Here is a 288358-nt window from a genome sequence, read left to right on the forward strand (position 1 = left end):
AATGAAAGCATTATGCATCTACTAGCCCTCTTAATACATTTACCCTAGAACAGTAGCATTGATACTTTTTCAGGGCTGCCTCAGCATAAGGTGGCATCTCATGAAGCCAGCTGAGTAGACCAAAAGAAAAAATGGCTAGGCTCAATAAGAGGATTCTCAGAGAGAGAGAAAGAGAAAAGTAGCAGTTGAAATGAGAGAACCTCTTTGGTTGAGCAAAGCCCACTGTACCCAGGACTTTCCTATCTATATGTTGTCCAGAAGAGTTGCTGTCAGCTTCTACTATCTGGTGATAGGGCAAAAAGCAACTCTTCACATCAGTTTGGGCTGGGACAGCATCTGACCTCATTTTTGTTCTTGGCAATCATCATGCAGAATTCACCCATTAAAAAATAAGATGAATTGTCTTATATATTTCAAGAGTAACTTTCAACTGAAGAGTTCAAAGCACCAGCCAAATTCTTACATCTTTCTTTAGAAAGCCATTGCATACAAAGTTCTTTTTAACCTATGATTTATTTTAATGATTGTGGACCAGTGGAAAATAGTTTGTGGGATGGATCATCCTTGGAAAGTACCCACTGAAAAAGACAAGGTTCACAGAGACTTCCCATGGGGGACTTAGCCATCAGTGAAGCAGAACGTCATGACTGATCATACACTGTGGCCAAAGATGGAATAAATGTTGAGGAAACTAAAAGAAAAAAGAACCCATCTCTGCCTCAAAGAACACAGTATAGAGGAAAGAGAAAACACGGGGTGCCTGTGTGCCTTGGTTGATTGAGCATCTGACTCTTGATTTCAGCTCAGGTCTTGATTTCACTGTTGTGAGTTGGAGCCCCTGTTGGGCTCCATACTAGGCATGGAGCTTACCTAAAAAAAAAAAAAAAAACCATATATATATATATATATATATATATATATATATATATAGAAGAAAGATAAAGCACACAGCTTTTGAGTTGGGGAGATCTACATTTGTTTACCACCTCTATTACTTTCTGTGTGTTCTTGGGAAAATGTTTTAACCTCTCTAGGCTTAGTGTCCTCATTTGTAAAAGTAAGCGTGATACATTATCTCACAGAGTATTTGTAACAAATGTGCCTGATACATTGTGGGTGCCACATGATGCTTCCATCTAAATTTTGATTTCCCACCTCACACTGGGCAGAAAGCAATTTAGTAGAGGCTGCTTGATATAATGGATAAAGCAGGAAGGAGTCAGAGGATTTGGCTCCTAGATATAACTTTGCCACTACAAGAATAATAACTATTTCTGTACTAATTTTTAGTTTATAAACATGTTAACATATATTCCCAGTTATCTAGCGTCAGTAAAATCATGTCACTGAATTTCAGTTGCATCCTCTGAAAAATGAATGGAGCTGGTCAGATATACTCTCTAAGAGTTCCTCCACCACTCCAATTCTAATTACTAAGCTGCATAAGGTAATTAATAATTGAAAAAGGAGTACAATGAACACAGGAAGATCCTGGTCAATTTGGGAACCTCAAAAAGTTTCATAGACCATCAGACCCTGCAACATCTCCTGAATCATGGGTAGGATGCATATAGATGAAGGAATGATGGCAGAATGTCTCTAAGTGATGGTGAAATTCTGGGTAAAGGCAGGGAGTCAGAATTAAGGAAGATGTACAAGGTCAAGGGAGGAGAATAACCTGAATGAAGCAAATAAATGTGTTGGAATATAATATGAAGAAAGGCCAGGGAGGAGACAGCCAGCATTTCGATACATTGCAAAGCCAAACAAAAATGAGATTAGCTATGGCAGGAAACAGGTAACTATTGAAGTTTTTGTGTGATTTAGCCTCTCTCCTGTTATAATATGGGTTACCCACGATAGGGCGCCTGGGTGGCTCAGATGGTTAAGCGTCTGCCTTCGGCTCAGGTCATGATCCCAGGGTCCTGGTATCGAGTCCCGCATCGGGCTCCCTGCTCCTTGGGAGCCTGCTTCTCCCTCTGCCTCTCTCTCTCTCTCTCTCTTTCTCTCTCGCTCTGTCTCTCATGAATAAATAAATAAAATCTTAAAAAAAAATAATAATATGGGTTACCCACGATAGTAAACAACCAACATAGCAAACAACTAACATCTCTATAAAATTTCCTATCTTTTATCTTCCCAAGTAGATTCCTCCAGGGCTCAAACCACAACTTATACTTGTCTTGTAGAGGGCAGAGAATAGACACCCAAACCTTATAGTATAGTGCTTATAATGTTGTGATTCACATGGTGTGATACCAAAATGGGATTGTAGTCAAAGAACATGGACCATGCAACCAAAATAATATAAAAATAATTCAGCTCCAATCCTTGTTTTTTCCCTAACACTTAACACCATGAAAATAACTTGAGTGAACGTCAATACTTCTCAAAATTTCTATCCTTCTTCAGAGCGTGAATTGCATACACTGTACCTGCTCTCAAATCTCTTCTCAAAACCACCTGAAGGTACCCTTCAAAACCTAATTATCACCCTCTGTTCCTCCTCACTCCACTCTCCCCTTCGTGTATCCCCTAAATCTTAGAATAAATCCAGGGAGGAAACAGAGATACTGAATAAACTTAACTAGAATTTTTTTTTTTTTCTTAAGATCTGTTTGTTTATTTTAGAGAGTGAGAGAGTGTGAAGAGCAGGGGCAGAGGGAGAGAGAATCTCAAGCAGATTCCCCACTGAGCACAGAGCCAGGCGCGGGGCTCGATCTCATGACCTGAGCCGAAATCAAGAGTCAGATGCCTAACCAACTCAGCCACCCAGGCGCCCCTAAACCTTAACTAGAATTCATGATAGTCAGCAGGAGGAGGAGATTTGGTAGCTATTTACATATTCCTCATTTTCACATACATTTCCATCATCTACTCTATGATGTACCAGACGTGATCGAGTGTTTTCAATATGGCGTGTCTCACCTAGATTATACCAGAGATGGGTTTCAAGGAGCCTAAATGTACAGACAATGAGAGAGGAGAGGCGGCAACCGCATTTTGTTCAGTGGTACATCTCCTGGGTTGGCAGGGTCAGCACACTCACTGCATCTAGACTGGCCCTGAGGAGCACTTGGGTGGCTCAGTCAGTTAAAGCATCTGACTCTTCAGCCCAGGTCTTGATCTCAAGGTTATGAGTTCAAGCCCCCTATTGGGCTCCATGCTGGGCATGGAACCTACTAAAAAACATTAGATACTAGAATGGCCCTGAGCCAGGAAAAAAAAACGGCCAAGAGTGAGATTTGAGTCAAAAGGAACAGAATAAAGGCATTTGGACAGCCTCGATATCAATATAAACCGCAAACCCCAAAGTTTCTCTTTGAAATTTTAAGTTTCTGGTTTGGCCTATCTCAAGGGAACTAGTCTTCATTGAACTCATAAAGTTAACTTTCCCCACTTCCTAACGGCTGCTCCTGAAATCCCTTTATCAAGGGTCAAAATACCACTTCCCTCTTTTGTTCCTGCTGAAAATGAGAGTAACTATAAATCCCAAGGAACTAAAGGAGCCTACCTGTGGTGTCTTAGGGCAAAATTCCTGCAACTCTTGAATAGCCCCTGGGGAAACAAAGAACAAAGCTTATCTCTCCAGGGTATGCAAGTATATTCGCTCTAGTATCCCTTTCTCCCCACTCGGCTCACAGGTCCCCTCCTATTAATTGAGGGCAGGCTGAACCCAATTTCCATATCCCCACATTAACAAATCCCTATCTAGTTTTTATGAGGAGCCTATGCCCACCTACAAACATCTTCTGAAGTATATGATGAAAAATCTACTTGGGAGCTATGTTTCTGCAAGTCAGAAAGATGCCCTACATACTTTTTTAACTGATGAGTCTAAAAACAGCCTCAGCCAATTTAAACCACTTTTTATAAAACGGGATTTGCATCAGGTTTGACAGCCTGTCTGCCATTTTTCCACCCCATTATGATATAAAACAGCTGAGCTACCAACTCTGGGGAAAACGAACTTTCTGCATGAAAGGACAACTAGATGGTGGTGGTCACAGGCCTAGAAGCCAGCCTTAGCCCATGTTATAGAGCTCAGCCTGGGAAATTTAGGAGAAATTAAATCAAGCTGAAAAGGGCAAAGAAAGAACTAATTTTCCTGTGTTACGCGAGTGGGGAAAGAGATGCTGTGTCTCTGTGGTCTGTGGGGCCTTAGGTAATTGCACCAACGTTCCTTAGCACCTTGTTATGGGCTCTACGGGGGGACCTTCACCAAGGACCACTACAGCCAGTGGCCCAACAAGTGACTGACCTGTGTAATGAGCTCCCCAGTCCTGGGAAGCAGGGACTGCTAGAAAACACAGTTTAAAAGTTCCCCGTAATTAAAGAATTGCCTGCCTAGGTCTATGCTTTGCTCTGCTTTGCTTTGCTCAGCTATACGAAACCGCACATCCCAACTCTGAAAGTCACAGTGGTCTGTCTACAATTTAGACAACTACACCAAAGCACATGAAATATACTCTCTATCACTCCCCCAAATGAGTTTATAAAACGCTTCTGTTCAAAAACTGGAACTCAAATTTGGGGACAGAAACCCACAATCCTAATTGTTCTGGGATTAAGGGTGTCATGTACTTGGACATGTCCCTGTCTCGCAGGAACAAGTGGACTTTATTTACATTCAGGCAATGAGCTCGTCTTGCTACCAGTCAGTGAGCTGACTTATTCAGAGGAACTAAGACCTTGGTAAGGAGCAGTCCTAGCTAAACGCTTTGAGAGCTGCTCCAGACACTCCTCATTCACCTCAAGTTCTGCACTTTAGCTGCTCTTCCTCTCCTGGGTGCTTTTAACCTGGTTCTCCCAGGATATCTCCCTCCCCCTCTCCCTCTTCTCTTGAAAACCCTCTGTTGCTCTGACCTCGGTCTCCCCCCATGATCCCTACCAAACAGGCTGGGATTCAGATTCTTCTCCCACATCCTAACCACTACTTGGGGGTTTATAATCTCTTCTCACTACTGTCAGCACATTCCAACTCTGCCTCACTTCATGATCTCTATGGAAAACAGCATTCATTCATTCATTCATTCATTCATTCATTCAACAATGCTTATTGAGCACTCTCTGTGCTAAGCACTGTTCTAGAGCTTGGAATATAGCCCTGAACAAAACAAACAAAACCCTCTCCCTTCTTGATGTTCCAATAAGCAGGAATTAGACACTGATTTAGAACCTTTTAAAAATGCCACTTAAAATATTCTCCTTCATCTCCTGTGCTAGCCAGAAACCATCCCTACTCTCTATTATTTCTGTTCCCCCATACATAAAAAGAAAATTTGTATTTTACACAAGAATGGTACTCCATACTTTTTAAAGGTATTTTCAAATAGTACTGTAGGAGTTCTTTAAACAACTTTGGGGTACAGCTTTTAATTTTTTTATTTTGACATAATTATATATTTACAGAAAAGTTGCAAAAATAGTTCAGAGAATTCATATAGATCCTTTACCCCACTCCTTCCAATGTTACCATGTTACCAAGGTACATTTGTCAAAACTAAGAAATTAATTTTTGTGCAATAGTCTCAACTATAAACTCTATTCAGATTTCACAGAACTTTCCACTAATATGTATTAATACTTTTTTGTTGTTGTTGTTCCAGTATCCAACCCAAGATCCTCCAAGCATTTACTCTCCTTAAACTTTTCCAATCTGTGGTAGTTTCTCGGTTTCTCTTTATTCTTCATGACTGTGACACATTTGAAGAATACTGGCCAGTATTTACAGAACACCCCCTTCCCCCGCAGCTGGGTTTGTCTATTTTCTCATGCTTGGACTGGGGTTATGGGTTTGGGAGAAAAAGTACCACAGAAGCAAGGTACCCTTTTCATTGTATCATATGAGGTAAATGATATTAGTATAACTTGTTACTGGTGGTTTTAACCTTGATCAGGGGGTTAAGGTGGGATCTTCCAGGTTTCTCCAATGCAGACTGGTATTTTTCCCTTTCCATATGCTTTGGTAGAAGTGAGTCGGAGTCCAGCCAACATTCAAGCAGAGGGGAGTTACCCCACCTCCTGGAAGGAGGAATAGCAAATAATATGTAGCTGTGTTAGAACCAGCCCAACATTTAATATATATTTGGGGGAGATACTTTGAGGCTATGCAAATATTCTGTTTCTCCTTCAAGGTTTGCCCACTGGTTTTAGCATTCACCTGTGGATCTTAACTGCAGCAATCACCTAATGGTGATTTTATTTCCCTAATTCCTCCTACATGTATTTTCAGAATTGTTCTGTTTGCTCCTTTTTCCTGATTTACTTACCTGATCTTTTATTTATATAATGATGGACTTGTGGATATTTATTTCATTTATGTTCCTGGATCATCTGGTAATCCCCATTTTACAAATACAGAAATTGAAATGTAGAACATTTTCATGACTCGCCAAAGATCATAGTCACTCAGTGCAAACCATTTTCTACAATTCAAGTTTACTCACTCTCAACTCTACCCTGCCTCTGATTTCACCTGGTATGCAGTATGAATGAATGAAAGAAATTGTAAACTTACAAATTCACCTGATGATTTTAGGTGACTGTCACTAATCTCATTCTAAGAGCACAGAGAGGCAAAGGGATGTATTGCCAGGAGATGGGAATACCAACCCCTACAGAGGAATTTTACTCAACAGTAAAAAGGTTTCATCCTATTCACCAGGTGATTTTGCAGCTTTGGCACTTGCCCAAATGTTCAGAATATATCATGGTTTCCTCTGGCCTGATTTGATTTCAGAAAAGAATGAAAATATAATCCCTGTAAAGGGAACCCCAACAGCTGGTTTTCCTGATAATCCACCATGATCCCACTGTGTTGACTTAACAATGCTGCCAGGAATCTATGAACTGTTCAAAGGCAGAAGTCATGTCAAATTTGCATGGTGCACACTCAGTTAATGTTGATGAATGTGTATCTTGCTTTTTGCACTTCCTCTTAGGGGAAAAATCACATGACAAAAACTCCATTGAGGAGCTGCCATAGGTTTAGGTTCTGAGTTACGGTTTTATTTTTTTTCTGAGTCATGTTTTTAAATGACAACTTTTTTAAAAAGATTTTTATTTATTTGACAGAGAGAGAGCGAGCACACAAGCAGGGGGAGCAGCAGGGAGAGGGAGAAGGAGGCTCCCCGCTGAGCAAGGAGCCTGATGTGGGGCTCCATCCCAGGACCCTGGGATCATGACCTGGGCCAAAGGCGGACACTTAGCGACTGAACCACTCAGGCGCCCAAATGACAACTTTAATAAATAAAGTGCATTTTAAGCAAATCATGTCCTATCAACAGTAGGGTCAGTAGAAACGTCTGGTACCTTGACCAATTTCTGGCATTCAGTAAGTGCTAAATAAATATTTGCAGAATTAATACCTGAAGAAATGAATCAGTGGGCTAGAACAGTTGGGAAAGACTTTGGGCAGGAGGTGGGGCTTGAAGAGGACCAAGAAGTATTCTGATGGCAAGTAGCAAGGCTTACTGGAACATAATGAACACTGTTCCTTGAACAGTTTCGGTCACATCAGCTGGTAATAAGACTTTTCACTTTATGAGAACCCCTTAATAACTATAAGAGTAAGCCAATACTAGTATCCTAGTGTTGGGGCGTGGGGATATCCTAGTAACCCCATATTTGTCTTCCAAGTCCTTAAAGGCCCTGTCCTGGTATGTACAATTGGTCTATGACCCGAAGAGATGGCAGGAGATCATTTAACTGTCTGCTGTGAGATTACGTAGCAGTAATTCCAGTTTCCCAGCCCACATAATAGGCATCTTATAAACATACTCTCCCTGAAATCAACCAGTTCAGAAATCTGGGGCCAGACATTTGTAATGCTTCCCCTCTAATGACCAAGCTCTGTTTTTTCCAGGAATCTGTACATACATAACAGAAACTGAACGCAGTTAACTTAAGAAGGAGAGCTTACCACCCCATTTAACTGAATGGGCGCACAGAAACAAGAGTACCACTAAAGGAGTAAGAGCAGCTCGGGACCATGGAGAACTAAGACAAAGCCTTAACTGGCATGATCCTTTCCACGTACGTCAACCTCTGAGTTCATTCTCCTCTGCTATAGACAACGGCTGCCCCTAAGGTGGGAGAGTCGGGCCTCAATTCACAGTTTTTCTAGTCCAGGAACATAGAGGCAGGGTTCCACTTTCTCCAGTTCAACCAGGCACTATGGACACTACAAGGAAAGATATTGCTATTCTTGGTCACATGGCCATCCTGATTGTCAGTAAGCCTAGGTGCTATGACGGGAAGTTCTACCGGGTTCACAGACTATGGTGACAGGGACAGTTTCCTCAGAAAAGAAAGCATCAGTACAGTGCAACCCCCACCAAAGACCCGCAGGTCTATGCTGAGCTGGACAGAGCAGCCATGGGCGGACTTATATAGCTCATGTCCACAACCTTACCACCTGACGTGTTTAGCTTTATGGAACTCCCAGGGTCCTCCCTATGTGACCCTGCAGCTGTCACCCCAAATTCCTTACTGATGAGATAGAGAAGAAAGAGTAATGAAACTGCACTTTAAAATTACCATTTAGTGGTAAGCAAATAAAGAAAACAAGCAGTGAGGAATAATGGTCTTTTCTTACTAAGACCAACTTCCTGCCCATACTCTACTTGGATGAACAAAATAGGAGCAAACTAAAGGCAGGTATATAATCTGTGTCTTTGAAATGGAAGATAAGAACTAGAGACTGGCACTTCTGGATAATCTTCCTGGATGACATGACCCCCACCAGGTGTAAGGCAAGCGGTAGAGTTAACCCTAGTTAAAAAGTGGCCATGATATATATAATGAAATATTACTCAGCCATCAGAAAGGATGAATACCCAACTTTTGCATCAACATGAACGGGACTGGAGGAGATTATGCTAAGTGAAATAAGTCAAGCAGAGAAAGTCAATTATCATATGGTTTCACTTATTTGTGGAATGGAAGGAATAGCTTGGAGGACATTAGGAGAAGGAAGGGAAAAATGAAGGCGGAGGGGAATCGGAGGGGGAGATGAACCATGAGAGACTATGGACTTCAAGAAACAAACTGAGGGTTAAGCATTCAAATAAAGAAGTTTAAAATAGAAAAAGTAATAAATAAAAAGTAGAAGGAAGTAAATAATAAAGATAAGAGAAGGTATTAATAAAATATAAAAATAAAACCATAAATTTTTCCCTGGTAAAAGAAAAAAAAAAAAAAGAAACAAACAAACTGAAGGTTCCAGAGGGGCGGGGGTGGGGGGATGGGTTAGCCTGGTGATGGGTATTAAAGAGGGCACGTACTGAATGGAGCACTGGATGTTATACGCAAACAATGAATCATGGAACACTACATCAAAAACTAATGATGTAATGTATGGTGATTAACATAACACAATAAAATAAAATTTAAACAAAACTAATGATGTACTGCTGTATGGTGACTAACATAACAATAAAAAACAAATTTAAAAATTTAAAAAAAAAGCAGCCATGACCCACTTCTCTAACCTCTGAGGCAGTATTTCAGAAAGTCAGCTGGAGGCTGTGTTGGGCTTAATATGTGGTAGATGTGTTTGGTTAGGTCTACAGGGGAACTGGAAAAATAAGACTTCACAGCTTTAAAAGCCTCTGAACACATGTGGTGTTCATTCCCCCTGCACATGGGGAATTAGGAAGCAGGGGCAAATGAGGTACAAGAGTGAGGCGACCACTGTGGTGACTGTGCCAAGTTTATCTTGAAAGAAAAACAGAAGAACTATAAAAGAAATAGGTTCTCTGTGTGTACACAGTGAGATACATTAGAGAAGTCTTTTGAAGGCGAAGTGTCAAAATTGGGGAGGAAGGCAGGGACTATGCTGGAGATGCAGGAGCTGATCTGGTACAGAGGCAGCCCAGCCAGCAGGGTGGCTCCTTTCAGTGAATAATGTCAAAGGTCATGCTGCCCACAGGGCTTAACACAGGGCCAGGAGCGGCAGGCAAAACTCCAAGTCAGATAGTTACAAATCATCAGTCTATCACTATCGGATCTTCGCTGGAAAAAAAAAAAATTTTTTTTTCAAGGAGAACTGTAAGCTCCCTTGCAGAGTCCAGAGTAAACAGCATGATGTTGAGACAAAGGCTCAATATCCAGCAACGAAGTAGAACCAGAAGCTGGGAAACTAAGGCAGAAGCTCAGTCATTCACAATGAGCCGACATGTCGGGCATTTGGGGATCCACAGGAGATACTGACAGCACCTCATTACATTAAGTCTTCCTAAACCCTGCAAAGCAGGTTTGGAAGTCGCAAAGTCCAGGCCCCTTTTCTAGTACTCTTAGAGTTTATGCACTCACTTGTTCACCTACCTCCTCAGGTGAAAGTCTCTGAAGATAGGGAATCTGTCTCAGTCATCTCACGTCTGGCATCGGCAAGTGGCCTAGGGATAGAAGGCGGTGAGTGGGCAGGCAGGCGATGTGTGAGTGTGGGGGCAAGATGATGGGTGGGGCTCATTGGCTCCTGCAGCATCCTGACACTGGAGGCAGAAGGCGTCACTGCCGCCAGCTAAGAGGGCGTGGAGAAGTGTGGACGCATAGAACAATCAAGGCTGGGGCGATCTGGGGGTAGAGTGCCTTTCTTTCTCCCTAAATCCCCCTGTGCTTTTCCACATGCACTGAAGGGAGAGTTCCCCACTGGAGAGAGTCTCTCCATTCCATTCCTCTGTGGTGCTCAGAGGAAATGGGATTTCTTCTCCTGATCTGTTCTGCAGGCTCCTTCCTGGTGGCACTTGCCTTGCAGGCAGAGTGGCTGACACCCATGTCTTTCATCGGCCCTGTGCTCAGCCGGAGTGTGTCCTCGGGGCCCAGCCCATGCTTGTGCTCAGAGACTGCTCACACTAGCTCAGCTTAAAGGGAAACTTAAACAACTGCATTTTCTAAATGGCTTAAAGGGAAACTTAAACAACTGCATTTTCTTTCAGCGATAACTCAAAGTCAGGGCATGTGTCCAAAGATCTTGGGAAGGAGAGAACTCACGTAAAGAGATACGAAGTCATTTGTGTTCATTCTGTCAGTCTCCCAAGCAATTACTGAGTCTCTGAGAGGCCACGGCACCTCCCCTGGCCTCTCTGGGCCTGAGATTTTATATGTTAAGTGAAAACATTGGCTTTAGTAGCTTCTGATTCAGTATCCTCCAAGTACATTCCAGAAAACATAGAACATAAAGATTCACAGACCAAACTGAATCATATAGTGAGAAACAATGAGAAAGAGATGCAAGGAATTTAACACACCCGGGACAGGGTACAAACGGGTGGCAGCAACATGCTGCCTCAATCCTGGGCTACACAATGATACAATGCCCTGTCTTTCCCACTCTTCCTTTTCCCTCCCCCTTTCCCTTCTCCCCTTCCCACCCCTCCCCCCCCCATTTCTGGTCAACACTAATTTTATGAGGACTAGACTGGAGGGTGAACAAGGAAGATCTGCCGACAGAAGATGTCTGGAGCTGCTTCTATCACAGAGACCCAGGGGCAACTACTCATGACTGTAACAGTAAACGGCCAATAACATTCTAAGCAGGAAAACTGCATGCCTTGGGAGAAGGACACATAAGCCAGCACAGATGTATAGAACCAGTTCAGATATGACATAGCTGTCAATTCAGGGGTGATATGATCTGTGCCTTGGGGTATTTAACATTTACCTGGCCTTCCATTATCTTCTATCAATAAATCACACTCTTGTTTGTTCCATCCTTTTGACCTATGTTTAACACATAAATGTTGCATTTATTCTAGCTAGGTCTACTGTGCCTCACAGGTTACTGACAAATAATCCATGAGTTTCCTCTATGACTCACAAGCTACTTGCTTACTTACTATCTATAACTAACTAGTCTTGCTTCTGTCTTATGTATTTTTCCATGTAACAGAATTAAATTTTCTTATATAAAACATAAAAATCAAACACATGATAGCCTTTGAGATCTCTTCCAGCACTGTGGCACTGGATGATTGAGGAAGGAGCACACATGAAAGCAAGGCACGGAAGCCAGCGAAAAGAGAATGCCCTTTCTTCTGTTCTCCTATCCCCACATGCCAGGATATCCACTGCCAAAATACTGTTCTGAATGTTGAGCTATTTTTGTGACTCAGTGAACATCTGACGATTAACACCTAGATATTATGAATGTTTTCCTTCCTTGAGTTCAAAAGCAGCTCTGCAGGTAGACAGAATCCCCCAGTTAGAAAGCTGTCTGGTGACTGCCTACACGACCTCAGCTCCTTCCTTGTCCCTCACCACCTCTGGGAAATAATTCTTGTATGAGTTCAACTGTCAGCGGGGATTGGGCTGCAGCTATAACCTCTGAGAAAGCAACATCCATGGTCTGCAGCCATTTCTGCAAGAGGGCGTGACCGTGCATCTTGTTCACCACACATCTTCATCTCTCTGCCTCAGACAACTCAAGCCTGACCACCGCAACTATAACCCACTAAGACATATCTGGGAGTCAGGCTGACAAGCAGAGAGTGGAAGAGTTAAAAAAAAAAAAAAAAAAAAAAAAAAGATATGTCCCAAAAATCTAACCGTGCATGAACTATGCAAGTATTTTTAGCCCCCAGACCTGCCCTTTGAGGATGGGCTACTGGAAAAAGCAAACCCACCCCTCCATTTAACTTTCAGGAACGAGTAAGTGGACACACGGAGATAAGCAGGGGAATGGAAGACAGGGAGAGGTTTTTACTTTGTAATTTGAATATGCCAGGATTTCTTGCCAGAGCCAACTGATGGGGCCTGACTGGCTGTGTGACAGCTGGGTCAAACTGAGGCTTCGTGAACAATGCCTAGGATCCGTGGGGCCAGAAATCCCGTCAGCCCTGCAGCTATAGCAGGTGTTTCTGGTGGGCACCTCCTGCGGGCAGTGTCGAAGCGTCGGCCCATCATCAGAGAAATGTTTGTCTCCTGCTGGCTTCCCATTTTGTTTGTGACTCCCACAGCACCCTGTCCAGCTTCTCTGCTCTCCTCGCACAAGGACAAATTCCTGCCTCACTCCAGCAGGGGCATCCCAGAGAACTCAGCAGGGAAGGCCAAGGAATTAGCATAAAATTTGTCTTAGACCAATAACGCTTCTCAAGTGACAGACACAAACAAATTAAAAACTGCCCCATAGGGATACATCCTCAATTCAAGTCACACAGGATTTCTACAGATAAACACCCTCCAAAATGAGCTCAAATCCCAATTACAGAATAAATGAGTTGAGAGTCTATCATAAATGAGTCAGTGAAAACAGCAAAATCGGATCCTCCTTCAAACAAAACTTCAAACAATTGGAATATCAAATATATACCCCAAAATGAGTATTTTCAAGTAATTAGAGAAATAAAAAGATTCAAAAACATATGAAAAGAATAATACAGATTTGAAATAATCAAATAAAATGTAAAATACAGTGAGATAAATTGAAATTGCCCAAGCAAAAGAATTATTACAGTTTTTCTGTGTTTTCCTGAGTTCAATGTCTCATTAGATGATTATCTGCTTAAGTGTTATAACTCTCTTATCTTCCACTATGATCTTCACAGTTGCAACTTTTTTTGCTACCCTTGATCAGGAAAACTGGAACTGATCTTTTGAGGAGCTCAGTAAACAAAGCACAGTTGATCTTTCCAATACAGAGCTAACAGTGGGACTGAGCTAACCGTTCTGAGTTTGCTTTACTTTACATGTGTTTTCTAAAGATTTTGGCTTTATCTTAAATATGTGCTCTTAAACACAAAGTCTCAGACATCACAGGTAATGGAGGGTGGCTTCTCTGGTCACTTCTCCTAGTCTACTGGCCACTTCCTTGTGGTGAATGGTCAGCTCAACCGCCATGGCCTTCTGGTCAGTTTGGCCTCATTCTAACACCTCACCAAGCTGGACCCTAGAGAGAAATCATGTGATGGCCACCGGTGGATGTGCTTACCCACAACTTTGCTAAAATCCCACATCTACATGAAGATTTTTCCAATGTTAAGATAGAGGTAGAAGACGAGAAAGATAAACTTTAGGATAGCCTTTGTGGAGCAATAAAATATGAATTTCTTGACACTGTTTTGATGCTCATGGTATACTCTCTGCTGGGCTATATATACTCTGTTCAGATGAATGAAGTAGGGATTCAGCCACACACAACTGAGTCCAACAAAAAAACCCACAGCTCCTGAACTGGAGAGAGGAAACAACCACCTCCTTTGGCCTCCCACAGTACTGCTTTAATATTAAAAATGCAGTAAGCCTTTTTTTTAAGATTTTATTTATTTATTTGAGAGAGAGAGAGAGAATGGGAGGAAGAGCAGAGGGAGAGGGATAAGCAGACTCTGTGCTGAGTGTGGAGCCCAATGAGGGGCTAGATTCCCAGGACCGTGAGATCATGACCTGAGCAAAAATCAAAAATTGGTTACTTAACCGAGTCACCCAGGCACCCCAAGTAATAAGCTTTTTAATCAACAAGAATTATAAAGATCACTGCTTAACTCCAGATTCTACATCATGCCTCATGTGGAGCCACAGAGGGGTGCATTACATAGAAGAGTGATTGAAGGTACAGAAGATTCCAAATCAGAGGACTGAGGGAAGACACCAGACAATCTAGTAAACTGAACAGAATGACACAGAGATAGAAAATAGAAAAGAGAGGTTAAGAACATGCACCATAGACGAACACTTACCTAAGTGCTGTAGCAGAAGGAAATAGGAAAGAAAATGAAGAATGGATAATATTCAAAGAGATAATACCTGAGTCTCCCAGAATCTACGATAGACTGAAGTCATTAAACCCCAAGGAGAGTAAACATTAAAAAATCCATTTTTAGGTACAGTGCAATCAAATTACAGCAAAGATAAAGAGAGGGTCCTAAATGCAACCACAGAGAAAAGTTAGACTAGGTACAAGGAACAACATTTCGATTGACATCTAACATTTTGATGGGAACAAAAACAGCCAGAAAGTTGAGGAAGAGTAACTTCAAATACTTTCAAACTGTGAGAGAACTGTCAATCTACATTTGTATGCCATTAAAAAAGTATCTTTTAAGACAAGAATAAAATAAAAATATATTCACATAAAACAAACAAGAAAAAAGAAATGAGTCTGCCACCTACAGACCTGCACTAACACTTACAAAGGATGCTATTCAAGACAAAAGAGAAATTACCCTAAGGATGAACAGTGGTTAAAATCAAATATTAAACGTGTAGATTAAACTAAACAATTACTGCACAAAATAAGAAAAATAATAAGCATTATTTTTAAAATAGTAGTAAAATAATTAGTGAGGTTAAAAACAAGAGCTTTAAAAAGCTAAGCAACAATGTCAAGGAAGTTTGAAATGTTTGTTTGCCATTCAAGCGTTCATCCATTTAACAATATTTGGTGAGCACTTTCTGAAGCAGGAGCTATGTGATCCAGGGTACACAAAAGAGTCAAAAACGCTTATCCCTGTGAAATTTGCATGTTAGTATAGAAAAAGCAGGCAATAAACAAATAAAGTCAGATGATTATAAATTCTATGGGGAAAAATACAGGAGAGAGTGAGTGAGTACACAAGCCGAGGATCCTTCTTATCCCTTCGTATCTATTATACAGTCCACGCATTATTTCCATAAATTTATCTTACGATGAATAGAAAATTATTCTAGGGCTTTTATATTTTTGAAGGAGAGCAAAGCTCAATTACATTTAGGTTTAAGTGTATGAAATATGGGTTTCAAAGAGGTAACATTCTTTGAAATGTTAAAGTTTCAAAAATGAAAAATAGAGGTAGACCAAATAAGTATGATGAGGGGTGGATAATGGAATGAGGTTGGGGTGGGGGAGAGTGGGGAACTCAAGCAATTCAAAAGGAACCAAGAGAAGAGGAAAATCTGAGCAAAGAAAGGGTGCAACAAATAGAAAGCTTGAAAATGAGATGGTAAAAATAAATCAAAATAATTTCAGATATTAGAGTAAATGAGAATGGACTAAGCTCCGTGGGTAAATGGCATGAACTGTCAGACTTGATTACAAAAAAATCAAGCAATATATGCCCTTGAGATGAAACAAGCCTCACACATAAAGACAGAGAAATACTGAGGATAAAAAGAAGAAATAAATATACTAGGCAAATATGAGCCAAAGATATCTGGTAGACCTATATCACACCAGTCAAAATAGGCCTTACCACAAATATATATATCTGAAACCGGAATTAATGAAGATCACACCATAATGGATAAAAAAGTTTACATTTCCTGGGAAATGTAATAATTCTAAATTTTTATTGCTCTAAGATAACCCAAAACATGTTAAAAACTAAAACTGAAAGGACTGTGAGGAAAAACTGACAAATCTATCAATCTGTGTCATGTATTAAATCGTCTGAGTGATTTACAGATCAAGCAGGCCAAAAATCAGTACTCATAAAGATTTAAATACTACTATTAACAAGCTTCAATAATAAATAATATGAAAAATGTTGCACTAACACTCTATTTTCAAGGTTCCATGGAATATTTATAAATGTTAAGAGATGTTATGGAGCTTATATTCTCCTGGAAGACAGACATTACCTGAGTAAATAAAGTCAATAGTATCTTAGGTAATGATAAATAATAAGGAGGAAAACAATAAAACTGGAAATAAGGCAAGAAATTAGAGGAGACAGAGTATCAGTTTCAGATAGGTAGGTCAGGGCAAACCTCCCTGAGAAAGAACATTTGAGTGAAGACCAGAAAGATGTGATGGAGGGAGCAATATGGTATCTGGAGGGAAAGCATTCTAGGCAGATGGAACAGAAAATGAAGAAAGTCTGAGGCCAACTTATGCCTATACTGTTCCAGCAAGGTGGGCCCTCTGCCTGGAGTCCCAGCAGGATACACCCGAGGGAGAGGGGTAGGAGTAGTAGGACATGAAGTCAGAGAGGGATGCCAAACTAGGCAGGGCTCCACAGCCACTGTGAGAAATGTTGCCCTTTACTATGAATGAGAAAGGGTAATACTGGAAGAGGATTTGGTTTGTATTTTAATAAGATCACTCTATCATGTTGTGAATAGATGAAAGAGGCAAAGCAGATACAAGGAGACAAGTCAGGAGGCCAGTGCAATAACTGAGAAATCACAGTGGCTTGGAACTCAGTGGTAGTAGGCAAAGTGAGAAGAAATGGCCAGATTCTGGATTTATTTTGAGGGAGAACCTAGGACATGTGTGACAGGTTGGATGCAGGGTATTACAGTCAAGCAAGACTTCAAAATTTTTCAGTCTGAACAACGAAGACGATGAAATCTAAAAGGGGAGATCTGTGGGAGGCACCGAAGCTCAGTTTTAGATGTATCAACCTTTGGACGCCAGTTAGACATCTAGGAAAGAGATCATATAAGTAGCTGGGTGTATGACTCTGCAGTTCAGAGGAGTGGTAAGGGGAAAGGTATACATTTCACGGTCATCAGGATATGGATGGTTTTTTTAAACTGTGAGACTAGATGAGATTACCAAGGGAGTGAGTGTAGATAGCAAAGGGAAGATTCCAAGGACTGAGTTTGGGAGTCAACCCACATGGAGAGTCAGAAAGCTAAAGAGGAACCCACAGCGCTGACAAAAGAGTGATCACACAGTCTGAAGAAAACCAGAGTGGCCAAATGCATCAAATGCACTTCACAGGTTAGGTAGGATAAGGACTGGAGACAGATGCAAACATCTAAAACAAAGTAATAGCAAATGGTATTCAACAGTGTTTGAAAATGAAATTTTGTAATGATCAAATTGCATTTAACACAGGGATGCAAAACTAACATAGCTTCAACAAGAGAAAAAGCTTCTGCACAGCAAAGGAAACAGTCAACAAAACTAAGAGGCAGCCCACGGAATGGGAGAAGATATTTGCAAATGACATTACAGATAAAGGGCTGATTCCAAGTTCTATAAAGAACTTCTCAAACTCAACACTCCAAAAACAAATAACCCAGTCAAGAAATGGGCAGAAGATATGCACAGACACTTCTCCACAGAAGACTTACAAATGGCTAACAGACACATAAAAAAAAAAAAAAAAAAAAAAATGTTCAACATCACTAGTCATCAGGGAAATAGAAATCAAAACCACGATGACAAAGACCCATCAATATGCTGTCTGCAAGAGACTCATTTTAGACCCAAAGACACCCCCACATTGAATGTGAAGGGGTGGAAAACCATTCACCATGCTAATGGACACGGAAAGAAAGCTGGGGTGGCAATCCTTATAACAGACAAATTAGATTTTAAACCAAATACTGTAATAAGAGATGAGGAAGGACACTATATCCTACTTAAAGGGTCTATCCAACAAGAAGATCTAACAATTGTAAATAATCTATGCCCCTAACATGGGAGCAGCCAATTATATAAGGCAATTAATAACCAAAGCAAAGAAATACAGTGACAACAATACAATAATACTGGGGGACTTTAACACCCCCCTGACTGAAATGGACAGACCATCTAAGCAAAAAATCAACAAGGAAATAAAGACTTTAAACGACACACTGGACCAAATGGACTTCACAGACATATTCAGAACATTCCATCCCAAAGCAACGGAATACACATTCTTCTCTAGTGCCCATGGAACATTCTCCAGAACAGATGACATCCTACGTCACAAATCAGGTCTCAACCGGTACCAAAAGACTGGGATTATTCCCTGCATATTTTCAGACCTTTGAAAACTTGCATTTAGGCAGATGGAACAGAAAATGAAGAAAGTCTGAGGCCAACTTATGCCTATACTGTTCCAGCAAGGTGGGCCCTCTGCCTGGAGTCCCAGCAGGATACACCTGAGGGAGGTGAATCCTGCTTTGAAACTAGAACTCAATCACAAGAGGAAAGTCAGAAAGAACTCAAATACATGGAGGCTAAAGAGCATCCTACTAAAGAATGAATGGGTCAACCAGGAAATTAAAGAATTAAAAAAATTCATGGAAACCAATGAAAATGAAAACACAACTGTTCAAAATCTTTGGGACGCAGCAAAGGCAGTCCTGAGAGGAAAGTATATAGCAACACAAGCCTTTCTCAAGAAACAAGAAAGGTCTCAAATACACAACCTAACCCTACACCTAAAGGAGCTAGAGAAAAAACAGCAAATAAAGCCTAAACCCAGCAGGAGAAGAGAAATAATAAAGATCAGAGCAGAAATCAATGAAAGAGAAACCAGAAGAACAGTAGAACAGATCAACGAAACTAGGAGATGGTTCTTTGAAAGAATTAACAAGATTGATAAACCCCTGGCCAGACTTATCAAAAAGAAAAATGACCCAAATCAACAAAATCATGAATGAAAGAGGAGAGATCACAACCAACACCAAAGAAATACAAACAATTATAAGAACATATTATGAGCAACTCTATGCCAGCAAAATAGATAACCTAGAAGAAATGGATGCATTCCTAGAGATGTATCAACTACCAAAATTGAACAAGGAAGAAACAGAAACCCTGAACAGACCTATAACCGCTAAGGAAATTGAAGCAGTCATCAAAAATCTCCCAACAAACAAAAGCCCAGGGCCAGATGGCTTCCCAGGGGAATTCTACCAAACATTTCAAGAAGACTTAATACCTATTCTGCTGAAACTGTTCCAAAAAATAGAAATGGAAGGAAAACATCCAAACTCGTTTTATGAGGCCACCATTACCTTGATCCCCCAACCAGACAAAGACCCCATCAAAAAGGAGAATTACAGACCAATATCCTTGATGAACACGGATGCAAAACTTCTCACCAAAATACTAGCCAATAGGATCCAACAGTACATGAAAAGGATTATTCACCATGACCAAGTGGGATTTATCCCTGGGCTGCAAGGTTGGTTCAACATCCACAAATCAATCAACGTGATACAATATATTAACAAAAGAAAGAACAAGAATCATATGATCTTCTCAACAGATGCAGAGAAAGCATTTGACAAAGTACAGCATCCTTTCTTGATCAAAACTCTTCAGAGTATAGGGATAGAGGGTACATACCTCAATATCATAAAAGCCATCTATGAAAAACCTACAGCGAATATCATTCTCAATGGGGAAAAGCTGAGAGCTCTCCCCCTGAGGTCAGCAACGCAGCAGGGACATCCACTATCACCACTGCTGTTCAACATAGTATTAGAAGTCCTAGCCACAGCAATCAGACGACAAAAAGAAATCAAAGGCATCCAAATCGGCAAGGAGAAAGTCAAATTCTCACTCTTTGCAGACGAGATGATACTGTATGTGGAAACCCCAAAAGACTCCACCCCAAAACTGCTAGAACTCATACAGGAATTCAGTAAAGTGGCAGGATATAAAATCAATGCACAGAAATCAGTGGCATTCCTAGACACCAACAACAAGACAGAAGAGAGAGAAATTAAGGAGTTGATCCCATTTACAATGGCACCCAAAACCATAAGATACCTAGGAATAAATCTAACCAAAGAGGCAAAGGATCTGTACTCAGAAAACTATAAAATACTCATGAAAGAAATGGAGGAAGACACAAAGAAATGGAAAAACGTTCCATGCTCATGGATTGGAAGAACAAACATTGTGAGGATGTCAATGCTACCTAAAGCAATCTACACATTCGATGCAATCCCCATCAAAATACCATCCACCTTTTTTCAAAGAAATGGAACAAATCATCCTAAAATTTATATGGAACCAGAAAAGACCCCAAATAGCCAGAGGAATGTTGAAAAAGAAAAGCAAAGCTGGCGGCACCACAATTCCGGACTTCCAGCTCTATTACAAAGCTGTCATCATCAAGACAGTATGGTACTGGCACAAAAACAGACACATAGATCAATGGAACAGAATCGAGAGCCCAGAAATGGACCCTCAACTCTATGGTCAACTCATCTTTGACAAAGCAGGAAAGAATGTCCAATGGAAAAAAGACAGTCTCTTCAACAAAATGGTGTTGGGAAAATTGGACAGCCACATGCAGAAGAATGAAACTGGACCATTTCCTTACACCACACACAAAAATAGACTCCAAATGGTTGAAAGACCTAGACGTGAGACAGGAGTCCATCAACATCTTAAAGGAGAACACAGGTAGCAACCTCTTCGACCTCAGCCGCAGCAACTTCTCCCTAGAAACATCACCAAAGGCAAGGGAAGCAAGGGCAAAAATGAACTATTGGGATTTCATCAAGATACAGAGCTTTTGCACAGCCAAAGAAACAGTCCACAAAACCAAAAGACAACCGACAGAATGGGAGAAAATATTTGCAAATGACATATCAGATAAAGGGCTAGTATCCAAAATCTATAAAGAACTTATCAAACTCAACACCCAAAGAACAAAGAATCCAATCAAGAAATGGGCAGAAGACATGAACAGACATTTTTCCAAAGAAGACATCCAAATGGCCAACAGACTCATGAAAAAGTGCTCCACATCGCTCGGCATCAGGGAAATCCAAATCAAACCTCAATGAGATACCACCTCACACCAGTCAGAATGGCTAAAATTAACAAGTCAGGAAATGACAGATGTTGGCGGGGAGGCGGAGAAAGGGGAACCCTCCCACTGTTGTGGGGAATGCAAGCTGGTGCAACCACTCTGGAAAACACTATGGAGATTCCTCAAAAAGTTGAAAATAGAGTACCATACGATCCAGCAATTGCACTATTGGGTATTTACCCAAAAGATACAAATGTAGGGATCCAAAGGGGTATGTGCACCCCAATGTTTATAGCAGCAATGTCCACAATAGCCAAACTGTGGAAAGAGCCAAGATGTCCATCGACAGATGAATGGCTAAAGAAGAGGTGGTATATATACACAATGGAATATTATGCAGCCATCAAAAGGAATGAGATCTTGCCATTTGCAATGACGTGGATGGAACTGGAGGGTGTTATGCTGAGTGAAATAAGTCAATCAGAGAAAGACATGTATCATATGACCTCACTGATATGAGGAATTCTTAATCTCAGGAAACAAACTGAGGGTTGCTGGAGTGGTGGGGGGTGGGAGGGATTGGGTGGCTGGGTGATAGACGTGGGGGAGGGTATGTGCTATGGTGAGCGCTGTGAATTGGGCAATACTGTTGAATCACAGATCTGTACCTCTGAAACAAATAATGCAATATATGTTAAGAAAAAGAAAAAAGAAGAAGATAGCAGGAGGGGAAGAATGAAGGGGGGGAAATTGGAGGGGGAGATGAACCATGAGAGACGATGGACTCTGAAAAACAAACTGAGGGTTCTAGAGGGGATGGGGGTGGGGGGATGGGTTAGCCTGGTGATGGGTATTAAAGAGGGCACGTTCTGCGTGGAGCACTGGGTGTTAGGCACAAACAATGAATCATGGAACACTACATCAAAAACTAATGATGTAATGTATGGTGATTAACATAACAATAAAAAATTTAAAGAGGAAAAAAACCACAATGAGATACCACCTTACACCAATTAGAATGGCAAAAATTAACAAAACAGGAAACAACAAGTGTTGGCGAGGATGTGGACAAAGGGGAACCCTCCTACACTGTTGGTGGGAATGCAAGCTGGTACAGCCACTCTGGAAAACAGTATGGAGGTTCCTCAAAAAGTTGAAAATAGAGCTTCCCTACAACCCAGCAATTGCACTACTAGGTATTTACCCCAAAGATAGTGAAAAGAAGGGACACAGGCACCCCAATGTTCAGAGCAGCAATGTCCACAGTAATCAAACCGTGGAAGGAGCCGAGATGCCGTTCAACAGATGAATGAATAAAGAAGATGTGGTCCATATATACAATGGAATATTACTCAGCCATCAGAAAGGATGAATACCCACCATTTGCATCAACATGGATGGAACTGTAGGGGATTATGCTAAGTGAAGCAAGTCAAGCAGAAAAAGACAATTATCACATGGTTTCACTCATATGTGGAACATAAGCAATAGCACAGAGGACCATAGGGGAAGGGAGGGAAATCTGAAGGGAAAGAAATCAGAGAGGGAGACGAACCACGAGAGACTGTGGACCCTGGGAAACAAACTGAGGGTTTCAGAGGGGAGGGGGCTGGGGGATAGGGTAACTGGGTGATGGGTATTGAGGAAGGCATGTGTTGTAAGGAGCACTGGGTGTTACATGTAACTAATGAGTCATTGAACACTACATCAAAAAACCAATGATGTACTATACAGTGGCTAACTGAACATAATAAAAAAAAGAACAAGAATATCTATTAAAGTATTTACTATATTAACATTAAAAGAGGAAAATCAAATGATCATATTAAAAATGAAGAAAAGCATTTAATAAAATTCAACATTCATTTCTAATAAAAGTTTCCAGGAAACTGGCAAAAAACTGAGTATCTTTTAGCCTTATTAAGGGTGTCCACCAAAAAGCCTACAAAATATCCACTGGATATACCAATAGTTGAACTACATTATAAAAATCAAAAAGAAGGCAAGGATGCTCACTGTTTAACATATTCTATTAAGCATTTTATTGAAGGTCTTAATGATCTTAGTAAGTAAAAATGAAAAGTAAGATGGGAAGGACTGGCTGGAAGACACAGAATCTCTCAAGAATTATATAATTACCTACAGTGAAAACCAAAAAAGAGCGTACAAAATGTTAACATTTATAAGAGATTTGAAATATAATTAAAGAGTGATATAAAATTAACTGGATTTTTCTATACCAAAAACAGTTGAAAATGTAATTTCTAAAAGATACTCTGTATATTAACAGTAATGTAAACAACATGTGTTTTACCAAAAATACAATTAATAAATGCTTTGAGTAATTAAATAAATTATCTCTGAGGTCAGTGATACACAATGATCTTGGATTGGAACACTAAATATCATGAACACATCAACATTATACCTGAAGTGACCTATGGTTTGAATGCAGTCTCATCAAAATCCCAAGAAATTTTTTAAAGAAATTCAACAAGCTAATTCTAAAATGTCTATGTTAAACCAAAGGCCAAGAAGAGCCAATACTCAAGGAAGGGAGATCCTGCTCTATCAGAGAAAAAGATTTATCATAAAGCTCTAATAAATGAAACAATGAGAATTATCAACGATAGGCAAATACAATAGAACAGAAAAGAGAACCCAGAAACAGTCTTACATAGATGTAATTTGCCATATTGATGGATGCAGCATTACAGGTAGGGAAATGAGGAACTGTTTAATAAATGATGCTAGAAAAAAATGGTCAGCCATACAGAAAAATTGAAATTCTCTCTCTAAGGTCACAACACACACAAATCAATTCCTAATGGATTGAAGACTTATACATAAGAGGGAAAACATCGAAATTTATTTCTAGGACTTCAAGGTAGTGAAGCAAGGGCTGACCATAAAAAGAAAATATTTTACTAGATCTAAATAACTTTAATGACTACACTAAGAACTTTTATGCATCAAAAGATTCCAGGAAGAAAATGAAAATAGAAGCCATAACCTGTGAAAAATATCAGAACAAAAGTTATTTTTTAAAATAGCTTAAAAAAATCAATAAGGAAAAGGCATACAACCACAAATAAAAAATCTTCACAAGATATTAACAAGCATTTCTCAGAAGAAAAACAAATGACTGATAAATAGGTCAGAAAAGATTCATCCTAAATAGTAATCAGAGAATTGCAAAGTAAAGAAATGTGATTAACAATCACTAATATGACAAAAGTTCAAAAATCTGACCATACCAGTTATGACAAAAATGTGGAGCAATGAAGATTATACACCAACGATGGAAATTCAGATTTTTTTCCACACTTCTCTTGCCTCTTTCCAGGTTCTACTATGAATGGGTAACCAGCTGTTACCAATTAAAACGAGCTATCAATCTAGTTGTTTAATAACAGCACACTGACTTAAGTACAACCAATTCAAAATACAAGTGACATCTTGTAAAGCTGATGAATGTAACCCTATGACTCAGGATTCCGCTTCTGAGAATACCCTAATTTTACCCTAAAGCAACACTGTCCAATAAAAATTAAATGCAAGCTATATATGTAAATTTTTCCAGTAGCCACATTATAGTTTTTAAACAAGGTGAACTTATTCTTAATAAGATATTTAATACATTTTATTTAAAACGATATATCTCAAATATCAGTTCAAACTGAAATCAAAATAAAAAAATGTTAACTTGTTAATTTTACATTATTTTTATTAAATCTTTAAAATCTGGTGTATATTGTATATTTTGTACTTTGATTTTTTTTATACTTATACTTTTATTACTTGTACTTTATACTTACACATTTATCAATTCAGACGGGCCACATTTCAAGTTCTCAGTAGCCAGAAATGGCTAGTGACTTCCATACTAGACAGTATAATTTAGGGAATCACAGCAAACATTTATGTCAATGTTTACTTTCACAGCAGCTCTGTTCCTAAGAGAAAAACTCTGGAAACAATTCAAATATCCACTGACAAGTGAAGGACTAATTTAATGGCAGACAGCTCTGCATTTAAATTTAGTGGAAAACTATGCAGCAATAAAAATGAAAGAATAGCAGCCCCACACATCAAGAATGTATCTTAGAAACAAATGCTAAATGAAGGGCACCTGGGTGGCTTCACTCAGTTAAGCTCCCACTGTTGATTTCGGTTTAGGTCATGATCTCGATTCAGGTCATGATCTCAGGGTCGTGTGATCAGCCCTGCCTCAGGCTCTGTTCTCAGTAGGGAATCTGCTTGAGATTCTCTCTCTCCCTCTGCCCCCCCCCTTTCTAAAATAAATGAATAAATCTTTTTTAAAAAATGCTGAATGAGGAGGTGCCTGGGTGGCTCAGTCGGTTAAGCGTCTGCCTTCGGTTCAGGTTATGATCCTGGAGTCCTGGGATGGAGCCCTGCATGGGGCTCCCTGCTCAGCAGGGAACCTGCTTCTCCCTCTCCCTCTCCCCCCCCTCCCCCCCCCCCCCGCTGCTTCCCCTGCCTGTGCTTGTGCACATGCTCTCTGTCAAATAAATAAATAAAATCTTTTTTTAAAAATGCTGAATGAGAAAAGCAAGTTTGATAGTAATACAGATAGTATATTATCATTTTCATAAAGCCCAAAAGGAAGCAAAACTAAACAATACATAAAGAATACATACATATGTGGGCACCTGGGTGTTAAGCATCTGCCTTGAGCTCAGGTCATGATTCCAGAGTCCCAGGATGGAGCCCCATGTCGGGCTCCCTGTTCAGCAAGGAGTCTGCTTCTCCCTCTGCCCCTCACCCCGCTCATGCTCTCTCTCTCTCAAATACATAAATAAAATCTTTAAAAAAAATAAAGACAAATACTTTACAAAATAAACATACATATGTGGTAACATTATGAAGAAAGGACAGAATAAAAACCAAGACAGAGATTACCTCTGAGGGAAGGCAGGAAAATAGAATCAGGAAGATTCATAGAAGTTTCAAGGGTTTAGGTAACTTTTTATTCTTCATGGTATTTTCTTTGCTGATTTTTTTTAGTATTCTGAGTCATACCTCATATGTGTTCTATTTTTATCTTGTAATTATTAACCTCTTCGTAATAAAATGAGAAAAAAAATAAAGAGGTTGTTCTGGAAAAGACCAGATCACTTTGCCTAAGGGCATTTCCTTCTTCCCTCAACATTTTTTTCAACCTTTTTACTAAGCAGTGGAAAAAGAATGGCCAGACTTAGTGCATGTGAGTTGCAATTTAAAAACAAATATTTATTAAGTGTCAAGCCCTGGGCTAAATACTTTACAGCCAATATCTTATTTAATCATCCCCCCAAAAAACTGGGTTGGCACTTCTATGGTCTCCATTTCACATATAAAGAAATAAGCTTAGGGAGATGAAATGATTCACAGATGAAATAAATTGCCCAAAGTCACAGAGTCAAGTGGCCAAGATAGAAGCTGAACTCAAATCTGATAAATATCAGAGCCTAAGCTCCTAACACCTGATGAGTGGCAGGGCTGCAACTGCTAGAACAGGGGCTAAAAGATCATTTACCTAGACCATAGATCATAAGTACACACTGCCACTGATTAAATAAATTATTTACACCATTAATTAAGTACTTTCTCTATGCTAAGTGCTGGGTATGCATTAAGTATCTAACTTTCACCATGCTGCTAGATAGGCAGCCTCTGTTTCAGATGAGGAACCTGAGGCTTAGAAACATTGCTGGTGGAAAATCATTCATTTAGTTGAGGGCAGTGCTGGAATGCAAACCTGAGCTGTGGGTGCTTCCTAAATCTTCATAAATGCTAAAGGCATGAGGGTTGGTGGTTAATATCTCTGTCAGTTGAATTTGCAGCTGGGTGGACACTGTGTGAGAGAGATAAGACATCTTTCCAGTTGTGATCATGAAAGCCTTTAAAATGTAAAGGATGACATTTACATGGAACATGACTATATGTGTGAACCACAGCCTTGGGCAGGACATGCCTGAGACAGGAAAGAATGAGGTCTTGTTACCTTATTGAGGTGGGGTGAGTTGGGAAGAGAAGCTGCATCAGCAGCAAGCTAGCCAGGAAGGAAGGTCAGTAATGTTTCTAAAGATGCTGTCCAGTTAATGAACATAAAAGTAGAGGCAAAGCATTGGGTGGTTTAGGCAGTTTTATTTTTTAAAAAGTACACTTTGAAGCCTGATGCTATATATAGTGAATAATTCATGCTCTCTGGGATCACAGAACGGCTTTGAGATGCTCTAGGAAAAAAGAAGTGGGGAAAGCTGTCCAGAGGGGTTTGAAGGTTTGGGAAGAGAGGAATATGTATACTCCATACTAATGCAACTCGAACCAGGTGTCCAGATCAGCAAAGCTTGCTGCAGATCATGTGATAAGGAATCAGATTGGCTGGCTTTCTGTGGAAGCTCACCCAGCTTTGCAAATGGTTTTTAAAAAAAAACACCATACAGTGAACATTCTCTGAGGTCTCAGAGCTGAAACAGCCTTTTTTCTTCTCTTCCATTATCCTTACAGGCTTCTGCCTCCTTTCTCTCTAGGTCAGCTTTACCCACTGCTGCCCACCACCCATCCCTGAATTGCCAGTCAGTAGCTCTCAGATGTCTGGACCAAATTGGAAAACCTTGTGATCCAACAATTGCAGGGGGAACCTAAAGTTGAGGGAACCCCACTGGAGGACCAATCAGGACTTCTGTTAGTTCTTTCACTCAGATATATTTCCACAAATCCCCAAGCACTAAAGAAGGAGAACAAGGGTAGACCATAACTTATACTATGAAATGCTCCCACTAGCCATCCCATTCCCACAAGAAATCTCTGGTTTCCCTTATTTGGATTTGGGGCAACCCTACAAGGAAGGACAACCAAAGGAGTCCCAGACAACATAATACAGGAGGCTGGATGTCCCCTGAATGGCCACAACAGACATAATCTGAGCAAAATCAGAAAACCCAGACCAGCAAAACCATACGAAGGGTCAGATGCGAGGGGGAACTATGAGAGCACAGGGCAGGCAGCCATGCTGAGCATGCCAAGAAAGTTCTGTAAGCAACAAAGAGACAATAGAACCTGAACCATGGCCTTCTTCTTCATGCTCTAGGGTTGTTAGAGAGGGGTTGAGACCTTCAGGTAATGAACTCTTACCAGACTGACAACTTCACCTACCTTCACCAGGCCTCTGGAGACCTGGCTGCTACTTTGGTGAAAGCTACTCCCTAGGAAAGCTACTGAGACTACTCCAGGTCCGCAATCCTTAAGAGACGTCATTAGCCTTAACAGTAATGGCTCTTAGCAGCTGTTCCTACACAACTCTTGTCTCCTTGACTGGTTCAGCCATCTCTTGGGTCCCGTAAAGTCTAAAAACCGATCATTTTGATGATCATGATAATGATGATCATAATGGTGATGATGGCTAACATACTGTGTCCCAGAGATCATGTATTGAGAAGCCATTGTTTTATTTATTCCTCACACTAACCCCATGATGAAGGTATTATTATTATTATACCCCTTTTAACAAGTCAGGAAAATGAAGCACAATTCAGTTAAATAACACACTTATGTTTACAGTTTAAAGTGCCAAATCTCATATTTGAACCCAGGTCTCTCTGATTTCAAACCCTATGCACTTAGCCCCTATAACAATGTCTCTCATATTTGAATGATGCACAGACCCCTTTAAGACAAAAAAAATCCTGTGCACCTCCAGTACTGACCTGTTCACTTTTATTACAATTTTATTAAAATGTGAACCAAATAAAACTAGCTATAAACCCTTTTAAAATCATGAAACCAAAACCAAACTTATATATTAAAAACATTTAATAACTAAATTTTAAGACCAGTAAAATTCAAATTAAAAACATTAATTCAATGTGATGAAGGATGTTGTTCTACTGAAACTAGACCATCAATATGGGTTTTAATCAGAGAAAGATGAGCCTCAGGTCAGGTTTTGCATTTAATAATTTTTTTGCGTGTATTTTGGCTTCAGTAATTCAGATAATGCCTGTTAGCGTAAGTACACTATTAATTATTTCAAGGCCTTGCTTGCTGGTTCACAATAAGTAGACTTTGCATGTTTCCAAAACACAGCCAACAAACAATCTTCAAGTGTCAATTTTAATTAAGTGTCATTTGATAACTCTGTAATGCTGTCCTGTTTGAAAAGAAGGTTATTATTGCAACATTACTGAAATTTTCATTAAATAAACCCTGATCGCCAGAAGCAGGTCTCATTTCATGTGTCTGGCCATGCTCTCAGTGAATGAGCGGTGACAGTTTGGCCTATTCAAAGATGGGCTCTGCAGTGGGTGTCTGTGCAATTTGGGATTGCCTGCCCAGGAGCATAGGGCTGTGAGTGTGATATGTCTATAGCGCTTGGGCCCTCTGATGGCTCAGTTCTCCCATCACATTTCTTCCTGTGAAATTCTTATTAGTGCATCACTCCCTGAGGTCATTCGACCTTTCTCTAGTAAAAATAAAATTTGTAAAAACAAATGTGAAAGTCCACATAGAAATTGTATGGCAGTTCCTGGAATGTATAATCTTAAAATGATTCAGAATGTATCAGTTAATTTATCAGAATATCAATGAGATGCAACACAAACTTTACAAAATTATTTTATGGGACATTTGTCCATGGGTTCTAGCTTGAAAAACATGGATGATGGCTCCTGATTTCGAGGCATCCAGTGTGTAGAGAGTGGTCCAGCCCCTTGAAGGATTCTCCACTATTAAAAAACCTTGGTCTTAAAATCATCTCTCAAATATACCCAGAAGCTCCATCCTCAGCGCCTTTCTCTAGACGCTCAGCACATCCTTACCTTTCTGTTTCCTTAAGTCCCATCAACATTCACAGACACTCTTATTTCCCAGCACCTAGGTATCCCATGAAATTGAGGAAAGCAATGGACCTGAGCCCTGCATTAGCTTGTCATGTCTGATCACCCTCTTTGGAATAGATGAAGAAATTGTAGCATAAAGAATTGACCTGCCAGACCTCACTAAAAGAAGTTACAGATCCAGAATGTGAACCCATGATTCCTGGGCTCCCACTTCATGCTATTCTCATTAAAACATGCTGCCTCGGGCGCCTGGGTGGCTCAGTTGGTTAAGCGACTGCCTTCGGCTCAGGTCATGATCCTGGAGTCCCGGGATCGAGTCCCGCATCGGGGTTCCTGCTCAGCAGGGAGTCTGCTTCTCCCTCTGACCCTCTTCCCTCTAGTGCTTTCTATCTCTCATTCTCTCTCTCTCTCTCTCAAATAAATAAATAAAATCTTTAAAAAAAAAAAAAAACATGCTGCCTCATCCAAGTAACACACCTACTCACTTTGTAGCAGCAGGAGATTCCGGCATTACTGTCACTATAGAGGAAAGAGGGTGCACAGGAACAAAGGAAAAATCAAGAGCCACTTTGCATTTCTTTTAAAATATAATACTGGCACCTCTTATTTTACAAATAGCAAGAACAACGTTACAGCTGATGATGCAGAATTTTAGATTAACTTCTCTACTGTCATTTGCTTTATTTGCCATTGGTTTAAAATGCAATTATTAAAGGTATTTTTTCAATCACGGGACCCTAAAATCCATTTACTAATTCAACAGTACTTATATAATTTGGTACCAATAAACACAAACTTGAAATGTTTTCATTTTATTTTAATGGGAAAACTTTTGTTTAGAAATTGTTAGAATCTTTTGAAGCCAACTTCCTTGGTTTATGAGAAACCAAGAGGGTGGGCCTTTCCATTCCGCAAAGAAAATGTAAATGCCAAGGCCAGTAATTGTTCTCAGAGAAAACTGATATCCCCACAAATGTGAAGGTAGATTGTGTAAGCCCAAATTTGCATACTTTTAGTCGGGTAAATTGGGTAAACTGGGTGCATGCATCATAAGCCAGACTGGGACCTGAAGGATTCAGACAATTGTTCTAAAATATGATTAATAATTAATGCTCCTTAAATGGCATGATTTAAATTAGACCATCTCAGACTTAGAGAAATATATTGCTGACTATTTCAACTGCCTTTCGTAAAGTTCCCCTGAAACAAATGTGTATTTGTATTACAAAGGGAAATAAAATCCTCCACAGGCTCAGGGATGTGTGCTAAGGGTCCCAGGAGTAGCCAATGCTTGTGACAGTGCATATTAAACTTGGAGCTGCCCTTCCACTATTATACCAGCCATCTGTAAATGAGCCTGGTCTTAGCTGTGTTTTTGAAGACCTAATGGAAGAGACAGTGCCCTTCCTTAGTGCAGAGATCCAGCAGTCTGCAGAAGTGAATTATAAGGTAACGTAATGTGGCATTTGGAAGCAGCAATGGTTTGGAGCTGAGGTTGTGAACAAAGTAACAAGTAACTACCAAGCTGAGTTTGCAAAACATGTAAGCATTCACTGGGGTCCCACTTGGTAGAGAAACTTAGGAGAAAGATTGACTCCTAAAATCTGGATCAAGAAACATTACTATTTGGAGCCCATTTCAGGAGCAAAATAAATGGGACCGTCCAGTTACATTTATTATTTATATATGCCAGACACAATGCCTAGAATTGGAGATCCAGGTAAACAAAGCATAGCCTCTGCCTTCAAAGCTCCTAAAATCTAATGGGTGGTCATTGTATGTATATGTAGGGAGGGTGAAGGGGTGGTCGGCCGATTAAGAGAGTTGCCTTTCACCAGTAGGAGGTCAAAGTAGAAAGAGTCATTTCCAGGTTTGTGATCTACATGTGGAAGAGGAAAGGATTTGGCGCCTCCTGCATTACCCCTGTGTAACAAGCCACTGGCTAACCTAGAGCAATGGGCAATGACGCGGCAGAAGCCACGCCTCAGGCACAGCCCTACAGGCAGGGGTTGCTTCATGCCAACTGTGGTTTATCCCACTCTTTCTCAAGTAAATGAAGAGATTCAACAAAAGAAAACACGTTAACATTTGTTAAGACATCAGGAGAATACAAATGGAAGTAAAAATCTCTGTGAACTGAATGCCAAAAAGGAAAGAAGACAGGATCCTATAATAATTTCATCTACTAATAAGGAAGAGGATGATCACATTCTGGGTTTCAGCCTCTGTGACCTTTCCCATCAACACGGCAAACTGGCTGCAGCTTCCTCCTCACTGGCAACAGCCAGAGCTCCTAGAGCAGACATTGATGGAGAATCATCCCATGCCTCATGTCTCATGAAGAAAGATGACAGTGCTCTCAGAGAAATTGGAAAACATGATTTTTGATTGAAGAGGCAAAAATAAAGCAAGCATCAGATTTAGGAAAAGCCATCTCTCTTCCCACCTCTCTCTCATCATTATTCAAGTTATTGACAAGTTATTGAGAGGTTTTAAATGGCCTACCGCTTCCAACAGTCAGAACTGACTTCTCCTGAGGGGAAGTAGGGGCGGTGGGGCCTGAGACCTTGATCAGTGCATTTTCTCTTATGTGTGGATGAAGTAGACTCTGTGCATGAGGGAAACTAGCCGATCACTGGGGCTAAGGATGCTTTGTCTCCTTAACTGCAGAAGTTGACTACACGTACAATAGGATTTTCTCAGGAGTTTGTGTCCATAAGGCTAACAATAAAACAAACATAACTGGAATGACTTCACCTATGGTTACCAACGATATCTACACGGTTAAAAAAAAAATGGGTAATTTTCTGTCCTTCAGATTCCATTACACTCTTGACTGCTTCACTCTCTTCATGTTCTCCCCTCCCCTTTCCACCCATTCTCTTCTGATTTCCCCCTCAACTTTTCTGACTCCCCCTTCTCAGCTTTTCACAAATCTCTTCCTTCAGCCTGTTATGGAGTGATTCTCCCTCTTTCTCTCAGATTGCTCTTCCCCTGCACTAATGAGCCCACACAGTTTCATTTACATTTTAACTTGGACTGATGCAACAGCCTCCTTCTGGGTTCTCTCACCTTTAGTCTTGATTCTTTCCAATTCAGCTTCTACATAACGGCCAGAGAATTTTTACAAAAGAAATCTCATCAATCTTCTCCTTGCTTAAAAGTACTCCAGGGTTCCCCATTATCCATAAAACAGACGCCTTGGCCAGGCCTAAAAGGATTTCATGATCTGGCTCCTGTCTCCTTTCTCCAAACTTCCCTCCCACTACACCTTTCAACGCGTAACTTATGATCTGATCATAGAGAATTATTTGCGGCTCCAAAATGTGTGCCATCTCTAAGGAATGCCTTACCCTGCTTTGCCAAGCCAGCCCACTCAGGTAACCTTCTTGACCATGCCTGTGGCACCCCCCAATCTCAGTGAGACACCATTCCTTTCTCATCTTTCTTTGTGTCCACTACTTGCCTTCATTATCACATCCTCTTGAACAGGATTCACACAGGGAAGCAGATCAACTCTAAGTACCATGGGAAGAAGGGTTTATTATATGAATTAGACCATACAAATATGCAGGGAGCTGGGAAAGAGATGATCTGGAAGGGGAACCTGGAGGGTTAGAACAACAGTCACTAGCCAAAGTACGAGTAGACCAATGGGAGCTTAAAGAGAAATCCAACAAGTCACCAAAGTCAGACAACAAAGGGAGAACTCATGGAGAAGTCTCTGGAAACTGTCCCCCTCTGAGGAAGAAGTTGCCTCTGCATAGCTGCAGGGCTGATGTGTCCCCAGCCAAGTACCTGGTGGTGGGCCTATAGCCAGCCACTGGTGAAGACAAGGTGGATGAGGAGGGAAGGGGAAAACTGTCCCCCCATCCCCCTGTAGCCCACCATGTACCTCTCTATCTGTCCATCACCACAGTTGACAACAAAGTCCTTCTGAGAACCAAAGAGTCTGCTGCATTTCTGTCAGCCAAATTGCATGCTAGATTTTGTTTTGTTTTGTTTTGTTTTTTGTTTTGAAAGAGCAGCCAGGCAAAGTTATCTGGGAAAATAAGATTTGGCCAAGTTGGCCTAACACAGTCCAGCACAACTTAGCTGTCTTTTTCTACTCCAGACTGGGGTATCAGAAGACAAGGAGTGTATCTCATTCATTTTTAACTATTAAGCAGCAAGTACAGGGTCTAAAACCTAGGAGAGACTCAGGACAGTGGGCAGTGAATAAAGGGCATTCGTATAGCTGATATGGCATTTGAGTTTTCAGTCATCCTCAGACTAGATGGTGGGAATAGTACAATGCATTCTTGGGATCAAAATCTCTCATCTGACAAGACTGAATTCCAATGACTAAATAAATGTAGAAGGATTCCACTGTGAAACTGAATTTGATTATCTACATCAACACATTTACTTAAAATTTAAAAGAAATGGAAAAATGTTTTCTAAAATCAGTTTTTTTTTTTTCCCTTAAATGTGATCAACATTTTCAGCTTTACTGTTTTATTTTGGTTTCGGGGATGTCATTCATTTTTTCTGTTTTGTTTGTTGTTATTGTTTTTAGGATGCTGACAGTAATGTATAGGAAAGGCCTATATTGTGTCTATTATGAGGTTAACTGTGGTTAACTGTGTTCTTATCATAAAGTCAAAACTGTTTGAAAGTGCATTGGTTTTTTTAAGTCTGCTTCAAGCATACCAAAATTCATTGCCATCTCTCTTTACCTCAAAGAAGGAAAAACACATCTCCAACAAGAAGAGAAAGGCAAATTCCAAGTTACATCAAATATCATACCTTTATTTTAATCCTACTGTATCCTGAAATCCCAAATTTTAAGCCACCCTTCTGAAAAAAGCCAAAGAGTAAGTAGGGGTAAAGGAGCATGTGGAAGGAAAGAGCTACTGTGGTTTGTACTGGGTCAGTATCACTGCAGCAGATTTCTCTCCTTGTTTCCTCTCCCCAACTCTTTGTGCCTCCATACTGTGTACAACAACATCATCAGAGCAACTTCCTTATCTCATACTCTTAACTCTGGTCTTCTGAAGTGTTTGAAGGGGAAAAAAAAAAAAAAAGGTTGAAATAAAGTCCAGGTTTTTATTTGACTTTTACAATCAAAATTCTAGACGTAGGACTCCAAAAATAATGAATTCCTCCCTGCTGTCAGCTGCTGTGGGGTGGTTTTCTCTTCCCTCGTTCCCAAAATGGAGGATGTGGTGTGATGCCAGAGGTAATGCAATAGTACTGAATAAAAATGGCGTGTCTTCTTTGCCTGTAACTCTTATTAAAGATATGTTGAAAAATGTGATAGTAAAGGCAGGTAAACATGGATATTGTAAAACAGAATCTAAAATTTACATGGATTTAAAATATTTTATAAAATAAGAGGCCCCAAAGATTTGTTGACTCTATTGGGGATCTCCTTAGAAAACTCACCCCTCCTCCCCCGATTAAGGGTCGCTAGATGGACATTGCTGAGGAGCCTGGTCTCAGATTAAGCATTATTTTTGGCATTAGTAATCAAAAACACTCAGGTTTTAGACAAGGGAAATTTTCTGTCAATCCCAGAAAGATTTAGGATGGGAAGCTACTTTCTAAATTGATACTGTCAAGTTAACCCAAGAAACATTTTTATGTTTCTTTATTACCAGACATAACACAAGAGCAACATGTCATTTGATCAATGATGCTTTCACGAATGAACACTCATTTGTCAGCCCAAAGAGAACAAATGACAAGAAGGTCAGGGATTGAAAGGAGGAGGGGTCTGGGTTACAAATCCATCATCACAGGGGCAGGTATTCCTGGATTTTGTTGGCTTAACACCACCTAGGCTGTCCTCCCTCCCTCCCTTCCTCCCTTCTTGACTCCCTTTCTGCCTCCCCATTCCTCAGCCCCCTTCCTTAGAGCCCCAGACGAGCAATATGTGTTATTTTCCAGATTTACATAATGTTTTTGGTGAAGTTACCTGTTAAGAGTAATTTCATCATCTCTGGTTACAGTCCAGTTTACAAATTTTAAGCAAAAATATTCAAAGGCCTTCAAGAGTAAATTCCCTAATTGCTGTAAGTTAGAGGAGCCCAAATTCACTAACTTTGGTAATAAGCAAGAGGTTTCCATATAATAATGTCACTCTGACACAGTAAATCAGAGCTGCAGTGGCTTAGTAGAGGGTTAAGTGAAGGTTGATGGACAAAGTTCACATTCAGACAGGAGATAACCATTGCTGTGGTAGAGGAAATTCACTTCTGTGTGGCTGTTCCCTGTTCTGAAGATGTTCTCATCTGAGTAATGCTGATCTTATTCCCTTGTTAACTATACACCTCAATCCCATATTGGTAGAGTGATCATAAGCCCTGGGTGCCCAGGATAGTCCCGACATAATCACCAAGAGAGTCCCCTTTTACTCTCACATTTGTTCTGGTTTACATGATGAATTAAATGTTTAAAAAAAAAAAAAAAAACCCTCTGCAAAAACTGGCATTAAAACTGAGCTATTTCTAGCTAAATCAGAGCCACAGAAAGGAAAATGTCACATGAATGCTGGTAATTTGGCCACAAGGGAGTTGGGATGATTAAGCAAAACCATGTGGCAGAAACTAGAGCGGGACCATGGCATTCCAGGGTCACCGAGGCAACAGAAGGATGAGCTCCTCTCCCCTGGAAGGGCAGCTGAGCACAGTCCAGCAGAAGTCACACCGGCCAGTCAACCAGCCTCAGCCTGCTGCTTCCGGTCCCATTCTGGACTTCCTGCCCCCTTTCCAGAGCAAGGCTGCACCTGAGCAGAGGGGCACTGGCTTTAGAGCTGCTGCACTAGCCTTTCAGTTCTGGACTAATCACTTATCAGCTGTGTGGCCTCAGGCAGATTCACTTAACTTCTCTAAGCCTCAGTTTTTCCATCTACAAAATAAGAATCATCAGAGCTGCCTTACGGGGTTGGTACAAGGATCAGAGATTATATAACTATTTAGCCTGGGGTCTAGCGCAAAGCTAGCACAAAATACATAGAAACTGTTCTCATAGCCTATAACCGAATTCTGAACAATTTAGTAGATGACTCTCCACATCTTATAAATGGGTCCCTATTTTTATATGCCTCACTCTCATCAATCCTATGAGTCAGCAAATCCCTTAAGGGTAGTCTCCATTTTGTACCTCAGTTTTCCCCACAGCACCCAGCATTCCATTGTGAAAGGCACAAAGCAGGCTCTCAAGACATTCCTGATCAATGACTCAGTTGCCTCCAGAGCCCAGTGAACACTGATGGCCAGGGCCTGCCTGCTGGCCCTTTCCCTTGCCCTAGAAAGCATCAAAGTATCACAGCACCAGGGTCACCCAAGGTATCTGCAGGGAAGGGGACATCACTCTGAGGCAAACACACAAGGCCCTATGTGGAGTCCAAATAAATAATTCTTTGAAGGCAGTGAATTTTCACTGCTTCTCTTTTCTTTAACCATGCTCATAAATAATGGAATGTCAGTATTATTTTTCTTCATTCCAAAGAATGAAAAGAGAAAAATAGGCCTTGGGTTTCTAGCTTGGAGTGCTGTGATGCTGGCAATTGGCACTCATGCTTTCCTAAACAAGAGCGCTACCCCGAGATGCTGTTAGATTTCGAGTGTGTGAATAAACTGCACGTACGTAAACACAGATATGTAAAATATTTGTTTAATTAGGGTTTGACTGAGATGTGTAAGTGGGTGCAGGAAAACAGGTAAGTCAGAAAATTGTCTGATTTGCTGCTGTGGAGACTCAGCTTAAAATCAGTGTTTCCTCAAGCACTACAACATACATAATTTGAAATTTAGTACTGATGCTCTCCTTTAATTCTTGATTACGTTCCTGTGAAGTAAAGAACAATTAATATTGCTAAAACGTCCATACTGCCCAAAGCAATCCATGGATTCAATGTAATCCCTATCAAATTATCAGTAGCACTTTTCACAAAACTAGAATAAATAATCTAAAATTTATTTTAGATAAACAAAAGAACCTGAAGAGCCAAAGCGATCCTGAGAAAGAAAAAGAAAGCTGAAGGTATCACAATTCCAGATTTTAAGACATACTACAAAGCTGTAGTAATCAAAACGGTATGGTACTGGCACACAACAGACACACAGAACAATAGAACAGAGATCTGTTCTATTGTTTGGATTTGCTGACTCATAGGATTGATGAGAGTGAGGCATATAAAGATAGGAACCCATTTATCAGATGTGGAGAGTCATCTACTAAATTGTTCAGAATTCGGATATAGGCTACGAGAACAGTTTCTATGTATTTTGCGCTAGAAATTGGTCCAGTTTCATTCTTTTACCTGTATCTATCCAGTTTTTCCAGCACCATTTATCAGGAGTATAACATTACATATAAATTTGTCAAATCACTATGTTACACACATAAACCTATTTACAAGAGCCAAGTTGTGTAAGCAACCTAAGTGTCCACTAAAAGACAAATGGATAAGGAAGATGTGGTGTATACACACAATGGATTATTATGTAGCCTTTAAAATGGATTAGAGACCTAAATGTGAACCCTGAAGCTATAAAATCCTAGAAGATAGCCCAGGCAGCAACTTGTCTGACATGAGCCATAAGCACATTTTCTAGATATGTCTCCTCAGGCAAGGGAAACAAAAGCAAAAATAAACCACTGGGTCCGCATCAAAATAAAAAGCTTTTGCAACAGCAAAGGAAACTATCAACAAAACAAAAATGCAACCTATTGAATGTGAGAAGATATTTGCACATGATATGTCCACTAAGGGGTTAATAACCAAAAAAAAAGTATACAGTTCAACACCAAAGAAACAAGTCATCTATTTTAAAAATGGGCAGAGGATTTGAATAGACATTTTTCCCAAGACATGCAGTTGGCCAACAAGTGAAAAGATGCTCACCATCACTAATCAGCAGGGAAACACAAATCAAAACCACAATGGATATCACCTTACACCTATCAGAATGGCTAAAATCAACAAGAGAAGAAACAATAAGTGTTGATGAGGTTGTGGAGAAAAAGGAAACCTCATAAACTGTCAGTGGAAATGTAAACTGATGCAACCAATGTGGAAAAATACTGAGGAAAAATGTTCCTCAAAAGTTTTTAAAGAGAATTACCATATGATTTAATAATTCTACTATTAGGTATTTACCCAAAGAAAATGAAAGCACTAATTCAAAAATATAATATGTATGCCTATGTTTATTTTAGCATTATTTACAAGAGCCAAGTTTTGTAAGCAACCTAAGTGTCCACTAAAAGACAAATGGATAAGGAAGATGTGGTATATATACACAATGGATTATTATGTAGCCTTTAAAGAGGAGGAGATTGGGGCCCCTGGGTGGCTCAGTCATTAAGCGTCTGCCTTCAGCTCAGGTCATGGTCCCAGGGTCCTGGGATGAAGCCCCACGTCGGGCTCCCTTCCCGGTGGGAAGCCTGCTTCTCCCTCTCCCACTCCCCCTGCTTGTGTTCCCTCTCTCTCTGTCAAATAAATAAATAAAATCTTTAAAAATAAATAAATAATTAATAAATAAAAAGGAGGAGATTGTGCAATCTGCAGCAATGTGGATGGGCCTAGAAGGTATGGTGTTAAGTAAGTCAGACTGGTAAAGGCAAATACCATATAATTTCACTTACATGTAGAATCTAAGAAAAAACAAATTAATTAAAAAAAAAAGCAGAATTCAAACTACAAACGCAGAGAACAAACTGGTGGTTTCCAGAGGGAGGGGGGTAGGGGAATGGGGAAAATGGATAAAACAGAGTAGGAGATCTAGGCTTCCAATTAGGGAATGAATAAATCATGAGAAAGAAAGGTACAACCTAGGGAATATAGTCGGTGGTACTGTAATAACATTGTGTGGGGGCAGATGGTAGCTATGCTTGTGGTGAGTATAACATTACATATAAATTTGTCAAATCACTATGTTACACACATAAACCTAATGTAATGTTGTGTGTCAAGTATACTCAAATTTTAGCCATGTTATCATAACCAAATGTTTCACCTCCTAAAGTGAAGGGGCAGTATATTAGCCTAGTATACACCAACTCCTAGGGCTTAACTTTGGTAGATAGCAGGTGTATATTTCTATTCACACTGGCTTTACTACCAGCATTCCTGAGAACATTCATTTACCTTAACTTTCTCACAGAACTTCCCAAGATCAAACCAGTCTAGACACAGCCACCACCACCCCTTCTCCCGGGCCTCTGTCTGGTATCTGAACACATGAAGCATCTGGGTTCCATATTCACATGCCCCATTTCCCAAGCGTGCTCCCTTTCAGTGTCTGCCTTCCTGTAAAACCTAGAAATGTTCAAGGTCAAAACACTGACACAAAGATCATTTGCAATAACTAAAATGTGATTTGCATTTTCTCCATTTTGTTTGTAAAAGAGATGAAGGCTTTCTTTTTTTCTCTATGAGAAATTAAACTAATGCAAGGATTTTAAAATCCACTTTGTTCACTCAAAAGTAGCACCAACTTACCCATCAAGTTACAAAAAATGCCTCCCCTTGACCTATCATAGTAACATTTTTGTTGATATAAACTTGACCGTACACTACATTTGTTATCCAAAGCAGTCAAGGACAAGTCAGGGAGAGTACGTCATCTCTCTGCCCACACTGTCAGCCTGAACTCCCCAAGTCCTGACTGTAAGAAAGGGTCCAAAAGGGGAGATGGGGGTCAGTGAAGCCCCAGGTTGCCAATGGCATTATTGTGGCAACTGGCTCAGGCAGGGTTTAAAGAAGAGGCATGCAGGTGTAAACAACAGTGTGACCAAAGTTGTCCACACGCCACTTCACCACATAAACAAACTGGAAAATTGTCATTAAAAAGGTTAGCTCTTCCAGGGATGAGCAGTTTACTTTTCTCCCCTTTCACCACAATAGTATGAAGAGAGCATCACACATTCCCACCAGCCTCACTCCCGGTGCTCGCACATGCGTATCTCATTCGGTCCTCACAAGAGCCGCATAAGTTACATGTTCATGTCACATTTTAGAGAAGAAACTGACTTCCAAGTGATTGAAAATCTCCCGAGATCCCACGTAGTGACAAAGCTATGACCAGAGCCCAAGCCTCCCCACTGTAGTGTACTGCTCCTTTCTTTGCCGGCCTTAGTTATAGGTAATACAATCAGCTGCATGGAATCCTAAAGGATGCTCCTCTGCACCACCTCCCCTGACTCTGAATCCTCTGTTAAGTGTCTCTTCTCAGCCTCCACTGCCAGTGTCCAATATGCTTATCCTCACTAGGTCAAGCACTCATCACTGTCACCCACCCAGAGTCCCCAGGGCAGGGCTACCAAGGGCAGTTGTGCAAGTTGTGCACTGTTCAACCGAAGAGTCTTCGTTAGCACTGTGGCCTAAATGTCCTGTCTCAATAAGCAAAATGTGTGCCATGACCCATCAGGTCATGTATGACTGGTTGCAGAGCTGGTGTCCTAGGCCCATAGGTAATGCTGTACTTCGTTTACATAATCTCACGTAATTCTCACTGCAAACTGTTATTACAGAACAGCAAAATATTAATAAATAAAGCCTAATGTGTAAAAAATAAGTCTAAGAGAAACCACAATTAATATTATAATATTGACAAAGTAGATTCAAGAATGTTGCTAGCAAGATTTAGTGTTCCAAGATTACCATGTTTTAGTGAAAATTCACAAGCTATATATTTATGCTCTTTTCGTATCACGAAGAATTTTTATTCCTGCCATGAGTCTCATAGCATACTTCAGTAAGGCCTATAATATCATAAAAAGCCTACATTAAAGTCACATCAACAACTGAAATCACAGCACAATAATGTGTAAAAAGAGAAAAGGAATTTGTTTTTTAAAAAACAAACAACTACCAAGTATGATTTCTGAAGAGGGAACAAATACCTTTGTTGTTTTATAACATCACAGTTTTAAAAAGACCAGCCAACATTACTTTCCCTCTTGGGGTAACAACATGCTTAAAAATTGAACAAACTACTAAAAGCTGAAAATGAATCTGCAATATTATCATTGCCAGTATCCCTATTAGTTGACCTAATTTGTACTTTGGAAAACAATAAGGAAAAAAATTACCTAGCATAGACAATAATATCCTCTCTAAATGTTTAGGCGCCTGTGGTAAATGTTGGCAAAAGTGGCTGCAATGATTTCCACCACTTTGTGTGCTGTCATTAAGAGGTGAAGTCTGGGGCGCCTGGGTGGCTCAGTTGGTTAAGCGACTGCCTTCGGCTCAGGTCATGATCCTGGAGTCCCGGGATCGAGTCCCACATCGGGCTTCCTGCTCAGCAGGGAGTCTGCTTCTCCCTCTGACCCTCTTCCCTCTTGTGCTTTCTATCTCTCATTCTCTCTCTCTCTCTCAAATAAATAAATAAAATCTTTAAAAAAAAAAAAAAAAAAAAAAGAGGTGAAGTCTGTTTCCCCAGCCCTTGAATCTGATCTGGCCTTGTGAGTTGGCATGACCAAGAGACTGCAATAGAAGTTATGGTGTGCCGGTTCTGAGATTCTTGGAATGTCACCATGTGAATACCAGCAAGCTGTCCTCCTGGGGAATGAGTGAATATGTGGACCAGAGCTAAGAGATCCCAGCTGAAGCCATCTTGGACCATCGCGGCCCCACTTGACCCTATAGCTGACTACAGACATATGAATGAACTGGGCCAAACCCAGAACTACCCAACTCAACCCAGACCAAAGGGCTAACTTCCAGAATCATGAATAAAGCAAATGGTTGCTTTAAGACATGATGATTTGTGGTTTGTAGTTAAGCATCAAAATCTAACTGCATACATAAAAGAGGAAAAAATATCATCTTATATATCTAGTTTCCTTTTACCAGAAGAGTCTCTAGCACAAATATTTCTACCTCACCTCATTTTAGTGTCTTGCTTGTAGGACTTCATTCTTTCTGTGGCTACTGTCTCCATCATCAGGACATCTTTCTGCCCAGCCAGCAGACAGACACACAGGTATTCTCCCACTGACCCCAGACACCCTATCTTCATATGACTGCTCTGAAAAGAAAATTGGCTTGGCAATTCGTTTTTCCAATTTATTTGTCAGCCATTTCAAATTTCTAACCTGTGACAAACCTTCCTTGGTAAAGAATTGTACACAGTTGTGTGAGAACATCAATGTCCATAGTGTAAATCTGCTTGAAGAAACTGCCCTTAGTCCTCCAGTCTAATGGTGCAAAGACATGCTACTAACTCATCTTTGAGATTTGAGGTCTGTGAGATTTGAGAAACTTTAACTTATTAAATCAGGAAGCTAAAAGGGACCTTGAGTTCCTAAGAGATTCCCAAGAGAATTCCTGAGTCCATCCCGGAGACACGTTATAATCATAGTTATCATCACCTGATGTTTACTTAATTCTTAATCTCTAGGAAATCTCCAGGGAAATCTGAGCAACCTGAAGGCAGTGTCAAATACAAGGTATATCCTCTGATAAAAGGAAGAATAGGCAAATGACCTCAAAAGAAAGCCTTTCATGAAATAGAATACATGAAAGAAAAAAATGGGAGAAGCTAGTGACAGGATTAAAAGGATGACAAAGGTCAAGTGGGAGATTTACTGTGGTAGAAAAAGATTTGTATTCCATAGCATTTTTCAGGGCTGAACACTCAGTAATAAGTCATTTAATTCAGGTTTATCACCACTGATCTCCTGGTAAGCTGTTAAAGTCTCATTTTCCATATCTGACTCCATTTGGTATTAGAGAAGGACTTTTCCCTTCTGTCTCCAATACCACTGCCAAACATTGCTGCCAAAACTGCTATGCCCAATTTTCTAATTAAGGTGTAAGTAGCCATTTCTTTTCACTTTAGGAGAAGAGTGCAAACCAGACAGCTGCTTCTGAGAGCATGCCATATATATTCACACCCGAAAATACTTCCTTTCTGCCCAGATTCTCATAGAGCCCAAAGAACTCATGATGGTTCTAACGAAACAACCCAGAAGAGCACTTCAGGCTTTAGCCACTGAGGTAAAGCAGCCGATGCTGAAGATTATTCTAAAGTGCAGATCTGGATAAACGGCAGCATATGCAAAACTATGTCAGATAACGAACAGCTGTAGAAACTGGGGAATACCCTGACAAGAAGATGACTCAAGAGGTACAAAATAGCCAGCAATGTGTTAGGACCAGCCCTTACCAGCTCATAAGAGCAGATGGATAAATGTTCAGGTATTTTACAAACTGGCTGATATCACACTGGTAGCTTGATATAATCTGTAGTGGGAGAATTTATACCATGTATAAATGTATAACAAATACAACAAATAAGGACTTTTTTTCTGGAAAGCTGATTGTTACATGTTTGCCAGTTTATCACTGAAAATAGCTGTCTTCAACTATTTTAAGGCTTATCTTTCCAAAGAGATTATATTTGGTCATAAGCCATGCTTCTGAAAGCTTTCTAACACAGTATCCATAAAGGCAAGTAAAAATAAAACAGACTCCTTGGAGCTCCAGTGACATGGTCCAAAGTGGCAGAGAATCCAAGCAAGTATTAAATGCATAAGATAATGATATATAATAATGATAGAACTAAAATACTGGGCAACAATAAATGTATTTTATCTAGCCTGTGAGTAGGCTTAAACATTTAAAGTCCACGCATATTTCAGAAGGGCACTAGGAATATTGATAAAATTCAATTTTTAAGTAAAACTATAGGCATAAGGTAAAAGTATAAGGTAAAAATTTGAGAGTAGCTATTAAAATTTGTAAGGAGAATATGTAATGTCCAAAACTGTATATGGCACAGAATAAGACAATGAAATAAAACAATAAAGAAAGCAAACACACAAAAATTCAACATAAAAGACAAAAGAAAAAATGGAAGATGTAAAATTAGAACAAAATAGAAAGTTACATGGTAGAAAAAAATCCACATATGCTGATCATTAGAATAAATATTAAATTATTAAGATCATCTGTTAAAAGGGATTTTAAAAATGGATTAAAACAAAATCCAGTTGATAAGTGGTTATAACAGATATGCCTAAATGACATAAAGGCTGAAAGCACAAAGGTAGAAAAAATATACTAGAAAAATATTTGTCAAATGAAAAGCTAGCATATCTATACTAATTTCAGATAAAACTGGCTTTAACATAAAATATTATAAATATAGTAAGATGCTATAAAGTGATAGAAGTTTCAACTCACCATGTATACCACTCTAAACTGATAACCCCCAAATAGGATTTGAATACATAAAGAAAAACTGACAGGATACAGGAGCAAGTTTTGCCATCCTAGGAAATATCAACAGAAATCCATCCCTCAACTAGATAAACTAAAACTTAAAATGTTAGTAAATACATGGAAGATTTTATAAAATAGTAATATGCTGGATTTATGGGACAAATATAGAACCTGTCAACAAGTAAATAGAGAATATTGATTCTTCTCAACCTCACAGTGAATATTTACAAAAATCAACTATACTAAGCCATAAAACAAGTATCAACATGTTTCAGGAGAAAAAAAATCAATACAGACCACATTCTCTGTTATGCAATTAAATTAGAGGACAACAACAAAGAGATAAAATTAAATATTTCTGGTAGTTCATAAATTTCAAAAGAGTATGTCTCATTTATTTATGTGCCAAAGAAGAAATCAAATCAAAAACTGAAAATATTTAGAAGTAAGCTATCATGAAAAACTTACCTATAAATATTTGTGAAATAGAGCCAAGGCAAATATTATAGGAAAATTTATAGCCCAAGTGTTTATATTAGAAAGAAGAAAGACTGGAAAACTACTGAACTGGCATCAAATAAGAGGTTAAAAAAGAAACAGAGCAAACAAAAAATAGAGGAAAATACGAGCAAAAATTGTGAAAAGAGAAAATAAGGGCAAAAGCAAAAGTAAGTCTTTTTGAAAGAATAAAATAGAGAAAATTTTGGCTATGTGTGTCAATATAAAGAAAATGGACAGAAATAAGCAGTATAAGAAATTGTTTTAAAAGGATTTTAAAGAGAATACTAATATTGATAACAGTGTTAATACCAAAATCAGACACCACCAAGAAAGAAAACTACTGTCCAATATGCATGATGAACACAGATATAAAAATCCTCAACAAAATATTAGCAAACATCATTCAACAATACATTAAAAGGATCATTCACCATGATCAAATGGGATTTATTACAGGGATTCAAGGATGGTTCAACAGTCACACATCAATGTGAGACACTGATAAACCACATTAACAAAATGAAGGATAAAATCATGTGATCATCTTAATAGATGCAGAGAAAGTATCTGACAAAATTTAACACCCATTCATGATAAAAACTCTCAATAAAGTGGGCTTAGAGGGAACGTAACTCCGCATGATAAAAGCCACATATGAAAAACCCACACTTACCATCATTCTCAATGGTGAAAAGCTGAGAGCTTTTCTTCCAAGATCAGGAAAGAGGCACGGATGTCCATTCTCACTGCTTTAATTCAAGATAGCACTGGAAGTCCTAGCTGCAGCAATCAGATCAAAAATAAAAGAAGAAAAAATAAAGGACATCCAAATTGGTAAGGAAGAAGTAAAACTGTCACTATCTGAAGATGACATTATAATATATACAGAAAACCCTAAAAACTCCACAAAAACTATTTTAACTAATAAATGAATTCAGTAAATTTGGAGGACACAAAATACATAGAAATCTGCTGTTTCTATACACTACTAATGAAGTAGCAGAAAAAGAAGAAAACAATTCCATTCATGGTTGCACCAAAAAGAATAAAGAAGTGAAAGACCTGTACAATGAAAAGTAAAACACTAATGAAAGAAACTGAAGATGGCACAAATGAAATGACATACCATTTTCATGAATTAGAAAAATTAATGTTGTTAAAATGTCCACACTACCCAAAGCAATCTATGGATTCAGTGCAGTCCCTATCAAAATACCAATAGTATTTTTCACAAAACTAGAATAAATAATCTTAAAATTTGTATGGAACCCCACAAAAGACTCCAAATAGCCAAAACAATCTTGAGAAAGAACAAACCTGGAGGTACCACAATTCCAGGTTTCAAGATATACTACAAAGCTATAATAATCAAAACAGTATGATCCTGGCACACAATAGACACATAAAACAATGGAACAGAATAGCGAGCCCAGAAATAAACTCACACTTACATGGTTAATTAATCTATGATAAAGGAGGAAAAATATATAATGGGGGAAAAGACAGTCTCTTCAATAAGTGGTGTTGGGAAAACTGGACACCTACATGCAAAAGAATGAAGCTGGACTACTTTCTAAAATGATTCACAAAAATAAACTCAAAACATATTAAAAACCCAAGTATGAGACCTGAAATCATAAAACTCCTAGATGAAAACATAGGCAGTAATGTGTTTGACACTAGCCTTAGCAACATTTTTCTAGTTAAGTCCACTCAGACAAGGGAAACAAAGGCAAAAATAAAATATTGGGACTATGTCAAAATAAAAAGCTTTTGTGCAGCAAAGAAAGCCATTAAAAGATGAAATGGCATTGTACTGAATGGGAGAATATAGTTGTAAGTGATATATTCAATAAGAGAATAATATCCAAAATATATTTTAAAAAACATAAAACTCAACACCAAAGAAACAATCCAATTGCAAAATGGGCCAGGAACCGAATACACCTTTTTCCAAAGAAGACATACAACAAATACATGAAAAGATGTTCAGCATCACTAATAATTATGCAAATCAAAACCACCAAGAGATATCACCTTATACCTGTCAGAATGGCTAGTATCAAAAGACAAGAGCTAACAAATGTTGGCAAAGATGTGGACAGAAAGGAACCCTCTTGCACTGTTGGTAGGAATGTAAATTGGTTCAATCACTGTGGGAAACAGTATGGAGATTCCTCAAAAAATTAAAATAGAAATAATATACCATCCTATATTTCTATTACCAGGCATTTTTCCAAAGAAATCAAAAGCACTAATTAAAAAAAGATAGGGGTGCCTGGGTGGCACAGATGGTCAAGAGTCTGCCTTCAGCTCAGATCATGATCCCAGGGTCCTGGGATCGAGCCCCACATGGGGCTCCCTGCTCAGCGGGGAGCCTGCTTCTCCCTCTCCCTCTACTGTTCCCCCTGCTTGTGTGCTTTCTCTCTCTCTCTGTCAAATAAATAAATAAAATCTTTAAAAAAAGATAGATGTACCCTGTCTATTTTAGCACTATTTACAATAGCTAATATATGGAAGCCATCCAAATGTCCATCAATAGACGTTAAAGAAAGAAATGTGGTATATATGTGTAATGGAGATTAATCAGCCATAAAAAAGAATGAGATCCTGCCATTTGTGACAACATGGATGGATCTAGAGGGTATTATACTTAGTGAAATAAGTCAGAGAAAGACAAATATCCTATGATTTCACTCATGTGTGGAATCTAAAAAACAAACAAACAAAAAATGTTAACAGACCCACAAATAAAGAGAACAAGCTGATGGCTAGCAGAGGGGAGTGGGTGGGAGAAAGGCAAAAATGGGTGAAGGTAAGTGGGAGGTACAGGCTGCTAGTTATAGAATGTATAATTATGAAGGATGAAAGGTACAAAAAAGGGAATATAGTCAATGGTATTATAATAGCATTGTATCGTAAAAGATGGTAGCTACAGCAGTGGTGAACGTAGAATAACAGTTGTTGAATCACGTTGTACACCTGAAACCAATGTAACATTATGTGTCAATTGTACTTCAATAAAAATAAATGGACAGAAATAAAATTGTTTTAAGAATATTTCTGAGAAAATCCTAAAAATCTTTATGACAATAAATTTTAAAACAAATTAAATAGCAAATTTCTAAAAAAAAATTATAACAAAAAGTTTAAGAAAAAATAGGAAGCCCAAATAGTCCAATAACAATTTTTAAAAATTGAATTCATATCTTTAATACACACATACACACACAATATAAAACCAGGCTTAGACGGTCTTACAGACAAGTAAAGCTATACTTTGAAGGAATAGATTATTCCAATCTGTAACAGTTTTTTCCTAAGAACAAAATAACAGATCATTTTGCAACTCAGTCTATGAGACAAATACATCCTTGATAGCAAACCACATAGGGACAACATACGTTAGAAATGACATTTCTCACTAAAAATTACTCATTACTATAGATTACTTATAAGCATAGATGCCAAAATCCTAAATGAAACATTGGGTAATCAAATCAGTGTATAAAATGACAATTACTCATAACCAAGTTTGTTATTCCTAAGAATATGAGTAGTTTAATTATAAAATTATCATAACTCAACAAATTAATATGTTGGGAGGGGAAACAAATGGAGAGAAAGGCATTCAACAATATTGATCTCCATCAATACTAAGAAAGAAACTCTTAGAAAACTTTTCTAAGATCTTTAACCTGCTATCTATCCTGGTTTGCACCAAAAGTCTATAACAAAAATTATCTGAGTAGTGAAAATAAGAAAATATTTTCTTTAAAAGCAGGAACATGACAAGAATGCTCACCATAAACTTCTAATCATCATTGCCCTCGGTAATCCTAACCGGAGAAGAAAAAGAAGGAAAGGAAAAAAAGAGAGATGGAGAGGAAAAGGAACAGAGAAGGAAGGAGGGAGAAGAAAGGGGAGGGAAGGAGAGAGAGAGAAAGAAAAACAGGGAGGAAGGAAGGACTTAAGAAGAAACAAGACTCATAGGTACATATTACATACATAATATACATATTACATATATGTGATTGTTTAGATGTGAATGATATTCTATATAGAAATGTAGTAAGGCAATTATGTATAAGATAAATTTTATAAGGTAAATATTCTAAAATCAACTGCATTTTTACCATGTGACAACCAACAGAAAGTGTTATTTTAAATATTGATATTATTTACAATAGCAAAAAAATGTAAATGTTATCTAGAAATAAATTTAAGATATTAAGACCTTTATAGAGAAAGTATCAAACTTTATTGAGAGACATTAATGAAGGCCCTAGAAAGATGGTGATATACCACAATTAGGAATAGGAAGACTTAGTATCTTCAAGGTGACATTTTTTTTTTCTCAAAATTAATCTCTACAATCAGTGTAATTCCAAACAAAACTCTATCAAAGTTTTTTCAAGAAGTTTAAAAGCTGATTCTAAAATTCATATGGAATAACCAAGGTCCAAAATAGGCAAGATACTACCATAAGAAATAAGAGAAAGGTATTTTCTTACAATATATCATATATCAAGACTTATCAAGACTTAAGTTTCAAGTAATTAAGTATAGCCCTGGTGGCAGATAAAAAGAGGAAGGCAATGGATGATAAAAGAACTTAAACAAAAACCCACGCAAAATAGTTACTAAGAGAAAAATATTTTTGCAGATGAGGGGGAAAGGGTCTATTCAATAAATGGTTCTGAGACAATTGTTCACTCATGTGGATAAAAATCCTAAGCCACTGGATAACAATGAAATTGAGTTCCTGATTCACGCTACATATGATTACCACTCTCAAACAGATTAAAGGCTTAAATGTGCAGGGCAAAACTATAAAATTTTTAGGAAAAAAAAAAACAATATTTTCCTGACCTCGGGATAAAGATAGATCCCATGAGAATAGGGACATAAGTTATAGCATATTTATACAATGGAATATTATATAGTAATGAAAATTAACTACAGCTACCTATAACATAATAAATGGGTGGTTCTTAAAAATGTCAAGTTAGAACAAAACAGAGGATCATAGGGAAGAGAGAGGAAAGTGAAACAAGACAAAATCAGAGGAGACAAACTGTAAGAGATTCTTAATCATAGGAAACAAACGAGGGTTGCCAGAGGAGAAGCGGGTAGGGGAGGGATGGGGTAACTGGTGATGGACATTAAGGAGGGCACGTGATGTAACAGCACTGGGTATGAGACTGATGAATCGCTGAACTCTACCTCTGAAACTAATACACTATATGTTAATTAACTGAGTTTAAATTTAAAAAAATAAATAAAGGAAAATAAAAAAATACCAAGTTAGTGTAAAATAGCAAGTAACAAGAGACTACTTAAAGACTGATAAGTTTTGTATAAAATCAGAAAACAAGCAAAATCATGCAATATATTGTCTGGAGATGCACAGTTCAGTGATAAAATTTTTAAAAATTTTAAAACACAAAAATCACATTAGTGGTCACTTCTAGGCATAGGAACATCAGAGGAAATTGGAAGGAGCAACTAAGTAGATGCAGTGGCTTTGATTATGTCCCATTTCTTCAGGCCACAACTATTTATTTTGCTTAATAAGTTACATTTATTTTATTTATGTGCTGTAAGTTGTGAATATGATGTTTTAAAATCAAAATCTCAATTTTTAAAAGATTTGTGCTCATTATAGAAGGTCTAATTTAATTACAACTGGAGTTCTACAACTCTAAGTGGGGATTTGTGGGCAGGGGTATAGGTGGGAGTTTCAACTGGTAATGAGTTTCGGGTTTGTTTGTTTGTTTGTTTTTAATCACTGGAGTTAGTCAAGCATAGGTAGGTAAAACCCTTTAAATTATTATGAATATTTTAGAATCAACTTGCAAGCATTATTTGGCTGATTTCATTAAATCCCTTCCATATCTGAACGACTAGTATTCTGTGGATCAACTGTTGAGTGAAATAACTTAACTATTCAAGTTAGCCAAAACTGGAACCATAGAGAGTCCATATAAATACTGCCCTGATCTTCTAGTACTAGAATTAGAATGAATCAGTTGCTCCCAGAGAAAGCTAGGGAATAGTTTCACCCTAAGAGTCACCTGCTTCTGTTTTCCCCTTAAAGATAATTTAATCCTTTCATTGTAAGTCTTTATTTCTTGGTGAGGTAGGGGTAAGGAGGGAGGAGAGGGAAAAATATACACGTTTAGTATTTTCACCTAACTCAATTTTATGCAACCAATTATTTAAATATAGTGTTGAAACTAATTTTAGCAAGTAATAAATTGGAGGCAGTATCTTAGGAAAATATTCTGCCTTTTAATCTTCATAGATTCTGGAGTTGGAAATAAAAGGCCACTTTCTTTAAAGTGTTACCAAATGTTTCCAGATCCCGCACCATCAAGACTGAGAATGCCAAATCAAACTGCCAGGACAGTCACCTAGAGGGGCCATTTAAAATTAACTTAAAAGCATAGACTGAATAAATTCATTCGTGCCAGTGTCCCAAAGGCAAATGCAATCTTCTGAGACTGAAAATGATAGAAGCCAGAAAGGATCCACAACAGAGGGTAGAGTGTCCACTAAATCCACAGTGAAAACACAACCCATGCCTCAAGTCACTCAGATAAGTCAATTATCTCTGTGGATACCCTCTCAGAGGTGCCTTCTCCCTAGGGAATATCTGCCCAGACCTCACTAGCCCACCCATCTGTCTTCTAAGCAACATCATTTTTGGTTATTAATTACAGCAAGAAAGAGGACTCATGACTACAATCCAGCAAGTTCCAGTTTTATACCAAGTGGGCTGGAGGAAGATGTTGATGCCAAGACTGCAAACAAGTCTCCACCCCTCACCGAGTGACACTCTTATTGATGCTTCACATTGTAGGTCATGTCCTTTTGGAGGAAGTCAATCGTATCATTTTCTTGAAGAGAGAAGTGATCAGCAGGGACACTTCTATGGTATAATTAATGTAAACTATTCCAGACATGCATCAAGGTTCTATTTCCTGTCTTCCTTGGGTCAGGGTGGAAGAAATCCAATAGAGAAGGATAAGGGAGTAGCTTATCTTGCCCCGGAAATCACTACTGACACGCAGGAATTTTGCTATTTGTCTGGAAGTGACCCCCCCCAAAAAAAAAAAAAATCCCCTGCTGGGTCACGTGACCCTGGCAGATCTCTTCTCATAAGGGCGCTGTGTGGAGCTTCTGAAATCTGTGGAGATTCTTCTCTGCAGATGCAGGAAGAAAGCAGGTGGATGGATGAATAAGTATGGCCTTGCTCCTGGTCACCTTGCTGGCATTCCTGAGCTTAGGCTCAGGATGTCATCATCGGATCTGTCACTGCTCTCACAGGGTTTTCCTCTGCCAAGAGAGCAAGGTGACAGAGATTCCCTCCGACCTCCCCAGGAATGCCGTTGAACTGTGAGTATCAGAGGCAGCGGGAACAACGGTGGCACTGGATTTGTGTGTTGCATGCTATTACTATTTTCACATTAGGCTGATAACTGTCGGGCTGAACTATTTCTGCCCTGACCAAAGGCTTGAGTAAAACAGACTCCCCCAGTCTAACATCCCCGCTTGCAGCTCTCCCAGGATCTTAGAGTTTGTCTCAGCAGCTGCCAGAAAAGGGCAATGTGGAAAGCTCAATGCAAAGGCAAAAAGAAGATGTTTGAGTCTTTTCAACACATTTGCTCTTGGGTTCCATACTGTCTTTGGTGGAATTGGAAAAGTAAAACTAAGAAAAACTAGAAACTTTTTTTTAAAGATTTTTTTTATTTTTTATTAGAGAGAGAGAGAGAGTACAAGCAGGGGGAGCAACAGATAGAGGGAGAGGGAGAAGCAGGCTCCCTGCTCAGCAGGGAGCCCGACGTGGGGCTCAATCCCAGGACCCTGGAATCACGACCTGGGCCGAAGGCAGCCACTTAACCAACTGAGCCACCCAGGTGCCCTGAAAAACTAGAAACTTTAAAGACCTGGAATTGGAGGCAGAGAGACAGTCGTGATTTAAGTGGCATGTACAATGTGTCTCCTAAAGACGCTGAATTTCAAAAAGGCACGAGTCACTGTCATTTTGGAGGCACCAGCAAATAATTCCTGAACTGAGTGCTGCTTCCTGGGGAAACAGGGAGTTGGAGGAGAGGGGAAGGGGTGTGAAGAATGGGAGAAAGAAAAGGGGAGGCAGAGTGAGCAGGAAAAATATAGCATCATCTTTCCTACAGCTGGGAAAATGTGAGTCACAACTTCAGAATTTCACTGAACTATTTTAATAAGAAGTCGATGGACTCTGAGAGTTGGACAAGATCTTAGACATCATTTCACTGTATCTCTTCATTTTACAAATGAGCAATCTGGGGTCCAGAGACTCAAGAGATTTGTCTGATCTCTTACGAGTCAAGGCACAGCCAAAACGAGAAATCAGGTCTTTTGACTCATAGTCTACTGTTCTTTCCCCCAAACCCTATTCTGACTGTCCAATTTCTACTTCCCCTCAGTACGAGCAAGTGGTTAGGCTCAGAAGTTGTAGATATAGTCTGTGTATTTATTCCAAGGATTTTAAAGAGAAGCCATTATTCTGGAAGCCTGTTTCACTCTTGGTCCCATAAAGCTAAGGATGACTCTTATTTGACTTCAGAGTATGGTCAACTTTTCAGTTCACAATTACCAAAGCTACACTCAAACATGGTGGTGCCTTTCAGATTGTCACTCAGAGACAAATGGTCACACACTTGGTTAGTTACGCTTGCTACTTTTCCCCTGGACATCTCAAGTCCTCAGTTCCTATCCAGAGGCAGCTGCAGTGGCAGAGAAAATAACTAGTCAGCTTTGTGTTTTGGCTACATTGCTTCCAATAACACAACTATTCCTGATTATGGGGAAGAATGTGCCAATGCACAGTCTGGTTTATTAGGTCATCACAAACATAGGAGAAGGTCAATGCACCTGAGCTCCTGTAAGAAGCCACTTGCTCTTAAGCAACTTTGGAATAATTGCTTAACCCCTTCTGAACCTCAGGTTCCTGACTTCTAAAGTGGTTTTAATACAACCAGTTTGGTCGGATTAATTTTTTTTTAAGATTTTATTTATTTATTTGACAGAGAGAGAGATAGCGAGAGCAGGAACACAAGCAGGGGGAGTGGGAGAGGGAGAAGCAGGCTCCCCGCGGAGCAGGGAGCCCGATGCGGGACTCGATCCCAGGACCCTGGGATCATGACCTGGGCTGAAGGCAGACACTTAACGACTGAGCCACCCAGGTGCCCTGGTTGGATTATTTTTAACACTATAAGATACAGCTCCCTCACAAACATAGCCATTTCTACCTCTTTACTTCTTCCAATGTTTCTGGATGAGCCAAGCAGGGCCAACCAACTGCTAGAGCAGACAACCCCTAACAAGGTTTAATTTTAGGGTGATACTCATCCATCCTAAACTCCCTTCTGCACTGGGCCATCGACTTTCTGACATCTCTTTACCAGAAGAGAGATTTTTTTTTTTCGTTCTGCATAAAAAAACATGAAGAAGGAAAGAAAAGAAGGGAAGAAGGGAGGAAAAAAAAAAAAAAGAAAGAAAGAAAATCCATTCCCAAACCTCAAACCTCAGGAAGTATGTGTGCATAGTGTGGGAGGAGCAGGAGTATGATTTTTTAAAAATAATTCATACTAAGATATAAATGACTAAAACATGTCTCTGCCCAAGAGCACTTTGCAACTGAGAAAGACATTGTAGGAGAGCGTGTGTTTGTCACTCTTGACAAAGGCTAGCTCTGGGTGAACCCCTTCCTTAGGTGTATTATACTAGAGGACAAAGTTGCATAAAACTAAGAAGGGGAAAGAAAATATTTCCCTGTTATTGGCATCCCCCCGCACCCCACAAACCACCCAAGAGTGAGTACAGTTGCTTGAGAGTTTATCTAACCTTGAGAAGATTCTTTTCTCTGCACACTCATTCTAGAGTTCAGCTTTGCAATCTTCTGGGCAAGGTATATAGAGGAAATATATAAATGTTGTTTTAGTGGTTAGGTATAAAAAAATTATTTGAGGATATTTTTGAGGTTAGTTTGTTCATCATCGAAGAGCAGATAAAATGCCAAGTGAACTAGAACTCAGATGTTGAGTTAGAATGCAAGAACAATTATTTTTTTTTTTTAAGAACTGGATTGGGTTTATCTAGAACACTGGCAGAGGAAAGATGAAATGGCTTATTCAACTACATATTTCTAATTCACCTTGCAGTCTTCTGCATTTGGGTGTTGACTTTAATGATGATCACATCAGATGGAGGTAGACAGAATAGTCGGGCTTCAGTGAGTGAAACTGCTTAACCCATCAACACATCACAGGTTCATTGTTAGTCAGATTCACCCAGGGGTAAACAACAGCTACATCTTACCATGTACAATTTATCCTATCATTCCATCTACCTCGCAGCACTTTCATTTTATATATATGCCAGCTATCACAAGAGATTTCTAATTCCCAACCATCTGCCCATGTTAATATTAACACCAAAGCAACAGGAAAGCACCACCAACAGACAGGTACATTCCATTTACTGAAGGGCCCATACCATTTGCCTGAAGCTTTACACAAAATACTTTATGAAAATTTCACAACAGAACTGCAAGTTTGGTATTATTGCTCCATTTTTCACATGAGATAAACCAAGGAGCCCAAAAGTTCAATAGCTTGGATGTTGTCAGCCCTGTGGCTCCTAGATGGCACACCTGGAATCCAAACTTGAGCCTGGGTTCCTACCTCTTCTCTGTGCTGTGTTTAATGAAAGCCTCTGACTCCTTTCATTTGTTCCTCTTCAAACAAACAAAGATGTCCCTTAGAATTTGCCCAGAGGTCAGCAGTTTTTCAGTTAAGAGCCGGTAATAAATACTTTAGGCTTTATGGGCCATAAGTCTCTACTGCAAGTACTCAACTGTCACAGTTGTACGAAATCTGCCATGGACAAAACGGAAATGAATAAGCATGGCTGTGTTCCAACAAAAACTTATTTTCGCCTCTAAAATTTGAATTTTATATCATGGTCGCGTGTCACAAAATATTTTTTTTTTATCATGTAAAAGGTGAAAAATAGTCTTAGCTCATGAGCCACAGAAAAACAGAAGATAGGCCCACTTTGACCCACAGGCTATCTCTTAAGCCACTTCTGATCTAGACTATAGGTAAAAGCGGCTAAATCTTACTGGTCTAAGTGGGGTTGAGGCAGCCTGAAACAACATGGCACCATGGAGAAAGTACTGAACTAGGTGAGCTGGGGCAGGAATGGAGGGAAACCTAAGGCAATATTCATAGGCGGGCTTTTACTGTTTTTGACACGTCAGAGATGGTATAGTATAGTCTTTAGAATCCAAGAGACTCAAGTCCGAACGCAGGCTATGACTGCTCTACCACATGGGCTCTTGGCTGTATAATGGAAACTGTAATGTTAGCCTTTCTCAAAGAGTTTCTGTAAGGACTATATGGGACAATGATAATTTAACCCCTAGGGCAATGCCTCTCAGGTGGTGGTGGTAATGCTTGTCGTTGCTGTGGTCATCTGTCAAACACTAGGAAAAAAACACCACAGAGGGCATTCATGAGGACCAAATGGATCAAGAGGTATGAGAATGCTTTCAACAATTGATATAGAGATCTTTGTAACTCTGAGATAGTTTATAATCTCCTGCTTACTTAAGAATAATCTCCTCCTCCCCCCGTGGCTGGAGCACTTACTCTCTGTGCACTTACTTTCTGAGTAAGAAAATGTGTTCTTTTAGGCTTTCAATATTTGCCAAGAACTCAGGGAAGTTTCATTCTGACCACAGTCAGAGGAGTTTTGATTTGACTTATCCTAGAAACTCAGTTTCAACTGGAGACAGTCAGTGAATCTAGAAAGGACACTTGGATCTTGTTTTATTCTTCCTGGAGTTACAATTTCTAAGGAGAACGTGAAACACCCATTCAAAATCGGAAATTTTAGCTCTAAGTGACCGCACAGATACAGCTATCTTTTTCTTCAGCAGGGTCAGATGACCACAATACTAAGGGGAGAAAAGGGTCCACTGCTGGTCCCTGTTGACTCAGGGAGGTCTGCATTGAGATCTTACTATAGGCATGTGTTGACCCCTCTGTTCATATCAACTTCCTGTATCTCACTGCAATCTCAAATGACCCGCCCTTACTTTTAATTATCTAATTACATATTTTTTTTGTTTTAACTTCTCCCTTTCCCTTTTATTCCTTGTTTTGCTGCTTTGGTTTAGATCACTCTCCTTATTCCAGAATCACAGATTATTGTTTAGCTAGGAGCTACTTTAGTCTTTCCTTAGTTCTGAGGGATGTATCAGCACTGTGGGTCAAAAGGGAAGACTTTTACTGTGCCAATTAAGTTCTGTGATCTTCAAAAGGGAAATGGAGCTTTAGATGTTTGTAAACAAGTTTAATTGTGCATTTTTCTTCCTCTGAAAGCATATTCTGGGATTAACATTCTGCAGAACACACTCTAAGAAAGGCTACTCCAAAGGTTGGTCTATCCAACACCAGCCACCAGAATGAATCCCTTGTCAAGTCTGAACTGCAACCTGGACCTCCTGACTCCCAATTCAGTGCTCAGTATCAGCTGCAGGCAAATCTTGGGCTGGGTTTTCAGGGCTTTATGCCTAAGAAGCTGCTGTTTAAGAATGTAGTGTTTCTCATAAAGAAGATGGTTACGAAGACTATAGCCACGTGGAAACTGGTGTTACTTAGACTGAGGGGATGAAAGGAAAGATTAAAACAATGGATTACAAGACTAGTAAAAACCACTCCTGACTTCTGGATTTGTTGAGTATCGATGGCTCACTTTCTTGATTGCCCATATCCAATCAGTTTTATATACTCCCTTCATATTGCTACTACCAGTAATTCTTTTTTTAAAAGATTCATTTTATTTATTTGAGAAAGAGAGAGAGCGTGCACATGCGAGTGGGGGAAGGGGCAGAGGGAGAGGGAGGGAGAGAATCTCAAACAGACTCCCCGCTGAGTGTGGGGCCCAACAGGGGGCTTGATCTCACAACCCTGAGATCATGACCTGAGCAGAAATCAAGAGTCAGAAGCTCAAACGACTGAGCCACCGAGGTACCCCATCAGTAATTCTTTCTTTATTGCTGTCATCAGTTTGGGTCCTGAATATCTAAAGCCAGGATTGTATAATTATGTCCTACTTTATCTCCTTTTATCTCCAGTTGACTCCTCAGTCAATTGATCTCTCTCTTCTCCAAACCAGCCTGCACACCGTCATTGAATTTTTCTCCATAAAATACCATTGCCACGAAGTTATGATTCCCCCATTCAAAAATCACTCAATGGCTCATTTTTCTGACTGCCTCTCACTGCCCTCCAACAGGAGCCGTCCACTCTGCAAGGCTGAGGAAGACTCGCTCTTAAGCTCAGTTTGTACATTTCTGCCTCCCTGTGTCTTCATGTTCCGCCTCCTGTTTATACTAGCCTCAGTTTCTTCTTTCTTGCCTCTTGAAATCCTACCTACTTATCATCATCTTGCTCCAAGGCTGCCTCCTTAATGAAGTCTTCCCTAACCACTTCATCTTTATTTAATCTGAATGCTAGTACAGTTCATTTCACACTTACTTTCTTAATTTGTCCTTATTTTTTCATTTGTGAAAATTTCTTTTGTATTCTTTATTGTGACGGGTTCAATGCAATGTATGTTCTGTGCCCTCAATTACATGTAGAACAAATGATACAATAAATCAGGGGGAATTACATCTGTGTATTTGCTCCATTCCTCAGTACTAAGGAAAAGATTCTTATAAAAGATGATCATTGCCCTCCCTGCGGTGAACTACTATAGGATTTGATAGTTTTCTTATTTTCCTTGCCTTTTTTATGTGTTTGTTTTAAGAAAATGCCTGTATATCATTCTAGAATCAATTAATCTATTCAGAAAAATACAAAGATCAGAAACAAATCTCCTAAGTTAAAAAGTTGAACATTCTGTATTCTAAGCACGTCACTCAATTCTCCTGACATAAGTAATAGTACTTGCCTCTCTATACCTAACAAGAATATTGAAAAGATAAATGACATTGCCTAAACAAAATCACTTTAAGCCAGGCAGAAATGTTCAAAGAAGTATAATTTTTGCCAATTAAGGTCAGATTCCAAACCCTGAATGTGAGGTTTCCTGTGCTCCCCAGATGTGCTTTGATTACTGTAGTTCTATCTGGATATCAAACCAAACGTCCCACTGTGAAGCTTACCCCTGGTGCCCATATCCACACACTCCTACTGTCTTGTTTAGATATTTCTTTGAAAGAAACAAACAGCACAGTTTTCATGCTAATGAATACACAATCCTTTCTCTCAAAACAAAATCTTGCACCTACTTTAGTGAGAAACGGTATATGTATGTCCAACATTTGGAATTTAATTGGGCTGGGGGTAAGGGAGGTTTATATTCCCTGTGGAGGAATTGGAAAAATGACTAAAGGGAGAGCTCTATAATGCAGTACCTTGAAAGGGAAAAAGTCGAAATTATATTGCAGGGAAAGAATCCTTTAAAATACAAGATGAACTCTACCCTGAGAATTGGCTGAGAGCTATAATTTAGAGTCATTATCAGCAATTGAAGAGTAGGGGTTTGAGACAGCAAAATTCCACTAGCTTGGTGATGATAAAATCCCTTGTTTACCCTAAAGGTGAGAGCTGTCCTTCCTCACCCAAGTCCTCTACCAAAGAAGCCTAAGCTTCAGAAGCAAGACATGTTGGCAATAAATGGGAAATTCATTTAACTTTTGATTATCCCTCCCCACAGCCATTAATTGGGTTATCTAGTCACTATGGTTGATTGGACTATACTTTTTTTAAAGCTGTTAGATTTAGACTCTCCAATTTAGCTTTATTTTGACTAGACTCTAGCTTATATATCCCACAGGGTCAGCTAGGAAAGAGAGTAATTATTTTTAATTGCTTAGGATCTGATTATAATGAGATCTGAATGTTTGTTCTTAATCTGACTTCCCCCTGAAATATCTCAGAGCATGTTTTGTGTCTTTGACCTGAACATGTCATTAACTTGTTCTTTCCTATGGGATATGCCAACTGATCTAAAATCTTCAAGTGATGTGCAAAAAAATAAAAATAAAATAAAGTAACCAAACCCTGGCCAAAGCCTTGAACTCAATGATATTTTTAGCCTTAGGAGTAGCTTGAGTCCACTCTTTTCATCACTTCTCCCAGACCTTTTCGGCAAGAGCTTACACTGAGCTTTTACAGAATGCTATGTTAGAAATAGTGGAAAATAGTATGAGCCAATTTCTGTATCCCCCTAATGCCAAGCTTGATGAAAACCTCTATAAAATAGTAACGCAAAAAGCTCAGCTTAGTTTAAGCGAACTAAGTTAAGAGAGATTAATAGAGGGCAGCAGAAAGAAAATTCATCAGTACATTGGTAGAAACTTGAAGTAAAATAATGCCAAAGTTTCATTCAATTCTAAAATGCTTCGATGTGACAAACATCTTCAGGCACCAATCTTCCCAAAGCCAATAAGCTTCTTCTAGGTCTCAGAGTCCAGCAGGTATGTAATTCCTCAACTCCTGTGATTTCAGTTGTGGGATTTTGGGGGGTAGGGGTGGGAGTAGGCTCAGTAGACAGTTTTGTTTTGAAATACAGCATGGGAAACCTCACACAGATACCCCTCTCTCTTGTTATTTTCAATTTGCAAAGGGGTTTTAAACAAAGATTTGTGGGAGATCCCATCATCAGATGAGGGCTGATGGGAGGCCACGGAACATTTCATCCACAGTCCTCCCAGAAGAAGAAGGGCATGAAAAAGAAAAGCCCCTCATAAGAAAGGGCCACAGCCTGGAACATTAGATTTTTCAGGAGTGGCTCCAGTTTAAAATATTCTGTCCCTTCTGAGAAAGTTTCCTAAATTTTGGTTCAGGTGACAGATCACATCCCTGGAAGACAGGCTTGCCTCTACTTGTGTGTTCCTTACTCTCACAGTAACAGTTTCTAAACGGTTTCTGTGCCTTCCATCATCTGCCCTCCCAGCTCCTGGCTCTGAGCTCTTGCTCTCATTGAATTCCCCTGTGGGCTCTAATATCCAGAGTCAGGACAAAAGTCCCAAGTCCTAAGTTGGACATTAAGGTCTCCTATGTTTTGGCCTCAGATTAGCTCTCCTGTCCTGTCTCTCATCTTCCATGCCCTTAATTCTTTCCCTCATACACTATTTTCTATTCCCAGATAGGTCTTCTATTCTCCTACCCAATACTATTATCTTCTCCAACCTCAAGTATGTTACTTCAGTATTACTCAGTTTTTGAGACCAAAGTAAAGATGCTCATTTTTCATGGTTTTCTTTCAACAGCAAATATTTGATTATATTTGTACAAGGCACTGTATTAGGCTCTCAGGGAAAAAAGGAATCAACAGGGGAGCTGGCAAAGAGAAGAACACCAAAGAAATAATGACAATACTGTTTATCCTCACTTTTACCCACAAAAATCAAAATCCCTGCTGGGAACCCAGAGTAGTCATTGTCCAACTCGGTCATTTGACAATTACTTGCAAGTTGCCATCTGAAATCACAGGTTGTGTGAACTGGAAGAAACGGATGCCCAGTCAAATCTAGTGAGAAGATGCTTGCGTGCTTCGTGCCAGAGACAAGTGGGTGAGAAGCTGGGCATCTGCCTGTCCCATCTAGATTTGCCCTTCTGACCACCTAGGGTTGATTTCAGGAGTTAGGCAGGGCCACTTCCACAGCAGTCTAATCTTTAAAAGGTCAGAAAATCGTAGCTTTATTTTTCAAGGAGAACGCGGACCTCAAATAAAAGAGAATGGCAAATGAACACCAGCAAATGTATGGTAAGGTGTAATTGACTGATGTCCAAATATTTAAATGTGACTAGAAGTTTTCAAATTGTGAAAATGCAAGGGACCGGGTCCTGTGAATTGAGATAGAAGAGAATAATACAGAAGGTGGAAAATGGCACCAAAAGGGAAAACTTAGTCTGCACTGTTTTCTTTGCCAACTTTATAATTTTCCCCAAAGCGGCTGTGTTCACGAATGCTATTATGTGGATACCAGGAGAGAGTAGGTTGAAGGAGTATATAAATCAACAGACTGTGTATGCCAGCTTCCCCCGGAGAAGCTGAGTGTCGTCTCTGAAATCTGGTAATCATATAGACTTAGTCTCGACAAAGCCCCGATGTCTCTTCTGAAAATGACACAACTTAAAAATTTCAACTTTGGCAAAAGGGGGACGCTAAGAAGGAATTCTTCAGTGTTCCTGAACTTGTAAGCAATTTTCTTTTTGTGTGAATTTCAAGCTGTTTTGCATGCCTATGTTAGCTTTAGAACTGAAAAACAAAGTGAATGAAAAAGAATGATCACGCCATCCTCAGGTAACTCCTGAGCAAGTATCAAGAGTCAGTCCAAACCCTTGCCACTGCCATACACCCACCAAAGGTAATCTCTGGTCAAGGCCAAGAACAAAAGAAACCTTCATTTAATTGGTGTTTGTTTTGTGAGCAAGCTGTGTAGAATTTCTCTAAGCAAATATATGGGAGGTGGGGGAGAGACTGGAAAATGCAACAAGAAATACATTTTTAATTTCAAAAACAAACTGAAAAGGCAATGAAAGCAAATATGACAAAATGGTGAACAGCAAAGGGGTCATGTGAGATTCCACATACAGTAGCAAAATTGCTTATCAGGACCCTGAATGTGAAAATCTGTTGAGCTCCTTCAGTAAGAACATACAGTCTTGGAATGGCATCCGATTCCTCCAAACATATACTAGAGACAAGAGGAAAAAGAACAAACAGTTATGATAGCCAGATAGGAAATTTACAAAGTAGCTCTGGAAGCAGAGCTCTCCAGTAAGATTCCAGGGGAAGAGCAAAAGCATAAAAGGAAGCAAGGAAGGACAGAAGAAAGGAGGGAAGGAGTAGGAAAGAGGGAGGGAGGGAAGGAGGGAGGAAGCAAGGGAAAGACACAAACAACTGGCTGTTATTAAGATAGGAAATCGCTGAGTCAGTATCTAAATCTTGACTCTTGGGTTGGTCAAATTCCCTGGATAAGATTTTCCCAAGCTTCTACCCGAAGGGTGAAGCCCTATGCCAGCATTCTGGTAGCTAAGGAAAAGGGCTAGGGCCTCAGCCGCCATCAGTATTCTCGGGGGTCCTCCAGTCCAGAAACTATCTATTCTACTCTCTGTTAAGAATAAACCTTTGCTGTTTTGCTCTGGGGGACAGAAGCACTTGCCTGACTGCTCCCAGTGGGAAGTATGGCTGCCTCTTCATCTTTCGACCAATCCTCTTTAGTTAGCCACCTGACCCTGTTTCCTCCCCACTCCCACTTCCAGGGACACCAATGCCTCCAATTCCTGAGTGTTTTAGGGACCGTGCGGTGTGAATCACATCGGTTTAGGATTCCATTTTCTAGAGTCTGCCAAGTCAGTACTTCTCCAACTTTAATGTGTAAGCAAATCAGAAGAATATATTGGGAAAATTCAGATTCTGGTTCAGTAAGGCTGCGGTGGGGCCTGAAAGTCTACATTTCTCACCAGCTCCCAGGAGGCTTTGTGGGTTTATAAAAAGCCTTTAAAAAAACGGCTTACTGTCTTCTCAGTGGGATTTCAAGAGGAAACGGACTGTTATTTAGTTATTTGTTTACTATGCCATCTCTTCTCAGGAATCTCCACTCATTATTCAACCCACTCAATCTGGCTCTCTTCCCAAAGGAACCACTGAAAATTTTCTTGTCCTAGGTACCAATAAACTTCTCTTTATTTTCTGTATGTTTTATACTGTGGTTATATCATTTTTCAAATAAAAAATAAAAATTTGAATATAAGAGGAATGCCACACAATTGAGGTGCCAGACGTAATCAATGGCCACTCCCCTATCCACATGTTACATGCCTCTCAGGAATACTCCACACAGTTGACCATCCTCTTGCTTGAAAGTTTTCTCTTTGAACTTCCAGGTTCTGTGACACCACACTAGCCTTCCCCCTACATCTCATGCCAGACCTGGATCTGTGCTGAGTTCTTTACTGCTGCCCCATCTTTAAATGTTGGAGGTCCCCAGACCTCATCTGGACACTCTTCTCTCATGCATCTGTATACTCTCTGCAAGGATATCATCCAGTCCGTGGCTTTAAATACCACTTCACCTACAATTAAAACCTCTTCATTAAGCACCAGGCAAGTGATATCCAGCTGAAACCTTGACATCCCCACTTAGATCCCTTACTGGCATCTCTAAACCAAACAAGTAGAAAATAGTACAATTAATCACTTTCCCTAAACCTCTCAGAATCTCCTCTCGCAAGCTTCATCGTCTATAGAAATGCATCTATCTCCAGTCCCCACACACACCCAAATCTAATCTAACACCAAGTGCTAGAGATCTGGCCCCTAAAATATAGCACAAATGTCTCCATTTCTTCTCTTCCCTACTACCAGTCCAGCTCAAACCACCATCGTCCCTCACCTGGACTACTGCAGAAGTCCCTACCTCTTCTATCCCCTGGTTCCACTCAAAGCTACAATCCAGCCTTCACACAGCAGCTAAAGTTTTAAAGAACATGACATATAATTACTTAGAATTGCACTTGTAATAAAATTTTTTCAACCCATGTTTCATGTTACTTCCTATGGGAGGGACTGTTCTAGGTGCAAGAGATCCAGTATTGAGTAAAACAAACAAAATCCCTTCCTTGCTGGAGCTTCTATGCTTTGCCACAGCTACAAGGCACTCCATGACGATCTGACCTCTGCCTGTCTTTCCACAGGCATAGTGCATATCATGTACCACTTGCCCATCATTACTAATGTTAGCTACCTCGGGCTTCTTTCTGCTTTTCCAATACACCAAGCTCTTTCCCAACTTAAGTCTTTTTTTCACTTGCATTTCGTTGTCTATAATGTCTTCCCCCCCCCGCCCGCCCCGCCATTGTCTTTCATCTTTCCAGTGTCTACCAAAATGCTACCTCCTTAGAGAGGTCTTCCTTGACCACTCTGCTATAGCAGCAAACCCCTAGCCTAGTACCCTTTTCTTTCATAAGGTTACGGCAATTTGAGTGTTTTTAGTTACATATTTATTTTCACCCACTAGAAAGTAGAAGTAAAGTTTCACGATGGCAAGGATTCCAGCATGTAGAATAGTTCCTGGTACAGAGTAGATACTTAATACATACATGAATGAATCGAGGCACCTGGGTGGCTCAGTCGGTTAAGCGACTGACTCTTGATTTTGGCTCAGGTCATGATCTCAAGGTCCTGGGATGGAGCCCCATGTCTGGCTCCACGCTCAGCAGGGATTCTGCTTAAGATTCTCTCTCTCCCTCTCCCTCTGCCTCTGCCCCTCCCTGCTCAAGTTTGCACTCTCTCTCTCTCTCTCTCTCTCAAATAAATAAATCCTAAAACAAACAAATACATGAAGTAATAAATGACAGTCCCTTCAAGCAAGTAAAAACTAGAAGGAAACACCAAATTTAACAAACATCTAGGAAGTCCTACTATATCACCATGCTGTTTATTTCTCATACTATCTCACCAAACAGTCTTGTACTATAGCTATTACTGTTCCCATTTTGGAAATAAATGTAATTGAAGAACTAACCCAAAGTTATTTAGCTTCTCAGTGTCAGAAATGAAATTAATATTCCTGATAAACCTAATTTAAAGATGCCCAGTCTTTGTACTAAACATGAAAAAAAGACAAAGAGGCCCCCCTGTGCTCAGAACTTCTAAAGCAAAACAATCTAAACTCTTCATCTAAGCTTATACAGGTACAATTCTGGAGTTATCCATAATGTAAAACTTACATATTATCTTTTCTCTCAAATACAGTCAGCTCTCTGAGGGCCAGCATTCCATCCCTCTCCTGCAGCCATCCAGGGGTGGGTACTCAGTAACTACTCAATAGAAAGGACACACACAGACAGAAGATGAATGAGCAAGGTCATGAATAAATAGGAGGACTGAAAAGTAAATGTCAATGGCCATTTCCAGCGATAAATTGCAAAATAACCAGAAGTTGTCTAATAATGTTCAAGAGCCATTTAAGCAATTTGTGTATGCCTGTGAGAGAGATGATTAGTGGGGCTAACTCCCACTCTCTGTTGCCCTTTACACATTTTCTATGAAGACAGTCCCTCAGAAATAATTAACTGTCAGCAGGTTGAGTAGGTCATCTCCTGTAGGTATAAAGGCTTAACAAAAGTGAATGCTATGTGAAAATGGAGTGCTTGATGAAGGATTGGAGAGCTCTGTAGATACTCTCTAAACTGTCTTCATGCAATGAGAATGAACCTTGCCGATGTTACGAAATCTCCACAGAGTTTAAAAAAAAAAAAATTCTTAGTTATCTTATATGACCTCACGGCCTCTTCTCTAAAATTTCTTCTAGATTTGAGGAACTGTACTTCTGTTGTCTCATCCTGGATGTGGTTTGAATTCTGGGCCGACCTGCTCTAACTAGTCCACATCTTATGTAATATGATTTGGAAAGCACCAAGCCAGCTCAGTTCACCCACAGTATCTCCCCTGATACTTGTTGCAATGCCACCAGTAATAAAGTAATTCTGGGAGCCTTCAATATTTCCTTAACTTCTAAGACTCTGCAGTTGAAATATAAAATCCTCTTGGAAGAGAAATATCTTGGCTTTTGAAGGCTAGCCCTTTGCTCTAGCATTTTTCAAAATATATTCCTTTAGAAAATACATACTTTAGGAAACTCTGATTTAGTGAGATGTAGCTAACCAAGATTATGCTTTGGCAAATGGGCCTCCATACATACCCAGAGGAGCTGGAGAGTTGAGAAAGGTAATATATACAACTCAATGTATGTGGTAGACACCAAAAACTATTTCCCCTCTTTTTAAAATTCTGTCAAGTCTTCATCTGTGCAAATCTGCTTTGCTCTTCAAATCAGAGAATTTTTATGCTAAATGAACTTTGGAGACCGTACACTTCCTCTCTCCCCTTGTTTTAGGAATGAAAAATGAGGCAGAGCAAGATGAAAGTACTTGCCTAAGGTCATGTCGGTAATTAAAGGTATTGTCTAGCCTCTATTTCCAAAGCCAAAAACCCTAAACCCACAATTTACAAGTTTCTATGTCTGGCTTCCTGATAAAACATACCTCTCTACTCCCACAAAGAACAGACAATCCTCCACCACCCCCTCTGCCTCTCCTCAAGCCCAAGGGAACACCTTCCAGATATTATGAGCATTAGAATTCTACTGCTATTTTCCTTTTACCTTTGCCTGCTTTTGAAAAACACCATTATTAAGATAGAACACAAGCACACAAGTCATTCAAAGTATAAATTCCAGTGGTCTTTAGTATATTCACAGATATGTACAACCATCACCAGAGTCAATTTCAAAACATTTTTATTACCTCAAAGAAAATCCTTTATCCTTCAGCTATCACTCTCCTCCCTACCCTCTTCCACCCAGACTTGAACAACCACTAATCTACTTTCTGTCTCTAAATTTCTCTATTATGGACTTTTATATGGATGGAATTATATGAGGTCTTTGTGACCAGCTTCTTTCACTTAATATTTTCATGATTCAGTCAAGTTATAATAGGTATTAAAATTCCATTCTTGTTATGGCTGAAAAATATTCCTTTGTATAGATATATCACATTTTGTTTGACCATTTGTCTGTTGATGGACATTTGGATTATTCACCTTATGGCTATTATAAAAAATTCTACTTTAAACATTTGTGTATAAGTTTTTGTGTGGACATGCATTTTCATTTTTCTTGGTATATACCTAGAATTGGAATAGTTGAGTCATATGGTAACTTGATGTTTAATACATTGGGGAACCACCAAACTGTTTTCCAAGGTGGCTGAGCCATTTTACATTCCCATGTGTGAGATGCCTATTTCTCCACATTCTCGTCAATCCTTGCTGTTACCTGACATTTTTTATTCTAGCCATCCTAGTGAGTAGGAAGTGATATCTCATTGTGGTTTTGATTTGTATTTCTCTTATGAGCCGTGATGTTGCACATATTTTTATATGCTTACTGGCCATTTGTATCTCTTCTTTATTGAATATCTATTCAGATTCTTTGCCCATTTTTTAATTGGGCTGTCTTTTTATTATTGAGTTGTGAGAGTTCCTTGTACATTCCAGAAACAAGTCCCTAATCAGATGTGTAATTTGCATATTCGGCCCAATCAGTGAATTGTCATTTTACTTTCTTGATAGTATCCTTCGAAGTACAAAGGTTTTAATTTTTATAAAATCCAATATATATTTTTAAACCTTTGTTATCTGTGTTTTGGTATCATATCCATATCCAAAAATCCCTTGCCAAATTCAGGGTCATAAAGATTTACTCCTATACTTTCTTCTGAGAGTTTTAGAGTATTAGCTCTTACATGCAGACCTTTGACCCATTTGGAATTAATTTTTGTATATGGTATTAGGTAATTGTCCAACTTCGTTCTTTTGCACGTAGATAACCAGTTGCCCCAGCACCATTTGTTGAAAAGACTACTCTTTCCTTATTGAATGGTCTTGGCACCTTTGTTGAAAATTAGCTGACCATAGAGGCATAGATTTCTTTCCAGGCTCTCAGTTCTGTTCCATTGATCTGTATGTTTATCCTTGCGTAAGTACCACACTGTCTTTCTCAGTATTGCTTTCTTGTAAGTTTTGATATCAGGAAGTACGAGTCCTTTAATTTTGTTCTTTTGCCGGATTGTTTGGTTTGTATTTCCTTATGAATTTTAGAATCAACATGTCAATTTCTACAAAGCAATGAGCTGATTCTGATAAGAGATTGTACTGAATCTATAACTCAGTTTGAGGATTATTGCCATCTTAATGATGTGAAGTCTGATTCATAAACATGATGATTTTCCATTTATTTTGATCTTCTATAATTTCTTTCAGTGATGTTTTATAGTTTTCCAAGCTACACATTTTTACTTTTTATTAAATTTACTGTTTTTTATTCTTTTTGATACTTCAATGAATGAAATTGTTTTAATGTTATTTTCAGTTTGTTCATTACGAGTATATAAAAATACAACTGAATTTTATGTATTGATCTTGTAACCTGTAACCTTACTTGAACTCATTTGTTAGTTCTAACAGGTTTTTAGTTGATTCTATAGGATTTTTCTATAGACAATAACATGTCATCTGTGAATGGAAATATTTTTCACTTCTTCCTTTCTACTCTGCATGTCTCTATTACTTTTTATTGCCTACTTACCCCACCTAGAATCTTCAATACAATTTAAAGTAGAGGTAGCAAGAGTACACATCCTTGTCTTGCTCCTGATCTTGGGGAAAAGCATCTAGTTTTTTTACCATTAAGTATGATGTTAGCTATAGATTTTTCATAGATGCACTCTATTGTGTTGAGGAGGTTCCCTTCTATTCCTAGTTTGTTGAATATTTTTTTATCAAAAAAGGATGTTGGATTTTATCAAAACCTTTTTATGTATCAGTTGAAATATATAGTTTTTCTTATCCTTTTGCTATTATGTATGACATTATAACATTGGGATGTTAAACCAACTGTGCATCCTTGAGATAAACCCTACTTAATCACCATGTATAATTCTTTTTACATGGATTTGGTTTGCTAGTATGTTCTTAAAGGATTTTTACATCCATACTCCTTTGAGAAATTGGTCTGTAGTTCTCTTTTCTTGTGATGTCTGTCTGGTGTTGATATGAAGGTAAGACCTCACTCATAGAATGAGTTGGGAAATGTTCTCTTCAAATTTTTTAGTAGATTTCGTGAATAATTGGTATTAATCCTTCCTTAAGTATTTGATAGAACTCAGTAATGAAGCCATCTGGGTATGGAATACTCTTTGGGTTTTGTTGTTGTTGTTTTTTTTTTTTTTTTTCTAACTACTAACTCAATCTCTTTACTTCATATAGATCTGTTTGGATTTTCTATTTCCTATTGAGTCAGTTTCAGGACTTACACCTTTCTAACAAATTTCTCAATTATTCTAAGTCATCTAATTTGTTGATGTACACTTATTCATAGCATTCCTTACTATGACCATAAAGTCAATGGTAATGTCCCTTCCTTCATTTCTGATTGTAGTAATTTGGTGTCCTCTCTTTATTTCTCGGTCATTCTCACTGAAGTTTGCCCATTTTTTGAAATCTTTTCAAAGAATCGGCTTTAGTTTTCATTTTTTTCTATTCTCGCCTTCATTAATTTCTGCTGTACTCTTTATTATTTTCTTGCTTCTCACTTTAGGTTTACGTTGCTCTTCTTTTTCCATTGTCTTGAGGTGGAAGTTTACTTATTTAACGTCTTTTTTTAATATAGACATTTACAGCTATAAATTTCCCTAGAAGAATTGTCTTAGCTATATCTCACAAGTATTACTATCCTATGTCTTGATTTTCATTCACCTCAAAGTATTTTGTTTCTCTTTTTACTTATGATACATTGGCTATTTAGTAATACATTCTTCAATTTTGGCATATTTTTGAGTTCCCGGTTTTTTTCCTGTTATTGATTTCATATTTCATTCCACTGTGGTTGGACAACATACTTTATTTCTAACTTATCAAATTTATTGAGGATGTTCTTTATGGCCTAGCATATGATCTACCCTGAAGAATGTTCTATATGCACTGAAGAAGAATCTGTACCTGTTGTTGTTGAGTGTTCTGTACATGTCTGTTAGATCTAATTTTTAATAGTGCTGTTCGAGTGTCCTATACAGTTGTTGACCTGTCTAGCTGTTCTATCCATTATTGAGAGTAGGGTTTTGAAGTCTTCAACTATTATTATTCAATCTTCTATTTCTCCCTTAATTCCTGTCAGTTTTCATTTCATGTATTTTGGTGCCGTGTTATTCAGTGCATATATGTTTATAATTGTTATATCTTCCTGATAATTGAAACTGTTATCCTCATAAGATATCCCTCTTTATGTCTTACTAACATTTTTTGTTTTCAAGTCTCTTACCTGATATAAGGATAGCCACTCCAGCTTTCCTGTGGCTGCTCTTTAAAAGACATATCTTTTCCAGTATTTTTACTGTCGATCTATTTTTGTCCTTGAATGTAATCTGTTTTCTTTAGAATATATAGTTAGGTCGTGTTTTTTATATCCAATTTGACAATCTCTGTCTTGTAATTAGGTTGTTTAATTCATTGACATTTAATATTATTGACATAGTTGGATTTATATCTGTCATTTGACTTTTTGTTTTCTATATGTCTTTTTTGTTCCTCTATTCATCCTTCACAACTGTCTTTCATATTAAGTGGATCTTTTCTAAAGAGCCTATTAATTTCTTTAATGATCTCTTTCACTATGTTTTTGAGATTTTTTTAAAAGCAGTTGCTCTAAAGTTTACCATATATCCCTTATCAGAATCAGCTTTGAGTTTATGTTAGATTAATTCCAGAGTAAGAGGAAGAATGAGAGAGAGAATGTTACACCTATAAAGCTCTATTCCTATCAGTTACAAGAAAAAAAGAAAAAATATATGCATTTGTGGAATCTTTTATAATTACATAATTACCTTTATTAGTGCTTTGCTTGTGTGGATTTGATTTACCATCTAGGGCCACTTGCTTCAGCCTGGATCAATTCCTTTAGTTTTTCTTGTAAGGCAGGTCTGCTACCAACAAATTCTCTCAGTTTTTACTTATCTTGGAAAATATTTTGCCTTCATTTTTGCAAGATAGCTTTTCTAGATATAGTACTCTTGGTTGACAGGTTTTCTTCCTCTGAGCACTATAAATGTGTTATCCCACAATCCCAGGCCTCCATGAGGAGTGAGCTGCTAGTTTTATTGAGGTTCTGTTGCAAGTAATGTCACTTTTTCTTTTGTTTTCAAGGTTTTTCTCATTTTCTTTGACTTTAAGCATTTTTACTGTAATGTATCTGTTTATGGGTCTCTGTGCATATATCCTACTGGAGTTTATGGAGCTTACTAACTGTATAGGATATTGTTTTTCAAAATATTTGGGAAGTTCTTGCCCATTATTTCTTTAAATATTTTTTCTTCTTCTTTTTCTCTCTCATCTTCTGTACTCTCATTACACACATATTGGTGTCCCTTCTTTGGGCTCATATTTCTCTAAGGCTCTTTTCATTTTTCTTCATTCTTTTTCCTCTCTGTTCTTTGGTTTGAATAATCTCTATTGATCTATTTTTTCTAATTCTTCTGCAGATTTAAATCTACTGTGGAGACGCTCAAATTTTTAAAAAACATTCATTCACCGGTACTGTTGAACTCTAAAATGCATATATTTTTAAATAGTTTCTCTTTATTAATATTCTCAATTTGATGCGACATTGTCATTGTACTTTATGGCCTTCATCATGCTTTCTCTTACTTTTTTGAACATATTTATAATAATCATATAAATGACTTTGAAATCTTTTTCTGTTAAATTTGGCATCTTGTCACTCTCGGGGTCAATTTCTATTGCTTGCCTTATTTTCCAGCAAATGGGTCACACTTCCCTGTTTTTTTGTATGCCTCATAATTTGAGGCTGGAAATTTGATACTTTAGAAAAGATACTGTAGCATTCTGGGTACTGATTCTCCCTCCATGGCTTGCTATTTGTTTATTTAGTGACTGCCTGGGTGATTTTAGTCAAAGACTCTAGTGTTCTCAGGGAGGCACAGCTCTGCATATACCCACAGTCACCCTGGGAGGAAAGTGGTAGTGGGAGGGCTCTCTTTCACTTTTCCCTGAACACAACAAGATGTTAACCTGTACGACTTGCAAGCTGACAATGTTATGCTTTTCAGCAATTCCCTGGAGACCTAAGTTTCTTTACAGACTAATCAAACTGTGGCTCCTACAAAGAAATCATTTCTGAGGTCAGTGTTTGATATTTGTTCTGACCCTGAGAGGGCTTCTTCCAGCTGTCTTATTTTCCTAGTTCTTTCTGCAAACTAGCCAGACTACATTAGATACTTATTAGATCCATGAATCTCCCAATTGCCTTTTACCACATCTCTACTGGTTTTGAGAATGCTCTTAGGCTTAAACTGCTCCATGCTCCGTTGCAAATGAAGTCCGTTCCTTTGGGAAGAGAATACCAGATATCTGTTTTGTAGTCTGCTTTCCCCCTACCTCCCTAGACAAAATCTCAGTCAAGGCACTGGAACCAGAAGTGGATTCAATGGCAACTTCTCTCTGAGATCCTCCTTCTAGGAGTTAAGGACTTGGTGAAAGATAGGGTAGCCACCTAAGATCCTCTCAGTTTGATTCTTCTCCCATGGAACCACCACCCCATGTGCACAGGCAAGAGCTATTGGGGACCCAGAATTCTCAGCAGGCTACACCCAAGATGGAGCATCTGACACATAAGTGTGGCTTGACGAGAAGATAAAAGCCCCACTTCCTAACTGCATTTGCCAGGACATAGCCTCAGCAACAGGCACCTGGAGACAGAGTAAGATATGCTGAAGTCCTGCTCCTCTGGGCAAGAGGGTCCTCCAGCTGGAGCTGGAAGGAGAAGGAACCCATGTTCTTGGCTGCAACAATCTGGAGTAGTCTCTACCTTTCTGAGATGGGAGACAAGAGAAGAGGAGAGAAAAGCAATGATTTGGGTTTAAATGCTACAGACTCTTGCCTTTTTCATAGGTTTTCTTAAATACATGTTTCCCTCTTTGCTCTTTGCCCTTAGGAGCATTTCCAAAGGCGCTGAACAGTTTTTGTTGTTGTTTCCTTTGTTTTGATTATTTTCACCAGTTTCACTACAGAGCAGGTCAGCATAGCTCCTCACACTGTCATGCTCAAAGTCTATCTCACCACTATGTTCTTGACCAGGCAAAACAGAGGGGGAGTGGGTTGTTGAAGAAAGCAAGAAAGCAGTCTGGTATACCAGGATTATCATCCCTGAGGTTCTTTGTGTGCCCTTGAACAAAGGGAACAGTTGGACAAGCCAGGAGGAAATAAATGTTATCACAGTGAGGTTTTTCATCCCATTTTTTACTTTAATGTTTTCCATGTGCATTATTAGTTTTAAATAATTCAGTACGCCTGTCCTAAATATTGGTCTGGTGAATGGTAATGGCTCTATCACCTGCAAAGTAAGGCCACTAACAACTGCTTTTCCTGTCAAGCCTAACTGTTTTTTAAAAACTGTGATATGGTGTGCAAAGCAGGTGGAAATACAATTACAACTGAAAGGATGCTTCCCAGGTCTGCTTCAGTTTGTTAGATCACAGGAAAAGAACAGATTTATTTTCTCCTGAGCAGAATAGAGACAAAATGACCTTCTCCCTGTGTATTTACAGTCCTGACCATTTGACTTAAGTAATTTCAGCAACAGAGAGCAAGCAGTGGTACCAGACAGAAAACAAGCCAAGAGATTATCAAAACCTAGAGTTCAGCATCTTCACAGAAAAATCGTTGAGACCCTAAACCAAGCAGTACATCATGCACAACCTGCTACTCCAGCAACACACCTTTATTGAACACTTACTGTGTATACAGCCATTTGCTGGGATAGAAGAGCCAACAATGCAGCCCTGACACATGAACTCTTAACGTAGCTGAAGAGGGTAAACGCACACACATACACATTCACAGAAAAAGAGAAGGCTTTTCATTTTATCATGTGATGACATAAGAATAGAATAAGCAGAACAAAATTGGAGCACAGTTTAAGTTCTTTGAAGGGACGAATCCCTATGCTTGGGATTAAACATAGGGCACTTCCTTGAAAAGCTGACACCTGTGCTAGATATTTTTAAAAGCTTAAAGTATATGGTACACTAAAGGAGAATGCATGGTAAGTGGGAAGAACACCTGGAGAGTGAGGCACAAAGCAGCAAATCAAAGAAAGGGTTTCTTCTCCTGAAGGAAACAGTATTGCTGCTAAATCAATTTCGTTTCTAGAAATGTGCCAAGGATACACTCAGGTGAGGGTGGGAGAAAATTGGAGCATTTCCATTCTAGATCTTCAAATTCAAGAAATATTATCTAATAGGAAGAAAATGAAGTTCTCTCTTAACAATCTGTGGAAGTTTGGGTAAAAAGGACCAAGATGGAAAAAAAAAAAAAAGGACCAAGGTATAGTTCATAGAAACTGTTTGGGTTGCAATAAAAGGCTTCAAAAATCTCCATAACTGAATTTGGAACAGATTAGACCCTGCCTTAGTTTGTAGTTAAGAAATACAAATTACTTAAGTCACTTGAAGTCTTTTCAAACAGAATTAACTTTTTATTCATTTATTTGTTTCAAGTGCCTGGAGTGGGGAAGAGCTGAGATCATATTATGCCCGGAAGATCTTTGGATCTAAAGCCATATGTTTCTAAAATAAATAATTCCTTCAGAGAAACTTATTTAAACATTCAGTTAATTTATTCTTTTACAAAGTAAATAGGCTCCAGTTAGATCTAGGCAACTTTTCCTAGAATTAAGCTGAATTTACCATTTTGTTTGTTGATCCCCAACTTTAAAAAAAAGAGAGATGAAATGAATGAATGATTATAGAAAAATAAATTCAAAGATGTTTCAGACATCCTGCCTCCCCATTTACTGTACTTTTCTAACTCTGCCTTCAAGATAAGCAATCAAAATCGGCTACTGATCTGCAACCCATCTAATTTTGTCTTTGTCTTACTCTAAGTTGTCTCCCTTCCAACAATCATTATGGGAAAATCAATTCCTTCTGACTAAATAGAAAATCCCAGTCTTTGTTTATTTTGTTGTTGTTTGTGCCCTGCAATAGCCACCCTCTTGTTTTCAGCAAAGTTGAATAACTTGTCTGCTACAGCCTCCAGGGAAGATGTGTCAGCCTTTAGGAACCGCCCCCCACCCCTTGAGTAGGAATAATTAGTACCACTTACATATCAGAACTGCATTTCCCAGCAACTGGAATTGGCTAGATGTTGTTTACATCTAGATTGTTTAAAGGAAAAGTCCTTTAAACCCCTAAAGGGATAGCCTTTCTTATTTTCTCTCCACTAAGAAAGATGTGAAGCTACAGAAAGCATTCATATTTGTAAAACCCTTAAAAACAAGGATTCTCATGCCTTGTTTCTGACTTAGGTCTGGCAAGTATTATAGATGACTTAGACCTCAGGAGATATTTTTGAATAAATGAAATGAATGAGTTGCACTAAATTCAATTGACAAGATGAACTGAATTGGATTAGATCGGATTGGAATGAACTGAATTGAGCTTCTCTGGACTGACAGAGTAGCTATCATGAAAGTAGAAGGAAGATCAAGGTGTCCCAAACCCCAGCTAATCAAAACCAGAACTTAGAACGATAAGGAGTCCTCCTAGCTTTTGAGAAGAATGAAGTTAAATGATTTTGCAAAGACAATAGCAAAGTGGGAGTCAGCTGAGACTCCAGACATAATAACAATACACTCAAATAATTGGGCTTACATGTATTGAGTACCTACTATGTGTGCCAAGTGTTTCACTGTATTATCTCATTTATTCCTGAGAGTAACCAGGCAGGCCAGGCCTCATTATTATCCTCACTTGCAGATAAAGCAACCAGGCATAAAGCAATTAAACAACTTGCCCAAGTAGCAGATCCAGGAGTGGACCCCAGAAGCAAGACCGCATGACTCTTGATCATTTCAAGACATCATGCGGGGGGGGGGGGGGCGGGAAAGACATCATGGGGAATGGAGGAAGAGAGTTTGTAATATAGTTGAAATTAAAATTTTAAAAAAGGAAATACCATTTTAAGAAAATGGAGAAAGAGAAGAAAGGACTATTGTTTCTTCTCCTGAGGACTTGAAGTTATAAACCTGTTCCAATCTCCTTTTTTAAAACACTTTTATTTTTTTTTAAAGATTTTATTTATTTATTTGACAGAGAGATAGAGAGCACAAGTAGGCAGAGCGGCAGGCAGAGGGAGAGGGAGAAGCAGACTCCCCGCAGAGCAGGGAGCCCAATGCGGGGCTTGATCCCAGGACCCTGAGATCAATGACCTGAGCCGAAGGCAGACACTTAACCGACTGAGCCACCCAGGCGTCCCTAAAACACTTTTAAAAAGCCAAATTTCACATCTCTTGGGTTACCTGAAGTTAGACCTTGGTAGATATGCCAGATATATTGTACTGAGCCTTATAGGTATGTCAAGGTTCTAATTTCTGGGAATGCCATAAAGTAAAGCCTTCTTAAAAATAGTACATAATTTCATATTTATATTTTTCTATCCTTTACATTCCAAAACAGCCCCATAATGTTGAAAATGTTCAACTAGGGTGCCTGGGTGGCTCAGTCATTTAAGCAACTGCCTTTGGCTCAGGTCAGGATCCCAGAGTCCTGGGACTGAGTCCCACATCGGGCTCGCTGCTCAGCAGGGAGTCTGCTTCTTCCTCTGTTCCTCACCCCACTCTCGTGTTCTCTCTCACTCTCTCTCTCAAGTAAACAAAACCTTAAAAAAAAGGAGAAAGAAAATGTTCGATATCTTAGGACTCAGAGACCCTAGTCAATGCTGGACACCATGCTATGCCCTCACCTCCAGATGGACCAGGAACCCTGACATGGCATTATCTCCCTGCCCTGCATACCAAAGTCCTATTCACCTGTGAATTTTCTGTTACCATTAGTGAAGAGTAACCAAATGCCTCCACTGAGCCTGGCACACAGAGGTATTCTAATCATCCTATTAGAATCAGAACTACCCAAGTGATTCTAATTATTCACTACTTTAGTTCTGACCATCTGAGCTCTTTAGATCCTGAACAAATAGAACTCATTACAGATGGTTTTGTAGGCCACTTAGCAGTCTCTGCTCACTAAGAATCAGATGGGAATCAAGCCATCAGGGATGGCTACAGATGCAGAGAGGCAAATGATGACTCCGAGTCCTCAGATGTGAATGATGGACTTATTTTGAGGTGTGAGGCAGAGGCCAGTCACAGAATAACGCCCAAATCTAGCATTTGCAACCTAGTAGATGGCAGTGTCATTTACTGAGTTATGTGAAGAGCAGACTGGCAGAGGATGGGTAGAGTAACAACAAAAGTAAAGTTTGGGACATGAATTTGACATGAGTTTGAAACACATGAGTGAAGATACGAAGCAAACTGATGAATTTTCTAGAAGATTCAGGTGCTCTAACCACCATGTGGGATGAGAACATGAAATTAGGATTGTCATGTCACGTTCTTAATGAATCCAAGCTATTTTCTAGTAGTTTTTAGTTTTATCTGTTTATTACCAACTATAAATTGCCAACCCTAAAAGAAATTGCTACTGGAATTGATGTTCTCTGGTCTATAGTCTCTTCAATCTGTTTTCCATCTTTCTGAAAAAAATTGATCGTTACTTATTACTCTCCAGTCTTCTGATACCACTCCTGTTCATAATTCTTCAAAGATGAAGCAGTTTCCTCTTCATTTACCCAAGTCTTTCCAGAGCCTTGAGATACTACCCTTCTGTGTAGGGAAGTAGAAACTCAACTGAGGCAGCTCGCTCTTCCCTTTCTCTCCTCTCATATATACTGAACTTCACTTCCAATATGACAAAAGACTATTCAACACTCTCCAGGACTATTCTCCATGATTGAGAAGGTAGAAGTCAAATAGGAATCACTTACTTCTGTGTTCTCTTGTTATCTCCCAGTGTTACAGTAGCAGCGGGATTGATCAGTAATTCCTGTCCTGAATGCAGATGGAAAGTCTTCTTTGTAGGTCTTAACATTTTTTCCAAGCCCCAACTTTCTCTAGGATTTAGGTTCCTGTCATTCTTTCATCTTTACTTGTGATTTTGGGTTCCTTTCTTTTGTATAGTATGACCTTTAACGCAATGTTTTTCAAGATGTTTTCTCAGCCATTTTTCCATCTGTTCATATGTGTGTGAGTTTAATATCCTCTATAAATACTTTTAATTTTATTATTATTACTTAACAAAATGTTTCCATTCATTCATTCAACAAGTATCTTTTGAGCATGCACTGAAGTAGTTACTGTGAAGGACAAAAAGACTAACCAGACAGAGATCTGAGTTTAGGAAGTTAACAAGCCAGCATGGGAGTAAGCCATGTACAAATCACAGGTGCCACAAGAGATAGAAGTCTTGTGGGAATTCAGAGAAGGAATATACTACAGGCAGCATTTGTGGATGACATGGAGGATCAGAGAAGGAATGTTTCATGGCATAGATGGCAGTAGACCTGCACCTTGAATAATTTAGATAAGGGAAGATGAAGCGTGTGGGGGGGGGGGGAGGGGGGTGGCCTTTGTTGAGGGAGAAGCAGGGTATTTCAGAAGTAATAAAGAGAATATTATTGAGAATCAGTCTTTTAATACGGGAAATGTAAATGTATTTCCTTGTTCCATTCCATTTCTTATTCCTTCCTTTCTTTCCCCCTGGTGCACATTTCTTGCAATTTCTTATCTATATTCCTTTACATTGTCAGATATTTCAATTATTTTTGCCACCTTAGGACTCCTTTTCACCCAAGATTATTACTTTCCACCTTTCCCTATCTCTATTTTCTTTGAGTTCACCCAGACCATCCTTGGTTGCTCACCGTTTCCCTGCCAGCTTGACAGAGGTAGACAATCTCTCTCTCTGGTGAATAGAGAAAACAGAGATAAAGGATGGACACCTCCCTGTGGGGCAGGCTTGCAGGCCATTCCTGTAACCCTCAAGTTCCACCTCCTGAGAGGTATATCATAGGACAAGGAAACTAAAAAGTAGTATAATGACCCCAGGGTTTGGAGGGAGGAGGCCTGGGTTCTGGTTCTAGCCCCAAGGGCACTTTGTTATATAATAACCTATGAAAATCATCTAACATTTCTGGGCCTCAGTTTACTCCTCTATAAAGTAACAGAACTAAACCCAGTGATTGCCAAAGTCATGTCCATCTCCACTAAACAGAAAGAAAACTTGAGCCCTGGGAATGAATTGTGACTGAATTCGTTCAACTGTTTAATAATCAAACCAGCTTCGTGTCTGGTTCACTGTCCTCAGACTGCTGCTTCCAGCGAGCCTTTACAGCTTTGCCATTTGGGATTCTAGGAATCTCAAATGTGTTAGTGAAAAATCCTGCTTTTTTTTTTTTTTTTTTTTTTTTGCAAGCCACTTTCTTCTGGCTTGTCATGATTAAGTGGCAGCAGGAATAAGCTAAAGGACCAGGGTCTTTTTATTGTCAATTTGTCCTGTAGACCCTGCCCCAGGAGGAGAGGCAGCAGAGGTTAACAGGCTCACCAGCCATCTGCAGTTTCCTAGTCTTTAGGTCTGTTAGCAGCTGACATTTCGTCCACACCACTATAGCTAGTGGCAAGACTGGGAGTGAGAGCCATTTCAAATGCCCGTGTGTGATTGTTCCTGGCTTTCTTTGTCTAAGTCTAATATTCAATACCAACAGTCCTGCAAATTTGAGGCAGCAGATGACCTTAAATTCCTCAAGTAAGTGAATATCATTTCCTAAAGAAAGAAGGAAGCAAAGCTTGGTGACCACCAGTTCACTCATTCATTCAACAAAACCCACTGATTGCCTACTGTGTGTCAGACAATGCTCTATATGCTAGAGATAGAGCAGATAACAACACAGACTGCAGAAAGAGATAAAAAGCTCCTGTGGAGCTTATATTCTATAGTAGATGACTGAAAATGAACATGAAAAATAAGACGTAAAATATGCTATATAGTGATGTGTGCTAAGAAAAATAAAACAGGAAAGGAAGTAGGAAAGGTCAAAAGTGGAAAATACACTGGCCATAAAGCCCTTCAGAGAAGGAACCAATTGAGTCAAGACCAAGTTCAGTGATGGACTGAACTATATGAACATCTTAGCAAAGAGGATTGCAGGAGAGGAGCCAGCAGGACCAAGGACTCCGAGTCAGGGACACGCCTGCATGTACAAGGGGACAGCAAAAAAGTCAGAGTGACTGGAACAGATGAGTGAAGAAGGCATAGTGTAAGGTAAGGTCAGAGAATCACAGAGAAGTTTGCATGTAGTGAAGGACGTGTAGACCCTTGTAAGGACACTTGCTCTTGCTCACAGTGAGACAGGAAGCCATGGGGGGGGATGGGATCTGATTCAAGTTCTCAGAGCATTACTGTTAAGAAGAGACTGAAGGATGTCAAGAAAGAAGTAGGAAAACCAGTTAGGAGGCTATTACAATAATTCATGTGAGAGGGAATGATAGCTCCTATGAAGGTGGGGACAGTAGAGATAATGAGAAGGGGTCAGATTCTGGGCGTATTTTGAAGGCAAACACAGTAGGATCACTGACAAACTGAACACAGGGTATAAGGGAAAACAGTGTCAAAGATGGCTACAGGGTTATGAACCTGAACAATGAGAAAAATGAAGTTGCTTCCCAGGATGAGGAAGAATGCAGGAGAAACAGGGCTTGTTGAGCTGGGAGGGGTGGGAGGAGAGGTAAACACTATGAGACAGACCTAACCAAAGGAAGATAGATCTTTATCCACTTGAAAATAATTCCATAGTCTAAAGATTTGATTTGGATATTATATTCTTATTTTCTGATGCTGTCCAGGCTAAACTTCTGTCTGTCCCTTGCCCTTAGAAAGTTAACACTAAAATCTTACACTTAAAAAACAAAACAGAACTGAAGAGCTTCTGGATGATTACGTTATACTTCAAGATTAGCTTTTAAAAATGCCTCCAAATAGCTAAGTAAGTTCCCTCCAGCTACCAATGTAAACCATGTCTAGTGATGATGCAGGGAAGACCCTCTATTCCCTGAAGATAACTACTGGATCTGTTCCTTTTATCATCAACACTCTGTACCCTTCCTCTTTGCTTTGTCCTCCCCTTTGCAAAGTCCCAGTGCCTCTACCTCTACAAATCCCCTCTCTCTTTCTCCACCCCCTCCCCTAAAAGAGCAATAGGATTTATGAAACTTGCTTGGAGGGCATGACTTCTTTTACAACAGTTTTATAGACATGATATGGAAGACAGAGTCTCTCTATTACTATATTACTCAAATAAATAAGTCACTGCAATTTGTCGTGTTCTGGTTGTTTTTTTTTTTTAAATCACAAATCAAAATGTGAAAAAAAGGAAGAAGGCAAGGAAGAATTGAGGGAGGGAGGGACTGACAGAAATGAGGAGAGAGAAATACTACAGTCTTAGAGAATAGGATTAAAATGGGCAAGGCAATTTGCAACGACGTGGATGGAACTGGAGAGGGTTATGCTGAGTGAAATAAGTCAATCAGAGAAAGACATGTATCATATGACCTCACTGATATGAGGAATTCTTAATCTCAGGAAACAAACTGAGTGTTGCTGGAGTGGTGGGGGGGTGGGAGGGATGGGGTGGCTGGGTGATAGACATTGGGGAGGGTATGTGCTATGGTGAGCGCTGTGAATTGTGCAAGACTGCTGAATCACAGATCTGTACTTCTGAAACAAATAATGCAACATATGCTAAGAAAAAAGAAAAAGAAGAAGATAGCAAGAGGGGAAGAATGAAGGGGAGTAAGTCAGAGGGGGAGATGAACCATGAGAGACGATGGACTCTGAAAAACAAACTGAGGGTTCTAGAGGGGAGGAGGGTGGGGGGATGGGTTAGCCTGGTGACGGGTATTAAAGAGGGCACGTTCTGCATGGAGCACTGGGTGTTATGCACAAACAATGAATCATGGAACACTACATCAAGAACTAGTGATGTAATGTATGGTGATTAACATAACAATAAAAAATTAAAAATAAAATGGGCTAGGCAGATGGACTCCAGCATATGTACTATATCCTTCACTTTATAAATGTAGAAGTTGAGATCCAGAGAGCTGAGGGGACCTTCCCAAAGACCCAGAACCAGGATTTGGCAAAGGCCAGGAAAGGAACCCAAAATTTTGGACCTTAATCTTTAGCAGAAGTGAGTCCTCCTCACCAGGAGGGACTTAAAAATGAGGCAAAGGACTGTAGATTCAACATGACAGGCAATGGGAAGCCATTGTGGGCCCTAAAGCAGGAACAGGAAGTCATATTTTCAGAGTGTTGGCTTGAAGGTAAGTGTCCAAGACAAGTTAGAAAAGAGACAAACTGGTGAGAAGGAGACAGAGCAGAAGCTATTCAGTCATGAGGTGAAAAAGACTCTTGACCAGAATAAAACTAGAAATGGAGAAGAAAGGGTGAATCCAAGAGAATTTTCCAAGGAAGAAGCCATCAGACTTCTGAGTAATGGGGTTGAAAGCAAGAGACAAGTCAAAGACGACTCCAACTGTCATAACCATGGAGGCTGGCTCACTGTTTCAAAAGCTTATAGTAACCCTGCGGATCTATTCCTAGAGGAAGCCAGGGCCATCCCCTATCCTTGCAGTTGGAGGATGACAGTTCTGTCAGCATAATCAGTAAGGCACCAGCTCATTCCTGTGTAAGCCAAGAACGTGCCCACATGAGTCTGTCAGTCTATTCTCAGCTCTTTCTTTCCATCTTGAAGGTACAAAGAAAAGTGCTCAGAGCATGCTTTAGGCAAAGCATGTTTTATCCCAAAGCTGAGAAAGAAAAAAGTTCACTTTCGTACCAACAATACCAGGATTTTTAAAGCACCAAGAAGTGGATAAAAGAAAATAAGCTACAGCAAGGGCTCTGATTCCTTAGTTAGGAACATGTGCAGTGGCATGAATGTTGCCTGACTAAGCAGGCTTTGGGGAGGAGAAATACAGAAGGAGATTTGATTTAAAAGCTTTGGATGAAAATTTTCTCAAATAAATAAATGAGAAAGAATCATGTTCAAGAGAAAGGGTATTTATTTTTGTCCTGAAGACACAGATCATGAAAGGATGAGGCAGAGAAGAGATGCTACTTTATGGATATTTTTCTTAAGAAAAAAAGATCTTTGTTATTAAAAATGCAAGACTTGAGAATTTTGATGGGTGGTCCTCAGTTTTCCTATGATGAACTTCGATGTTAGAGTTTGGGTTGCTATGCATGTACCTCTGCCCCTGAGCTTCCCTTTTCATATGCACCGAGGCATTCAGAATGACTTAGAGGCAAAGTCAAAGTTACATAGGAGTCTATCACCGATACCCAGAACCTCAGCCAGGTATGCAAAAGCCCTCAAAGAGAATCTGGAATATAGTAGGTATCCAAAAAATAATTTGTCCCCTTCTTGTGCTGCTCTCAGTGATAGCAATGTTCAAGGCTAGGGACTTTTCTGTTCCTGAGAGTTCTACTCCTTCACAATAGCTAACATTTACAGAGCACTTTGACAGGCATTATCTCATCTGCTTCTCACAATATACAAGCGCCTTAGTCCATTTGGGCTGCTAGAACACAATATCAAAACCAGAGACTGGGTGAGTTATTAACAACAGATATTTATCTCTCAGTTCTGAAGGCTGGGAAGTCCACGATCAATGTGCCAGCAGGTTCAGTTTCTGAGGAGAGCCTGCTTTCTGGTCCACAGATAAGATGACAGCACATTCTCACTATAACCTCACATGGTGGAAGTGGCAAAGGAGCCCTCTGAGATCTCTTTTATAAGGGCACTAATCCCATCCATCAGGGCTCCACCCTCCTGATCCAATTGCTTCCCAAAGGTCCCACCTCCAAATATCATCACAATGGGGGTCAGAATTTCAACATGCAAATTTGCAGGGGACACAAACATTCAGACAACAGCAGTAAGGTAGAGGTTATCATTCTGAATTGATGAGAAAAGTGGAGGTCAGAGAGATTAAATGATTTGCTCAAGGGTATGCACTTTATAAATGATGAAAATAGAATCCAAATCCAAAGTTGTTGTTAAGACCAAAGGTAGGTCATGTCAACCACTGAGCACCACGTCTGACATACGGATGCTGCTCTGGAGAGTACCTACACCCCAGCATGCAAGAACGTCACCAAAACAACTTGTCAAATGCTTGAGCAATTCTTCCTTCAAAGGATGACCACGAAAAGTAGAATGATTTGGTTCATTATCACTCACTGTCTCAAAGCCTCACAAGGACTTCTCATTCCTGCTAATTTATTAAGAAGAAAATCCTCAATTCACCAGTGTCTTCCTGGTACATTGCAATGCATTTTGCTTTCTTATTCTAATACCCAATTAATTTATACTGTTATAACATTGGTTTGGAATTTAAAATGTGGAAGCAGAGCAGAAAGAAATCAAGATTTGCCCAGCACCTGCTATAGGTCACAAACCGTCATAAGTCCTTTTAGAACAACTCCAATAAGAGAGCTGGAATTACAGTTTCTTGGTACAGAAGTGAGTAAGGCACAAGAAGCCTGTATGATTTGCCAGTGGCATAACTGGTGTGTTACCCAGCTGGAGTTTGAGTCCAGAAAGTGTGTCTAGCTCCAAGTCCATCCTATTTCAACAAGAGCACAGTACCTCTTGCTTCTACAGATTGCTAGAATGCTATTAAGTGTTACTTAAACCAGCAAATTCTAGCTCTTTTAAGACATACTATTACATCACTGCATCAACATAATTAAAAGTGCTGGATTCTCCCCCTTGAGTTATGTTAAAGAGTCAGTTAACCACAAAAGGCCATTGCGTCCAAGGACAGAAACCAGAATTCATCAGTATTCATCCTCAGGGAGCCACAATACATTGCACCCAAATTGCAATTCATAATAAATTCCACTACCATCCCGACTTAGAAAATGAAATTCTGCACCTAGTGTAAAGAATTATAACCATTTCCTTCTTCTCTGAAGAGCTGCCATTTCTGGGCCTCTCCGTGTGCCGGCCCTGGCAGTGTGCTGTGATCACACTCTCTCATTTAATCCTCATATGATGTAAAGACTATCTCGTTAGTCCCAGTCTGCAGATGGGGAAACTAAGGCTTGGAGTGTTTGGGCAACATGACGGTTCACACAGTACTAAGTATGAAACGAGACACAAACCCTGAGTGTGGGCTCTTTGCTCCATTGTTATATTTTTGTCCACTTGTTTTAGGTTGAAAATCATCTCTTATAAATCCTAACAGCTGCAAAAAGAGTACCTAAGGATAATGTATGTCACCCAAGATCTCAGTGACAATCTTTGATAAATGTTTGTATAATATTCGCACAAGAATCCTGTAAGATAATTCAATGCTAACAGATTTTAAAGATTTATTTATTTATTTGAGAGAGAGAACGAGAGAGAGAGAGCACGAGAGGGGGGAGGATCCGAGGGAGAAGCAGACTCCCTGCTGAGCAGGGAGCCTGATGCGGGACTCGATCCCGCGACTCCAGGATCATGACCTGAGCGGAAGGCAGTCGCTTAACCAACTGAGCCACCCAGGCGCCCAATGCTAACAGATTTTTTTACAAATAAAACAAACCTATAATATTTGCCATTGCAACAGAAAGGGACTAAACTGTGCAGGTGTGCAGTGACTTGAATTGGTGGGTTTGAAAGGGAAAGTAAGGAAATATTTCAGGTTTCCAGCATGGAACTTTCTAGAGAAGAGAAGGTGATTGGGATGACCAAAAAATAAAGACAAAACAAACAATAACAATTTTTTTTTTAAATTTTAAAAGGTTTTGGGGGTTTTTTGTTTGGTTTGGTTTGGTTTGGTCTGGCCAAACTATGTATTATTTGCTTATGGAACATCTTCTAATATATGTAACCTAAATTTCTTCAAACTTCACCAGCATCGTAGAAACAAATCATACTGTGGTAAAAGCAAATTATAAAGTCTCTGACTTCTTGTCCCACTCTCTCACTCCCCAATCACGTCAGCTGGTACTCTGCACACCTGCTCATCAGCTAGACCCCAATACTTCTAAATCTATAAATGTTCAAGTCATCTGGATCCCAACACCCATATGCCACCCTAGTTCCTAGTCCAGGATTCAGTATTTGCTAAGTGCCATTTCACTGTTCCCTAAAATAAAATTCTCTAACTCTCCCTTGCACTGGGTTCTCTACCTCTTTGCTATAATGGGTGAGCATTGCTGTGAGGCAAAATAGAGCCCATGGCAGTGAATAAAAACGTTAAGGTGAGACCAGGTGAAGAGTTGGAATGAAAAAATTTACTTCCAAGAATGGTTAGGCAAAATAAAACAGTGAAGGTAGAGAGAGGGGCACGTGAGAAAGGTGAAACACGGAAAGACAGCTCGGAGTGAAGGGTTTAAAATACTTCTCCTTGGTGCTCTACTCCGTCTAGTTCATTGTAACACATTTATCAGGTTGTTAGTTTCATTGAATCTTTTTTCCAGCTGCACTGGCCAATGCTTCCAATAAGGACAACCCAGTTACATGGAATAAAAACTCCATTCTTTAGAACTCTGATTAGTCTTCAGCAGAGGTAAACAGAAGCAACCACTAATTTCTATGAATCAGATTGAATTCCAGAGAAGGTAAAAGGACTATCCGTGTATTAACTAGTTTTTCTTTGCTTCCACTTTGTCATCAGTGGGGATACTCAGAGCCACAGCAAGTCCTATCAGCTTAAAGGTGTCAGGTGGTATGTCCCATTTAGTAAAGTTCCCACATTGGCATACCAGAAGTGCAAAGGTGTGTGTGTGTTTGTGTGTATGTGTGTGTGTGTGAGAGAGAGAAAGAGAGAGAGAGATGGGGTGTGAGGGACTCGCCTTGATCTGGGAAAATCATCCCAGAAACCTGGAAGGGTGAATATTAAACACAGAAGCTGCATATTCCCATACTTGCACTCAGTGATTTTTTTCATATAAAATTAAAGCCACTTTCTCCTGTGAACCATTTTTCTTGGCCTGATTTTGGGCTGGCAGCCTCCAAATTCTGACCAAGCCAATGACAGCAATCCTAGCTAGCACTGACTGGGTGATCACAAGGTGCCAGGGCCATGCTTTACATGGTGGCAAATCAAGAAGGGAAAGAAGCCTCCCCCCTCCCCAACTCCTTTCTTGTGTGTTTTTCTTCCTTTTAGAGCTAGCTGGACAGAAACGTTTCCACCCTTATGAATCTCAGGCAGAAATAGAACAGGGCAGGGTGACTATTCCCTTGTCTGCTTTTTGGCTTCTAAGTGAAGCCAACAAACCAGGTAGTAGGCAAAGAGGCCAGAATTTCAACTAAGAGCATTACTCTAACAAATACAGTAGAATGTGGATGCATAAAAACCTATTGTTCACAGAATTGGAGGTTATGAAAACATTCTAGCTTCCACTTTCAGCTATCACTTTATCAAGTCCTTAACTGTGCGTTAGGTCCTGCGCTAAGAACTTTACATGCATTTATTTCATTTAATCCTCATAACAACCTCATTAGAAGCACTATTTTACCCTCATTTTACAGACAGGCAAACTCAAGTTCAGAGGATACACAGCATGCAAGTAGCATAGTCAAGACCGAGACCCTGATCTGTCTCACTCTAAAGCCATGCCCTTGACCTCACCATGTTGCTTCTGGGCAACACACTCATCGGAGCCTTCTAACTCATCAACCTGCCCTGGTCTCATCCTCCCTCCCTCCCTCCCTCCCTCTCCACAAAGGGAACTTCGAAACTCAACTTTGATCATCTTACTTCCACGCTTGAAACTTCTTAGGGCTCCCTAAATTCTCCAGCACGGCTTAACAAGAGCTTCCTGACTGGACAGTGCTCATACACAGACTTCATTCCTGCCAAATGCCTCACTCTTCTCTGTCCGTGAAGATTCTGCCACCATTCCTGGCAAATGCCACATCTCCTCTTATTTGCAGGTATTGGTGTCAGAGGACTCCCCCTACCAACAAGAGTCTTATCCCCCCCTCCTCTGTCCTGCTTACCTGTTTTACTATAATGCAAACACACCTACAGGATTTGACACTGATTTACTGCCTCTCAGAAGAGTCTCGAAGGCCCCAAAGTTCCACGAGCGGCTCTGTTTTTCTGGAATCCTACAGCCACCCCTGCACCTGTGTCATTGCACTTATCACACACACCAAATCAGTTCTCTCTCCATCCCCCAGACTGGGTTCCTGAGGGCAGCAACTATCCTATGGTCATTGTTTTAGCCCTTGAACTTGGCACCATGCCTGGCGTAAGCCAGGCCTTCCATCAGTCAGCTCAGCGAGTGGAAAAAACCTCGGTGCTAAAAGTGGATTTTTATTAATGGTGCAACATGAGCAGAAGATCCTAAGAGCATGGTTTCTTTACCCTTTTCATAATATAATACAGCACAATTTAAGGGGATTGTGTCTCCAGCAGCATGTGGCTCCCTAGTTTCAAATCCCAGCCATTATTAATGATTCGCTAAGGTGAGCCACCTTCAGGAGAAGCTTCACCTTGCCATTTCTCTCATCTTTTCAATAACAGCACTATGTCTGTTTTCACCGGCGTACTGAACCCAAATGACAATCGTCACTCCACCAGATTGCACAGTCCACACAAATCAGGACCACTGCCAACCCTGCTCTTCCCTCCTTCCACTCACCTAGAATAGCATCTGGCACATAGAAGGTGCTCAGTAAATCTGTGTTGAGTGGGTGAATACCGTACGTCTCTGACCTTATGTAAGATCATAATAACTATCAGATGTGACTGTCACATGGCACAGGTACAGAGTGCTAGGTTCTGGGTTGGTGTTCAAAGCAGATCTAGAGGTATCAAGGAGGTGCATCTGGACGCAATGATCTCTCTCTGCTCTCAACCCTCCGGACATGCTGGATGGACCCTGTGAAGGGTCATGCTGTGGCCAAGTCGTCTTATCTACCCTTCTTCCTATAAGTCAGGCATTCTTCCCTCACCAGTATGGCGTTTGAGGAAGCCAGCTGCTTTCCTAGTACATGCTGTCCACTAGAATCGGGCTTACAATGGATGATTCTCTAAAGGCAGAAAAGAGGCCAGATAAACTTTTCAACCAAATGACTTAAACCAAATTCTAGTCCTTTGTGTTTTAGCATTAATAATACTCTTTCTGTATATCTTCTTAACTTTCTAAGGATCCTCATCACATCACATCATTTTTACCACAAAGACTTCTTTGATCACTGTAACAATATACAGCTGAGCCTAGTATGTTTTAGTGCTCCCTCCCCGCCAAAATTTCTGCTTTTATTAGAATTCAGGATGCCTCAGTCTCCCTAAGGCCAAGTGAGAGAGAAACCTTCCCAACTTCTTACTTCTTCAACAATATAAAGAATTGTGATTGTTGCTATTACCTTAATCCACTTTCCAAGATATTTTCATATTCATGGTCCCTTTTCAGTAACACGGTAACCCTCTGAGGTTTCTTACTTTGTTCTTTTTCTTATAGTTGTGGCAACTGAGACTCAGAAACAGTAACTCACTTACCTAAGGTCACACAGCTGTTTAAGTACTGGAGCCAAAGTTTGAACATGGGACTCCAAATTAATGTGCAAACCTTCTCATTGATTTTTTTTTCCTCTGAAGCACTTCCCCAAAGACCACTGTGATTCATAACAAAGGAAAATGTAGCACGCTGGTTCTGACATGTTATGTCAAAGCAATGCATTAAGAGAACACGGTCTTGATCTAGAATGGATGTTTGAGTCCACAGGGGCTCCCCAGGATGCAGAATTGATTATTCCCCAGTCATCATGTTTAGCATTTAGATAGCGCTCAGCTCTGTGATGTGAGACTCAGCAAAATTTCCTTGAGTGCAGGTGGCTGTACTGGCAACGGGGTGATGCTGGGGTTCCAAAGTTAGTCATTTACACAGTGGTCTCTGTGTCACCCTCTGGTAACCAAGGAGGGAAGTGAAAAGATGGCTTTGCTGGAGAGCAAGCCTGCCATGAGAGAGGCATGAGAGCATAACCATCCTGCTGATTGGAGTAACGGCATGTTTTGCTGGTATGACCTGGAATCTAGGAAAATGAGCTCTTAACTAAGCCAGCTAACTCTCTAAGCCTTAACCAACCCCACTTCTAATGGGGGTAATAAGACTTACTTGAGACAACTCACAGGTGACTTGAGAATGATGGGAGATATGGGTGTGAAACATTAAGGCACTTGGCATGTCATCAATGGAAATGCAGGGTTTGCTGCCACCATGTCTGGCCGTGTGTCAGGGCCTGTGTATCTGGGCTTCTAGCCTTCCCTCAGTGTGGCCTGGAGTCCTTTTCTGCACAGTTTTAGTTCAGAAACCACCTCCCACAAACTATCATTGTCAAAAGAGGAAAACCAGCAGCCATGTCTCCAACGGAACTATTCAATTCAATTAAAACTAGGTGGGGTAGGAAGGAAAAACAAACTTGTCTTCTCACAGGTCTTACGTAGTTATCCTGGAGTTAAAAGAGAATATATATATATATATATATGTATTAGGGCAAAAGGAAAAGAGACAAACAAAAAGGCTTGAATGGTTTTCGAGTTAAATCTTGTCTCCTGACCTGCTAACATCAGTTCTCTCCCTGTGTAAATCCATAGCTTCCCGGAACATAAGGTAGGGATATTGCTGGATGAACTGTTTTCATAAATAATCGTTCTTTTCCATTTTGGCACTGAGGAGACAAGAACTCACAGGGGCTCGGAATGTACTTTTCTCAGGGCTCAGCCTCTCACCCGCCTCATGCCTCCCAGACTTGCGCAGAACCACATAAGGCCATCTGCACGGAGATCTCCAACCCATATTTTGCCGGCGGAATAAACAATGTGTTAAAATGGCTTAGCCTTGTCAGGCAGAACTGGCTCTGGGAGCTGCCAGCATCACATGTCTGGAGGTGTTGGCATTCCCTCAAGGTCACTAGTAGTTAAGGCTGGTGGTGAAGGGCGCCCTGCCTGCACTGTATCCACCCTCACCTCTCGGGTCCTACAGCCCCCTCCTTTCTGCCCCTCAAACATGAGCCACCAACTAGCCTGTTTTCTTTTCCTCTTACACTCCTGCAGGCTTTTTTCTTCCCCTCTGATTGCTTTCTCCCAACGGGGCATTTGGATTTTGTCTCAGGAATAAAAATTTTCCGGGCTGGATCCCTAATGGCCCATTTTGCATTAATGAATCTTTCAAACACACAGCATTACTGTCTCATCAAAATGCCTTGGTGCAACTTGAAAAACTAAATAAACAAATAAAAACAACAATAATAAAAGCTTATAGGGGCAAGAAGGGTTTACCATCCCCTTTATTTAGTTGAGTATTGGCAAGTTTCTCTCACTGAAATAAAAATCCAGTGCCAGTCAGCATTTGGTTCTAAGGGTTGCAGGGGTGATCTTACGCAGCGTTCTCCTTAAAATATTCACCAAGTGGCCTTCTACTTCCGCTTGAGGATTCCAAAGGCAGGGGCTCCTCCACTAGCAATGCATCTTTATATATTTAGCATTTTGTTATGACGATTTCAAAATGTTCAAAAACACGTGCACCAAATAACATAACAATCCCTAAGACTCAGCCTCAACATTTACCAATAAATAGCCAATCTTGTTTCATCTAGGTCCACCACCTCCTTCCACAACCTCTTCTACCATACTATTTTAAAGACAAACCCAGATATAATTACACTATATCCATAAGTATGTTTATATGTATTTTATTAGGAAAAAAGTTACATTTCCCTTTCCAATTTCACCTTCTTACTAAAATGCAGTTACTTTATCCTAAGCACTTTGGGCAGTTTTATGAATGGAAATGTAATGAGTAGAATGGGAGTTTTCTCTTTAATGAACTTGCGGACTCCAATTAAAAGAAACACACACACATAACCAAGGCATTGACCTCATTTTCTACGAGAAGTGACACAATGAAGTGAAAAGAATGTTTACAAGAGTCTCTGTGCTACCCTATCACTTGACAGCCATGTTACCTGAGTAAATGATATTCCCTCACGTTCCTCTTCTATAAATTGGGGGTAATTGTGCCTGCCCCACTTGTTTTATTGAGCTGTTGTGAGAATCCCCCTGGGATGGTCCACATGGAATCACTTTGTAAAGATAATGTAGTGTTCAGGTGTAAGAAATAATGACTGAGGGGAAAAAAACCCAACGCTAAACTAGACAAGACACATTGCAGAATCCGAGCTCAGCAGGAGTGGATAGAGAATATGGAGATTTTTCCCTGCCAATGCTCCCGTTATGGTTCCCGGAGCCTTCTGTGAAAGCTCATAACACACACTTGCTGAGAAGCCATGGAGGGCACCCGCTGCAGAGCTGCGCCAGGAGAGACCTCATCATGTATGGTCTCAGTCAGTAAACCTGCCTCCTCCGCCACTGTGTGGGATGTTCGGACACAAAAGCCACCAGCAAAAGTCTATTTTTCACCTTCTTTTGAGACCTGAACAGAGGAACAGATCACTGCTCTTTCCCCTCAGAGAGAAGAGAAATTGTCTAATAATACTTTCCCTGGCTGGCCAGAGAAATAAAGTGACCAGCTGAGCTGCAAGTAGATGATTATTCTTTCAGCAAAAACTATGATCGGTCGGAATTCAAAGACCGAAGGCATTTTAAAGGCAAAAACACCTGGGGAGAAGAATGGACAGTGTATTAAAACAAAAATTTCCCTCACCTGTTTTCCTCACAGGGCCAGCCAAAAAAGAACAGGAGGCAGAACAGGCACTGGGATGGAATAAAATAACGGTTGGTTATACAAAGGCCCTTTGTCAGAGTAGTGTTCTGGGGCTGCCTTTCTCTCAGACATTCAGAACATGGGTTCGCACGTGTCCCAAAGACTGCATGAGAACAAGATGGCAACAGCTAACTAATCAGGACAAAGACAAGTCGGGAGTGGGGGTCAGGGGAGGGTTCTGCCTCTGGTTAAGTTCCATGGCTAAAGGCTATACATGAAACAAGACTCCATTTTTTCTTAATTTAAAGAAATCACTGTGTATTCATAAGAGCTGGCCAAAATGCTATTTAAAAACAAGCTAGCCAAATCCCAGGGGCTTAACATGGCAAAACTGTATTTCTCCTTCCTGCATCGTCCCTGGCTAGGTGGCTCTTTGACTTAATTCCATTGCCAGTACTCTGAACAGCCCCACCAGAATGCAGGGGACTATAAATGTAGTCCCTGGCTGGGCAGCCATCTCCTGGCAACAACCCCACACATGGGAGCGTAGCAGAAGGAGCAGCTTTTGACTCTGACAAACCCTAGGATGATTAGAAAAGGTGCAGAGCTGCTAAACTGAGGGGAGGGAGGAGCTAGCTGATAGGCACTTAATGATCACCGGCTTTACGCAAAGACTTACACCATCTGTTATAAGGCAGACAGGAAAGAAGACCCTTGATCTTCAAGAGGCTGAAAATCTAGAGGGTGACAAATATGCAGTCAACTAACAACTAACTAGACATTGAACCTCCATCCATTCCATTCTCCTTCAATTGTTCCAGCTAATTTACTCTTACGGGATATTGATGAACGTCATATACCCACCTAGAAAGAAATGACTTACAATTTAAGTGTCATAGAAAACTATGTTGAGGAATTTAAGGAGCAGAGGCGTATTAAGGCATATTAAGTGGTTAAGAGTTGGCATTAGGGCCGGAGTACCTGTGTTCAGATATTGGGCCTGCCACTTCCCAAAATTTATTTGCTCTGTCCCTCAGTTTTTTCACCTATGAAATAAGGATGGAGATTGTTCCTACTTCACAGGTTACTAGAAGGCTTAAATGAGTTATAAAGGTAAAGCATATATAAACATGAGAATTCTTGACTTAACTCTGTTTGCAAACGATCAACACGCAAATCCTGCTCCCAAATGCATTCTTCCTAGCCTACTCTTGCACCTCTCCTGACCTGCCTCTCAGGTGATCTGGGGTGACCGGTCACCTGTAGGTCCATTCTGTCATCCTAGACAGCTCCTTTTTCTTACTCCTTAACTCTGGCCCCACCTAAACAGATGTGCCCTGATTTCCTAGAAGCAGAAAAAATTAGGCCTTTTTTTTTTTACTTTAGAATACCTTATCCTTTTCCTAATTTTAAATTTTATTTTCATTTTCTTAATGTGGCACAGTTGCCTCTCATCTTCCCATCATGGAAAGAAATGAAGGAGAAAGCAATGAATTTCTGAGGAATCAGAGGGGCTTCTTAGAGAAACTGATATTGAGCCGTGCAGGACTGTGACAGGTACAGGAACCTTTCCATGGCGAGTGGTTTTCCCTTCACTGGACCAGCTCTCATGATGTCTGGTCTATATATCAAAACCTAGATTTGCCCTGTTTCCCCCTTCTTCTCCCAACTTTTGTAACTATGCCTTTGTTCTCTTCCCGGAACATAGTGGGTTATAAATGTCTACAGAATGAATGCATGCACGCATGACTTTTCAATGCCCCATATCCAGTTACTATTGACTCTCTTAACTCTCTTAACTATCCCTGGAGTGTATGCCCCTCATCGTCATTCTCCCCATCACAGTCACCCTCTCCCTCAGGCCACAACTTGCCACTATTCCAACCCAGTCTCAAAGATCTCAAATGCCACACATTCCCACTAACTGCACAGGTGTCCTTATTGCCCCTCTATGGTAAACCTCACTTTGGTTTGCTTCCATTTCTGAAAACCCCATGCTCAGCTTTTATGTAATGGGTTCTTGGCAGGAGAATTATGGATAGGACATTGTCAACATTTAACGATCCCCCCACCTGCAGCCCTTTCCCTGCTTTATAACCAGATCAAAAAGTGCCAAAGTTCTAAGGTGGGTTTCATTGGCCAGAATGGAGCAGAGCAAGGAGTGAGAAAGACAAAAGGCATGTGACACTTGGAAGGCAAATACACTCAGAAATACTGATATGTATTGATGTATTGAGGTAAGGAATGTATACTCAAAATATATCTCAATATGTTTTGCTATGGGGCAGGGGGAGAAGAAAGAGCTCCATCGTTGGAGTCAGAAGTACCTTGCCCGAAACTCACCTCTGCTGCTAAATAATTGTGTGTATATGAACAAGTCACCTAGCCTCTTCCCAACCTCATTTTCCTCACCTGTAAAATTGGGTTTAGTTGTTCTTCCTTTGGAGGGCTATCAGGAGGGCCACAAAGTAGGCATATAAAGATCCCCATAGAAATCTTGCCACACAGTGGATTCCCAATAAAAGATAGTGATTATTACTAAGAATTTTGTGATTAATCATTGTCGACCAGTTTTCATTTGAAAACTCAATAGTTTCTCTTGTACCATCATCGATGGACCAATTATTCTCCAATAAGTACTCACTAAACACCTATTATTTTTAAAATACAAGATGAATGAAATACAGAGCCTGCCCTCCCGGGGCTAATTATAATGGGGTAAGCAGCCAGGGCAGCAAATGATCACAGCAGTAACAAAAGTGCTGTAGGATGGGTATGTGCAAGGTAGCATGCATGCTCCAGGAGGATCCTAAGTAGGTCAGATGCCAGAGACATCCACTCTGAGGAAGTGACACTGGAGAGGACTTTTAAAGGGAAGAAATCCTTTGAGAAGTAGGAAGGAAGCAGAGAGAAGAGTAGCATGATGCATTCAGGATCAGCAACTTGAGGTGATCAGAACTGGGGCCTGGGAGATGCGGTAGGAGCCAGATTGTACAGGACTCTTTCACAACCGTCATTCTGAGGAGTCTGAACTTGATTCTGTGGGTAATAAGGAGTCATTGAATGGCAGTGACAAAGTGGGATTTGCATTTCAAAATTTTTCTTTGGGTAATTTTTCTTTCTACAATTAGAAATGGATTAGAGCAATGCTATCTTTTTTTTTTTTTTTCCCACACCATGGCACAACAGACATATCATGGCGCACAGGGAATAACAAAGGAACGGCTCATTGTCCTCTGTGGCAAGACTGCTTGAGGCAAGAGGCTGCCCTGGACCCCACGCATTGCTCAGAGAGCCGAAAGGGTCACCATTTTACATGTACACAGCAGCCTTGTACCTACCAGCGTGAGGTGGCACATGAGTTGGGAAGATACAGACTCAAGGAGAGGAGAGATGATCAAGCAAGATATGTCTCAGAGAATTAACTATATTGAGGTTATTTGTCTGGGTGAGTCCTAATGAGCAAAATGTGAGTAATAGCCAGTGACGTAGATTTAGTGTCATGAATGCTACTCAATGCCAATGGGCATGGGGTTTGTTGGAGTTTAATAAAATGTCTCTTTCCATGGCATAAAACCTCCTAATGAGCAGGATGGGAAAAACCATATCTTTCTTCTTCCTTGATAATTTCAATCTGCATCTCTGAAGAAAAGCCCCAATGGCAGGATCAGCCTCAAGCCAAACTGTGAAATTGGTGACATTTAGCCTGAGAATCTTGTCTTCCCTCATCTCTCTCCTTCCCTAAGCACCCACATCCTTATCCTTGAGCCAGCTTCAGGGGCACTCTCTCTTTCCCTCTCCCTATCAAACCTGCCTCTCCAGACATCCCAGATGCAACCACTCATTCCTCAGTGTAAATGTGTCATTGCACATCTGCTCCCTAGAGTATATGCACTTCTGATAGCATCTCTTTGTTAAACATGAAGACTTGCTTCCCTTTCAAGCTATTTCAGGCTCTAGGGCTCAGAAAAAAAGGGAGGTGGACAGATAGAGAGGCTTATCTTCACACTCCTGAAATCATACTACACTAGGTAGGTGTCTCTACAAACACCTGTATGGTATTTAATGGTTACCAAATATTGCCTTATTTGGTCTTCCTAACAACCTGGTCAGAAGGCAGAGCAGATGATCATATATCCATTTTACAGAGGAGAAAAATGAGATCTGGAGGGGTTACGTGATTTGCTAAAGGCCTCACAGTTCTCTTTAGCACTAAGGTCTACCCTGCCAAATGGTGGTAGGGAGGAGCACCCTCAGCTTGCCATGTAACTCTTCTGAGTTAGTGTTCTCCAACTCCCACCTCCAGTTGGAAGATCCAGCCAGCCCCATATGGTGAATCGAGGTCAGTCCACCCAGACACACCTCCTCCAGGGTTTTGTTTGTCTGCCTGGTGGCCTTGAGTCTGGCAGCTCCCAGCTGGCTGCCAGGGTGGCACAGCTCACAAGGACAGAGATGCTTTGTCTTAAAAGACCACATGTATCAGTGTTGAGACTAAGATGGGACATGTGGAGACTGAGAACCAACAGGCATTGATGAGAGTCAGCTTGTAGGGCCTGATCTCTCTGAGAAAGCAGAAACTTCAACTGTTTTTCTTATTTAAATCTTTTCCATTTATTTTTCTTTTTCTCAGCCTCCTGACTTTTAATGTTTAATTGCCAACTTTTGTTTTTTAAGCACAAAAGGGAAAGTGTCTGGCCTTCTAATGCATGAAGCAAGCTAAAATGAGGTTTCTTGGGACCACAGCCCTTTCACTGAACTTAGGAAATAAGGCATGCCGTCTCAGGAGTAAGCGTGGGCTAAGGGGAGCAGCAGGTGGTAGAGGAAGCTAAGGAGGAGTATGCCAACAAATCATGATTAAGGCATAGAAACACCAGTAGCAGTCCCCCAGCACACCAGGGCGACGAGAGGAAAGCTGCCCCTGCTCTTTCCGTATAGGCTGTTTTTGTTTGATTTGGTTTGGGGGTTTGGGTTTGTTCTGTTTTGTTTTGTTTTCAAGGCTGTTCTTGAAAGTCAGATAAACCAGGTTGCACTGGTGAAAATACACTCAATCTTTATGCTTGTGTTATTCTTTGATTCTTTGAGAAGCACAAATTGTGACTGGCACCAAACCCCCATCTCCTGCCCTTACCCTATCCAGGACTGATGGCTTTTCCCCAACATCTTTGTATCTGTGGATTTTTCTACTCAAAGCAGGTATTTCTGCTGTTAACTGGATTTACTAAACTTTAATTCCGCAGTCCCCATGGCCAAGGCCTTCTCACCTTCCACATGCCCCAAGTAGTTTTTGGAAGCCTGGTCTCTTCGCTGCTGCAGATGTATTCCACCTTCTCTTCGTCTCCTGCACCATGACCGGAGGAGCTTTGGGCACCTGGGAGCCAAGCAGAGCTGGACCAGCCGGACTGCCTGGTGACAGCTCCCTCTCTTTATACTTTGCTTCTTTGAGGACAGCAGTCAGAGGAAGACAGGAGCAAAAATAAAGACCCAACTGAAGTTGCTCCCATCATCCTCACATTCAAGGAATTCACCAATCCCATACCACACCATGTGCCCTTTGAAACACAGTATCTTTCTGCAAACCATTTTCCCCTTACTAACTTTGCAAATTGACTTGCTTCTGTCAAGGTTAAAGCTTAACTAGAAGGCAAAGAAAAGACTGAACAGAAACATTTTCTCTTTCTTGAGTGTTTCCCCTTTTTCCATGTAAAAGAAAAGGCCCTGATGGATGTGAAAGAAAATGGAAACAGAAAGGCTCTTAGGGCAACTTTCCATGGTGACTTGTTTTGAGCTCTGACCAGGAAAGAAACCTCCATGCTTCTGCCCTTTTCCTCCTTCACAAAGCATGCTAACCTGGGCAGCCTCTCCCTAGCACCACCTGTTCATACTCAATGCAATTCTCTGTCTGCAGGGGAAGGAAACGTTACTGGCTGACCAGAAAGTCAAAGTGTGCCTGTTAATCTCATCAGCCTGCTGGGACTCTAGAGAAATCCAAATTGCCAGCTTCACGGACCACCCTTTTGAGGGGTCGTTGGGCATTTTGCAAGCATTAAATCTACTCTAATTTTCCTCCGTTTGAGGGTTTGCTTCCTCCATGTGAAGATTTGTTCTTTTCTGTTGTCAGAAGAAAATTCAGAGAGCCTTACTCAACATCACTATCTTATTGAGCAAAGTGCTCGTGAACAGGGATCCTTCATACCTGAAACTGGTATGACTCTTAGAGGTATGACATCACAGGGTGGCTTATAAAATGAAAATGAGGACATTATTAAACCTTTACAACTATTGGTTATTGCAATGGAGGTTTCCATATGGCCGGGGATTGGTTAAAAGCGATCACCTTGTATCATTTTAAGAAAATGACTTAAGTTTCCTTTATGATTCTCAGGAGCACTTATAAGAAATAACCTAAGTTAATTTTCACTTACATCCATGAAACATGCTGGATTAAGTTTCACTTATGTGGCTTACCTGGTTTTGTCTGTTTGAGGGACCTTCAAACCTGATCTCCATTTTATTTCAACAATACTCTCCTCTCTGGCATAACTGAAATTGCCATGATAACGCTAAGTTCTTTCAACATCTCTTTAAGGGATAAGGAAAGTGTAGTTCGCCCTACTTAAAATAACCCATGGCATTTGGACTTGGGGGAAAACCAGTGGGTACTCCGTTCCCTCTAAAAGAAAAAGACAGCTCTTGCTGTCCCCTACTCACCTAGCTTTAAGTTGACCTGTCTTAATTCCAAATTTCATCCTAAGTAGTGGTGAGTGTGGGCTTTCTTATGTCTCTTCCGGAACATCCTGAGAGGGAAACCCTGGCCATTATGTAGATTATTATTTCAGTAACAGTCAGATACACTGGCTTAGAAACTCCTGCTATCCCCCTTTCAACATCGTTTAACATAAAAAGAGCAGAGACTCTCTTGGCTGACAAGCCAGCCATTAGGGGCAGGCCAACAGTTCTGCGGGTACCATCTCAGAATGTGCCCTTTGTCCTGAGATTGTTAGGTACTACTTGGCCCCTGCCTCAAGATCAGTGCTGACATCCACTTCTTGTCACAAGGGGCTCTACAAAGCAATTCCTGAGTTTGCAACTTTGGAAAGGGTGGGCAGAAGTGGACCTATGCAGTCTTACCTGAAGCAGGCGTTATCTTTGTTTCTAAATCTTGTCATGTAACCCAGGTTGTGAAAGAATTGCAAGTCCTACTTTTTATGTGAGCCTGAGTTGATGTATGATCTTGTAATTTCTACAGAAGAAAGGACCTGACAAATTAGAGGAGCCATGCCAACATTTCAATATCAACCCTTCCATGCAAATCCTCAGTGGCCCCTATTTCCTCTCAAGAGAAGTCCAAACTTATTTACCTTGAACATTTCTTTTCCATGGGATGATATTACTCTTGAGGAGGCAAAAAATGTGCTCTTGGCAGGGCAAGGGGAGGCAGTTTTTACTCCTTTTATGTAAAAAGAACAGATATATACATACAGTACATAAACAGATATACAATGTATCTATGGTATTAAAATTTCATGAGAATGAGAACAGCAAGAGACGAAGATTAGGAGGAAAAATGTCTGTCTGACAAGGCTCCCTAGGGAAGCAATAATGAAAGCCAAGGTAGATCAACACTGACCTAGAAGAAAAGCTTGACAATCTGATCTCTACATGCCTTTCTGTCCTTTCTCTGTCTGGCCAATGGTTTAGAAGGCAGAGACCCTAACAATCATGGGGATTTTTGTGGAAATATTTATATGTTGGAATTAACATGATAAATCTATAATATTCTGTTATATCAGCTAAATTGACATAAGATTTTGAGCTACACTGCTTCATACATCATCTTAGATTTCAAAGTCCTTGTAGCTGACTCATTCAACAATTAACCTCCTATTTGCTAGATAACTCCAAAGACTCTCCTGTTCGTTCTGCAGCCATTTCCAGGGCACATCCTCATTTCATTTATTGTTCAGAATTGTCCATCACAGTCAGCATTTAGCCCCACTTGTCTATTTTATGACACACAACCTCCTATCTTACCAGCTCTCACCACACTTCTTGATTCTGACCTCCTGGCTGAATTCCCACTACATGATCCTTTAATTTTCCTCCAGGATGTCACCTGCCTCTTAGCCTTCCTCCTTTTTCTATCCAGACCTGGTTGAACTTTTACTTTATTCTCTCATCAGAATTCTTGGTTCTCTGAACCCCTATCCAGCCCCACACGTTCCCAGCAAAGAACCAAAGGGAGAAATGTCCATGAAGGAGGATGGCTCTAGTTAACTGCCACAAACCAATCTCTTCACCCCTGCATCCAAGAGACTATGCCCTAAGAGTAGAAATGCACACACATGGGTAAATGGCCAATGAAACAAACAAAAAATACAGTCATGGACTACAGGTGCCCCTCTCCACTGAGCATCATGCTCAGCCATCCTTGGTTAGCCGTTTTGTCCATTCTCTTAATCCAGAACTCAACCCTTATTATTCTCCACACATGCCTTTCTCAATCCCACTCCACCACTGAAGCCAGTGGCCTTGCCCCCTGTATAATTTATTGTATATGAAATTCAGTGTATCTGGTTAAACTCTCTCCTTCAATAACTTGCTCTCTTACCTGGAGAATTAACTACAATCTCTCCTTTCTCTACTTAATTTTCTCTAGTCTCACTGGACAAGGGCCTTTCAGACACATTCAGGATCAGCTCCTATGCTAACATCTTTCACCCCCATCCACTCCCACTTTGAAGGGACCCCTCTATCACACGTCCTCCCACACACACTTGCTCCTTCCCAGCCTACTAACATGTTTGCATCTCTCACAATGGGGGGAGGGGAGCTGTTCTTTGACTTTCCCTCTTCCTCTAGCTACCCTCCAACATCTCTTCCCTATTCATTCAAAATTGTTGAAAGATTATTTCGCACTTGCTGTTTTTGTTTCCTTAACATCTCCACATCTTTTCTCAATTCAGTGCAATCTGAATGTTTTCTCTAACAGTCCACAGAAATTGTTCCTTATAAGGTCACCAGTGACCTCCCAAAAATCAAATCCAAAGTATACTTTAGAGTTCTTATCTTACCACATCTCACTGATGTACTTGTCATTTTTTTTTTTTTTATCTTCCATGCTGGGAGACTGGAGAAGGGTGTTGATAGAAATACTACTTTCTACACTTGAGACGCTAATTTTTTTTTTTTTCCAGAAGGGGAATCCTTAAGAATTTTCACAGGAAATGTCTCAAATGGCCACCTTAAGCTGCAAGAATAGCTAAGCAGTATTTTAGTTTGTAGCCTCCGAAATGGAAGAAATCAAGGAAGAAAGAAGTCATGAATTTCTGGATTTTGATTAGCTAGTACCCAGTGTCCGCCACAGAGTATAATTGCTCTTTCTCTCTGGGTGTCAATTAACTTTAATACACAGAAAGGCAAAGCACCCGGAGCATGGACACGAGAGTTGGGAGTCCCTACAAGTGAATTCTGGCACTATCACTTTCTAGCTTTGTGACTTTAGTCAAGTCACTTAAACCCTCTGTATTTTGGCTTTCTAATTTAAAAATTTGGAATAGGTGATGGTACCTACGTAATGGGTTTGTTGTGAAGATTTCATGAGTTAATTTATGTAGAACAGAGCCTTCCACAGAGTAAGTGCTAAAAAAAAAAAAAAAAGAGGTAGCTATTACCATTTTTATTATTAGTACTTACAAATACATCTCTCCACAACTGCTTTCCCTCCCCTGGCTTTGGATTTGTGCAGCTAACTGCCCACCAAACACTGTCTTAGCTGCAATCTCTCACGGGTCTGGAGGTTACAAGTCTGAGATTAGGGTGTCTATGGTATACATTCCTCCCAAGGGCTCGCAGGAAGTATCTGTGTCATGCCTCTTTCCTCACTTCTAGTGATGACAAGCAATCTTTGGCATTCCTTGGCCTATAGACACATCACTCGAATCTCTGCTTCTGTCTTCAGGCAGCTGTCTTCTGAGTGTCTCTGTGTCTTCACACATCATTCTCTTTCCTTTGTCTCTACTTTCCTTTCTTATAAGGACATTAGTCACATTTGATGGGGGCCTACCCCAAATATGATCTCATCTTAACTTGATTACATCTGAAAAAATCCTATTTTCAGAATATTACAATTTCTATCTTTTTGGGGGGACACAATCCAACCCACAACAGACAGCACCACGGCTCTCACCGAGGTAGCTTCTAAACAATACAGGAAATCCAAGATTCTTCTCAATCTCACACTCCCCATATTCAAATGATACACCAAGTCCTGCTGGTTCTAGTGTGCATGTGTGCACGCGCGTGTGTGTGTGTGTGTATAGTAGTAGAAGATATATATGTAGGTACTTATGTGTGTGTACCCACACACACTCACACATTATTCCTTCCTCTTCATCCCTTTTCTTCTACTCTATTCTATTCTGAGGCCTCCTCCAACGTTCAAATGCAAAGACACACTCTCCATTAACTGGCATTTAGGTCTTCCAAAGTCTGGCACCTGTTTTTGCTGAAGACAGTGTACTAGCTCCCACCTCCCTGAAATGTTTCCCTTTGCCTAAAATCTCTCTCTCTCCTTTGCTCCCTTGTACCTGGTTACATTCCACTCACCCTTTAGAACTCCACTGGAGCATCGCCTCCTCCAGAAAACCATCTCTATCTCTCCAGACCCTACCCCTCCAAGACTGAATCAAGTATCCAATCTTTGCTTTTTCCTTAATATTCTGTACTTAGTTCTGTCACAGCATTTATCACATTCCATTATAACTATTTTCATGCATGTACTACATATTGCTACCCTGGAAAAAGAGCAAAATTCAAACTCTGAATTACAATTTCTACTAAATGCATATTGCTTTTGCACCATTGTATAGTTGAAAAATCATTAAATTGAGCCATCCTAAGTCAGGAACCATCTCTAATGTAATAGGAAGGTTGAAAATAAAAGGATGACAAAAGACATATTATACAAACACTAATCAAAAGAAAGCTGGAGTGGCTATATTAATATCAGACTTCATAGCAAACAAAACTACCAGAAATAAAAGTTGACATTACATAATGACAAAGGGTCAAGACTTAATTTTAAATGTATAAACACCTAACAGCATTGCTTCAAAAATGCATGAAGCAAAAGCTGACACAACTGAAAACAGGAAATGGACAAATCTAAACTATATGTGGAGACTTTAACACTCCTCTTTAAGTAATCAAAAGAACAAGTAGGTAAAACATCAATAAGAAAAGAATGAACAATATCATCAGCCAACAGGATCTAATTGACATTTCCAACTCATTTTATGAAGCCAGCATTACTCTAGTATCAAAACTAGACCAAGACAGTGCCACAGAAGAAAACGATAGACCAATATCCCTCATGAACACAGATGAAAACTCTTTGACAACACCCAGCAAATCAAATCCAGCAACATATAGTAAGAATTATACACAATGACCAAGTGGGGTTTACCCCAAGACTGAAAGACTGCTTTAGTGTTTGAAGATCAAACAATGCAATCCACAGGCTCTAATTAAGTCTAAAGAAGAAAAACAAGATTATTTTAATTAATAGATAAAAAGCATTTGAAAATAATCTCATATCCACTCATGGTAAAACACTCAGCAAATTTGGAATAAAAGGAAACTTCCCAACTTGATAAAGGGCATCAACAAAAATACCCACCACCAATGTTATACTTAATCATGAAGGATGGAAAGCTTTTTTCCTGAGATCAGGAATAAAGCAAGTATGTCCACTCTCACCACTCCCTTTCAATACTACCCTGTGCAACATGGCAAGAAAGAAAAATAAAAAGCTTTCAGATTGGAAAAGAAAAAAAAAAAAATTGTCCATGGGATGCCTGAGTGGCCCAGTCAGTTAAGCGTCTGCCTTCAGCTCAGGTAATGATCCCAGAATCCTGTGATCAAGTCCCACATCAGGCTCTCTCTGCCTGCCACTCCCCCTGCTTGTGCTCTCTCAGGCTCTCACTCTCTCTCTGACAAAATCTTAGAAAAAAAAAAAAAAAACTGTCCTGGGCGCCTGGGTGTCTCAGTTGGTTAAGCGACTGCCTTCGGCTCAGGTCATGATCCTGGAGTCCCGGGATCGAGTCCCACATCGGGCTCCCCGCTCAGCAGGGAGTCTGCTTCTCCCTCTGACCCTCTTCCCTCTCGTGCTCTCTATCTCTCATTCTCTCTCTCTCAAATAAATAAATAAAATCTTAAAAAAAACTGTCCTCGTTAATAGATGACAATTATATATATATCCAATCCAAGAAATTTCAAGAAAAATGATTCTAGAACTAATCAGTGAGTTTAGTTAAGTCGCAGGATGCAAAGTCAACAAGTAGAAATCATTTTTACTTATAAATTAACAATGAACAACTAGAAACCAAGAATAAAATCCAATACCATTTACAAATACTTAAAAAAATTGAAATACTTAGGTATATCAACCTAATAAAATAGATCCACAATCTGTCTCTTGAAAGCCATGAAATGCTGATGAAAGAAATCAAAGACAGTCTAAATAAATGGAGACATATACTGTTATGTTTATAATTGGAAAATGTAATGCAATCAAGATGTCAGTTTCCCCCAAATTGATCTGTAAGTTAACACAAGTCCAATCAAAATCCCAGAAGTATTTTTTGTAGATACAGATTAGCTGATTCTAAAATTTATATGGAAAGGCAAAGAAATTAAAACAGCCAAAACAATTTTGAAAAAGTATAAAGTCAGAGAAATCACATTACCCAATTTCATGACTTACTATAAAATCTAATCAAGAAAATATGGCATTGTCAAAGACACAGACACACAGATCACTGTAACAGAGTCCTGGAATAAACCCACACAATGTGATTTCTGACAAAAGCGCACACTTAACTCAGTGGCACAAGTTGGAGCATATGAAAAACAAAACAAAACAAAAAACACCTTGACCTAAACTTTACATCTTTTACAGAAATTAACCCAAACCCAAAATGAATCATAAATCTAAATGCAAAACAAAGAACTATAAAATTCCTAGAAGAAAATATTGAAGAAAATCTCTACGACCTGAAGTTAAGCAAAGAGGTTTCAGACATGACATTAAGCACTCTCCATAAAAGAAACAATCAATTGGAATTCATCAAAATTAAAAACTCTGTAAGTCAAGAGAATGAAAGATTGGGAGAAAATATTTGTAAGCTATGTACCTAAGAAACAGCAGGAATTCACAATATCTTTTTAAAATCTCAGAACTCCACAGAAAGAAAACAACAAAAAGGTTGGGTAAAGATTTGAACAAACATTTCACCAAAGAAGGTATACCAATGATCAATAAGCACATGAAGAGATGCTCAACAGCAGTGGCCAATAAGGAAATAATTAAACCTCAATATGATAAAACTGCATTCTTATTGGGCACAGCTAAAAATAAAATAAAACTGATACTACCAAGTGCCTGCAAGGTTCCAGTGTACTTGGAACTCTCCTATGCAGCTAGTGAGAATAGAAAATGGTAAAGCTGCTCTGGAAAACAGTTTGGTAGTTTCTCATACAGTTAAATTTATATTTGCCATGTAATCCAGCAATTTCACTCCTAGCTATTTATCCTAGAAAAGAAAACGTATATTTATACAAAACCCTGCACATTTGTGTTTATAGCAGCTCTATTCGTTATCCAAAAATGGAAACAATTCAAATGCCCTTCAGTAGATAAGTAAACTGTGGTATATTCCTACTATGAAATATTACTCAGAGATAAAAAGAACAGCTGACCTACACAGCAAAATAAAGGAATATCAAATGAAGTATTCTGACTAAACAAAGCCACTCTCCAAAGATTCTATACTGTACAATGCCATTTATATGACATTTTAGAAAGGCAAAAATGTAACAGCAGAACACAGATCAGTGGTTACCAGGGTTTAGAAGTCGGGGTGCAGGAAGTTGTAAGTGACTTCAAAGGACGAGCAGATGGAATTTTTGGTGATGGAACAGTTCTATATCCTGATTTGGGCGGGGGGGGGCGGTTTTTACATAGATCCATGCATAGAATTGTGTACACACACACACACACACACACACACACACACACACACTCTCACTTGCACTATATGTTAGGTTTTTTAAAAGAGCTTCCTTTGTTACACTGCAGTGAGAACTCAAAGTGAGAATGTCATGTGGCGAACAGCCTTGAGCAATGGCTGTACCTACTGAGTCCTCAATAAATGTTAATTCACTGCCCCCACTCCTTGTTTTTCTTAAGGAAGGCTAACCCCCTTTCCAGCGGTCAGTGTCTCCCCCTAGCTAGAATCGTGTCTGTTGCACAGTTCAGAACTAGCAAAGTCTGGTGGGGGCTGTGTGGATCTGCATCCCACCAGCAGAGACCTGGCTCCTCACCACCAAGTTTTGGTCTTCAGTTAGTGCAAAGATCCTGTTTAACTGAAACATTTATTTCTTAGATCAATGGGTGTTTTCCAAATAGAAAATGTCAAATGTCAGGATACAGATTTTAATCTTAGAGTAACATGAAATATGCCGGTGTTTTGGAAATTGGAGACAGAGCCTCTTTGTTAAGCGCAAAGTGTTGATACTATTAAATCATTGTTGCAAAGCTATTGCTTTGTGACCGGCATTCTAGAAATCATCATTTGTAGATTTCAGTGTTTTTTAATGAAGGAAAAAGTCCTTGTGTTTCTATTGACCGTTGCTATTTATTTCTACCAGTTAAGTATTATGGACAAATAACATTTTGCTTCTTTTACAACATGTGAACTATTCATCCAGGTTCAGCTCTAAGCTAGCAGTATCTAGAGAAACATAAAGTGTCCTTAGTATTACTTTATATTCTTCTGATGCAAAGAAGAGGTATTTCTTGATTTCTGATAAGATCTCTGAACCATATTCAAAAGAAATAATGCTAAATAATGCTTTCTTCTCACCCCCCCCCAGAGGAAATTAAATTTTTCATGAAATCTCTCCCTCTGTCAAAATTCATGTTACTCTTAAGGATTAGGTATAGCTCTCAGGTTATTGCCTTACAGACAAAACAAATCATTCCTCAAAATTCTATAACAAATAACATTTATTATCTTAGGAGTGATTGGACGCACTGTCTTGTTTGCTTTTCTCTGAATCTATTTTAAGTAGTTTTATGCATTTGTCTCTAACGGAGTTCATTTGAACATACAACATTTGCACTTTACAGTCAGTAAAAGATAATTATTCAACGCATATGCTTTCTGATTAAATGTGTGAAACTTCTAAATAGAAAATGGAAATTGACTTAAAGTGCATTACAAAAGACTTAAATTTATCTTTGGTTCGTGGAGCAGTGATCAGCTTTTCTCGTGGTGTTCTTGTGATTTCATTCTCAGTGATTGTCACAGTCAGTCCGAGCCCATAGATTCCAGAAGGAAGTTTATCCCAGTTAATCCTCACAGCTGAGCAGAGGTAGCCCCAAACTGACCTTTATGTGACAGTCATCTTTCATTATTGCATCTTGAGCTAAAGTTGTCAATAAAAATCACCGTTAAGTCAGGTTGACATTAGCCAAGGAGACCAAAAGACCTGCTTTAGAGGCAAAATATATTTGCCATGTTATCAGATGCTGAGACCCGAGTGAGTCATTAAAGTAGAATTCTGTTTATTCACTTTGACAGAGTAAGGGCAACTGTGAATTGTATCCAGAGCAAAATCCAGAACCTAGAGTAACAAAAACCCAATTCTGAATTAATTTAGTAAGACTGGCCGTCAGAGAAATTTGTGGTAAAATCTCTCCTTTCACTTTTTTGAGGCTTCTTTGTGTTTCTCCCTTATTCCCAGCACAATCTCCCCACTTTGAATTCATTTACCGCTTTTACTGCTTTTTAGAGCAATATCTAAGCCCCAGACCTGTTTTGCTGTCATTGGTCCCACTTTAAAACTCATGCCCTCATTAAAACCTTACCAGCTCTGCCAGCATAACCCCGATACCAAAGCCAGCCAAAGACATTACAAAAAAAAAGCAAACTATAGGCCAGTATCTTGAATGAACATGAACGCAAAAAATCTCAATGAAATACTTAGAAACCTAAGTCAATAATCATTCAACAATCATTCAATGATCAACTGAATCTTTCACCATAATCAAGTGGGATTTACCCTGGGGATGAAAGTGTGGTTTAATACTTGCAAATCACTGTAATATATCACATTAACAAGAAGAAGCATAAAACCATATGATCATCTCAATACATGCAGAAAAAATATTTGACAATATATAACATCTAGTCATGATGAAAACTCTCAACAAAGTCAGTTTAGAGGGAACATCCTTCAACATAATAAAGGCCATATATGAAAAACCTACACCTGACATCATACTCGATGGTGAAAAACTAAAATTTCTCTAAAACTAAATTCCTCTAAGATAGGAATAAGACAAGGATGTCCATTCTCACCATTTTTATTCAACATAGTACTGGAAGTCCTAGCTGCAGCAATCAGACAAGAAATAAAAAGCATCCAAATTGGTAAGGAAGAAGTAAAACTGTCACTATTTGCTGATGACATGATACTATATTTAGAAAACTCTGAAGACACCACCAAAAAACTATTGGAATAAATAAATTCAGTAAAGTGGAAGGATGCCCAGTTAATATATAGAAATCTTTTGTATTTCTATACACTAATAACAAAGTAGCAGAAAGAGAAATTAAGAGAGCAATCCCATTTACAATTGCAACAGAAAGAACAAAATACCTAGGAATAAGGTTAAACAAGGTGGTGAAAGACTTGTGCTCTGAAAACTGTAAGACACTGATGAAAGAAGTTGAAAATGACACAACTGGAAAAATATACCACTCTCATAAATTGAAAGAATATTGTTAACATGTCCATACTTCCCAAAGCAAACTAGAGATTCAATACAATCCCTATCAAGATACCAACAGCATCTTTTACCGAACTAGAACAAATAATCCCCAGATTTGCATGGAACCACAAAAGACCCCAAAAGCTAAAGCAATTTTAACAAGGAACAACTGAAGTACTGGCACAGAAGACACATAGATCAGCAGGACAGAAAGCCCAGAAATAAACTCATGCATATATGATCAATTCATCTATGACAAAGGAGGCAGGAAAAGACAGTTTTTTCAATAAATGGTGCTAGGAAATCTGGACAACTACACGCAAAAGGAAAAAAAAAAACTGGACCACTTCCTTACACCATACACAAAAATAGACTCAAAATGGATTAAAGACCTAAATGAGAGATTTGAAGCCATAAAACTCTTAAAGGAAAACATAGACAGTAATCTCTCAGACATTAACCTTAGCACCCTGTTTATGGATATGCCTCCTCAAAGGAAACAAAAGCAAAAATAAATTACAGGGACTATACCAAAATAAAAAGCTTTGCACAGCAAAGGAAACCATCAACAAAATGATAAAGCAACCTACTGGAAATGGAACAAGATATTTGCAAATGACATAGCCAGTAAGGGGCTAATATCAAAAATATATAAGGAACTCCTGGAACTCAACACCAAAAAGCCCCAAATAATACAATTTAAAAATAGGCAGGTAACCCGAATAGTTTTTTCCAAAGAAGACATACAGATGGCCAGCAGACACATGAAAAGATGCTCAGTATCACTAATCATCTGGGAAATGCAAATCAAAACCACAATGAGATATCACTTTACACCTGTCAGAATGGTTAAAATCAAAATGACAACGAAGAACAAGTGTTGGCGAGAACGTAGAGAAAAAGGCAACCTCAGGTACTGTTGGCGGGAATGTAAATTGGTGCAGCCACTGTGGAACACAGTATAGAAGTTTCTCAAAAAAATAAAAAATAGGAACAGCATACAATCCCAAATTTCCACCACTAAGTATTTACCCAAAGGAAAGAAAGGCACTAATTTGAAAAGATATATGCACCCTTACGTTTATTGCAGCATTATTTACAACAGCCAAATTATGGAAGCCTCCCAAGTGTCTATCGATAGATGAATGGATAAAGAAGACGTGGTATAAATATACAATGGGCTATAACTCAGCCGTGATAAGGAATGAGATTTTGCCATGGGGACCAGAGGGTATGGACCTAGAGGGCATTATGCTAAGTGAAAGAAGTCAAAGACAAATACTATATGGTTTTACTCATATGTGGAAGCTAAGAAAAATAATAACGAAATAAAAACAGACTCCTAAACACAGAGAAGTGATGGTTGCCAGAGGAGAGGTGGGGCAGGGGATGGGCAGAACAGGCTAAAGTGAGTAAGAGGTATGAACTTCCAGTCATAAAATAAAGAAGTCACAGAGATGAAAAGTACAGCCAATAATATTGCAATAACGTTGTATGGTGACAGGTGGGGACTACACTTGTCAGGGTGACCACTGAGTAATATAGAGAACTGTAGATTTGGTATGCTATACACCTGAAATATAACTTTGTATGTCAATGGAGAATGAGTGAGCATGGTCTTCGGGAACCAGACTTGAATTCAACAATCTCGTTTGCCACCTACTAGCTATGTGCTTGATCGTTACTAAACTACTTTTAACTCATGCCCTCATCTATAAGTAGATGCAAGTATAATTACTTTTTAAGGCGGTTTTGAGGATATTGGATAACACAAATGAAATATTTGGCAGAGTACCTCACAGCAAGCGCTAAATATGACCACTGTCATCACCACTCAAAGTACAATATAATTAGATTACCTATGTATCTCTTACAGTAGAATTAACATTGGTAGAGCATAAAATGTATCTTTCTTACCACTGTTTTCCCTAAAACCATAATGTGTGTCATATAGATGATCAATAAAGAATTTGTAAAGGAGTAATTGCACATAGGCCTGTGTCTGTCTCGCCCTCTTCCTTCCCTGCCCCCCCCATCTACTTATGCATAGGTATGCATGTAACTTTTAGAGTAATGTTTCTCCTTTGTCCTGTGAATTTATATATAACTGACCTTCCTTTCATTTCAAGCAATGGTCCCATGACTGTACCTTTTTTCTAATCATTTCCTCTTCCTTATTTTCCTGGCTGGACTATAAACTCATTAGGGCAAACACTTTGTCTTTTTTTACCATAATGTCATCAGGGCCTACAACAGTGTCAGACATACAAACAGGAACACGATAAATATTTGTCAAAAGAACAAATAGACATTCTCTGAATCTCAGGATCTGCCTTTGGTCCTTCTTTACATTGGATTCCCCCCTCTGGCTTGTCTCAATCCCATTCAATACTCTCCTTCTTTACTATGATATGCATTACTCTTATTCATTGCACTATATCTCCACCCTGATCCAGTCCCAGTACCAAAAACTTAAGTTGCACTGACCAAAGAAGGAAGTCTCCAAAAGAAGGTGCACATATCCTATCTGTGTTGTTATTCCAATGGATCATGATGTGTCAATTTAGATTATAAAGAACTCCTGGATTATATGGAACCCCTTAGGTTATGCCTCAACTTTATACTGAGGGGAGGGGGATTTGGGATAAAAGCAGCTTTCTAAAATCCGTTCCCATCATGCCCACAGGTGGTTGCCAACTCCCTAACTACTCATCAGAGCAACTTGCTGCAGCTGCTGCTTGTGTCCTCCCTTGAAAGCAGGTGTTCCCAATCTTTAACCGTGCATGAGAATAACTTGGGGGGCTTTTAAAATAAGAATGCCTGACTGTGCCTCTCCCCTCCTCCACAAAGGTGAGGTTTAGGAATTTGTATTATGTCAAAATTTCCCTGCGTGATTCTAATATGCCTCCAAGGTTGAAAACCACTAGGTTCTGAAGAGTTCAAGCCCATTGAACTAGTTGAGACTAGTTTTTCTGGTACCAGAAATCCCAAACTCAAAGTCTTAAGGCACAGGACACAAAACTAGACCAGGAAGGAGTTTAGCCAACCAGTAACTTGTGCTATGTCTAAGCATCAGCCATCACGTAATTGTAGCCAATTGTCATTATGTGGGAAAGCAGCCCAGGATTGCGAGATCTTCTTAATCTTTAAGAGAAGCCATAAATCTGCAATTTTAGATGAACTTTCACAATCTGAAGTGCCGGCAACCAATTCAAATTTCTTGAAAATACTGTGTGGGGTAAACAAAGCATGACTTGAGCTAGATTCCATTCACGGGCCAATAATTTGAAGTTTTTACCAACTGTTCTACAACATCCTGAGAAATCCTTTATATATTCTTCACCAAATGTCTATTAAGTAAATTCTTAGAAAGCTAGATTCCTTCTCATCACTCACGTATGCTCTACGTGTTGTTTTGAACAAATCTGATGGATATGGCTGGAATAATTCCAAAGGGCAAATATCATGTTATTCAGAGTAGGTGATGCTCAAATGCCTCCACACTTAAAGCTCCTGGCAGTGTAAACATCACTCCCCAATCTACCAATACGTATTAATACCTGAAGTACGCAAAGCTCTGACTAGGCTCTTTAGAATAGAGACAAGTGGCATAGTTCCTATTCTATAGAACCATTCCATATACTTAGAGAGGTAGGACATAGCCTCATAGGATTTTAGTAAAAATACAACATGGCCATTTACTAATGGTGAGGGCAAGGCTAGATCTGAGTTTACCTGCAGGAAATAGAACATTTCACTGAAAAGGAAGTGGAGACAGATAGTGGAATGCCTCAAACGGATGACAAATTAGTTGATTCCTAGAGGCAATGTCAAGCAATTGAAGGGCATTTATGTGTTTTTAATTTTTGTTATTTTGTTTTGTCTTGTTTTGTCTTACTTTTCAGGAGCAGAGTATCATGGCAAGTAGCGTTAAGAGGAGTATTTTGGTCATGGTAGATGAGACAGATTGCACAGCAGAGAACAGAGGAGGACAACCTGCTCTTAGGTCACAGCCAAGGTTGCAGACGTGAGGAGTCGAAGGGAGAATGGTCTGGCCTGGGTGGTGACAGAGGGATGAGAAGGAAAGGGTAAGGTCAAAGTGATTCTGACCTTGACTAGAGAAAAAGGAGGGCTAGCAATTATTCAGTAACCTCCTAGGACGGGCTTTATTCCACGTTGAACGCTTAACATAAAATTAACTCTTTTGCTTTAAAACAGAATATGACTGAAACGGGAGACCGCTTGAAGATTCCACTACATAACCACACTGTAAAATTTATCTTATAGGGCCTCAGAGATCAACCAGTCCAACCCCCTCACTTTGCAGAAGGGATTTGACTTTTCCCAGTCATTTACATACCTGTAGCAGAGCCAGAATAGAGCCCAGACTTCTAATTTTTTACCCTAATGATCTCTTCTCTCCACCATGTTGCTTCCTCAACCTGAGCTTTCATATAAACGGGCCATAAATCAGGTATCAGATTCAGGTAAGAAGATGCAAGTGAACAAGTGATAAAATGTGGTATAGAAAGTAATTCCAGAAGCACTCAATGCAAACAAGGGAGAGGGGAGCCAGAATAAACGTTTCCACAACCTTGATGTAAAGGTTGTGCAGAGGAGGAGATAAAGTCAGCAGTGACATAGAGTGAACAGTAGCACCTACATCCCTTTTATCAGCCCGGCACAGATGTTGAGATAAGAGGGCATAAATGGAAATAAAAGGAAAGCAGATTCAAAATAGCTGTTAGAAAGCCCTGTTCACCGGAAGATGATAAAAGTGAAGAATCACCACTCCGGAAAGGTTGTTGAGGGGAAATCAGACAGACTCAGGGGACAGGGAGGTGTCACTGGAGCTGGGTTTGGAGTGATGCCTGCCTCCTGAGTGTCTATCTTGTAAACAGAAACTTTTTCTCCTAAAGAAAATATCATGCATCATGAGTTGACACAATGGCACGTGGCAGGGTCTACACCAGAGGGATTATCTGGAAGTTTAACTGAATAGATGGTCTAGGGAAACTGAAGACAACTGGATCTCCCCTCTTGTAGCCAGCCATTCTGGTATTATGTAGACAATTACTATGGCTGGGCCCCTGAGTCAGAAATGTTTCTTGGCTATCATAAACTGTGCCAGAAGGGAGAGCCAAGTTACCCACTCTGTCCTAAATTGCCCATCCTCAGCCCATGTAATAAGAGCTAGGTAAGGACAGGAAGTAGGAATAAGAATGTTCTCCAAGCCTTTCCATTCCTTGCCCTATTGAAGTCCTATCACTTTTTCTCTCACAAATGAAGCATTACCCAGGATGACTTGGGAAAAGTTTTCACCAATTGAGAAATCCTATCTACCAGGATGGATTCAGGAGGGCCCAACCGGAAAGTAACTTTCTTCTTCACTACCACTGCCAGACAAAACCACTCTGCTGACTCATTTTTCCTCACCACAGATGAAATTTGGGGCAGGCATCATAGATGTTCCAGCCTCATAAATGAAATGAAAGTCCACTGTCATTCTATGGACTGCTTCAGGCCAGAAACCCCTAACTGAGGCAGGAAGAGTTTCCTCTTTCCTCCTTATTTCCCTTCCTCTGCTGTTGCCACTGTTTCCGGCTTCACCTGCTAGGAGGGTGCAGCCTAGGAGGGAGGGAAACTGGAGGGAAAGGAACTGGATCCTACTCTGATGCTGCAGGGGCCATCTGGCTTTGGGACCCAACCCCCCTCCCCCCGGGTGGTGGCAGGTATTCAAATGCCAATTCTTATTCTCACTGGAGCTCACACGGGCTCCTCCAGATCCCTCACGCTGGAGGCCTCCACCTTCACAAGAATAATTCCTCCTCCCACCAGCTTCCCGAAGCCCACACTTGGGGCTCTCTTTTTAGATGAGTTCACTTTTCAGGCAAGTCCATCTTCCTCAGGGTGTGCAGTCAGCTCCCTTCTGCTGGCTCTAGGTCTGGCTCATGGGAAACCCACACCTCTGTCTGTAAGACTACAGCTCTCTCCTAAAGCAGCGGGATACCTCCTACCTTTAGAGGTCAGCCTTGAATCGTGTTCCAGTCTAACTCCCCAAATTGCAGGAAATGCATGTCAGCACCCTAATTGGTTCTATTACTTTCCACGTTTGGCTTAAGATGGAGGACAAACACACCCTCTACACCATGAAAGAGGGACACAAAGAACACTGGCACTTCTATCCCAAGAAATCCTCATGGGAGACTTTGCAACCCCCAGTGAATTTTTGGCATATGCCTACAATGCCTGAAGGTGGGTGAAGGGCTAATGCGAGCTCAACCCATTTCTCTGTATTTACAGTGACTGAGCACCTCAAATCTAGGCAGCTAAGATTCACGCCAAAATGTGAGGAGGCTCTAGAAAAACAAAGTAATTTAAAGTCAAATGATATGGAAACTACACCTTCCTACCTTCCCACCTCTTCCTTCCTATTCCCTGCCCCACTGGCTGCAAGACCCCTGTGTAACAAAATGAAAAATGTAACCAATTAGATGCACACATGATTCGGACAGTGGTGTAGTCGTCTGCTGGATCACGGTAAACAGCCAAATCAAGTTATTTAAAGTCTATTTTTTCCGGACGATTTGCTCATTTGGTTCAATCCACCTCTTTGGATAGTTTTCCTAAACACATTTCCAGAAAGTTAATTAGGGTAAGTGTTTGATCTAAAGAGTGTGAAGCTCAAAAACTCTTGGCATTTTGAGGTCAGGAAGATGATCAATTTCTTTTTGTATATCCTTTGCCAAGCTGTTCTCACTTTAATTTTTAAACTTGTGTGAAATTCAAAGAACACAGAGCCCTGTGTCATTTACACTTGGGCCATCATAAAAAGGCAGCTTTCTCAAAAAGAATATTGGCTGTTTTCCAGGCTGCCAGAAAGCTTTTTAGGATCTTTTAAACCATTCTCCTTTAAGCCAAAAAGGGAAATTAAATTTGGCCAAGGGTGAATGGGCTGCCCAAGATATGAATTGCTTCTAACAGAGACAGAGTTCAAGGGAATCCTAAAGCTTCCCAATTTCAGGGAAGAAAAAAAGTAAATCCCACCTACTCCATTTATCACAGAAGAGACATTAAATAACCTGCAATATAGTGAGGAAAATTTTCTTCTCAGAGCCATTTTGATGCATTGTGCATTTTTTTACAGAAATCATTCAGACACTTTATGCCCCCTTACAGAGGAAAGGTGCCATCCGACAGGAACAATATGATGATACTTTCAAATTGCTCCCTCCGTTTAAATACAAATAAATGATGCTTTGGATATGGCCTGGTGAGAATTTCAATCTTGAAAAATTATGAAATATTTCAAGTATGAAGTGTAGAGAATAATTAATCAACACTCACAAAACACTCAGCTTTGCTGAATCTTAGCCTTCGGTCGTAATTGTTCAGATCTTTTTAAAAAACATAAAATACTTTAGATGTGGCTGTGTCCCACCCCTTTTCCTCTTGTCACAGAGGTAATATGTGCTCATTATGGTGTTGCTCATTCTCAGAAGTTTCCTTTTATATATTTATCAAGATACATACGTATCTCTACACGTTTTAAAATACAGGTTTTATTATTATTCAGGAATGGTGAGGCCAACAGATCAGGACACAAATGATATTGAGGGGCGCCCGGGTGGCTCAGTCGGTTAAGCGTCTGCCTTCAGCTCAGGTCATGACCCCAGGGTCCTGGGATCCAGCACCCCTCACTGCTCCCCCCTGCTCAGCGGGGGGTCCGCTTCTCCCTCTCCCTCTGCCTGACGCTCCCCTCGCTTGTGCTCTCTGCCAAATGAATAAATAAAAATCTTTAAAAAAAATAAATAAATAATACTGAAAAGATACTCTATTACACTCACAGCGTCCACACTGTGGAGGGGCACACTGGGAAGCACCAGGAGGGAGAAAACATGGCCAGAGCTCTTATTGTGGCTTCCGCGGAAGGAACGGATAAAACAGGGTAGGCAAGTTTAGGATCATCTACTTTAAATAATTTCCAAGAACTCCGGGGTGTAGAGGCTGCCCTGGGGTGATGAGGGCGGGGCCTTAGAGCGAGCGTAAGGGCTCCTAGAAGGAGGTGTTTGGCCCTAAAGACTCTGGATTCGTTGGTATGCTTATGAAAGGCACACTCAAAGGCCAGTTGTTTGCCAACTCTAGGAATTTGCTAGCCCTGGTAGGAGTAGGCCCTCCAGAGTCAGCAAAACCCCGAGATGTCAAAATTTCAAAAATACAGAATAAAAAGATACGATTAAATGCAAAAACATATTGTTTTAATTTGCATGTTAACCTTTATAAAAAATCACATACTGTACATATTGTATATATATGGCACCAACTTTTTCTCTCAACATTACACTTCGGAGATTTACCCTGAGTGCTGCATGCAGCCCTACTCAGTTCATTTGTTTTTACTGCTTTATCATTTGGCGCTGGGTCAATATACAACACTCTATTAATATTTATTCATTCTTTTGTTCATGGGCATTCATTTCCAGTTTTTTGCTATTATAAATTATGTTGCAATAATTAATCTTTTACCTATCTCCCGGTATGCATACGGCAGAGAGACATGGAATAGCTGAGTTCAAAGGCATTTCTATCTTTAACACATATCGCCAATGGGTACTCACAAGTACTTGTAGTAAACAAACCCTTCCATCAAGAGTGTAGAAAAGGTCCTGTTTTTTCCACTGCCTCACCAGCAGTGTTATTGTGAAGTTTCCCTTCTAATGTTTGCCAATATGATGATGTGTAATTGTATCTCATTACTGTTTAAATTTGCATTTTCCTGATTACTAATGAAGTTGAGCATCTTTTCATGCTATTTGTTGTTGGCATTTCCTCTTATAGAAATTGCCTGTTCATATCTTTTGACAATGTTTTTACTGTGTTTTTTATTTTTATTATTTTGTAAAGTTCTTCATATTCTGGATGCTTTGTTAGTTTCATGTGTTACAGATATCTTTCCCCAGTCTATAGCTTATCTTCTCAATTTATGTATCTTTAACAGAAATATTAAGTTTAATAGAGTCAAATGTATCAACTTTTCAATTTCGGTGTGTAGTTTTTTTGGGGGTCCTTTTTAAAAGTATTCTGAACAGGGGGCACCAGGGTGGCTCACTCAGTTAAGCGTCTGACTCTTGATCTTGGCTCAGCTCTTGATCTCAGGGTTGTGAGTTCAAGCCCCACAAAAAATAATAAAAATAAAAGTGTTTTGGAAAAAAAAGTATTCTGAACAGAATGTTATATTTTATTTAAAAGTTTAAACTTTGGACTTTTCCCATTTAGATCTTTAGTAAGCCTGGAATTGAGGTTTTAATATGGTAGTAAGCAAAAGTGCTGTCTTTTTCTACAAGGATAATCAACAGTTTCAGCACCCCTTGTTGATTAATCCACATTTTCCTCCACTAATTTTTAATGCTACTCTTTCATTTGCCATTTCCTTTTGCTTATGATCTATTTCTGTGCCCTTTATTCTCTCCCACTGGCCTATTTCCTAATCCCTGTCGATACCACAGCATCTTAATCACCTTAGCTTTCTAAAAATTATGTTGCCCGGCATGCCAATTCCCCCAATCTTGTTTTACACCTTCAGAACTGTTCTGACAATTCTTTGAAACTTGCTCTTCCATAGCAATATTAATCAGCTAGTCAATTTCCATACACACATACCAGAACAAAAAAACTATTGCACCCCAGATGTGTCCTATGTTTAATTTACATATTAATGTGGATTAAAACTGATACCTTCACAATATTGAGACATCCCATTTATCAATGTGGCATTTCTGTTTGATTAGGGTTTTTTTTTTCATGGTTTTTTAAAATGTTTTTAAGTATTTGATTATTCTCCATAAAACCCTGTCTTTTTTTTTTTAGATCCCTTTTATTGTATAAGTTTTATGGCCATTATAATTGATATACTTTGAAATAAGCATACAAATTATTTTTGTGCACTAATTATACTGCCAGCTACCTTACTAGTCTTTCTTACTAGTTCTACTACTGATCTGTTAGATTCAAGAAGAGTTCTTTGTTCGTGTAGACAATAACTTTACCTATAGATAATGACAATTTTTCATCAACAATACTGCTCTTTTTTTTTTTTCTCCTACTGTCTAGGCTAGTACATCTAGTACAACAATGAATGGAAGAGGTATTGGCAAACATCCTTGCCTCGTTCCTAAATTTAAACAGAATATATCTAATATTTCACCATTGAATGTGATTTTATCGCAGTGTTTGATAGATTTTTACCCCTTACAGATTGGAAATATTCCTCCCTTTCCTTGTTTGTCAAAAGTTTTTACCTGAGTAAACTTTTTTTAAAAAATGATTGATTGATTGATTGATTTGACAGAGAGAGACACAGCGAGAGAGGGAACACAAGCAGGGGGAGAGGGAGAGGGAGAAGCAGGCTTCCCATGGAGCAGGGAGCCCCATGCGGGGCTCGATCCCAGGACCCGGGGATCATGACCTGAGCTGAAGGCAGACGCTTAATGACTGAGCCACCCAGGTGCCTCCGAGTAAACTTTTATTAAATATATTCTCTGTGCCTCTTTTAACTTCTCAATGTGGAAATCTTAAGAGAGTTTTCTAATATTTAGCAACCCTTGAATTCTACAACAAACTCAAACTGGCAACAATATATTATTTAGCCTCTCTTGAGTACATATTGTCACTATATTATTTCAGCTTTTTCCATTTACATTAATAAGTGAGATTGGCCTAATCTTTCCACTCTTTTATTGTCACTGTCTGGTATTATTACTGATGTTATACTAGCCACATAAAATAGGTTGGAGAGCATTCCCTCTTTGCTAGTTTCTGGAATAGTTTGTGTAAGATTGAGATTTTCTATTATTCTAAAAGGGCATAATTTACTTCTAAAATCCTATGATGCTGACCTTACTTTTGGGTGGATAGGTTTTTAAACCACCAACCCAATTTATTAACAGTTTTAGGTCTATTCAGTTTTTCTCTATCTTCATTAATCAATTTTGGTAAGTGTATATCTCTAGGGAAATTATTCATATTGTCTGATTTTTCAAATTTAATGTTTTAAAATGGTTCCTAGGGCTAATTTAAAGCCTGCTTATCTGAAAGAAACCATCAGCAAGATGAAAAGGCAACCTAAGTGGGAGATATTGGCAAATGATATATCCAATAAGGAGTAAATATCCAAAATATACTTCAAAACTTATATAACTCAACACCAAAAACCAAATAATCAAATTAAAAAATGGGCATAGGATGTGAATAGACTCTTTTCCGAAGACATATAGATGACCAGCAAACACATAAAAAGATGCTCAGCATCACTAAGCATCAGGGAAATGCAAATCGAAACCACAATAATATACCACCTCACACCTGTCCGAACAGCTAGAATCAAAAAGACAAGCAGTAACAAGTGTTGGGGAGGATGTGGAGGAAAGGGAACCCTTGTGCACTGTTGGTGAGAATGTAAACTGGTACAGCCACTGTGGAAAATAGTATGGAGGTATATGTGTGTATATATGTGTATGCATGAATTCACATACACACATCACACACATGCACAGACACAATAGAGTATTACTCAGCCATAAAAAATGATGTGACTTCTGCCATTTGTGACAACATGGATGGACCTAGAGAGTATTACACTAAATAAGTCAGAGAAAGACAAACACCATATAATTTCACTTAAAAAACAAAACACATGAACAAAAAAAAAAGTACAAACAGACCCATAAATACAGAGAACAAACTGATGGTTGCTAGAGAGGAAGGGAGTGGGGGATGGGAAAAATGAGTAAAGGAGAATAGGAGATACAGGCTTCCAGTTATGGAATGCTTAAGTCATGGGGAGGAAAGGTCCAATATAGGGAATACAGTCCGTGGTGCTGTACTAGCGTTTTATGGTGACAGATGGAAGCTACATTTGTGGTGTGTGTAGCAGAACATAGAGTTGTGGAATCACTATGTTGTACACCTGAAACTAATGCAGCATTATGTCAACAATACATCCAAAAAAACAAAACAAAAACTAACATCTTTACTCAAGCACCATTTTTCATGACTCATTTTTTTGTGGGTTTTTTTTTTTCTTGGTTGAAGTGAACAGATCTTTTATTGTATTGATCTTTCTTAAAAAATGGCTTTCTATTTTACTGATCTTCTCTATTATAATCTTTAATTTCTAGTCTTATTTTTATTATTTTTCCTCTATTCTCTTTAGGTTTCTTCTCTCAAGGCAGGGTTAAACTTTGAAATGTGTTTTAATCTGTTAGATTCTCATTTATTTTTATTTCTAAAATGAAAATTCACCAAAAATAATGCCTTAACCAATATTCCTGATTTAAAGGAAATCTGAACACAACTTTATCAGTTAATTAGAGCTTGTTCAGTAAAATCATAATGAATCAACTATCAAAAAGTTGCTGGTCAAAATAAACAGGTAAGTTGACTTTGCAACTAAGTGATAAATGATTTCCTTCAAGAAACATTCAGATAAATATGCTTTTCGAAAACAGTCATTTTTAGTGTTAAAGTTGTAAGTCAAAATTCTTGAAACTATTCTAATAAACCTTTCAATATTCTAAGAAAGCTCCTTACCCATGTTAACAATAAACTTATGAAGAAACTTAACCTTATAATAAATGAAACTAGTATAAACTTAAACTATATCTATACATCAAGTTGTAATGTCTAGCTGAGCATTTATCTTCTCAAAACATCTCTATCAACAGTCCCTCATTTCCCCAATTTTCTTATTAAGTTAGTACGTAAAGTTCTGGCCAGAAATGGAGTAAATATTGACTTTATAGTTTTCTGTTTCCACTATGCTGTTGTTCCTTCACTAGTTTCCTGTGTTGGAAATGTAGCTTGTGACTTTTCCATCTTGTTTCCTTTTTGGGTATAATAATTTAAAGCTATTAATTTCTCTGTATGTGGTGGTTTAACTGCATCCCATCAGTTTCGTGTTGTATTTTCACTACAGTTCAATTCCAAACAACTCCTAATTATGATGTAGTTTCTTCTTTGACCCATGTGTGACTTTGAGTGGGTTTTTTGTTTTGGTTTGATTTAGGTTTGACTTTCTAGATGCTTGTACATGTGTTATGGGGTGGGGGCTGTTAATTACTATCTCTCATAACTGATTTTTAAGTAATTTACATGCAGTATGTTAAACAAAATTATTTATTCTACACCAATTTACTTTGTGACCTAGTTCTTGGTCAGTACTTTTTCCAGTGTTCTTTATTGAATAGGTAAATTTTCCAAACATTATGAAAATCCACCTATTCAATAAGGCACACTAATTTTCCTGTTCACTATTCTTATGTTTTTTGTGCCTTCCTACTAGATTAAATTTTATTTCTCTGAAGGAATTCTTTTGCTAAAATTTCACTAATGACTAATTAAATTTGTCTAAAAGTGTCTTTATTTAACCCTCACATTTGAACGCTTGTTTCTGGATATAGGATTCTAAACTGGCAGTTATTTTCTCTAATAACTTTGAAGGTTTTTTACAAAGTTTTCTAATTATTTTTCTTTGAAGATAATATATCTTAAAATAGTTTCTTTTTTGGTTCCACAGTTTTAATTCACAGGTATCTGGCAATAGATTTATTTATTTTTGTTTCCCTTCCTAGGACTTGAGATTTCTAAATCTGAGGATTGATGTCTTTTATAAGTTATGGAAAATTTCCAGACATCATTTCACTAAAAATTGCCTGTCTTCCATTTTCCGCACCTTTTTTCTCCTAGAATGCATGAGATAGCACACAGAAATAAATCTTCTCATTTCATCTTCTGTATCTCAACTCACCCAACACCATAGCGTCAAAACACAAAGTGCCTGGTTACCAAGTCTAGAAACTGACTTCCACCCTGAATACTTTAGCTTCAGTTTACCCTCTTCGATTTCTGTTTGCCTTCACCATTCAGGGTTCCATCTGGTATTCAGTTGCTTTACTTTGGGCCCCCCGGGGATTTCTCATACTTTCTTCTAAGCTCAGCTATGCAATTAAAACAGTATGTGTTATGATTTATAGAAGACTTCTGGGTGATTTTTAGTGGAAATATCTTCAGGTTATCTAGTTTATAACATTTCAGGAAATGGAAGTCAAGACTATTCATCCTCAAAAAAAAAAAGATTTAATTATGTTAATAAGTTTGAAACAGTACAGGTATAGGTGTTGGAAATTTTAGAAAATGTGTCTGCTACTAGGGTTGAATCAAAAAGCACTATCTAGGGCGCCTGGGTGGCTCAGTTGGTTAAGCGACTGCCTTCGGCTTGGGTCATGATCCTGGAGTCCCGGGATCGAGTCCCACATCGGGCTCCCTGCTCAGCAGGGAGTCTGCTTCTCCCTCTGACCCAACCCCCTCTCATGTGCTCTCTCTCTCTCTCTCAAATAAATAAAAATCTTTAAAAAAAAAAAAAAGCACTATCTAGTTGACTTATTACTTGCTTTTTCTCGTTTGTTTCATCATTCTTCTGTCTTGTGATAAATAGGAACAAAAGGAACTTTTCTATGTTAACTAAGATTAAATGAGTACCTTAACCTTGATTCTTTTCAGATGGGAGTTCTAGAAGTTGACACTCTTCCAGATACATTGCTTGCAATCCTAATTTAGATCCCTTTTTATTTAAATGGTTTCATATAGACTATGCTTTTAGTATGACCCGATGGTTTTAAGACCCAGGCTCAAATTTACCCATTTCTTCCCACCTTCCTTTTATATATTTATGTACTTTGGGATCTTTCTCACTTCAATGTTTGCATAACATTTATAGTTTTTACATCAACTGTTTTCCGGTGATTCCAAGGTTTCTTGCTTTACCTTCCCACATATATAAACTCCTCCAGAGCAAAAACAGTACTTAAGATGCTCTCTCAGGCTTCTTCCCCATAGAGCTGGCCCACATGACAGCCAAAGGCAAAGTTAAAGAACTGTTTGCCTGAATAACTTTATCTGCAACAGGACTTTCACTCACACCAGTAAGTAGTAGGAAACTGAAGCAATTAAGGTTTACTCAACTATCCAAATCCTCAGTGTTTCATTATTTATTTCCTGCTGACACACCACCTTGTGGAAGGAAAGATTTAAGGTTGGAGGGGTTGGGAGGAGGAGTACATATGTATCAGCTACAAAGCAAGAGAAAGCCAAAGGAAGGAACAGTATTCCTGTTGTAGAGATTCCAAAAGCGCCACTTGTACGTCCTCAAGCTTAGAACTCTCAGGCGGATTAACATCCATTTAAGAAAAAGTTTTTGAATACGTGCTACATACCAGTCAATATTCCAGGGCATCTGGTATACCATAGCAGACAAATTATACAAAAATTCCTGTCCTCACAGAGTGTGTATTCTAGTTATAGGTTAGAGATAAATAAATACATAAATAGATGAATAAATATAATATATAACATGTCAGAAGTGCTGTGAAGAAAAATCTGAGCAGGAAAGGGGGCCCAGAGGCTAACTAGAGGAGATTGTCGTTTTAAACAGGACGGTTAGAAAAAGCATCACTAAGCAAGTGACATTTGAGCAAACAGCAGGCTGGAGGAGGAAGCCATGAGACTATCTGAGAGAGGAGTGCTCAAGGCAGAGAGAACTACAAATGCAGAAACACAGGCAAGAAGGAATCTGGCATGTCCAAGAACTAGCAAGAGAGTGCTGCAATAAGAACAAGCGAAGCAAAGGGAAAACTGTCAAAATGGAGGGTAGAGGGTCCATGGAAAGGGAGAGCAGGAAGATCCTGGAGGGTCCTGTACATCACTGTATACAATGTGGGTTTTTCCTGACTGAGATAAGGAGCCATTGAAAGAAACTTTGGAGTAGGATTAGACAAATATTTCAAGCAGAAGAAAATGGCAAAAACTGAAGGTGACTGAGATTAAGAGTAGAGTTTTTTTGATGAAATAAATTATGGTATGTTTGTATAGTGATGGGCAGGATCCAGTTAGAGAAGCAAAAATAGGTGAATAAAATGTACCTAAGAAAGGGGAAAATTGCTATAGTGGTTACCTCTACTAGAAGAGAGGAGGAGAGGTCTGATGTGGATTGGAGGAGCTGTTCTCAGCCAGGTCCAGAGTCCTGGTCACCCTTGGTAACGAAAGGGGGGCAGGGTGCAGATGGCTTAATGGCTGAAAGCCATGTGAGAGCATGAGCAAGTTCTCTTCTACTAGGTTCATTTTCTCCTTAAAATAGGAAGCAAGGTCAGCTAAGAATGACAATAAGGGAAGAGGTTTTGGGGGTTGGTGTAGAGAAAGAGAAGTGACCTCCCAGAAGGCCACAGGACGCAACATGGAGTACTGATGAGAGGGTTCATATTCCAACTCTGTCACCCATCACCCATCACCTGAGTGACCCTGGGCAGATCTATAAACTTCACTAAACCTGTTTCCTCTTATGCAAAATGAGGATCACCACTTTGTGGTAAAGATGAAGAGAGATCATATAAAAGCAATTGCTACTACTACTAAATGACTACACTGAGTACATGTAGTACATGTTGGCTGTTGACTGCTATCATAGGTTAGGCACTCAATTATGTACCAGTGAAAGATCGTGATATTTTATGTCCACTCTCTTTTCAGGAGGTTTGTCCTCACCAAGCTTCAAGTCATCCCTAAAGGAGCATTTTCTGGATTTGGGGACCTGGAGAAAATGTATGTACCTGACAATGCTGTGAGTGCCTCAACCAGGTTGTGCCTCACATCACATCCAGTGTGATGCTCTGTGCTTAGAAGCCAGAGAACCTTCTGAACCTCCTCCCATTTTCTTTCCTAATAATGGGGACTCTTTCAGAGTGTGGCTGTTGAGATGAGCATATGGTCAATCTAAGCTACCCTCACTTTTTCTTCTCTAAGGTGTTGCTCCAAAGTAACTGTGAGCTGAATTTTTAAAAACCAAAGCCAATTTTCTCTGCTGATACTCATTCTTTTTCAGGGATATTGTTTATTATTTCTGATTAACTTTTCATTAACAGCAGGGCCTAACATTTGTGTTTGAGATTCTAGAGACTTCTCTTTCCCACGCCATACTGACAAGTGTTAATTGATATATCAACATTTAAAATCATTAGGGAAGTTTACAGCACTGAAGATTTCCTTTGAAAAGAGAAGACCCCTCTGCTAATGCAAACATTCACTCCTTACTGAACTAGTTTAATGTAGGGGTCTCCCCCAAACAGGCTTTTCTCAAAATGAGGCACAGTAGTAAAAAGCAGAATAAATTCCTCCATGTTTAAAATAACCCACTCTTCCTTTGAAGGCTCTTGATCCCATCTCCCGGGTCTTAAGGGCCGGGAAAATCTGTTCTTCACCACAGTGGCCACCAGAATTTAAACACCAATAAATATAGCAACAGATAGACGGATTACACAGAAGGGAATGATTTTTTTCATTGTAAGAAGAAAGCAACCCCCCAGGCTACATGCAGGTCTCTTTTTTAAAAGCGATTCCATTTTTCCTCTTGGTTCTTTCACCCCCATTTAAGAACACTCGCTGAAGTCTGCGGAAGCAAGAAAGAAATCCATTAATGAGGGAAACATAAAGCAGAGAGAATGGCAATGTGCCTCAGCAATTATATCACCTGCTTAGAGGAGGGTGCTTAGAATCCTAGATTGGAGAGCTAGCTTTAATATAAACTTACTTTGTGACCTTGATTAAGTCACTGTATCTCTGGGGGCCTTGGTTTCCCCATTGGTGGGTTAAGGAAGAAGTTTTAAAAGAAGGAGATAGCTTATGTGATCTCTAATTCCTAGGTGTAAGGATCCCCAGTTGGATGAGAGCCCAATTTAAAACCTGCAGTCTTCAGGATTTACCCTCTTGAGTACATTCAACACTTACAGGAATCGGGAGATGGGGCAGTCTTCGGAGCAGAGCTCACCAAGGGAAACAAGGAAGGGATAGAGTTGGAGAGCTTTCTGCTCAAGGTGTATTCCTGGACGGGTTAGCCATTGCCCTGCCTGGAATTGGCATGCACTAAAACTAGACTACCCGCTATGCCTTGTCCCCGAGCAGCCCTATAATTGCACAGAGATTGTTCTAAAGGCAGGAATATGAGACACCACAAATAATCCACCTTAATCAAATTCAATCCAGGGGTGCCTGGGTGGCTCAGTCGTTAAGCGTCTGCCTTCGGCTCAGGTCCTGATCGCAGGGTCGTGGGATCTAGCCCCGCGTTGGGCTCCCTGCTCCGCCGGAAGCCTGCTTCTCCCTCTCCCTCTCCCCCTGCTTGTGTTCCCCCTCTCACTGTGTCTCTGTCAAATAAATAAATAAAATCTTTAAAAAAAAAATTCAGTCCAGCAGGTATGACTGACCCCTCATTGGGTGTTCAGCATCAGACGGGACCTTCCAATAGTATTATAAATCCCTAAGCTGAGCTGATATAGCTGTAATCCCAGAGACAGGGCAGCTGGCTCAAAAACATCTCAACTTCCTCAAACACAGCTTGCCCATTTCTACTGCATGTCTTTATTAATCAGCCTATACTGACACAGCAAGATGCCTAAAATAAAATTAAAGTGATCTCATTTCTTTTGAATGCTTTGTGTGTCCTAGGGCTTCAGAAACATTGCGTAGTAGAAGGGCTGGCACCAAACTGAACTCTGAACAGACTGTACTCTTCAGTCTCTATGCTCCCCTTCATCCATCGTCTCACCTTCTACTCTTGGTCAGAAATGAGTTCTCATCCCCTTTCTCATCTCCTTTCCTGATCTATCCCCTGTATTTCTGTTCTTCACCCAGTTTTTAGCCAGTTTCCTGAACTTATTAAGTATTGGCTTCCTCTTCAATATCTCTGTCTCCATGGACCGTAAAATTCCTCCGATTCTTTCTGCGCATGTGGCCAAGTTTTCCCTCTCCTCTTCCCTGCCGTCCCCACTCTTGTGAAAGAACAGGTGCATCCACTTCCCCTTGTCGTCTCCTTTCACGCACTCCTCAGCCAGCCCTCTTGCTACCGGACCACAAACTCCAGAACACCACATAATGACTCTATAAAAGGCCCCAATAATGATGGAACTGCCAGATCTCATGACTTCTACTTTGTGTTCTTAGTACGTAACTTACATGCAGGTTTTGATGTCACTGACTATTCCTGCCATTCTTCCAGATACTTCTGCCTCTTTTCACTTCAATGACACCACATCCTCCTGCCCGCTCTGCTAGGCTCCCAGACTACTCCATAGACAGTTCTTTCCATCTTTCTTAGAAATCTCTCTTTTGAGGTTATAATTCTTGTTTTGAAATGGAAAGACCCCTAAACATCTATACCTAATTAAACTACAAGTACCTCAAATGTAATATATCCAGATTAGTTCGTTGTCTTTATCCTTAAATTTCTCACCTTCCCATATTGCCCAGGGAATAACATTACCACCTGCCTAGACTCCCAAGCAGGAAAATTCAAAATCTCCCTTGACTTTTTATCCCTTAAACCCAGGTCCCTTTCCAGTCCTATTTACTCTTTCTCAAGAATATCTCTGGAATCCAGCCCTTCTTTCACCCCCACTGCTATTAGGTTCAAAGTCTCATCAACACTTAGCCTGTTACATGAGGCTGTCATGCCAGCCCCAATCTCCCTAGCTCCCTGCTGCCAGCCCCACACGGCTCAAACTCTCTTGCAGAAGAAACTGGAGGGACTCTTACCGCCATAAGCTTCAGTCTTAAGTGCCTGGCATAAAAACCAAAGCCCTTTATATTTCTACCATATGCACTGCATACCCCCACATTCTCACCAGGCAGGAGAAATTGCCACTTCTCAAGCATTATCATTACCAGACATCATATTTATTTAGAATGTGATGGCCGATTCTTTGGACAATGCCTGGCACAAAGAGGGATCAAAAAAAAAAAAAAGTTACAGGTGAAGTAATTAATTAATTAGCCAATTAATTAACAAAATATACTTCCACACTGGGCTATGTAGATGCTGTCCCTCTGCCTAAAACTTCACTTGAAATTGGAAAAGAAATCCTGCTAGTCCTCCAGGGTCCAGATTAAATGTTTACTCCTCTAGCCTTTCCAGAACTTTCTCAGTGTTTCTAAACCATAATCTTGTGTCCATACTATCAATAGCACATTTATCAGACTGTATTAAGAATTTGCAGTTTTTCCAGGTCCCTTAATTGTTCTTTAAGGGCAAGATTAAGTGTAACTTTTTATTAAAGTACAACACCTAGTCCTACTGTTTTTATCTCCATGCTATACCTCTAATCTGTCCACTTACCTCCTTCCCCAGCCACCGTAATCTTTCCCTAGCTAACTGCAACAGTTTTCGACTTGCGCTGCCCTATCCACCAGCATGCTCTGCCATTTACTACATGGCAACCAGAGTGGTATTTTCTAAATTCCAATCTAATCATGTCACTTTCCACATCTGTCTTGCCGTATACACATACATGCCATGCCTTACCACTGCTCTCAACAAAGAAATGATATCCTCTCACAGTCTCGCCTTTGCTCTATTAGCCCTTTATCAACTCACAAAATGTACTGTGTTATCTGCCCACCATGAGCCTTGGTTGGTGCGTGCTGTTCCTCCTGACTAGAACATCTTTTCCACTCTGCACTTTTAATTTAGTTGGCTCCTACCCATCCTTCAGATTCCCATGCCACTGTCATTAGCCTAGAAAAGCCCTCCCTGACCTCTCCAACTAGGGCAAAACTCCCTACTACATACACTGTCCTATCACTAGTATCTCTGTGCTGACTTTCATTTTAGCAATATATGACACTTATTTATGTGATAATTTAGTTTCTAATTCCCCTATTGAACTGTCTAAGGACATGTTTGCTTTTGTCAGGATTGAATTCTTGGTGCCTTGTACACTAAATAACTGATAAATGCATGAATAAAAATGAATCAACAAATATAATTAGTTGGGAAAAGAAGAATATCCAGAAATAAAAATACTAAATAATATGAAGATAGTGATAAATAACGTAGGACGTGATAAGCATACGAACACTGGCTGAGAATCTACTATGATCTAGGTACTTACATAGTTCTAGTTCAAAATGTGATCCAGGACAAAAATGCACAAGATAAAAGTAAGTGATACAAACACTGTATTTGTTCGGACGCATTCTGTTGTGAGAAGCTAAAGAAAATAAACCTCAGATAGGCTTAAGGAAAGGCAGGAAATTTAATGGCTCATTTAACTTGATGGTCAGAGAGGACAAATGGCTTTAAAACAGCTCTATTCAGGCTCCATGTCCTTAGAACTTGGCCTCTCTCCCTCTCTCAGGTCTCCCTTACACTACGTTAGCTTCAGCCCTTCGCCCCAACCTGGTGACAAGACGCCAGCAGCAGTTCTGATTGCTCATCTCCTGGGTTCCATTCAGAAGCAAAGATTTGACCTTTTTTTTTTCCCCCCTCCATCTCATAAGTGTCTTAAGATTTAGTATGACTCGATTAGATCACACAAGCATTCCTGGACCAACCACTACAACTAAGGGAAGGCAATGCTCAAAGTGAGCCATGGCCTGGGTAATGGGTTCCATACTCAGAATTGAAAACACCCACCCCAAACATGGGCTTGGAGCGTGGGAGGGAGAGCTGCTAACAAACCCTGAGGCCACTGATGGAAAAAAGGTAGAGACTAGGGGCTGGTGGCTGGTCCAACAGCTAATGTTGAAAAAGAAAATAAGTCCGGTTCTCAACCCCGAGACAGGTCTCTGTGGCTTGGGTGGTTGAGGATCTGTTTGATTCTTCCCCCTTCCTCCTGTTAGAATGATTTAAAGAATCCGGTAACTCTGCCCAACCCATGCCCAATGATCCTTCTTTCATTAACCCAGCCCCTCTGCTTCTATAAGAAGTCACAAGGGAAAGGAGTCTTTCTGGGAAAAGGAGAGGCAGTTGCTTCTTCCTTAGAAATGAAATGATCACTGTTCACAACATAGCTTTACTCAGCATCACTATCTCAAACCTCCCTACTCTTCACTGCTTTGGGAATGGCTAGGGAAAAAGGAACAATTAAACTCTCTGCAATGTGAAGTGGCTTTGCAAAGTGCACTGTAAACTGTTTACATTGTCTTTAATTACTTCAGAGCCATATGTCAGCTTGGTATAAAGTGTGAAGATTACACTGAATGGGGTAGGGGGAGTAGGTGACAAGGTGGTGATTTATGGTAACCAGAAAAATTATGTATGGAAATGAGTGCAATTTAAAAACACGTCTACGTGCTATTATAACACTGGAGGGGGAAGAAAAGCCAGTTTATAACAAAATATCTTTGAAAATAGGAGCATGATGAATATGTAAATGAGGCCAATCAACATCAGCTGAGATATGGTATATGCAGATGAGACGGCAATGAGCCAAAATGTGAAATAGCTCCCAAGCCATAAATATGAACCATATAAAATTCATTTGAAATATTCATGATAACATAAGGACAAAAAATATAATCAAGTGATTTATTTACATATAAAAATGAGAACACTAGTCTAACACTTCAGCCTCCACCCCCAGATCACTGGGGAAAGAAAAGTTAACTTAGCAGAGGGACTTCTAGAAGAAGAAATTTATTAAATGAGAACTGGTGCAAGCACACTAAAAAAGTTGAGGATCCTTCGACTTCTCAGTTCTTTGGGCTCAAACACACATAAAAAGGAAACAGATCAGATAACCAAGACTATAATGCTAGAAATTTGGGCTCCAATCTGCTTTGCCTCCCTGAGCACCTCCTTGTTAGATAACGTAAGTCTATTCCTACCCCAAATTTCTGTGTTTCTGATTTAATAGGCAAATGAGCCTTGAGTCCCACTTAGTGAAATAAAGCAAGAGGTAGGCAGGCTGATGATGTGCCAGGCTCCTGGTTAACAACTGGAGGCCAGTGTTGGAGCAATTAGAGCCTGAATGGGAAGAGGGGATATGAATTGCTGGTCATGACAAGATAATGAAATTCAGTGGTTCTCATCTCAGATTGTACTTTAGAATCCCCCAGGGAGCTCTTAAAATAATCCACAGGCCTATCATTTCCAGGGATTTTTTTTCATTTGTCTAGGGTGGGGCCAGGCAGTGATCATTTTTTTAATGCTCTCTTGCTGATTCTAATGTACATCCACTGTTGAAGGCCCTAAGGTGGATGATATTTAAGTCTGATTCCAGTTTGTAAAGAACATAAACAAACGTATTTAGTATGTCTCCATGGTGTGGCAGGAGAACAAAGGAGCGTGGTAGAAATAAGATCAAAGCAGCAGCTGGGGTGAGGTCATAGAGTACCTTAGAGGTTATGGGGACAAGTTTGGGTGTCATAGTTAATCATGGGAATTAAATGGGTTATTCTGAACAACCAAGTGAATGATTTGATTGTATTTGTTAAGTATCATTCACACACAGACTTTCATTAAGGATTTTTGTCTCTGTGTGTAGAGCTATTAGTCTAGACAACCCTAGGTATTGGTCGGGCTGTGGAGCAAATGGAAATCTCATACATATCTGGTTAAGAATGCAAGATGGTACAACCTGTTCGGAAGAGAGTTTGACAGTTTCTTTAATGTTATTTCCCCAAGAGAAATGAAAACATATGTCCACCCAAAGACTTGCTGGAGAATGTTCCTAACAGATTTATTCATAATAGCTCAAAACTGAGAACAAGCCCAGACTCATCACCAGGTCAGGGGATAAACAAACTGTGTTTTACCCATGTGACAGAATACTACTCCAAAATAAAAAGCAATCAACTGCTAATACAACAACATGGATGAATCTCAAAAGCATTATACCAAGTAAAAAAAAAAAAAAAAAGAAAAAAGAAAGCCAGACCCAAAAGTATATATACCATATGATTCTATTTATATGAAACTCTAAAAGAGAAAATCTACTGTGGTGCCAGAAACCAGATCAGTAGTTGCCCAGGGCCAAGAGTGATAGTAGAGATTGTTTGGGAAGGGGAACAAGGAACTTTTTAGGCTGGTAGAGAAGTTCTGTATCTTGATTGCAGTGCTGTTACAAAATATATCCATTTATAAAAACTTGAACAGTTAAAATGAGTGCATATTATTATTTGTCAAAATTATACTTCAATAAAGTTGACTTTTAAAAAACAATTATTTAGTACCTATTTGGGGCCCGTTTTAAATACCACATCTCTGTTAATCTGCACTTTACAGACAGGGATACTAACATTCAGCAAGGTTAAGCAACTAAACAGCATCAGAAGGTCCTTCAGTGGTAAAGCTAGGATTTGAACCCAAGAGAGTCTGGTCCTTTCTGCTACATAAGGCTTCCTTTTTGGTGGCTTCTACCATTTTCCAGAATTATTCAACTAAAATTGAAAGAGTGACCAAGGGAAACATTATGGCTGTGAAAGCTTCCGTTGCTGTCATTTATGATTAGAAGAGAGAATTTGTATACCTAAGCACTTGGAACTTCCGTAAACCAGAACCCAGAGTCATTTTCTAAAGGGACACTCATAGAAGGGGACAAACCTCTTCTTGCAGCATTTTTTGCCTTCAACTTCCTGTGTGCCAACCCATTTCTAGGTAGAGCTCTTTCTGAGACTGGCTTAAGTCCAAGGGTTTACAAACTGAGCTGCCTGTTAAGTTGCAAATTAACTTAGTCAGCCCCTGGGAAATGTAAGATTAAGCCAATTAAGTTGTCATTATTGACCCAGGTCAAACATGAGTTAGTGTCTAGAAGGTGAAAGTCCTTGTCTCATTTCCTGTTCTCCATAAATATTCTGAAAATAAGTATTTTTGTTATATTTATTGCTTCAACCAAGAAATACAAGAAGCTGTTTTCTTGTCACATTTTGGGTTCATGTGGTTTTAGTAATCCCATTAAGTCTCCTTATTTCAACAGTTTCTAGGTGGGTCCTTAAAATAAACTCTGTAACATCTAATGGCTGTCCAGCTCAGAAAGAAAGTAACTTATTTGCATCATATTTATATGCTTAGGTTTTTGCCTGTTTTGGATTTGCTTTGATTTCTTTATGTGTTGGGGGGACAGGAGAGGGGAAATGTAATAGGGGAAACAGAGTTCCTGAGATGTGGTGATTTTATGGATTCCCTCAACATGGTATTCATTTAACTCTCCACATCTCAGTCCCTTAGGCTTTATTCATAAAGATAGTGTAGGGTTTCCTTGCTGGAAGGGATTACTGGAAGAACATAGGTGAAAACCCCACTGTCTTAGTCTGTTTGGGCTGCTATAATAAAATATGACTGGATGGCTTAAATAACATTTATATCTCACAGTTCTGGAGGCTAGAAATCCAGGATCAGAGTGGCAACATGGGCAGTTCTAGTGAGAACCCACTTCTTGGCTTATAGACAACTGCCTTCTCCCTGTATCCACACATGGCCAAGACAGAGTGCTGGTCTCTTTATCCCATTGTATGGGCACCAACCCCATCATAAGAGCTCCACTCCCAAGACTTCATGCAATTACTTCCCAGAGTCCCCACTTCCAAGTACCACCACACTGGGGATTAGGACTTCAACATATAAATTTGAGTTGGGGACACAGAGAGAAAGACACAAACATTTAGTCCACAGTACGCATTGTAAACTAGCAAGCTTATAGTAATAAAGATGTGTATTATAGATGCTCACTTGCTTGGGAAAGCACAGATATGCTGTCATTTACATATTCCACCTCTGAGATCCTCCACCCACTTGACACTCCAAGGCATTCATGGTCCTGGTGACCTCTGCTTGGCACCTTTCATGCAGCAGCTAAGATTTCCAGGTAGCAAGACTTGACGGAGGTTACTAAAACAAGGCTTTTCTGGCTTGCCGTCAAATACAATTTTCTTCTATTTCCTAATCAACAGCCAAGCAATATCATCTTCTCTATCTTTTAAGACTTCTGCTTCAGCCATGTTTGCCCTTCTGACCTTTCTTGACAAGGCAAGTTGTGGGAGGGAGTTGTGGGAGGGACTTTCAAATGTGTTATGTTTGTCAGTGCTCACAGATATACCAGAAAATAAACAGGGCTTTTTTTTATCTCTCTGCCAGTAACTCACTGTTTGTGTCTACTCAGAGAAGATACAATTAAGGCAGCATAACACTCAAGTTAAAAACAGCCTCGTGGCTCTGCCTTGGTGACTCCTGCTAGGTTTTGTTTTTTTTTTTTTTTTTAATAGAATGGTATTAAAATAAAAAGATGGGATCTAAATGCAAGCTCCAGTCGATGCACAAACTACTTATTTTTATTTCCTCATTTAGCCCATGCCCATCACAACCACATCCATCTGGACTGTTTATGACTTAATAAGATGCTTTAAACAGTAAAAGACTCAAATAGGATATGGACCCACTTGCCTGCCCACCCCCCAACAAATAAACTACCTGAATCTTACACTTCATAAACCTCTCCTGTGGTGCTCGGCTCCACCCTGGCCAGCCTACATGGAAATCAAATGATCAGAGATGTGTTTTTATAGTTCAGACCATTCCAGAAGTTAAACAGGCAGAGAGGTAGAGAGGAAAAGCATTAAGAGGGATAAATGCCAGAGGAGCCTAAATGAATAAAGTAGAAGTTAACCACCCCAGTGGGTCTGAGATTCTGAGAGAGTCTGGGCAGAGAGATAGCAATTGTTGATGCCAAGTGTTTTATAAACATGTAATTTGCACTTGGATGCGAGCGTGCTTTGAAAAGTTAAAAGTGCGTACAAATGCAAGGTACGAATAATAGAGACCATTTGCTCTGCTTCCCATTCATGGTATCTCAGCTCAGCTACACAATGACTTTCTTTCTTCTCATATTCTTTCAAAACACCAAGCACACGGCTGGGCACAACTGAAAGACTCTAGCTCTTGAATTCTTTCCCAGCCTTTGAGAACATTTTTCCCCAAATAGGGTCTCAATCTTTTTTTTAATCCTTTTTTCTTTATTCTTCTTTCCCAGTAAAGATAAGGGCATCTGAAAAAAAGTAGTGCCATTGAAATTTAAAGAGTTAATGGATTGGAACTTCCAACACAATTTGCCTTTTTAAAAAAGACATGAAGTGGCTAATACCTATGTCAGAGGACTAAATTGCTAATGGTGAGATTTTAGTCAATGTGGCACATGTGCTTAGGGAGATTTGCTTTAGTACGTGAAAAAATCCTATCTAGATTGGTTTACTTATTTGGACTGCAAGGACCCATGTGTACATGAACTGAAATTTGAAGGAAGGATGAGCTTCCTGTAATCGAATTGACATTAATGCTTTCAGGACTCCATCTACTGAGGATGGGCTCCCTCCCTCACTCACTGACCAGAAGGAGAATCCAAGCTGTTTTGTTTTTTTTTTCCTTCAGGGAATATTAAAAATTGAGGTGCCAATCTTCATGTATTTGTTACAAGTGTGCCCTTTTATACATTCCTTTATATTGTTTTCCCTATTCCCTCTCATATGTACATATAACTTCACAGTCCAACCGAGTAAGACACTTTTAAGATAGGACTTTTCATTTAGTAAAGCAGACATTTGCTTTGGGGAACAGGATGGTGGCTTATTGTAGCACCAAGTTCTAGATGAAAAAAATCCTGGATAGAGAATAAGTTCCACACTAACTTCAAGGAAATGAAGCCAAATCAGGGATCAGTGTTTGGGCCTTTTTAAAGGGAAGAGATTTATAGACTTCAGTCAAGTACTCAAGACAAGTGCAGGCTGATGGATGACACCAGCTAATCCATCAAGTGATTTATCAGGGTTCACAGAGTAAATGATTGTGAATTCCATCACTCCCTGAACACCAGTGAGGATGAGGCTTGTAGAGCTAATGAGCTTCCTCAAGCCAAGGACACCTCCTTCTGACTAGTCTGTGCACTGTTGTGTTTATTCTGTCCTATTTGAGAGCAACTCTGAGAAAGACCAAGCAAACTCAGAGAAGCATAATCCATCCATCAGCCAACAATTCCACAAATTCTTCTTGAACCACAGTATATGTGTTAATTACATGAGGGAGTGATTTGATGAAGCTTATGTGCCAGGCACTATTAGATGTTCTGGGCAATCAAGATGAAGATATACAGCACCTGCTCTCAAGGAGTTCCCATAGTGATCAACAACAATAATAGCTGTCACTTGTTGAGTGATTATTTTGCCATAAACTGAGATAAGGCACTTTACACGCATTAGCTTAATTATCATCCCAGTTTTACAGTGAGGAGATTGAAGCCAAGAAGGGTATGTGACTTGCCCAGCCTCACATATCTAACAAGTGATAGAGCTGGGACTTGAACCCAGGCATTCTGACTCCAATGCTCACACAGTAATCTATTATTCTATAACATCTATGAATACAACAAGGGTATTCCAGATCATATATGATACAGGAGAATGATAATCCTTCTAATGGAAAAGAGGAGGACACACACAAATTCACAGAGTTCTCATTTATTTTAATTGTGGTAGTAGCAGTAGTTTGAATATCTTTACATTTGTTACCTATTTTATAATTTCAAAATACCTCACATACATACAGCTCACTTAATCTCCCACACCAACTCTTCAGTGGCAACAGGGGCAAATATCTGTGCCCACCTCAGAGGGGAGAAAATGAAGTTCAGAGAAGTGTGGAGACTGGCGTAAGGTCAACAGCTATTAAGTCATGGAGGTGGGATTCTTCCCACTTCACATTCTCTGCACTTTATCCATATAATACTTTGTTTTTGCAATGCTGCCTCTCCTTTATTAAAGAGAAATTATATCTTAAGAGTCTTATGGTCACTTCAGTACAGGATAGTAAAAGTGTCCAAGTCACAAGAAAAAAGTAACCCTTATATTTCTGCCAAATACATACCTTCATATGCAGGTGTTTCTGCTCAGTGTTCCCATACTTCCCACTCAGTCCTGAGCACTTGGCAGCAGTAAAGAAGGATGCCCTAGAAGTGGACAGATATCTGATCCAAATAGTGAAAATCCAAGTGCAAAACTGACCTTTTCCATGCCAAAGAATCAATGCTCCAATTGGGTGTGTTATTAAAAATTGGCCCAAGCTATCTCATCAAAACATTATTTTTGATGGAAAATTTTTTAAGTCAGCTCCACATATAGACTTGTTTTCTTCCTGTTTTTGCCTACTTCTCTCTGCTTCTCCTTAGAATCAACATTCTAGTAACATATAGACTCAACCAGAAATTCTCAGCTAAGGTATAGGATTTCATCTCTGCAAGAGAGGATTTTTTCTTTAACTAAATGCAATGCACATTTTATGAGCCCCTGCTAAGTATCTCCTACACCATAGCATCTGAGATCTTAATGTGCACAAATCCCTTGGAGATCTAATATGGAGAGTCTGACTAAAGTGGTCTGGGTAGAACCAGAGATTCTACAGTGCTAACCAGCTCCCAGGTAAGGCCAACGCTGCTGGTCCATGTTCCATATGGAATAACAAGATATAAAAAATACTAGTTCTGTGTAAGGCACCGTATGGTGGAGAATCCAAGAGAAATGGGCCACAGTACCTGCTCTAGTGTAATTGTTAATAAAATACACAGGACACAATTAGAGAAAAGCACAGAACAAAACGCCTAAACACATGCTCCATTGCTTTAACCAAAAGATAGATAATGGGACAAAGTTTTCTTACTCTGTCATTGTCAGATCACATTTAACAGGTAAAATAGTACTCAGTTTTTTAGTTTAGTCAATTATCAAAGTATTATCTCAATTTCTGAAAGCCCCTTTGTTGGTGCTCTGCAAACACAGCTAGACACTGAAAAATACAATTCTCACACAACTATTTCAGGAACAAACCCACCGTATGCTTCACCTAGGCAAACTGAGCCTAGGAGCACTCCTTCTTGTGACAGGAAATTTGCATCACAGGCAAAAAGTAGGGAACTAAATATAAACATTTATGTCCTGGCAGTATCAGTTGGGCAAAAGTCAGAGGGAAAAAGCAGGTCAAGTTAGCACCTAAGTTTTCACCCAGAAGAAACACAGCTGAGTTGTGAGTGGGGTGGGTTGGGGGAAGTGAGTTGGAAGAAAACAGTGATAATGCTGGAAGGAAACAAAGAAGGCTTCTTTTCTCCTTTTCCTCTCCAGCCAAGATGCAGAAACATTCCTGGTACAACCAAGGGGCTCATAGGAAACCTAGAGTAGAATGAATGCTGTGCTGGTCTGCATGAGTTCCAAGGGAGGAATGCCGCAGAGCTAATCACTGGACTGAGATTGCCATTTAATGCCCTTCCTCTACAAGCCATTCATCAAGTTTATAGCAGCAACAAGAGTTCATTACCATGTTCCTGTTTTGCACATTCTTGAACAAGGTTATGCCTCCAATTTTAAGTGTGGTGTATAAAAGAAATGAGGGAAGGTGGGAGGGTGAGAGGCTTCCTGGAGGGAACAGTAATAAACAGAATAGGTGCTCCTCACCAACTGGAAATAAGAATCTCCCCCACCTGCTTATGACTTTGTATAATCAGAAAGAACAACACATCACAAACTCTCAGCTTCGTTCCTACTAGCTTTCCTAAGCTCCTTTTATCAATCTATCCATCCATTCTTCTTTCAATCTTCCATAGGAGGACCTAAAGAAAAGATCAGATTTCGTTCTAACCTCAAGAAGTTTGTGATGTAGGGTTACAGAAATAAGAGGAATTCATGTGCAACAGAGGAAACAAACCAGGAGATAAGTTGCCTCTAAATGTTGCTGTCCAGACCCTGGGTGCTGAAAGCAGTTCAAATTGGTGGGAGTTAGACCAGTGTAGAGCAGAAAAGAAGCTTTTATGGAGACAGTAGGATTTCCATAATCAAAGGGGAGAGGGGAAAATGTTCTGAATGGCAGATATGAATGAAACAGATTCAAAGTCATACTGGGGATCTGAGGTCTCCCTAAAGAGGTCTGCAGGCTTCCGCAGTCCTTGTCCTCTGATCACATTATATACAATGGGCTCCTACTGAGCTCTGAAAGTTCCAATAGGAGAAGAAAAGAAGCTCCATGCACTGGGATAACTTCACCTGAATTCACCAGGATATTGACTTCTTTGATGTCCCATCCATGATCCTGTACACAAGATGCCAGGTGCTTGTCTATCAATGCCCTAATAGTGTAATGGTCTGTGTACAATAGACAAACTCAAATTACATTTTTTAAAACTGCTTAGTGTTACTGATTTGGAGGAGCCATTGTTAAGGAGGTCAGCTCTCCACAGAGTAGATGTCCCTAAGGCTGGGCTTATGTGGAACCAAAGGAAATGGGAGATTTATACATATCCTCTTATCTGACCCCAATTACATAGTCAAATTAAGACATATGCAAATTTCATTTCAGGGCCTTAATTGTCCAATTTCTCCATTTTCATAGATTGCATTCATGGAGTAAATAATAAATATATAGTGCTACTATATCCCAGTCAGAAGGACAGGTAGAATTGGCAAACCACACATGGGATAATATGGTATAACCTTTCTCCTAGCTCCAAGTAATTCTCCTTCCACAGAACAAAGTAAAATTCTTCAATGCTCTCCTGAACTTGGGCAGGAATGAAGTCAGAAAGGAAAATATTCTGCTCCTACCCAAAGAACAATAGCGTTTTCCTGATCTTGTCTGGGAAAAGTCAAGCAAATGCTCACTTTCTCAAGTCAAATTTTCCTCTATTATAGGAAGATGAGGTTTGGTATGCCTTTTTAAATGCTCTGAGATCTGATATATTCTGCCATTTTTCATAAATTGTTGTCTATGTCAGGGTAAGAAACAAGCTATGTCTGGTCAATGAGTCTATGGGTGATACAACACAATAGTGGGTCTCTGCTTCTTGGTAATCTTCTACTTAAACAACGCAAATGGCAGGATTTAACTAAACTAAATATGCCCCTTCCTCAGTATCTCCGTGTTTTTGGTACTAACCTGTTCCAGCTCCTCTCCCTGGAGTCCAGGGATGACCAACATTAAAGATCCATTTGGTTCTTTACAGTTTAATATGCCACATTTAAAGCCATAAGAAAAAGGAATTTGCCATCCCAATGTTCACTACTATATGATTAAAAGCAAAAACTATATCCTTTGAAAGGCTTCAAAAGATACAGTAACAAACACATATGTGAGTTTTGGGGCCATCCTATATACAGGAAAAAATAATGTTGATAGCAAAGAATTTTTCAGCTCTTTATCAAGAGCACTGATAAATTTTGACTCCCTCTTTGTCAAAGTGCCCCTAGCCTTTTTGAGATTTACCACACTGCTCTGATAATCCTATTTTGGGTTTCAGTGTTCTCAGCTCTTGTTCTATCATTCCTTCTTTGGTATTCAAAAATCTCCTCATCTCCCTATTGACACCCTAATCTGGCCTGATTCTCAATGTAAATAATTCTTAAACACAGAGGTAAATGATCACCTTTAAGTCACAGGTTAAATGTCCCAGAATCAGGCCACTGGGCAAAATTTGAGAAGGTAAAGTTTCAAAAGCACCAGCTCTAGAGTCTACAGTATAAAACATGCTTGCCTTGCTAATGTCCCTGGAAATATTTCCAAAACCAATTGCTATGATATGGTGGGAAAGTGATTAATGTGCCTTAGGCCACTATCATTGCACCATTTCTCCAGCATGTTTTCTTCCTCTTCACTTCTTAAAAATGTCCCATGATTAGACAGGAAGAAAGCTCCCTTTTAGGTTGAGAAAGTCTACCCCCTTCCCTTCAAGCAAAGGTTAATCTCAAGGAAAAATACATTCCGTAGTCTAGAACTCCTCAGACCAGATTCTCTTTCAATTCTAGATTTTTTTTTCATTTTTTTAAATTTTATTATGTTATATCAATCACCATATATTACATCATTAGGTTTTGATGCAGTGTTCCATGACTCATTGTTTGCGTATAACACCCACTGCTCCATTCAGTACGTGCCCTCTTTAATACCCAACACGGGGCTAACCCATCCCCCCACCCCCCTCCCCTCTAAAACCCCTCAGTTTGTTTCTCAGAGTCCATAGTCTCTCATGGTTCGTCTCCCCCTCCGATTTCCCCTCCCCTTCATTTTTCCCTTCCTGCTATCTTCTTCTTTTTTTTTTTTTTTTAACATATAATGTATTATTTGTTTCAGAGGTACAGGTCTGTGATTCAACAGTCTTATACAATTCACAGCACTCACCATAGCACATCTTTCTCAGCATTTTGGGTCTTCTTTAGAATAATTGAGAAATTTAAAAAATAAAATAAAACCCTCTAAGGCCATCAATCCAAGATAATATGAGGAATGAAATAGTTTTTCATGAAGCTTGGACCTCTTTTAAAAGACATGCACATCTCTAGAAAGGAGACAGGATCTCTGTTCTGCCCATCCTAATTACAATTTCCATTTTCCAGTGTAACAGGATTTCTGCATGGCAGGAGGAGCTCCCTGACATGTCACCTTCAGAAGGTGGACTAAGCAAAAAGGCATGCTGTCTCTTCAGAAACAGCAAAGGCGTGCTCACTGTAGCATGTAAACATTTTATACTGAGTGAATTTCATTTCTATCCATACTCATCACAAATGAGCATCACCAAAATGCTCAAATACATATTCATGGTGTGCCTTTCAAATGCATTGTATGGAAAAAAATCAGAGCTAAGCATGAGGCACAGATCTGTTTCATTTAATTAGAGTTTCAGAGAAGCCTAAATAAAAATGTCTATATCTCCTTAAGTGTTCTGTTTTTACATGAGTATAGCTGTCTTGCATTGTCAGTGGTTTGAATTGAAAATGATTCCAAATGCAACACCTTTAAACCCTGAGTGTTTGACTCAGGTAATATTATCACAGACAATGAAAGAAACCATTTTGCCCATTCCTCTTCTGAATTTTATACCAGTATCCACTTTTCCTTTATAGTAAATCAGGGTGAGAGATTATTCCCTCTGTCTCAGTGGCAGAGCCCTAACTTAATGCCATGTTAGGAAACCTTCATTGCTCTCAGCACATCCCCTGAGTGTGTTCACTCCTTATTTTGATTTGCAACTTTTTACTTTCACATCCCTTGTAGCATCTCTCCCCAGCCCAACCATCCAACTTTGTTACTTCTCACCTCCAAAGACCCTCCCTGACAGCCAGGCTAGGCTCCTCAGGTCCCGGTTCCATGCTACTCCCTTCCTTACATTCCCGTTTCTACTGTTGTCCAGTCTTCAGTGTTATCACTGCTCTCTCCATATTTATGTAACCATGTAGTGTGCACTCCTTCTGTCAGCATTTATTTACTGAGCACCTACAGTGTGCTGACCCTGGAAAGACAATATTGGCCAAACAGACAAAGATCCTTGCCTTTGAGGAGTTCAGATTCTTGGAGCAGGAGATAGACAATGGACAATATACTTCTTAAAAATCATGTAACTAGGTGAAGGGGATTAAGGAGTGCACTTAATATGATGAGCACTGGGTGATATATGGAATTATTGTACTGCTATATTATATACCTGAAACTAATATTACACTGTGTCTTAACTAACTGGACTTTAAAACTTTTTAAATATCAAGTTACTTACATAGAGAGTAAGATAAATTCTGAGAGATGGCAGGGGAGAAAAATTACAGCAGGGTAAGCAGGATCAGGAGGGCCTCTTCTAAGACTTACTGCCCTGGTCTGAGGTACAGCAGTCTACAAGATACTCAACTTCCATATTGGTTTTAGCATAATATAATATCTTTATGGTCACCTTTGCAACACTTCTCTGGGCTTATTCCTAAAATAAACCTAACTGCAACTGAATAGGAAAAACAAAGTTGGCAACAACTGTTTCTCAAGTAGCTTCTCAAATGCGACATATATTGTTTCAAAGGCTCTGTGTACTTACATACTGTCTGCCTTCTTTTGGCAACCTATACAATCACTCATGCTGTGTAACCAGGAATGCCGTCCATGATGGAAATGGTTTCGTTTTTTTTTTTTTAAGATTTTTATTTATTTATTTATTTGAGAGAGAGAGAATGAGAGATAGAGAGCACGAGAGGGAAGAGGGTCAGAGGGAGAAGCAGACTCCCCGCTGAGCAGGGAGCCCGATGCGGGACTCGATCCCGGGACTCCAGGATCATGACCTGAGCCGAAGGCAGTCGCCCAACCAACTGAGCCACCCAGGCGCCCCGGAAATGGTTTCGTTTTTGTTTTGAGTAATTAAGATAGAAATTTTTATGGTTATAAAAGTATAATGCAGGCTTGCTATTGGAAAAAAAAACCATTAGACAATGCAGAAAGTTAAAAAGAACAATGATTTTACATATTTCTACAATGATATACCCACTGTTAACATTTTGGTGGACAGCCTTCCACAATTTTTTCTCTGCTGACACGCATTTTTTAAAAATTAAAATGAGATGGGACGGCTGGGTGGTTCAGTCAGTTAAGTGCCTGCCTTTGGCTCGGGTCATGATCCCAGCATCCTGGAATCAAGCCCCACATCGGGCTCCCTGCTCACTGGGAAGACTGCTTCTCCCTCTGCCTGCCTCTTTCTCTCTCTCTCTGACAAATAAATAAAATCTTAAAATAAAATTAAAATGAGATATTACACAAGCTCTTTTGTAACCTACTTTTTTTATATATAACTGTACGCTGACAAAGGGTTTCAGAAGATACTGACGGTTGATATGCTGTCTTTATCAATGGATGTTAACTATCATTAGAGGAAAGCCAATATAAAAGATGTCAGGTCTTTAGAATATAAGCCTGGCAACACACAAAAAGGCAGTTTTGGACTCCTTCAAAAAATGACCGGAAAATAACAATGTAAATGTTCCCCCTAGAAGCACGTGTACCTGCATCCTGGTTTCTCAATCTATTGACTGTAGCGATATATACAATTGTACTTGCTACAAAAGAATAACTTAGAAAATTTGTCAATCTGGGTCTATGCATGTGTTGAAACTGCTTTCATTTACAACTATTATATAAGTACACACACACACACACGGTTAAATTAAAATAGACTTGTAAGCTATGAGCTATGATTTATAACATTTACTGTGAGCTATGAGAAGACATTCAGCATCCAACGCATACAAACATATGTGCACACGCAATAATAAAACCTTTCCGGTTAGTGCGTGAAAAGTCACCATACAATTTCTTTAGTCTCCCTTTTTTCCTCTCTACTGTTCTGGAAGTTTAATGTTCTATTCATATTATTTTATTGTTGCTTTACATTTTTAAAACATTTATCAACCCCCCAAATTAATCAGCATCATGTTGCTCTACCTGAACACAAGAACCTCCAATGCTTTAACTCTGATCTCCTCCTTGCAATTTTCCATGTCATTTTGGTCTAGCACTTTTTTAAAAATACCTCCCAATTAGCATTCTTTCTAATTGAATTCTTCAGTATTACTATCATTTTTGCCAAGGATTTTGTTCTTAAACTCTGTTCCTTCTGGGTTCCATTTTCTTCTTGTTGATGAAAATTGTTTAAATGTTCTTCACATTTAAGGATGATAAGCTCTCGGGGCACCTGGGTGGCTCAGATGGTTAAGCGGCTGCCTTCAGCTCAGATCACGATCCCAGGGTCCTGGGATCGAGCCCCACATCGGGCTCCTGGCTCAGTGGGGAGCCTGCTTCTCCCTCTCTCTCCCTGCTCATGCTCTCTCTATCTCTGTGTCTCAAATGAATAAAAAAAAAATCTTAAAAAAAAAAGGATGATAAGCTCTCTTCACTCTTTGTATATCTGAAAAAGTCCTCTCTGCCCTCTCCTGAACTCTTTATAGTCTAGGTGAACTTATAAGCCTGGGTTGACCAGAATTTCCACTCAGCTATATTTACTCTATTATCTTCTATTGTGTATTGTTGCTTCTGTTAAGTCTGCTGTCAGTCTAATTTCTGGTAATCTGATAAGTTTTAAGTTATTCTTTGTCTATAGTTTCACTGTTGGGTATGGATTTTTATTATTTTTTTATACCTGTGACTCAGTTGTTTCCTCAATCTAAGGTGGTCTTTTCTCAACTCTGGAAAAGCTTTTATTGTCATCTCTAACCTCTTGATCATTCTTCCTTCTTCATTCTTCATCATCCTTCTGGATCTCCTATTAGATCTATGTTGGAACTTAGACAATCTTCAATGTCTCTTCACTTAGCATCCCTGTTTCCAACTTTTTGTCTGTGACCTACATTCTGAATGACTGCCTCATCTCATGAATTGTCCAATTCATTCCCTTTGTTTTTCAATATATCTAGTCCGTTACTCAATCCATCTACTGACTGTATGTTCTTTTCATTAGTTCTTTTTAAAACTCTGTCCTTTTACACACTCTCCTGTTACCTTATGACTTCTAAACCTTTATCTCTGAACACTTCAAATATGCTTTTTAAATCTCTTACAGTCTTATTTTAATCCTTAGTCATTGAGGTATAAATATTCTCTCTAGCGTGGTCTTTGTATGATTTATAACATTTACTCTCAGCCCATCTTAGAAGGGATGAGGTGTGCTCAGTTGGAGCCCCATGCTCTAGATATAGAAACACCTGAACACACAGTTTCTCATTTGCTGCTGTCAAGCATTTTCATTTTCTCCAGTTTTGTTATGATCTTCCTATTAATTTTTTGGCTTGAGCTCACTGTACACAGTGGATAGTATGAATTTTCATTCACATAATCATATATCACTGGCCTGGTGTTAAATACTTGCAGGTGACTATTTCTACCCAGGGCTTAAGCGGCTTCTTTGATGACTTCCTTAGCCACAAAGTGGAATTTTAGAGTCCCCATTTTTCTAATATGCACTTTCCCTAACTTGACTTTATGCAGATAATTCAGCTCTAGCTCCTCTCAAAAATAAATCTGCAATTTGGGCTCATCTTCCCAAGTGGGTTTTGAAGCTCCAAGACCCAGCCATTAAGCTAATTAGAACTTTTCCTTGGTCCCTTGGCACCCCTGTACATTGACCATTTTGACCAGGTTAGGAGGTGGAGTCACTTTGTTTCTAAATTAGCTGTTTTGTGAATATTTATCTAATATTCCTATGTGTTTGAAGGAAAGAAGCCTCCTCTCCAATTTCCCTAATAGCCAGAACTCCCAACATCACTCTTCCATTCTTTTTTTTTTTTTTTAAGGTTTTATTTATTTGACAGAGAGAGCACAAGCAGAGGGAGAGAGAGGGAGAAGCAGGCTCCCTGCTGAGCAAGGAGCCCAATGTGGGACTCGATCCCAGGACCCTGGGATCATGACCCGGGCTGAAGGCAGCCGCTTAACCGACTGAGCCATCCAGGTGTCCCATCTTCCATTCTTTATAATAGTCCATCACCCTCTCCTAGCTCTCCTTTGAAAACAGGAAGAGGTCAGAGGGAGGTAACCAACATCTTAATGGAAGATTTAGTTTAGATTACCTTCTGCCTTGACAAACTGGGTCTTATCCCATATAAACAATATCTAAACATCAAATGCATTTAACACCAAAAACTGAAGAAGTTAAATTCTGTCATTCACATGTGCAAATAGCTGAGAATTTAAAACAAAGAAAAGGTAAGTATCTTGAAACTATGGGATGATAAGATGGGTTGGGATAATGGATCTAAGAGTGGTATTTAAGTCCACTCACAAACTGGGTGATTCATACCACCATAGCAAATCTAAGGCCAGGTAATATTATGACTGCTTTAGTTTTATACTTTGCCTTTAAAAAATGTAGTTAACTTTTCAAAGCACTTTTCTATCTACCATTGATTTATCCATTCAACATATGTTGCTAAGTTGATCCTCACATCTTAGAAAAGTGATAAATAGGTATTAACATCTTCACATAAATCATGAACACTTGGACCCCATTTACATTAGTAGCCAATGGGCCAACAGCTAGTTTGTAGGAAACTTAGTTTAAACATAGTTCTTTCTAACTCCTGATCCATTGCCCTGTCTAGCAGATAGCATTAAACTGGCTTTACTGGTTTACAGAAAGGTACTATTTGAGAAAAGTTGATTCATAGATTGGATAGAGGAGTATCTGGTTGCTCCCCTTCTAAGTTTGACTTTCAGGTTGGTTCCATCCTTCCCCATTCCCCAGCAGCACCAAGCGCATTCCAGCTTTCCCTTCCACTATCTCTAAGCGGGTTACATTTATGAGGCCTTTGTGTTTCGGGACAAGCATTAGCAAGAATCATTCTTTAGACTCCCCAAACCATAAGAGAATACAGAGTTCAAGTGTTTAACCAGCTTTTGAGAAACTGAGGTACCAAAATAAAATAATATTGAACTGATGACTGGCAGCAACAATCCTTAGCAAGAGAGTCTATCAAGCCTTTTTGAGTAAATCTTTGGGGGGCATTCAAAGCTTCAACATGTTTAAGTTTAGGGGAGAGACTAAATATACAAATAAAGACCAGAAAGGATGAGTAGAGATGATGAAACACAGATCAAGGACAATAAATTCTTTGACGATAATAAATTTCAGACCCCTGAAGAAGGAAATAATTTTTTTGAGAGCAAAATATCCGCCACTCTCTCTTTCATGACAATTTCTAGATATAGTTCTGGTAGAAAATATGAAGAGTAATTAACCTTGTTGAAAGTCCATTTAATATAAATGGGAAAGGAGGTTGGTTAACGTCCACAGAAGAGAATCTTAAGTGTATGGTAACTTACTTACCTCTGCAATCTATCATATATAATATCTACCTGCCTGCATTGACTGTGGGTGGCGGGATGAGATTGAAAATGGGAGGAAAAGAAGGGTTGCTCAAGTTTTAAAATTAAAGCTACACGCTTGAACATGTGGTGATGTTCACCTTAAACAGAACGTATCAAGTTCTACATCTTGTGATCTAAAAAATATCTAAAACCCTATTTGCTCAGTGATCTCTCCTACTGGCCTGCCAGAGTGCTTGAAATTCCCATCTTACTCGTGGTTTAAAAATTGCAATCCTTTATTCAAAGGCAAAGCTGATGCCTGGAAATATAAACCACCAGCACCCATGTAAGTCTTGAGCAGTCACCCTCTTGTGGTATTAGATTCCCTAGAAAGTTGAAATAAACGATCTCTTAGATCTCCCCTTTCATTGGGAAATTCTGTAGTTCTCTAATTCTCCAATATATTAAGCTCATATGCATATAAGTTTTGATAGAGGACTAGGAATCAGGGTAAATTCATAGTCTTAAATCCCACTTGGGATAAGTGGGGCCAAGGGGTGGTTAAAGCCAACATAGGCATCACTACGAAATTCTTTATGATCCAAAATGCTTTCCTAGTGACACTCCCAAAGGAGTTACACCGCACAGCTTTGCACCTTGGACGGGCATGATGTTAATGTATATAAAGTGCTCCTTGTCCCTGGTCCCTTCTGTCACTGGTAAATACCCTTTGAAAGTGAAAGGCAGTGTGAAATCAAAGAAAGCCCTTAAGAAGACTATGCCAACAGGAGCAAGTTGCATATAAGAAACTCCTTAGGACACCATTAGTATTTCTGCCCTCTCTCCCCTCTCCTACAATCCTGTGATTTGTCTTTCCAGCAGCATATGAGAATACAGTTTCTCTTTAATATAGCCACCCCACGTTCTAAAAGAACAATGCTTTGCATAAAATATAAAGCCGATAAAGACCAGTATTAATGCTTGAAGACACTGAAAACATGTGGAATGTCACAGCGAATAACTACCTGTATAAGTAAAAGAAGTACCCCACCAGCAGTTTTAGGGGAGGGGCCCTGGAGGGGGTCATCCCCACAAAATAGAATTTTAAATTAATACAGCTTCTCACATTCACCCCTCACATGCCTACATTCTACCTCCCAGCACCATATTATAAGTTAAATATTACTCTCTCTTTCTCCGGGGGAGGGAAATGCTGGGTGTATAGTAATAGCTTGGGGGCCAATTTATCAAGTTGGTTATGAATTTTATCTCTAACACTAAGGAGAAAAATCATAATGGGAAGGAGGAAAACGAGTACAGAATGAAGCAGGGAGTGCGGGCATCCTCAAAGAAAATAATAGTAATAACAGTAGTGATAATCATTCGCCTCATTTCAAAAACATGGTTATGTGCTTAATGCTTTACTGTTTAACAAATGCTTTCACCGATATCACTTAATTTTGATTTTGGTGATATGAAGTAGATGAGAGAATTGTTTACTCACTTCACACACTAAGATTTGTAAAGAATCTGTCCCAGGTCACATCACTGTAACAAAGTGGGAACCTGAAATGAGGTACTAGCTGTCAATCCCGCGGGCACTGTTTTGTTCTAAAGACGTCTCAAGGGGCACCTGCATGGCTCAGTTGGTTCAGTGTCCGACTCTTGGTTTTGGCTCAGTTCTTGATCTCAGCATCACGAGATTGAGCCCCATGTCAGGCTCCTGGCTCGGTGGGGAGTCTGCTTGAGATTCTCTCTCTCTTCCTCACCCTCTTCCCCCCACAATCCACCCCCTGCCACACTCTCTCTCTACAAATAAATAAATACAGGGAAGCCTGGGTGGCTTGGTCATTAAGCGTCTGCCTTCAGCTCAGGTCATGATCCTGGGGTCCTGGGATCGAGCCCCATGTCAGGCTCCTTGCACAGCAGGGAGCCTGCTTCTCCCTCTCCCTCTGCTCCTCCCCCACTTGTGCTCACTCTCTCCCTGTGTGTCTCTCTGTCAAATAAATAAATAAAGTCTTTAAAATAAATAACTAAAATAAAATAAATATATCTTTAAAAAAATAAAGATGTCTCAAGGGCCACAGAGACTGTTGTAGGAGACATATTTGGGGATGCTAACCACAGGTTTAGTGGGTCAGCTGTCCTTAAATACTCAGGATCTTGCTGGCATCAGGCGATGCTCTAATAGTCTGAAAACATGAGGCTTCATCTTGGCCGCTCTCAGGGGCCCCTGCTCGCATCCTCTCCCATCTTAGAACTGGCTTCCTCCCATTCAGTTCTCAGGCAGAAAACAAGTAGAAAGGGTAGTGGAGGGGGAAAGGGAGTGTCAGGCAGAGAGTTAGTCCAAGTCTGCTCCTGGACATTAAACATTTGAGCACTCTGGACTTTGGGTCTTGTCTCCTCAACACAAAATCTCCCAGAGAGTATGACTTTATGTTTGCTTTCCACTATGTTGCCTTGTGTTTGAGCTGCACCTACAATTTAGTCACTAGAAAAATGACCTCATTTCATCTTTTCCTTGACTGGGTGAGGACCCGGAGCTCATTTTTAACCACCTTCTATGAAATCATGGTAAGTCACAAATCTGATTTAAGGGAATCCAGAAAGGCCCAAAGCCTCCAAAAGTACTTCAGCTATGTGCTCCATTGTGCCCAAAATTCCTTGAGCTCTGTGTTCCACTGTGCCCCAAAATACTTCCGCTATGTGCTCCATTGTCCCCCGTGTTCATCTTGATCTGGTTACATCTTTGCTCCCTGCTAAAATGTAATGCCCTCCCCCTCAATCAAGACTGTCATCAGTTTTCAGAGACACTTTGGTGTGAATGAGTGTTTCTTCTTTAAAGCACAGACTAATACAGGGTGTGGGAGAGACAGGAAGTCACTGACACAGGTCCAGATGATGCAAGGTGCAAGGCCAGCTTCACTTCCTACGATGCCTGGAGCCAAGCTCTGCTCCCATGAGCCACTAAGCAAACTTGGTTGTGGACCATACCATTTCCTCTCAAATATCCTCATTCCCTATCTGAGCTGAAAAGAGCTCCCCTGTGTTTGCCTCTTTGTTAACACCCCCCTTCAGCTACTCTTTATCCTCCCTTTCAAGTTGGTGATTTTCAATCTTTAGTTCTCTTAAGTTTTGGGAACTAGAAGAAAAAACCACAAGTGAACATCTCATTGCCTCCGTTCCCCAGTTCTTGTTGGCAGATTATAAACTGTTGCCTCTGTAAGACATCTCTTTAGGTTACAGAGGCAGCAAGCAATAAAGGACTCACTCTCAACCCTAGGGAGAGATTTTCCAATATTTTCCTCATTTCTTCATTGTCCCTGCACCTCCCAGTTCTCTTTAAATACATGGAGCATATTCTGTCACTGACCTTGTCTGATCATACTGATCGTCAGCAATTGCAGTCTAATTGAAAAGGAAGTTGCTATGGTAATTCTTGTGTCTTATGCCTTACATTTAAAGACATAATGATCCTAAAAAGGGGGAAATTGCTTGTGGTTGGTGAAAGAGAAAAATATATACAAATTGTGCAACTAATATATTCAAATGAATTCTGAAATCTCAAACAGGATTAGATGTAATAAATTGGTCCTAGAATTTCTATCAAAAGTACATTTGGTCAGAATTTTTTTGTTTTTTTTTTAAAGATTTTGTTTATTTATTTGACATTGAGAGAGACACAGTGAGAGAGGGAACACAAGCAGGGGGAGTGGGAGAGGGAGAAGCAGGCTTCCCGCTGAGCAGGGAGCCCGATGTGGGGCTCAATCCCAGGACCCCAGGATCATAACCTGAGCTGAAGGCAGACGCTTAACGACTGAGCCAGCCAGGTGCCCCTTGGTCAGAATGTTTTTCCTTTTCTCCAAATACTTATATTTTTAGGGGGGGGAAAAAGTATCATGGATGAGCAGGAAGGAGGTGACTATTCATAGCTAAACATGAGGTTTGAGATCATTAGCACAAAGATACCACATTGTAAGCTTAAAAGAACATCAGATGGGAGTAGGCAGTCCCAGGTTCTACTTCTCTAACTTGGTGTATGGCCTTAGGTAAATCACCAAACCTTTCTGTACTTTCTCATTCTTCCCTCCTAAACAAGATAACAGCTTTTGCTTCTTTTACCACTTTACTCAATCAACAGTCACTTCTTCAACAGGAAGCCCTGCAATCAGTTGCACTGAAGACATTACAATTTCCTATTAGATTAGAAGCTCCCTGAAGGCAGAAACTGTATTCTCTTAAATATGTCTGAAGAAGACAACTGAAGAGGAATTTGAGATTTGATGCCAAAAATACTAAAGCATTGTTAACGCCTAGTCCCTTCAGCTCAATAGACTTGAAACTCCTCTCTGTGTGACGTGATAGGTTCAGTATTATTGAGAGTGTGACAGTGGCCACAGATCCAGCCCGTGGGAGCCTACAGACAGAAGCACAGCCAGCCTGACTACAAGTACAGCAATGATAAAATACTCTGATAAAGACACAAGGAGTGTGCTAGGGAATCTGAGAGGAAAGCAAATGTCTTAATTCCAAGGATTAGAGAAGGCTTCCTTAGAGAAAACTATAAAGGTTGCCCTGAAAATTGATGAGTTTCCTTCCTGCTCTGATACTTAGGTGTGAGGGGTAAAGTTTACTTTAATCAATGTAAGACAAAGGATCTCAAGTCTTGCAGATGTCATCTGTCCAATCAGCACACATTTGTGGAGGGCTGGCTGGGTGTAGAGGTGACAAATTATGAATATAACAAAGCCGTTGGCCTCAAGGAATTTATAGTCACTAGACTAGACTCCAGAGCAAAATAATAATAAATACCATTTCTTTAACACTTACTAAGCTTTAGGTACTTAACATGTAATTATTTAGTATTTACGCCTCACAAAGTTCTGCAGGGTAAATAATATTGTCCTCATTTCAGATATAAAGAAACTGAGCCTCAGAGAATTTAAGTAACTTTGCCAGCTTCACCCAGCTTGGATGAGTCTATGAGTACTTGTATGCGTCTACAATACCAGCTCTGTTGCCTGGTTCCTAACATAGATATCCCCTTTTCCTGGTCAGCCTTGACTCAGTTTCTACAGTCCCAGCAAAAAGCTTAAGTGGATGAATGAAAATGCACTCTATCATCATGAAGAACATCTTCACCTACACCAGTTCAGTTATTAATCACCAAGTAAATACAGCTTCTTGTTCCTTTGTTACTCTATCCGTTTGAGGAAGAAAGGAGAAGATGCATGTGTAGGACTTGAAAATCTAGTAAATGTAGAAGATAACTACTCAAGGGCCTTCCTTCCTTTGCTGATACTCTGAGATTCTCCTTTCAGGTGTGTTACAAAGCAAAAAACATACCCTAAAAGAGGTCTTCCTAACAAGATCTTTGTTACTTGAAATTATGTTAGTAAAGGACAAATGTGCATTTCACAAATTACACACATGCACTGGAGTACAGAAGTTCCCCCCAGAAGCTGCTAAAGGGAGGAAGGAAATATGGATTCTTTTCTTCTGCCCCACAGCCAACACCCTACACTTCAAGAGGGATAATCCCACCATTATTTGTTTTGCCTCTCTCTAAGCTTTTGTTTAAACAAAGGTTTCCAGGGCCTGAATATCTACTGAACTGGATTGATGATTCCCAAAATTTTGGGTGTCCTTAACAGGCTAAATCAGACTCATGTCGAAAGACAGTCCACTCCCCTCCTCACTTACTTTTTTTTTATTTTATTATGTTATGTCAATCCCCATACAGGACATCATTAGTTTTTGATGTAGTGTTCTATGATTCATTGTTTGCGTATAACACCCAGTGCTCTATGCAGAACGTGCCCTCTTTAATACCCATCACCAGGCTAACCCATCCCCCCATCCTCCTCACTTTCTAAAACAAGGGCATTTTTCTCCAGGCAGTGAGAAAGTCTCATAACATAGAATCTCTTTCAAGACTTTCTTCCTTTTTCCTGACCATACAGGTGTCTTTGCTATAAAAATAGGGACACGTTCCGTACCAACGTGAGGCAAAGGTAGCCTAAGAGTAGGGCTTTTGACTACCATTTGATGTGAGATGGAGAAATCTGCTCAGAAATTGACATAAAATCAACGAAATATGTAGTCAGTAAAAATGGGTCCCTGAATTTCTGAATTCAAAAAAATTCAGAAAATGTAGCAAAGGGCAGGATGGTATCAGTTTTCCATTGAGGATGCTACACTCATGCATGCCAAAGAGGAAAATAAGAATCAATCCAACTCAAATTCAGAAGTGGCCAAATGTGAGTTTCTTCCTATTCCTTCACTGCAGCCCATAAAAGAGGCACTTTTATGCCAAGAATAAGAGTTAATGAGGTGGAAAATGGTGGGGCATAAAAGGGAGAGTAATTATGAATTACAGAGTGAAAACAGAGACTGGAAGGAGGATGAAAGCCATTTGGGGAAGGGCAGATTATGTTATGGGTATGGGAAGGGTAGCAAAAAAAGGCATAATAGATCCCCAGAGATAATTATTAAGGAAGCTTTTGCGGGTATTGTGGGGCAACAGAAGTGTACAGGAAAGCCCGCAATAATTGCCACACACACACACACACACACACACACACACACACACACACACACACACACACGGTGTTTCTCTTGGTTAGGAGGCTCAAGATATTTGACAAGGAGGAATTCAACACTGACTTACAGGGGGATCAATGGAGCCCTCTTTAAGCTGACAATAAAACAAGTACTGTCTTCAGGAGAATAATGGCTCAGACTAGGGGTACCTTCTTCCCTTGTCCAGGGCTCAGGAAGAATGGCCCTTGCTGGCTATCTCACAGAGCTGCTCCCAAGGAAACAGATGCAGTGCCTTAAGAAGGATGCTCCATGGAGCCCTTCACCCCAGCTTGTTAGAAACGGAAGCTGGCTGTCATGCAGGACTGCTGACGATGTGGCTGGCTGCCTTTTAATAACAGAATCACAGAAATAATTAAAATCACTGAATTCTAGGGCTAGGAGGGACCCATGAGATCATCTGGATCAACAGTGTTGTTTTATAGATGAGGAACAAAGGCCCAGAGAAGGTAACTGATTTGACTCAAGCAGAGTGGTTAATTAGTGGCAGAGTCAAGACTAGAACCTAGGTCTCCTGACTCCAGTAAAGCAATAAAAATAATGGTAAGCAGCACAACCTTTGCATAACACTATGTGGCTTTTTTTCTTCTGTATGACATACATTATTCATATGACCTTCAGTAGCCTGACCAACTACAAAGAATCGAGTATGAAATATACTGAGGTACAGAGAAACTTACCAACATCTTACTGCAGGAAATGGATCTCAGAGAGATCCAGTGATTTGCCAAAGTGAGGAAGGATTTCCTATTACCCACTCAAGAGACCTTGCCTCATGCAGCTCCACAGTGCTGTAGTTCAGAGAGCTAGAGGTTCAAATTTCTTAATCTGAACACCCTTCCCTGGGTCTGTGTGCTAATGGATTTAGTAGTCCCCATTGTGAAAAAGTTGTTCTTTCTGGCATGCTGGGGTGTATTCTTTCATGACATAATTGGAAAAGAAAAGAAAAAACCAAGGGTCCATAATTCAGGAAGGAGCAGCCCTCTGGTGTGTTCACAGCAAGAGGCCACACAACTTCATCACAGGTAGTAAATACTGTATCACTAAGTTTAAAAGAGGTCTCTGGTAAATGAGGTCAAATAGATACTTAGTTTTGAGGGGAATTTTTTTGGTGGTTTGTCTTCTTCCAATGTAACCCAGCAACGCTCCTACATGACTCCTAATTGAAAGGCCAACAAAAACTTAAACACTTAGGAGATTTGTTGGGCAAATACTAGATACCATTCAGGATGCTAGAGTCTTAGGTATTAGAACGGATAGATGGCAACAGCAAATTCCAAAATGTCAGGGACTTTAAAACTAAGTTTCTTTGTCACCCAGTAGTCACACCACACTTTACTTAGGATGCCAGGGCAACAGCAGCTTCACCATCTTTAATCATGGCTTCCAAGTTTGCCCTGGACATCTCCAGCCACGTTGGATGGAAAGGAGACGGAACATGGAGGAACATACACGAGGGGCTATGGGCCAGGCCTAAGGTCACACACAACACTTCTGCTCACATTCCATGGGAGGAATCTCCTCCTCACAAGATGATGCCTAACAGCAAAATTGGCCAGAAAATGTAGTCTAGCTATGTACCCAAAAATAAGAGAGGAAAAACAGATTTTGATAGACAGCTAGAAATCTCTTCATGCCATGTATTATATCCATAATTCTCATAAAAACCCTAAGAGGTAATTATAATGATCCCCACTGAATTAAATAAGTCTTATGAGGGTTAGTTGACTTATTTAAGATAAAGGTAGAATTTTATTTCAGGTCTGTTTGTCTTCCAGGTGTGTGTTCACATATACTCATATGTGTATGTGAGGTAAGACAAATAAAAGGCAGCAGAACCTTAATAAAACAAGATCATTAGTGAGATTACCCGTGTAGAGCATTTCACACTATGCCTGCTATACAACAAGTGTGTAATAAAGGTTAGTTATTATCATTATCATTATTATTGCTGCAGCCTTGAGTTACACAGCTCAAACTTCCACATGCCCCAATCCTACAGATAATTTATCATGGCTTGTGTGTCAGAAGCACCACCTACCTTCCCATCTCCCTTTCTTCGGCCTCTGCTGAAGCTGGCAAACTACACTGAAGCCAAGGGACCCAGTCAACATCCCTTCCCTTTCTTCTCTACACACAGTCTCCACTCCCTTATACATTCCCAACCCCTTGTCTTCCATCACCTCGAACTCCATAAATTCCTATTTAAACAATTTCCAACAGGCATACAGAGTAATAAAGGAACTGTTTACTTTTTTAACTTCTAACTCCAATATCATTCTACCTCTAGAAAGTCTCTTTCCCTTTCCCTCCTGCTCTTTCTCCTTCCTTCTCTTTTTATCATCCTCTTAATTCCATTTGCTTTCCCAAACAACAATCCTCAGGGCTCCCAGGCCTAAGTACTAGCTACCCTCCTAAATTCGGGTAGAGATGAACTCCTCGGGCATCACTTTTTACTCCACCTTTGTGTCCACTACCTACTCCTTTTTTGTTTTCTTGCATATTATATACATAACCTTGGATTTACCCCAAAATTTTAAGTAAATCATTGAGACATTCAATTGTTTGAAAAAAGAGGACTCATGACCCACATCAACAGCCCCCCCCGAGTCATCACATGACTTTTAATAACTAAAGCTCTAGCTAAAATTGCAAAGAGCCATAATTACAATAATGATGGTAGGGAATGAAAACTTTTGCAAGGAACACTGAAAACAAGTAATTGAGAGGACTTAGGATCTGTTAAATGTTGAAGAGGAGTTAGAGGTGACCCCAGGTGACCCCAGATTGCATTGGTCTAGTGAACCAATAGGGATGACAGAGCTGTTGGCTGTACTAATTAAATGGGGAAGGGAGGAGAGTTGGGGGGAGGAAATGATAAACCTGCTCTAGACTAGTTGTCCATGAAGTGGTCACAGAACATGTAGTATCATATGGCTTTGGTAGTTGCATACATGGACTCTAGTCTAAGAGAGAAATATGTCCCAATAACATGTGAAGCATCAACAGAGAGGTTCTAACAGGGAAAGCTTGAGAAATACAAAGATGGGGCTTCAGAAATGCTGACATTGAGAGAGCATGAGAGAGAAAATATGGTATATGAGAACAAAGAATTAAATGTATTGAATCCTTACTCTGTAACCTGCTCTGCTTGCTCTATGTTGGGCATCCTTCCCACACTTTCCTCCACTTCTATTCTATTGCACTTCTGCACTCACAACATCTCATGCATGTTGCTTCCGTCCAACAAAACTGCTAATTCTTGGGAGACAGTACTTTCTTTTTATGTGCCCTTACATGCTCTACACTTGCATAGAGAATGTACTAAAAAAGCACTTATCATATGAGTCACTGCTTGAGACTTTATCTGTGAAAGGTGATTTTGCACGTTGACATAATGTCTTGCCATAACTCCAGTATGATGCAGCATGGAGGAATGGGCTGGTATTTAGTTGTTTTATAGGCGTATCGCTCCCAAAAGGATTTCCACTCTAACAGGATTTTCTGAAGTGGAAATAGTTTTCCAACTCACTGTAAATAATGGCCTACCCAATTTCTGCCATCTTTTTGAGGCCCCATGATCATATCCAAGGTCAACTTTACTTACTGGCTCCATGGTAATTGGGGAAATTACTTACCCTCTATATGCCTCTTTTTCCTCTTCTGTAAAAAGAATAAGAGTGATACAACCCTCATAGGGTTGTTATGATGATTAAGCAATTTAATAAATATGAAGCACAGAAAAATTGGCAAATAAGAGCATAATAAATGTTAGCTATTATGACTGATTTTTAGTCTTTTTCCTCATCTACTGTGAGAAATGAAGGAAATACATTACTTCAAAATATAATTACTCAACGTTTTAAATTAAGACAAAACTAAAAATGGACACAATCATTTGCTGTTGATGTATTTGAAAATGAGTTGTATTCAAATGTCTCAGACTGAGTCATGGAGGGTTCTTTTATCAGTCTCATTTTGGGGCCTGCCTTACAGCATCTTTAGCAAAGACTCATGTAACCCAGGAGGAGGAAGCAGATGTGACATCTCAGAAAAGGAAGGCGTCTACCTGCTGCCACTGAAGAGGGAAGAGGAGCCCTTTGGCAATGGCCTTACCACACAATGACTCCAAGTCCCACTCTGTATTGACCCTGTCCTAAAGGGAAAAATATCCTTTTTAGGTTATGCCTTCATTGACAGAGACATCCTTATTGGGACACCTTTATGCACTGCCCACTCTTTGGTGGTCAATAGACCAGCAGTGGGTCTCTGTGGGAAAAAACTCAGAATGGAGGTTAGGGCAATGCTATATATCGCCTAGTTTAAGAATCTAATCTGTAGATGGGGTTGAGAGAACTATTCCTAGGACCTTTGCTAGCACCATTTTCCCAGCACAGTGGTTGGCCTGCTCAGTATCTCCCAGCTGCAGAGGAATTCAGTCCTAAACTCCAGAAGAGGGCAGGCGGTCTGGTAGGCATGGTGACATCTGGAATTTACCATGTGATGAACATTGTGCTTTCACACATACCATCTCATTTAGACCCTTTGACAACCCTATGAGGTAGTCATTATTCCATTTTATAGACAAGGAAACTGAAGCTCAGTGAGACTCCCTAACTTGCCCCCAGTTATACAGCTAGTAAAAAACAGAGGCAGGATTCAAACTCAGGTCTCTGATTTAGCCTCTGGATCTGACCTTAAGGGAATTCTAAATGAGACGGTTAAGTACATGTTCGGAGACTGTTATGAAATTTTCTGAAAGGCATTTTCACTGGAATTTTCACCTGACCTGTTCTGTATTTTTTAAAATTATATAGCACATTTCCAGAAGAATTTGGGGAGTAGACATAGGATAGAAACACAGAAAATCACATAGTGTGTGTGTGTATAATGTGTGTTATGTATATCATGTATAAGCATGCTTAACATTTAATATGTAATAGATAATTATATGTACTATATGTAAAAGTATATTCTTCATATATCTGCAGCTATATTCAAATGCAACATACCAACCATCCATTTTCTTTTTCCATTAACTCAGATGTAGCCCATCAAATAAAGATAGCACCCAGTTAAAAGAAAGCCTAGAATACTAGACTTAGAGATGATTGCTAAAACCCAAGACCAATTTTAATCATCTTTTAGATCCCCAGCACCCAGCCTAGTGCCTTAAACACAAAGGCTGCTTAATCAAAATCTGTTGAACATGTGTTGAATTTGTTCTTAACTCCTTTAAATATTCACTCCAAGACTGTGCTAAACAAGAAGCTTCCTACAATTTGATTTGTAAATACTGTTTACTGCAAGTTTTCAAGAACACAGCTTTCTTGTGCAAGAGCCAAGGTAGAAAATCTTTTATAATCTCTCAAAGATAATTCTTTCATTCAGCAAACATTTGGCTGGTAGCAGGAATAAGATAAAAGGCAATGTCGCTGTCCTCTTTGCCTAGTGAAGGAGACAAACCAGAGAGCAAATTCAACAGGGCACGTGAGGGCTCCAACAGAGGGTGTACGTGGGGATCCCAGACCATGGGGACTGAAGGGACGAAAACAATCAACTCAGTTTAGTCTGAGGTTATTAAAAACAAAAGAAACTTGATTTAGTGAATATGAAAAATACTTTAATGCACTTGAATCCCCTGATGTGCCGAGTTAGGGAGGGGTACGTTGGATATATTAGAGGAAAATGCTCTGTGGAAATCAAGGGAGGAGGGAAAAGAGGAGGCAGACCCAGTTGGAGAACATTTCCTACGTTGGGGGGAGAGAAAACAACGGCAAATTCATTTCCACGGGTATTTAATTTCTTATTACATCCCAATTCGTAGATGTCACTGACATTCTAGTGAGACCTTTAACTTCTGCTGACAGTTTTTTAGTTATTCCTTATCCTGTAAACCCATAGCACCTCTGCTCTGAATCAGACAGTCCCAGCATTTAGCAAATAAGTATCAGGCGAAATGGTGGACAAATTAGTACCCCTCTATGATAGTTTGAAATTCTACGCTAGACCTGGCTGAATTCTACATGCTCATTCATTCCCCAAAGTCCCTCCTACTGAACACCCCACCCGCTTCCACCAAGTGTACCTGTATATAAATACCACTCCACTGAACAGAAGAATGCACATCTGGAGTAGAATTTGTGGCTTGGAAACTCACTGCAGAGACAATGCCCTGAAAACCTCCAGTATCTCATGCAAGCGCATCTCCCTTTCCTTTGAGGAAACCCGGAACTTCATGCACAGAAGAGACTTTAAGAGTCATCTTCTCTAATCCCCAATCATAGACTCACCAGATGACTGGTGTTTTGTCAATTCAAAGACTTCCCTCTCGGAGCCACAGGGAGGTGGGAAATGCTGTGACCCAGAGAAATAGAGTTAAAGGCATCCAGAAACTATTAGTACGACAGACCAAATACATGTATGTGCTCCTTATTGTATTCAATGTGAAACTCCAGAGGACAAAAGCCTAACTCACAGACAAGCTAGCCTTGGCTGAAATTTGGGCATGCTGCCTACAGAAAAGGGGTGAAAGACACTGAAGACAAGTGTCATCTCCTTTGCAGTTTTGCAGATGCCATTTCTGGACCCAAAGACTACTTTTCCTCCACCTACTCATCCATCCAACTAAACATTTACTGAGTATCTAATACATGCCAACTTACCACTAGATGCCAAAGATACAAAGACAGATGAATAAGATACCATTAGGAATTCAAAGTCAAGTTGGGGAATTAGACAATGACCATACACTCCCCATCAAAAAAAAAAAAAAAAAGCAATGACAAAACAATGTAATTCCTTTAAGGGAACAATCAAATAAGTCTTGTGAGAACTAGAAGGTAAGAAAATTTCAATGAGAAAAAAAAGAGGAGGCTTTCCAACAGAGATACGGGGTTCTTAAAATCAAGTGCCTCACTCCCCTTGGTTTAATTTAATTGAACTCTTCTATCATGTTTTTCATATCCAACCATGTGTGTGACGTGGAGAAAGGTCTGGTGGGGTGTTACTACCATTCTTCTAAAGAGCCTTGCAGTCAAAACCAGCACTATCCCCATCACCTGAGGTATTAGAAATGCAGAACCTCCAGCCCCACTCAAGATCTTCCCAATGGAGAAGCATTTGAACAAGGTGATTCACCTGTGCATGAACAATTGAGAAGCACTATCCTAAAAGATGAGTTAGAGCCTCATCTCTGGAAATAAGCTTTCCACAGAGTCAGGATCTCTCACCCAATAAGAGTGGCATTCAATGTCTACATTGAACATTTCCCAAACTTTCTGATCTCAGAATCCCTTTACACTCTAACAGTTATTAAAGACACCAAAGAGATTGGGTTTGTGTGGGTTATAGCTACCAACATTTACCACACTAGAAGTTAAAACTAGGAAACATTTTGTCAGTCCATTTTAAAATAAATCCCTACATGCTAACATTAATAATTGTTATGCAAAATAACTGTCTTTTCAAAAAAATTAGTGTTTAGAGTACCATGGTTTTACATATTTGCAAAAATTTTCAGCATCTGGCTTAATAGAAGACAGATGGAATCTCATATCTGCTTCTCCATTATAGCTGTTGCCATATTACACATCGAGTAACCCCTAGACTCCACTATATCCTCAAGGAGTGAGAGGGAAAAAATTCTATTTTAGCATTATTATGAAAATACTTTTGGCCATATAGACCACAAGATCACACTTAGAACAGCTAATCTATCACATCCCTAGAGCTCTCCTCTCCTCACAAACCTTTTCCCTGTTGCCTCTAAGAAAATGCCACCACAGCTGGAATTGTGCCAATTGCAATGATTTGTCACAATTGCAAAGAAAATTCTTAACTGAAGTTATTGAGACAAAGGATGGTTTCTTAATTATCTAAGTTCTTTGGATGTAAAGATTCCACAACCTCCCTTCAAAGACCAATTTAATGATCCTCACCACTGAGTATTATCTTAGTCAAGTCAGGTAACCTTTGTTAAACCTCTCTGGAGAGTATTGGCTCCACTAACTCCACTTTATATAGGTACACTAAAAATGAAGGGAAGCTATGCATAATCAAAAATACTGTCAATTATCAATACTAAATAAGTGTTCTTATACACTTCCCACAATAGCTCTTGCTACACATTTAACATCTGAAATGTTGTGACTTTTTGTTTAAGTGTTCTGACTTATAATGAAGGGGAGTAAGTTGGAGGGGAAGACGAACCATGAGAGATGATGGACTCTGAAAAACAAACTGAGGGTTCTAGAGGGGACGCGGGTGGGGGGATGGGTTAGCCTGGTGATGGGTATTAAAGAGGGCACGTTCTGCGTGGAGTACTGGGTGTTATGCACAAACAATGAATCATGGGACACTACATCAAGAATAAAAAAATAAAATAAAATAAAATAAATAAAAAATAAATGTTCTTACTTATAAAAAACTAAACCTAACTAGTGCCTTTTCTGTTTTACTCCTGCTTCCATGTTAGATCTTTGGTTTATCTAGCTACTATTTTGCCTCGTCATCTCTCATTATCTTGTGCTCCAAGAACCTTATTTGTCTAATTTATTGTCTCAGTAACCAAGGGAAAATTGTCCCTTCTTGCTCCTGAAGCAAACTTTAAAGCAAAATTCATAGATCTAAAAAGTACCTTAATGATCATCTAGTCCAGCAGTTCTCAATCTTTCCTGTATATGGGTATCCCCGTTGCTTGGAAAATTAAAGGGAGAAAAAAAATAATACCAGAGTCCCACTCCAGACTAAATAAATCCAACTCTTTGGTACGGATCCAGGGTTTGGAATTTTTTTTAAGGTCCACCAGAAGAGTCCAACATGCAGTCAGATTGAGAAACTATGATAAAATCCAACTATTCACTTTACAGATGGGGGGCAGTGATGACCAGGAGGGGAAGAATGCTTACTTAGAATCAGCAGGATAGAACTAGGATTTGAACACTACCTCTGGCCAAAAAACATGACCAAGATTCTTCTATTAATTTTCTTAATTCAGAGCTCTCAAAACACAAAAAGTTTATTCTCTTTCCCTTGCATAAAAGTCATCTTTCAAATAACTTTACTTATGTTCTATACACAATAAAATAGATGCACCCATTTCTTAAAGATTTTATTTGAGAGAGAGAGAAAGAGCATGAGTGGGGGGAAGAGGGAGAGGAAGAAGGACAAGCAGACTTCTCGCTGAATGAGGAGCCAGATGTGGGGCTCAACCCCAGAACCCTGAGATCATGACCTGGGCCAAAGTTAGATTCTTAACCAACTGAGCCACCCAGGCTCCCCAAGATGCACCATTTTAAGGTTAAACAAGTTAGGCAAGTATGTACACTCATGTTACTACTTCCCCAATCTTGATATAGAACATTTCCATCACCCAAGAAAGTTTCCCCTCACCTTCTCCCTGTCAGCAACATCCATCCCAGACCCCAGGTGACAATTACTCTGATTTCTGTCACTATATCTTAGTTTTTCCTGTTTTAGAACCTTATATAAATGGAATTAAACACTATGCATTCTCTTACTCAACATAATTTTTTAAAAATTCAACCATGCTGTATCCACAGTTTGTTGCATTTTATTGATGAGTAGATTTTCATCATATGGATATTCCAGTTTATCCATTGGGTTGTCCACAGTTTGGGGCTATTACAAATAAAGCTGTAATGAACATTTGTCTACAAGTTTTTGGGAGGGCATACCTTTTTATTTACCTTGAGTTAAAATACAGGAGTGGAAATACTGGGACCAAGGCGGCCTGGGAGGCAGGATGTGTAAAAGAAAGTGCTGCAGGGGTGTCCGCCTTCAGCTCAGGTCACGATCCTGGGGTCCTGGGATCAGGCCCCACGTCGGGCTCCTCACTCAGCGGGAAGCCTGCTTCTCCCTCTCCCACTCCCCCTGCTTGTGTTCCCTCTCTCGCTGTGTCTCTCTCTGTCAAATAAGTAAATTAAAAAAAAAAAATCTTTAAAAAAAAAAAACGAAAGTGCTGCCACCCTGCAATCAGCCAGAGGTGATTCTGCATACAAGTGGGGCTGTTTATTCACATGGAGATCAAAATACTTTACAGGCATGTCAAAAGGAGTAGAGAGAATATATATGGAGTAGCTGATAAATATAGATATGTAATTGATGATAAGAGAAATAACTAGAGATGGCACCTAGGTTGGACTAGAACAAGATCCCTGAATTTCTCAGTGATATGCTATTCCACTGCCGCATATTGTTCACCTCTCCTCAAGCCTCATCCAGTCAAAGGCTCCCCCTCCCCCTACACAACCCCAACACCCTCTCCTGTATTTGAAGGTGAGGCTATAAGATATGAACTACCTTCTGAAATAATTTTGAAGTGTTCTTTGGCTTTTAATTCTAATAATTTGTAGTTCTCTTTGACAAAAGGACGGAAGGAAGGAGGGGTGGAGGGAGGAAATCCAGATAAGGGAACTCTCAGCACATGAATTCAGGAAAGGAGAAATGTCTACCTGTTAGGCAATACTAGGCTGAGATATTACCATGAGTGGTGAACCAAACCTACTGGTAGCAGTAAGTGAACCTGGAAATCATTTTTGGAAGATGTGGCCCCATTTGGATTTAAGCCCTGTCATCTAGTTCTTCCTCCATGACTTACCTTTCCCTGTGCAACCTTTTCACTCAACTCCTTTAAGTTGAGTGAATTGTTTAATTTAAGTGTTTAAGTGTTCAAATTAACATCTTCTTTTTCTAGGTCTACCACCCTTTTCCTACCCCTCCTCATTCCCGTACCTCCCAGTACTCCTTCCACTTGTAGGACAGAGGAGCAAAATAAATGGCCAATAGCCAACATGTTCTATCTGACACACACACACACACACACACCACCCTTATCTATGTTCAACTGTAAAAATTATGAATACTAAAGTTCATCAAGTGAGTCATGAAAAATGCTATCATAGAATAAGAAGGCTTTTTTCTCTCACAAACTATCTCCTCCCTCGTGAGAAGTGACCCATCGCCATTGAGTTGACAAGCTCCAGATGTCACCAGCCCCCCTCACTGAGATGCCTGCTGATCATAATCACACCTCCCCTGTAAAACATCCTCCCTGCTCTGCCCATCAGGCTTTCCCCTGATCAAGAGCCTTTCTAGAGCTCTTCAGCTAAACCCCAGGCCAGCAGACAGTACTTCTGCTTCTGCCTCAGCCAATTTGAAAGCATGCTGCCTATGAGATTTCCCGAGACACTCTCAGCTGCCGCATTAAAACTGCATGAACCTTCCTCTGGAGACCTAATAATAGCACGTTTCATCTGTGAGCCATTTTATAAACATTAAGTGATTAGGCCACCCTCTATCTTCTCAAGCTCTGGGCTTTGGCAGAGTGGACTTCACTCTCCACTGCCCTCAGATTACTCCGGCAGGGGGGAAAAAAAAAAAAAACAACCTGAAACCTGAAACCTGAAAGATCTTTTCTGGGTATTTTAGGCCAAGACGTTAAGACGGAAGGCCTTGCAGTAACAACCCTGCTTGGGGAATAGTATGGAGGGGGAAGGTATTTAAATCCACACTCCTTTTAAAAGAGACTGAATTGAGGTTCTCATCTCCCAAAGCTAGATTAGCGGAGAGAAGAACTTGACTCCATGGTCTAGAGCAAGGTCACTGAACTAGAGCCCAGGGCGCCAAATCCAGCCTGCCATCTGTTTTTATAGATAAAGTTTTATTGGAAGGCAGTCATGCTCTTTCATTTGCTTGTTATCTACGGCACTTTTGCACTGTATTATCAACCGAGCAGTTGTGATGGAAACCAAATGACCCACAAAGCCGAAAAACAGTCACCGTCTAGCCCTGTAGAAAAGCTTTGCTGACCCCTGCAGGGTCTAAGGAACCTAAAGTTCATTCTCATCTTGTATATTCCCTAAGTAGCTTTAATCAATTCTCCTTCCCTTCTCCGGGCTTCAGCTGTCACACCTGTAGACTGAATATTCTCTAAGCTAACTAAGCCATCATCTTAGGCTTAATCCTCTCAGCCTTCTCTAAGTATCAGCATCTCATGTGTTAGCTTCATCTCATTACTACAGCTTACTTCTTTGAGGGCAGGGGTAGAGTTGTGTGTGTCTCATGAATCACTGTAGGCTGGAGGCGCCACGCCGAGCCCTTAATCCACCTGCGGAGTATAATTGAACCGACTTGAATCATATGGTTTGTTTTTTGTTTTCTGTTTGTTTGTTCGCAGAGAGATCTCACAGAATGAAGTCTTGGAAGTGATAGAGGCAAACGTGTTCTCCAACCTGCCCAAATTACATGAAATGTAAGCAAGATCCTATGGGGTTTGCTCATGCTCATTGTCAGTAGCCTTAAACTTTGTGTGTATCCCTGGAAGGCTCTATCTCTGCTCAATCCTCGGATCTCTAGAAATTCATCTTAAGGGGCGCCTGGGTGGTTCAGTCGGTTAAGCATCTGCCTTCTGCTGAGGCCATGATCCCGGGGTCCTGGGACCAAGCCCCACATCAGACTCCCTGCTCAGTGGGGAGCCTGCTTCCCTCTCCCCCTGCTCATGCACTCACACGTCCTCTCTGTCTCAAATGAATAAAATCTTTAGAAAAAATTCCATTTTAAGATGTCAAAGTCAGCCCAAAAGGCACTGTTATGTGTCTCTCTGCCTGGCGATCCCGGGACCAGCCCAGAGCCCAGTCTTGTCCTGCTCCCTCCCAGATTTTTGTCAATAGACCCAAGAACCTTGTTCTGTGACTGCAGATACCTCTATCTCATCCTCTCGCTTAAAATTATTCCAGAGGCAAAGTCCAAAATAAATCCCACATAATGTAGTTAAAGATAAGCAATCCTCACTTGAATATTAGCCCATGCCACATATCACCATGAAATATCGGCCAAGATACAAAATCACTCCAAGACTTAGTTTTCTAATCTGTAAAATGAGAATAATAATAATAAAAGTGCATGGCACAGGATCACTGTGATGAATAAAGGAGATAAATATAAATTAGATCTAACACATCAACAGGCATAGAATAAGTATGTCATAACGATCCTTGGTTCCGTATTATAACCCAATTTGCTTTCTCTTTTGACATTCTAGTTTTACACACCTGTCAATATTCATACAGATGCACTTCTGTTTCATACCAGCCTATAATTACAATAAATTAATGCATAGAATCATAAAATGTCAAGGCCAGAAGAGACTGTAGACTACCTGGTCCCTATTTTTCCAAAATATATTCTGTTTATCATTAAACACTTGGGAAATTAAGTGTTTTTTTTATTTTATGTTATGTTAATCATCATACATTATTACATCATTAGTTTTTGATGTAGTGTTCCATGATTCATTGTTTATGTATTAAGTGTTTTTTTTAAAAAAGGTAAATGACTCAATGGTCAAATAAGATTAGGAAACACTGGGCAAATAAAGTTAGATTCACTTACTATAAGAAAACTCAGAACATATACCATGCAAATATATACTTAGAATCTTCAAGGAGGATATTTTATTAAGGCTTCTCAACCATTATCACTGGAACAATTTCTTCTGTGGGGCATGTATTAATATCTCACAAAATTCCCACAGAACATAGTTAGGAGAGCCACTGAACCACTTTTCTTAGCATTACAGATGAGGATAAAAGACATAGAGAAGTTGCAAGACCTATCTGAAGTTACCCAGCCAAATCCACAGCAGGATAAGGACTTGAAAATAAATCCCAATTCTGGTATTTTTTTTAAAAACCTCTTCGCATTTGCCAAGCATATCTACATATACACATTCACATAATTCACATGTTTGTTTAGAAATGACACTCGATCTGTCCATACTTGCAGACTGCTGCCCCTTCCCTTTTCCTTCCTTCTACCCACTCTGCCTCCCACCTGCATTATTCCTCAATGCCATTAAACCTCTGCAACCGATGCCTTCCCTCGTTCTCCCCCATTGCCCTCCTGTTCCTTCCTTTCTTCTCTGTTTGGTCTCTCCTTATCCTAGTCGGGAAAAGAGAGTTGACCAGGGTCTCGGACCCACAGGGAATGTCAAAGAAATGAATCAAAGGGCAGCCAGCTCTCTGGGCAGGGTCAAGCAAGCATCCCTCTCTGTGGTTCAGCAGGCAGTGGAGCTAATAGAACGGCTCTTTCATCTCTTCCCTGCACGGAGAGGTGCTCACCCCCATGTAGCACTGACTGTACTTAAAATAATTAATTACCTGGTACTTGGATCTGGGTAGCTACAGGTTACTGCAATATAAAAGCTAATGAAACAGGGAGGAAGTAATTAACACAGAGCATCTCTGCAAATATACATTGATCCAGCAAGATGAGGAGAGGGCAGTCTCTCTCTGCTGGAATCCAAATGTGAACATGCTCACCTCCAGACTATCGATCAGGACCCAACCAAAGCCAACGAGGGCAGAAGTCACCACTTCTCATGAGCTTTGAGAGCAGCCTCAGCCTACGGCATGAAGGGAATCACCAGCCCATTCCCAGCTACTGTCGGCTGCAATTTCTTGGTTAAAATCAGAGATGTCCACTGCTTTCCACCTAATCTTTGTTTTCCTTCGCCTCTTTGCTTTTTCCCTAATCCCCTTTTGTCCTTCACCCTTCCCCTTCCTCCCATCTTCTTTTCACCTTCTTTTATTGTTTTCCATCTCATGTACTCTTGTCTCCAGAGCAGACAAAATCTCTTTTCCCCGTGTTAGTCTCATCTCTGCCCTCTTGGCTGCCTCAGAGGAACCGTGAGGAGGTCTCTAAAAGACACTTACTGGTTAAAGACGCAGTGTGCTGGGTGGAAAGGACACACTTGGCCAGTGCTTTGTTCAGTTATGATTAACAGGTGCCAAGAGGGCATTAGTTATGAGAACCAAATGGGTTAATATTTAGTTTGCACAGTTTAGTGTAGTAAAAGAACTGCACGTGGTCTCAACTCTTTGTTGAAATGATGGATGGATGGATGGATAGGTGAATGACTGAGACACCTTTTGCATAATGTGAAAAATACTACAGCATTCCTTAATGTTGAGTTCATGTGCATGTTCTTTCCTGTTTTACAGTAGAATTGAAAAGGCCAACAACCTGCTATATATCGACCCTGATGCCTTCCAGAGCCTTCCTAACCTCCGATATTTGTAAGAATTCTTATATTCTGGTTCCCTCCCTATAAACAAATTATGTATTCTTGTTTTATCAGAACGTCCACTTGCTACTCTGGGGAACAACTGCTTTTTATAATAGATGTGGGTTAACATAGAAGGGGAGAGACACTTGCTGGTGAATTTTATTTTAGTTGTATAAGAGAGTTCCACTAATATAACTGCATTTTTGTTTTCATTTACTAAAACAGACATCATAAGGCATGATTTGTATTAATGGAATTGTCATATGTACCTCTTGCAGAACTCAGTCATGATTTAGTGTTAATAAGATGCAGCCATTATTTGTGCTAGCATTTAGCTTTTGACCTTGACCTCAAAAGCATCTCATTTGTTCTGCATATATACATTTTTTCTTTGATACATTATAGTGTTTTATTTTGTAAGTTTTAGTTAAAAATAGACATGGTATTTTATCAGCAGAGAGATTCCTAGTGTTTGAATTCCATCCTTTGGGCATGCCGCATCAACAAGAACACTGCTTCTTCCATTCAGATGGCTTCCAAAATAGCTGAGTGCTTGACAGAGCCCAGAGTGCTATGATAGAGCTCCATAAAATACCACATAAGAACTTGGGCTAGAAGTCACACTAAGCCCATTGTAGCAGGCTAGAACTTAATCTCTCACAGTTTATTTCCCGGTCACAAGAATGGAAATAATAATAATGATAGATGCGTATCGGATACCTATTAACATAATAATGCATAACCACCACCACCCCCAAAAAAGAGTTTTAAAGCAACAGCTATATATTATCTCTCATCTATCTGTGAGTTGATCCATGGAATGTGTCTGCTGACCTGGACTCTGTTTGCCTGACCTCAGCTAAGCTCACTTAAGTAACTACAGTAAGGTGGCAGGTCAACAGGGGGTTGGCTGCTGTTGATGGTCTCAGTTGAGAGGACAGGTCTCCACCAAGAGGTGCTCATTTCCAGCAGGCTAACATAGGCTTACTCTAATGGCAGTCCGGGGGCTTCCAACAGAGAGAGCTCAAGCTTGCAAGCCTCTTGAGACCTATACCCTGAATTAGCACACTGTCTCTTCTGGAGGATTTTATTACCCAAGGGAACTCAGGGGGCCAGCCCTGATTCAAAAGCTAAAGAAACACACTCCATTTTTTTATGGGAAAAGCTGCAAAATCACAAAATAAGGTGTGTGGATACAAGGAAGGATAAGGAATTGAGGCCATCTTTGCAACCAGTTTAAAGTATGTAAAAAGTTCTACACACTGCCTGTAACATGGTAAATGCTCATATTACTATTAGCTGCTAGTAATACTTTGACCCTAAATTTTGATCCATCAGAACTGGAGTTAGTAGGTACAATGAGCAACACTGGGCCATTGTATACCTCAGCTGACTGACTGACTAAGGGAATAAAAGATTTAACAGAACAGAATCTATATGACATGGAATTTCCTCTCCCGACAGGAGCCCTGGAAAGGATCTGAGAAAGAATTAAGGTTGTTCACTCCTGAGTTAATGTCAGAGGCAGGACCAGCTTCACTGGCACGCTGCCCATGCAGTCACACAGGGCTCCATGCTCAAAAGCACCCCACACGCAGATGGCCTCCCACTAGGTTTAATTCCCTGCTGCCACTGTCTTGAAATGCTTAAACATTTTTTTTTTTTTTTTAACGAAGGGCCCTGCATTTTCATTTTGCACTGTGCCCCACAAGTGTAGCCACTCAGGCTCAGAAGTCAGGGTTATGCCCTCTTTTAATTTCAGACCTGGGAGTCTTGGCTTCCTAAATGGTCCTTGCTATACTGTCTGCAGAAGCTAACATGGATTAGGCACATGATAGTAGAGGAAATATGGGTTAACAGAGAAGGCATGGGCCTTAAAATTAAAAAAACTAAGACTTCACCTTCACCCCATCATTTACTCTTGGGCCAATTCCTGGACTTCTGAGATGCACTTGTATAGGACCCTCAAGTGAGATATATATATGAAAATATTGCACAAACTATGAAGTATTCAAAAACATTAATGAATGAACTGAGTATTTTGTAGGATGATTATTTCTGGCCAACAAAAGTCTACCTGTCCACTCTCAGGAAAAGTCCAGTAAGGGCTGAATAAGAGTTATGGTGGCCACTAAGACCTTCAGCTTTTACTTAACCCTGTTTGTCATGAGTTCAATAAGACAAGTTTGGGAAATGCCTTTACATTTCATGGAGCGGTATAGAAAAGGAAAAAAAACAAAACTATATATGATGGCAGAAGGACTAGATTCCGGGTGGGATACTGATATTTATTAGGTAGATAGCAAAGTACCTTCTCTAAGCCCCAGTTGCCTTATCTGTAAATAGGGTGGGTTGTGAAAAACAAGATTATGCCTGTAAAAAACACCTTGCAAATTGTTTTTCAGTATACAAACTTAAGTACTATGCAAACAGGGGTGCCTGGGTAGCTCAGTTGGTTAAGCATCTGACTCTTGATTTTGGCTCAAGTCGTGATCTCAGGGTTGTGAGTTCAAGCCCTGCATTGGGCTTCATGCCCAGCATGGAGCCTGCTTAAGATTCTTTCCTTCTGCCCCTCCCACTTCCCCTGCTCATGTGCACGTGCTCTCCTCTCTCTCTCTAGAAAAGAAAAAAAAAAAAAAGCTATATATACATAAAATTATTAGCTATATATACATAAAATTATAAAAAAATAATTTATATATACATAAAATTATTACCCAGTTGGCTTATTTCATTCCTTCTTTTCTTCTTTCCCTCCCAACTGCCATCTTCCCTTCTTTCTCTCCCTTTCCTCTTAGAAAAAGTCTGAGCAGAATATGGGGGCCACAGAGCCTTTAATAACAGAATAAAATCATGTTAGGGTATGCAAAGACATCCACAGGAGGACTGCCACTCACATACATGTAATGAGAAGCATTCCTGCAGAGGACAGATCCAAAAAGAAAACCACCCCTACACATACATATTCCATAGTGTCGAATAATAACAGCACGAATAATAGCCAGAATGGTGGGCTGGGAGCATGTGAGTAAGGGATGAGGAATCATTGCAAAGTCTGAAATCAAGAGATCTAGAATTAGACCCAATATTGGCCTATACATTATGGTCAACACCATTCACTCTTATTAATAAGGACCCTTAGCCTTCCCTCTAGGGGGTGAGAGCTGGGGAAGAACTTGGGAGGCTGTGGGCATGGAAGGCACAGCCTCAGGGAGAGGAATGGGAACTGTGACCAAAGAGAGGGGCCAGGCTATGACTTTGACTCCAGAAGAAGCTAAAATCTATGCCATCAGTCATCAAATCCAGCCCCGCTCCCCCTGCCCTGTGTCCTTTTCTCACTTTGAGGTATTGACGACACCCCAGTCCCACCTGGCTCTCCCGTCAAGTCTAAACAAAGCTGTGGGTGACCAGTTCCAGCCACATCCTTTCATAAGAGGAGGTTATTATTCTCAGAGCATCTGAGAAAAGAACTTGTAAGCAGTGTGGAGGAACTGTGTCATTGTCCAAGTATCCTCCTTGCTTACTCTGAGAAAAATATTCATAGAATTCTACAGTGAGTAAAATTCTTCCACATCCCCTGGCATGCTGATCTCCATCAGGAAGTTAAGAGGAAGCATGGTCCATCTTCAGTCTTTTGACTTTATTGCCAAGGGTGTGCTTTTCCCAGCTGCACAGTCTTCCTTTGATATGGCACATGGTGACCCTGGGAACCCCAGCAACTCCGCACTCTAACAGCACTTCTACCAGCAATACTTCTATTCAGGGCTCAGGCTGTGGCCCTTTGAAAAAATCTCCATACCGATAAGGGATGCAAATTAGTTGAACCTCTAATCTGAGTGAGCCCATAATGGAAACAAAGCCCAGTTGAGTTTCCTTCTCCTCCCATGCTTACCTGTGTCTGAGCAGCCATCATAATGGCCGCACAATCCAGCAGCTAGGGGGAAGTAGATGGCGACGGTTTCAGATATTCTTTGGGATGATGAACTACCTGCTTCAAGGCGAAGATACATAAAATGGATGAAAGAATCCAGAGGGGACCAGGGGATTGAATACTTGTTTATTTCATGAAGCCAGGATAAATGTGTATCATCACAGCCACCCAAGCAGGAAATTAACAAGGGGTTAGAGGTAAGTTTCCATTTGACTTGAGCATCCTAATTGCCACACACACACACACACACACACACTTAGAAATGTTGTTTTGAAATTTTCAGCACTGATTCCATTTCATGCTGATCATTTGATGGCACAGAATTCAAGACAAATAGAAATCAATGATCTTCATTGCTGCCTTCATACTTCACCGAGGAACCTAAAGTGGTTAGAAAAAACTCATGAATAAAGAAATGTACTTTGACTAGAAGAATATACATCAAAGGATTCATCTGGGTGCATTTTTTAAGTCAATATTGTATTTGCGGGCAGTATTTCTTTCTGTACAGCTCTGCCTTCCTGGAGCTGACCTTTTGTGTATGAAAGATTACCTATTGATCTGTAAATAAGGTTTACACAATATTCTCTTGCCTTTGCATCCTGTCAATGTAATTCTCAGGCAGCTGCATATTGCTCTTTACTTCTCAATAAACCCTAATTCCATCTTAGCAAACCCTTCACACAGCTGGGAAGGGCCCCTCCCCAACTGACAACCATCTTCTACTCACACACAGGCTTGTTAGACCCTCCTTAGGATCCCTGTTAATGGTAGCCACACCATCTGCTTTCTCCAGCCAGGGATAATTCCAAGAGAGTCTTCACTGGGACTCACCTTAGCAATTCAGGCTGCTTCTTCCCCATCCCTCCCCTAAGTCCCTCACTCTCTGTTCTGTATTACTTTCTCATTTCATTTAGAATGAGTAACAAAAGTAGCTTCTCTGATGATAAAAGTTGAACCATATGTTGGACATCTCAAAGGACTCAAGAAGCAGCACTGAGTAGTGCCGCCTGTCCAGGCTCAGGTCTTGGCTCCCGCCCTTCTCAGTTGTGTGACCTTAGGTAATGGTTTTACTTCTCCAAGTCTCAGTTTTCCTTTCTATAAACCAGGAACAACATTACCTGCACCTTTGTAGTGTAGGAAAGAAGTTACTGAGAACAATGACTGACATTTAGAAAATTCTCAATAAGTATTAGCAATTCCTATTAAACACTTGCCCCTGTTACTAACTAAGACAGACCACATAGGAGAATTCATCTCTTTGTACCACAGTTCTCCCCTATGCTTAAAGAAAACAAAGTGATACCTACCTTTTGAGACTGTTGTGAGGATTAATTTGATGATGGTAATGACAGCAGTGGTGATGGTAGGATATTTTCCCCCTCCAGTATTCCTAAAGTTTTTGAAAGCCTTTTTAACTTTTTGTTTCGCAAAGAATCCACTGACCAGCATTCAAATGTGGAAATACATCATTTGTGCTTCTCAAAGGAAAAAGGCATCCTTCTTACTGAACTCCTGACCTATCCAGAAAGGTCCTTCCAAACAAGCAAAACTGCATTACTCTTCAGAGTTCTAAGGGACAGCTCCCGACCCCTCCCTTTAACGTTTATTTTCAACACTCGTCCACAATATCCCTTAGCCATCGCCATAAAAATTCCATTTCTTCACACCACCAGCTGGTTGGATTATGCTTCCTACTTTTACTTTGATTTACAGTTTAACACTTTTTATCATACTTTATTGCATTGGAACCTCACACCAATCCAAGAAGTAGGCAGGGTAGTAAAAGTCCATGCATTTTGCTGCAGTACGCTAGGCTTGCCTGTAGTCCCTGATTGCAGGGCTCTCCTGACAGGAATGTGCAATGTCCCTGTGAATTGGAGTATTCTGTGTGTAACAGCAAAGTTTGGCTCTCTATTCTGATGGGAAAAGGACCATATGAGGGTTTCAGAAGTATGTACATAGTGGAAAGGATTGGTGCCTCCCCTTTTCTCCTCCATCATTTTGGATGTGAATTGGCCAATAAATAAAAACTCATTCAATCATTCAACAATCATTTATTGAGGTCATACTATATTCTAGGCTTTGCAGTAGTTGTTGGGTATACAAACAGTGCCAAGACAGATGAAGCCCCTGCCCTGATGGAACTTAGATTCCAGCTGAAGAGACAATGTTGGATGATGTTAGGTGGTGTTACTAGTATAATGAAAGATAAAGCAGGTCAAGTAGAGTGTAATGTCTTAGAAAGGGGGTGGTTGAGAAAGGATGGAGGGGATGGCCTTGTGAGAGATATAGGAGACATCTATGGACAGCTATCAAGGAGCTCAGTCTTTTGTGGAGAAAAGGCTGGCTAGCACCCATTAATCCTTGGCAATAACACATCTGTAGAGCTGTGCAGTACTGGTCATATATGAGAGGACTGACCCAATGCTTTGGGCTGGAGTAGTCAGGGGACGCTTCATGGGGGTAGGCAGCACTTAGCTGCAACTTAAGGGATAAATAAAGTTTGGAAAGACAGAAAAGAAGGACAAACCATGAGAGACGATGGACTCTGAGAAACAAACTGAGGGTTCTAGAGGGGAGGAGCGTGGGGGGATGGGTTAGCCCGGTGATGGGTATTAAAGAGGGCACGTACTGCATGGAGCGCTGGGTGTTATATGCAAACAATGAATCATGGAACACTACATCAAGAACTAATGATGTCGTGTATGGGGATTAACATAATAAAATAAAATTTAAAAAAAAGAAGGAATTTCCTGTGAAAAAAAGAGATGAACAAATGCATTTAAGGTAAAAGGACCATGAAGCAGGCAGATGAGGGGGGAGAAACTGAGTCCCAGCTAAAAAGAAGATACACACTGAGGAGCAGGACTGCACTAAGATAGATGGGGTTTGGTAAGATTAGAAAAAAGAAATTAAGGCAGGGGAGTTCAGGCCTACTACCAGAGTAAAGAGTAAGCCATAAGAGATTTTGAAGCAGCAGAGTGACAAGATGACAATGATTTGGGCTGTAGATTGACCAGGAGGAGGGTACAGACTATACACTCAAGGGAGACCTGCTAAGGGGCAACTTCTGTAATCCCAGGGCACAGTAATGGTGGCACCTGGAGGATTGGGGAGGCATGGTTCAACGGGGGACACATTTCCAAAAAAGAGATACGTGATTTACGTCTAGGTGAGACATGGACCCAAGGGACTGCAGGGATTTTTGCCCCCCACCTCCAGTAACCCCCAAAGCTTTCCTTCTCCCATGCCTCCCCTAACCACCTCCTACATAGACCATCCTGCAGATGGGGCCAGAAGTCCTTTTACACAGGGGCTGGTGATTATTGGAAAGAAATTATTAGCTATCTCCCTGGCTGTCAGTATTGTAAGGATCTAAGGATGTTGTCATGACTACAGAAATGTTTGGGCACAATGGAAATTATATGATTGTTTCTTTTAACAGTTAGATGTCTAGCAGAGCCAACTCTGCCTGCCATTATCAACGCTAGGAAAACTATGGTCAGATTTTCCTTCTGAAGTTCAGGATGAGATTTCAGCCTGAGCATGTCAGCTCAAGGAGGGCAAGAACCTCCTCTTAACTGAGGGCCTGATCATCAAGAGGGTGATGTTTTCATACTGCTCACCTCCCCTCCTCATTCCTCTAACCCGTTTCCTGTGTTTTCTCCTACAAGAAGCCTGGGTCTTTTCCATCAGCAAGACTATGACTTGATCCATCAGAGTACATCAATACGTTCAGGTCTTGATGTTCTTCTTCCTAGAGGAATTTCCATTTTTAAAAGAGATGCCTAGAAAAGGCAATGTGCAACCCAAGAATTGATAATGATAGGCTCCAGGTATGGAGGTTTCTGGAGGGAGACCTAAGTCTCAAAGGATCCACTGCAATAGCACCTAGGCAACCATACTCAACCCACTTGTGGATTCTCTGAATTGTATTCTCATTGCATATACCTTCTCATGAGGTAGGTGTGTCCTTACCTCGTTAATTTTGAACTAAGGCCTATCTGTCATCACCAGAAGTCAGATGTAAAGACAAGTCTAGTGAGGGTTCAGAGAGAAACAAGTCTCAGATGAGCTGTGTGAAGCTCAGCCCTATTGTCTTCCTCAGTGCTAGCATAGCTCCCACTTCCCCCAATAGTGATGATTGATCCTTTTAGGTCTCAGTTTCTTCATCTGCAAAAGGGACATAATATGCTTAAAGAGGTTAATGAGAAGAGGAAACTGGACTACACATCCTCTAAGATCTAACTCTCTAGTCTAAACCGTGATCTTCACAAATCTGGGGCTCCCGGTATGGCTGCCAGTCCTCAGTTCAGCATATTCAGACCCAGCACGAGATGCCTTGCATGGAAGGAGAAATTCTCTCTGCAAATGGGAAAATACAGCATCCTGCAGAACACTGTATTTCCCAGATCAGACTCCTCTTCTCCAGGATTCATGTAGACCTTTCAAGAGCTGAGATCCTCTGGGTACATTAAGTACTTAAACCAGGTAGAGATTTACTCTTAAATCAGGAACAGCAGAAGCTCAATTCCTGGAATTAAAAGGACAGGCATAGGATCCATCACTGCCACTTCAGTCCCTCACACATGAGCATAGCCAGCCTCAGCAGAGGCTGGGAGACCACAGAAGTGGGGGTGAGGCTGAAAAGGCAGACAGCAGTCGGCAGCCACTGGAGCTGGCCTGGGAGGGCCAGATCCCAGGAGGGGCTGCCTCAGGCACAGGCAGGAGGAGCTACAACTCCAGCAGCAAACCTGAAGACATCAGGCAAAGCAGCACCTCCATGAAAAATGAACTCCTGCCTCATCTTCCACCACTGCAGTCTCCTCAATGTTGGGAGGTTTAAAGGGTGTTTTTGTCTTTTGCAGACCCTTTTACACTTGCAATTATCCCTGGGAGACACCACACATTAAGAGGTTAGAGCTAACACAGGACTCTCCCCAAGGATTGGGGGCAGCCCCTGGAGGCCAGGATGGGCAGCCGGGGCAGGCAGGACAAAGACGGAGCGAGGGCGACACAAGAGAACTCTAGTTACCAGATTCTGTGCTACTCCAAGGTGGGAACTAGATTGTCTTCATAGCTAGATCCCCAGCTCCGGGCATTAAAAAAAAAAAAAAAAAAAAGGCACTCAGCTCTTCATTTTTCCTTTTAGAGGATGCTGGCTGTGCAGCTCTCATGCACCTGGTTCTCGCCTCCCTTTAATACCTGTTGAGGGACCCACTTTTTCCTTGCTGCCCTCATTTATCTCATCTGCTTTTTCTTTCACAATGTGTGTTCGTTGGCTGTCGGCTAAGAACAAAGACATGAAAACCTAGGCATGTTCTAGCAGAATGGCCCTGCTGCTCCCAAACTCTCGACATGCCCATCTGGGAAGAGGTCTTCCCCAGGCATGGGTGCAGAAGGAACACAGCCCAGGGGACTCACCAGTCAGCTCATATCAAGTGGCTCAGGACTGGGGAGCAATGAAGTGACGGGAGATGTCACCCCGATTCTGCTGTCAGAAAATCCAGAGTAAGGGCTGTGTTTAATTCACCTCTGGGCCCCCATGGGGCACAGGGTTTGCACATAGTAGGCCCTTAATGAAAATGCAGGTCTGAGTTTGAACCTATCCATCTGGGTAGGGGAAGGGAAGACGGGGTTGTTTTTAGAGGACTATCTGAGGGCATTACAGAGTATGAACGCTGAAGTGACAAATGCTCTAAGGAAGAATATCTTCATCTGCAGCAGACATTACAAAAATGTTCTGCTGTGGCTTAATCATGAGTTCACCCATAGAGAACAACCTGCAAAAAACCATTCAGTTCAAGAGGCAGCGAGCTCCTCCCTCACCAGTTTGGGTTTCAAAGATAGCAGTGCAAGGAAGACAGCAGGATATTGGGGGGCGGAGCTGTGGGGAAGAAATCAGGTGATTCCCCCCCCTTAACCAAGGTCAACCGTCGAGGTCTCTTTGGACAAGGAACGAACCACAGGAGCCAAGTGGACACAGAGTCAATCTGCAAGACATCAAGAAGAGCCATAGACCCAGGTTCCAGCCCTGGTCCTGCCAGTGAGAACCAGACCCCTCTGGGCCTCAAGCACAATGAGGAGAAAAGCCATGTTCCTCTCTCCTTCCAAAGGTTGTCGTAAAGAAGGAAAAGGAAGGGAGAAGATAAAACAGGGTATGGGACTGCTTTTAAAGTCTGAAGCAGCAAAAAGAGCAAGAACTGCTAACTGGAAGAGGCTCTGATGGATGATATGGGGGTGGGTAACAGGAATTGTAACTTAGAAAGAAAGCACTTGCACTTGGTATTAGTTGATACAGTCTTACAAAAGTCCTGGGAGATACTTCATGATGGCTCCACTTTATGGGTGGTAAATTTGAGGTTCATGGACAGTGACTGAATTGCCCAACCTCACAAAATGGGATTAAGAAACGATCCTGGGGCACGAAAAATAGGGAAACTCGTATTTTTTGAGCATCTATTCATCTCATCTTCCAATCTTCCAAAAGTGGTACGCGTGTACCTTGCCCAATTTACAAATGAGGATTTTGAAGGTCAGAGATTATGTACTTGATAGAATGGAAGCCAGGAATGTCTGCCTCCAACCCAGTTCATCCCACTTTCTGGCACACCACAGCAGGGAAGGTGTAGAGCATGGATGAAGCCAATAATGTACTCAGTGTTCTGAGCACAAGACTGACACCTTATTAATGTTTGCCATTTGGAACTTGTGATCATCTACTCAGGCTAAGTCAAAGTGTACCTAAGAAATAACTTCCTAAATAATTAATGTTAGAAATGAGTTGTTAGGAAGGGTGTGCAAACTGTTTAAAATACTATTTTGTGACTCCCCTATGTATTTTAAAAGTAACTGCTTGCCACAAATTGGTAGCTTGATTAAACTTATTCTTACATTGGCATCCAAGCAGGTCCCAAAAGGTTGCCACTTGGCAATGCTCTGTTGGCAGTGAATCTAACCTAGAGAGAACTTTAGATTTTAAAAGTCCTTATGTAGCCAATGTGCTATAACAGAAAAAACATCGCAGGAAAGGCACAGGACCCAGAGTGCAGAGTTCAGATGCCATTTCTTCCACTTTCTAGCAGACAAGTCAAGAAAACGGAGGCTTTGAAAGTTTCAGTTATCCATAAAATGGAGCTAATACTACTACCTTTCTTCTAGAGTGTGGGCAGGACTAAAGGACTTCCATACAGGAAGGCCTTTACAACGCAGCCTAACCCTTGCTAAGGTAATTGGTTAACTATGTGTTAACTATGATTCTTTCTGGTTTGAGTCTAGAAATATGATTTTTTTAATGTCTGTGAGCACTGCCTCCCGTATCTATAAGATGCGAATCATAATCATGCTCATCTCAGAAACTCACTGTCAGGTCACATGACATAACATGCAATAGCTTTGTCAATCATATGTGCTACACAAGTGTAAGCCAAGGTCTGTTCCAGTCCTTCCTTCATCAGAGAGAAGTCTGGATCAGAACTGTGACCTGTGTAACCAGCTCTTAAGACTTCAGTTACTTCCCAAAGTAGTCCTCTGGTCTACTGCCACTGTAGCCAGCCTCTCACCTGGCCCAAGTCAGACACTGGTCTCTATGTCCCCTAAGCAGGGAGAGACTGCTATAAAACCCGCCACTTGGTCTTCTTTGAGTCCCTTTCTCAACCTATGTGACGCAGCTAGCAACCCCCACACTTCCTCATGGAGGGGCATGGGAAGGGCGTATTCACAATCGTCCCCAGATGCCCTTCTCGCAAGATCTCTACACCATTTTTGTCTTCAATTTGCATGAGAGGTTAAGAACTATGTAACTGGAATGTAGCATCTCTCATCCCTTGGTGTCTTAGGCAAAACCAACGTGGATATTCTGTTACATGAGATGTGCCCTAACTAAGCATACCAAGGCATCCTACAGCATGCTCTGAATTGGAAGCACAAATAGCGTCAATGGTGAAAGCTAGCTGCACATTAGCCCATCATAAACTTTAATTTTTTTGCATTCAGGCCTGTTTTGTCTAATATTTATCTCCTTGATTCAGTTTGCCATTAGAGCATATGATTTTTTTGTACCCAGCCATGGTATGTGTAGAGGTTAATAGTTGGGCTGGGAGCACGAATCTTACTCTGTGGCTAACATATTCCATACAATTTTAGAGGAGTTACTCAGAGTCTCTTACCTTACCTCTCAAGGTGGTCATCTAAAGGGGGCCACCGCCACCCTAAAAGCTCTGAGGATGCAAGCAGAAAGTGAGCCAAAGTTCACTTGACAATGATCCCTCCCTGGGTTCAGCTAACTTGCTGGAGTGGCTTATAGAACTCCAAGAAACATTTTGCTTACTAGCTACCAGCTTATCATAAAGGGATATAACTCAGGAACAGCCAGATGGAATAGATGCGTAGGGCAAGGTGTGAGGAAAAGATTGAGAGCTTCCATGACCGCCACTCTCCCCAAATCTCCACATGTTCATCAACCCAGAAGTTCTGCACAATGAAGGGGGACAAACATGAAAAATTTGTTTCTTATTATAAATTTCAGTATCACGCCCCTGATGAAGCAACCCTTCCGGGCATTTAGTTGGAATCATTTCCAGAGGTAAGGAGCCAAGTGCTTAGCTATACAGTCCATTCATTCCTCTGTGGACAACCCTCATAATGAACGACAGTCAGTCATTATGCTAAGCCTGATAATGTTAACAGCCCCAACTTTATAGTCAGAAAGATATAGACTCAACCTCCAGCTCGTCCCTCCTTATGTGTGGCTTTGTGAAAATTACTGGACCTCTATCAGCTGAGCCTCCCACGCTCTGATATGAGTATGGTAATGATACCTGTCTCCTAAGGTAGAGAAGAGGAATAAATAAAACGATCAATGTTAAGTGCTTGGTGTGGTGCCTGGTGCATAGGAAATGTTCAATAAATGTTGACCAGTATTATTATTAATCCTATACCTAACTAGAGCAACACAACACAAATCTATCACCATTTCCACCTGGCAGCCCTTCAGAATTACAGGCTTCTTTTTCCATGCAAAATATCCTACACCTTGGACAATATGGTCTTGATTCTCCACCCCAACAGGCGGAAAAAAAAAAAAAAAGCAAACACGCATCCCCAAATAACCTTACTTATAAAGTAGATACACATACAATTGCAGTATGAATGTGCACATGACAAAATATACACAAAAAATATTTTAAAGCATGAAACCAAGATGAATAATAATATGCTTTTACATTTACATCTTGTCTCATTATATAACATTTTATATGGCACAAAAAGCCTATTTTACTCTCACTAATTATAGTGAAAATATTTTTAGAGAAAGCAATGTCATAGGATGTGCTTCATTATTTTTTAATCCTTAGTTTAACACTGGAAAAGCAACTCACAGGTCGTATCAATACTAGCTTTCAAGGTCTGTCAAAGCTGAGAACAAAGTGTCACTAAAATAAGTAGATCTCATGGAAGACAAGCCTACAGCAGTACTCTGAGTAATCAGACTCAGTGTTCAATCCTATACTTTCATGCTAATGTGTTTATGAAATTTAGGTAGGAAATTTTCTTCCCTAATGTCAATCAGATATTCTTACAAACTACCTGGAAGATATTGCATTTTTATATTTTCAGCGAATGTGTTCAAAACCCAGCGAAAAAACTTGAACAGGTTGGAAAGTTGTTTCCATAATTTTAAAATATATGAGTTTTCATCAATGATGACATGTATCATTTTCAGCAATAAATTAACTATTTCCATTCTTTTTTTCCCAAATTATCTCTACATAGCATAAATTTCTTCAAATGCATTGTTTTCCTCCTCATTATTAATATATCACATTTCCGGGGTGCCTGGGTGGCTCAGTTGGTTAAGCAACTGCCTTCAGCTCAGGACATGATCCCGGGGTCCTGGGATGGAGTCCCACATCGGGCTCCCTGCTCAGCAGGGAATCTGCTTCTCCCTCTGCCTCTGCCTGCCCCTCCCGCTGCTTGTGCTCTCTCTCTCTGTCAAATAAATAAAATCTTTACCAAAAAAAATTATACATATCTATATATATATATATCACCTTTCCCTTAAAGAGACAAATCTAAAGTGCCTAATTTAAAAATATCTGCTCTGTAGAATTATTTCTGAAGTCATTTGTTATCACAGAAAATATAAACCTATTTGGATCACTTTTATTTTTGTTAAAAATGTCTAAGTCTTCAATTTTGTCAACTCTTTGCAGTAATTTTCCTTGAGATGACCCACAAACTTCTAGGTGATAATATAGTCAGGACCCAGAAACACAGAATCAGACAGGCAAGAAGGTTGATTCAGGCACCTTTATCAGAAGTAGCCAAAGGAAATTAGAGAGAGGGAGCAAGAAGAATCTCGGAAATGTAGCTGTGGCTTCCTGGTGTTGCAAGAGAGTACAAGGCGCCTCGGGCAGCAGATAACAGACCCACCCGCTCTGGCATCATGGAGGTCCCACAGGGACAACATTGACCTGGACGTGGAAATGCCATTTCAGTACCCATGAGAACTGGAAAGAAGCAGGACATGGTCCAGGTCCTAGGGGAACCTGGAAATCATGCAGGGTCTTGGTGCAACTGGAATACAAGGCTGGAGAAAGACCAAGAACAGTGCCTGAACATGGTGCTAAGGTTTCCTGTAAGGTGCATCTTATCATTTCCCTGAGTACAAGATGAAGGATGGGAGTCATAGAGACATGACCTAACACTCTTAAGGCCACACATCTTAAGAAGTGGTACAGGCAGTACTTGAACCCAGATCCTCTAGCATTGGAGATGCTAGTTTCAAAAGCTTTGCTCTATGCTCTAAGAAGAGGACCAGAGCCTGATTATTAAGCCAGGATATTAAGTCAAAACAGAATACGCAGCCACGTTAACAGGGCTGAGCTCTTTAAAATCCTGCTCTTGGGCTCATTAAATCCACCCCCATTACTAAAGAGTCTATTTTCCATGGAGGGCGGATGGGGGGGCAGTTTAAGCTGAACATGTGTTAAATGGTCCCAGTTTTTTGAAGTTAGGAGATGGGGGAGGCAGGAAACCAGGCTCTCCACTATCTCATGTAATTCTTTACATAAAGTCATTGTACAGAGAAACTGAGGCTCTGAAAAAGCAAGTGAAGTACTCAGTATTGTCCAGCTGGTAAGAGGAAAGGCATTCAAGTCCAGGGTCCCTAATCTTAAGTACAAGCCCCTTTTCATTGTACCACAGCTTCTTACACACTGCCATCTAACTCCAAGATTGCGGGATTCTACACCTAACCAATCTTTAGTGATTCAGAGAATACACATTAGCTAGCTAGCATCTTATATAGTGGTAACGTATGTAAAAATTCAAATTCCCAATCCGTAAGGCTCTGTGGTAAATAGAAATCTCAGTATCAGTGAGCCCAAGGTAAGAAGTCTTTTCGTGTATTAATCAAGCCCAGTCTATTCTCCTGCTTATCCATCATTGGATAACTATCTTCTCCCAGAGTGGTCAGGAGGAAGAAGTTCATTTCATCTAGGAGACTAAATAATATAATTAAAATGTAAAAAGAAAAAAAAAAGACTCAATTAGGTGCAAACAAATTCCCTATCATGGGAAACCAACTAGAAGGTAGAAAAAGGAGTTCAATTTCAACAATCAGCCTTAGCTTGTAGGAAATGTGCTTTGGCAAAAATTATAGATCCCTGACCTGAACACATAATTGGCAGTATACCCTTCCTAAACCAAATTTGCCTAAAGCATCTCAACTGGGCTCTCCAGTCCCTGGCATGAACTCTATTTCGGCCTCAGTTCATAGATTAAAAGAGCTGATTCGCACAGTCTCAGAATTGATCATTCCCTGCCATAGTGGGTTTGGGGTAGGATACAGATAAAGAATTGCATTCTCGGCTAGCATGTGTGATGGAGAGGGTGAGGGTCTTTCTTTCCTGACTTTTCTCAGTTCAGTGGGTTATGCATCAGGGTCTCAACCACCAATTGGTTTGTCCTGAACACCACTATTAAGCCCGGTGTTATGGGATGGTGAAAACATGGGCCTCCTCTGCTCAGAGAGTCCTCAAGTCATACTTCCCCTTTCAGCACCTTAAGGTGACTTCCAATCACTTACCCATCAAGTCCACATTTCCCTATGTAGTTGTAAAGGTCCTTAAGATACTGCCTCCTCCTTCCCTTTCTGTTCCATCTTCCTCTGTTCCCCCACAGCCCTCCTGTGGTCAAGCCACTTGCATTCACTTCTCTCATTCAGGCCAATAAAGCTCTATACTCACCCAGAAATCTGGTTTTCTTTCCTTCCTACAAGAAGTCCTCCATGACTGTTCCAACCCACATTGTTCTCCCCTTCTCTGAACTCCTAAGACACTCAGTAAGTAACATACGGTTTAGCACTACACCAGTCTGAGTATTTCATCTGTACTAGCCTGAACTCAATTCACCTGCAAGCTTTCTGAAGCAAGGAGATGGTCTTTGGTATGCTCTTGGATGGGACAGAGGTTGTTTGGAAGGAAGGCATATGGTCCAAAGCAATACAAGTAAGAACACACACAGTTTTAGAGACAACGAGCACTCTTAAAGATTAATTAATAAAAGCACTAATGATGTTTACAACAATGAGCCTCAGAGCTGTGGAGTCACCTGTCCATAAAAGGCAAGTATAGCCCTTGCTTCGGTAGCACATACACTAAAAGGCAAGTCCATTATCTTGTTACGTGGCAGCACACAGTGGGAATTTTTCCCATCAATAGAAGGAACCTCACTAAGTTCACCCCAACAGAAGCAGTGCCCATTTTCATTCCTGTGACCTAAAGATTAGCAACAGTTCATCATGAAAGGTGTTAACACCAGCTCAGAATGTGAAACTCGCTGTTGAGAGGGGATAACTGTAAGCTTTTCTTTAGAAGATCCTTTTGCAGAACTTAAATTTGCTGACATTTTACCCTCAGGCCTTTACCTGTTTTTGAAGATAAACCACAGTTGAGTGAATCAAAATAATTTTGCAGCAAACAGTCATTTGACCAAAGCAAACCCATTGAGACATAGGAGCTCCTAGGTGATTACCCACTTCCAGCCTCCATCAGACATGAATTTATTGGTCAAAGGGGAAAAATGAATTGAAAACTAAGTGTTCATTCGAACTCCATTTCCCGAGTTATCTCGGGGTTGTGGAGAGTCTTAGCTATAGGGTTATTACCAATAATCCATCTCACTAGATGGTCACTAGATCTTCTTAAGTGTCTTAAACCTAGCACTACTGGAATAATTTTAACTATTTTGCTGTGTATTTTCTATAAAAACCAAAGATTTCAATGTGCAACTATAGACATTTATAGATATCCCTTAAGTACCATGGCTTCAGAAGTTCATGCTATTGATATTAAATAATGTACCATTCTCATTGACAATCCTAAATTCTTCCCTCCTTCAATGCAGTAAAAGTCATACTCATTCATTAAGAGAAAGAGCCAGGTTACCCTCCATATAATGTCAAAAACATCAGGCATGACGAAAACAGGTAGTGAATGATTCCTTTTCTTGTGCTCATCTCTTAACAGCGCATAGTACATGGCCTGGCTTGATAAACATCAAGCATATTATATGTGCCAACACTGAGTTTTCAGGAAAAACATGATTTTTGCATTCCTACCATTCACAATCTAGTTGAAGAAAATGATATTAAACAAATAAACACAAAATGTATAGTTTAGAATTTTTATGGGTGCTAAAAAGAAAAAAACGCTAAAGAAGACATGATTGTACTGGGACTAAGTCAGAGGCCTTAATTTAAACTGGCAGTCAGGGAGCTCTTCACTGAAAAAATGACATTTGCAACTGACCCCTGAAGCATCAGTTGAGAGGGACCAAGCAAGGCGTAGGTGGTGAGCCTTCCATATAGAACATGTCCAAATGCCAATTTAGTGTATGTGAGGAAATGACTGAAAGCCACTGGTGCTCAAGTGCAGTGGGAGGATGGCATGAGATAGGCTCCAAGAGTAGGTAGTAAGAAATATACATTCTATAATGGAAATGAACTAAAGAAAAGCAGAAGACTAAAACAATCTGATTTGCATTTTTTTTTTAAAGAATTCTCTGGATGCTGTATGGAGAATGGGTTACAAAAGGACAAGACTATGTGTATGGGAAGCAGGAGTCTATTGCAGAGATCTAGAGGAAAGATGATGATGGCTTATTCTAGGAAGGTATCCATAGTGTTGGAAGACACTGTATGGAATCAAGAAATCTTTTGGAAATGGAATCTAAGAGGATTTTGAGATGTACTAATGTTGGGGAGTGAGGGTGAAGCAGCCAAGTGTAACTGTCACGTTTATAACACACAACTGATAGATGGTAGTGCTATTTTTGAGAAAGAATTGAGGAGGAGCAGTTTGATGGAAGTGGTGAGTGAACAAATTTAGTTTGCTCTGTCAATGAGACATTCAGAAGAATGTCTCTAAAGAAACTTGAATTAGAGACAGACTATAGCAGTCAGAAGTCAGGTAGGAACCTATGAGTTGTCACCATATTGATAGTACTTAAAGCCATGGGAAAGGAGATCTTCCCAGCAAGATTATAAAGAAAAAAGGCAAAAGGCTCAGGTTAAAGATAGAGGAGGAGGGAGTCAAAAATAAAATAAAAAGGAGTAAGAAGAACAAAACAGAAGAGTGCAAAATGACAGAAACTAACAGGAAAGGGAAAAAGGACTGAATTCTCCTAAAAGATGTTTAAAAAAGAGAGAGAATTTAAATTGCCCATTAGATTTATTGGTTATGGATTGGTGCATTTGGCACATAACAAAGTAAGCTCTGGTGGAGAGATGTACCATGAAAAAAACTTGGAGGAGGTTGAAGAGGAATGGGATAGAAGAAAATGAAGACCAAAGATACAGACAACTCTTTCTAGAAACTTTACAATAAAGGAAGGAAGAGAAACAGGGCAGGCTGGGCTGCAACTGGAAACAGATTTGGAGTAAAGGGTAACAGCAACCGTCAGGGAATCTATGTAAATGTGAGATTCAGTGCAAGTTGGTATTTGTCTTAGCCTAGGTGCTCTAAAACATGTCTGAGGAAGGACTTACATGGGAGTAATTTATTTTTATACTCAAACCCAGAGAAAGAGATTGGATGACTAAGGAGAAGAAAACAAAGAGGGAAAGCCACCTCAGGAATTTATTATCAGCTCATCACCACCAGGTAATGGGGGTTCAATCATGCTAGAGTCCCTGTTAAGTGTCATTTAGAATATATTCAGACTTCTTCACCAAAAGAATGGAAGAGAGGAGTTGACCACTAGTCAAAAGTTGCCCTATGGGGTATTAACTCTCTTGCACTTTGATTTGTATTGTACATGTCTCTGAATGGTAAAGAAGATTCCTTTAAACGTCCCACTCAGAGGTGGCAGAGAAGTCCAAGGCAGAAAATGAGATGATCAGTATAACTGCAACCAGTATCTGCCAAGTTAAGTCTGTATGTAGCTAGTTGCTATGGTAACAGCTAGAGTAAAAGATGGACCAAAAGGATGTGAAGCATGGCACAAAGGTGTCTGATAGAATGTCTACCTTGATATTCATGCACTCCACATCCTTTCCAGTCTAGAGAGATGAAATGCATTGTGTCTAGTTCATGACAGAGCTGGCACATAGGTTCTACTGATTCCTGGCCTCCAGACTTCCCTGCGTCTGTTTAAGATTAATTATTCTAGGTAGCAGCAATACTGGACAAGTAAATTAACTGAATAAGGATTTTTATATATTCTCAGTGACAGATTCAAGAACTGTTTTAGAAACATCAACCAATTAACTCAGTATTTTATGAGCACATACTACGTTCAAAATCTGTACATGGTAGTATAGATTGTCAGAGAATATTAAATATGGTCCTTGCTTTGATATCTCACTAAGGGAATAGTGTACAGACACATGAGAAGAGATCTAAAAATGGCAGAAGACTGGATATGATTAAATAACAAATGTGGAATAGAACTGTGTCAAGCTAGTATATACATATTTATGGCAATGTTTCTGTTTAGAATGAGTAGACTCTCAGAGATTAGGGAAAGCAACTATGAAAGCCATTTGTTTCGGTAGAAACCTCAAATCCCCAGTATTAGCAGAAACTATCTGGGTAGACAAACTAGAGGTGATTTTTACTTTCTTCTGTAAATGTTTCCATATTTTCCATAACTCCCACAATAAACATGTATTACTTTTATATTCAAAGAGTATTTTTAACATAACCAAAGGATGAGGAACAACTAGAATTCTCACCCATTGCTGATGGCAATGCGTAACGGTGCAGCCACTTTGGAAAACAGTTTGGCAGTTTCTAATAAAGCTAAACATACACTTACCATACAACCCGGCAATCCCACTCATAGGTATTTACCCAAAGAAAAATGTTCTCTCTCTCCCTCTCTCCCACATGTGCACAGACATGTGCATACACACCACCACCACCACCACTGTTTAAAGCAGTTTTTTAATTATCACAAAAACTGGAAACGACCTACCTGTCCTTCAAATGGTGAATGGATCAACTGTGGTACATCCAATGGAATACTGTTTAGCAATTAAAAAAAACAATGAACTAGGGGTGCCTGAGTGGCTCAGTCATTAGGCGTCTGCCTTCGGCTCAGGTCATGATCTCAGGGTCCTGGGATCGAGCCCTGCATCAGGCTCCCTGGTCCGGGGGAAGCCTGCTTCTCCCTCTCCCACTCCCCCTGTTCTGTTCCTCTCTCGCTGTGTCTCTGTCAAAAGAATGAAATCTTTAAAAAAAAAAAAAAAAAAAAGAACTATTGATACCCACCACATGATGGAAGAATGTCAAATGCATTATACTGTGTCAAAGAAGCCAGATTCAAGAAGTTGCATAATATATAATTGCACTGATGTAACACTTTGGAGAAGGCAAAATTATAGGAACAGAAACTGACCAAAACAGAGGAGGACCATATCAAGGGCTGTTGAGTAATCAAAAGAATTGACCAAGATGGATTCTACATGAATCATTGAGAACCAAGAGGGAATAAAACATCTGAGAACGATTAGAGAAGCCATAGGCAGAATTCACCGACCCTGAATATAGAAGCAAAGATACCACAGTCTAGAGTCATAAACCCAGAAGGACAAATGATCCTTCACAATGATGTATGTACCAGTGAAGTTTCTTTAGATTGCAAGTGACCAAGACCAACTCTGGCTTGAGTAAGCCACATAGAAAAGAAAAATGGTGGTGAGAAGGATTCTGAAAAACTCACAAGAGAGGGAAATGCTGGAGACCAGGGTGTCAAACAACTCTCATGTGCCTTGAAAACCTTCACCACCGCTGTGGCAGCCAGGTCCACCCAAATTTCAATCAGCTTAATGCAGGTGCAAGTGGATATCACCTCACCTGGCCTTGCAGAGCTCTCATTTCCTGTCCTGGGTCTCCTCACTCACTAGGCACTCATACAGCATGCAAGCCATAAGTAGGGAGTTAACACCATGGGGACACATCTGACCAATAGGCAATAGTAGTCCATGAATAAATGTTTCCCCTTCTCAAACCCTCCTATGCTGTTGGTGGGAATGCAAGCTGGTGCAACCACTCTGGAAAACAGTATGGAGGTTCCTCAAAAAGTTGAAAATAGAGCTACCATATGACCCAGCAATTGCACTACTGGGTATTTACCCCAAAGATACAAATGTAGGGATCCGAAGAGGTACGTGCACCCCGATGTTTATAGCAGCAATGTCCACAATGGCCAAACTGTGGAAAGAGCCAAGATGTCCATCGACAGATGAATGGATAAAGAAGATGTGGTATATAAACACAATGGAATATTATGCAGCCATCAAAAGGAATGAGATCTTGCCATTTGCAACGACATGGATGGAACTGGAGGGTGTTATGCTGAGCGAAATAAGTCAATCAGAGAAAGACATGTATCATATGACCTCACTGATATGAGGAATTCTTAATCTCAGGAAACAAACTGAGGGTTGCTGGAGTGGTGGGGGGTGGGAGGGATGGGGTGGCTGGGTGATAGACATTGGGGAGGGTATGTGCTATGGTGAGCGCTGTGAATTGTGCAAGACTGTTGAATCACAGATCTGTACCTCTGAAACAAATAATGCAATATATATTAAGAAAAAAAAGAAGATAGCAGGAGGGGAAGAATGAAGCGGGGGGAAATCAGAAGGGGAGACAAACCATGAGAGACGATGGACTCTGAAAAACAAACTGAGGGTTCCAGAGGGGAGGGAGGTGGGGGGATGGGTTAGCCTGCTGATGGGTATTAAAGAGGGCACGTTCTGCATGGAGCACTGGGTGTTATGAACAAACAATGAATCATGGAACACTGCACCAAAAACTAATGATGTAATATATGGTGATTAACATAACAATAAAAAAATAAATAAAATAAAATAAAAAAGTAATGATGTAATGTATGGTGATTAACATAACAATAAAAATTTTAAAAAAAATGTTTCCCCTTCTCCCCCATTTAGAGCAACAGTTCTGAGATCCATTTTGAAAGTCTCCTAAATCAAGTACTTGGCATTAAGGACCAGTAACCAGGAGCAGTGGCCAACTCAACAACTTATCTTTGTATTGATTATCTTTCTTCCCCATTTTATTACTGATGTCACAAACTCTCTAAACTCATTATCAAAGATACCATCTACAGGCCAGATTTCATGTCAGTCTCTGCTTTCTGGGGAACACAGGCCAAAATAAGCAGACCTTGGGAAGGATCCATTATAGCTCTGGACATTTCAGCTATAGAAATTTATGGACTATCTCTTAAGGGTGATGTCATCAGTGGACTCAGCGCTAACCAACCTCCAACCACTTCCCAGGAGACAGTCTGATTCACCAAGATTAGGTTACATGCATATTCTGGGGTTAAAGGGCATGGAACCTCATGTTCTAATGTCAACAGAATCACTTGGATTGGGGAAGGGGCAGTTCTCCAAAGACTGTGAGAAGGCAGGAAACAAGGGATGATTTAGGAACATTTTGTTACCTAGTTACAATTTGCTTTTGGATCATGTTAAGGTACCTTAAAAAAAAAAAAAAGAGTATTGTGCATTGCGCCTGAAGTGTAAGTTTCTTTTCTCTAAGGAATCAGTATTTTGCTAGACCTTGGTTACAGCCTTAAAATAGAAAACGTAAGCGTGCGGCAGGTGTATTACGGGATTCTCTGGTGGGTTTTTATGCTAGCTCAAAACTGTTACTTTGAATTTGGAAAGCTTATACCATAGCAATTGTTAAGATAGCCAGGTTCTTTTCTTCCTCATTCTAATTCTGTCTCTCTCTAGGTTGATATCCAACACAGGTATTAAGCACTTACCAGCTGTTCACAAGGTTCAATCTCTCCAAAAGGTTCTACTGTAAGTGTTTCCTTGAGTGTTGACTTACTCAGTAGATGTCTTGCCCAGTGGCCTCGGGGCCTATAATATGCACTGCTTAGCCTAGATCCTCCAAGTATGTCACTCTGGGTAAGCAGAGGTAGGAAGGCAAGCAGGAAGGACCCTTAGTTTTATCTGAAAGCCTGCTAAGCTCAGTTTGGAGACAGTCAGCAGTCTCCTCAATAAGACCATTATCAACAGAGCCAGCTTGTAGCAAATCAAGAAGGGCCTCCTTTCTTCACTATTCAGTGCTTTATATACCGCCCCTACAAATACCCTCCTCACCCGTCTTCCCCCACCCTCACCTCTTCCCTCCTGAATTCTCATACGACCCTAGGCATAAAGAAACTGGCTGACAATTCACAAATTACACTGTTAGCAAGATCGTCTATTTGCCTTTTCTCAAGACATCTGTATTTTCAAAGAGGAGGAAAAAAGGCCATGTGTAATGCCAAGTTTACTTTCAATAGTGAAATTGTAAGAATCTGGACAGACCCAAAAGGAAATGGCAAGGAAGGGGTATAAAGAGCTAAGGAAAAGGGGGACGAAAGGGGAGAGAGAGGGAGAGAAAAAGAATCTCTCACCATTTCTCAAATTGTTCCAGGCAGTTTACTACTCCTGCATACAGTGTATTTGTTAAATCTGACCCAACAGGGCCTCTTGAGGGGAGCATGAGGGACACAACCCAAAAAATGAGGCTTTCTCCATCCCTCCATTGAGGAAGAGAATGATACAACTTTTCTGTAACCCAAGGGGCATAGAAGGAAGTAAACTGGCTGTGAGAGGGGGACTGAAATGGGAGGAAGCTGAAGGCCCAAGTATGGTGAATGGAGAAGTTCCATACGGAGGTGAAAGGTCAGCGTTAGTGGCTTTGTCATAGTGAGCAGACAAGGATAATAAAGGAGTGTATCAGAACCTGAACATGGTGGAATTAGCTAAGAAAATGTCCAGAGACAAGAGACTATGAGAAATTGCAATTTCATTTTTAGGCACTGATACACTGAAGGTAAACTAGATGTCATTTATTTCCCCAACTTTGAACTCATCATCTCTCAGAATACTAACTGTTGCAACATTGCCTCAGCTAAAGACCACATAATGCCCAGGAAATGAAATGTGGGGAGGTTACAGGAGTGGAGCTGGCATAAAGACCTAATGTATCTGTACTTTCTTCTAGAGACATTCAAGATAATATCAACATCCACACAGTTGAAAGAAATTCTTTCATGGGGCTGAGTTTTGAAAGTATGATTTTGTAAGTAAAGAAAAAAACTCCAGTGGAGTAACATTTGGTTTCTGATTTAATCATCTTTCCCCTAACAGGATGCTCCTTTTGTGTTTGGGTAACTTTGGCTTTTCACCATTTAAATTTCTCTCTGCTTCAGTATTTCTCTCTCATTTCCCATCTTTACATTTCAGAATCACAACATGGAGTCATGTTAATAATGCATGATTCTGCCGTGTGATTCAAATATTTAAAGTTACTCTTTGAATGATGGTCTCCTGTGATGCAACATCTGTTCTGAAGGACAGAATAACTCCTGCATCAGTAAAGCTAGTTATTGCCTAGCAAGGCTTTTGTTGCCCCAAGAAAAAGACCAAGGAGGAGGCTGAATTTGGGAGATTTTCCCTCATAACCATGCCAAGCAGCTCCTATTCAACCCCATGCTGGGCGTGAGATGACCTCTTTTTTCTTGAAACAACCACATTTTCTAATGAGCTTCAGTTACTCCCTCTGACTTTTGGGAATGTTTTTAAATGCACTCTGTGCCATTAATGGACTACTTGGTAATCTTTTGTGCTAGTAGCCTGTGTGCCCGTTTATCCACTGCCCAAGATGGCCCAGAAAGAGAGCTTGGGGCTACCCAGGTGTCTGTGGGATCTACGGAAGTTAGATGAACAGAATGGCATTTGGGAAACTGGTAACTGCCATTACATCTGTAAGGAAAACATTTTATCCTCCCACTTCAGAAATTGTTGCATTTTTTAAAAATATACCAGTGTGTGTGCTTAAAATATGCCATTATGTACAAAAGGTAAGTTCCAGCCAAGGAAGAATTTCAGTCATTTTCCAAACAGTAATGCGATTCAGAGAATACCCAGCAGTAAAGAAAAAGAAAAGGGGCGGGGCGGGGGGGGAGAAACAGTAGAGATGAGGACATGCTGAAGATTAAAGCTAAGCACAGCATTTGATGTAAATTAATTAGAACAATAGGAAAGGTTTCAAAGAGACTAGCAGAGACATTGCAAGTATGAAGGACAAAAATTAAAAAATCAAAGGCATGTATTCAGAGTACATGGTATTAGACACCAATTTTAACTGAGTAATACCTAATCCTTCCCTTTAATACACTCACAACATTCGGAATTTATGCGCACCTGTATTAGAATGAGTCGATGGGGTATGGGAAATATGAGAGAAGGGGAAAGCAAAATAAATGGATTAAAATATAAACAGAATAAAAAGTGTGCAAAATAAAAGCAATTATCCTAAAAGGGAAGAAGGAATGATTTACTCTGACTGGCCAGTGACGTGAGGGTTGAAGGAACAGTTAAAGGAGGGAAAGGAGGTTGCATCTAAGATGGGGCTTTAACAGGTACGTGGGAGGTAGCCAGGCAAAGGGCAAGCAGAGGAAACAATCATCAAGGCTATTAAGGTTAAAAAAAAAAAAAAGGAGGAGGAGGAAAGATAGGAGTTCGGGGGAAAAGAGGGAGTCCCTGAGTAACATCAGCCTGGCGGGTTAGAGCACGAATAGACAGTGAATGGACTGCCAGGCTACATTATGGAAGGAGACTAGTGATACATGTCATCAGTTGTACCTGGATATCCGGTGCTTCTTTAAATCCTGCTCTAAACATCTTTAAATATAGTAGTTCTAAGTTACTTAATGTTAGCATGTGGCAAATCTATTGAGTATTTTATAAAAATATATCATTAAGTGGGAATGTGCAGACTGCTCGCAGTTTTCTACTCTGACACACATTCTTTTTGTCCAGAACGTAAGACAGAAGGCAAGGATTCTGAGCTAAAAAGGCCTTACCTCTCCCCAAGTGTAGGCAAAGGACCTGAGGAACTAAGAACTTAGGACACAGCCTCACACACCCAAACCTACAAAGGAAATGTGCAGATCATGGCTGCTCTTCTCGGACTTCTGTTCATGGACACTGCGTGGCTCCCCAGAATTTAGAACATACTCTCCCCAAGAGGAGAGCTTTCTTAAGAGTCAATACTTCTCAGACACGTCTCTAAAGGATACATTCACTTTTGTGAGAACAAAATCTATTTTTCTTGACCTCAGATGGTCCTTAATCCATAGATAATGGAATTGGAAAATCCATACTCAAGACAGTTTAAGACTCCAGTTGTTCTTAGTTGGGGTGACACATCTGGATGCAGGGGCGCCTTCTCCCACTAAGGAAATCCAAGTGTGGTCAGAAAAAGCAGTATGGCTAAACGGCACCGAGGACTGATAAGAGTTTTCTATGCATTGGCACTTTTCAAATCTTGAGTCCCTGTTCTAAAAAAAATTTATCATACACACACACACACACACACACACACACACATATACATATATATCACATGCACACCACAATTTTTTTAAATAGCCCAATAATGATAAAGGATTATCAGATACTGGGCTAGTGTCTCAGAGGAAAATGAGCAATAAAGGTCCACCCCCATGCTGCAACCACAGGGTCTGAATGGGGAAAACATCAAGCTATGACTGACCAAAAGAATGGCCTCAATTCAGAAAAAAATAAAATGAGCTTCCATGTGTATCAGCTCTCACCACGTCCCAGGCATAGGAGAGGCTCACTCGATGTGCATTTCCTCCTTTCCTCAATTGCTTCCATCTCACTTGCCTGCCCCAGCGGGCTTTATGAGGCCGGTCCCCCAGTCCCCTCACTCTTTAGGCTGAGAGCAGATTCTGCTTCTGGAGCCTCCCGAGCCTCTACTGAGGCCACAAACACATAAAGATCAAAGAAAACCATGATCCAGTTATTCTTTAGCTGATGCTTTGCCCAGGTTGTCCTTGTCATTGTGGTCATTGCCATCATCACTATCATGCTTTAAAACCAGCACTGTATCTCTTGAGACTAAGAGTACACATAATCAATGTCAGCTTCTCTTTGTTAGTAGTTCGAGTGTTACAGCCTAATGTAAAGCCTAGGGCCGGAGTTCTGGACATCACTTTTTTTGTATGTGTAATGATCCAATGACATTAAAAACTTCCACCCCCTCCCCATATGATGGTATCTCTTGACTGAGAAAAATCCATAAAGACAAAAGCCTACTTCAAATACAGTAATTCTGTTAAATCCATCTATATATTATTTAATCATAGCAAGATCTATTTGCAGGAAATTTATGTACAGAAAAATCTAGTCTACAGAAACATAGGTGGAGCCCACCTGGATTTACATACCCCTTTGTGTTAGATGAGGGGTCAGCCAAATCCAGCCCATGAACTAGTACTGGTTTATACAAGTGAACATTTTGATGACAGGGAACACTGACGCTAACCTAAATTAAGCAAGATGGTACCCTGCCCAGGAAAAAAAAAAAAAAAAAAAAAACATGCTTTTCAATAGACCTCTATTTAAAAAAAAAAAAAGTACTCTATTATTATAAGTTTGGTCAAAACCTTTGTCAACATTGTTTAGTACATACCTATATAAAATACCTATGTAGTATTCTCCATTTTGTCTCTTGGCCCACAAAACCTACAATGTCCTGCCTGGCCCTTTACAGAGAAAGTTTGCTGATCCCTGTGGTTGATTGAAAATCTCAGGGAACTACATCCCATAGGTTAGGGGCAGCTGTCGCAGCAATTCACTACCAGGGACAGGCTGACAAAGACGTGAGCAGGCTAGATGGCTGGAGTCCAGCCAGGGAGTTGCAAGGCAGGTGGGATGCAGGGATACACAGCCACTCTTTGGCCATCAGAACCCACCAAATGGTTGCTGAGGTTTTAAAAAGATTTACCTTGCTCCTGTCTGGATTTTTTAATGTAAACTGGTTTTCAGGAGGAAGGAAAAAAAACATATGGTTGCTGTCCTGTGATTTTAAGTGTTTCTAGCTACCCATTGCAAGCCAGAAAATAAGAGTTCAGAATATGCAGGAGCCTCTCGGGGTCAGCTTTTCAAACACTGTTATTTGTAAACCCACTGAGCCTGACAAGGAAAAGAATCTGACAGCAAATCAAGAGCAGGTGGTCAAGGGCTCTTCAGGCTAAGCTCTCCCGGCCTTGGATTTTGTTTTTGTTTTCAGGCCCATCCAGGAGCACAGCAGTGCGGAGCTGTCGGCCCAAGGCGTCCTTGGTCTCCCCTAACCAGCTCGCTGTCCTTTGCACAATCAGGCTGACTGTTCCACATCCAGCCCCCATCAACCGCAGAACCCCTTCTTGTTCCCACTCACACTACTGCGCCCTGCCACAGCCCACAGTCTCTGTAATTGATTTCTCTTCCTTTCTGGCTTAACCCAGAGCCACCTCCACAAACCTCCAATAACCAGGTCCCTGTGGGTCACAGGAGATGTTCAGGTTGTCTGACAGCTTAATTAGATCACTTTTTGCTGACAGCCAGGCCTGCTGCTATGGGTGAGCATGGGTGAGAGGCTTAAGGCCTTAGAGAAAGGGGATACAAAATGTTCTTTGTCTTATAAACATTTGTCCAATAATTGCATGATTTCAGTCCTTCAGGATGGGAAACACCTTTGTCTTATCCCTCCATGGCAACATCTCTGCACACTAATAATGTGCGTGAAGACCGTACAGGATGCAGGTGGTAGGCCTAAGTGTGCCTTTTCAAAACTAATTGTTCCCCCCTCTGGAAAGGTAATACATGCACGTAACGCAAACTTCAAACATCACATGAGGTCATACAGTGATAAATCAGCCTCCCTCCCACTCTTGTCCCTGAGCCTTACGGTGGCATTTTATTTATGCCAACAACCTGCAATGTCTGACCTTGCCCCAGTGCTTCCAATTATGAAACCCCTGTATTGTTTGCATCTGACATTATTGGTTTTTTAATGGGCCTTTTATTTCAGATGGCTGAATAAGAACGGCATTCAAGAAATACACAACTGCGCATTCAATGGAACCCAACTAGATGAGCTGTAAGTAGCCCTGACTATTCTTCCAGGCCATTTAGAGGGAAATGGCTCTTACAACAGTGATATTTATGTGGCTTTGTGTTTCCCTTCTTCTCTGAACTCCATCCCCAGGAATCTAAGTGATAACAATAATTTAGAAGAATTGCCTAATGATGTTTTCCACGGAGCCTCTGGACCAGTCATTCTGTAAGTAGCTTCCCCTGTTTCCATGTGCTAGAGATCAACATGTACAAGTTAGAAGTCAACTTTCTCCAGTTCAGAGAGGCTTCCCATATAAGGTTGGCAATGAAGGTCAGTTTTTATCTGTGTCATCTACAAAGACTTCCAGGGACAATTTCGGGCTGATCAACATCCTGACTTTCAATAGTGTAACAGCAACAGTAACAGCAACTATTATTTAATGAGCACTTACCAAGCCCCAGACAGTGTTTTAAAAGCTTAAAATGAATTTTCGAATTCAATCCTCATAAAACCTCTGTGGTAGGAGCTGTTGTTCCCATTTTAGAGAAGGAAAAACCAGCTTCCATGGGGGGGGTTAACTAACTCATCCCAAGTCATGCAAATTTTGGAGCATGTATTTAACACCAAACTGGTCTGACTCAGAGCACAGGTTCTCAACTCTTCTGCCATACATTTCTTCCCTGGAAGGGAAAGCACAGGTCTCCTTCCTCACCTTCAATCTCCAGGAGTATCTTTCCCTGAGAGATCCCCACACACACTTATTTTTGGATCCTCTTTGCCTCGATTCAGATCTCTTGGGCTCCATTCAGATCTCTTGGGCTCCATGCAGCACCCCTCCTCCCGGGGCTTGCTTCCTCATCTCCATCTCTCCCTCCACGAGGAACCATCCCCATTTCTCTTCTCATGGGCCACTGACTTTCCACTAGAGTCAGGCCAGCTGCCACCCCTTCCCTGGCCACCTCAGCCAATAGTGAATTCTTCCTCCTCTGACTTCTACAGCCTTCACGGTGGCAGGGACCCCAATCTCCAAGAGCTTTTAAAAAATGTGTTTTCCTGGACTCTCAGCAAGACCTACCCCATCTACTGATGAAATGTACTGCAGGAAGGAAGGAACCAAGAAGGAAGAAGTCAGATGTAAGAAGAAAGAGTGAGCACAGAAATAAACAAAGAAAAAAAATCTCAGGTTTTACTAGATGATCCATCTACAGCCCGCCCAAGGTGAATTTTGGCATTTGAGAGCCACTAGACTGTACCTCGTATTTGGCAATTAATATAGGCTCCCACGTGTGGTTACCTCTCTCCTTCCCTCCCATCTGTCAACATAACTTTCCTTTTCACTCAAAAGCTTATATTCTCCTGCAGGTTGGAACCTAGTGTATCTCTAGAATTAGACAGTGTATGGTAGAGCAGAAACTCCACAAATGGTTTTTATTGACAATAGAGCGTGTGTTTGAGCCATATACAGGATTCTGCCTCTTTGAAAAAGTTCAACGATTATTCTAGTATGCCTGCCTTGAGATGGGCAATATATGCAAAAGAAGGAAGTGTCAGCATGATTAAAGCAGAGAGGCCAGAGCAGACGACCTTGATTTAAAACCATTCCTTTGCCTCCATAAGCCTCCATCTCCTCACAGAAAGCTTATATTCTCCTGAGACAGTCAGACAATAACTAAATATACACCCTAAAATAACAGGTCACAATGTGTGCTAGGAAATACCAGGTAGTTGCCAAGCATAAGAGAGAGTGCCAGGCATATGGTCCATGTGCTCTAATATACCAAGTACTTAGAACTTGTAATGCTTAATGTTTCCTCCTCTTCAAGGACTCGGGAGACAAATAGACTTAGAGACAGTGCTGTTGATGTCTCTGACCGTCCCAAGAGCAGTTTATCAATTTCCCTTACCTGAAAGTCCTAAGGATTTTGAATATTCCTAAAGCACCTCTATCTGTTATGGCAGAACGTGTCTGTGGTGGGATAGGTTTCCATTATGTTACCTGTACCGGGTATACTATTAAATCATAGCTCCTTAACCACTCCGCTACCATGAACATTCGAGTTGGACTGGATCCTCAACCAGCTCATTATCCAGGCAACCAAAACCCGAAATTTAAAGTGACCTGCTGAACATCAGACTGCCACCGTAAGTGGCAGAGCTGGGACCAGAAACTAGGTCTTCTGCCTTACATTCCATGTATTCCCACCATATCATGTTGTCTAAAGCACATAAATTTGTCTAATCAAATGACTCAAAGTTATACAGTTGGCTGCGAACCACAACAGAGGGTGAAAATATTTGTAAGTACCAGACTCCCAGCCTAAGAACACCAGTGAATGATAAGCACAGACAACACAAAGCACATCTCCTACAGGTGCATCATCAGGCCCCAGGCTGAGGCACTGTGCCATGTGTCTCATCTGAGCGTCTAATGGAGAACATGGACATGAATCCCTCAGCCAGTCCTGCCATATATGCCATCGGGAAGTGGGATGTCACCATCACAAGCAGCTCCACAGGGTCCTCAAGTTACAGGTGCATTTTTCAACCCTTTTACCACAGGAACAGATCTGGCCAGAATGAAGTCAGTAACATTTACAGAAAATCCAAAGGAATTATCAAGCACTTGCCATGACTTAAAAGGGTAGAGGGTGATAATACACTCCCACATCCTTTCATTGCAATGCATGATATATGTGCAAGATCCTGGCCAAAAGCCCAGCCTATAATTGCTAGTCTCCTCCTCCTCCCCTTAAGGGCAAGAGGATTGATCACTTCAAACATCGAGCCTCCCATACTGGGGCTTTCAGGTTAGTCTGCAGAGGTCCTTCCAATCTCTGCTTGCTCAACTAGGATTCTATGGCCTATGCCATTTCTCACTCCTACAACCTGAGGTGCCAACCCCAGCCAAACCCTGGCCTGAGAGCTGCTTGCTGAGGTGTGTGCAGAGAACGAGCCCACCCCAGGTGCTACGGGTTGATGAGTAGGAGAGGGGCAGACTGTTCAGACTGCTTTTGCAGAGTAGATGCTTGGGCTAGGACTTTGATTGTGCATTGGGTCAGATTCCCGTTCCCCCAAATAAGCCTGTGATATGGATGTGTGCATGCAGGAGGTTGACTGGGGAGTGCTATCGGGGTATGCGGGAAGTACTTGCTGGGAGTAGAATCAGGCTAAGAGGGAAGTCAAACTGCAATGCATTTGCAACAGAAGCCTCATCCAATCCCATGGGAGCTGTGCAATTGAGATGGCCCTTCAAAGTTTCACTGAATTACGGCAAAGAGCCAGTCCTCTTCATCAACAATCACATGATGCAGGCTGTCCATGGGGAGGAGGCAAATCGTGGCTAAGTCAGGAGAAGGCATTTCCAGAGGAGAGCTCAGCTACTAGCCACTCAGCTGGGAGTGGTTCCAAGTTTGATCATGCATCACAATCACTAGGCATGCTTGTAAAACCCTGGAGTGCAGGCCCCACCCCCAGAGTCAGACTCATCAGGTCAGGAGTGGGCCTAAGAAGCTCTATCTCTAATAACTTGCCCGGTGAAGCTGCTGTTGCTGGTCCAGAAAGCACACCGAGGATCACTGCACTAGAACAAACGCTGAGAATAGGGAAGCTTCGCCCTGTTTCCAGGGTAGCTCCTCCACAAGCTAACTGCCGTGAATCTTCCTCCGCAATAGGCTTAGTCCTTTATCCCCAGTAGATGCATGCAAAGGATTCCAAGAGAGTGAAGGGAAGGGCACCCAAACCAATGGTACTCCTTTACTGAAGACAAAAATTTTTAATTGAGTGGAAAACAGGGAACCTCTCAACACCTAAGAGTGCAATGGTGAGATGTTCCACTGCAAAAAGAAACAGATGTGGAGAAAGCCAGGGGCACATATGCACGCTCCTCTGAGTTTCAGAGGAGAAGCCTAGCATCTCTATTTCCCCCTCCAGAGTCTTGACCTTGACCATCAGTGGCCATCTCAGTTTTCACCTAATATTCTAAACTCACTCAAGTTTGGGGTGTGTGTGGGTGTGTGTGGGTTTTAAGCAATCAAGCAATTGCTGTTTCCTTGGGAAACTGTTTCCTGTGGGGAAAATTTAATGCATTGCCTTTGCAGGCTGGAGCCAGTACAATCATATTCTGATGGTTTATCAAATTGATTTGGCTATAGCTCAGATTCATTTGATAGTTCAGATTCAAACACTGAGTTATTTGTATAAGAATGATTCTCTTCCATTACCAGTGTACCCACAGTCCTATAGATAGTAAATTGCCTTTTTATTCCGCCTGGGATCATGAAAGAGAGGTCTTCTAGCCATCTGTCAGTGTAGTATATACACCAGAAATGTGCTCTCACTTATGGAAATGATTGACCTGTAATAACATCTTTGCTGGAAAAAAAGAAATTGTTCAAATCAAATTTGTGGCACTGGCTATAACACACTTTATTAAATGGGGCACAGAGTGCAATTTAACTCCTGCCTCTCCTGACTCAGTGCCTTATTACTGACAGCTGTCTCCCTTTTCGTTCTGTGTCTCAGAATCAGGAATGCTAACAATGTTGAACAATTTAGGATTACTAAATCTCTTAAGCCCCAGCCATCATCCCATTATGTCTCCTGTTGGTACTTTTCAGGATTTAAATTCTCAAAACCAGTCACTGCCAAATATAGCATGTGCTGAAATGTTAACCAAAGTGACATCTTAAAAAAAAAGAAAGACTGCAGTCATTAGACCAGCCTGAAAGACAAGGATTCAAAACACCAGCCCACGACTAGCCTTCCCCGCCCCCCACACCACCCAGCCCAGCAGCCCAAGGTGATAAACCTTCGCAGCTATGCCCTGAGCATATTGGCTCATACATGTCCTACATTTAGTAGATGTTGACTGAGCACCTACTGTGCATCCAGTATTCTGCCAGGTGTAAGGGATGGAGATAAACAATGTCTGCCCTAAAGTATCTCATTCTGGTCGAGGGACAAATGTTACTGTCCAGAACAATATGCTCTGCAGAAATTTTCCTCAGGAGGCTATAGTAACAGAGCAGATGCCCAATAAATCTTTGTTATGTGATACAGTGACTTTAACAGATGAAGTGACAGTGTGTGGGGAAGAGAGCGCTTATGTCTGACTTCCTGCAACAGTCACTTCATTCCCTTCCCACCTTCAATCCTTTCTCCTTCCAATGCACTTAACACGGATTTATAAGCACCTACTATGTGCCAGGCTCAGGGTTCTCAAGACTAATCTTATAAAAACACAGCTTTCAGTAAGTTGTTAGTCTGCTCATTATAAATTCTGGACTCTTCTACCTGGCTTTCGAGGCTCAGAGATCTAATTTCATCCCTTTATTCCTCAAAATATGGTTGGCCAGAATAACCATTCTGAAAACTCCTCACTTGCTATGCTTTGTGTTCTGGGCCTCTCTCCAAGCCCACCTTTAGCCAATAGTCATAATAATCCACTTCCATGAAGATGTGAGTAACTGATAAGGTCTTATTTTGTTACCCTCCCCATCCCCCACCCCCCGCCAGACATCTGCATCCTAAGCATGGAAAGTGCTTTTACAGAGAAATTGAAATCAAACATTAGACTTCCAGTCCATGAAGAAAGATCATAGCCAGGGAAAAAAGAGAGAGAGAGAGAGAGAGTGTTTTAGGGGAACAGAGAGCAAAAGTGGGAATATTTGTAGTTCAGTCTCAACCACACTCAACACTATCCACTTATCTTTGTCCCTGCTGATATAAATTTCTATGGATTTTTCTTAATCCATGGAGATAAGAGAGAAACATTTTTCTGCCAGTCCAAAACTTGGAAGTCTTGGTAAGTCCCATGTTTACTCCACTCCAGCAAGTATCCAGCAAGCTGTAAGTCAACCCTTCTATAAAGACTTTTATTCCCCTATCACCCTGGAATTACTTTGCTAAAGACTGGTTTTACTGTAAGTGACGCTACATCCCTCTCCTACCAACCACTCCCTCCTTTCAACATCCACCGGCAGAAGATCTGGATCCCAGGACTCTGACAAGATGCCTTAGCCTCATAGCGCAAAACCACCTAGTGCTAATGACAACAGCTCATGTATTTTGTACCTGTGATAAGGAGGAATCTGCAATACAAGCTAGCTCCAGAACACTGAGCAGGCAGAAAGACTCCAAAGCTTCCCAATCTAACACCTAGGCACTGGACTGCATTCAGGTCAATCCACCCAATACATTATTCTGCTGCTTCTCTCATACATGCCTATCTCCTTGTAAACTTCGCACAAGGTTGCTCCCTTCCTTGGTGCTTTGATACTCTGAGTCACATAGAATTGCCTGCTACAGAAGCACCATTTTGCTGAGCAACCTTGAAATCCAGGTTTCCTCTCTGTCTGCCTTGCAGTCTTCTCGCTTTAGAATGGCCCTCCTGGAAGACTTGCTCCAGCCTCTCATCTGTACTCTGATGCTAATAATGAGGCATTTCTGCTCATCAGAGGACTATCTACTGAGTAGATTTCATGAGCCCAGCCCTATGCTCAATACAATGTCTAACACAAAAGTATGTTAATAATCCAAGCTCTCAAAACATCTGAAATCTGAGCAGACAAAACAAAGATACATGAAAAGTCAAGCAGTATGAAACAATAGAAGAGATAACACAAGGTGGGAGATTCTTTGAAACTGCCAGAAGTTAGGGGACATCACAGGTGGCCTGGGTGACCTAGCTCTTCCTCTCCCATATCCTTGTTCAGTGTCACTCCCCAGAGTCTCTTCAAACAAAGCGACAATTTTCTGGGGGCTTACTACATGAAAGGCACTGCTGAGAATGCAAGGAGCCCTCCACCATCAAGGAGAGATAAAATGCAAATACAAGGAGCTAGTGTATAAAACAAAAGCTAGTAAGTGGTGAGAAAGGCATAAAATGTACAGAATATAACACTATTGCATTCGTAATGGCTTTCAAGGAAAAACACCTCTACAGCTGTTAAAAATGATGGAGACGACAAAATCACAGAGACGTCAGGGAGAGTTTGGGATCTCTATTATGGCATAAAAACTATCCTAAAACTTGATGGCTCAAAACAATCTTTCCATTTGGCTCATAATCATGTGTTTCAGAAATGTGGGTGGCTTGTCTCTGATCCATGTGGTATCAGCTCAGGTGGCTGGGGTGATCTATGTCCAAGTGGTCCCTTTCACTCCCATGCCTTGGGTATCAGTGCGCATTATTTCTCCCTCTCTCTCCTCTCTCTCCCTCCCTCCCTCCACACACACACGCGCACACACACACACACACACACACACACACACACACACACAGTGTCTCATCCTCTAGGACCTCTACACACCGCTTAGATTTTTCCCAGCATGGCGGTCTCAGGGCATTCAGAGTTCTTTCATAGCAGCTAGGGCTCTGTGAGACCAATATAGAAGCTGTCAGCTCTCTTAAAGTCAAGGTCCAGAGCTGGTAAAGCAACACTTTCATCATACTCTATTATAGTCCAAAGGCATCACAGTACAGCCTGAACTCAAGGGAAGGGCAAGTAGACCCTGTATGGAAAAAGTGTAAAGAATTTGCAGTCCTCTTTAATCTACCACAGTATATGAGACGAGAGCACAGCACTGCACGGAATATAAAAATTTGTTTATTTTTAGAAATCTTAATGTGGTTTTTTAATATATTCTGAACTCAAGGGGGGAACATATCTAAGAAAAAATAGTCCTCTGTTTTATATTGCTTGCTTTTAAAAATATGAAAAATGTTCATGGTAGGTAACAATTGCCCTGGTTTCAATTGTTCCTAAGGACTTTTTTTTTTTTATGCCTTCATCTTATTCCTCGGATGGAGCCTTGAACTGTTTTAGACAAAATGGGCAGTCTTTGCTTTCTTTCACATTTGAGGCGGGAGAAAATCCAGATGAAAGAAGAACTTGGACATGGAGACCAGAGCAAGTGTCAATAGCAGAACTGGTCAGTAGAGCAATGGTGTGAAGACAGAAACTAGAAGAGATCTTCTAGGGCAGAGAAGGATGTTGAGAAGCTCCGGAACAATGGGAAGTGTAAGTGGAGAGCAGGCCAGAGCAGCTGGATCACTGAGCAGTGGAGAGTCAAGACTTAGCACAGGGACAAAGATTCATGGATCAGATTCTTATTTTCAGGGACCCCAGCTCCGAAGAATCCTACTACTTTGGAGATAACCAGAAAAGATACCTTGGAACACCAGTACTTTCACCCTATGGTGATAGCAATGAATGTTGTGAGAAGTGGCTCATTCCAGACATATCTGAAAAGTAAAGCCAAGATGTTCTGCTGAGGGTTTGCATATGGGGTGTGAAAGAGGAGCCAAGCATGCCTTTCAAGTTCTTGCATTAACAAGTGGAGAGGCCACAAGTGGAGCATGTTTGGGGGACAACCAGGAGCTCAATTTCTAATACCCAAGGTTTGGCCCTCCCATTAGACATCCAAGTAGAGATTTTAAGGAGGCAGCTAAATTTAAGAGCCTGTAGTTCGGGAGAGAAGAGTCATCTAGAGATAAATATAGGTGATCCATCAACATATAAGTGGTGTTTAAGCTGTCAGACTAGATGAGTAAGCCTACAGATTAAGGGAAAATAGAGGAAAGAAGTCTAGGCTCTGAGCCAATGGGTACTCCAACAGTTGGTGGTCAGGGAGGAACCAGTGAAGAAGAAACATCCAAAGCATTAGGAGACAAATAAATATTACTAGATACCAAGCAAATTGTATGTACTTAAAATATTTTCAAAAATACATAAAGCAAAATATATATTTTATTTATATATAAATATATAAAGCAAAAACTGGCAAAACTAAAAGTAGTAGTATACAAATCCAAAATCATAGTTGGAGATTTTAATGCACTTCTGAGTAGTGATAGAACAAGCAAGCAAAAAAAAAAAAAAAAAAAAAAATCAGAAAGCACACAGAGTATCTGAATGACAGACGCCAAGTTTACCAAATTTGTCAGCACTAACAAGGAAGGGACTAAGTGAAATATACATAGGTATTACATAAAGGTAATCATTAGCTCTCCAACGTACATTTGCCTAAATATCAAGCAGAGGATAAGCAGTCCAGGGATTAGCATTGGTAGGTAACCACTACTGAAGGTAGGACCTGAGGAGCAAGTGAGTAGAAGCTGGATCCTCAGCAGATCGAACGACGGTTGAAGTCATAGAGGAACCGTTGCCTGAGGCAGAGGATGGATGAGAAATACCTTAACTTTTACCCCTCCTCCTAGCCTCCAATCTCCTACCAGTTTCATTTGCTGAACCCAGCAAAGCTGATTGACAAGGGGGTATCTGGGAAATGGAACCTGCAGAGGCCATTCCTTCTGAAATACAAACCAGAGCACAGAGAAGGGCACAGAATGGATGTTAGAGACACCAGGCAAATGACCCACACATCACATCCAATGCTTTGTACTTCAAAGTACATGGGGAATCATTAAACAGTTTTAAGCAGGAAGCCACAATCTAACTGGGTGATATTTTTGTAAAAATACCAATCTGCAGTGTAAAGATTGCACTGGACAGATGGGGGGGGGGATGGAGGGAGGGGGAGGGGGGGAGGGAGGGAGGGAGGGAGGGAGGGAGGGAGGGAGAGAGATGGTTGTGACAGGTAATTTTATTTGTCAACTTGACTGGGCCATGGGATGCCCAGATAGCTGGTAAAACACTTCTGGGTCTACCTATGAGACTCTTTCCAGAAGAAATTAGCATTTGAATCAGGGGACCAAGTAAGGAAGATCACCCTCCCCAATGTGCGTGGGCATCATTCAATCAACTGAGGGCCCAAAAAGAACAAAAAGGCAAAGAAAAGACAAATGTGCTTGCTTTCTTCTGGAATTGGAATATCCATTTTCTCTGGGCATCAGACTTTGGAGCTCCGGGTTCTCAGGCCTTTGGGCTCTGGGACTTAGACCAGCGGCCTCCCTGTTCACAGGTTTTCGGACTTGGACTCAATTATACCACCAGCTTTGCTAATTCTCCAGCTTACAGATGGCATGTGACAGGATTTCTCAACCTCCATAATCCCATGAGGTGATTCCCATAATAGATCTCTTCCTATGTATCTCTTTATATCCTATGGGTTCTATTTCTCTGGAGAACCCTGACAAATGCCATAGTCACAAGAAGAACAGTTATGAGACTACTGCCTTTCTCTAGGTGACCTAAACTAAAGCAGTGGCAGAGAAGTGGACTGATTTGAAAGAGACATAAAGTCGGACCTAAGAAGACAAAAAACCCAATGTCCAAGTGAGGTAGAGTGAGGAGTCAAGGAAGACTTCCAGTTTCCATTTTGAACAACAGGGGGGAAATGGAGGAGTCATTTGCTGAGATGGAAAAAAAACAAAAGGACGAACACATTTACATGGAAGGTGGTAAATTTAGTTTTCATACTTGAAAGTCATTAAAATGGTGGGGTCTGAGGGACAATTGATTATCTGGGCCTGAGGTGCAGAAGTAGGATCTGAGCTGGGATTTACATTCAGAAGCCATTAGCATATCCCTGGTATTTGAAACCAACAAAGTGGGTAAGATCACCTGGAAGGTTATTTACAGTCAGAAAAGTACCTGAGGTTGGAGAAACTCCAATATTTAAAGGAAAGAGAGAGGAGAAAGAGTAACAAAATCACAAGTTAAAGATGTCGGAAAAAATTAAAGAGGATGTGATGCCATGAAAAAGTCTCAGAAAGGAGGAATGTTTTACACGCGAAATATAACTGAGAAATGGAGAAGCTTAGAATGAATAGACAACCTTGTTGAGTATTATTTCTCTAGGGGTTAGGAAGAAACTGGACTGGATTATGAGGAAATAGTTATCAATAAATGATGTCACTATTTTAAGTTTGGTAAAGAGGTGACAGAGAGAAGCAGTTGGGGTGGGTTTCATTGGACAAAACGAAGCATTAAGAATTTTTGAGAAATCAAACGAATGATGCAATGACAACAAAGTTTTGAGAATATAATTTTCACCAGACTGTGAGAACATATGTGGTAGCAAATATATTTTCATACCCCCAAGTTTCACTGCTCTGAGTACCCACCGCTTTGACTTAGAGGAATGCAGACATGAGAAGAATCTCCTTCTCCACATATATCCAAGTGTGCTGAGATGAGTCCATTCCGGTCATCACTTGCTATGACCCCCATCAGAAGCACTCCTTCATGTCCAACTTGCTGGCCCCAACAGGTCTAAGCTGGTACTATTGAAAGTTCCTTGCTCCCACCAGCTGGTCTTGGTTGTTTTGAGAGTTGCAGCTGCCAACCAAGCTGCCAGCTAAGCACCTAATGTCACTGATGCAGGTGCCAGAGAGGATGGGATTCGGAGTCCTCCAGGGACACGGCCCTGATTAGATGGTCCAGATGGTCCATTTCTGGGGGCTTCCATAGATCCCCGCTGATTTGTCCCGATAGAGACTCCTACAAAGCAAGGACAACTGTGTAATCGAGACAGAGGCAGAGACAGAGATACAGAGAGACAGACAGACAGAGATGTTTATAAGAATAGCTACCAGTCATTAAGTGCTGTCTATTAGCCAGGAAGTTTTCTGTGTACTTTTAACTCATTTAACTGTCCCAACAACCCTCTGAAGGAGCTAGGATTATGACCATTCCTATTGTATGGCTGAGGAAACAGACATGGAGAAATGACATGACTTTACCAAGGTCACAGGGCTAATAGGTAGAGGGGCGGGGAACATATACAGGCTAGTCCGGCTGTGCTGTGCCCACCACTCTCTGGCGCCACTTGGACTTCGTGCTGAGGGTGCCTCTACTGCCCACCAGACTCCTCTTCCCCTTATGGTATGTTTCTTCTTACCCTTTTCTGAAATTGGGCCACAGATTCCATCCCTAGCTCATCACAGATATTTTTATAGCTGACTTCACATTGGGTAGGAAATGGCTTCAGTCTTTTAGATATCCACTAACTTACATAGGTCCATTTCAAGACAGACTGTAAAAGGGGAGATGGCTGAAGTCAAGCCCCAGGTCAGGCAGGATGTGAGTATATCTGGGAATCAGAGAGACCTGTTATCTAAGTCCTCCTAATGCAAACACAAGGGCCAGGGCTCCAGGAGACCAAATGTCCTAGTAGCTGTATACGGATCTGACTGAGGTGTGTTGGATCTACTGGCATCTCCCTCCTCACCCATGTTAAGAATATCCCTACTGTGTCTGCCATTCTGCCTGCCAACCAAGCAGAAAATTTTAGGTCCATGATAATCATGTTATATTTATGTTTTATCCTTCTAGAGACATTTCAAGAACGAGGATCCATTCCCTGCCTAGCTATGGCTTAGAAAATCTGAAGAAGCTGAGGGCCAGGTCAACATACAACTTGAAAAAGCTTCCCAGTCTGGATACGTTTGTCGCTCTCACGGAGGCCAGCCTCACCTACCCTAGCCACTGCTGCGCCTTTGCAAACTGGAGACGGCAAATGTGAGTCTTTCCATGTCCAACCCTTGAGCCCCACTTGGACATTTCTCCAGTGCAGAACTTGGTCCACAACTTCTATGTATCTGCAGCATGACGAGAATCCACTTAAAAGACCTCCCAGGTTAAAGCCCTTAGGCATATTCTAGATCAAAGCTTCAGTACTGTGAAGCGTTTCTAATTTTCTTGAGAATGGGCTCATAACAGAGGGCTACACACAATGGTCGATCACCTTCCAAATATTAAGGGAGGTAACATGAAAAACTCCAGACTGTATAGCACCTGACTCATAGCTGATGCTTCATGAATATTTATTCCCTTTTTCCTTGGTACCAATATGGATTTATTCTTCCAGTCCCACACTGTGCCACCTATATGTGTCCCAGAAAGCAGCCAAGTCAACTCTTGAGGGGAGAAGGATAACTGCCACACCAGAGACTGACGCACACATGCACAGTACAGCCCAACCCCTCCAAGACTCCCTAATCCATCTTTGGATGTTAGCACCTCACAGAGAGGACAAAGATTGGGACACCTGTTCGCTTTGGCTTTCAAGGTTGGTCAAATTTGAAGAAGCCCAAAAAAAGAGGGTAATCCAGACAGAGATAAAAACCAGGAGGCAACTGGTTAAAAAAGATGAGGAAATCATACAGAGGATCTAAATAAAGTAGAGAGGAAATATTTTGGAGATTGCACATAAAAGTTCCAGACATTGAAAGGATCCATTGCATATAGAATGCACCGGATATCAGGAGTTCTCAAAGCCCGCACCCTCCCTGAGCTCACTGACACAATCCACACCATGCACTCACACTCAGATGATGACTTACACACTCTTGTGCAGCACCCCAGCACTAACACAGCTCCCTGTGTCCTCATTCCACTGCATGGTATGGTCTCCTCTATTGTTCAACCTTTAACACACATTCACCTGCCCATGTAGACTTAGCCCCCGCTCAAAAGCAAGATAAAGCAAAAACAAAACAAAGCACGGTATATATCTAAAATGTTGTCCAAGTAACTAGGAGTCCCCACTCACACCCATTAGAAGGATTTGCAGAAAAAGGGCTACTTTTCAGAAATACCATGCATCAGGGAGGCACTCTCCAGAACTGGACACTCCTCACACATTAGCCCATGGGTCAGGGAACTTCTTCCTGACGACTAGAATGTGTAAGGGCTTGGGCTGAGGCACAAGGTTTGCCTCTTTTGTATTCCAGACAAGAGTTATTCCAGCCGGGGCAAGAAAGATACCAATTTACCAACAAAACCCTGGAACTCATACCCTTCCGCAGAAATCTCAAAGGCTATCAAGATCACTCTAAGAACTGCATGTAATCTGCTGTCTGGCCCAGGTGCTAACATGCCACAGGAATATGTTACCTAACTGTCCTGCTCAGACTCCGCTGGTCTTGCCACCCCTGGTGGCATACATGCAGCTTCGGGGTTCTTCTCAACCGGAAATCTCTAGGTCGGTCTCACATTGTCCCGGGACTTGAAGCCTTCCCGGACTGCCTCCAGACCCCCTGGCTCTCACCCTTTCTAGGTCCCTATTATAATTTACCATCAGGGCCTGTCTGGTAGAGCAAAGGAGAGGCCCACCCCTCTCCTAGCAAGAGGTGCCAAAACAGAGTAACAAAAATTGCAGCGGGCATTTAGTCTCTGTATTTAACAAACTTACGAACACAAAATTAAATAGGTATGCTATTCATAAGATAACTGCAGGGTTTTTTTTTTCTTTAACGGTGGCATTTCATTGTATACCACAGTAGGTGTGGTTTAGTAACAAGATGCAAGCTTAAAATTGTATGATACAATTGTTCTTCCAATCCTCATTTGACAACACATGCCCAATGCCCAAGATATAAACGTTAGGCCCTTGTGACCGTGAGGTTTTGTCAACGGCCCTCCTGGACTATCACCGAAAGACCTTATTAACTACACACCTGATCTATCCTGAACCATGTAGCTCTTCGTCTTGAGTTCTGCACTCACCTGGTAATGTTATTTTGCCCATTTTGTGATGTTAGTTTTATTTAGGCCTTTTCTTCACAACAAGATTTTAAACTGATGCACTGTGGCATAGACATCTAAGTGCTCACACAGGGCCTGGCCCCCAGCATGAACTCAGGAAGTCATGCGGTCATCTGTCTTGGTATTGCTCACATTGGCTCAGTTCTCACTGCCCAGCTCTGTGATTCTTTGCAACTTTATCTCATATAATTCTCATAAAGGCAATAATATTTTTATTCCCTCCTCAGAGGCAGAAATGGAGGCTCAGAGACAGTAAATAACTTGACCAACACCAACCAGAGTCAGATCCAAACCCTCTGCTTTGTTTCCAAAGCTCAGACTCTAGGCCACTCTGTTATACACTTCCCAAGAACCTGTCCAATGATTTATCAAGGTCCAAGAATACCACTTTTTAAAATGACCCTAACCTGAATTCCCAACTCTTTATGATGTTTATTATTTGCTAAGGTACTACAAAGGCAAGACTATATTCCCTCATTTCTATTTTTGTTTCTATTATAAGTGATATACACTTATATGTGGAGGCCCTGATGGTAAATTATAATAGGGACCTAGAAAGGGTGAGAGCCAGGGCGTCTGGAGGCAGTCCGGGAAGGCTTCAAGTCCCTTTTCTACACTCATGTGATTGGGTCATTTCTGTTTCAGGAAAGGGAAGCATCAATATTTAAAATAAGTTAGTAGCATTATCCACAGTAAGAATCTTCACAGAAGCCAACATAAGCCCCAGTAAGCAAAGACTGTCCCTAGATGGTTAAGTCAGATCTGCTTCAATGAACCGAATTGTCATCTGCAGGCACCAGGTTACTTACTTTCTGTTCTTAGAATTGGGCTGCTGCTAATCCGATGACAGGGTTTAGGAATCACAAGTTAGATGAAGGACCATAGTGCTTCTCTTGTTCCCCCAGGGCCCATCTCTGAGCTCTGTCTCACCTTTCTTGTAAGATCTCTGATGAAACCGAAAGATTCTCTGGCATTTTCAATTACATGTATGTTACTGTTTTGCTCCATTAATGCAACCTGTGAGTGATGGGAGAAGCCCAACCAGTCTCTAAAAACAAAGAGGACACATTCTCCAGAGGAGGGGGGGGGGGGGAGAGTCCTTGGGCCAAGGGACGATGACTTCCTGGCAATTCAGTTCACTTCCCAGAGGGGAGAAAAGGAAAGCATTCTCCCTAATAGCCTCTTCTTGTAGATGTTGACAGGGAAAAGTTCAGTCAGTATGTTGGAACACTTAACCAGGACCCCGCCTTCAGTATCAAATGCCACCTTTACCTCCTCTACTCCCCCAGCTGCTCTCTCTTTATGGGGGATTCTTTCAAGGGTTTAAATACCTACTTCCCTACTCATATGAGATTATGTTAGGGTTTGAGAGAAATGAAGTCACCTAACATTGCTGTGAGATTGCTTCTCAGGGAGGGAGAGTGGGAGGAAGTGTATGTATTTATGTGAAATTTTTTTCCATCCAAAAAGAGACCTGGTGTAGAACATCTCCTTTCCTTAAGCCTTTGCTTCAAAACAGAACTATTATCCCCCCCCCCACCCCGTCTCTACATGCACTATCCACCCATATGGGTAGGATATTTATCATCTGGTTTTCATGCAAATCCCTTCTGAAAGTACTTCTATTTTGTTGACTAGGCCTCTTGTACATTTGGGCTTAAAAGAAAAACCAAGACAAAAAAGTGAGCCCGAGAAGAGCCAGTTCCCCAGGGAATAAGTTATAATCTTAGAATGATTAGAAATCCCCCTCCTTGCAACCCATGTTTGCTCTCTCAGCACTCACTAGATAACTATTTAATATGAGAGAGCCAGGTTTCCCTTGCAGACCAATATATACCTGGGGCCTATTGTGGCTCCTGGGAAGTGAGCTGAAAGAGAATAATAGGACCCTCAGTAACATTTCAGGCAAATCACAGACCTCCCACTAGTGTGAGCAGCAAAGACCCAGGGAAAGGTGCTGGCTGGCAACTGACCACAGACTGAGCTTCTCTGCTTTATGTAGATAAAAGAAGCAACTAAGTTCTCATTTCAGTCAGCAAACAGTCCAGACCTTCCAGCAACTAGAGCAGAGAGTAGAGGAATAGCACTGTATCCTACTCAGGCATAGTAACGGAGAGCTGAATAGAAAGGGGGAAGGCAAAGGGTGGAGTAGGTATTAGGTCTGTAGATTATTTGCACTTAACAGCAAAGCTTAGCTAGTCCCAGGCGCCTTCCTCCCACATTCACGTTGTGGCCAGATGGTTTCCCCAGTGGGCCATCCAACTGTATGAATATATACACAAGTTGTTCTGTTCATTTACAGTAAGCACCATTAACCCTTGAGCTTAGCCTCAAGGGCAGACTGTGAGAAGAGAAAAAAAAAACAAACCAAAACAAACAAACAAAAAAAAACCAGGAAGAAACCCCATCATTTCTACCCTGTGCAAAAACAGGGATGTATTTGCCCATTCTGGATCCAGGATGTTGATTCTGTTCCTTTTTGTATTTTTCTAGCTCTGAGCTTCATCCAATTTGCAACAAATCTATTTTAAGGCAAGAAGTCGAGGATATGACCGAGGCTAGGGGTCAGAGAATCTCTTTGGCAGAAGATGAGGAATCCAGTTACACCAAAGGATTTGACATGATGTACAGTGAATTTGACTATGACTTATGCAATGAAGTGGTTGATGTGACTTGCTCCCCCAAGCCAGATGCGTTCAATCCATGTGAAGATATCATGGGGCATGATATTCTCAGAGTCTTGATATGGTTTATCAGCACCCTGGCCATCACAGGGAATATCATAGTGCTGATGATCCTGATCACCAGCCAATACAAACTCACAGTCCCCCGGTTCCTTATGTGCAACCTGGCCTTTGCCGATCTCTGCATTGGAATCTACCTGCTGCTCATTGCATCAGTTGATATCTACACCAAAAGCCAGTACCACAACTACGCCATCGACTGGCAAACTGGCGCAGGCTGTGATGCTGCTGGCTTTTTCACAGTCTTTGCCAGTGAGCTCTCAGTCTACACTCTGACAGCCATAACACTGGAAAGATGGCACACCATCACCCATGCCATGCGGCTAGAATGCAAAGTGCAGCTCCGCCACGCTGCTGGTGTCATGCTGCTAGGCTGGATCTTTGCCTTTGCAGTTGCCCTCTTTCCCATCTTTGGCATCAGCAGCTACATGAAGGTGAGCATCTGCCTGCCCATGGATATTGACAGCCCCTTGTCACAGCTATATGTTATGTCCCTCCTTGTGCTCAATGTCCTGGCCTTTGTGGTCATCTGTGGATGCTACGCTCACATCTACCTCACAGTGAGAAACCCCAACATCGTGTCCTCCTCTAGTGACACCAAGGTCGCCAAGCGCATGGCCATGCTCATCTTCACGGACTTCCTCTGCATGGCGCCTATCTCCTTCTTTGCCATCTCTGCCTCCCTCAAGGTGCCCCTCATCACAGTATCCAAGTCAAAGATCCTCCTGGTCCTATTCTATCCCATCAACTCCTGCGCCAACCCCTTCCTCTATGCCATCTTCACTAAGAACTTCCGCAGGGATTTCTTCATTTTGCTGAGCAAGTTTGGCTGCTATGAAATCCAAGCCCAGACTTACAGGACAGAAACTTTATCCACTGCCCACAACTCCCACCTGAGAAATGGCCACTGCCCTCCAGCTCCGAGGGTTGCCAATTACGTGCTCGTCCCTCTAAGCCATTTAGCCCAGAACTAACACATTATGTGCAAATACCACCGTGTTGAATGGTAACTGAAGTCTCACCTTTGAAGTATGGGCTACGGCAGAGTACTTCTACATACTCCATACTATTTAATCTTCCTGGCACACCTAGAAGGTGAATTGCTCAGGAACTACTCCATCTGATCGATTAGGAAGTTCAAGTAGTAACAACATTCATAATTAAAGCGATACAGTACTACATTACATTTGTCCTTTTCTTTACAATGTTCACAGTGCTTTTGTTCAGATCATCTCAACTGATCCCTATAAAAGTTCTATTAAATAGGCAAAACAGGGATTGTTCTTGGAGTTGCATAGACAAGTAAACCAAGACTCAAAGGATTAAGTGGCTTGGCTTGTAAGAGGCAGAACCAGGATTAGGTGTTCTGGTCTCCAGAGAACTTCCAAGGGAAGCAGCACAATGTTCATTCACTCATTTAACAAATCTTTCCTGAGTACCCAATGTGATGGCTTTGTTATGTGTCAACTTGAATAGGCTGAACTACATTACCCAGAATTCCCTCATGTGTTCCCCATCAGGGTGGGCCACAGGGAAGATTCTTGGGAAAAGAGATTAAGGGAAGCCCTAGCCATTTTGTCATTCTTACACTTTGTTGCCGATCAGCTGATTCAGCTCACAGCTATGAAGCAGCTCCTGGGCCTGCAAGTGCTCCACCTTGCCCCAGTTCTCTGACTCCTGTGGCCAGGTATATGTGCTTCATTCCACGATGAAGAATCCCAGCTTCCGCAGAATTCTTTCATGACCAAGGGGAGAGCCAACAAGATGGAAATGGCGCTCAGTTTGATTTCATGGGGTTCAGCTCATGCTGTGGCTTCCAGCATGTTCATCATCTTCCCTTTATCACTGCCTCCCCTGTGGACTTAAGCTCCAGCATCGGATGTAGAGATGACATCCTCTGTAGAGATTGCTTAACCAACCTCCAAAATTGCATTAGCCAATTCCCTGTAACAAATATTTACTGCATGCATGCATGCCTGGTTCTGCTTCTTTAGTTGAACCCTCATTTGTAGAAGATAGAACCTACTATATGGCATGCATATAGGTTATAATGTTAAGAACATAGCAGCTTTGGCATTAGAATTGAGATCTTATCCTGAATCTATAATAAGCCAGGACACTACCTCTCCAGGCTCCGTTTCTTCCTCTGTTAACTGGTGTTGGTTTTAATTCCTACCTATTGGGCTTATTGTAAGAATTGGGTACGAAAATGGGTACTAACAGGCTTGGTGAACTTTAGTTTACTTCTTTCCCCCCAGACCAATGCCTGGACTAGTGCCCAGGTCTCCTGACCCTCAATCTAGAATTCATTCCATTATACCATATTGTTCTTGATAAATACCTATACTTCCCATATCTTTTTTCATGAAAGACACCATCTGGATAAACTGGACCATAAACACCAACCATAAATCTTCACCAGGTACTGTGCCAAGACCACCTCACAAGGTTTTGAGTCTCCTCTGAGTAGATCCTCTTTCCATGTTAAAGCCAATCCTTCCTCCTCTTGCCCTACGGCAAACATTTCATAACTCGGTCCCAAATGCATTAACAAGGAAGTCCTTATAGGGCTGACAGGAAAAGCAGTCATCTCTGCCTATGTGCCCCGGCACCATTTTGATATGTTATGAGCATCAAGTGAAAAATAGAATGATTTTCTTTAGAAATAGTCGAGACCTATGTTATTCAGTACAGTAGCCACTGAGTGTATGTGGCTATTGAGCACCAGAAATATGGCTAGCCTGTATTGAGACATGCTCTAAGTACCAAAGACACACTTGATTTTAAAAAGTGCAAAAAAATAAGGGATACATCTCAGTAATTTTTGATATTGACTACCTATTGGAACAATATTTTAGACACATTGAGATAAGTGTATCTAAAATTAATTTATTTCTTTTTGCATTTTTTAATGGAGCTACTAGAACATTTAAAATTACCTATGTGGGTCATATTTGTGGCTCATGTTCCATTTCTACTGGAGAATACTAGTCTAGTACCATATGAAAATAAAGCATTTTTCACTTAGCATTTTCCTCCCTGCTCCCCATACCAGTTTGCTGCACTATGGGCTGTCCCAGCTCCATCTGCAGTCATACTTTTTCCTTGTTTTTGTCCAAAGAGAATATGCTTCTGAATTTGGACTCAAAAGCAAGTAGAAGCTAAATTAAAAATAGGATACAATATTAATTATTTCACAGCTTAGCTGTGGATGACACACTGGTTTAACAGATAGTGGTTCTGAGAGGCAAGAATATGTTTAAAGATGAATATACAACAAGAGAAGCTCATCAGACTTTTGTTCCATCGCCCTATCACTACAACACTTCCTGGTAAGAGATAAGATTTTTCTCAAAAAAGCAAACATATTTATAGGGAGCTAAATTTAGTGCTTCTAAACTCTTAAGGCAAGTCTTAAGGGAAAAGCACTTCCTACATTTCCTGTATTTGAATAAAAACATTTGGAGTCCAGTGTACCAATCACTCTTTTCCCATTAAAAAAAAAAAAAATGATTATACAGGTAACACCTATAGGCTGTGCCTCCTGGAGCAATGCTTCAGTCCCAGAGTAGTAAACTCAGATTTTAAATATATATAACTAAACTAAACTGTTATCCCACATTGTTTTTATAAAACTTTTATTTCCAGTCCTAACATCACAGAGGACCTATATCTCCCAGAGATGTGTCAAGTACCCACGACTCCGGAGGTGATATTCAAAATATTAACTGTCACAGCCCAGGTACCGATGTTTCCGAATGAACACTGGACTGTCAACAGTCCGTTTGGCCATCCTTGTGCGAACGGAGTGACTGGCAGCCCTGCCTAAGTTTCTCTTGCAGGACCTCAACCTGGACCTGCTCCCATGGCTCTCTCCTCAAACGTTCACCTACCATGAACCCCTGCAGTCCCATCCGGGCCAGCCTCTCCTCTCACCTTCCTCCGCTCCACCTTTGCTCCAGATTCTCTTTCACTGCCCAAGAAACAGTCAGACAATGTAGAATCCTCCTCGGAGGGCTCAGAACTGAGAGCGAATGAGTAAACCCAGAAAGTTTTAGTGAGCAGAATGAAGTGATGAGATAGGTACCTAGATTAATACAATTTTTATCTTGCCACATACAGAAACAGGACTGGTGGGGGAGGGGGGGCATGGCACTCAAGACCGTACCTTACTACAGAGCTCAGTGTATGTTACACATGGAGAACCCTTCGGACCTTGTGTCTGGAAGGGATATATGGAAGGAGGAATAAAACAAGAAGAAAGGCTTTTCTGTACTCGCATCACCAACATGCTGCAGATCTTACCAGGATTGACACTTTGCCTTATTTAGTCCAGCATCATATAGCATTCATTAGAAAATCAGAAAAAGATTGCTGAAACTAACTTTTTTTTTTTAACTCTAGTGTGATGGCCATAAGCTTTGGATTCACTAAGTAATTTTTTACTTAGGAAACTTTCTATTAGGAAAATTTATAAAGACAATCAAGGAATGAACTTTCACCTTCTGGATAGTAAAGGGCATTGGAGAAAGACAAATATATAGGATGTTTGGTCAGTTTAATATGTAACATTAAAGAAACTAAAAGTTAGCATAAAATAAAGCCCAACCATGAGGGTGTGCTTGCTAGTTCCCGTCCAAATGATTTCAGCTCAAGTAGCAGAAATCCCAACTAAAACTGGCTTGAACCATAAGGCCAATTCCCTAGGATGCTCCAGATGTGCATAGGTGGCTCTGTGGTCTCAAGAACCCAGGACCCCTCCATGTTTTTGCCCTGCCATCCTCGCGTCAGTCCTGATTCTCCCTTGGTAGCGAAGCTATAGCGATTACAGATGCCACATGCAGATGTGACCAAATCTAGAAACAAAAATAGATCTTTCCTTCCTTGTATTTCACTTTTCAAAGGGAAGAAAATTTCTCCGAAAAGACCCTTAGCAAACATCTCTTCCTGTTGTCTTAGATTACTACCCTGGCAGCAAAAGAGATAGCAAAGTGAAATCTGCCACTTTTAGCCTCTGTAGTCCAAGGGCAACTCTGCCAGCTAGGAAGGTGGAAGGGTAAGTTTCAGGGGAAGGAATGGTGGCTAGGCAATCTCATCCTACAACCTGATTTAACCCAAATCCTCGCCTATGAGATGAAGCCAGGGAGTTTAAGGTCAGGAAGCATAGGACACCTTCACACCTCACATGTTATGTTCTTATCCCTCACTCCTCTCTCCCTCTACCCATTGCCCATAGTCCAGCTCCTTCTCCCTATGTCAGTCTGTCCTCCCTGCAACAAACCCTAGAAGTTGCTCAAATCTGAAGGCAACCACTGGAGTCAGACATTACCTAAGAAATACTCATTCAAGGCAAGATATGGAAAATGAAAAGGACAAAGAGAAGAGATAGAAGGAAAAAAGACTTAGACTCAGCCTTGGATTCCAGTAGAAAGGTCCATTGGTCATATCATCATGTTCTAGACTTCCCAGGATTCCACATACAATGATCTGGAGCCCCAGGATCTAGTTTAAAGGCAATAAGAAAATATTTCTGAAGGTCTTCAAAGCCTCCTCATTTCAGACATCAGAAAAGGTAAGGGAAGCTCGATGCTTTTCAGGACCCAAGGTCTTCCTAATATTCTCTTCTCTCCAATAGCACTATCCACAGCCCCGGGGCTCTCTTCTTGGATAGATAGGCCTCAAAAAATGTACTAAATCCCAAAATTGTAAGAGCACTCTATTTGTGCACAGCTCTTGCTTCCTTTTCTTAACATAGAATCCCTTGAATCTTGAAACATTCCTTATAAACAAACACAAGAGGAGAAGAATATAAAATATCTTATTCTTAGGGATACTCACCATATAAGATACAAAGAGCATTTTTGCTCTGCCTTTAGTGAAATTTCAGGGTATTTTCCCCCTCACATGTCATTAGCTAGGGTCACTTAAACTTCCAGGTATTAATGAGTTCCTTGAAGATAAGGTTTGGGTAGACAAGGTTTTAAGTTGTTTCATTCAGTTTCATTCAGAGAAGCCATACCACAGGGTTCCTGTCTCACAAAAAAAAAAAAAAAATCTCCCAAATGGCTATATGTTCCTGATATCCACAAAGTGGGGGTCGGGGGGGTAGGATAAGAGGGGAGGAAGAGAAGAAAAGGAAGAAAACTTGAAAAATACCAGTAAGAATACACTGCCTTGGACATCTGGGTGGCTCAGCCAGTTGAGCATCTGACTCTTGATTTTGGCTCAGGTTATGACCTCAGGTTCATGGGACTGAGCCCTGAGTAAGGCTCCGCACTCAGCAGGAAGTCTGCTTCTCTCCCTCTCCCTCTGCCCCTACCCGCCCCCCACCGCTCACGCACATGTGCTAATAAATAAATACATCTTTAAAAAAAAAAAAAAAGGAATACACTACCTCTGTCTATAAAGTGATCGGAGTACTTTATAAGCCACAGCTCTTCAGAAATCCCAACAAAATTCTCCTCTCCATCTAGTCCAAGTACAGCATGGGATGCTTCCAACCCAGGCTCCCAAATACCACAAGCGAGGATAAGTGCTTCCTCAGGAAATGGCCCAGAAAGACCTCTATCCACCTTGACCTGATAGAGCATTGGCGGGTGTGTTAAGCCCAGGTCTTCCTAGGATATCTGGAGGTTTTACGGCAGCTTAGTTTTCTATGTATTTCTATAGACAGCTTTAGATCAAAATTCAAGAGCAAAGTTACTTGTGGGAGAGTCTAATCAAAAAATCATAATGGTTAGCATTTGTAGTTATGTAAAGATTCGGTGTCAGAATAAGTTATATCACTGGTGGCCACTTCCAGAAATCAAAAACTAACTTTGAAGAAGCCCACACGGTTCTGTTTTCCTTCCATCCATCCATCCATCCATCCATCCTTCCATCAAGTAAAGATTTATTGAGTGCCTACTGTAAGTACCATGCCAGTCACTGAAAACTTGTACATAATGAGACACAAATTCTGCCCTTGTTAAGTTTATATTCTAGTAGAGGTAACAGAGGACACACAAGCTAAATAATATGTATTGCATGCTAGACAGTGACAAGTGCTAATGACAAAACACAAATCAGGGAAGCAGGGTAGGGTATGAAATGTCAAAGTATATTTTAAAGGCCTCCCTGGAAAAGTGACTTTTGACTAAAGACAGGAAAGAAGTAGAAAATATGACATGCGGATATTGAGGGAAGTGTGTTCCAGAGGGAGCGGCAAGTGCAAAAGGCTAGGGTGAGCTAGGTATGTTTCTGACAAATAAAGTCAGTGTGCCCAGAGCAGAGAAAAGGTGGGTGGCAGAATGGAGTAAGGGACAAAGACAAGGCGTATAAGGAGCCAGATTATTTTGTTTTCTTTCATTCTAGAAAAGGTCAAGGCAGAGTGATAGAAAAAGTATCTGCAAGACTGCAGTATTAACTGAGGTGATATACACAGATTGCCTCTCCTAGCACTGAACACGAGGAAATCTTGAATTCCAGTCACTTTTCATTTCCTCTAATAATGTGCTCCACCTCATCCTCCTGGGTCCCCCGGCCCCACTTTACCTGTTCTACCCTCATCTCTCCATCCTCCCGACAGCAAAGCTGCTCTCCTGTACAGCTGTCACTTTGTAAAGGATATGACAAATTGTTCATACCACAGTGATAATAATCTCTTAAGTTTCAATGGGCTTCACACATTCTAGAAGACTTTGACTTGCATTGGCTTATTAGATCCTCAAAATATTCCTGTGAGGTAGGAAGGGTTCTCTCGCTATAGAGGAAGAAATTGCCATTCAGAGGTTGAGCAGCCTATGTGGGGTCAGGCAGGTAACAGAAGGCAGAGTGAGACCAGAGTTCAAGGCTCCTGCTATCCCCTTCCTAGAGTGCCATAAAAGTAAGGACACTGCAAACACCGGTCTTAGCATGAATAAAGGGCAGTAGCCTATATGAGACACCTCTAAAAGCAAGACTGGACCAGCAGCTGAGCAGCTACTGCATTTTCATAAGCTGGTGATCACTGGTCATGGTGAAGCCTTGATGGTATAAATTTAATCAAATGAACAAGAAAACTGGAGTCACAAAGCAAAGCCCGGCATTCAGGTAAGCAGACATTTTACTAATTCCTTGTAACATCATTTTTCCTCCTGATCCTAAGCACAGGGTCAACCTGACCGGAACACAGTTAAGCTCAGGAAAAGCCAGGGGAAGATAAAGTCCATGAAGTATACTCTAACCCAGGACCAGCCCTAACTCACAGACCATACGTGGGCATGAACCAAAGTGGTTAACATGCTTTCATTTCCTCAAGAAAGAAATAATCTTTAACTTGTGTGTATTTTTGTTTATCCTTAGAAAAGTCAACTTTTTTGAAGCAAGACCGCTGCATGCCCTGGGACCCTCTCTCTGCCACAATCAGTCATTTCAAAAACGAAACGACGTCAGGGCAAAAATTCCCATAGATCTGGGCAGCTATGTCCCTGCCCTGACACCACACTGGAGGGCCCCACTCTGGCCCTCCTGCAGCCATGCGTGCTCCAGCCCTGCTAAGGAGTCTCAGAGTCCACAGGCCCAGGGGACATGACCACCCAAGCCTGCACTGAACATGCTGATACTTGGGGCCCTGACACCTCCTGCCCAAATAATCAGGGTCTGCCTTGTCCTCCCTATGGTAAACTACACCCCCAGCATGCATACCACAAGGCGTGAAGATTGCTGTTTGCAGGGTGCTAATAGAGCTCAGGGTACAGGCTGGAGTGTACCAGGCACGCTGGATGGAATCAGGATGGGAAGACACAGGAGGAGCTGTAGGTCAGTACCTCCATTTGCACATTTACCTAAGTCCTGCAGATGTTAATGGTCTGCACAAAAAAGTGGAGGTTAATGGGTAGCCTCCCATCCCCACTACTGAGAGAACTACTCAAGGTTTTCGAGCTTTTTTCCTAGATGAAGTGCTTTTTGTTTTTAGACCGAATATATTTAGTATAAAAATATTTTAATATACAAACTGCAATCACAACACTATCTGTGTAGCTGTAAGGAGACGGAGAACAGTGGTTAATGAGAGAAGAAAGGTTTTCACAGTCCCTCCTGCTTCCTTTGCCCACAGTCACTCTGCGGTCTGTGAGAACACGAGGTCTCAAATCTGTGAGGGCAGATCAAGGCAGCCAGAGGCAGAGGGGCCCTGTTGCTGACACTTAAAGGAAACATAGCAGCTCCCTCCAACATGCCATCTCCCCACCATGATAGTCCCCAAGTAAAGCCCAGTCTAGTTAGGAGGGAACAAGCAGGTGGTAATGACTAAGAGAAGAGAGGAGAGTCAACCATCATTCTTCAGCATCCTTCTGATCACACCTTTGGGAACAGTTTTCCAGAGGCTGTTGGATTGAAAAGACCTGAAATTCATCCTAGACCTACAGAGCTGGCAGGCAAGTATTGTCATCTTTACTTGGGACACATCCATGCTGACCCTGTTCTCTGCCCTTCTCCTTTTCCTTCCTCAATCCAGCACCTTCCTGGGGACTTCAGCACCCTCATGGGTCTCCCAGCCTGGACCTCACAGCTTCCCAATCCTTTGAATTACTCATTCCCAGTGCTTTACACCTTCTTGTACTTTGTCATGCAGGCATAATCCTTAAAATTTCCAAAACTGCCCCCATCCCTCTGAAGTCTTCCCCTTCAGAAACCTGCTCCCTGACTCCCTATTTTACTGCCTTTCTCAAACCTTTCCTCCTGGAATATGCCTTGTCTTTCAGACTGCCATGCCCTTGCATGTACTATGCTCCCTGCCTAGAAAACCATCCCAGCATTTGCCTGTCTGATGTGCCTACCCCATCTATTAAAAAGGCAGTTCAAACATGGCTTTTTCATTCAACATAAATTTATTAAGCCTCTGCTAGGAAGTAGGCATTGTGATAGGCAGCAGGATTACAAAAATGTGTAGGTGGTCTTCTTTTTCCTCAGATACTGGTTCAGGAAACTGACAAGGGAAAATTTAATTCCATCCATATAGGAGTTCATCATCACTAGACCTGCCTTACAAGAAATGCTAAAGGGCATTCTTCAACTGGAAATAAAAAGATGCTAATTAACATTGTAAAAACCTATGAATGTATGTGTAAAACTCACTGGTAATGGTAAATATACAGTCAGAGTCTAGTTGTCTAATATGAGGGCAATTCATAATTCACTTACAATTAGTTTAAAAGTTAAATGAATGTATTAAAATATTAATTTGTTATTGGCTACACAATACAAAAAAACTACATAAATGGTAAGATCAGTAATCTAAAATTCGGAGGTGGGGTGGAAATCAAGAACATAGTATTTCTGTTTGCCAACAGAGGTTGCTATCAGCTAAAGGAGGTTACAAATTTAAGATCTTTTATTTTAGATTCATGGTAACAACAAAGGAAAAACCTATAACAGATAAAATAGATTATGATGAAGGAGTCAAAGCATACCATCACAAAAGTCACCAAATCACAAAGGAAGACACCAAGAAGCAAGGAACAAAGGATCTACAAGAGTCAGAAAACAACAAAATAGCAATAGTAAGTCCTTACCTATCAATAATTACTTTAAACATAAATGGGTTCAATTCTCAAAAAAAAGACATAGAATGGCTGATGGATAAAACAAGAGCCAATAATATATTGCCTATAAGAGACTCACTTTATCTTTCAGAACACACAGATTGAAAGTGAAGAGATGGTAAAACTATTTCAAAAAAAAAAATAGGGGTAACTATACCTATAGCAGACAAAATAGACTGTCAGCTAAAAATGGTCAAAAAGAACAAAAAAGATCATTATATAATAATTAAGAAGATGTAAGAATTATATTTATGCACCCTACATTGCAACAGCTCTATTAGTATTTGCTTTATATGCACCAATTGCATATTGTGCATATATGTACCATTTGCATAAAAAGCAAATACTAAAAGAACTAAAAGGAGAAATTAACAGTAATACAATAGTTAAGAATTTTAATACGCAGGGTTCCTGGGTGGCTCAATCAGTTGAGCATCTATGTGGGGTCAGGCAGGTTAACGGAAGGCAGACTCTTGATCTCAGCTCAGGTCTTGATCTCAGGGTCGTGAGTTTAAGCCCTGGGTTGGGCTCCACACTGGGCATGAAGCCTACTCAAAAAAAATAATATATTTTTAAAAAGATAAAGAATTTTAATACTCAACTCTTAACAATGGATACATCATCTAGACAGAGAATCAACAAGGAAATTGTGGCTTTGAACAACACTTAGAGCAAATGGACTTGGACATACACAGAACGTTCCAACCTACAGTACAAGAATATACATTCCTTTCAAACACACATGGAACATTTTCTAGGAAAAATTTGATGTCAAGCCTCAAAACAAGTATCCACAAATTCAAGATGGTAGTAATTATATCAAATATCTCTGCTGACCACAATAGAATGAAACCAGAAATCAGTAAAAAGAGCTGGAAAATTTACAAATACGTTGAAGTTAAACTACACACTCCTGAATAATCGATGTATATCAAAAAAGCAATCAAAAGGGAAATAACAAAATTATCTTGAGACAAATGAAAATACAATATACCAAAACTTATGGGATGCAGCAAAAGCAGTCTTAAGTGAAACATTTATACTGAAGTCTACATTAAGACAAAACTAAAATCTCAAACAACCTAACTGTACACTTCAAAGAACTAGAAAAAGAATTAAGCCCAAAGTTAGAAGAAAGTAAATAAAGATCAGAACAATTCAATGAAAGAGGAAACAGGAAAACCACTAAGACAACTTTGAAAAGATCAACAAAACTGACAACCTTTAGATAGATCAAGAAAAAGAGAGGACCCAAAGAAACAAAACTATAAATTCAAGACAAGACATTGCAACTAATACCACAGAAACACAAAGGACCATAAAAGACTATTATAAACAACTAGATGCCAACAAACGGGACAACCTAGAAGAAATGGATGAATTCCTATAAACATATAACCTATGAAGACTGAGTCATGATAAAATAGAAAATCTAAATAGGACAATAAGAGATTGAATCAGTAATCAAAAACTTCTCAACAAAGAAAAACCCAAGACCAGATGGTTTTACCGGTGGATTGTACCAAACATTTAAAGAACTAACGTCATCCTTCTCAAACCCTTCCAAAAAATTGAGAAAGGAAACATTTCCAAATTTATGAGGCCAATATTATCCTCATACCTAAGCCAGATAAAGACACAATATTCCTGATAAATACAGATGAAAAATTATCAGCAAAATTCTAAAAAAAACCCAATCAATAGTATATTGAAAGGTCATATACCACAATCAAGTGAGATTCATCCCTGGGATGCAAGGATGGTTCAACATGATCAATAAATGTGATACATCCTATTAATAGATTGAAAATTAAAACTCATATTCATAGGGCGCCTGGGTGGCTCAGTCGTTGAGCATCTGCCTTCGGCTCAGGTCGTGATCTCCCGGTCCTGGGATTGAGCCCTGCATCGGGCTCCCTGCTTAGCAGGAAGCCTGCTTCTCCCCTTCCTACTCCCCCTGCTTGTGTTCCCTCTCTTGCTGTGTCTCTGTCAAATAAATAGAATTTAAAAACAAAAAAAACAAACAAACAAAACTCATGTTCATCTCAACAGATGCAGAAAAAGCATTTGTCAAAATTGAACATTTATTCATGATTAAAAATACTTAACAAATTGTGTATAGAAGAAATGTACCTCAACATAATGAAGACCGTATAGTAGAAGGCCACAGGTATATTACACTCAATGGTGAAGGGCTGAAAGCTTTTCCTGTAAAATCAAGAAAAAGACAAGGGTGCCTACTCTGACCACTTCTATTCAACATAGTATTGGATGCCTTAGTCACAGAAATCAGATAAGAAAGATAAAGGATTCAGAACTGGAAAAGAGGAAGCAAAATTTGCTGTTTGGATATGATGATTTTATAGAAAATCCTAAAGACTTCATACACACACACACACACACACATACACAAAACCAGTTAGATCTACTCAATGAATACATGAAGCTGCAGGATAAAAAAAAAATCAACATACAAAAGTCATTTGCATTTCTATACACTAACAACAAATTTTCCCCAAAAAAAAAGACAGACAACAATCCCATTTACAATAGCATCCAAAACAACTAGATATTTAGGAGTGCATTTAACCAAAGAGGTGAAAGATCTGTACACTGACAACTTTAAGACATCAATGAAAGAAACTGAAAAGACGCAAATAAGTGGGAAGATATTCCACAGTCATGGATTAGAAAAATTTATGTTTTTAAAATGTCCCTATTACCCAGAGCCATCTATAGATTCAATGCAGTCTTCATCAAGATTCCAATGGCTTTTTTTTTTTTTACAGAAATAGAAAACACAATCCTAACAGTTGTATGGAACCACAAAAAAAAAACCTGAATAGCCTAAGCAACCCTGAAAAAGAAAAATAAAGCTGGAGGCATCACTCTTTCTGATTTCAAACTGTATTACAAAGCTATAGTAATCAAAACAGTGGTACTGGCATAAAAACCCACACATAAACCAAAGGAGCAGAATCAAGAGCCCAGAAATAATGTATAATGTAATATGTGGTCAACTAATACTTACCAGGAAACCATGAGTAACTCACTGGAATCGTCTTTTAAATAAATGGTACAGGAAAAATTGGATGTTCATGTATCAAAGAAAGAAACTAGACTCAGATTCCTCCAGGGCCAGGGCCCAGCATGGGCTCTGGTGTGAGTGTCAGGCACAGAGAATCAATCAGGAAGGTGTGATTATCAACAGAAATCAGTACTTGGTAAAACTCAGCCATAACTTCAAAATGCACAACCCCATACCCTTTCTGCCAACACTGTTCAAGTGTGAGGGCGAACTAGACTTTCCAGAATACCATGACTGTGCGAGTTGACCATCCCAGACCCATGAAGAGTTCATAGGCAATGGGAGGGTACTAGAAAGAATGGTAGTCATGGAAACAAGAGTCAATGTAATCAACTATTGACTCTTAAAAACAACCATTTCTTAATTGCTTAAAAGAAGTGCAAGACTTTCACAAAGATTATAGAACTTGTTTAGATTTGACCTAATGCAAGATAAAATGTTCTCCAATGTGACCTTTTGATATTATAAAGATATCATTCACTTTATACCAATGTATAAATTCAATGCAATTCCAATGTAAACTCCCAACCTTAATTCACAGGGAGAGATTCATGGAACTTTAGAACTCCATTTGGTTCTATCAAGTAAAGATGCACATATCCTGTAACTTAGAATTTCAACTTCTAGGAAGGTGTTCTAAGGAAAAGTCTTATTCTCTGTGGTTGGAGAACTGGTCTGCATGAGGTTGATTCTGTGAGATTTAATGATAAATCTTTCATGGCCTAATTTCATGGCCCATTTTTTTTTTTAAAGTAACCTTTTTCTATTTAAAATAATGTGCATTCTGCGTTTGTCCATTACTTACTTACCTTTCTTCCTGGATTTAATTGGTTCCTCCTGGAGTCATTTCACTTCTAGCTAGAATACATCTTTGAGAAGTTCTTTCGCAGTGAACCCTTGGTAGCAATTACAAGGAGACATACATGCCCCCAAATATCTGTATGTCAACCTCACATTTAAATAATTTGGCTCCTTGGGACACCTGGGTGGTTCAGTCGGTTAAGCATCTGCCTTTGGCTCAGGTCATGATCCCAGGGTTCTGGGATCCAGTCTGACGTCAGGCTCCTTGCTCAGCAGGGAGCATGCTTCTCCCTCTGCCTGACACTCTCCCTGCTTGTACTCTCATGCTCTCCCTGGCAAGTAAATAAAATCTCTAAAAAATAAAAAATAGATAATTTTGCTCCTTATAAAATTATAGTTTTACTGCCTTTTCTTTGACACTTTGAAGATAATAATTTACTACTTTCCCCATCTAGCATAGCTGTTGATTATATACATAGGGTTCTATAAAGTATATAGGTATGATCCCATAAAGTAGGACTATAATCTGATTTTCTCATTCCTTTTGGGTGCGAGGCTTTTTTATCTTTGAAAGCTTTTAGAATTTTCTTTTTTTCATATCATTCACTGTCACTGTGGAATGTCTCCGTGTGAGGTCACCTCTCCTGTTCAGTACTCTGTGTCCCTCCCATTCAGAGTCTTTGCCCTTCTGTGATTCTGTTGAGAGGAATTTTTACTTCAATCCTGATCTCTCAATGTGCCATCTAGCCATCCTTTTCTGATGCCTTATGGAGAAATTCCTTGTTCCGGTAGTTTTTGTCTTTCTATGGTCTTTGGCTGTATCCGTTTATCGTATGCAGCCCATCCGCTGAGTGCTTTATTCCCATTATATTTAGGTACTTGATATTTCCAATTGGTTCCTATTCATGTTTGCTTCTCCTTACTTTATTTTTTTCAATATCCCTCTATTTTTTATATTAATGTTCATTCTGTTTCCTCTGGTTTAGCTCATTTTCTTAAATATCTTTCATAGACCTTTTATACCTCACATGTCTGGCCATTTTTCCTTTTAAGCTCATCCTTTATTCCCTTAAGACTGCCAACTGTTTTTGCAAAGAATATCGACCTGGAAGAGATATAAAAACTTTGGCTTTGCTTATTCTCCAGGTGAATGAAAGGAGGGTGGTCTTCAAGGTAGAAAGTCCCAAAGGTTGCCCTCTAAATTCAACCATTCCCTGATCCCCACCACCACCCGGCATTCCGCTGACCTCTAGGGAACATCTCATCACTTCTTCTGCAGGCATGTTCTCCTAAGCACAGACATCCTTTGGTATAACTGCTTAGCCCACTGGATGGAAGAAGGCAGGAGGTGCAATGCTCAGGGAGCCTATAGGTGTTATGGCTGCTGGCTTCTCACTGTGGCTCTGGAGCTGCCCTGCCACTACCCTGCCCCTTCTGCCTGGTACTGTTGCTTCCCTGCCCGCAAAGCCAGGTGACGGATCACCAGAGTCACACGGGGAAGGAACAGGACACACTAGAAATCTCTGTGCCAGCCAATCTTTGGGATGTCCCCGGCCTTCCTCTTCAGTATGTTGTGCCTCCTATGCTGGCAGCCAAACACACTCACCTCCCCAGGGCTGGGCTCTTAGCTTTTCTGTCAGTTAATAAAAACAGTTGAGATCCACCAATCTTTTTTTTCCTGTGACATCTCCATTGTTGGGTTCAGAAAAGAAAGCCAACAGCATGCAAAGACTGAGCCATATGGGACTCCAGGTATATTAAGGCCATGTAATAGTAACTTTGTCAAGAGAAATTTTCTTAAATACACTCTAAGACAAGGGTATCGATAACTGAGTGCAGAGCCAGATTACATGCCAGCTCACAGCTCAGGCTACACAGCTTTCTTGACATCTTCAAACCAAAAAGAGAATTTCAGAATCAATTTAATTAATCAAAGCTCACCAGGGGCACTAGAGATCAAGAATCGCACAAAGGCAGTAACTCCTGAGAGGACTCAGTCACAGACGCACCCGTCTTAGGACACAGTCCCTGCCTTCATCTAATCTACCTTTTCTTTTAAGCTACCTTTTCAAACTTCCATAGCTTTCTATCAGTTCCTTTCCCTCCCTTATATCAAATCTTAGTCTATTCTAATTTTATTTATTCTGTTCCAATAAAAAGATATAGACAATGGCTAGAATAAACAGTCTTTCATAGGTTCTCTTCTCAGATACGCTACAGTCCAGTTTCTTCAACGACTTCTGGATAAGTACTAATTACTGTGAAATTGAAGAGGACATTATGGAAATTCGGGATAACAGAGGATAAAATCAAGCTCCTTTTCTCTGCCAAAGGTAACTTAGCATTTGTATGGTATCCTGGGGAAAACAGAAAAGCAGCCATGACTTGAGCCTTCGGGAAATTTGCCCTGCTAGAGACTTGATTTTCTCCTAATGAAAGAGTATCAACTTAAAAGCCAAATCACTTCTGAAAAAATGGCCAAAGTTTCTCTCCTATAAGGCCCTTTGAGTAAGCATGCAATAAAAATCCCGTCATTTTAATAACGATGCGACTGAAAATACATCCTTAACATATCAAACATCACAAGACCACCCAAGTCCCTTAACTGTAAAACAGGGACCCAAGACCATCATCACAAGTTGTTATGAGGATTCAAGACAACTAAGGATGTCCTGACCACTCCATAATAATAGCCAGAAATTATGAACATTTCCTATCTCTCCTCCTTTCTATGGTTCTAGACCTAAGTAGACCTATGTGTGCGCATGCGTGTCCCATGCGCACACGTACACACATACACACCACAAAACCATTATAGAACTTGTTCCATCTCACCCTTTACGTCTATCCCCTTTTCTATCCCAACCTGTGGCAAAAAGTCCTATCCATGGTTTTCAGAATGAGAAAAACATCTACTAAGACTCCATCTACCTGACCAAAAACAAAGAATTGAAAAACAGTAGACAGTGACCAAGATTTTTTAGCCCCTCCTTCTCCTTTCCAAGGGACACTAAACCTCAACTTCTTTTTCTCTTCGCTGATAAAACAGGGCAAAATCTTGGAGAAAACTGGCTCAGCCTCTGACAACTTAGGTATTATCATCTCCCATTTTACAGATGAAGCAACTGAGTCCCCTAGAAGTGACTTGTCAAATATACCACCATCAAGGGTCAACAGGTGAACTAGAATGCACATTGTGTAGTTCCTAAAGCTTCTCCCCATCCCCCACACCGTCAGTCCTTAACCAGATGCTCAGGTATTATCAATTCATCACCATCTGTGCAGAATTGGGAGGACACTAGTATTCCTCAACTTTTATTACTTCAAATCTCATCAACCATGTCATTTCACAACATCACAAAAGCTTCTCTCTTTCATTGTGGTGAGTTTTCCACCACCTCTAGTTGACTTTCTGCCACCCTTTGTGAATGGGCAGTTCATCAGGCCAATACAAGGTCACCATCTAGTGGTAAAATCCTCTAACTGCAGGCCACCCAGCACATCTTAGCTTCTCTGCGCCCCTTTTGCCTTATTCCCACACCCACCTCCCACCCCGGCAGTTACGTCCAAACTTCCAGAAATAATTTACAAAGGAAATAAGGAATTTCCAGTTATGTAACAAAATACTTTTAAGATACATTTAAGATTTAGGTATTTACTAAGGCAATATTAGACTCATATTAGATAATGATCTAGCCAGCCAGCAGACTAATTTTAGCAGCCTAGACCTTGACATGCAAAGAGACATCAAGAGAACACTACATATGAACCACATGGTGAATAATTGTAGATCACCATAACTTGAGATGAGCTGAGTGCTGGACTCTACTTCTACTTCACTAAATGAGCTCTACAATCTTAGCAACTTCCTGAAAATTGACCAAGGGCCCCTCAAGCAAAAAAACAGCTACTTCTAAAAAGGATGTGAATTCTGATTCTACTCTCAAACTCAAAACAGTATTTACTGAAGATCTACTACAGGCTTAAAAATAGGAGGTCTGTTAGAAAGGTACTGAACAATCCTTCAGGAGCTTGCTTTAGCCCATCACTCTCTATTCCCTAAAATCTGCTATCTTCATATTAAGCAAGTAAGTTTAAATGCCAAATTCTATCACTTTTTCCCAGTCCTCAACATCATGAGCTTCTCTGCAGCCTTTAGCACCATTAAGCAAGTGCTCCTCCTCAAACTCTTGCCTTTAATTCCTTGAACTGTGTATACGCTCTTGGCTGTGTGCCCACCTCTCTGAGCACACCCCTAGTTGTTAGCCTCCCACACTTCCTAAAATCTGTGTCCCCGAAAGATCTAGTTTGGGACCCCTTCTCCTTTCCTTCTTTTCACTTTGTCTTGACAATCTATCACATTTTAGCTTCAGCTATCACATCTCTCTCTCCATCCTTGGTTTTATTCTAAGCTCTAGTTTCACATTTTAACTGCCTGATTATCTCCCACTGGAATTTCAAATTCAACATGTGTAAATCACATCAGCAACTTCCCCTCCAAACTCCACTTCTCTTTGTTCACCATTTCAATTCATCAGGCTCCATACTTTGCTGCTAACTTTAACTCCTTCCTATCCTAATATGTTCTCATCCCATTATTTTCTGGGGCAGTCAACTCTGTATCTGCATTGGTCTCTCACCATCCCTTCCTCCCTCTCCCCAAGGCCACTAGTCTGATTCAGGCCCCCTTTCTCTTCTACTCTGACTATATCAGAGTAGTCAACTATTATAGCAACTATGATTCATTTTATGTCTATGGGTTCAGAAGCTGTTATGTACCAGTCATTTGCTAAACACTGAAAATATGGCAGGGAGCAAATGAGACAGCAGCCTTGCCCTGATGAGGCTTATGTTATTGTAGGGAAAGAGGAAAAACAAAAAAAATAGGTGTGAAGAAGAAGGGCACAAAGAAAAACTTCAACATTTTCATCTTTGTCTCCTTGATTCAGCAAAACAAGATCACTGTCATCTCAAACTTTTACTTTCTTATTCTGTGCTACCCATTTTAAGTAACTAATAAACAGAAATATTTGAAATGCTACATATTTTGAAATTTTACATAGTTTTTGATGGCAGAAAGGGGAAAGGCAAAAGTTTACATTGCTACCCTAAACCTGAAACTCTTGCTTTACATTGAATGGAGCACTAGGTGTTATATGCAAACAAGGAATCATGGAACACTACATCAAAAACTAATGATGTAATGTATGGCGATTAACATAAGAAAAAAAAGAAATATGGAAGATGTAAAAAAAATTAAAAAATAAAATAAAATCCCCTTTGTAAATGAAGAAAGAACTTCTAAACTTCTGAGGCTGGGTGGAGTTAATTAGGCAAAAATCATACACGTGCCTTGCCATAGCAAAATGTAGGAAATAACCAGCTCTTGTTACTAGCAGGCAAATTAGTAGTGCGTGCCTGTTTTGTTCATTTAGTTGGAAACCTAAAAGTCTAAATTATGTTTATTGTCCCTCCTAGAAGGTATTAGTCCGTCAAACTGATGCTAATTGAACCTAAGAAGTAATTACCAAGATCTGTGTTTGTTCATATTCTCAGTATTAACTGCTGAATTTTAAGGCCTTACATACGTGATTCATTCACTCGTTTATTTAACAAATGCCTGTAGAGTGCCTACTATGTGCCAGGCATGCAGCTGGCTGCTGGGGTAGAAAAATAGGACACTGTAATTATCCCCGTACGACAGCCTCACAGGACTAGGTTTTGTGAAACGATGAGAGTTAAAATAGAAACTCACATCAAGTTCCGTAGGAAGAGAATGGGTAGGGAGTCAAGCAAAGCTTCACCCACGGAGGTAGGTTGGGTCTTGAGGGCTGAGTGTTTTTCAGTCAAGGTGGAGAAGGGTATTGCAGACAGGAGGGAAAAGATGTGCTCAGGGTTGTAATACAACAGACATTATCTGGGGCGTTTAACTGGGGCAACTGCCAATACATTACATAGGAGTCCCAATGTTAGATGAGAGGAGGAAGAAGCCAGCTCTCAAACTTGAACAGAAACATCAAGACAGTGTCATATCTGCACATCACTGGTAGATACTAACCACTCTCCCTATTAACTTGTTGGACATGTATTCAAAGGACCCATGATCATGTAATATGGACAGACACACATCAGTCTACTCCAAAAGTATCAATCACTGGTAACCTTTTAGCCACTGACTTTGCATTTAATCATTTCACAATTCCTTCAAGATGTTAAATTAACATACCATCAGAGTGCCCAGTTTTTCCAAGGCAACCATGAATTTATTAAAAGAAACTTCAATTCTGCCTGCTGGTTTGTGTGATCTACTGTTTGGCTGTTTGTGTTGTTACCACAGCAACAGGTGGACAGTTAAATTTGGCTTAGAACATGTGATACTGCTAAAATACCATTTTACGACGAACTTTCTGGTACTATTTCCCCTGGAAGAGTTAAAGATGACATAATGAGCCATGGTCCCTGAGGAGGAATCAAACAGAAGAGGGAGTAAGATAAGGGGCTAGGTTTCAAAAGGGCTTCATGGACCACATCCTATGGCAAGGAATAGATAGCTCTTACTAGAAGTCTTTGAGGCATACAGTGGGTTAAACAGTGCTAATAATGCCAGTGTGAACTTGCCTCTCCCCAAACAGGAAAGGGTATTCAGGCTTTCCAGCCTAATTGACCACAGATCACTTTTTCACCTAGCAACTCAGGGACCTTCCGTGAAACATACATTGGGAAAATGCAGAGTTAGTTATTATAGCTTTAAAAGAAAAAAAAAAAAAACCCTATTAAAAACCTTACACGACTACTAAGTTAAAGAAGCCCATATGAAAAGGCTACATTCTATTTGATTCCAACTATGTAACATTCTGGAAAAGGCAAAACTACAGAGAGAATTTAAAAGATCAGTGGTTGCAAGGGTTTTTGGGGGAGCGAATGAAGAACAGGTGGAACACAGGATTTTTAGGGCAGTGAAGCTATTCTGTGTGATACTATAATGGTCATTATACATTTGTCCAAACCCATATAATGTCCAACACCATGAATGAAGCCTAACATGAACCATGGACTTCAGGTGGTAACAATGTGTCAGTTTAGGTTCATCAATTGTAACCAACATACCACTCTGGTGGAGGATGCTGATGCCAGGCTGTGCAAGTGTCGGATGAACAGGTATATAAGAAAACTCAGTACTTCTAAATTTTGCTGTGATGTAGCAGCTCTAAAAAAAAACTGCTCTAAAAAATAGGGTCTGTTCTAAAAAAAAAAAAAAAAAAAAAAAAACTATTATATTCTATGTAGGAAAACTACCAAATTAGAGGAACCGCCTCTCGCTGAGCTGTGATCCCCAAAGTCCGTTCGCTGTATTTTAAAAACAGGGTTCTAGGTGAACAACTGTGGACTGAGCCCTGTGCTAGGCACTGTGGTAGCAACAGGAGAAACAGAAATCTTGGCCCCCAAGCTTTTGTAATCTGATTGGGAAGGAGGAAAATTAGAGATGGATAGATAATGAAACAATTAGAAAAATATACTTAGCTAATATTTATTGGGTCCTTCTCATCACGGAGCTGACAGTCTAGGTCGAGGGAAAACTATCAGCAAAAACACAAACAGGAACTCCTATTATGGAGCTGAACAAAAGCAGCTTCATTTAGAATCTGGTATTGAAAACTTTTCTGAGGAAGTGACATTGAGCTGAAACAGAAGATACTAGTCAGTTGAAAAGTACAGGGAACAGTGTTCTAGGCAGAGGAATAGTATGTGTAAAATCCCTGAGGTGGGAACAGCTCACAGTTCCTAGAACTAAAAGTCACCATTTCCACATGCCTGGGTGGCTCGGTTAAGCATCTGCCTTTAGCTCAGGTCATGATCCCAGGGACCTGGGATGGAGTCCTTTGCTGGGCTTCCTGCTCAGCGGGAAGCCGGCTTCTCCCTCTGCTTGTGCGCTCTCTCTCTCTGACAAATAAAACCTTTAAAAAAATAAATAAAATTAAAAAAAATAAAAGCTGCCATTTCAAAGAGGAGTGTGTATGAGGGGAGAATGGAGAAGTGGACAGGGCCCAGCAGGCAGGGCGCTCAGGACAGGCGAAGGAGCATATCTTCTATTCCAATGGAAGTGGGAAAACTTTGAGAGGTATTAGGCAGTGACAGGTCATGATCTGCTTTATGTTTTTACTGTATAGGATGCTAGGAATCACTCCCTCATCAAGTTTGCCGGTTTGGTCACTGACCCATTCTCTGGTGAAATGCAAGTCCACAGAAAGAGAGAGCCACTTGGGTTCAAGTTTAAGTGTTATTTCAGCCAAAAGCTATAGCTGTTATGGGGGTGGGGGCAGCCAACATAGGCTTTATTAGGAAGCCTATGTTACCATTGCAAAAAACTTCTGTTGGTATGGCAGCATCTAAGTGTGTGTGGTAGGGAGAGGGATGGAGGTTTTCCATTCACAAAGCTTGGTTTGAGCCAGAAGGGAGGAAGATGCCGTGAAAAGGAAGGACAAACTGAAAGGCCGCATTCGTTTCTTAGCATCAGTGCATTGATTTTATGCCTATGCCTCTGCTGTTTGGACAACTGTCTCTGAAAAGCTGTTAATACCCTCAGTAGTCATCAACTAAATGCCTTAGCTGGGAAATAGTTACTGGTTAAAAGCAAGATAGGTCCCAAGTGAATGGAACTCAGGGGAAAGAAACAGGGTCAACTTGGAACAGACCTCCTCTGCCCTGAATCTCTTTCCTGCCAGTGTTCAACTAGGATTCAGGAGACTCAATCTGGATGCCGCTGTCCCCCTGCTGTGTGACTTTGAGTAAATTGCTTCACTTCTCTCAGCCCTTTATCACGGGTAACTAGTGAGGGTTTAACTATATGCTCGTGAAGGTCTTTTCCCACTCTAACCTTGATGCTACGATTGATTGTCTTTACCAAAAGTTCTTTCTTGAGACCTCTCATAACACAAGTTGGGGATAGAGAGGGAAGGGGGAAGGAGGCAAAGGGAGGGGTGAAGGGGGGCGTTCTGCATTTTAATAGTCACGGAGTTCACCCAAGCCTTGTAACCTGCCTGTGTCACTCCTTGGTGACAAGGATTGGGTGACTTGTTCAAGAACAGGCCAGAGGCTGTAAGAATACCCAGAAGGAAAAGCATCCATGCAGCCTCTTTCATTTTTAATCCCCAAGTAAGTCCATGCTGTGTGATTCTACCTCACGCTCCCAAGGTGGGGAAGGTCACCCACTGCACAGACAGAGGTGCTTTCATCAGTGACTCCCGGGAAATAAGCATCTAAACAGATAGTGTAAGATTGTTTTTGAAAATATCCAAGGTTTGGCTTTGGTCAATTAAAAGATTTTAGTAAATGATTTTGAAATAGGTCCTCATTTTGACCCATCATGTTCTCATACACTGAAGAAGAGTCTGTGAGGAGGTCAAGATAGGATGAGCTTTGTATTGATAGTTGTTGAGACAGTAATGGGTACATGGGGAGTCACTACACTATTCTTTTCAGTTTCACATCTGTTTGAAATTTTGCATAGTAAAGTTTTATAAATAGAGTGAATTTGCAAACTCTAAGATGTATCCATATTTGATTTTCCAAATTTATACTGAAAGTTCTATGAATCAAACTACATGGTTAGATAGATCAAGGATTGGCAAACTATGGCCTATAGGCCAAAGCTGCCCTATTGCCTATTTCATAAACAAAGTTTTGTTAGTACATCAAAAAAAAAAAAAAAAATGAGCACGTCTGTCTATGTATGGGTGCCTCTGTGCTACAGCAACCAGGAGGAACAGTTACAATAGGGACCATAGGGCCCACAAAGCCACCTGTGTACCAGAACACCCTTACAGAACAAGTCTGCTGACCCCTAACCTACAGACTATAGTGTAAGCTACCCTGGGATGGTATTTACTGTGGGGACTACTAATACTTGACTCTAACCCTAATCCGTCAGACTGAACCATGACCCTGTATGTCTGACAAGTACAGAACATCTAGTTAAGGCTGTCTGATAGAATGTTCTGTGATGAAAATGTTCTCTACCTGTACTGACCAATACAGCACTCACTATGTTATTACTGAGCATTAAAATGTGGCTGGGGAGACTGAAGAACTGAATTCTCAATTCTATTTATTTTTAATTAATTTAAATGTAAATAGCCACAGATGGCTAGTGACTACCCCACTGGACAACAGAGAGCCAGAATTTTGATGCCTTAGTCAGTGGAATGCTGGCAACTGTTTAATAACAAGGCAGGTGCATACCTGTACACACATGCACATACCCCTTGATTTCTAAGTTTGCCAAGTTTGCTGACTTTTACGGTGCCAATACTGCCATTATTATAGGTTTCAAGTACCAGGTGCAGAATTGAGAAGAGATATACAGGACTGGCTCTCGTGGGCCAGGGGCTGCCAGGCCCATCACACCAGGGATGAGACCTTAGTTTTTTGACCTAAGCATATGAGGTAGCAAAGCAGCTCAGGTAAGTCAGAGGTTAATAGAGATATAGAATTTGTGGCTCCGAATTAAGGCAGGATGCGTTTAAGTGGTAAGAGCAAAATTGCCCAAAACACAGGGAGAACGACTAAGTAAGAAAGTGGGACCTAAGTCGGCAGCAGAGGGAAAAAAAAAAAAAATGAATTACTACAAAATAGCCTCCTTCCAAACCAGCCTCTTCTTTTTTAAGGAAGAACTGTGCCACACATGTTCCCTTTCCCTTGGTCTGAGACTACTGATGCCTAAGAAGACCAAGAACAGTATTACTCACTTCTCAAACCCAGAATGCCTGAAGATTCTGAAGAAATTTAGTGTCACCAATAGAAATCTTCCCAGCTTACTGGCATTAAAAAGACCAGACTGCAGAGGGACAGGAGTAGAGGCAAAGACGTATTTACATGCATGCCTACTACAAGTAGGTTGTCACCAACGCTAAATAGAAGCAGAGATCTTCTAGGCTGACAAGGCCTCGACTCTCATTCCTTCTATTTCCAAGTCATGGAACATGGGGACTCCTATCCTTGGGGTGTTCCTAGTTTTGTTTTTTTAAGTAGGCTCCACACCCAGTGTGGAGCCCAGTGCGGGGCCTGAACCCATGACCCTGAGATGAAGACCTGAGCTGAGATCAAGAGTCAGATGCTCAACTGAGCCACCCAGGGACCCCACTGGGGTGCATTTGCAGAGAAAGAGACACCCACCTGCTGTAGGTACTGTTTGAAGAGGGAGGAAGAGTGGGAGAAGAAATTGAGCCATCTGACACAGGACACAGTGAAAGGTGAGGAACAGGGAGGAGTAAAGAGTACGATGAACCTGACTGCAGTACAAAAGGCAAGGAGGAAAATCAGGCCTGGGAATACCAAAGAAAGAAGCCAAAACTAAATACAGGTAGATACTACAGTAGACGTGAAAGACCCAAGGCACCACAAAAAGGGTGAAGGGGAGGAAAAATCAGCGTCGCATTCAACAAATATTTACTCGGCTGCAAATACCAAGCAAGGTGCTACGCTGCAGAAACAAGGTAAATAGTGCCCAATCCCTGAGCCCTGGGTGCATACTCACGAGGGGGAGAGGATACTGTAAATAGGACATTACAATGTGGCATGGTGGCTTTGATGACAAAGGGGAAGTTTTGGAAGCAAGGCATCTAACCCAGTCCTGGGAGTCAGGGAAGTCTTCCTGAAAGAAAGTTCATTACGGGAGACGAAAACCTAAAGAATGAGTGAACAGCTGCTAACCAGGGAAGGTAGAGGGAGAACATTCTACACAGCCAGAATGGCATATAAAAAGTCCCAGGGCAAAAAGTACACCTAGTCCACTGGTGTGGGGCCCTACATCTCTGTTCACCTGGGCTGGCTCTGGTTTGTTCTTGCTGTCCAAGTGTAATTATCAATAATTACCATCTGACAACTCAAGTGTCCCCATTTTGGATGCTAAGTTATAATGGTATCTTTTACCCTCCAGTGGCACTTAAAAGGAAAAGAAACCTGAAGAGACAAGGAGAGCAACCACCTCCCCGCTACTTCCCACCCACCCACTTTCTATTGCAAAAGGAACTTATGCTGAATCTCCAGGGCCTAGAGATGGTACAAGTGTGTTCTGGAAGGTTAGACCAGCAGAAAGATGAGTGGCAAACTGAATTAAGGGCAGGTGCTACCAGTACAAGAAACGAACAGGGAAATTAAGACTCAAGGGAGAGGCAAGTGTTTCTAAAAGCCTGAACCAACTGGAGCAACTAAACCCCTAATTCCCCCAGAAAGTGGTTTATACGTGCTTCCGGGCAAAGCCAGAGAGAAACTTTACTACTATCAACAAGCTGGCACAGGATTTTGACCCTTCATCTATGCTATTTGGAGCAAACTTACAGGGGAATTTAATTTCAGGAAATGCGCAAAGAGTTAGATGCAGACTTCCTCCCCCAACACACAGCGCCGTGGAGAAGCCAGAGGGGAGCTGAAGTTCCAAAAATGCTCTGTTGCTATCACAACGGAAGAGAATATAACCTCTTTATTACTGGGGCAGACAATTATGTAGTGCTCTTGGAAACCTAAGCCCTTTGGGGAATTAGAGATGATGGAACAATAAATGAAAGACAATTCTTTTATCACCAGAAAGTGTTTTCCAACAACATTTACACATCTCCTTGGCTGGGTGCTATTTTTCAGTGACCACCACAGGGCTCAGAAGAAGAAGCCGTGATCCTATTCCGGGTGACCGAGATCTGGACTTGCCCCCAGGTTTCAGGTGGGTATAGCTGACCTGAAGAGACTGCAGTAGGACACTTGAGGCACCCAGGATTGTCCTGATCATTGATTCCAGCTAATCCTGTCCCTCAGCAAGACAGGGAGCCAAGGAATCCTGCCTCCAGCCCCTTTGTTTGCATTCTTCCTGAACCCTCTGGGGCCTCTTCTCTCCCATCCCAGGTCCCCATGCCCACTTGTTCCTTTATTTGGTTCTGTGGAATTCCCAAGGTACTCCCAGAATCACTGAGACAGTGACCAGTGGTAGCCTGCACCAATGGCTGGTCCCACCAATTGGCATCATTCCATCAGCCTCTACTTGTCTTGGCCTGCAGGTGCACCCACATTTCCTCTAAGGGCCCAGGAGACATTTGAGCCGTTAGGGGTCCTTTACAGAGAAACCATAATTAGCCAAAGTATTCAGAGAGGGAGAACTGCTCTATCAGTTCATCACGTAATCTGACTCTAGTGAACAGATTTAAGACCATGGCCAGAATTGCAGTGGGCTGTGGTATAATGGGGAGATGTGAGGGAGGCCTTCATCACCTATTGTTTATGCCCGAAATCCACTAAAAGCTCAAAAATAGTTTGGAAATCATCCATTCATTTTACAGATTTATAAAATTAGGCCTAGGGGGATTATAACCCAAATTCACATAATTCATTATAGCCCAAGAGTATTTATTATAGTAGGAATGCCGTATGTGACAGGTGGAGATGATCCAACCCTGAGAGGCTGCTGATGACCAGCAGGAACTCTTCTTGAACTTGATCCACAGTTACTTGTCAAAAGTACAAAAATTGGTCCCCGGTGTGCAGTCAGGAAGGGAGGTACTCAGATGGAGAAGTGACCTAAGGATATTGGTCACTCATTCCCATAACTCTTAGAAACTTTTCTCTTGGGATCAAGGTTATATTTTCTGTAGCTTAGAAGATATGTCAAGAAAAAATATTGGTCCTGGTCACTTACTCTTGGTTAGTCCAAGAAGAGGACAAAATTGAAATTGGACATCTTATCCATAGCAAGTAAGGTGCAGCCAGTTAAACTAGTAATTAGATGAACTTCAAGCAACAGTAAATATTCAGAATTTGCTGCTGCATGGCACCATCATCTAGGAACACTATTAAAATGCAAGGAAAATGGGTAATTATGGTGGAATGCTAAAAGGAAAGCAATACGGTTGTTCTCTAGGTTTTATCAAGACCCCCAACTTATCACTCTTTGAAGTGGGAACGAGGCTCATTTTCCTGACTAAAAATACCTATTTATACTAAAGCACCCTGGGGACATGTCATCCCAAGTGTTACCACGGCCAATACCAACTTTGTTGGTATAAAACCTACAAAACCATGACTGACGCAGAAGACTATTCAAAGACACTCATCCCTCAGCTCCATCCCAAGGCTCTTATATCCCTATCACTTTACCCTCCACCCAACCATCTCTCTCTCTCTCTCACACACACACGCTATATATATATATATATATATATATATATAAACGCATCCTGCCTTAATTCGGAGCCACAAATCCATGTATATATAAAATCACAAAAGCCTATCAAATCTACCCAGCAGGGGCAGAACACCATCAAAAAAGGCAGAGAAGAAATTTGAAGAAGCAAAGCCCAACCTCTCTTCCCACCCCTCCTTTAACAGTCCGGTCTATTCCGGACTCTTGTTTACGAGTAAGTTTGACCCATCATGAGTGAGATTCAGGTATGTTTGCTAAACATTTGAAGCCATTAAAGGGTAATTTTTTAAGGTAAAAACATGACTCACACATAGAAGATGTATCTGTATGAAAAATTTTATTTAACTTGTGACTGAGGGAACCAGTAAGATATTACAACAAGCACAACGGAGAATCAATGGCAGACACATATGGATCATCAGGAGTGCTCAAACCATCCAAGTTCAAAGACAATGAAGGATGCACACCCTCAGAAGATCAAATAATCCAGAAGGGGGCACCATGCAACACCTAGGAATCCACCGAAGGGACCCTGTAGTCATTTTTTTGGCCCGTTTCAAAGTTGTTCTCAATTTTCTTGCCATTGTCCTGCTGGCCCTGCTGGTACCTACCAAAGGCTTCTTTCTGCTGCCAAGATGGCCAATCCGTATGTGAAAAGAACTATTGCTCATCTTGGCAGAATTCACCAGCACTCCAAATACTCTGTGGTCCCACTTGGCTTCCCAAAAAAGCAGGGAAGAATCCCACTCCCTGAATTTTATGTGTATTTTGCTAACTAAGTCCTAAAGAGAAGTCGTCTTTTTGCCTCTAATGATATTTGGTGGCCTTGGCAACATAACACAACCCGTCTTAATTTTTAGCCCTGTCTTTCTGACATCTTAGGAACTGGACCAGAGGATGGGCTGAGTGTCCATGCTGACCACATTCACCATCAGCACTCGATTTCAGCTGGAAGACTCCAACCCTGGCTTACAAGACTTAATTTGTTCCCTTTTCCTCCCTCCATTCCTCCCCATCCTCCTCCCAAGAAGTTCTTTCCCAGAAGGTCCCTGGCCCCCCCCTACAAATAGATTATTAGAGAGTACAACCCACAGTTCCTGGGGGGTCCGCTGAATCCCAAGGTAAGAATAGTTGCCCCTCAGGCTAAGAGCTCTTCTACTTAAAAGCATCTTCCTAGAGAGGCAGTACCATGCTGTGGAGAGCTCAGCCTTTGGCCTCAGAAAGATCAGGATTTTAATCCCAGATCTGTCATTATCTATAAAAATCCAATTATTAACGTTGACCTTTCAGGGTTGTTTTAAAAATAAAAACGAAAATAGTGCATGCAAAATACTCAAAGTGTGTTATCTTTATTTTTCATTATTATGTTGGTCACTCTAGGGGCTGATAGCCACCCTGGCTTTGTTCACATCAGTTTCATGTATCAATTACATTCTATATCTCATTTCTGTACAAGGCCTTCCGTCTCCCCTCCTAAGTGGTTCATGTGTAGGTTTCCTATCTTCCCCTTGCTCCAGGCTCAATGTCTCCCACTTAACTCGCTGAGGAATACATGTACGCAGCGCTGATGATCTGCCCACTATACCATATCCTACACTAACGCTAGCCCTCAGCTGTGAGGTATCCATAAAAGGAAAGGTTCATTGTTCATCCCCTTCTTCCCAAAGCCCATGGCATCCAGTCCCTGAGCCATTGAAATTACCTTGGTTTCGAATGGAAGTTTGTCAAAATCCTTATAAAGGGCTCATATGCAATTCCATTATCAAGAGGCTTGTCTAGAAATGACATTGGTAATGAAAAATATTGACTAGAGCAGGGAAGCTCAGTTTTTTAGCAGTCAAAATTATACCTTTTCATTAAATTGAGTCCCTAGAGAGGAAAAAAAGATAATTAAACAGACTTATGAAAAATTACAGATAACATTTCCTGTTCAAAGTAATCAGAAGAGCAGACGCTCAGAAGGAAATGTAATGTGCAGAGATCTGGGGGAGCTGCCTCCATGGGGCATTTAAACTGTCATTTCTCCCCAGAGCAGCTTCCTCCCCACAACTCCTCAAAGGCAGCCCCTGAATCAGTGTCAGAGTAGCATGCGACATCATCTCGGTCTTCCAGAAGTGATGTGGGGAGCTTAAGAGCAAAAAATGGAGCCCATGGGAGAAGCTACATAAGGCAATGTCCAGACTTGCACAGCATACTCCTTGCTCTGCTCAAACCCTCCGGGGGCTGGATGTCACCTGTTGTATTAAGCCCTCACAGCTTCGCTCAGTACCCAAGGTCCTCTCCAGGCCAGCACAGACCTGCTTTCCCCATCTGTGCTCCACTATCCCCCAGGGCCATCTCCCTTGCTGGTTAATCACCTGCTCACCACCACATGCCTTCCCACCACCTCACCTTGGTTCATGATATGCCCACAGTCACCTTTCCTAACCCTCATGGATGCCTTGCTTCTCCAAACCTTACTACACTGAGGTCTTTATCTGTCTGGGGTCTGGTACTACCCTCTCCTTAATTAGATTGTGCATTCATTGAAAGCAGGATGGGAATGTTTACATTTCTGTATGCCCCATAGTCCCTGACGCAAGGCTGGATTCACCATAAGTGTTCACTAAATGTCATTGAGCAGTGAACGCTCTTCTGAGTAAACAGATGAATGTAAATGAATATATTTTACAGCAAAAGTGAAGGGAAAAGAACATTTGATAAATAATGACTCAAAACTACACTGTGCTTCTCATCTCAAATTTCTTGTAATAATTCTATGAAATTGTGCTGCATTTTATAGATTAAAAAAAATTCCAGGGAGGATAAGCAAGTCTGCCAAAGATAGGACAATTCATAAATAAATTTTTGAATTCAGAAATAATTCAAAAAAAAGAATGGACACTCAGGTCAATCTGGCTCCAGAGCATGTACTCATTCTAAGAAAGTTTATCATCCCTATCACTGTCACCACAGGCATGCTCACCCGCAGTGGCGTGGAGATATTTAGCTTCAGAGACACATTTAGTTGACACTATATCCTTGCAGGTGACAGGCCTGAGGTAGACAATAGAAGATACAAACATATCCACGACAAGGCACAAACCTTTCTCATTTTCCTTGACCCCTTTTCATGGATTGGGGCAATAGTAAAGACCTGAGTCATCTCAACACACAAATAAAAGGGAGTAAAGGAAAGGGACAAGTCCTTGCTCTGCCACATCCTAGCCGTGTGTCTCTGGATAAATCTATTTCCCTGAGCTTTAGTTGCCTCCTCAGTAACTTAGAATTCTTTGAGGCTCCGCTAAGACGGTAGGACACTAAACGCTATATAAAAGGTGAAAATAAAAATCCCAAATTCTCACATTATAGAGCAGATTCAATCTCCTGACTTTTGGAGAAGACATTTAACCAAATAAAGTGATTTTAAGAACAGAATCTGCATTTTTTACTCTGATCCTTAAATGGTTTGTAGGAGAATACAAGTTTGAGCAGTTGTTTAAGCAATCCTAGCACAGTTCCATCAGTAGCTAACTGTGTTGCCTTCAACAAGGCATCTCACTCTACCTCTCCCTTTCCTCATCTGTAAAAGAAGAATGCTGGGTCACTGGTCTTAGAGGTCCCCTTCTGGTCTCTGAATCTACCTTACAAAAGCCTTTTTTTTCCCTCTGATGTCAATTTGCAAAGCTAATTTCCTTCCACCAACTTCTGGAGCTTGGGTCATGCAGAGATTTAGATAAGCCTTCCTTACACTTTCCTCATGTCCTTCCCTGGTGAAGATAAATTGAGACAGTGACCCTAATGACATTACTCCTCTTTCTGGAGGGCCAAATATGTGCCAGGATTCCCTGCGAATCAAACAAGTAAGAAATCTCACCATCTGCTTTCAAGTCAGGATTTTTCAGTTTTGTTCTGAGTGTATTGCTTTTAAAGTCCCAAAATAATCAATCCTGACAAGAAAGATGCAGATATGCTTTTCAAATTATAAAAACACATACAACACACACAAATTTCCTGACAACCTGATAAAATGAAAAAGTGAATTACCCGCTTGTTATTTTTAACTTATTTGTTTCTTCAAGTAAGCCCGGTGGTTCTAAAGGGAACCTCTAACCCAGTGCAGCACAGACAGGCACAGGACACTACAAAGCCCTGTCCTCACCATGGCAACATAGAGCCCCCTCTGTAGTGAGTTGGAACTACATTCAGTCCAAGTCTGCGGAATATGGAGGGGTGATAAGCAGGAATTATGTAGAGCGTCAAGCTGGATGCAAACAGTGCTACCCACATGCAGAGGTGGTGATTTTCCCCATTGTTCATTCTGTTTGTATTACTACTATCCCAGAATGGGTTCCCAACTCCACGTCTACTTGAAATTTACTCAGAGCACAAAGATCCTGGTACCAATGGGTTTCACAGCAATATTCAAGCATCACTGCTCCCACTTAACTCAACTATTTGAAGAACTACTTGCAGTCACTTCCCACATTTGTCCATTCAGTACTGCCCTCAACCCCTTGACTCCAGAACCCTCCTGCTGCTAGAGTGATCTCCTCTTTCACTCCAGACTATTCAAAAGTTTAATGAGAATCTGTGGAACACTATTCTCTGCCAAGTCTTGTGCTTTGAGCTCAGGTTTTAGTGGTGAGCAAGACAGTGCCAGATGTCTTAATGAAACTCAGTTTGGTGGGACACATGGACCTTGTTGTGATAGACACACATATCACCTCAGCATGTAATTTCAGCCTGTAACAGTGGAGCCTGACCTGGTCCTGACCTGGAGGAAGTCTTCCATGGTAGATTAATTTCCTCAACAAAGTACTTCCCTCCATATTCCACAGTCTCTTATTTGTGACTCTCCCCCGGACAGACATTCAATACATTCAATACTTTAAAAAGCAATAGAACTTTTGTAGCAATACAAAGACAAAGAAGTAGCCCATTCTCAGTTTTGAATTTCAAAATAGACTTTTAAATCTACTGTCAGAGCAACCCAACTTAAAAAAACAAAACTTTCATTGACAAGTGCTTGAGCTTCTTCAGAAAAAAGCCTTTGAGTTCTTCAAGCCCAGACTTCAGTGTCAATAGCAGAACCTTGAAGGAGTCAGAGTATCAGATTATTCCATGACAATTCTTCAAAATGAGGGTAATTAAAGAACCAGCTTACATATTTACTTGTCTCTCGGGGGTTAGTTGCGAAAGAAAAAGTCAGCATGCCTGTAGATGTCACATGACCAGGAAAAGCCTCATATAAGCAGAACACAGGTGGACTGCCCTGCCATGGATGGTATGAGGACATGGTTAGTTCTCTTGAACTTGCTCCTCAGCCAAGCAAGATGGCACACATTGACAGAAGCCAGAGGTATAGATGCCATGACCAGAGATAAGCCAAAAAGTTGTCTCAGAAACAGGTGTCTGTGGTTAGATACCAGGGACTTGATGCTCTCCCAAATGCCGTGACAACTTGCAAGCACCCCTACTAACTAAACGCAGCCCCCAGAGTGGGGGAAATATCTGAAATGACTAATTCTGCAATTAGAGAAAATCTTGGCAGTGACTAGATTAATGGACTAACAAGACTGTAGCTTTTCCTGCCATTAGGCAAAATAGGATTTAAGATAGACGAAGTATGGAAATGAAGAAACTTAACATTGGTTACACACCTGAGTTTTGTGGGTTAAAAATACCTTTCCCTGAAGTGATAATGTAAGTCGGGGGGCCTACCTGCTAAGCAGGCACTTGCCAAGTGAGTCAAACATTCTGAGAGGGTAGAGTTCATGTGATACCAAGACCTTGAATTAATATAGGATTTGATTTGCCTAAGGGATTAAAGATCTTTGCGCCTGCAAGAGGGTGGAGACAGGACAGGACAGGAGACGAGGCTGAAAGAGATTAGGTTTTACGCTCCCCGTAAGCAGTGGGAGGCACTGAAGGACTGGAAACAGTATTGTGACACCACCCCATTTATGTTTTCACAAGCTCTTTCACTGATTTCAAAACTATTCTCCGGGATCACCAACCCCTCCCTAGTCCCATCCTCACACATACTCATCTCACACAAAGGCTCTCCTAGTCCACTGCCCCTTGCCCCACTACGGCATTTCCTTTCCCAGCTGGTGGGCATTTTCCCCATCCCTGCAGTCTTCCATGACCTTGGTCTTTGCAACCTCACCAGTGAGCACACTTTTTATCTAAGAGGTTAAAATGAGAGTGCCATGTGCTATGATGATGTTACAATGGTCAGGGACCAGAGGGTGACTTACTCTCACCCTGTTGATTATCCCTATCTTCTCCCAGCAAAGTTCTAGGAAGGTATTCACAAAGAATGAATGCAGAATGAAAATCAGAGTACCATTTTATTCCTAGCTGTACTAGCACAACTTGCAGTGCATAGCTCTGAATAAAGGCTAAACTGGACTAAGGTTCAAGATCCAAGTAGAGTCTCCTATTTCCTCCCCTCCTCCCAGTTCTAAACAATGAAGCAAAAAAAGAGCAGATATGTCAATAGGGAATAAAAGAAATAGCTGAGCCCATAAAAGAGAAGATCAAAATTGAGTTTTTTACCTTTTTGGGTACAATGATCACCTTCCCAATCCGAGGCTCACTCAAAGACCCTAGGTCTGACCAATCACCTTAGCAAAAGGGGGTTGTACTTAAAACCTCAGGCCTGACAAAAGGAGAGATCCCCCAACCTCTTAGGTTGTATCTTAATACATGGTATTGACCTCCAAAGCTACTACCAATCATGAAATGCCTATCACCCTAAGGAGAAGAGCCAGAAAATTCTCAGGAAATTTTTGTTTAAAAGAGTACTAGGAGAATCAAATAAGAATAGCTCATAGGAACCTCAAAACTGGTTAAAATTCATCCTTAGTGCACCTGCCTTGCCCACGGAAATCTTGAAGAGGACTCAAGAAACAGGCTTGAAGGGATTCATTGCTGACCTTTCAAAGTCAAGGAGAAAAAGTCCCTAGGGGACACATTTTTCTGGCCCAGGGGGCTTCTCAGTGTCGGCGGGGGGGGGGGGGGGTTTGCAGGGGGCAGATATCACATCCCAGTGATTACAATCTCTTCAGCCTTCTTATAAACCCAGATTTGGATTGATTTTTTTTAAAAGTTGATGTAAGGACAAACAAAAATTTTTTTAAATATGTTCTCTATCATGTGCCACCCATTAAGCACGACCAAACTCTGAACTTTACCTCCCAATTTCTTCCCCAAATACTAACTCCAACACTGATTTACAGTCTGTCTTCTACCATTTGACAGTAAAAACATAATGACTTTTTCCCTAGAGGCTTGTTTTATAGGTAAGGGGTTTTTCGGAGGGGGGGCGGTTCAGTCTCATTTGTTTGTTTTAATGAAGACTTCTGATGCAAGAATGGCAGCTCAAGTAGGAAGCACAGATCAGAGTAAGAGAGAGACTGTTCTGGCCACAGGAGTGATGGGCTCCCTTTTTTGTCCTGTCAGCCATGCTGAGGGACATTCCCAGTCACTGCCAGATGCCATCTCTTCCGCTGTCTCCTAAGGGGCAACCTTGAAATGATTATCTGAACATGATGACAATGAGTCATTTCCCTCTTATTTTCTTGAAAAGGATATGAAATTACCCAAAACTGGCAAGAACACATTGAAACAAAAAGACAAAGCCCATTTTCAGAAAAACTGGGAGACAATTAAAACCTCCGGTCCCTACCTTCAACCCCACCCCTCCCTCAAAATATCCAAGAGCTTCAAACAACAGTTTTGACTGAGAAGGGGTCATGTACGAAGGAGAAAAGGAGGAAAGATTCTCAAGGGGAAGACTGAGCTACAACTTCCAAGAAGTGTGAAGCAACGTACACTTCAAGTGTGGAGTACACAGTGAGGGACACAAACTGTGATGTAAATGTTAGTAATAACTAACTCGTAGCAGTAGCAGTAGTAAAGGTTAGTAATAGGAAGGATAGGGATATTTAGCCTGGGAGTGAACCTGTGAGACCCGAGACACGGGATGCTGTGATAAAGAAACGCATGTCATGTTTTCAGTCTACAGCCACGGCATCACAAGAGAACAGAGTCCTGCATTAAAAATAATAGTAAATAAATAATAAAAAGCAGTAAAGCCGACTGTCTTCATTGGATGAAGAGAAGTCTAAATGAGCTCACACACAAAATCCTGGATCATAAAAAAAAAAAGTCAACCAAACAGCTCTGACTCCTCCCTTACACATTTAGTCAGTCCAGAATAACTTGTCACTTTTCAAGTTGAGTATTTTAAAAAACATAGGACCTACACAAAGATAATGTAAGGGTTAAAAAAAAATGAAGAAATGGTCAATAAAAGCAAATGGCAATGAATACAGAACAGTGTTGCCATGGAGAAAATAAACTGACAGAAATCTAAAACAATAAAGCAATTCCTTCTATTAAACATGAGCACTAATCACAAATGCAAGAGCTCAGGGAATAAATGGCACAAGAAAAAGATGAAATATGGGCTGGCAGCATTCAGGAATGAAGTAGAATAAAATAAAGCCATCACAGAAATAAAGGCAAAATCAGAAGAAGCAAAAGAAAAAAAATATAAAAAAAGATACCAGTGAACACACTATGAGATATAAAAATGAGAAATGAAGGAGAAAGTGGAAGTTTAAAAGAATGGGAACGGAAAGTATTAGAAATGGGAAAAATAAAAATTGAGACTGCATAAACAAATAGACAATATCCAGGCCATATATAAAAATATACCTGATTCACTCTCTGCAGCCCAGAAAACCAAGCAACAACCCCTTCAGCAATTAGCCCAAAATAACCAGGACTTGATCAATAACTTCCAGCTTCCATTTCTGCCCCATTTAGAAATGATCAGAGAAAGCCTTATATGCTGTCCAAGCCCATCACATAGGATGCCCGCTTCTAGTTAGTCCACCTAAGTTTCCCCCTCCCTAAACCTCCACCAATCAGGGCACACCTGAAGACTTCCCCTACCCCCAATAAAGCTTTCCCATTCCTCCATCCAACTTTGAGTCTCTGTGAAACTCAAGTGACGGCTGTGGACTTCCTTGTAGAGAAAGCTCTGAATGAACAGACTTTGTTTGTTCTCATTTGGGTGGTCTATTTCCACAATAGTATAAGATACACTTAAAACAAACAAACAACTTCAGTCTATCTATTGAAAGGGTACACTGTATCCTAGAAAGAAGGGACTCCTAACAATCAATGCCAAGATAACCCTAATAAAAACTCCAGACTTCAAAGATGAAGAAGCATCCTTTGGGGCAGCTACATAAAAAGACAGTAACAGGGGGGTGGAGCAAGATGGTGGAGGAGTAGGAGACCTGGATTTCCTCTGGTCTCAGGAATTCAGCTGGATAGGGATCAAACCATTCTGAACACCTACAAACTCAACAGGAGATCGAAAAAAGAATACCAACAACTCTCTGAACAGAAAAGCGACCACTTTCTAGAAGGTAGGACGTGCAGAGAAGTGAATCTGAGGCTATATTGGGGAGGATAGATGGCGGGGGAGGGGGCCACCGTCGGCTGCTTCTGTCAAGTGCTAGAGCCGCGGAGCACAAAATCGGAACTGTTAGAAGCCGGCTCCGCTGAGGGACGTCGCTCCAGTGGCTAAACGGGGGGAGGAACCCTCGCAGGACAGTGTGGTCTCAGGACCCTCGGGGTCACAGAAAGACCAGGGGTGCCTGAGTGGGCAGAGCTCCCAGGTATCAGAGCGGGGAAGCCGGCTGCAGAGACGGAGCCGAGGGGCGGGCTCTCAGCTCAGGGTTGCCATGAACTGATCGGTGACACAGTCGGGCCACTGCTCCTCCAGCAGGGACCCAACAAGCAACAGATCTGGGGATACTCCCCTTCCTCCCCAAGGAGGAGCAGCGCGGGAGCGCACTGCGGGGATCTGCTGGGTTTGGAGACTCCACACCGAGTCGGGTGCCAGAGATAGAGGTGCTCGGTCACAGGCCGGGTGAACACAGAGTGCGGCCGGAGACCAGGGAGACGGGAGTGACTGACTGCTTTTCTCTGGGGGCGCACTGAGGAGCGGGGCCCTGAGTTCTTGGCTCCCCCGGGCGGAGATTGGGAGGCCACCATTTTCACTCTCGTCTTCCAAAACTGTATGGAAAGCTTGCAGGGAACAAAGGCTCCTGAGAGCAAGCCCCAACAGATTACTTAGCCCGGACCAACAAGGGCGGGGCAATTCCGCCTCCGGCAAAGACATCTGGGAACCATGGCAACAGGCCCCTCCCCCAGAAGATCAGCAAGAACAGCCAGCCAAGACCAAGTTTACTGATCAATGAGAACGGCAGAACTCCAGCTCTAGGGGAATACTGCACATAGAATCCATGGCTTTTTTACCATGATTCTTTAGTCTTTCAAACTTAATTTTTTTCAACTTTTTTTTTGAATTTTTCTTTTTCCCTTTTTCAACCAACATCTTATCAATCCCTTTTTTAAAAAATCATTTTTATTTTTCATTTTTAGAGTCATATTCTATCCCTTCATAGTAGTTACCCTTATTTTTGGCATATATATATATATATATATATATATATATAAGTTGTTCTCTCTTTAAAATTTTGAGATACAGTTTCTTCTAACAGATCAAAATATACACTAAATCTCTAGTGTATGGCTTTGTTCTAGTCTCCTGCCTGATCACATTCTCTCCCCCTTTTTTTGCTTTCTTTTTTTAAATCCTCTTTTTTCCAAACAAGTTATCTTATCAATTTCTTTTATAAAATTTTAGATAATTTTCATCTTTACAGTCATATTCCATCCCTTCATCGTATCAATCCTTATTTTGTACATATATAAGTCTTTCTTTAAAGTTTTGGGAGGCACTTTCTTCTAACAGACCAAAATACACCCAAAATCTAGTGTGTGGCACTGATCTATGCACCAGCCTGATCATATTGGATCATATTCTGGTTTTTTTGTTTGTTCTGTTTTTGTTGGTTTTTATGTTTTTCTTTTTCTTTTTTTCTTTTCTTTTTTCTTTCTTTCCCTTTCTTTTCCCCTCATTTCAGGTCTTTTCTGATTTGTATAGAGTATATTTTCTGGGGACATTGTTAACCCTGTTAGCATTTTGTTCTCTCATTCATCTATTCTCCTCTGGACAAAATAACAAGGCAGAAAAAAATCACCTCAACAAAAAGAACAAGAGGTAGTACCGACTGCCAGGGACCTACTCAATACAGACATTAGTAGGATGTTGGGTCTAGAGTTCAGAATCATAATTTTAAAGATACTAACTGGGCTTGAAAAAAGCATGGAAGTTATTAGAGAAACCCTTTCTGGAGAAATAAAAGAACTAAAATCTAACCACGTCGAAATCAAAAAGGCTATTAATGAGGTGCAATCAAAAATGGGGGCACTAACTGCTAGGATAAATGAGACAAAAGAGAGAATCAGTGATACAGAAGACCAAATGATTGAAAATAAAGAAGCTGAGAAAAAGAGAGATAAACAACTACTGGATCACAAGGGCAGAATCTGAGAGATAAGCGATACCATAAGATGAAACAACATTAGAATAATTGGGATCCCAGGAGAAGAAGAGAGAGGAGCAGAAGGTATATTGGAGCAAATTAGCGCAGAGAACTTCCCTAATGTGGGGAAGGAAACAGGCATCAAAATCCAGGAGGCACAGAGAACCCCTCTCAAAATCAATAAAAATAGGTCAACACCCTGACATCTAACAGTAAAACTTACGAGTCTCAGAGACAAAGAGAAAATCCTGAAAGCAGCTCAGGAGAAGAGATATGTATCCTACAATGGTAGAAACATTAGACTGGCAACAGACCTATCCACAGAGACCTGGCAGGCCAGAAAGGACTGGCATGATATATTCAGAGCACTAAATGAGAAAAATATGCAGCCAAGAATACTATAATAGGAGAGATCAAAAGCTTCCAGGACAAACAAAAACTAAAGGAATTTGCAAACACGAAACCACCCCTACAAGAAATATTGAAAGGGGTCCTCTAAGCAAAGAGAGAGCCTAAAAGCAACACAGACCAGAAAGGAACACAGACAATAAACAGTAACAGTCACTTACAGGCAATACAATGGCACTAAATTCATATCTTTCAATAGTTTCCCTGAATGTAAATGGGCTAAATGCCCCAATCAAAAGACACAGGCTATCAGATTGGATTAAAAAACAAGACCCATCGATATGCTGTCTGCAAGAGACTCATTTTAGACCCAAAGACACCCCCAGATTGAAAGTGATGGGGTGGAAAACCATTTACCATGCTAACGGACACCAAAAGAAAGCTGGGGCGGCAATCCTTCTATCAGACAAATTAGATTTTAAACCAAATACTGTAATAAGAGATGAGGAAGAACACTATATCTTACTTAGAGGGTCTATCCAACAAGAAGATCTAACAATTGTAAATATCTACGCCCCTAACATGGGAGCAGCCAATTATATAAGGCAATTAATAACAAAAGCAAAGAAACACATTGACAACAACACAATAATAGCAGGGGACTTTAACACCCCCCTACACATTCAATGCAATCCCCATCAAAATACCATCCACTTTTTTCAAAGAAATGGAATAAATCATCCTAAAATTTGTATGGAACGAGAAAAGACCCCGAATAGCCAGAGGAATCTTGAAAAAGAAAAGCAAAGCTGGCGGCATCACAATTCCAGACTTCCAGCTCTATTACAAACCTGTCATCATCAAGACAGTATGGTACTGGCACAAAAACAGACACATGGATCAATGGAACAGAACCGAGAGCCCAGAAATGGACCCTCAACTCTATGGTCAACTCATCTTTGACAAAGCAGAAAAAAGTGTCCAATGGAAAAAAGACAGTCTCTTCAACAAATGGTGTTGGGAAAATTGGACAGCCACATGCAGAAGAATGAAACTGGACCATTTCCTTACACCACACACAAAAATAGACTCCAAATGGTTGAAAGACCTCAATGTGAGACAGGAGTCCATCAAAATCCTAAAGGAGAACACAGGCAGCAACCTCTTCGACCTCAGCCGCAGCAACTTCTTCCTAGAAACATCGCCAAAGGCAAGGGAAACAAGGGCAAAAATGAACTATTGGAATTTCATCAAGATAAAAAGCTTTTGCACAGCAAAAAGAAACAGTCAATAAAACCAAAAGACAACCGACAGAATGGGAGAAGATATTTGCAAATGACATATCGGATAAAGGGCTTGTATCCAAAATCTATAAAAAACTTATCAAACTCAACACCCAAAGAACAAATAATCCAATCAAGAAATGGACAGAAGACACAAACAGACATTTTTCCAAAGAGGACATCCAAATGGCCAACAGACATATGAAAAAGTGCTCAACATCGCTCGGCATCGGGGAAATCCAAATCAAAACCTCAATGAGATACCACCGCACACAAGTCAGAATGGCTAAAACGAACAAGTCAGGAAACGACAGATGTTGGCGGGGATGCGGAGAAAGGGGAACCCTCCTACACTGTTGGAGAGAATGCAAGCTGGTGCAACCACTCTGGAAAACAGTATAGGGGTTCCTCAAAAAGTTGAGAATAGAGCTACCATACAATCCAGCAATTGCACTACTGGGTATTTACCCCAAAGATACAACTGTAGGGATCCAAAGGGGTACGTGCACCCCAATGTTTATAGCAGCAATGTCCACAATAGCCAAACTGTGGAAAGAGCCAAGATGTCCATCAACAGATGAATGGATAAAGAAGATGTGGTGTGTATACACATACACACACACACACACACACACACACACACACACACACACACACACCGGAATATTATACAGCCATCAAAAGGAATGAGATCTTGCCATTTGCAACGACGTGGATGAACTGGAGGGTGTAATGCTGAGTGAAATAAGTCAATCAGAGAAAGACATGTATCATATGACCTCACTGATATGAGGAATTCTTAATCTCAGGAAACAAACTGAGGGTTGCTGGAGTGGGGATGGGGAGGGGGGGATGGGGTGGCTGGGTAATAGACATTGAGGAGGGTATGCACTATGGTGAGCGCTGCGAATTGTGCAAGACTGTTGAATCACAGATCTGTACCTCTGAAACAAATAATGCAATATATGTTGCAATATATGTTAAGAAAAAAAAAAAGAAGAAGATAGCAGGAGGGGAAGAATGAAGGGGGGTAACTCGGAGGGGGAGACGAACCATAAACCATGAGTGACGATGGACTCTGAAAAACAAACTGAGGGTTCTAGAGGGGAGGGCGGTGGGGGGATGGGTTAGCCTGGTGATGGGTATTAAAGAGGGCACATTCTGCGTGGAGCACTGGGTGTTATGCACAAACAATGAATCATGGAACACTACATCAAAAACTAATGATGTAATGTATGGGGATTAACATAACAATAAAATTTAAAGCAAAAAAAAAAAAAAAAAGAGAGAGAGAAACAAATTCAAAAGGAAAAACAGCCTGGCCTCAAACTTCCTCACAGCAGTGTTCTGCAGTAGGGGAAAGAGAAAAAGAGCATGTGCATGAGTGAGGGGGAGGGGCAGAGGGAGAGAGAATCTCAAGCAGATTCCCTGCTGAGCGAGGAGTCAGATGTGGGGCTCCATCTCATGACCCTGAGATCATGACCCGAGCCGAAATCTAGAGACGGATGCTTAACCGACTGAGCCACACAGGCGCCCCTGTGTAAGCTCTTAAGGAATTTAGTAGAAGCTTAACTTCATCCAACCAAGAAACTACTGTAAAAATCATGGTAACACAACCAGTGGGGCTTAGTCTCCTCTGCTTCACTGGATTGTAAGACTAAAATATGAGTATAAGGTAACAGAACACAGTGTTCTATGTTGTGACCATGTGGAATCAAACATCAACAGAGGAAAGAGGAGAGAAGGTGAGAAATAGGGTAGATATAATGATTCTGCTGAAGGTAAAGGAGATCATTTAAGCTTAAAAAAAAATAAAGCAAGTGATTAAGAACAAGTTATACTTAACAGTACAAAGACCAACAGTAAAAAACAGATTGAATCACAACATGGAGTTGCAATCTATGCTGAATATAGATTCTCTGAAAAGGTTAGACAAACCAGGCAAATGCATACTAAAAAAAAAAAAAAAAAAAAAATCACAATCTGAGTAGTATACAAAATTGGATTCAAACCAAAAAGATTCAAAGAGGCAAGAAAGTATTTTTCTAATGCCAAAGAGTGCATTCTCAAAGATAAGATAATGTGAACATCTATGAGCTCTAGAGTAATCCTCAAAAAACAAAATCTCTAGGCATTTCAAAGAGAAGTAGAAAAAAAAAAAGTATAGCCATCTTAGAAGATGCTAATCTCAGTCCATAACAAAGGAAGGAAAAATAAGGTTATAATAAATAAAAATAAGGTTATAAAACCTTAAGCACTTTTCAAGTGCTTAAGATCCATAAAGTTAACTGTTTGGTTGCAAAGAAAAGGATAATAAATTCCCGAAAGTTGAAGTAGTATAAACAGTATCTTCTGATTCCAATGCAGTAAGAGAAATTAAAAAAAAAAAAAAAAGAAAAACTTTCTTAAACAATTCTAGTTTCAAGGTGAAAATCCAAACTAAAATTGCAGACCACATGGAAAATGATAAAAACACTGTGAAAACAAGAAAAGCTAGCACAGTATTCAGAGGAATAATCATTGCCTCAAATACTTTTAAGAAAAGGACAAAAAAAGATTAAAAATAAATGAAATCAGCTCTCGCTTCAATAAATTAATAAAACCAAGTGAACTAAAGCAAACTAGAAAGTGAATAAAGATAAAAAGAAACAAACAGGAATTAGAAGATAGAGGGCAATAGACTAGCACAGAGTTCATTCACATCCAGAAAAAAAAAAAAATGACATCTACATATCAATAAATAACAACCCAATATAAAAACAAGAATTCAAACAGTTACTTAACAGAAAGAATCCAAATGGCTAATAAATATATCAGAAGTTACTTAATTTCATGAGTTCTTAAGGAAATCACACGACCACTTTGAAAAACTGGGAATATTTTTCAACAACGCAACCAAAAGAAAAAGAAGAAATGGAATACACACACACACACACACACACACACCCAAAATGAACGTATAACAATGTTCATATCAGCATTATTCATAATAACCCACATATCCATCAACAAAGGATGGATAAATTTGGGTGTATTCACACCATAGAGTATCACGAAGCAATCAAAATTAGTGAATTACTGCTACATGCAACAATATCTGAATCTCCTATTTGAATCTCAAAGAGAAGCCAGACACAAAAGTACACATACTATAGGATTTCATTTATAGGAAATATGTGAACAAGCAAGACTAATTTATGGTACTTTAAGTCAGAACAGTGGGTGATTTGAGGAACTGGGGTTGGGGAAATGATTAGGGGCTATGAAATACATCCCTGGGCCACTAGTTACATAGGTGTTCACTTTATTATAACTCAGTTAAGGTATAAGTTTTGATGTATGCATTTTTTCAACATGTTTGTTATACTTGAAATGTTTACTTTTGTTTTAAAAAAAAACAGTCAAAAATATTTTTATCTGGGGGCGCCTGGGTGGCTCAGTCAGTTAAGCCTCCGATTCTTGGTTTCAGCTCAGGTCATTATCTCACGGTTGAGCTCCATGCCAGGCTCTGCACTGAGCATGGAATCTGCTTCAGATTCTTGGCCCCTCTCCCTCCGCCTCTGCCCCTCTCTCCACTTTCATGTGCTGTTTCTCAAATCAAATCTTTAAAAATATATAGTTTTATCTGTTTAATAATGTTTATTTCTATTGTGTTAAGCCAATTTGTAAAGTTTGTTATAGCAGCTAAAACAGAACCTTGAAGATCATCAACATTAATTTTATAGATATGGAAACCGTGGCCTGGAAAATTAAGGGACTTACCCAATTTTACAGGGTTAGGTAGTGACAAGCTCTGCTCTATTAGCCTTCAAATCCAGCAGGACACTTTAGTTTTCCTTTTCATTATGTCTCACTGCCACAATTTATGTATGCCACTTAACACTCTTCCCATTTGGCTTCCAATAAGTAAACCATAATAGGAAGTGATATCTACTCATTCAGCAAACAATTTCACATGACAGTACCCACCCTAAAATTGCTCCTGAAATTACCCAAATATCTTCCTGCAAACCTTTGTCATCAAGTTTGTCATACAACACACTTTGAAAAATAATACTTATCCCAAGATGAAAATTTCATTAGCTAATCCTAGGTGCTTGGCTACTCAAAAATCATATGTATATTTTGCAACTGTATTCATTTATTAGCATCAAGATGGACTGGATTGTGATTAAGCCAGTTATGCCCTATGTCTGGAAAAAAGTAGTATGAAAGGAAGGCTTCTTAAAATAAACATGTCTAGACAAAAAAGTCAAATATATGCACAAAGAAAATCACATGTTTTAGTCACCCAACAAAAGCAAACTTCACAATCTTAATAATCTTTAAAGGGAACCTGGTAGCATTTCTGGTTGTTTCTCTCCCAGTGAAAATCCCTGTCACTCTTAGGCAGCTGTCTTGAGTTTTTAGCCTAAGTGAGACACCCAGTGGAGGCTGAGAGTGACAGGAGAGAACCCCAACCACCTACCATCTTCCCCAGCTAGGGCTAGTGTTCTGGAATATGAGAATCTTGTGCAAGTACTCCAGGTGAAAGCTGGTCTCACTACAAGGAAAACTCTGCAGAACAGGTTTGTGGCATAATGATAAAGCTAGACATCCCAGTTTCCATTTTTCCACCCTCTGTTTTCTTCTATCTTGCTGTTATAAACTTAATTATCTCCCCCTAAAATTTAGATGTGGAAATCCCAACCCCCAACATAACTGTATTTGGACATAAGGCCATTAGAGAGGTAATTTAAAAGGTTCAAAAATAAAATTATAAGAGTGATGTCCTAATGTGATAGCGTCCTTATAAGAGGAAAGGACACCAGAGAGCCCTTTCTCCACCCTTGCGCACAGAGAGAAGGCCATGTGAGCACATAGGGAGAAGGTGGCTATGGCAAGAAGAGAGCTCTCAGTAGAAATCAAATCAGCCTGGGGCACCGGGGTGACACAGTCAGTTAAGTGTCTGATTCTTGGTTTCAGCTCAAGTCATGATCTCAGGGTGGTCAGATTGAGCCCTGCGAGCTCATGCTCAGCATGGAGTCAGCTTGTCCCTTTCCAACCCCAGCTCCTCCCCCACCTCAGCTCACTCTCTCTCAAATAGATAAATCTTTAAAAAAGAGAGAGAGAGAAAGAGAGAAAAAGAGAGAAAGAGAAATAAAGCGAAAGGAAGAGAAAGAAAGAAATCGAATTGGCCAGTTCCTTCATCATGGACTTCCGACCTCCAGAACTGTGAGAAACCAATTGTCTGTTAAATTACCCAGCCTATAGTATTTTGTTTTAGCAGCCTGAGCAGACTAATACACTTGCCAATCCAGACAAGTATGTTGTTGCCAGATCATCTGCAGGCAAAATCCTCTCTTGGTGGCATTTGCATTTTTAGAGAGAGCACTTCAAGACCCACAGGTCTTCAGTAACCAAGAAGTTTGATCCCTGATGGTGAAATTCCAGGCACCATGACAGACCTCGCAGGGAGTCATATATAATAAAAGGACTGGTAATTTCAGATGGGGACAGCTCAGAGAACTTTAAGTGCCCAGCTAAGAAGTATAGGATTTATTTCAGACAATGATGAGTCACTGAAAGTTTGAGAAGGAAGTATCATGACCAAAGCTTTACTTCACAGAGATAACTCTGCCAGCAGTGCAAAGGATTTTTATTATTACTATTAATTTCAGTGACTTTTATAATAGCTAGCATTTATTGAGCACTTACTCTTTGCCAAGCACTCTATAGGCACTATCTCTATTTAATTGTGAGAAAATTTTGAGAAAGACTTTGAAATGGACCAAAAAGATTACACATTTTTTTCAATAGAAAACTAGGCATGATCTGGGTTATAATTTTTTTTTGCACTATTCTACAACTCTGTAAGATGCAGAAAACTGATAAAGCAAATAAGTTTGTCAACTGAAATGCCAATGCAACGTGCCCAATGGAATGCAACTGACTATTGTCTTGTGGATCAACTCAGTTTGCACCTATGTTTAAATTTATTTGGGCATTCCTTATTTGCCCATATGTGTAGTTCTTTGAATTCTCCTTTAAGCCAGTTCTATCATCTTACTGGTTCCCTTGCTAATTAATGAGTTACATAAAATCTTTGACACTTTCATTTTATATTCGTATGTCCTAATTTTACTTTTCCATAACTCTCAGAATTCTATGAAATTGGTACTATTATTATCTCCCAGCTTATGGATAAAGAAACTTCAAGAAGGCTTCAAGAAGGAAGGTGACTTGCCAAGGTCACCCAGTGACCCTAGAACTAGGATTGGGATGGAAGACTACTTGCCTTTGCAGATCACCAGATTGTCACCTTCACACCTGACCCCTGCAGCTTGTCTCTCAAGCCCTCTCCATCACCTCTCTACCTACTGAGAAGTCCTTCTGTCGTACCAAATCATTCTGTCCACAACATTCCCCCCATTGTCTGAGCCATCTGACCAAGTTATCACTGTAAACCAATAGTGGCAATAGAATAACAAGAATTGATGGTATGTGGCTGGTATTTGAGGAAACAATCTCCATCTTTTCTGCATATCCTGTCGGTCACCACCTTCGAAGCCTATATAGGTGGCAGTGGCTCTGCAACAGGGGGAATGGACAGCAGAGGTGACCGTTTACGAACAGAGTAACATTGTCCACCACCATAAAGCAAGGCTCTGCTTCTCTGCTTCTAATAATGGCACTGGAAGTATTAAAGACATTGTTCCTGATGGCGATTCATCATCACGGACTTCCACATACCCCTAGTACCATAGAGTTGTAAAGGTACTGTCAGCCTTCCAAAACAAACTCATGATTACAGTGACAATCCCTGAAAAGTGCTTAATACTGTATGTTTTAAGCCCTTTTGTATCTATTACTATTAAATAGCCTTGGGAAATAGGCCAAATTTTATTAAGAAGAAATTAAGTTTCATAGAGGTGAGGTGCCTTGCCCAAAATCAGCCAGGAGGTTACAGCAAAAACTGGATTCTCTCCTTAATTCAGATGACGTCTCTCTTCACTACCCCAGACCGCCCCTCTTCCATCCTCTTTCTTCCCCCTCACACACACATGCTCACCCATACACATTAACAACCCTGGCCAGTCTCAGCAGGTCAGTATACACAACCTCTCACCTCTACCTCCCACATCCCTACCCCGAATGCTCAACCCTACAGCTCTAGGCTAATTCCTCCTCCTCCTCTGGGGCTTACATGTCCCTTCTTTCACTCTCCTGGACTAGATTCATTGTCCCCTTTCACTTTTTCCATGTGCCCTATACTTCCCCCATGAGTATTTGTCACACTAATAAATTATGAGCTCTATAAAGGCAGAAACATGGTACATGAAAGATGACCAACCAATGATGCCTACTGAGTGTTGAAAATATCCCCAATGTTGCCTCAGAACAGGTACAACCTCAGCCTAGACTCAGGTCTTCTCCTTGGAAACACACATGTAAGCCAACAGCTGGCCTTGAACATGGCTTCTAGTGAAACTGAGCCTGCAAGTCTTCTGAATTTCCAACATGCTGAGTTTTCTAAAAGCAGCTGAGATGTGCCCCCTCAGGACCAGCATTTCCTGAGGTTCAAATATATTCCCAAAGAACAAATTAAGCTCTTCAGAAAATGGTTTTTCCAGATTGCAGCCACCTAAGAAGCCACTTAAGCCTTCAGGGATGTCAGAAGATAAAACATTTTGCCCTTGCCTGAGTCACTAGAGAAATGGGATGAGTCAGACCTCCTGCCTTGGCTGGGAGGGACCATATATTTGACCTGAATTCTCTCTCCTGCCTCTGAGATCTGGCTTCTGACTCTCTAATCACCCCCAAGTCTTCAGTAAAAATAGCCAATATTATTGAACTCTTCCTAGGTGCTAGACACATCCTAGGTTCTCAGCACTTGAGATATACCTTATCATTAAATCCTCACAAAAATCTCACGATGTAGGCACTACTATCATCTCACTTTTACAGATGTGGAAACAGGCAAAAAACCTACCAAGGTCACATACCTATTAAGAAGGAGAGCTGAGATGTATAGCTAACAGTCTGGTTTTAAGGACCAGTTCAAGCCCCATCAATTCAGGGCCATGCCCCCCCAAGAAGCCTACCCAACCACCCCATCCCAGGTGTAAATCCTTTCCCTCCACCGAAGTCCTCTAGCGGTTATTTTTAGTACAGTTTATTTGGTAATTAATTCCCCATCTGGTGTTCTTGTATGGAAGTCAAGGCCAAAAGATGCTGTCCTCTCTCCTGCCCTCAGCCCCAAATGTGGCCTTCACCATGCATAGTGTTTTACCTTCACAAAGGGAACGGAGAGGGTAGAAGGTCAAGGGAAGATGGGCCAAATATGCCAAAGGAGAGCTGGATCATTCCTGCCTGAGAACACTTGCCACACCGCAGAAAAGGCTGGCTATATTCCTACAGAAAATCTCCACAAGATTATTTAGCAAGTTATCTCAGCTCTGAGAGGAGATAAACCACTCATGTTCCTCACTGACTAAAAAAACAACAGAACAGAACGTACCTTGCCCTCAGGATAAGAGTCAGCCCTGAAGCACCACTAGGAGGCAGTAGAACAAGGTTAAACGCTGGACTCCAGAGCCTGTTTCCTCATCTACATTTGATAAATGCTTCATAATTAATGATATGGAGATGACAAATCTCTATCCTATTAGGCCGATCTTTTTGCAGAAATCAATAGTCTGTCAGAGGAAATCCTTTTGGGCAGAAGCTGTTTAATCATCTTCATTACCATCATCATTATAATAGATAACATTTATTGAATTCTTATGTGCATGTCACTATATGAATTATCTCATCCTCCTATACTAGAAAAGCTTTATTAAATATTGGATGGCACAAAGCAATGAATTTATTTTAAACATTAGACCAAGCCAGCACCTGTCCTCAGATGGTTTTATTTCAGGCAGGCCAGCAGAGGACCCACAGAGAGTAAAAAATAAAGTCTGTCATACACAATATTGAACAGAAGGTTTCTACACAAAGGATAGTGATTTTTAATGACCTAAGGAGTAGATTCAAATCGGTCCTCAGCTACTCACTAGCTGTGTCACTACAAACAAGTTACCTCCTCTCTCTGAGGCCCAGTTTCCCCAAAGATAAAATAGGCATCTCACCACAGCTGTGATGAACACATACAATGTCTGAGTGCACGTAACATGCTAAGCCCCCAAGAGAGGTCTGCTTCTGTATGCCACAGGGTTATCCAGCACTTGCTCCCTTCACACGCCAATACACTGCTGGCCAATTTTTAGCAAAATCTGAGGTTCTTCCCTGATTTGCTAAACAGAAAAAATGTACAGCTTTTTGACATTTCTTGATATCCCTAATCTTGATATTGATTTTATTGATCTTAGTCTCATCTTAACATTGATTATTCTATGGTATCATCATCGAGATGCAAGGCTGTTTGCTTCTACACTGAGTGGCTTCCAATTGTTGATTCTGCCATCTTCTTTTCAGGAAGTTCTCAGATGGTCAACAATAGATTTTTGTGTACTCATTTTGCATCCTGCAACTTTACTGTATTGGTCTATTAGTTCTAACAGTTTTTTGATGGACTCTTTAGAGTTTTCTACATATAACATCATGTCATCTGCAAATAGTGACAGTTTTACTTCTTCCTTTCCAATTTAGATGCTTTCTATTTCTTTTTCTTGCCTAATTGCTCTGGCTAGGACTTTCAATACCATTCAACTTTTATTTTCCCTTGGGCCTGCATTACTCACTCAGTTCTTAAGCCTTTGCGGGGGGGGGGGGTGGAGATAAAGTCTGAGACAGTTTTCTAATCATTCCCCTTTTTCTGTATGTTCCCAAATACGTGTTGTGAACACGTGCAGCTGAAACTGAAGTTCAGCTCTGAAACCTTTATCGGTTCTCCCTTTCAATGGCAGACAAGTCCTGGCTGAAATCCAAAGCAAAGAGAGGTTTCTTTCAAATTCCTCACTTGAAATGTTGTCTCCCTTCCCTCCTTCCCTCTCCTAATAAAACCCATGCTTGTAGGCCCCGTTAAAACCTTGCCTCACCATGGACCCTTCCCTGATCCGCCCAGTACATGCTGACTGGTCCTCTTTCGAACACCTAGATCCTACTCTTTATGCCATGCAGCTCAGTTACTCATCTGGTTCCTTGAGATTACGTTGGCAAGCTTACCTCCAACTGATATTTAATTCTCCAAGTGGGGTCTTTCCTCATTATGCCCCCCCAACCACATATAGAGCTTATGCCACCTGCAAATTTTACTGTTCATCTTCGATAATAAATTTGTAGAAGTGTCTGTACCACCCCAATCCCCACCATCTATTTTTAAGTAATTAAAATTTAGGACTTTCTGACTCAGTCTGTACAGGGGGGCACAGCTGGGTGGTTACACGCTGGGCAAAAAGGATTCCCCCAACTTCTGCCACACACATATACCCCCCCACCTGGAGACCATAACCAAAGGGGCAGTTGCTGGCAGCTGAAAAGCTCTTGCCTCCAAATGGCGTCCTGTCTCCAGGGTGGAATTATTCAGCAGATTTGGGTGCACAGCTAACTCCAAAGCAAAATAAAACTCCAGGCTTCCAGAGTGTGAAGAGCTAATAAATCCTTAGTGAATAAGACTTCCTAAATTGAGTTTCTTTTATGAGGCAATCCATGAGCACTTCTGGCTTTTTCTACTGGAGTAGCAAACCGCAACTATAAATATGAACAAGACGGTAGACAGGACTGGAGATATAGGGGGCAGAAAAACTGGGAATCGAAACTTGGTTCCTAAATAGGATGGCCCAGATTAGTGGGGTTCCTTCTCACTGCTCCTTGCTCACTAATCCAGGCTGCTTTTAGAGAAATGCAATTCCAAAAAAAGACACTGCACTCTGATGAAACGGGACAGGATCTCATTGTGCTGAAACCATGGAAGCATGACTATTATTAATTCTGTGGTTGATTGTCAATTCTGTTGTTGAATCTGTCCCTAAGCCAGATCCTCCCACTACCTGGTTTGCCTGTGGGGGGGGGGGGGTGCTGCCAATTTGTGTTTTTATTGGTTTTTGTTGGTTTGTTTTAGTGAATAAACACTGGGCACTTGAGCTTCTGAAAAGTTCAAATAATTTAGTGGTTCTCATTTCAAATAACTCATCTGGCAGTTTTATATGCCCAAGTGAAAAGAGATGTAGAGAGGAAAAGAGGAAGAAAAACACAGGCCAGTAAGATAGTAAGTTCAGAACAAGAGTTGAGTGTTTCTGAGTACCAAGTACTATTTTTCTGGAGGTTTCCACAAAGTAATTTCACAAGAGTAATGGTTATAGATAGTTATGTGCTACATGGTTTACATGAATTATCTCTATCATGTTGGTATTACTCCCACATTATAGATGTTACAACTAAGGCATGGGAGGGCGGGGGGGGGGGGGGGACAACCTAGCTTGCTCAAAGTTTCATAACTTGCAATTTAAATGTACAGATTCAAACCTATGTTACCTCATTCCAGGGTTACTAACCCCTGTGTGGTGCTACTTTCCACTGCCAAGTACCAATACACCAAAGCACAGAGGTTCTGAAGGAGTTTATAAACCTCCTCAGACTTCTATATTCAGAGAGTGGAGCACTCTGCTAGGCACTATCTGCAACACAGGGGGACATTTTGGCAATGAGAACATCCCTGGGATTTGCTTTCCGCAGGGGTCCAGCAACCTGCACTTGTCTTTGGGCCATGCCCCACCAAGAGCTGCATAAGCTCAGCCCATCTTTAAGATTTTTTTTTTTTTTAAGTAATCTCTACACCCAGTGTGAGGCTCAATCACAATCCCAAGATCAAGAGTCGCATGCTCCACTGACTGAGCCAGCCAGATACCCTACTCAGCCCATCTTTATACTCAACTTCAACAGAATACAGTGATATAATGTACAAGGGGCTGAGGAAAAAATAAATTGAGTCAGGGTCATGAAGGAGGATGTGCTTTGGAGGTTCCAAACTGTGAGTACAAGTGACACCCCTCCTGCTCTTAGGTGAGCACTCTGCCCTTGTCAATTGCCTATGGGTTGTAGGTTTGGGCTGATGTCAATCCAAGGATTATATTCCATCCCTAGGGATCATCAAAGCCTCAACCAAAGGATTCTATCACCACAGAGGACAGCAGGTACCCTTTCCTCCGTCTACTTATCCACCCCATCTTGCCCTTCTTGGCCGCACCACCCCCAAACCCTGCTGCTTTGTGGGTGGGGTGATAGATACCTTCTGATCAACTGCTATAAAGTCTCCTGTGTCTCCACTCAGCAAAAGCAACCTACTTGAACAACAGCTGGATTCGGATGGATCACGCGTAGGCTATTAAAACAGCGCTTTCTGCTGCAGTTTTGATGAGGGTACCATAGAGATCATAGATATCAGGATATCAAAGGAAGTGGATGGCAGACTTCCCAAGCAGATATGCATAGTTTAAGAATTTACAAAGAGAATGTGGAAGAACCTGGTCCATGATGCATGGACCCCTCAACAAAATCAAGGATACAAAATTGGGTTAGAGAAGAATTTTAAAGAGAAGCTGGTTGGGAGCTTTCTTTAGAGACAGGGGTTGTGGGCTACAATTCCCCAACCCACTCTCTGTTCAGGGATAGGGACGCACTGCCCCTAATTACTCACTACAGAAGAGCTCTCAGGCAACCACTGAGGATGCTCAAAACTGTGATTTCTCCAAGTGGGGGATGCTAAAGACAGGCTCCTGACTCACTTGTAGGGAGATTATGAGGACCGCAGACTGAGGTCTCATTCCTGCCCAGGAAATGTTGAAGCTGAGAAAAGAACAACTGCTTGGCGGGAGCTGAGAGGGGCTGAGGCCTTGGGATAAGCCTGTACTTCCAAGGAATGCAGCTCTCCCCGTGAACCACTTGTGTCCTACCCAACAAAGTAAAGGGACAGGAGCTCATTGTGGGCCCTGAGAGGTGTGCTTGTAAGGATGGGGAGACCTCAGCTGAAAGAGGCTGGGGGTGTACCCAGTGTCTGGGAGCTGAGGAAGGAATCCCAAGGGAACACCTGGCCTAACAGGAGAAGGAAAGGGGCTCAGCAAGGAAAACTCAAAGAACCTACAAAGTCCTCAACAAAGACAGACTTCTTTAGCCACTTTTCGGGCCCAGAAAGAACTCAGCCAGTGAAAACCAGCTATCACCGCCCCTCTTCTGAGACCAATCCCCAGGGGATCAAAACAGCAACCAGAGGTTGAGGGACAGATGAGAAACTTAAAGCAAAGTCCCCATCCCACTTGAAGACTTCCAGGGTGAGACAAGTCCAATCACGGCGCTAGGGGTAGGGGAAGAGTTCATGCTGGTCAAGTTGGGAATTTTAATGTGTATTTTAGATTGGTTATTCTAATTCCTGAATTGAGTTGCATAACTGAGAGAGTCCACTGGACTGTATTTTCTAACGATGAGCATAAAAGCCACAGAGCCTGCCAGACTATTCCTCCAGGGGCCGAGAAAGGTCTCCCCCCTGAATTAAGTCTAAATGCAAATGACGTGGTGTTCTCTTTCCCGCACAAGCCCTGCTTCTTCCACATTCTGGTTCTACATCAGAATGAAATGCCCACAGTCAGGTCCTCCTGGGCAGTTAGAACGAAAGGATCCAGGGGGTTCTCTCTGCATTCCAAACAAGGTCTTTTGTCCTTAATCACCTTCTACCCCCCATCCCCTGGGTTCCCCACCACAAACACACCACCTGACAGCACTTCTCTGAGGCGCATTCGTGGAGACAGTTCCCACCTGGAAGGTCGGGAGGGGCACTGAAGACCCTCATCTCTGCCTTATGCTTTCAAACCCCTTGGCAAGGCTTCCCAGGAACCCCCTGGCTCCTTCATCTGCCTGTCCCACTGTTGAAATCTCATCATTCTTTTGTCATCGCCACGTGTTCAAGTTAAAATATTCTGAGAAAGGTCAGACATTTTACACTCAGACCTCACCCCTCACTGTGAAGTTTTAGATTTCTGGAAAATTTTAATGTGTACTCTTTTTGACAAACAGACATTTTATGCATGACTAACATTATTATGATTTAAGTATCATGACTAAAACCAGCCGAATTTTAATATTGAATATGCTTTTTAAAAATATATGCTCCCCAGAAATTCCGATCCTTCCATCTCATCCCATCCTTACAGGTAACATTTCACTGCTCGTCTATAAAGGGGTTTTAGAACGCCAGCGGGAGATCAGAGCAGGGAGAAGGGCACGTTGAAACCCAACAGTCCAGGACCTCTTACCAAGCTGCATAGCCCTGAGCACATCCCTTACCTTCTCTGGGCCTACTTTCTCATCTGGAAAAAAGAGGATAAAAATAAGTACCCTGAATGTCTGCTGTGAAGCCTGAATCATCACCAGAAAAGGTACCAAGCACAACAGCACATTGCACATACTAGGTGTGCCATGTCATTTTCCACAATTTCTGAGAGGGGCCATGGAAGCTTCACCTGCAGGCTCTTGCCTACCAGGACAAACAAATCGATGAGAGATTAAGGACCCCAAAAGCTATGCCGTGAAGTGAGCTGGGATTTTCTTCCCAGAGGCACTGATGATATCATAGTCCTGCTGCCACGGTCCTGGGGTGTGGCAGACCCCACAGCATTAGCCAGTCGGTGGTGGCCCCCAGCAGAAGCTGCTGCACCTTTACAGTCTTAGGATTTTAGGAGAGAATCACCCTAAAGAACCTGGGGTAATCCCAGCCCCGCCTCATCCAGGTTAGCCCTCAAGGCAAGGAGTTGTGGGGGAATCCAAAGCTACTGGGGTCATGGAGAGGAGGCGAAAGACATAGAGAGAGGCATCAGGAAAGCCCCCAAAAGACCATTTTCATCAGTTTCACAGTCCTGCCCGAGGCTCTCTCTTCCCATCGCCGCTGTCTCCCACCCCTACCAAGCAGACAGGCAGAATTAATTTGAGTCACATAAAGCCAGTCTTGTTACACTCCAGGCTAGGAACTGACTGACATGTCATCTGCACCCAGCTATTCACAGGCACTCACAGGAAGGCTTCCTGCTATCTCCGCCATCTTCCCTTCTCAATCCACCCCAGGCAGCAGCTGCAGCAACCCCAGCAGGAGGCCTCCACCAGGCTCTGGAGAAGCCTGGCCCTGCTGGAACATTCCTGTGCCTAATTGGGAGTCTGTCACCCAAACTGCTTAGGGCTCCAGCAGTAAGGTCTCCTCCTTACTGGGAAGGGGGGGAGAGGGGTTGGGACTGGGGAGATGCAGAGGAAAGTGGGGCAGCTCATCACCTGATGCCCCTGCACTGAGAAAAGGAGCGTGATCCTCAGCTTTCCAGAAGGTCCCGTCTGGGGGAAGCCAGACCCATTACTCCAAGACTATTCTCAGGTACAAGAAGGGGGTAGGGGGCCTGAGGCACTTTCTCAGCCTAGCAGTGCAACCCAGCCTCTCACCCCACTCCCTGGTTCCAGCCACTGCAGAAAGCCCCTCTCTCCCCACTTCAGTGAGAAGATTCTACATCCCACCTCCGCCCTATGCCTGTCACTTCCAGCACCATAACAGACGTTATCTTATTTAAGGCAAGATAGGCATTTTTTGTATTATTACAAAGCATTTCAACACAGGCATAATTATATTTTACGTTTGGGAAAAGTGAAGGTTGCAGATGTCAACTAACACGCCTAAAATCACAAGTTTAGTAAGCAGTGAGGATTTTAACCAAGTTTGCTTGCCTGCAAAGTCGGCATTCTTTATTACAACAAAACAGCCTTAGACCAGCACGTAGACAAGAATGTGGGTGACCACGGCTGCCAAATACAAAACCGGTAAATACCCACTCCTCTCCTGACCCCCAGGAAAGGCTCTCTGAATTGACAAGAACACCAAGCTTTGATGCCATTGGTCAGGTCTGGGGAACTCAAACCATCAGCCCCATGACACAGATAAACGACCAAAATGCTCCCCCCACACCCTCCCTAGGATACAGCCATTGCTGGGAAATAGCACCCCACGTGAGACTCTATCTCACAGCCTACCTTGCATCCAGGGCAACAATACAGCTTCTCTCACCAATGGAATATAAGCAGAAGCAATGCCCACCAGACATGGGCTAACCTTTTTAAGAAGTAAACACAGCTTCTTTTGTTTCTTTCCCAGTTTTATGGTCAGAAGTAGAGGACGCTAGGACGTGCTGGTGGTTCTCAACCTTAGCTGCACATGAGAATCACCTGAGGCTTAAAAAAAAACCCAACGTGAAGGCCACACCAGAAACCAATTAAATCAGAATCTCTAGGGTGGGAACCAAGGATGGGTTTTAAAGCTCCACAGGTGATTCAAGTGATCAGCCAACAGTGAGAACCACTGTGGAGGGGGATGGTGAAGCCACAATGATGGAACAAACCTGCCTCTCTAAACCGTGCAAAGGAGGAAACCCACCCACTGACAATAAACACATGCATTCGACTCTTAATGAGTGAGAATAAACTTTTAATATTTCAAGCTACTGATACTTTGGGGTTTCATTTCTTACAGTAGCCAGTATTACTATAATAGAGCCCGTTAGGAATCCAGACTTAATGAAAGGTTTTACTCTTTATTCCAAAGAAGACTCAAGATGTTCTTTGCTATGGGGTTGGGCTCAGTCCTTGGTGTCTGGAAACTAAGAGGTACCCGTGTTTGTCCAGAGGCCCACGTGATCAAACCAAACTATGCTAAAACAGCAACGTGCAACAAGCAGCACTCACCTTCCTATGGCACAAATTGCTTCAAACACTTTCTCATGCATTATCTTGTTTTAACCTGATAAGACCTCTAGGAGGAGGACCTCTTCCTAAGGGATATGATGATACCATTTACAGATGGACAAACTGACCCAGAAAGGGAAACTCACCTGCCCCCAAACTTACATGGCCACTGAGTGGCAGAGCCAAATCTAGGGCTCAGTTTTCTACTTTATCCACCATGCCCTAAAATTCTGACCTTTTCTTTGAAGTCCCCAAGACAAAAGACAGGAAGTCATTTGCCATGAAGAGGGCCAAAGTTTGGGTTTGCCTGAAAACCCTGTATGGTAGCCTTGGATCCTGGAAGGAGGGATCAAGTACAAACCTTTTATGGAGCCCCATGCCCAGAAACAGGGCAAGTCTACAAGCTCTAATATAAGGGGCACAGCTTAGTCAGCAAGACTTAAAGCCCATAACTGGAGCATTGTCTTCCCTTTGGGGTCAGGCATCACCGTTACCCAAAGTCTTCTGCTAAAATCCTAGGGCTCCCGGGATCCCAGGGTAATGAGTTTCAGAAGCTTCCTTCCACACCTCAATAGAAGAGACCTGAGAAAGCATGTGAAAACTTATTTAAAAAAACAAAAACAAAAAACTGCTCATTTCAATTCCATGAGGTTGCCAAGGGCTGGACTTGCAGCCCATACTATTAGGCCACGATGTGGTGCCGAGTGGAGAATATGCAGCAAATAAAAGGGGTCTAAGGTTGCATAAGGAGAAATCAGGAGGTCATAGTCATGTCCCTGGCGATGTCAGTGATGTCAGTGTGGCCCACGTCCCACTAGGCTTAAACAGCAACAGGATCCCGGTGAAATTCACTCCTTTTAGCAATATATTCACACTGTTTACTGGACTGTGCTCTAGCTCTCCACGCAGGTCACCGGGACCCAGAAAATGCATTGGGAGGTGCCCTCAAAGACTTTATGTAAATCATCTCTAGTCTTTCAGGACCCTAGTAAAACAGTTCGGAGGTGACCTTGAAGACGGCTGTTAGAGAGCTGCCACATTGCACCACTATGATGACACCATTCCCATCAGACTCTACATTAATGGCACCCCCTAGAGTAGTGCAGTGCAGTTTGCACAGCAAAATACTTCCAGCCTTATCCATTCCTCCTCCGCCTTTCTGCAGGGTGTAGACTTATTCTAGAGAGATATGAGGTGGCAACATGAAATGAAAATTAAGCAGCATCCCAGAAGAAAAGAGAGCTGTCCTCTCCATTCACCCCAGGTAACACTCTTAGATGCATCATATTGAAATTGAGTTACTAGTTCACAAATCTGTTCCCCTTGCCAGATTATGAGCTCCTCAAGGTCAGAGACTCTACCCTATCCCAGCACCTGGCACAGAATCTGGCACATAGTAGTTGCTCAATATGCCTTCGTTGACAGACGTTTGAGTGAGCAGATGCATTTGTTTGCAAATTTACTGACTGCCTCTTCTATACCAAGCACTGTTCTAGGCACAGGCAATGCAACAGTATATAGAATAGGCAAAAATTCCATCCCTGCCCATGTAGAACTTATATTCTAGAAACTGAGTGAGTGAATAAAGGAGTAAAAGCACTGAATAAATGTAGGCCTTAGGGAGATGTCTGTATGATAATGGTTAACAGCTACTGAGTGCTAACCTGAATTCTCATAATCCAGGAGGCACTATGAAGAACTGTTTGAGAGCATGGCTATAGAATTATACTTTCAGAGCCATGCTCAACTCTGTGACGTTGGGGAAGTTACTTAGCCCCTCTGAGCCTTAGCTTCCTCAGCTACCAAATGGGGATAATGCAGTTGTTGTAAGGATTAAATGATAATATTCCCATAGAGATCATTTAGACTGATTCCTGGCACACATTAAGCATCCATAGGTAAATAGCTATTGTTACTATTCCATTTGACTCTTCCATCAGCCCTAAGACATAGGTACCATCAGTATTTTGGTAATGCAGAAATGGAGGCTTAGAGGAGTAAAAGAAGGTAACTAAAATCACACAGATGGAAACTGGCAAAGCTAAATTCAAATCAAGCCTATTCAATTCCAAAGTCCATGCTGTTAACCATAATGACTTGTGCAATGACCAGCCTTGCCGGGTAGACATCACAGAGGGCCTGGAGGGGCTCTTTGGGAAGAGTCTCTACCCAAAATACCTCTCCATGAGCCAATCACAGTTCCTGGGAACTCTTGGAGGTAAAGCATCTCACTCCAAGCTCCTTCTATAAAGAAAGGACTCCCGACCCTACAACTAATCAACAGACGGCCAGCTATAAAAGAATCATCAGAGAATGGAATTCTGAGGCTATTGACTTTTTTCTAAGTTTTGTTTTGTTTTGGGGGGTTGGACTGGCGACCAAGACATCATCTGGGAAGATCACACTTGGGCAGGAGCAACACCAGGCTGGGAACAGGAGGGCCCAAGAAGGAGAAGTGGTTACAGAAGGAAAAATTACCATAAAGGCACCACAGGTTATGGGGTGTCACACTTTAAATAATCTGCAGCAGAAGGAAATGAGGTAGACACGGTAAGGCGTTGGTGCTACTGGGACTCATGTGGGCAGACTCAATGCAAATGTGGTCCTTACAAAATTGCCCCCGGCTCCCTAAAATGACTTATAAGGCGAGAAGAGGTGAGTTTTCCACCCTGCTGTAGGCACAAAGCATCGTGACCTTCCATTTCTGGTGTAGCAAGACAGGGACCAAGGGCACGAGTGAGTTGGAGACTGAGCTGGCCCAACCCTCATCCCCACCAAAGAGAGGACAGAGTCCACCCTGAACTGTGAAGGCTGAGGTACCATGGGCCAGTGACTTACTCCATAGAGAGGAGAACAGAAAAGGTGGGACAATAGAGGAGAGAAGAAGAAAGAAGGAGAAAGGGATAAAGGAAGACCTCCTCCCATCGCAGACCTAAGTAACAGGCCAGGCAGAATTTTATCCTTCTGTTCCTTTGAATAACTCCACTCCTGACCATTTTCCCTATTATCCTTTTCAGGATCTGGAATGAAAACTACCCACAAAATAGCTCATTCCCTATATCCCTCAAACTAGACTCTCTCTGCTCAAAGATCATCCATCCATATTAAGGATATCAATCACTGTATTTTCCATGGTCAAGGAAATGATCATGTTGTAGAGTCGGGGGACAAAAAAGGAAGGAAGGAATTACTGGGGGACAGAAAAAAGGTGGGCATGCCTAAAGCTCACTGCTATGGCTTGTAAAACATTTTCAGAGCTGACATCTGATCTCTGAAGTCTCCTCACCATTATTTTCCCAGGGTCTACAGAAGTAAGGGGGAAAGTTCCAAACATCAGTTTCAGGGCTTAAATGATGCTTGCCAATTTTGCTCCAAATAAAATTTTCTTTAATATCAATTGGGTGTTAAGATTTATCAGCAGTGCTAAAAAGTCTCTGTTCTTTAGCCCATCCTAGAAAAGCCACTCAGTAAATATTGGAAAGGTTATGGGTGGGTGAGTGGGTAAGCAGACAGATGATAGGATGGATGGATGGATGGATGGATGGATGGATGGATGGATGGAGAGGTAGATGGATATGGATGGATCAGTGGATGGATGAGTGGGTAGAAGAGTGAGTGGATCTCTATACCATATATAAAGATTCATCCTTTGCTTTCAGACAGAAGTACTTTGAAATAGTGGTCATTAGGAATTGGTGTATAGCATTGGAAATCATACCATAACTAATGTAGCTTTTTATGTCACTGGAGCATATTTAGACTAACACATCAGCCCCATATAAGACTCAATAGTTCCTCAACGAGTCACATTTTTCAAATATTCTTTTATCCTCTCTGCTTCCATCGGATATCTAATTTTCTCCCACAGAAAATACCACCAGCTAGAAGAGAACTCCAACATCCCCAGCCTTAGCTCTAACCTCTGTCCTGACCTCCATTGTTTCTCCAGCTGCACATCTGTGTGTTCATCCGCAAGCCCCATACCACTTCAATCTCATGCCTGCGTGAATGCTGACACCTCTCCCCACCTCAAGCCAACTCCCTTATCTACCTCCTCTATTTCTAAAGACTTAGAGTCTCCATTCTCCAAAGTTTTAATAATAAATTTAAAATCAGTTTTTATTATTTCCTTCCCTCCATATGTGATCAATCACCCTGTCATTTTATCTCACTATTACAAAGGCTTTTTGAAAATGCTCCCAGCTTCTGATTTCTCCTCTCTACAATCAGTGCTAGGCACATATTTTTTCATTCATTTATTCACTAATGCTACTCAAAGTATTCACGGGTCTATATGCTCAGTGCTGAGCCCTGCATTAGGGATTCAAAGATGAATTAACACAGTTGCTGACCTGAAGTATCTCAAAATCTCAGTAAATACTTCATAAAGTAATAAATTGACTAAATCCATCCCTTCCTCAAAAATGTTGGCAGCTCCTTATTGTCTGGGATCCACAATCATTGCCCAAAATCTGTCTTGTCCTTGGCCTTGGGTGTTGGTTTTTAGTGTAAATTCAATTCCATGCTTACAGAATAATTACTGTGAGTTGTAGCCAGCTGTATTAGAGCCTGGGCCCCTGCCCTATCGCTTTTCTTCTCAAAATTATGACGCTCAGACTTGGGATGCTGACTTGGGGCTCAAAGAAATAGCAGAATGGGCTAAAACTAAAATACTGGTGATAAATCAGACAGTCTCCTGGAGTCAGGAATGCCGATGCTGAAAGAGCAGGAAAAAAGAAAATTCATAATAAGAGTAAAAATACTCTCCTGGAATAAAAGAAATCAAGAAGCTCAGCCCCGAAGTTAGCAGTTTGGCCACTTCTGAACCACATTGGGCACAGACCCTAAAAATGCTAGATTGACTCCTAGGATGACCTCCATGATACATCCTGCTTACCATTCCCTCTGATAGGAGCCACAAAAGAAAAGTTCTCAATAAAAAGACATATGAGCGGATGGAAAGAAGAAGGGGGATGAAGAGGAGGAGAAAAGGAAAAGAAAAGGAGAAAATGAAGGAAAGAAAAGGAAAAGAAGAAAGAAGGAAAAGAGAGGTGACACTTCATGAAGTCTCAGAAAACTAGAGTAAACTGGATCTTTTCAGAGGGAGAATTTCCAGTCTCTACAAAAAGCACTACCTCTCTACCATCCTGAAACTCAAATCCCACAAATCTTAAGACAGAGGGAGGCAGTGGAAAGGAAAAAAAGAGACATAGTAGAAAATGTGAACTGTGATAGGCTGAAGCCTTTGTTCTCTACAACCTGGATTTTCAACTGGGTTAAGGACTTTGGAGCAGGAGATTCTCCAAGGGCTGTGACTGAGACCATCCGCAGGAGGGAGGAGAGGCCAACTTCAAGAAATAGAACATCTATAGATGGGCAGCACAGGCAAGCTACATGCCCTTCCTGAAGGGAACACAGGCACCAGGCCCAGATGGAGCTGAACTTGGGTGGTTTCAGTCATAGGAAGATAGAATGTTAGAATTAGAAAAGAACTCTGCATTACATCTGAGGAACCAGAAGCTGATGGATGCTGACACATGAGGACTGGAGCCCCTTCCCGATTGACTGCCCGAGGCTCTGGAAATAGTCTTTCCTATTCTGGATACTCTCCCAAAAAGAGATCAATCTAAGAGAATAATTTACTTAATCTTCCCTAAAATGTAAACATTACCAACAGGTTTGGGTTTCTTGGCCCTTTATCTCTTTAAGATATTTTTACTCCAATCAGATGTTGCTAAATTTTTAAACCCTGCTCCTGGGAAAGAATGGGGACTCTCACTAGAGATGCAGACTCCTGAGTACCTGAGGAGGAAAAAGGACAGAAATAAAGCTAGACAGGGGCCCAAGGCCATGGGCTTGCAAGAAAGATTGAAACCCTAGCCTCATTGTTTAGCTGTTGGATCCCAAAGATGTCTCTGACTCGCTCTGAACCCCAGATTTCCCTTTCATAAGTTAGGGCTCACTTACCTTGCCCAATTGTTAAAGGAATTAACTAAGACAATGTACCTGACAAGGTACCTTATTACCTCCCTTCTTCCCTTCTATTCTTTTCTCTACTTGATTTGAGAGTTTCCTTCAAGCCTAGATGATTTTTGACCATCTTGTTGCCCATCAAATATTGACTAGACTCCCAGTGACAGCAAAGGAGATAGATTTAAATATGTTTTTGCTTCCCAGCTGCAATTTCTGTCTTGAGGAATACAAAGACAGAAAAAGAGGAGGCTAAGGATCTTATCATCTGTGGAGTTGGTTGGAACCACTGATGGAGTGGAACCAGTGATAGAGTAATGGAACCACAGCTATCAGGCTACCATGTCGATGATCAGTCCTTGCTGCTGGGAGAAGCCTTCCGCCTCAACCCAGCCTTCTCTCCTGGAAGTACCTTGAGCTCTGACCAGGAAATCTGGTTCTGGTCCTAGCTCCGCCACTGACTGGCTAGACAATCCTCCGCAACTTATTTATCCCTTTTAGAACTCCTCTTCCCAATGTGTAAAACAAAGACAGTAATACATCCCCATCTTCTGTGCAGTCCCCCACACAGAGTGGTCACAAAGATCACACCAGACAATTGCATAAAACCCGATAAATATAATTTTTATTTGGAGGGCTCTAGGGAAGTCATGAAAACAATTTGTGGGGAGGATACTGCATTCAAGAGGAGCCTGACCTTATGAGCAAAAAGAAAGAAAAGGATGGGCAGGGGCAAACCCCACCCCATGTCCTGAGAAACTTCTCTGTTCCTACGTGTGCTTGGAAGAATTGGGAGGATCAGAGGAAATGTGTATATTTACAAGCTCAGCAAAGAGAAAAATGCCACCATAAAACTGAGGGGGGAGGGATAATACAATAAAACAATACAAAAGTGTCCTATAACCACAGAAACAGTAACAATGCTAAAACAGAAATAGGTTATTAAGTTAAAACAACAGTAAATCTGTCAGAACAACCCTTACTAACTCATTTTATGAGAGTCAAAAGCCTCTTCCAGGCCTATTGTCTTATACTGTCATTAAACTACAGTTTTATAAGCTAAATTATTGCCAATTCTTATTCAATTCCCAGAACGAAATCTAATTAAACTCTTAATTTGGGAGATACATCTTTTGCAAGTGACTGATCCTTAACGGACAGTTCCCAAAGCCTGACAAATTGGGAATCCAAGGCATAGAAGCACTGGGCCCAACAGTTGGGATTTGGAAGTCTATCTAGATGTGGCCACTTGTGACCACACAGAGGACACTATCCCCAGGCACCTTCTGACCAAGGAATAGTAGAACGAGGAAACTGATGTTTCCCTCCTCCAGCTAAGAGGGTTCATTATCTCAAGGGAAGTTGAAGTTCAAACCAGCCAATTCTATTCCCTTATTAGCAAGTCAGGTCTACAAGTCTCTATAAATCCCCATGCCCATTCAGCACTGTATATATCAAGTAGCACATGACAAGGATTTTAGTATGCCCCCGCCGATTAAACCTGGGGTCTGAACCACTTACCTTACCCCATTCCCTGACAGACTTGCTCTCAATTCTTCTTGTCTCTAAGTGGACCGCTTACTTGTTCTGTTATTTGTTCCCAACTTGGTCCTGACTAGAATCGTGGTTTTTCCACTACCATATCTTGGGGTTTTCCTTGCAGCAAGCCTGCCTCCCGGACGCATGCAACCCCAGGAGCCTCAACTGGACTCTGCCCACTGAGAGACTGGCCCTCCTGCTCCGGGGATTATCCAGGTCCGATGGGGGGAGGGGGTACCTTAGCACCTGCACAACAGAGGAAGTGGTGAAGGGGGGAGTGGGCAGGGATGGGGGTACTGGGAGGGATCTCAGTGATGCATGCTGCCCTAGGCACTTGGTGCCATGGAGAATTGTGTATTGATTAAATTAATATAAAGGAGCACACTTTGGATAAAGTTATCCACGTCCTGTTTGGCTATGACAGCCTCGATTTTTACCGATATCTGGTAGACAAGCATTTTTTGTGGCAGTGTCTCAGGAAAGCATTCTTGTTTTCAGTGCCACCCACATATCCAGTTTTATAAGCTAAATTATTTCCCCTACTTGAGAACTGCCAAGAATGAGCTTAAGTACTTGATATAGCCATGTTATTTTTCACACCACTTAGCACCCCATACAACAACCACCAATGCCTTTTCCACATATCCAAACCCTAGCCCTAGTCTCACTTCCTCCTCCCCAGCCTCTCACCTCACCCACACAAACCAAATGTTCTCACCCCTCATCTCCCACTTTCCCCATCCCCAACCCCCAACCTTCCGTGCAGGCCGGCTCAAGCTTTAGCCTCTGAATTGACTTTGCCTCCAGAGCAAACTTCTCCCACCCTTCACAACTCTGATCAAATCTCACCTCTTCCTTGGAGCCTTTCTTGGTTTCTCCATGTTGGAAGTAATCTCTCCCACCCTTGATATCCCCAGGCACTGTGCTTCCAGTCCCATTCTAGCATTCATCCTTGTCTACTGGGTGACTTACTGAGAAAGAAAGTAACTGGTTATAAATATGGTTTTCCCCATATCTACCTCAGGATAAAGGAGACAGCATTGCCTTTTTCCCCCGAGATCCAAGTTGGTCTTTGCACACACACGCACGCGTACACACACAGAATTTATATTTCCGACCCACTGAGGAACACTGAGCTGGGGTTACTGAAGGGGAGGCATGGAGATGAGTGCTCAGAGGGGAGAGGGAGAAGCCACTGGCTTGAGGAGACACATTTCCTCTGAGACAGGGGCTGAGGAGAGATGCCAGTGGCCTCCCTGACAGGCAGCACCTTGGATGGCAGCACCTCAAGGACTTCCCCCAGAGCATGAGGACTGGGAGGCAGAGGGACAGGCTCCCTCTCTAGAGGGGCCACTGTGTAGGCAAAAGGGCAATGTGAAGATGGAAACACCACGGCCCAAGGATTTTGGCCCCTCCCCGGTATGGGGTACCAGGATTCATCCATGTATAAAGTATACCCCAGTAATGGCTGAGATTTAATTTCCCACCAAACAGGCAGATGGTGACCCACTGCAGATAAAATTTGATCTGGAAAAGTAAAGGATTATGGCGTGGATTATATTAAAAATTCATACCTGCTGTATTTGTGTTAAATGGCTCATGGGCATGCTTGCCACTGCACTGGGAAGCCCTGGAACCAAGGGCTTTTCCTCCCTCATCCTACCCTCCCCCAGCCCACCCCAAGCTTTCCTGGCCTGAATTATTGAAAGCAGTCCCTGAGGGGGCAAAACAAAAACTAAAGGAAATGATGCCGTTTCACTGGCAGTTTGCAATCCATAACCGTAAAAGGCGAGTGACTAGGTCATTTTTCCATAAATCCCCAATTCTGCTGGAAAAGCAGACAAAGGCAGCTGGGGAGCCAGACTACAGCTTTGTTTTTGCAACTCCTTCCATTGCAATGCCCTTTATATATGCAGCCCTGGTGGAATGCATCACAAAAGGTGACATTTTATCACAGCAGTTTGTAAATTTTACAGAAGCAGTCTCCCTGTAAATCACCCAGCTTATCCCCTGGCTGACTTTATTACAGCAAATCCAGTCATGGATAAACTGTACGCCAGTTTACTTGAAATTTATCTTTTTTATTCAAGCAGAATTGAGTCCTTTTAATATTCTTCTCTCTTCTAATGATAAGGCATAATGATAACCTTATTTTCTATTCAGACAGCTTTAAGGACTCTCATTTCTCTGGAAATGCAGTTTCTAGTCAGGGCGTCTTTTCCAGAGCCATTTAGAATTTGTTTGTTGTGTCAGAAAAAGTGGGCACCTCCCTGTGCCAGGTTTTTTAAGGCCCTGGAACTTACATGTATTTTTATTCTTCTTTTTCCCCACAATATGTCTGTTTGCTCAGGCCCAGGGCTTTTCCCTCCTACAAGGGCTGTGCAGAGATCTCCTTCTACCCAGCCACCCACCCACCCACTGTCCCATCCTCCAGATCACTTACTTAAGGGTAACACAACTCCATGGAATTGCTCATCCACCCACCCTCCTGTGCTGTCCATTACATGTGGCCACTGAGCACTTGACCTGTGGCTATCCAGACCAAGATGGTGTGTAAAATACACCTCTAAATACACCAAAGATTTAGCACAGAACAAAATGTAAAATATCTCATTAACAACTTTTGTATTGATTACCTATTGAAATAATACTACTTTGGATGTATGAGGTTAAAGAAAACATTAAAATTAATTTCACCGGTTTCTTTTAACTTTTTTCATGTGGCTACTAGAAAAATTAAAATGCCATTTGTAGCTTGGACCGTGTTACTGTTGAACTGTGCTGTTCAGGGCACATCCTCTCTCCTTGCTAGATGGAAGTCTCGCCCTCTCTCAAGGAGGTTTCTCTGCCCTCCCTCACCACAGTGTTCTCTTCCTCCTTTGGCTTCTACTTCGCTAGAAGTGGACATGCCTTCGTTTAACAGGGGATTGTTAATTTTGTCATCCCAAATCCACAGGTTTCTCCATAGACCCTGAGGCTCATGAGCATCGGAAGAGTACTCTTGAGTGACTTGAATTCCCCTTAGTGCCTTTGCTAGTTCTTCGTGTGCGGTAAGGTGCTCAGAGCCCAGAGAAGTGAAAAGACGTGCAGCAGACAATTCTTGAACGTCACTGATTGAGTGGTCAGGAACATAGCTATTTACAGATTACCATCTTCTTGAAATGAGGGGCCCTGCCCTGATTATCCTCGTATCTTCAACAAACCCTAACAGAATGCTACAAACAAAAAAGTGTTTGAGCAAACATGTATTGAATTGACTGAGGTCATATTATAACAGCAGGGGAAACCAACCAAGGTGAAGGCTCTTCACCAGGCCAAAGAACCAAGGGCAGACCCAGAACCGGGCTCCCAGACTAGTGGTCCCAGCCACAGATTAACACCTTGACTAAGAGGACAACCCTTTTCTCTCTTCTATAGACCATTATGGACACCCTCTACCCGGCCCCAGAAGGCTATTTCCTGGTATTCGCCATCTACCTATATATGCCATTTGGCTGAAAGCTAAACACCCCAATCAGGAGAGCAATGAATAAATATTAGAAAAAGTCTTTAAAAGCTATTAGTTTCTGAAACAGAGGATTACACAGTCTGAATAATTCAAAGAAAATGACAGAGCAGGCCAAGAACCTTATGAACTTGCCA

At 40.9% G+C, this 288358-nt stretch overlaps 1 protein-coding gene across 5 annotated transcripts; it reads left to right on the forward strand.

The window, feature by feature from the left end:
- Window positions 1-53223: 53223 nt before the first annotated feature.
- FSHR (follicle stimulating hormone receptor) lies at window positions 53224-219769 on the forward strand. Of its 5 annotated transcripts, none has more exons than XM_028104017.2 (10): window positions 53224-53375; window positions 127665-127736; window positions 169328-169402; window positions 172152-172226; window positions 195427-195498; window positions 196694-196771; window positions 201572-201640; window positions 201749-201823; window positions 213838-214023; window positions 218545-219769. In XM_028104017.2, exons 1-10 carry the CDS (start codon window positions 53224-53226, stop codon window positions 219767-219769), a joined length of 2079 nt encoding a protein of 692 aa, XP_027959818.1. The 5 variants fall into 5 exon arrangements, with proteins under 5 accessions (XP_027959818.1, XP_087882329.1, XP_087882331.1 ...); XM_088026203.1 differs by having other exon boundaries at window positions 172155-172226; XM_088026205.1 differs by lacking the exon at window positions 213838-214023.
- The last annotated feature ends 68589 nt before the right edge of the window (window positions 219770-288358 follow it).

This window comes from Eumetopias jubatus, unplaced genomic scaffold, assembly GCF_037043125.1.
Source record: "Eumetopias jubatus isolate StellerSeaLion01/CBP00866 unplaced genomic scaffold, mEumJub1_p1.0 scaffold_9, whole genome shotgun sequence".
Taxonomy (NCBI): domain Eukaryota; kingdom Metazoa; phylum Chordata; class Mammalia; order Carnivora; family Otariidae; genus Eumetopias; species Eumetopias jubatus.

Coding starts and splice junctions, on each gene's coding strand:
- FSHR (XM_028104017.2), top strand. CDS start 53,224: ATGGCCTTGCTCCTGGTCACCTTGCTGGCATTCCTGAGCTTAGGCTCA. Junction 53,376..127,664: donor CCCAGGAATGCCGTTGAACT/GTGAGTATCAGA, acceptor CTCTCTTTTCAG/GAGGTTTGTCCTCACCAAGC. Junction 201,641..201,748: donor GGAACCCAACTAGATGAGCT/GTAAGTAGCCCT, acceptor CTCCATCCCCAG/GAATCTAAGTGATAACAATA.